The sequence below is a fragment of the Halichoerus grypus genome, chromosome 10 (assembly GCF_964656455.1).
Source record: "Halichoerus grypus chromosome 10, mHalGry1.hap1.1, whole genome shotgun sequence".
In the NCBI taxonomy this organism is placed as follows: Eukaryota; Metazoa; Chordata; class Mammalia; order Carnivora; family Phocidae; genus Halichoerus; species Halichoerus grypus.
In genome coordinates this window covers 69,946,781-70,208,183 of record NC_135721.1, presented here as the reverse complement: position 1 = coordinate 70,208,183, position 261,403 = coordinate 69,946,781, and the positions used below count along the sequence as shown (strand labels likewise).

Genomic DNA, 261,403 nt, shown 5'->3' with positions numbered 1-261,403 from the left:
GCTCGGCCTGTCTGGGCTCGGCCCCTTAGCCCTTTCTGTTTTTGTGACCTGCTCATTTCTAGTTCTCTAACAGTTGGACCAGCTGTCTTCACTGCAGCTGAGTCTAGGTCCCCAAACACTGTGGGGAAAAGAGCAAATGACCATTCTGATTAGCTCCCTCATAAACTTAGGCTTTCCAGCTCCTGTCTGGCCTGCAGTGTTCTGTGACAGTCCTTGTGGCATTTCTAGTCTGTTTCTATGCCTCCTTTGGAGGGTTTGGGACAGAGAAGTCCTTCCGGTGACTGCCTTATCCCTGTACTTACCACTGCAACCCAACTCTCAAAAGACTTGTCTCTTCTGTCTAGGCCTCTTAGGGCATGGAAAGTGCAAAGTGAGAGGTGATTCTAGTCTAGGTACAGAATCGGGACTTAGATAGTTGCCTAAAGTCCATGTGGGAGTGAAACTAAAATGGAAAAAAAAAAAAAAGGAAAAAAGTATTTAATCATGCATTGCTTCCTGCGGAAGATGGAGTTTTCAGAACTTACTGAAATGACATGTCCTACTTTTTCCTTATGATGTACTACTTGCTAACTGTTGAAAATTTGGAAAATGAGGAAAAGTATCAAGAGCATACATTTCATTAGAGATTCAGCCATTAACATTTTTGTTTATCCCTGCTCTTGTTTCAGGCATATGTAAAGATGCATGTTTTTAATGAAAATTGGGATTATATGAAATTCCAAGTGAAGAAAAAAAGGCTCTTTAATAGGAAAGGGGTAGTGGTAAGCCTGCGGCACAACTCAAGGGGGCGCTGTTCACCTGAGCAGCCCCAGCGAGGCCAATACTCCCCGGGCACAACTGGAGGAACTGATGAACAGTATGTGTCTTGTTCTGTCATTTTAAACACCACCCCTCATTATGCTGTGGTAAGGAATACTGTTCACCTTTCAAGCTGATAAAACTGGATTCTCCATTGCTTTTGGTAAGAAACTAAGTCTATCATAAGTTAAACTAACAGATACTTTTAATAACATGACCATTGTCCAAATTCATTATCCATTAAATTGAAACAAAACAAATATGCAGCCACACTATTTCTGAACAAAAATGTGAGAAAAAATAAGTAAAATGAGGAGCCAGTTAGCTAAGAAAGCCAGCAAAACAGAGAGCAAAAAAATTCTTTCCACAGGACTATGAATTAAAGCCTTCTTTATAATAAAAATCCCCAGACAGAAAAATGTACGGTTTATAGTTTTGTTTTATGCAGAATTAAACCTGGAAGTTACTTCCAGCTCTTAAAAGCCTTCAAACTCCTCTGTAACTTGAACATATGAAGAGAGCCACTTGGTTGGTGATGGCTAAGAAACCATCTGGCAGAGCTGCCCTGACTAGGAGGTGTCTGTTCTGTGATGGCAGAGGCAGCTTCTGTTCTCGGCTAAGGGCCATGTCCTTGGCCACGGTGGTGATAAATGGAAAGCTTGTCAGTAGATGGTTGCCTGTGCCTTAAATTTTTAGGCAGTTTAGTAATTAGCTCCAAATTAGGAAATTAACTGGCAATCAAAGCATTAGAGCAGGAAAACCCATGATAGCTCTCCCAAATCTTTGAAAGAAAAGGCTATTAAACATCAGAATAACTTTTCCTAAGGAGAGGATTAGAAGAATGGACTCCTGGTGGAAACAGGCTGGGGGCTCTTGTCTTGTTTGTGGGCATAGGGGTCTTGAAAGGCACGTCCCCCACTTGGAACCTTTGTGTTTGTTTTACCAGGAGCTTTAATCTGAACCCACTGCTCCCTAAACACCATTGGAATAGCTGAGTGGTGACATACCGTTGGTCCAAGAATAGAAACCACACAGTTCAGTTAACTAACAAAGAACACAGTGTCACTCAGGGCTTGCTCAGATGCTAAGGCATATTCACCCTCTCTTCAGCTTTCTTTTATTTCTTCAGAACACCTCTTCTGTTAAACTAGCAGCATACCTCATGCAGTCATCATACTGTGTGCCGTCTCCCTGAGCAGCTACAGATGCCATGAGGCAGGAGCCATGCTTTTATCCATACTTTCCCACAGTGCCTAGCAGAATGTTTTGTAGCAAGTGGCCAAGAAATACTAATTGGATACATTTTAGGAAGCAGGCCAAGGGACTGGCCCACTGTATAGCTCAGGCCACAGCTAAGAGTATCCCATCCGCAGGATAAAGGATAGCCAGCCTTGGGCCATTCTGAAGTAAGTGATCATCCCTGTAACTATCATTGATTTTGATTGACATTCTCAGTGAAGACGTGTTTATCTCTGGAAATTTCTATCCAGAGAGTATTCAGGTTTCCTCATGGAGAAAGTTGTTTAAAAATCGTGTATTCTTCAAACATCAGGTCAGAATGCATCATATAGGTAAAACGGTGATGTTTTTCCCCCGTTTCATTTTCACTTTTGTTGAAGCTATCCACTGGGTAATATTTTTTTGAATATAGTTTTCCAAAAGCCCTCCCTCTGTCTTGAATGAATGTTGTAATATAAATAGAGATTTGTAAAGTTTTTAGAGAGGAATGTTTTTATCAAGTTTTTAGGGCTAAGCTTGTCCTAAATCTGAAGTCCTCACTTTTCCCAACCATGTCCCCTGCAGGCATTTCTGCAAACTGGTTTGAGTTTATATTAATGGATCCTGACTGTTTCAGCTGATTTGAGTTTTGTGGAATTCCAAGTTAATCTACTAGGTCATATCTGCAGACACTTTGGGGACCCTTTGTTAAACAGCACAGAAGTTTTAAATGATTTCTGTGAAGCCTGCCAGGAAAAGAAAAACTGTTAATAAAAAGGAGAATGAGTTAGTCTGAGAGTCTACTTATTATAGAGCAAGGAAAAGAACAGGAAGTGGAGTAAGATGGGCTACCAGCTGGTGATGGAGGGCTGTCGTGGCTTAGCTCTTGAGGCCAGGCTGAGCTGTTTACCACCAGATTTGGACACAAAGGGGCATTGCCAGAAAGGAGTCTTTGGAAATACGTGGTGGAGTTATAAGAAAGAAATCTGCATGCGAGAAAGTGGCCACCTTTGGGGCAACACTGAGTCACACAGAAAGGGGAGGGACAGTCCCTTGTAAAAGATAGGCGGTTTTCAACCAACTATATTTGGTCTTTAGAAAATGAGGGGACTGTACGTGTCAAAGTTTCCAAAGAGATTTCTTTCGCCAGGTGGGCAACCTACTATTCAAAGCCATACTACTTATTCAAAGATGGCAGAATTAAAAAGGTGCACTCAGAACTCTCTTTAAATGCAACGACGATTGCCATTTGTCAAGTATATTGTTTCCTCTATGAGTGCTTTCTCAAGTTGTTACCTGGGCATTTCCTGAGATATGCTGGCCTCCCCAGAAAGCCTCTTGACTTGCTCACAGGACAGAGGAGGTTCAATGTGGAGCTTCCCACATTGCCCAGGGTCAAGGCACCTTTTTCTTCCCTTCCTCTGCTTCCCTCTTCCTTTGTTCTTGCTCTGCACCTCTCTCAGCTCCTAACAGAAGGCTGACTTGGGGCCATCACCTGTCTGGTTCCACAGAAGACTCTGAAAAGCTGCCCATCAGTTCACTCCCTGTTCTCTCTTTTGTCCTTCTTCGACCCTTGACCATCACCGAGATGGTGGCTGGAGGAAATAGGGAAAAGAGTAGGACCCAGTCCCTTTTTCTGTTCGTTGAGGGTGTTTTAAGCATAAACACAACTAGAAATTTTATCTGAGAATAAAAGTATCCTAAATAGATCCTGGCGGTGTGACTTCAGGCACCGCTGTGCCCTCTCTGAATGTAGTTTCAGGCTGGTGGTTGAAAAGGATACAGAGTATCTTTTCTATTTCACCAAGGAACTCCATCCAAGGTCAAAAACAAGCCTACAGCCCAAAGAGCATTTAAAAGAGAATCACATTGGGTGCCTGGGTGGCTCAGATGGTTAAGCGTCTGCCTTCCGCTCAGGTCATGATCCCAGGGTCCTGGGACTGAGTCCTGCATCAGGCTCCAGCCTGCTTCTCCCTCTGCCTCTCATGAATAAATAAATAAAATCTTTAAAAAAAAAAGAGAGACTCACATTGCTATGCAAAGGCAAGGAAGTGTCAACGGAATTCCCTCACATCCTCTCCACCATCCAGGCATAGCACTTCAGGTTGACATGTTCACTAGAGCCTTCTAACTCCTCTCCTTGGGCTCAAGCTCTTTCTTCCCAGATAGTTTGTCTTTCAGACTGTTCAGTCAATATGCTTCAGTCGCCATTTTGAGTTCACCGGATTTACTGATACCTACTGTATGCCACGCTCTGGGAACACAGAAGTGAATAGGACACCACCTGGATCAAAATATTCCTTCGCTTAAAAATGTTCACGGGTTTCCTATTTTCTGCCGGTTCCACCTTCCCATTCAAACAGTTCCCACCTCCTCTAAGCTTTCCAGTCTTGCTGGCCTCCAAAGCACTAGTCCCAGGGCCTGGAATGGCCTCTTTTCTCCCCACTGAGTGTGTTCAAACCCAGCCCAAGCTTTCCATCCTGGGGTTGGATGTCCCTCCAGGATAAAAGGCACAGGCAGATCTCCTTTCATTCTGACTGGCTCCCAGTGAGGCAGCCCCACTTGTGCAAGAGGCTGAGATGCCAAAGGACTTGCTTAGAGGCAACTCCTAGCAGGTGATGGAGTCAGGACTAGAAGCCACCCTCTAACCTCTCCTGGGAGGACAGCTCCCCTTCTCTTCTGTACTCTGCAGGCAGCACACAGGGGGCATCTATCAGTAGTTACCTCCTGCCCCATCCACACAGCTTGGCCCTTCACAAGCCATCCAGTGGCCTCCGCCTAGGCACTGACTCACCAGGGAAGCTGAGGTTCTGTCTGTACCTCTCATCTTACCCTGACCAGGGCTGGTCCCACCTGCAGGGAAAAGAGGAGGCACTCAGGAGAGGCTTCAGAAATGATTCTTTAGTTCTCCTAATCACAAGAGAAAACCAAACAAAATAAACAAAAAAACTCTCTCAATGAAGCAACGCAGAAAGCATGACCACAGAGACACCCCCCCCCCCCAATCATCCCACCATCCCACCACCCAGAGATGATGACAAAGGCCCAGAAAGTGCAGGTTGGCTTCAGACCTGCCAAGGGTCCCAAACATGTGCTTCAAGGGGGTGTCCTATACCCATATATTGCAGCTCACATAAATCCCTCCCCACCAACTTCTGCTGGAGGGAGCATGCTCTCCCCCTCCTGGGGGCCGGAGACTCAAGGGAAGGGAGACGCGCCAGAGGGAAGAGAATGGAGAATCAGACACCAGAAAGACTTTGGGGGGATCCAGGGCGGGAAAGAGGGAGTGAGGGGAGAAGGGGGGCCGGCAGGGAACGGGGCGGGGGTGGAGCAGCGACTGGAGTCTCTGCGGAGTAGCCGCCCCCTCCCCGCCGCGCCACTCCTGCTGGCTCCGGGCCCTCCCCCTCCTCCCCCTCCCCCTCCCCCTCCTCCCGCTCCTCCTCCGCTGTGGATGGCGGCGGCCAGAGTCGGAGTCCCAGCGGCCTGCCCGTAAGTGACCAGCCCCAGGGGACAGTCGGGGAGGCATGGGGATCCCCCTCTCCAGGGTGGGGCCACCCCCACTTGGCAGGGAAAGTTTGCGGGCGGGGAGCTTGGGCGCCCCCGGGTCGCGGGCATCTCCCGGGCTCGCTGGGCGCCGTCAGCTGGCGCCCCATCTCCCTCCCCTCGCCCCTGTCGCCCCCTGAGGTGTCCCGGGCGGGCCCCGGCCGGGCTTCCCCTCCGCACCTCGGCCCTGGGGCCGCTGGGACCTGGGTCCGGCTCTGAAGAGATAGAAAACTCAAACAGCAAAGAACCCAGACACACTTCCGAGGGCGGGGAGCCGGGGGCTCGTACAAACCCGCGCGCGGTCCGGGCCTCCGCGACCTGAGTCCTCCTCCCTCGCGGGCTCTGGCTCCCCCCACCTCCGGGACTCTCACCTGCCTCCTTCCCGGCTTCGGCTCTTCGCGCTGCTGCCCCTCCCCCGCCCCTTGCCCGGCGAGGCTCTGGTCCCCCAGACTCCGGCCACAGCTGGTGTCTCCATCCCGGCTGTCCCCTCCCGGCTGTCCCCTCCCGCTCTAGCGGGCAATGACCCAGGACGAGGGGCCGCAGCCGCAGGGGCCTCCACACTTGCCCCAACATTTCCTGCACGAATGACGTTCACTGGGATTTGGTGTTGCGTCCTCCTCAGGACTCACAAACTCTACCTTGTGGGTCCAAGGGGAAATTAAAATATACCCCTCCTTAGGATTTTACTATTTCTGTTTGTTGGACAGTTTTGTTTTTTGTGTGTTTGTGTGTGTGTGTGTGTGTGTGTTTAGCCTTTCTAACTCTTTTTCCAATAATAATGTTACTTCACGTAATTAGCCTTTCTAATTTCGGAAAAAATTTAAAATCCAGGAAAAAATAATAAGAGAGAAAAAAAAAAGAATGCTGGCTAAAAATAGTGAGCAGAATCTGATCTTTGTAAAGTAAGTACTTCATTCCACAGTTAAGTGTTGTGGGAGGTGGGAGTTCAGATCGGCTTGTTTTCGGACTACCCCAAACAGACTGTTGGCCCCCCGCAGGCCAGAAGTTGTAATTTGCCTGACCGAAACCGCAGTGTTGGTTGGCATTCCCCAGCCTGGTGTGGGTGCTCCGCCTGTCTCTCCCCCTCTCCAGAGGGCTCCCCGTCTCTCTCCCACCTCCCCCACTCCCACGGTCTCATAAACAGTTGCAAAGTCGAGGCAGTGGAAGAGGCTAAAATGAGCAGGACCACAAAGGAAAAAACCAAAACAAAAACCAACAGCTTATTTTATTCCTGAGGCTCTTGCTTTAGCTTGCCTCTGATTGGGTGGAAGAATGTTTAGTTCATTTGTGTGGTTTTATGTCGATTCTCATTATGGTTGAATCAGTGTTTCCATGACAGGCTTAGTTCTCTGAGTGCCTAAAAGGAGCTCGTTAATTCTCAGATGGGTCTGGACAGATCAAGTCTGGAATCTGGAAGGTTTTTGTTTGGTTTTGTTTTAGGGATAGATCTGGGTTCATATGGCAAGCCTCTGCCCGCTCCCTCAGAACTGGAGAGAGGTGGGAGGGAGCCCAGTTGAGGTTTGTGTCTCCATGACTAAGAAGGAAGAGCTTCCCGGAGAAGTGAGCTGTGTGAGCAGGATCACAGCGGGTGTTGAACTTTTATTGTTTTTAGGGAGAGAGCTCTTCTCAAGAACTTCAGCCATTCCTGTTTTCTGTATGAACACTCAACGTGGTTATAACAAATGTATTAGGTGCTGAGCAACCTTTCAAAACAGGGCAAGATATTGAACTATTTGGAAATAAAGATTTATGGGGGGGTGGAGGAGCAGAGGGAGAGGGACAAGCAGACTCCCCGCTGAGCATGGAGCCCGACTAGGGGGTGGTCCATCCCAGGCGGTGGTCCATCCCAGGACCAGAGATCCTGACCTGAGCTGAAGTCAGCTGCTTACTGAGTCACCCAGGCACCCTGGAGATAAAGATTTCTTTAAAAAAAAAATTGTTTTTTCATTGGAAGTAAAGGAGTTTAGTTTAAAAAGGATGTAATTCATTTTTCTTCAGTGATTTTGACAGTTCCCCATTAGTGTGAGTTAGTAAGGTTTTACGGTGGTCTCAAAATGTCATTGATAAGGAAGTGTGTTTGACTTTCATTCAAGTAGAAAGCCTGTAAGTTTTGAACTTGTTTGCCCTGTTGCTTAGAAAAACAATGCACTCAGATAAAAATCTTTTGTCTCTTCCTCTTCCTGAGAATTTTTAATAGTATATTTAATGCTCTAGATGTCAGCCTTATGCTGCTGGGAAAGAAATTGCCTTTCAGCCTCGTTTAGCTTCTGTGCCGCTTCATGGAATCTTGTTGAACTGGGTGGTTTGCTGTGCCGCCCAACAGGCTGTCCTGCATGATGGCGACATAATGCAGGCCTGCTAGTAAGGTGAAGGCCAAGGAGCAGGTAGTCTGGGTGGTAAGAAGAAGCTGCATCCCCAGTCAGCCAACAGAAAGCAGCCACTTGTCATCTGGAGGGGCAGATGAGTTGGAAATACATGAAGTGTGGCGTCTGCAGAGCGGAAGGAGGACAGGGGTTGTTAAGAAGTAAAAGTGGCCTTTCAAAATCATATTGTATAAGAATACTGAATTACGTAGAACATGCTTTGGGTATGGTGTTAAGTTTTAAAAGCAAGTTATGAAATAGAAAGCACTGTAATCTCACTCTTTGCAAATACATCCAGAAAATATTGGAATTAGACACATCAAAGTGGATGGTCGGATTAGAGGTGCTTTTGAGTTTTTTTGTGCTTGCCGGTATTTGTCAGATTTTTTGCAGTAGTAATAGCTACCATTTATTGAGTATAAAGCACTTGCATATGGTGTTTCATTTTAAAACTCTGTGAGGTAAGTACTGTTATTATGCTCATGAAACCATTATTCTCATGCAACTAAATTCAGAGGGGTAACTCGCCAGGGTTGTATAGCCACCATGTGCTAGAATCAGATCTTGCATTCAGGTCGGTGCCCAAAGTCTGTACATCTCAGGCACTACTGTCTACCATCTTCCAGCCATGTACTCTTCATACGATCTTAATTATAAGAAAAAAATATATAGAAAAGAGAAGGCCAAGTATTTTGTGCTTTAGTAAGAACTGATATTTTGGTTAATTGTAAAATGTCTCTGGCTTCCATCTCTGCTGTCTCTCATTATCACTTCTCTTTGGAAGTCCTTGGGAATTGCTCCATACTTAGCCAGAGGTAGCTCACCTTCCCTCGGGAGCCAGCTGTACCCGCAAAAGGTACCCCAAATTCATTGGAAGCTTCCGAAGCAGCCTGGAGTTCCAGGAACTCCATGGGGTTCTAGGGCAGTCCTGGTAGAAGGCAGGATTTTTAAAGTAGATCAGGCAAATCATGTCTTCAGAGCTCTGCCAGTATGGGCTTTCATTGTTTTTGACATTGTCAGGGGAGCGTGATGGGTAGGAAGACCCAGGGGTAGCTCCCAGGCTCCCACTTGCCTGTGTGTTACATGGACTGTCAGGGTGGATAGGTAAAGGATTTACCATGGAACAGGAAAGAAAGAGAACAGCTTATTACCTCTTGGTGCTTATTACTATGAAAGCACAATCAGATATATATTTTTTTAAGACTTCAATTATTTATTTGACAGAGAGAGAGAGCACAAGCAGGGGGAGCAGCAGAGGGAGAGGGAGAAGCAGGCTCGCCACTGAGCAGAGAGCCTAACTTGGGGCTTGGTCCCAGGACCCTGGGATCATGACCTGAGCCGAAGGCAGACACTTAACTGACTGAGCCACCCAGGTGCCTCACAATAAACTATTTTTTGGAAGCTTGGCTATGTGGGTGATCCCATGCATTGGCAAAATGAATTGGTTTAGTGGAGGTGGAAATATTCAGTGTTTTCTGAGTGATTCTAGGGGTAGTCTGGGAAAAAATGCCCACATCCTGTACTACCATGTACCCTCACAGCAGCTGGGCCCCCAGAGGTCACCTTAGCCATCCTCCTCCTGGAAAGTACCTGGAGATCCCCAGAAGCTTGGGCTTTTTTTAAAAAAAACATATGGTTGTTCAAATAACACACCTTAAGTAGGAGGCTTTATCTCTTCTATTCTTCAAGGAAGAGATTCTGGAAGTGTAATGCTTCTAAATCGCATTGTTGAAAAAAAAAACTGTAAGAGTCAAGGACTTCTTTCTCAAATTATCATACTTGGACCAATGTTCCAGATCTTGTATCCACTTAACTATGTGGGAAAGGTCTTTCTGGTCTCAGGGTCAGGAATGGTTCTTGTGAGCAACTTGGCTGTTTTGTCTTGTGGATTCTGTGAGTCCTTTAATTGACCGTTTCCCGTTTCTTATTTGGCCCAAAGGAAGCACATAACCAACTTAGTGGCCTGCTTCTAGCATGTATATAGGATGTTATTAGACATCTTGTATTTTCTGTGTGTACTTTTCCTTTAGTCCCACTTTTCTCACCTACTTTATAGGCACCCCTCAGAGATATTGCAGATTTGGTTCTGGACCACTGCAGCAAAGTGAATATTGCAGGGGCACCTGGGTGGCTCAGTCGGTTAAGCGTACGACTCTTGGTTTCGGCTCAGGTCATGATCTCAGGGTCCCGGGATCCGGCCCCGTTTTGGGCTCTGCACTCAGCGTGGAGTCTGCTTAAGGTTCTCTTCTCCCTCTGCCCCTGCCCCCATGCTCTCTCTCTCAAAATAAATAAATATAATCTTTAAAAAAAAGTGAATATTGCAATAAAGGGAGTCAGATGAATTTTTTGGCTTCCCAGTGCATAAAAATGTTATGTTTACACTATACTGTACTTTATTAAGATGCAATACCATTACATCTAAAAAAAACAATGTACATACCTTAATTAAGGAAATACTTTATTGCTAAAAAATGCTAACCATCATCTGAGCTTTCAGTGAGTAGTAATCACTAATCACAGATCACCATAACAAATATAATAATAATGAAAAAGTTTGAGGGGCACCTGGGTGGCTCAGTTGGTTGAACATGCAACTCTTGGTTTTGGGTCAGGTCATGATCTCATGGGTCCTGGGATTGAGCACCGCATCTGGCTCCCTGCTCAGTGGGGAGTCTGCTTGAAAATTCTCTCCCACTGCCCCTCCCCTCACTCTCTCTCTCTGTCAAATAAATGAATAAATCTTAAGAAAATAATAACGAAAACGTTTGAAATATTGTGAGAATTACGAAAGTGTGACACAAGGACCTGTGAGCGAATGCTATTGCAAAAATTGTGTCGATAGACTTGTTTTATGCAGGGTTGCTGCAAACCTTCAATTTGTAAAATATGCAGTATCTGCAAAGTGCAATAAAACGAGGTATGCCTATACATTGTTTTATTTATTCAGTGCAGTTTGGAGACTGCTACTTAGGACACTCCACTTCTTCCTTCTGAGTTCATTTTTCTTCATTTTTCTTCATGTGAATTTGGAAGTTCTTTCATAAAAGGGCTCTGGTAAACTTGAAAGTATTGATATTCCTGAAAATGTCTTTATTTTGCTCTTACAAAGGAGAGTTTGTAGAGTTTTTAGACTCACAATGATTTCCCCTGAGTACTTGAAGATATTACACCATTGTCTTGCATCTGGTGCTACTCCTACGGGTACCAGGTAACCTTGGGAAGTCTCCTTGTCTGTAAAATAGATAATTGTATCCTTGTCTATAAAATTTCTCTTAGTCTCCTTGTCTATAAAATAGATAATAGTACCCACTTCGAGGATAATTGGAAGAGATAATGTATACGAAATGTTAGAATAGTGCCTGCCATATAAGGAAGCACACACTAATTGCTAGCTCTGACAATTACTTTTATATTTTTTTCATAATTTTTTGGTTTCCTTGGATTTTACTAGTTCATATAAAAGTTAGTTTGTCTAGTTGCACACAAAGACTAAATTGTGTTGGGATTTTTTTTTTTATTGCAGTTGCATTCACATTGTATTCCAGGGAACTGATACCTTTACAGTATTAGGTCTTCCCATCTTCTCCTTTTATTCAGGTGGATGGTGACTGGTGATTTTTCCCTGCTAATGTCTTATACAACTTTTGCTGCATTTATTTCCTATGGGTTTTGTTGATATTTTAGATGATATCTTTTTTATTATTATTGGCTTTTTGCTGGCTCACAGAAACATTTCTGATTTTGGGATTTTGGTCTTATATCTAGCATCCCAGCTGACTTCTCTTATTAGTTCTCAGAGACTATTTCTAGATATTATAGAGTTTTCTAGGTAGACAATCACAAAATGATACTAATTTGTCTTTTTCTTTTCATTCCTTATGACTCCTTATGATCTTTTTCTTGTCTTATTGCATTGGGTAGACCCTCCAGTACAACGTTCAATAGTAACATTGGTAGCTGACCAACTAGTATCCTAACTCACATCTGTGTTGAAAGAAAAGACTTTGTGGAGAGGTTCCTGTTCCCTTTGGTCATGGAGATGATGTTCTCCCTCTGCTGGGCATGTGAGTTTACCTGTGTCTCTAACAGTGCAGACAGATTTATACTGAATGATTGACTCTTTGTACGTGGCTGGCAGCATCTCTGGGAATGTTTGGTATCAGCAGAGCCTGTTTATAGGAAATATTTAAGGAAATCTATATAAGCATATCTTTCCCATACCCTCCCAACAAAACCTATTCATTTAAAGAAACTAAATCAGCAGATGTCCTTGGCCTTCTCCTGTGGTCCTCACATCAGCCCTATGTGATAATGGAAAAAAAAATGGAGTTTGGAGTCAGGCAGACCTGGGTTTGAGTTTAAGCTTTGCCACTAACTAGATGTGCGGCTATCTTAGTGTGTTTGGGCTGCTATAACAAAGTTCCACAGACGGGGTGGCTTGCAAACAACAAAAGTTGATTTCTCATGGTTCTGGAGATTAGCGGTCCAAGGTGAGGGGGCCAGCATGGTTCTGGTGAAGACCCTCTTCTGGGTTGCAGACAGCCATCTTCTTACTATGTGCTCACATGGTAGGAGGGGTGAGGGAGCTGTCTGCTGCCTCTTCTTCTAAGGGCACTGATCCCATTCAAGAGAACTCCACCCTCATGACCCAATTACCTCCCAAAGGCCCCATCTCCTAATCCCATCACCTTGGGTGTCAGGATTTCAACATTTGAATTTTGGGAGGGGACACAAACTTTAAGACCATGGCAGTGGCCTTAGGCAAGTTACTTAACATCTCTGAGGCTAAGTTTCCTTCTCTATAAAACAGTGGTAACAGGACCTGCCTTAAAAAGTTGTTCTGAAAATTAAGTGAGATAATAGGAAATGATAGGAACCAAGTGCTTGACATTTGTTGAGGCTCACAGATGGTGGTCTCCTGTCATCTCCCCTCTCCTGCTCCGTTTCTTTCGAATCAGGATTGTGCTTCAGACTAATCAGAAAGACTTCTGGGGAGAGGCCATGGGTATACCTCCTAATAACTTATGTTTTCTTGGTAATCAATGTAGATTTCTCTTGGATAAATTTCCTTAATACTTTGAATTACCATTTTGATTTTGCTTCTGTATCAACAGCTCTTAGTTGCCCTCCCAGTCTGCTGATGGACCTTACTATTGAATAACCATGTTATTCCTTATGAACCATGTCCCTCTTAACCACAAGTCTCTCTCTTTGCTTTATTACTTGGTGTTCCTGTCCTTCTGAAGATAAAAACTCTTTATTTCCTTATTGAAGAAAACACTTCAATACAAAGACCCCAGAGAGAGTCTGTAAGAAGTGAATAACAAAACAACTTCTGGGACTAGGTATTCACAGGAGGGATCATAAAGTTCCTGAGCAATTGAAAGGTTGTTAGGGTTGGGGAATTGACAAAGAAGAGGCAGCCATAGTGGGCAGAAGAATGGAAGGTATCCCTTGAGCGTTTCACAAGACCTAAAATCTGCCATTTTACAATGTCATTTATCTGGGCCCTATGGAATCTGTACTTGGCCCAGAGCTTTTCTGCAAGTGTCTTATCAGGCATAATAATGATAAGCAATGACTGTTCTTTTTTTTTTTTTTAAAGATTTTATTTATTTATTTGACAGAGACAGAGACAGCGAGAGCAGGAGCACAAGCAGGGGGAGTGGGAGAGGGAGAAGCAGGCTTCCCGCCGAGCAGGGAGCCCAATGTGGGGCTCCATCCCAGGACTCCGGGATCATGACCTGAGCCGAAGGCAGACGCTTAACGACTGAGCCACCCAGGCACCCATGACTGTTCTTAAGTACAGGAAAAGAACATCAGGGAAACAAAACATAATTGGAATTACGGGGATGTGCCTCCATATAAATATCTGGAACACAAAAATAACTTTTCCATAGCAGAGCTAAACCAAGAGTTTCATGGAAGCAACACTGAGCATCTAATTTAAAACATCCGTAGCCCAGGAACTCAGGACTGTCACACTGGCCTCTGTGTATCCCTTAGAGAGTGTTTTTCCCTAGCTCAGGTAACTCATACTCAGAAATGTGGAGGCGCTAGAAGAGGTAACAGGCTACAAACCTTGCTTTGGTTGGCCTCAGTTTCGCGTTAATACCCCAGAGAGAAATGTTTCAGTCTCACATCTTTACAACTGAGACCCTCCCCTGGGGCAGCTCCAGGCCTGTTGCTTGTTTGTGGCTTGAAGCAGAACCTTGTAAATTTCGTGAACATTCCCCTGGTGGCTGCCGGATGGGCGGGGCTTCAGTGGAGGGTGCCTGGTCTGGGTCATTGTAAGTAGCACAGTGGCTACTTCCCAGGTGCTCTTGATTTTCAGAAAAAAAAATTTTTTTTTTAAAGATTTATTTATTTGACAGCACAGTAGGCAGAGCAGCAGCAGAGGGAAAGGGAGAAGCAGGCTCTCTGCTGAGCAGGGACCCCGATGCGGGGCTCGATCCCAGAACCCTGGGATCATTACCTCAGCCGAAGGCAGCCACCCAACCGACTGAGCCACCCAGGCGCCCCCAGAAAATTATCTTGAGGGAAAAAAAAAAGTGATCAGGCGGTCCCGGGAACTGGGCGATAATGTCAGAATCCTTCAATTCCAAGAAGGCTCGGACTTGCCTAGATAGGCGTTTTTCTCCCATGAGGAAAGAACTTATTTTAGGCTTCCGGTCTCATCCTCTTTATCATTCTTATTTGACTCTAAACTCCCAGCGGCAGTGGCTCTGTGGCACTCGTGATGGGGTTTACCCGGGTTTAAACAGCCCCCTGCTTGTCACCATCTGCCTGCTTCCCACCCACACATTCATTCCCCTCTCCTGCCAGATGTTCTGCCTAACTGCTCACACGTGCCCATCCGCAGGCACACGTGGGCTTCAGCCCGCCGCGGGGCGGGCACCCTGCTGTCCGCCGCACCGATGGTGGCCCGCGTGTTGCCCGTCTGGCCAGAGGGGGCGCCTTCCCCGAGTCTCAGGAGAGAGTGCGGCCGGGGCGACCTCACTGCTCTCTGCCTCCAGAGACAGGAGACCCATAGAAGCTCACCGCCTGAGACAGGTGCCAGCTCTTTTATGGGCTTCCAAGTTGGCTGAGCTCTTTACCTTCTGTTCTTGTGAAGAACTGGTTTTTGGGTTTTTGTGTGTGTGTGTGTGTTTTAAGATTTTATTTATCTGAAAGAGGGGAGCTGCAGAGGGAGAGGGAGAAGCAGGTTCTCCACCAAGCAGGGAGCCCGATGCGGGACTAGATCCCGGGACCTGATGGATGTTGGTCATGCATGCAACCACCACTTACTGAGCAGCTGCTCTGTTTGAGGCTCCTGCACCTCACAACTGGTCACAGAGCTACAGCTCACATCGCTTTTCTGTGGCCACGGTGGATGGTGGTGGTGATGATGTCGTTCTGCAAAGCTTTGGGCAACCAGCCCCTGTGCCATGAGAGATGTACATGAAAGGCAATCTCTTGTCTTCTCTCCTCTCGTATTTCAGACTTTAAAACCACGTGTGTGCAGGCAGGAGCCCTCACGTTCAACCCTGGTTTCTTTCCTGCATTCCCACTATCGCTCCTATCTGGTTCCCTGTCTCCGACCTCCCCACCTTGCAGTCTGTCCTCCACGGTCAGAGCTTTCTTTCCAAAATTCTGATCTAATCCTGTTTCCCTTCTCTAAAGTCTTTCACCAAATCCCATTGCCTTTAGGATAAAATCAGCTCTGTTGGCATGATACAGCAGGGCTTCCGTAGCTTTCTCACCTATCGGCCTCTTTCCAGGCAGTGCCCACGTAAGTCCTGCCTCCAGCCGGGCTGTCCACCTGCAGAATCAGGCTCTCTTCTGCTGCCCTGTCTTTGTGCACACACTCACCTCTCTCCGGTCTGCTCTGCCTGATCAATTGATATCAGCCTTCAGGATTCAGCTTACAAGCCTGCTCTTCCCGAGGCCTTTTCAAACCACCAGGACAGGCGGTTTCATTCCCTCACCACGTGGACATACGCATACCACTACGTGGACTTACTACCATCACTCTCCCCAATCTTAACCAAGCATCTGGCCGTGGGTCCCCGTGGTACCCTGCATTAACAAAACGTGGGAATTGTCTGTGCTAGACAGAGAATGTGCTGCAGTAAGGGACTGTGACTGTTTTCACTTGTACCAGCGTGGAGCATGACGTTAAGGATGCTCAGCTATCACCGGTGAGTGAATGTGTGCATGCATGAAAGAATTAATTAATCCATACACACATCGAGATGCGGTCCCTATGGGAAGCTTACTCCAAATCTCACTGAGAACATTTGCAAAGCACATAGTAGGTGTTTAGTGAATGTCTGTTGAGTCAAAGAAAGAATGAGTGCACATACACACAAACTGTGGAAAATTTACCCCAAAATGTACTGAGAAGAGAGCCACAAGATAACTTCGCTTCCTCTTGACTGCAGTGGAAGGAATGTGGGACTGAACAATCAAAGATTAGAGTTTCTCTTCATGGCTGTGTTCCTTGAGTGAATCCTTTTACCCCTTTGGCCCTCTGTTTCCTCATCTGTCAAATGAGGTGTTAGAACATATATTTAATGCCTATCGAACATTCTAGATTCAGTCTTTAGCGGGCCTAAAGTCAAACAACTAGCTGCTTTCTATGAAGTGGCATGAATTTGGGACTCTCATTTTTTGGTCTCATTGTGGAGTATGTTTATGATAAGCCCTTAGCAGTGGGCAGAGCCACAGAGCTGGGACCCTCTTGGACCAGAGTTTGCCTAAAGAGGTAGGAGGAGGCCAAGACTTAGTTGGAAAGCAAACACAGCTAGGGGGTCACGGCCAGGATGAGATGCTCTGAGCAAGGCAGGGGCAGCAGTCTGAGGTCACAGCTGGCCAGAGATTACCAGGAACAAAGCCTTGAAGGGGGCTTGAGAATATGCTTTCAGGGGTGTGTTGAAAATGCGTCCCCCTCCTGGGCAAGTCTGTGGGAAGACTTGCAGGTCATCAGGACCAGCTGTCTCCAGTTGGCTGAGGATGGGTAGGTGAAAAGCCAGTGTCCCCACAGAGCAGAGATGGAAGCCAGGAGGAGGTTAATTTGGGGTTAATAGGAGGGAGAAGAGTTTAATCCTGTCCAAATGATAATGAAATGAACTCACTTATAAAGTGATGTGGTCTCCATTACTGAAAGAGTTCACGGAGCAGCTGAATGATTCCTCAGCAGAGATGTTGTATTAGAGATTCCTCACTTGTGAAGGTTGGACCAGATGATGTTCAAAGTATTTTTCTGATTCTGAGAGAGCCTTAGCTTCTCGTGTCCTCCCCAAATCTTGTTTGGGGACACACTTTCAGATTTCATAGTCCATCTTTCTGGGACGTGGTCTCAGCACACCCCACTGTCCTGGTGACCAGCCTTTGGGAACTCTACAGTCTTTGAATGTCCCCCTTAAAGCAGAGCACTCTGGATTGGACGTCGTGTGCCAGACTGTGGCCTGGCCGGCGTCTCTCTCGGGACATTACAAATTTTTGAGGGTAGTGGGCCTATTAATTCCTCATCTCTCTCCTCACTCTGAGCTGAGCTGTGAAAGCAAACAGCAGTGAGCCTCGGCTTCTGGTAGGTCTCATACCACCGCAGGTGGTAGATGGACTTCATTTCCTTCCATCCACTTTACTCTGCTGGCCTTGAACTTCATGTGTCTCTGTGGCAGATCTTCTCATCCAGATATGGACTCTCAGGCTTGGGGGATACTTTCTGTACTGGGAACTTCCATGGCATTCCATCGGGGCCTTCTCAAGTGCCTCCCATTTCACCCCAAATGCAGCTCTCTTATTTGTTCCTGGTTCCCCTTCACGTGTCTTTTGCATCTCTCCTCTCTCAGCTCCCCGTGCCTGCTGAATACTACAACATTCCAACTTGTGTAGTGTTTTTCTTTTCAAATTCTTTGCCTTCTTGGCATCCTGGTGAATAGGAATGTGGATGGCTTGTCAGTTCCATTGTGCATATGAAGAAAAATGCCCAGCGAGGTTAAGCGATGCGCTTAATTTCCTGGCAGGGCCAGAGAGGCGGGAGCCTGGTTTCCTAACTTCCGGCCCAGGCCCCCCGCCCCTCCCCGGAGCTCATGCTGCATTTGCTCATGGCACTAGAGTCCCAAAGAGCATTAAACTTTGCTCTGTGTGTGGTCATTGTACCAAAAGAGTTTACCCGGGGAACAATCCCAGGCCTCTAGAGACTCTGGAGACCACACTGAAATAAACGAACAAGAGTAAAAAGAGCAAAAGAATTTACAGAGTGCTTCATATTTTTCAAAGAAGCTCCTGAGTCCTTCACCTTTTATGATGCTCCCCAAAGCCCTTTGAGGTGGAAGAGCTCATGTGAGCCTCATTTTGCAGGGGAGGGTCTTGGGTGGAGTCCAGGCCTGAGGTTGGGGGAGGAGGCCCTGGGCAGACACTGGCTTCTCGTCCACAAATTTTCCCTGTGGCCATGTTCCATGAAAACCAGGAAAAGGGAATGAGTTGTTTCCCTCTGGTATCAAAGGCAGTGGAGACCTAAGGTGCAGGCCTAGTGTTCTGGGCTTGGCATTTGGCCCAAGAGGGAGCCTCAGGCCATGATTGGATGTGGGAGCTGGGCCACGGGGCTGGGGTAGGGGCAGTGGGGCAGACTCTGATCCTGGAAATCAGGCTGGCTCCAGTAGACTGGAATATAAGGCCCGATGGGAAGGAAGCGTGCAGGCTGGGAGAGTTGGTTGTTAAGATTTGGGTGAGGTGGGCTGCAGAGAGCAGATTGCCTTCTAAGATCTGGTGGATACACCAGTGGGGATTCTGCCATGTGGAGAGGTACTGCTGTCACCAGATGTGAGCCTTGTTGTAATCTTGGGGGTATTTGGCCATTTATTCAGCAGGTACCAGCAAGCACCTACTGAACATAAGAAAATGTCTAACCTATTTATAGTTTAGTTTTTCTTACGAGGACTTCCTATATATGTGTCTATATCTGTCTGTCTATATCTATATTTGTATCTATATCATCTCACATATAGTTACTCTTGTTAAGCACATAATGAAACCATGGGAGCACAAAGTATTTTCCTTCATTTATCATTATGAAACTGAGACCCAAAGAGGGTAATTAGTTTGCTTAAAGCCCCGCAATTACTTAGAAGCTGAGCCAGGTTCAAAATCCATGTTTCTTGAACTCTTTTATTGGTGCTTATAACTGCTTTCCCCATGGTAAGCAGTTTCAAACCTTCAAGGTTGTAGGCTTTGAAGAGAAATAGAGACAAACACTTTTGTAATTAATACTCGGGGTTTTGCTTTATCTTTAAAGGCTGGTAAAGCTAAATGCAGAGTCGAACCATAATGTGAGCCCTTTTTGTTTCAATCCCAGGTGGGCATTGGTATGGTGGTTATTCACTCTTTAAGTCAAGCAGAAACAAGTCCTCTCAGATTTGGAATTAATGTCTGTGCTCTGCGGCACCCTGACCTGTGCCCCAGCGGAGCAGTCCAGCAGGAAGAGAGCATTGGGTTTCCTTGGCAGAGTGATTAAGGGTGAGAGGGCGAGGTCATGGTTCAGCCAGCCTGGCTTCTCCTGTAGTGAAGGAAGGTCGCTATCCTAAAGCCCCCAGGGCTCAAATCTGTAACTCAGCTCCCCCCTCAGTCCCCCACAGCCCGTTAGGGCGCAGGCCTGAGCCCCTCCAACCCCAGCTGCCCCCCTAACGGGCACACGAGGCTCTACTGCCCTAAGCCCTGGGAACTGAGCCCGACAAGCTGAGCCGGGCTGATCCCTGAGATAGCTCGTCCTATTGGCTCAGCCTGGTACCCAGCACGCCCTTCCCAAAGGCCCTCCCTCCCCCACGTGGAAGTCCGCTCAGCGGCGGCTGGGTCCGGGTGGGGCTTCCATGCAGATCCTGCGCTTCCCCGAAAGCCTGGGCCTGGCTGTGGATTTTTCCCTGTCAGATTGTCCCGCTGCTGCTACCTCCCCCTTCTCTTTCCAGCCAGAAGCAGCCTTCCTGCACTTTCCCTGGCCCAGTTCTTTCCCTACAGGGAGCCCGTAAGAACCTCGGACATGGCCCAGAACCTGGCTTCAGCGTCAGGGACATTTTTCACTCATTCGCCTATCAGCCTGTGCCAGGGCAGGGCACCCCGGCATGAGTAAGATCCTGCCAGCCTCTGTCCGGGGGTCGCGCCCAGCCTAGAAGGGAGACCCCAGGAGACACCCAGCCTGCTGTGATGAGTGCTACTGGGAACTCCAGCCTGGATTCCTGGCTGGTCACCCACTCTGGAGGTTAGTGCCCTGGTGCTGTGTGTTTGTGCCGGACTTCCCAGCTCTCGAAGTCTGCCTTTCGGGCCTTGCTCTGCCGAGCCGTGGCGGCATTGCCCACTGCCCCACGTACGTATTGCTGTCCACCCATTGACGGATGAATGGATACACAGACTGGGGTATGCATGTACAGTGGAGTGTTTTTCAGCCTTAAAGAGGAAGGAAATCCTGGCATATATTTCAACATGGATGAACCTTGAAGACATTATGTGATGTGACATAAACCACTCACAAACAGGACAGATATTGTAGGATTCCCCTTATATGAGGTCCTTAGAGTAGTCAGATTCACAGAGACAGAAAGGAGAATGGTGGCTGCCAGGGGCTGGGGTGGGGCTTGCACAGTTCAGAGTCTTAATCTGGAAAGATGGAAAGTTCTGGAGATGGATGGTCATGATGGTTGCACAACCATGTGGTTGATTGTACTTAATACCACAGAACTGCACTCTTTAAAGCAGTTAAAAGGGTAGCTTTTATGAGAATGTACATTTTACCACACAAAAAAGTGTAGAGGCTTAGAATCACAATTTCATATTATCTCTTCTGGTTCTTTGGGTTGACTGGGCTCAGCGGGGTGGTTCTTGCTTCGAGTTTCTCATATGGTTGTAGTCAGATGGCAACTGAGGCTGGAATCACTGAAAGCTCCAGTGGCAGGATGTCCAAGATGGCATCCCAGTGTGGCTCCCCCACCTAGCATGGGCTTCGTATGCGGTGGCTCAGGGCTCCCACAAAGCAGGAAAGGCAGCCTCTTGGTCGGGTCTATGGCTAGGATTGTCACAGTGTTCCTTCTACCACACTGTATCGGTCTGAGCAGTGACAGGCCCACCCCGGGGAAGGGGGAATGGAGCTTCCCTGCTCCATGGCATTCCAGAAGAGCATGAGATGGGAGGTATTGCTGTGGCCATCTTTGGAAAACTTCTATCCGGAAGCATGGTTGCAGGAGTCCTAAAGAGTTTGGACAGGAAGGGGTCTCCAGGGAGGCACATACTTCTCTGTAGACCTCTTTTGTAGGAGAATTCATCTTCATAGATTGTTAGAGTTTGAATCTTCGTAACTGATTAGGACTTTTGGAAACCACTTGCTAGCAATGACTTGTTCTAACTTAAGGAGCCGGAATGAAGCGGAACAGGCACGAAACCTCCCGGCTTCCAGGCTGGGCAAACAGCTGTAGGGACCTCGCCCAGCGGGACGTTTCTTGCTGCGAGCAGTAGTAGGAGGGGCTGGTGGAGAGACAGGTATGGCGAGAGAGGCCCTGGGAGTGTCCAGTGGAGGCCTGCCCGCATCTTGGAGCTGGGTGTGCCCCTTGTGCTGGGCTGGACCTGTCAGGAGCCTCAGTGGGCAGCGATATGCAGAGGCACTTGGGTGCTCTGTGAGGATCCTGGGAGTTACTCATTTTAATGGAGACTCAGTCGAGATGAAGGAGGCCATTCTGCTACAGGCTCAAGCACCCAGGCTGATATGTAGAGATAGTAAGTTTTTTTTTTTTAAGTTTATTTATTTATTAAGTAATGTCTGTACCCAACATAGGGCTTGAACTCATGACCCTGAGATCAGGAGTCTCATGCTCTTCTCACTGAGCCAGCTAGGCACCCCATGATCTGTAAGTTTAAATATAATTCAATGCCCATCGTTGAGAATATCAGTGGACAAATCTATTCATTCACACCTACTTACATGTTTCTAATTAGACTTTGCTGTAAGTGCAAAATTCTTTGTTAAAGCATTTAGTGGCCTTTGAAATGCAGTGAAGTTCACAAATATTTTGCACACATTCCCTGCAGACCGAGAGACACAAATATTATTTTTGTGTGTGATGTCTGCATTTGAGACTAAGAGCCCAAGTAAATGTTGATCTTCTGTACTTGTTTTATAAATAGGACTTTCATAAGTGATTTTTAAAATCTTAGAATTGCTCCAGGGTGCCTGGGTGGCTCAGTCAGTTAAGTGTCTGCCTTTGTCTCAGGTCATGATCCCAGGGTCCTGGGATCGAGCCCGGTGTCGGGCTCCCTGCTCCATGGGGAGTCTGCTTCTCCCTCTGCCTTTGCCCCTCCCCCTTGGTCGTGCTCTCTCTTTCTCAAATAAATAAATAAAATCTTAAAAAAAAAAAAAGAACTGCTTGGGTTGTTACATATGTATACACATGTACATTTGTGGAATTCCCGGGAGCGGGGAGGATTGAGCAAATGTGCTTTGGTTTTCTGTAAGTCAGTGGTTCCTGCCTGTGTATTCGCAGTGATGTGGACTTTTCCAGGTGAGCTTGATGGTCAGCAACAGCCCAGGACAGGCCATGGATAAACCAAAATGCATTTGGTCTGAGGCTTGCACATGCCCAGATCACCTCTGACGTCCTTCTCTGGCTTATGGTCCAGTTTGGGCAGCCGGAGGGGACACCTGCCATAGCAACGATCTGCCTGTGCCTAACTGGGTTTTGTGTCTGCTCAGTGGGGTGCATGAGGCCGGGTGGGAGGCTCTCCCTTAGCTGGTGTTAACTGGCGTGTGACTCGAATGCACGGAAACCTGGGCAGCGGGGATGGTCCCGGATGCCTCATCTGCTGCCCCGTGTCTCTGCCCTAGCAGATGTCCCCTCCCCAGGGAGCCAAGGGCGTACTCTCCCAAAGCCCCAGTGCACTCTAGCTCAGGGGGGTGAGCACATTTTGTCTTTCATTTGTTGTTTCCTCTGGTCTTTCCCACCAGGTTCTAAGCACCTTAGGAGCAGGAATCTAGTGATAGCGGCCTCTCTTCATGCACCTGCCATCCTACAGGTGTGACTTTATTTAGTGTCACAAGAGGCCTGGCTCAGTTTGCTCTGGCTGCCATGACAGGAAACCACGGCCTCTGGGGCTTAAGCAACAGAAGTGTGTTTCTCGCAGGTCTGGAGGCTGGAAATCCAAGACAAGGTGTTGGCAGGTTTGGTTGCTTCTGAGGCTTCTCTCCTTGGCCTTGTCCTTACGTGGCCTTTTCTCTGGTGTCACTCTGTGTCCTGACTTCTTGCAAGGACAGTGGCCAGGCTGGCTCAGGGCCGACCCTAACAGCCTCATTTGCACGAGTCCCTCCTTCTAACGACAGTCACATTCTGAAGTATGGGGGTTAGGGCTGAATTTGGGGGAGGGCACACATCGGCCATAACGAACACTAAAAGTTAACTATCATTACCTTTTATTTACACCCGAAGAAACCGAAGCTCAGGGAATTCATATCACCTGCCCTCGTCATACAGCTGGTCAGTGGCCGGGCTGAGAGTCACACACCATCTCTCTAACTTCCAAACCCTTCTTTCCCCACCACTCGAATCAGGTCTTACTGGTTTCTGTTGTCTGCCTGGTGTTTCACCCAGGACCTAGCCCTTAGAAGACACTGTAACTACTTGCTGAGTGAATGCGCAGGGGGCTAGGGCCCACAAATTTGTACCAGAGCCCGGCAGCCAAGGATCAGGGTCCTGGGTCTCTCCCAGCAGGTGATGGCCCTTAACTTGTCAGGCCCTTCCAATCTGGAGTGGCCTGGTGTGGGAGGGAATCATATTCTAAAGCATTAAATATCCTTCCTGGGCCATTTAGCTACCGCTTCTTCTGAAAACACTAGAAGTAATTACATGGTAATTAAGATAAATTACTTGCCCAGTTTTCATAGCTGGTTGCTGTTGATCCCCCTCCCCTCCCCCCGCTTAAATATTTAAGTCAGAGAGAGAGCCTCTTTAGAGTTCTTTAAACTTCCAGGGCTTTCTGCTTACCTTCAGGAGGGCCCCTGGGCCTGCAGAGAAGAGGGGAAGGAGGAGATTTGCATGTTTAAGATGTGTGATCTGAGCCCAGGGCCCCTTCAGCCTACTTTATTCCACATCTTTTTCATGGTTCCCTCTGAGAATGCAGAATCAAAATCCGGGAGCCACCCTCCAGTCACCACAGCGCCCTGCACCCCCATCCCCTCCCAGCCCTGGGGGCCCCTGAGGAGATAATGCCCTTTCTCATTTCTGACTCTTGAGCGCCTTGCTCTTCCCACTGGAGGGTCCTCGGGAATATAAATACCAGAAGGCAGCCCTGAAAGCAGGCCTTGTTTGCCGGCCCTCGCCTGCACGAAGGCTCGCTTGTCTGCCTCCTTCCCCTGGCCGGAGGCGGGCTGGATTTTTTGGAGAGTGGGAAGTCCTGGGGCCCCTTAGTGCTCCTGAGACCACAATGCAGATAGGGTTCAAAGAGGGGGGCTGTTACTAGGGCTGCCAGGAACCAGTCCCCCTGGGAGACAATGCCGGCCCAGAGCTGCAAAAACCCAGGAACTGGGGGCTGGGGGTTGAGGTGGCCAAGACACAGACAGCTGAGCCCAGCCCTAGCCTATGGGCCTGAGCATCTGTGTTCCCTTTGCTTCCACACAGGCAGCCTGGCCTCACCCCCACCCACTGCTAAAATTGCTCCTACCCTGTCACCGCCGACCTGGTCACTAAACCCAGTGGCCTGTCATCTCAGCTGTCCCTGCCCTCTGCTCTCTTCAAGGCCCCAGGAGGACATTCTTTCCTGCCTTGCGGGTCCTTGTACCTTCTGGTTTTACCTTGGCCTCTTGGATGGGTCTCACTTTCTCCTGTTCTTTTCCGCCTCCTAGAAAGTGCCCAGTTCTCAGCTTCGGATGCCATATGGCATCTCCTGTTCTCTCCTGCCTTCTGCTCTCACCTAGCCTAGGAAGACGCCCAACTCTTCATGTGTAGCCCCTGGTTTTCTCTCCACGTACTGTCTTGTGTTTCTAGCTCCTTGCTCAATATTTCCACTCGGATGCACCTCAGACCTGATTTTTTCCTCCTTCTCCTGTGGCTCCACGTTTCTAAATGCCAGACCCCCCCTTTTCCCGTGTTTTCTAGATCATGTTGGTGTCCAAGTCCTGTCAAGAAGACTGCTCTCCTGTTGTGATTCCTGCCCTGGTAGTCTGTGTGGTGTAGTGGAAAGAGCATGAGATTTGGGACCCAAACAGGGTTCGATTCTGATAGCACCTTTTTCTGGTTGTGCCCCCTCAGGGACATTGCCCAGCTTAAGCTTCCAATTCATTGTCTACAAAGTAGACACACGCAGAAGGGCGGGACGCCTTACGTGGCATACTCAGCTCCCTGACCTTCTCAACAAAGAGCAGGGTTTCTCAACCTTGGTGCTATTGATATTTGGGGCCAGATAATTTTTCACTGTGGGGGCTCTGCTGTGCATGGTAAGATGTTTAGCAGCATCCCTGCCCCCTACCCACTAGGTGCCAGGAGTACCCCCTACCCCCAGGTGCGACAACTGAGCGTGTCTGCAAACACCACCAAGTGTCTCCTGGGGAGTTAAGTCATGCCCGTGGGGACCCACCGGGACAGAGCCGTGCGGAGTCTTGGGTGTGGGTGACAAGCGTGGTCCCAGGTTTTCACCTTACAGTGGTCAGCCCCATGTAGAGAAGGACTGCGTCATTTTTGAGCAGTCTTTTCCCTGATTATTTGCGACATCTCCAGGTGCGGTGCCGACTTGCTTATGCAGTGCTTTTTATCTCACAGCTCGGTTCAGCACCTTGGTTTTCCCTTGTGGGAGAATGGGAGACCATCCCGGGCTAGACAGGAAGCCCGGGCCCTCGCTGGTGTCCTCTGCAGTCCTGGCACGGCCTGCTGCTCGCCTGGGGGCTGCTAGCGACGGTCAGTGCTGACTCAAGAACCCCCACTTGTAAGCACTGGGCCACCATTTTTTGAGTGCCTATGAAGTAGCATTTTACTTACTAATTTAGCATTAGCTTATTCGGACCTTAGGAAGTAGGTGTTACTCATTTTCACTTTATAGATGAAGACATTGAGGATGTTAAGTAACATGCCTCAGGGCTAATAAGCAGAGGAAGCGATCTGAGAGGCCAGTGACTTGGGCACGAGAGCCTATGCGCTAGACCTCTGTGCTCTTCTGCCTTTGTGGGTTGAACCTTTGCTGTGACTAAAGGACAGGATCCCATGAAGGAGGAGCTCCTCTTAACTGGCTCAGGAGGTCCCCATCGTGCCACTTGCAGGTCCTCAGGACAGAGCGCAGACGTTTAGGCCAGGCAGATGGCTGGTTGAGACCATGAGTCCCAGCCCTGTGTCCAGCACCAGGAAGACTCTGATTGAGGTAGTTTTCCTTCCTTCACACCTTGGACAAGACTTGGCTATGGAATGTGTTGGGTGCTCACTCTTTCCTAAGAGAATAGCCCAAGAGTTTAGTGTCACTCAGTAAAGGGGCAGATGAGAGGCTGAGCCCAGCCCCATAGCCCCACACAGTGCCCTCCCTGACCCTCTGTAGTGGGAGACTGAGGAGGGTCCCAGAACCCTGGGAAGGGAAGATGAACGGGGCTTCGTAGGGTTGGGGAGATAGGGGCTGTGGCTCCATGGCCCCAGGCTGAGTGTGCTCTGGGCATCCTGCAGCATTACAGAGCTTGATTCCCATGGGAGGGTCTGAGGCCCCTGCTGTGCTCCCTGCCTTGGCCAGGAGAGGCGGGGACCTGGGAGAGGGAGGCTGTAGTGCTGACAGTCAGTGATGGAAGCTGCCAGATGCCATCCTCAATGCCAGACGATGACCTGGGGAACAAAACCCTCACATGCTTGCAGAGGTCAAAGGCAAGGGTTCACTCCAGTCATGGCCTATCCAGAAGCTCTTTGGTCTCCTGTCTGGGTACGCAAAGGGAGTATGTCCTGCTGTGAGGCCTGCTGGTGTCCCAGGGGAAGAACCTGTGGCAACTGCTCGTCCTGAAAGTGAAGCAGAGACTCTGCTAAGCCAGAGAAGCTGCTATGGGCTCAGAGCCAATCCTTATGGTCAGAGCAGAGATGGTGGCAACAGAATGAAAAGGCCAAGGTATTCAGAAATAAAGGTGGACCTGTGTTTCCCGGCCCCAGGCATTTATTTTAGAAGAGCATGTTCTGGAATGTTCTGAGGCAAACCATCCATGTGGATCTTTGAGGAGAGCTGCCTGTGACCCCCTCCTGGAGCCCATGAGAATGTTAGCATCCTATAGGCTCTGGAAAGGAATGCTGTGAAGAGACCTGTAAGCCCTTGTTTAACCAGAATTTGCCAAATACATTTGACCATGGGTCTTTTTCCCCATGCCTGTTAACTTCTCTCTACTTTGGGTGATGCTGTCTTCAGGGAGAACCCCTGAGCAGGGATTCAGGCACAAGGGACTAAGATAGGAACAGATCAAATCTGGAGAGCAGGGTAGATAGAGGCATGGTCATGGGCCAGACAGAATGGACACCCAGTTCTAGAAAAGGGTTTGTAGCAAGTTGACCTGATACTAAAGCAAACTGCAGAGTCTGAGCATTTTACTTTCTTCCTGACTAGAGAAAGGAAGGTCAGAATAGGGAGACAAGGGAAAACAAAGGAGGGAGAGAAATAGAGTAGATAAGTGAGTACCCATTATGTGGCAATTTATATATGAGGCAAATATCACCATTTTACAGATGAAGAAACTGAGGCTCAGAGACCTCTGCTTAGCAGATTTCCATGGCATTTATGACACTGACGTGAACATGGTTTGCCGACTCCATAACCGTGACATGGTGAGAAGAATAACATTCTGAAATCAGCATGGCCCACCCAGCCCCAAAGCTTTTCTTTGTTCATGTAAAGACCATCTCCTGGGACAAGTCCATTTGGGTTGGTGTCTGTTTATACTACTCTCTAAATTTAGGAAATGAGCAGATTTTTAAAAGAAGGTTAACAAAATAGCCAGGACCCAAATTCATCCTGGAAAAGTGGAGGTTAAATCCATAGGGTAGGTGCGGGGTGGGGGCACTGAGCTGGAATCAGCACAGATAATATTTGAAGGCACGGATAGGTTGAGCTGTGGTTTAGTATTTTACAAATGGTATTTCCTGTCACATAGCTGAACTAAATAGCACATATGTTTGTGATTAAGTAGGACGGGCTGCGGAACATCTGTGGTAATAGCGCAGGCTCTCCACACAGTGGGCACTTCTGTGACCTAAGGTGAGGGTGCACGCTGCAAGGGTTTTCACCGCACGTAGGGTTTTGTGTTGTCTTAGAATTCCTCTCGGTTTCAAAGGTTTGGTTGCCCCTTTAAAGGGAAAAGTTCTATAGGGAGGATATTTTAAACCCTCGCGTAGCAAACGTTCGCGGACGCATTTAAAGTCAGGCTGTCCCTGACTTTGGCTTTGTTTCTGGGACGTACATCCCAGAATGGCAAGGGGGGTAACTAGATTGCAGACCTCCAACCACACAAGAACCACAGGGAGGCTTTGCAAACACAGCCCCCGTCTGGTTCCAGAGGTGCAGTTGATGAGTCCAGTACTGGGAGAGTCAGAGAATTCCTTCCTTGGGGGACAGCCAGTGAAACCACACAGATGCTGGCATGAAGACATTCTTTCCCTAGATTATGCGGCATTGTTGTGTGGAGCAAAAAAGGCACAGGCATAAAAGGACTAAATCCAGCCCTTTGCAAAAGCAGGGGCGTTGCTGAGGGTCCAGATGTGTTCCTGAGGCTTGAGTAGGAGTCAGCCTGACAATGACAGTCGGGTGGAGCTAATAGCAGGAGGGGACTGCTAGGTGCCTGTGATACTCTTCTGAACTGAACACCCCTTCCACGTCCGTCCTCCCCCCAGCATCTGGCCGCTCCAGAGAAGCCAGATCCCAGGGACCATCTGAGAGGCTGTTGTTCTCCATAAGTGGGGACAGTCTTCAGCTGCAGACGAACAGGAATGCTGACTCGACCACCAAATGCATCTAATTTGATTTTGATCATCTGCAGGAAAAGGTAGAGCTTCATATTTACACTTCGACTGGTTTCTGAAGAAAAGCGAAGGAAATCTGCAAAGAACAGCAGGAATAGACCCTCAAGAGTAGAGCGGGGTGGGGTGGCGTGGAAGGACGATGCGGGGCTTTACGTGAAGTTTGGGGAATTCAGCCGTATATCCCAAGATGGCCTAGTACTAGAAGAGAGGGTGGCACCTGAGGGTGTTTGTTGGGCAGCAAGGCTGAAAAACCATTCATTGCTCGGGGTGGGGTGGCTGGTTGATGCAGTCGAGAAAGGACAGGAACCAGGACAGGCTGAGCTATGAAAGCCAGTCTCAGAATTGACCCAAATTGCTACTGAGCTGTTGTTGTTCTTGAGCAATCAGGGGGAAAACTGTCTCAGAGTTTGTCTTTCCCACAGCCTGATATCCAGGCGGCAGATACGTGTGGTGGGCTTTGTGGAGAAATAGGCTCTTTTCAGGTGAGAACAGCATCTTTCCAGCTTAGAGAGTTCCTGCCTCCAGGAACTCTCCTTAGTGGAAGGTAGAGTGGTGGGAAGTGTTCGGAAATGAGAATTAAGACACCAACACCAGCAAGTCATTGGATCTCTTGGGACCTCTTGGGTGGTGGATGGTATGGAGCATGGGCTTTGGGATCAGACAGATCTGCCTCTTTTGGGTTGGGTGACTTTAGGCAAGTAGATTAACCTCTCTGAGCCTTATTTTCCTCTTCTACAAAATGATATTATTACCTGATGGGACTGTGAGGATCAAATGCACACATAGCCCTTAGCATACCAAGAGTGCATAGCAAGTATTTGATAAATGTTTGTTGGTGTGGTTAATTGAGCAGAATACCTCCAATTTCTGTCTAACTCTGAAATGCAGTGGTTCTTTGATCTGAGGAGGGCAGTGTAGAGATTTCCTTTATGGGAAACTGAAAAGAGTATTTAAAATTATTCAATCAAAAATGCGTTGAACTGCCTAGTGATGTCAGACGCTTGTAGACAATGTGAAAAATGCCCTAACGAATGAGACATAATCCCTCTCTGAAAGAGCTTCACTCTGACTCTCAAAACACATATGTATTTTTCCTACGACAACTTGATGATTTTCACCCCCAGTTCTTTTTGGTGAGATAATTATTCCATACTAGTGTTGCTTTTTCATAAGGCTTATTGCAAGTAATTTGCAATAATTCTAATAACATTCAAGGTGTTGCTATTTTTGAAAGATTAACTTTTTAAAACAATTTAGAATAAATTCATAATCTCCGTGATACTCTTATGAGAATTCCAGGATGATTTCTTCAGTGAAAGAAAGAAGTGGAGTCCCAGGATTGTGTGTAAATTCAGACTTACTCATGTTTGCTGTGGCCTGCGGCCTGCCTTTGCTGATCCAACGGTGAGAAAGGTGGGGATAATTATTTCAGGGTTTCCCTCAATATTTTGGGGGCTGTTAAACTCTGGATACCTCCAAGAGAATGTGCTAGCCCCTGAATGCCATCTGTCACATGTGTTAAGGTGAAAGGTTGAAAACCACTGTCTACCTGAATCCTCGTTATTCCCAGTGTGAGTAGGCACGTGTGCTTACTTTTAATTTGTTCTTGAGTTCAGTGTACTCTGATGCTACTTTGAAAATGGGCAGCTCAAAAGGATGTCTAAGAGTTTAAGGAGAAGCAGACACTCCTCTAGAAACCTTCAAAACCCAGAGATTGATTTCCAGCAGCTTCCACCATGATACATTTTTGTTTTCTGCCTGCGCCTCATTCAGTCTTTGTGTCTTGCCCCATCTCTGAGTTTTGTCTGGCATTGTCTTCCAGGAGTTAGCAGGGTAATCCAGATTGACTGAAAACAGACCTCTGGAAGGATTAGGGCAGGTGGGGTGGGATGCAATCCACAGCTGAGGAAAGAGCCACGGAATCCAGCCAGAGGCACCTCTACTTTGGGGGAAGGCAGCTGGGGACGTGGTGCCTGGATTCCAAGCTCTGCACTAAATGGAGCCTGGACTTTGGAGAAGGTGCCTGGGTGCCGCGGTCTACTCTGGATTGTGATGAATTTAAATGAGATGTTGCTTGTGACAGGGCTCTGTAAATGGTAGGACTTAGGGCCCTCGAGGAGGCACAGACACACATTGAGATCCTGCCGCATTTGCAGTGCCGAAACCATCTTGAGGCTAAGTAGGTGCTGCTGCTTGAATAGTTTTGGTTCCAGTGCCTTGAAGGAGGTGGGGTGAAGTTGCAGATGACTGAGGCAGGACACATTCCTGACCTCTCCACTCTGGACTTTCGCGTCCCTCCCTGAGACCCAGGGGGCTTTGGACAGTCCGAGGTTCTGGAAAGGATATGGTCTTCTTTCCCTGCTGAAGGAGGGGGTGAGTCAGGAGGGAAGGAAGGGGAGGGAAAGCCTTAGATGGAATCGATTCTAGTTGTTGACTTTGGGAAAACTGATGGTGGGGGCTTTGAGACTAAAATAGAAAGATGAGGCCATATGGAAGGAAGAGGCAGAAGAGGTCAGAGAGAAATGAAATGAGTGTGAAAAGGATTGCTAAGGAAGGGCAGCAAGAGGGATACAGAAGAGGAGCAAGAAGAGAAGAGTGGGAAGCGCACCTGCCCTTGACCGCAAGGAGCCAGAGTCTTAGCCCCTCATTCCAAGTCCTGCCTTTTATTTTTTATTTTTTATTTTTTAAAAAGATTTTATTTATTTATTTGACAGAAAGAGAGACAGCGAGAGAGGGAACACAAGCAGGGGGAGTGGGAGAGGGAGAAGCAGGCTTCCTGTGGAGCAGGGAGCCCGATGCGGGGCTCGATCCCAGGACCCTGGGATCATGACCTGAGCTGAAGGCAGATGCTTAACGACTGAGCCACCCAGGCGCCCCCCAAGTCCTGCCTTTTAAACACGGACAAAGGTTTGGGCTCCTCTTGGGCATGATACAGAATTCTGTTTGGTTGTATTAAACTCACATTACATGTGTTGAATGCCTCCAATGAGAGAGTCCTGCATAGGGGGGAAGAGTACACTCTGCATAGATTTTGCGTTTAAGGTAGGGGATTTTTTGCAAGGTGTGCTTTTTAAAGTTCAAGGGTCATTTAAAAAGTCATGAAATTGATTTCTTTATCTAGTTTATGGAAATTACTTTTTTTTAAAAAAAGGTTTTTATTTATTTATTTGACAGAGAGAGCCACAGCGAGAGAGGGAACACAAGCAGGGGGGGTGGGGGAGGGAGAAGCAGGCTTCCCGCCGAGCAGGGAGCCCGATGCGGGGCTCGATCCCAGGACCCTGGGATCATGACCTGAGCCGAAGGCAGACGCTTAACATCTGAGCCACCCAGGCGCCCCTCCCCCTTTTTTTTTCCATAAGAAGCAAAAACTCTGAGGAAACCAGTATCAGTGTTCGAAATTTTGAAGCTGCGGGTGGAAAACAGATGAGGCAAAATGTTTGGTATAGGTCAGAATAGATTCCCTCTAAAGCAGGCTGATTTCTTCTCTTAGTCTTCTTTTTTTCTTTCTTTTTGATAAAGCCAGCTAACATAAATATTTACAATGATCTCTCACCCCATATAAAGAGTGATTTTGGCTGGATTCCTTCTGAAGAGGGTAGGATAGGATGGGTCAAGAAATCCTGCTGCTGATTTCCTGCCTCTGAGCCTCCGGGCGGTGTCCCACTGAAACACGGCTCTGCCCCGCTTCGAAGGGAAAGTGCTTTGTGGCAGCTCCAGCCCAAGGGCAGTGACAGTAAAAGGCCCTCCAGAGAGAACCAGTTGGCCTGGACTGCTGCTCCGCTGTGTGTTTGGTGCCCTCAGGAATGTGCGGATTTAGCAAATGACAACACTGAGCGTGCCCTGTCCCCAGTGGAGCCCCAGGCTTGCTCCCTCGCTAGAGCCTGGCTCTTTTCCAAGCTGGAAGGATTGCACTGGCTGAGCCCCCGTTATCCACAAGGGGAAGCGAGCAGGCCTGCGGGAGGGAGACAAAGATGCCGTTCTCATGGGCTTTATTCCAGCAGGTTTTGGGTTTTCATATCATGGAGTTTTACTCTCTGTTAGTTTGAGGGTTTGGTCAAAAATCCCAGTGGTAACATAATTTCTGCTTTTGAAAAAAATGTCTATTGGATGTCAGCCACCACAGAAGTATTTTCGAGTGGGAAATGACCTCAGAGATGATTCTGCTCTCATCACTGAATGTCCGGAGGGGCTTTGCACACAGCTAGTGGGTGACAGACCAGCACCCAGCATCCCGGGTGCCCAACTCCCAGCTCCGTGCTGTGGCCCATACAGCTCATTGTCTCTCCTGTCATAACAATCATCTCAAGAATTCATGCTGTATTATTAGATCAGGATGAAGTGACCTGTGCTCAAATTCTGGTTCTTTCCAAACTCAGGTCTATACCTGAGAAAAATGATCACAAAAAACTTATATAAAAACATCATTCATAATAGCCAAAAATTAGAAATAAACCAGATGTCCATCGACCTATAAATGACGGATAAACAAAATGTGGGCTGTCTTCACAATGAAATATTATTCAGCCACCAAAGGGAATGAAATACTGAAATATGCTATGGTGTGGATGAACTTTGAATGTCCAGACCAGGCAAATTAACAAAAAAAAAGTAGATCAGTAGTTGTCAGGGACTTGGGGGTGGTGGTGGGGAGAATGAGGAGTGACTGCTAATAGGTACAGGGTTTATTTTGGGGGTGATAAGAACATTCTGGAAATGTGATGGCTGCACAACTCTGAATATACTAAACACTGAATATACTAAATAATCCCTACTGAATTGTCATTTTTTAATTTTTTTAATTTTTTAATTTTTATTTATTTATTTATTTTTTAAAGATTTTATTTATTTATTTGACAGAGAGAGACACAGTGAGAGAGGGAACACAAGCAGGGGGAGTGGGAGAGGGAGAAGCAGGCTTCCCGCGGAGCAGGGAGCCCGATGCGGGGCTCGATCCCAGGATCCTGGGATCATGACCTGAGCCGAAGGCAGACGCTTAACGACTGAGCCACCCAGGCGCCCCTGTCATTTTTTTAAAAGGATGAATTTTACGTGTGTGAATTGTATCTTAATAAAGCTGTTAAAGAAAAAAATCTAGTTCTGTCTCTTACCAGTTGGGCAGCTTTAGGCAATGACTCTAAACCCAAGTAATCTCAGTTATGAAATAGAAATGACGATATACACCTCCCAGGGTTGTTTTGATAAATTAGGTCATGAATTTGAAAATGCTTCTAAACAATAAGCCTTACGTATTTGGGGAGCAATCAATGGGTTATAAGAAGTTCATTATAAATTGGGTTTTTATCTTCTATATTTTCTACAACACTAGCAAGTTCTCACTACACAGTCATTCAAATAAAGACTTTCTGAATTGATTAAAAAGTGTTGTGGTTTTTAAATTTTTAGAAATTTTTTTGTAGTTTTTTTAAAATTGTGGTAAATAAATAACAAGTTTTTAACAATTTTTTTTTGCCCTCAACAAATTTTTAAGTGTACAGTACACTATTGTCAACTGTATGCACACTGTTCTACAACAGATTTCTAGAACTCTTTCATCTTGCATGACTAAACCTCTATACCCACTAAGAGCCACACCCCTTTTCCCTCTCCCCTTCCCCCCACCCAGCCCCACCATTCTCATTTCTGCTTATATGCATTTGACTACTGTAAATACCTCATGTAAGTGGAATCACGTAGTATTTGTGTTTTTGTGACTGGCTTATTTCACTTAGCATAATGCTCTTAAGGTTCATTTATGTTGTAGCCTGTGCCAGAATGTCCTTTCTTTATAAAGGCTGAATGAGATTCACCATATGTCCATATACCACATTTTCTTCACCCGTTCATCAGATAATGGACATTTGGGTTGTTTCCACCTTTTGGCTATTGTAAATAATGCTGAAAGGAAGATGAGAGTGCAGATATCTCTTTGAGATCCTGTTTTTAATTTTTTTGGATATAATTCCTGAAGTGGGATTGCTGGATCATATATATGGTAGTTCTATTTAAATTTTTTTTTGAGGAAAGTCTATGTTGTTTTTCATTTTACATTCCCACCAGCAGTGCACAAGGGTTCTAATTTCTCCACATCCTTGTCAACACTTGTTATTTTGTGTTCTTTTGTTTGTTTTTTGCTTTTCTTTTCTTTTGGGTTTTTTTGGTAATCACCGTCCTAACAGGTATAAGGTGATATTGTGGTCTTGATTTGCACTTCCCTGCTGATTAGTGATGTTGAGCATCATTTCATATACCTGTTGTCCATTTGTATGTCTTCTTTGGAGAAATGTCTATTCAAGTCTGTTGCCCATTTTTAAATTGGTTTATTTGTTTCTTTGCTATGGAGCAGGAGTTCCTTATGTATTTTGAATATTAAACCCTTATCAGATATATGGTTTGCAAATATTTTCTCCCATTCTGTAGGTTGCCTCATTACTGTATTGTTTCCTTTGCTGTGTAGATTTTGAGTCTGATGTAGTCCGATTTGTCTATTTTTGCTTTTGTTGCTTGTGCTTTTGGTATCCTATCCAAGAAATCATTGCCAAGACCAATGTCATCAAGCTTTTCCCCTATGTTTTCTTATAGGAGTTTTATAGTTTCAGGTCTTATGTTTAAGTCTTTAATCCATTTGTAGTTGATTTTTCTGTATGGTATAAGATAAGGGTCCAGTGTCATTTTTTTTGCATATGGATATCCAGTTTTCCAACACAGCTTGTTGAAGACACTATCCTTTCCCCATTATATAATCTTGGCATCCTTGGTGAGGATCATTTGACCATGTGTGTGAGTTTATTTCTGGGCTTAATATTCTGTTCCTTTGGTCTATATGCCTTTATGCCAGTACCATATTGTTTTGAGTACCACAGCTTTGTAATGTTTTAAAGTCAGAAAGTATGAGACTGCCACCTTTGTTTATCTTTCTCCAGGTTATTTTGGCTATTCAAAGACCTTTGAGATTCCATGTGAATTTTTGGATTGTTTTTTCTATTTCTACAAAAAATGTCATTGGGACTTTGGTAGGGACTGCATTGAATCTGTAGATTGCCTTGGGCAGTATGGACATTTAAACAATATTATGTCTTCCAATCTATGAATGTGGGATATCTTTTTATTTGTGTCTTCTTTAATTTCTTCCAGCAATTACTTTTCAGTGTAATTTATTTCAGTATTAAATTTATTTCTAAATATTTTATTCTTTTTGATGCTATTGTACATGGGATTGTTTTCTTAATTTGCTTTTTGGATTGTTAATTGTTTGTGTATAGAAATGCAATTGATTTTTGTTTGTTGATTTTGTATCCTGAGACTTCGCTGAATTTGTGTATTACTTCTAACTGTGTGTGTGTGTGTTTAGGGTTTTCTATAGATAAGATCATATCTGTAAATAGACAAAATGTAACTTCTTCCTTTCTGATTTGGATGCCTTTTATTTCTTTTTCTTGCCTAATTGCTCTTGTTAGAACTTCCAGGACTATGTTGAATAGAAGCGGTAAGAGTGAACATCCTTGGGGCGCCTGGGTGGCTCAGTCGTTGAGCATCTGCCTTCGGCTCAGGTCATGATCCCAGGGTCCTGGGATCGAGCCCCGCATCGGGCTCCCTGCTCTGCAGGGAGCCTTGCTTCTCCCTCTCCCACTCCCCCTGCTTGTGTTCCTTCTCTCGCTTTGTTTGTCTCTGTCAAATAAATAAATAAAATCTTAAAAAAAAAAAAAAAGAGTGAACATCCTTGCCTTGTTCCTGATCTTAGAGGATAAGTTTTAGTTTTTCACTATTGAGTATGAGGTTAATTATGGGCTTTTCATAGATGGCCTTTATTATTATTTTGAGGTTTTCCTTCTTAGTTTGTTGGCTAGTCTCTTATCATGAAAAGGTGTTGAGTTTTGTCAGGTGCTTTTTCTGGGTCTATGGAGATGATCATGTGATATTTATCCTTTGTTCTGTTGATGTGGTATATCACTTTGATTGATTTTCATATGTTGAACTGTCCTTGCATCCCAAGAATAAATGCCACTTGATAATGATGTATGATCCTTTTAATGTGTTGTTGAAGTTGATGTGCTAGTATTTTATTGAGGATTTATGCATTTATATTCATCAGGGATATAGTATTTTTCTTGCTTATAGTATCTTTAGCTTTGGTATCAGAGTAATGCTGGGCTTACAAAATGAGTTTGGAAGTGTTCTTTCCTCTTCAGTTTTTTGGAAGAGCTTGAGTAGGATTGGTATCAATTTTTCTTTAAATGTTTGGTAGAGTTCTCCAGTGAAAACATCTCGGCCTGAGCTTTTATTTTTTTGGGAGGTTTTGACTACCAATTCAATCTCCTTGCTAATTATAGATTTCCTATTTCTTTATGATTCAGTCGTGGTCGATTGTATGTTTCTAGGAATTTGTCCATTTCTTCTAGGTTATCCAACTTGCTGGCATGTAATTGTTCATAGTGGTTCCTTATAATCATTATTTTATTTCTGTGACATAAGTTTAATGTCACATCTTGCATTTCTGGTTTTGAGTATTTTCTCTTTTTTTCTCAGTCCAGCTAAAGGCTTGTCAGTTTTGTTGATCTTTTAAAACAAACCAACTCTTAGTTTCCCTTCTTTTCTGTTTTATATTCTCTATTTCATTTATTTCTGCCCTAATGTTTATTCTTTCTTTCCTTCTCCTAACTTTGGGCTTAGTTTGTTTTTCTTTCTCTAGTTCTTTGAGCTTTAAAGTTAGGTTGTTTATTTGATATCTTTCTTCTTCTTTTTTTTAATGTAGGTGTTTACCACTATAAACTCTATTCTGTCTGCTGCTTTTGCTACATCCATAAGTTTTGGTATGTTGTGTTTTCACTTTGCTTACCCCAAAATATTTTCTCACTTCCCTTTTGATTTCTTCTTTGGCCTACTGGTTGTTAAATTTCGATCAATTGCTACATTTGTGAATTTTCCAGTTTTCCTTCTCCTGTTGATTTCCAGTTTCATTCTATTGTGCCAGAAAAGATGCTTGGTATGATTTCAGTCTTCCTAAATTTGTTAAGACTTGTTTTGTGACCTAACATGTGATCTAGCCTGGGGGATATTCTGTGTATGTTTGTAAAGAACGTGTATCCTGCTGCTGTTGTGTGGAATGTCTGTCTGGTCTATCGTGTTGTTCAAGTACTTTGTTTCCTTATTGATCTTTTATCTGGATGTTCTATCCGTTATTCAAAGTGGGGTATTGAATAATATTATTATGTTGCTGTCTGTAACTCTCTTCAGTTTTTTAATGTTTGTTTCATATATTTGGGTGCTCTGATGTTGGCTTTATATATACTTGTAATTGTTATATCTTCCTGGTGAGCTGACCCTTTTATCATTATATAATGTCCTGCTTTGTCTCTTGTGACAGCTTTTGACGTAAAATCTATTTTGCCTGGTGGAATATGGCCACCCCTGCCTGCTCTCGTTTCTGTTTGCATAGAATATCTTTTTACTTCCTTTCACTTTCAGCCTAAGTTTGTCCTTAAATCTCAAATGAGTCTCAAGTACACAGTGTACGGTTAGATCTTGTTTTTTTGTTGTTGTTGTTGTTAATCCATTTAATCATCAGAAGTGTTACAGTTCTTAAGCATTTCTTTCAACTCAGTTAATCTGTAAATCTGGTTGCTTTTATTTTTATTTTTTTAATTTTGAACTTCTATTTGTGACAACACTTTATTTTATTTTGTTTTTTTTTTAAGTAAGCTCTATGCCCAACATGGGGCTTGAACCCATGACTCCAAGATCAAGAGTCTCATGCTCTGCCAGCTGAGCCAACCAGGCGCCCCCTGGTTTTTTTGTTTGTTTGTTTGTTTTTAATCTAAGTATTTCTCAGAACTAAAGTCACTTGAATTTCCTCCCCCTCCTCATTTAATATTCTTCTTGTCTCTTTCTCCTTTAACAGATACAACATACCTGATTCATAGACAAGACCACAATCTGATTCCAAAGATGTGTTCTACAAACCCAGGCAACTGGGTCACATTTGATGATGACCCTGCTTTTCAGTCTTCTCAAAAGTCAAAGAATTTACCTCTGGAGAATCAAGGCATCTGTAGGCCCAATGGACTTAAGCTGACCCTTTCTGGTGCTAAAGAATTTCCCAGTGGATCTTCCTCTGCCAACAGTAGCCCCCTCTCCTCTCCCATCATGGACTTTTACTTTAGTCCAGGACCTCCAAGTAACTCTCCTCTTTCTACACCTACCAAGGACTTCCCAGGTTTTCCTGGTGTCCCCAAAGCAGGGACTCATATGCTTTATCCTATCCCAGAATCATCTTCAAACAGTCCACTTACAACACCAGGAGCAGACTCTTCCTTACTGTCTACTAAACCAACCTGTTTATCCCATGCTTTCTTACCCAGTGACCACTCAGGTACACATCCAGCTCCCAGAGTGGGTCTTCCAGATGAAATTGGCCCTCCCCAGGCTGAAAGCCTAGGGTTTCAGAGTGATGCCCCCAAGTTTCAGTATTTTCGGGAGGACTGTGCTTTTTCAAGTCCATTTTGGAAAGATGAAGGCGGTGCTTCCCAGTTTGCCTTTGACCCTTCAGGAAGCAGAAAGATGTACCCATCAAGAGACAAAGAGGTGCCTCTCGATCAAAAAAGCTTAAATCAGGGTTCACTTAACTACATCTGTGAGAAGCTTGAACATCTCCAGTCAGCTGAGGAGCAAGACCCCTGTGGAAATTTGTCTGTGCAGTGTTTGTATGCTGAAGACACTGCATCTTCCTTTGTCCCCCAGACGCTCTTCAGGAGTCAGCCAAAACCTGGATGGTCTTTCATGTTGAGAATTCCTGAGAAGAAGAACATGATGTCTTCCCGTCAGTGGGGACCAATTTTTCTGAAAGTCTTACCTGGTGGTATTTTGCAAATGTATTATGAGAAGGGGTTAGAAAAACCATTTAAGGAGTTACAGCTCGATCCACATTGTAGGCTTTCTGAACCCAAAGTTGAGAACTTTAGTGTGGCAGGAAAAATCCATACTGTGAAGATTGAACATGTGTCTTACACAGAAAAAAGGAAATACCACTCTAAGACAGAAGTAGTTCATGAACCAGACATCGACCAGATGCTGAAGTTAGGGTCCACAGAGTACCATGATTTCCTCGACTTCCTGACTACTGTGGAGGAGGAGCTGACAAAGCTGCCAGGTGTTTCAAAACCAAAAAAGAACTATGAGGAACAAGAAATTTCCCTGGAAATTGTGGACAACTTCTGGGGGAAAATCACTAAAGAAGAAGGAAAATTGGTTGAAAGCACTGTCATAACTCAACTCTGTTGCCTCTGCTTTGTGAATGGGAACACAGAATGCTTTTTGACCTTGAATGACCTTGAGCTGCAGAAGCGAAATGAACGCTATTTTGAAAAAGACCCGGAAAAGAAGGGGATTGATATTCTTGACCATCATTTTCATAAGTGTGTGAAAGCACAGGAATTCGAGCAATCAAGAACCATTAAGTTTGTACCGCTGGATGCCTGCCGGTTTGAGCTGATGCGTTTTAAGACTTTGTATAAGGGGGAGGATCTTCCCTTTTCCCTCAAGTCCGTGGTGGTTGTCCAGGGGGCATATGTGGAGCTTCAGGCCTTTGTCAACATGGCCCCCTTGGCTCAGAGACCATCCTATGCCAGTTCCTTGAGATCCTGTGACAACATCATGATACACTTTCCTGTCCCGTCGCAGTGGATCAAGGCCCTCTGGACCATGAACCTCCAGAGGCAGAAGTCCCTGAAAGCCAAAATGAACCGCCGGGCATGTCTGGGGAATTTACACGAACCCGAATCTGAACCTGTTATACAGGTCACTGTGGGGTCAGCAAAATATGAGAGTGCCTACCGGGCCGTTGTATGGAAGATAGACCGGCTTCCTGATAAAAATTCAAGTAAATATTCAACACCCCAAGTTGATTTGCTCACTAAGTAGTTTCAGTGTTTGCACCCTCCTCCTTGGGTTGAAACCAGGCTGAGACACAGGATCACTTCAGTGCCCGGGGGCCATGCTAGCGCTGCCCTGGTGGGAGGGGCAACATTTAGTCAAACGGCGGATTTAGTTTGTCCTCTCTGCCTATTTCTACCAGATTAAGTTTAACTTAAAAAAATTTTTTTTTTAATATCATAAAAAAATAACCCTAAGCTAAGATTTTCTTGTGGATGGTGGCACTGAGGGAAGATTGCCTCGTTGGACTTTTTGACATCAGCCACCAACCTCAGATGTTAAAACTATTGCTCACAGAGCTTAGATTCCCTAATTAACCTTTAAAGATCTCTCATCCATGAATATACCTGAACTTTTTTGTATTCTCAGCCAGTACCACGTTCTCCTTAGGTTTTGCTCCCTGTTCTTTGAAATAAGACTGCCTTTCATTTTTACCCAAATTGATTTCTTTAGCTGATTTAATTTGGCCATCTTGACTAGTTATTTCAGAATTACGTAGATACAACCCAAGCATTAAAAATTCAGTTAATTTTCAAAATATTTGCAAAGAAAACAATGAATCTAGAAGTTCAGAACTTTAAAAAGACAGTCCTGGCACCACATTTATGTTAGAATAGTAACTTAGTCTTGGGTGTCTATAATGAGCAAAAAAGCAAATTTTGAAATTAAGGCTGCTCCCTGTGTTAGTACAGTTATTTCTGTTTTTTTTAAAGATTTTATTTATTTATTTATTTGACAGAGAGAGAGAGAGAGAGAACAAGCAGGGGGAGCAGCAGAGGGAGAGGGAGAAGCAGGCTCCCCGCTGAGCAGGGAGCCCGACGTGGGTCTTGATCCCAGGACTCCAGGATCATGACCTGAGCCGAAGGCAGACGCTTAACCCACTGAGCCACCCAGGCGCCCAGTACAGTTATTTCTAGCAGAACACTGGGTTATGGGGGGCAGATTTGGGGATCTGAGTTGATGTAGTCACTCATTCAATCAAACCTTTATTGAGCACTTACTGTAAACCAGGTACCACATCAGGTGCTGGGGCTAAAGATGAATAAGAGCCCATCCCTGCTTCTAAATAGTTCACAGCTGGTCTAGTCCATCAGGGAAATTTAATTTCATCTTAGGACCCTTCAGGCTGTGGACTTCAGAGGAAGCATTTTTATTGGGGTGGACCTATTGCAGTATTTCTCAGACTTGACAGTATGTTAGGATAGCCTGAGAGCTGTTGGATAATTTTGATGTTCAGGCTCTATTCCATGCCAAGTACATCAGAATGTCTCGGGGAGGGGCCTAAGCACCTGTATGTTTTGAGAGCTCCCCAGATGAACCTAATGTATGGTTGAGGGACACTGCTCTGTAGGCTTTGGAATGTTCTGGAGAAGGAAGAGCAAACCCTAAACTATATTGGACTTGAGGGGTAGGATGGATCATGCCCTTGGTCCAGGACCACCCTGTCTGACTTGTGGTTTGCTAACTTAACATCTGTCTGCTGATTGTAGCCTGGGCAAAGGACAGGGTCCAGCAGGTGAGAGACACAGCTGGGTGGCTGAGGAGTCCCAGGCCCTCGTGCAGAAGGGAAGGCACTGCACAGTAGTCCTCCTCGACACCGCCCCCACCCCTCAGTTGATGCCAAATTCTGCTCTGCAGTGTTCTCATGATTTTTATTAGTAGGGTTCTAGTTCCAAGGAATAGCAAGGAGAGCTCAGGCTCAAGGCAGGGCAAGGTGGTGGTGGAGTGGCTTAGTCACACAGATGGCTTCTAATGGTGCCTCCTCGTCAACTCCAGCGTGGCGGGAATATCTCCCGTGATTCAATCCACAGAGGTAATGTTCCCTGCCTTCTTTTATAACTTTGTTGGAGAAGCAAGCTAAAACCATTCTCAGGTTATCTTCATCCCAGGGAAACAAGTTTTGAGGTTTTGCGTGCAGGGTTCCAAATGATCTATTCTCAAAGTTATCTGTGCTACTTTTAGGTGAGAGGGATTATAGAAATCATATTATTGCCTTTAATTTTGCTAAACACGAAGGGAAAGAGAGGAAGACAGGCTGGAATGCCTACTGTAATCTCCTCAGTCCATAAATGTCCCCTGATGTCTGGGTGATCACCCGACTCCTGCTTATACTTTGGAGAGGAGCACAAGGGGCTCATCCTGCTGGCTTGTCCTGGTGGGGTCGAAGGAACAGGGCGACAGGCTCGCAAAGAGCCCGTTCCAGTTGCTCTGCCTCAGGGCAGGCACTCCTGTTAGAGCCAATCAGAGCAACCATGCTTGTTTTCCAAACCGAGAGCCCATACAAACTATTCTTTTCTAATTTTGGAAGGGGAACAACATGGAAATGTTCTTGTGAAAATGATCCTGTTTATAACACTGTATTTTCCCAGAACTAATGGCATAGTTAATTGATTCAGTCACCAAGAATTCATTGAGAAGAGGGCTCACTCATTCATTCTGCAAACACCACTAAGTTTCGCGCGGGTACAGACTCTGCGCTTGGTGCTCGGGAGACACAGATGCAACCCTGCTCCCCGCCCTCCAGAGACCTAGCAGCCTAGCAGGGGAGGCAGATCTGGCAGCAAGCACGCGAAGGCGCTGCGGAATTGTGCTGTGTTCCAGGCAGGAACACACACATAGAGTTGGGATTCCAGAGAAAGGAGTGATAAACGGCAGGGGGCACTCTGGAAGTCTTGGCCCAAGAGGTGATGGTTCAGCTTGGTGTGGAAGAATCGGTAGGATTCTACCAGGGATAGAAACAGCAGAGACAGGCCTGTAGGTGGCGGATCGTAGTTAAGTGTTGGGACTGAGAGAGTGGAAAGAGAATGAACCAGCACATGGAGGACGTTGGGAGCCATGCTTTGGGGTATGGACTTTGTCTGTCTACTGGGCTCCCGGAGTGTTTTCGGGCACAACTGTGACAGAATCATCCCTTGGTTTAGGAAGTTAGGCATACATTGCAGAGGAGAGATTCAGGAGTATAGACATGCAGAGACTTGGGAGAAGAGGGGGCCTGATAAGCAAGACCAGTGGCAGTGGGAGCACTAAGAAGGGAGTGAAGGATGGTGAGGAAACTCAGAGGAGGTGCCCTCAAGACAAGGACAGATTACCTGTGGGCACAGGGGACGGGAGGGGTGCAAGGAGGTCGAGGGCTCTGGCTTTGGTAAACAGGTGGGCCATAGTGCCATGAGCTGAGATAGCTTGGAATCCTCTCACTACTCCTTTAGAAATCTGTTTCCTAGCCCCTGCAGCATGTTGGAGTCCTTAGAATCATTAGAGCTTTAAAAACATCCCCATGTTTGGGCCCCATCCCCACCAATCAGACTCTGGGTGGTGAGGCCCATGTATTGGTGTTTGTAAGAGGCTCTATTACGCAGCCAGGGTTGAGAACTCCTGACCCTGGGAGCTCTGCTGTGAAACCTGTTATGGTCCCCTAGGCACAGGTTATCCCTCCCCGCTCTGTGTACCCTACGTCTCCGAGCTCTCACTGCTTCCCACCCGTATTTACTAGCAGCTGAGCTCGCTAAGAACAATTACAAGAGTGGATATTTCCAGGGACGCTGGCCTTCAGGAATTCTTCTGGAAGACAGTCACAGCACCAGGCCTACACAGAATGATGTTTTACAAGCATTCCAGGCAATTAGACGGTGATAATGCATGGAATAAATCCTTTGGGATCAAAGATGCTTTGTTCAGAGCAGATCTGTGGGCCAAAAGGGGGCCGAGACAGAAGGCAGAGGGCTGTGTCAGGTGGAGTCGGGGGGGGGGGGGGGGAGGGTGGCAGGGAGAGGCTGGGCTAGGACACCTGGGCTTCTGTGGCCTGTCCTGTGGTTTCCCCACTGTGGGTGGGGAGGGTAACGTGAAGAGGGAGAGGGTGCCTGGCAGTTTGCCTCCGGAGGAGAAGCGTAGAAAGAGTAAGGTCAGGGCAGAGAAAAAGTCTTGAGTGGCTTGAACCACCTTTGAAAATGTAGACTGATTCAGCAGGTGAGGCCCCCCCCGCCCCTGCTTTCCACGCTGCTCAGGTGATGCCAGCGCTGCTGGCCCTCGGACCACGCGCGGAGGAGCGGTTTCTTTGAATGCATCTCTATTTTTCTATACAATTCTTAAATCGATTGGGTGTTTAGAGAACAGGATTATTTTTAAAAAGTCTTGAAAACATTGCCCTTTTTTGGGGTGCCTGGCTGGCTCAGTTAAGCATCCAACTCTTGGTTTTGGCTCAGGTCATGATCTCAGGGTCATGAGATTGAGCCCTGAGTGGGGCTCCGCGCTCAGCTTGGAGTCTGCTGGAGATTCTTTTTCCCTCTCCCTCTGCACCCTCCCCTCCAATCAATCAATCAATCAATAAAATCTTTTTTTTTAACCATTACTCTTTTCAAGCAAGTTTCTGAAAAACTGGTACTGTTAGAAAAAAATATTTAAAAAATGGAACCTGAAAGAGAATATATGAACTCGTCCATTGTGCACATCATTTTTAAAAAAATGTTATGCCTTTCCTCATTTGGATTTTTTTTTTTTTTACTCACCACCCTGAAATCAACACCTGATCTGAGATCAAAAGTGGGTTGCTGAGCTGACTGAGCCACCCAGGCACCCCCTTCCTGTGAATTTTTGAGATCAGGATTAACCTTTCTTTTTCACTTCCATGTGATTTCGAAGGAGGTGGGAGGGGCTACTGGCCCCTTAAATGTCTCTTTTACCAGCATGCCAATGTTTAATATTCCTTTAACAATGTGGGCAAGTCCTTCATTTTACAGCAAAGGTTGGCGTTGGGCAGGTAGCTCAGATAGCTTTTTCGCACTAAAGTGTGAATGACAACAGAGAAACAGAGGAAACTTTCTCCAGGGTGGGGGTGGGGGGGGAAAGAGGGACAGATGAGAACACTGGTTAGCCACAAAAAAAAAAAAGAACAGAAAGAAAGGGGAGTGAGAGTGGTGGAGGGCCAATTAATAAATATATCTATCTGTACCTTCCCATGTTACCAATTTTTAGATAAAGCCTGCTTTTTTTCATTGCTGTCATTAGCACACTGGTGGCTCTCTCCCCACTTGTGTCATCCTCCTACCATTCTTTCCCTCCAGCTCTCAAAATTCACCTTGAGATGTGAAATATTTTGGTTCAATAAAGACCAGATGTCAACTCCACCAAAGAAGAATTTGTGACTTGCCTTCCCAGTCCTAAGAATGTTGTGAGAGTAGCAATTACCAAAGCCCAAGAGTGCCCCCTGCTGGAAGCCACTGAGATTAAATAACGTGATTGACCAATATCCATTGAGCCTTAAATGTGCCAGACATTGTGCTAAGAACAAGACACAATACCTCTTTGCTTGGAGGTCAAAGTCTAAAGTGGAGGGTATATGACTAGACATTGTAGAGTATTTAGAGTTTTTGAAAGCCAGGAAAAATAGGTCAGAAAGCCTGAAGGGAAATAGGCTCTCCTTTTTGCCAATTTTTTAGAAAAGCAGAAGAAGTTTTATTTTGAACATTTTTGGAATATTACTTTATCTTCAACTTGAGTAATTTTGGTTGCAGAAGTTCCAAAAGAATTCTTTCCTTTAAAATGGGAATATCAACTTAGACCGTCTCCGATACCATTTTCAGCTCTGAAAGTGTAGATTTCACAGTCCATTATCAAAATTACTAGTAATTAAATAATAATGGTGGATTTATAATCAAATAGCACTTTGCAAAGTTACAACCAGCACTCTGTACCAGTCTAGTATACCACGGTTCTAGGGCTCTGCGTGGGCCAGCTGGTTTGTTGAGTCCTCACGATGATCCTGTAAGCTTCATGTTAGCATCACCAACATCATCACTCCCAAGTTCAGATGAGGAAACGGAGGCTCAGAGACATCAAGGCACTTGTCTAGGATCACATAGCCATTAAATAGCAGAGTTGGGATTGGACTCTGGGCCATCTGAGTCCTGTGTCTCTCTTAGCCACTGTGCCATAAAGAACTTAAGAGTGCCTGAATTAAGTTTAAATAAATTTACTGCCTCCTTGCTGCAGACAGAAGACTAACAAAGGGTAGTGGATTGTGGAATCCCCCCTGGGTGTGTGTGTGTGTGTGTGTGTGTGTGTGAATTATCACTTGCCTGCAGTGATCTGGGTAGCTTAGAGTACCTCAGAGGCCACTGCTGTCCTGCCCTCCGTGTAAGTGATGGAGGTGGCTAATGAGCATCTGTTGGTTAATTGATTGATGACTTCTTAAGCCTTAGAATTCTATTAGTCTCTACAAGGAACAGGTTGTAAGGAGTGAAAGACAATTTATCTCTTAAGAATTAAGTGAAATCCTTTAAACTCTTGTTTTTTGTGCCTAAAGCTATATTCTGATGGAAATGTTCTTTCTCGAGGTATGTCAGTGGTAAAATAATTTAATCTGGCTTTTCAAATAACTGTAATCTCATACATTTATTTAAATAAAGATGGCTGCATTAGATGTGTAGATGCTGTGGACAACGCAACAGAATCATGGAACTTTGTAGACTTACTACAGTGGTTGCATTGGAAACATTTTTTACTCCATTGTAACATGTGTGCACGTGTACACACACCTTATAAGACCCCACTTAAAATCTTTGTATGTATCCAATATCCCTGGGTCTGGCACCGAGCCTGGCTTAGCATAGAGTAGATGCTCAATACATGGAAAATTGAATTAAGTGGAAACAAATATTAGATTAAAACACTGAAAGCAATATGCCCATCTCTACACTGTACATCTGTTCCAGGCAAAGCTTTTGGGGTTGGGGGGTGAGCAAGAATTACAGCAGTAAGAAATCATCCGTTCTACTGAAGAAAGAATTCTTGGCCTAGAGTAGTTTCTAAAATGTAATAAAATTTTAATAAGTTTTACTTAAAAAAATTAGAATTTTTAATAATGTGACCCAATTTGGGCTGAAGTTTACCTTTGCATTATCTATCAAGAAACAGAATGGTAAGGAAATTAATAAGGTAAGAATTATTGTAAGAGCTTATTCAGTCTACTTAAGGGAAAGGTTTTTTTTTCCTAACATCCTATGTACATTATAGCCAATTAATGATGCTTAATACAAATATTATCATATTTAATTAAAGAAACTTAGCATACTCTTAATTAAACACTTTAGGAGTTAATATGTCATATATATAGTAATGAACTTGTGCTTATTTTAAAGCTAGTACTTAAAAAATACAGATAGATTTCCCCTAGTTGGTGCAAAATTGTGAATTTTGATGGTATGTTGTTTAAACAGAACTTACACTGCCACAGTGCTAACGGAATTGTTTATTAAAGAGAGGGATGAGTGCTTCTTATGTTTAAGAGAAATGCTCAATGGCCATTAAAATACTTTGACCATTTGATTTCTTTTCTTCAAGGTCCTGATCATCCCCATTGCTTGTCATACAAACTAGAACTTGGATCAGACCAAGAAATTCCCTCTGATTGGTATCCATTTGCTACTGTTCAGTTTGGAATGCTGGACACCTGTGCCTCGAGGACAGAGGTCAAGTCTCTGGGGGTGGAGAGCGATGTCCAGCCACAGAAACATGTTCATCAGCGAGCTTGCTACAACATTCAGGTATATCCCAAAACCCTTTGGTTCAAGTTGAAGCTTCTGGTGCTGTGACCTGATTGGGCTTTAGATCTCCGTTTTGCTCTCTTCAATGACCGTGTATGTGTATATGTATGTGTGTTTATTTGACCTAGAAAAGAGCCCAGTCATGGAAACGTGATGGTCACCAGTGAGCCAAGTTTCTCTCAGTTCTAGAAATCAGGAGCCTGAGCACACGGTGCCATTTAATTCTGCTCTCAATGAAAAACAGGGCATTAAAAACGAATTCACATTTCAGAAGCATCTTTATAATAAAAATTATGTTAGAATAGCATTTCTCAAGGTGTGTTCTATGGGAAACATATAATGATCCAAGAAAAAAATAAGTTGGGGCATGCTGTGCACTAAGTTAATGCTAAATAAAGGCTCTGAGAAGTTCTGCAATAAGGAAACTTGTTAGACTTAACTCAGTTTCTCCCAACTTATTGATTACAGAATCTTGTCTCTACGGGCACGTGTATGTAGAACACCTATCAATATCTTCTGGAATAGTATTCTGTGGAGCACCCTTTGGGAAATGCTGAGTTATTCTATTGCAACAATTTTAAATGTTCACCATCAGCTCTTCTGCATTTTTATGCCAGATGAGTTAGTGACATACACTTGCACCTATTTCTAAACTTGCTTTTCCTTCTCGTCTTCGAAGTTAATAAATATAGAGATAACCTCTGCCACAGATTTCCCACAGTATCTTGAAATGGTGTGATTATGTACGACATCATTAACACCAACTGGTGGTTTTATAATATAGTAGTATAAGCCAGGGATTTTTTTTCTTTATTTTGGACCATCTGTTTATAAGCCTATGTGTTTGGGCCCAGTGATTTTTTTCCCTATTAGTAAAATTAATGATGAGTGAGTGCCCTTGTGTGCAGCCTCTTTGGGACCAAGGGACTTAACTCTCCCAGCAGCTGGGAATTGCCCTGCTGAAGACAGCTGCCTTGCCCCCCATCACACCCCCTTCCGTGGATGCAGGTGTATCAAGACCCTCTTGCCTCCGCTGGGGGTAACTCTGCAGCCCTCCTAGCTCCAGCTCACCCTGGGGATCGGCTGAAGCCTTTCCAGTGACTGCATTGCAGCCCAACTCCTTCCATCTGCTTCCTTCCCTCCCCTTTCTTCCCCCACAGGCGTGGACCCCGACAGCACTCCCCAGTACGCTTTCTGCACACCAGTCTCCATCTCAGAGACTGCTTCTTGGAGACCCTGACCGGTCACACTAGGAATATAAGTATTACATGTGACTGAAATGCGGGTCAAGTACAATGGAGAATTCATTTATACCTATTTTCCTATGCATGGCTTGTTCCAGTGTCCTCTTGTTTTAGAGGACAGCTCAAAATTACATAACAAAGTCTCTGCTGCTTGAATAGCATTTACTAATTGCTCGTCACTTGGTGACAGTCAGTTTCAAAATGTTACTTTCCATTTCATAAGTATTTATTGAGCAATTTCAAAGTGCCAGGTACCACCCTGGATGCTGGAGACACAAACATGAACAAGAGACAGGTTCTTGTCCTCTCGAAGCATACCTTCTAGCGCAGGAACAAAAAATAATTTGTAAACAGATGAAGAGTTTCCAAGAGGGACGGATTCTAAGAAGAGGATAAAATAGGGGAACAAGATAGAGGATGATGGAGGGCTTGCTTATTTCATGTGGCCCAGGAGGGCCTCTGTGAGGAGGTAACATTTGAGATGAGATGAAAAAGATGAGTGGCAGGTAGATGGTTCTGTCCAGCTGGTTTACTAGCTTGTAAATGAGTTCATCTTAATGAGATGATTTGGGGTGGGTTATAAATCTCACGTGGGCCAAAGGCTACAGATGTGATACTTGGGGGTATAATTGATCACATGTCTAGCCAAGACCCTAAATGTCTTATCGATATATGTATTCTGTGTATATTTTATAAACCCTCTGTCTGACTTAGAAGGGAGGAGAGTTTCAGTCCTCTTCAAGACTTGACACTAGAGGGAAGGATTTGGGGGGCTCTGTTGACCAAGAGGAGAGCAGGCTGCCTCACTAGGAGCTAGCATGAGACAGTGGGGGCACTGCGTCTGTGTCCAGAGGATGAGGTGGCTTCAGTCCTTGCGTCATGTGCGCAGTAGGACTGAGCAGTGTTAATGCTGTGTTGGTTAATGCTGTCATGTTTTGCTTTTGCATACAGGTTGAAATAGAAAAGAAGAGGATTAAAATCGATGGAGAAGACCCAGATAAAACTGGTGACTGCGTAACTCAGTAGGAGTAGCAAGAGTAAATGATGACTCACTTTTCAAATATGTAATTCACAGAAACCACACAAAGATCTGCTTCTGTGTACTGGAAATGACTTCTGAATAGAGGGCTTAGGACAGATCCAGTGGCCGTGTTTCGAGAAGTGAAGACCTGAAACCAAACAATCAATATTTTATGCTTTTGATATGTTTGTGCTCCAGGGGTTTCATCTAAAATGTGTCCAACATGTGTATGATGTTTTTGCTTCCCATTAAAACTCAAAGTTTTAATGGGAAGCCAGCTTGGCGAAAGGGTTTTGGATTTTTAATTACTCAGTGGCTGAGTGTTTTGCACTCTGGATCACCTGGGGGCCATATTTATCGTCTTCTGGTCCCCATTTCTTCTTGCTCTGTTAGCACCACCTACTGGAGGGCGAGGCATTCAAAGGAGACATAAACCGAAATGCTCAATCTTTCCTCTTGCTCATCTCTGGAATGTGGCTAGGTGTGGGATGATGCTGAAACCACAGGCTAAAATGGAGATGTGGAAGTATCTGTAATTTTGAGTAATTTATCTTCCTGTGCTCTTACTACATTGGTGAGTAATCATCGACTGTATTTGGTACCTGTCTTTCCCCCATGGTGTTAGCATTTTCAAATTCTATTTGTATTCTGGTGTGTGTTGCAAAGAAGCTATTTCTGTGGATATACATATTTTAGTACAAGTCACTAAGACATACCGCCTTTTGCTTGGAGAGATTCAGAATGGAATGGTATTGGACACTAGTTAAAATATTTATGTATATGAGAGATGAATTTTTAAAGTTCATGAATACTATCTCCCAAAAGTACAGACTCTAAGAATGTATTTTTGATAAAAGTATTATTTGTAATTAACACAAGCCTCTCTTGAGTAGAAGTCTAAATCATATTATGATTATTTTATGCTGGTTCTGCTATCATGCTATTTATGCTAATTCTGCTTACTTTAGAGTATTTCTCTTTAAAAGATAAAGAAAATGAAAGACACTAGATTATTTTACCTGGATTTTTAAGAGGTGACGTTTCTATTCTTCAAAGTCAGGTAAATGCTTGGTTTCTAATAAAAAGCCAATGGTATTAGCAGTTATAATTCTGTTTATAATATTCTTTCAATATTTACAGTGAAAGGTAAGACTTAAAATTTATGAATTCCATATTCTACATATTTTTTAGTCTGGAAAAACAAAGTCCTCCTTGGGGTATTAATACACCTTCAATTTGTATTGAATCTTAAGTGTGATTAGGAGGCGTATTTCTCTATTTACCAGATTTGTTTTGAGTCAAAGCTAATGACATAATGTTCTTCCAAACAGCATTTATTTGTTGGCCCACAGACTTGATGTCATATGTTTTATTTAATGTTGTATTTACATTTATTTTAATCTGTTCAAAAACAGATTAAAACAAACATCTAATGGTCCGTATCAGTTAGTGGATTTTATTGCTCTTTGTTATTTTACCTTAAAAACAAAGGATGCGAAAGGTGGCTGTTCAAATGAATTGGTCTTGCACTTTTTCACTTGATGCAGTCCTTGTAGTGGTCATGTGTTTGAGACTTACGTGGATGCATAGGAGGCCCAGTCTGTGTGTGTGTCATTCAGGAAAAAAAAAATTCCACTATCTTTCCTCATCATTTGGTGTGGCACGTTCTGGAGTGACTTCAGTCCTGCTCAGAACAAATATGGAGTCAGGCTAGACCCCGTGCTGCTCCATGATCCTAAGGAAGTCAGCTGGGTTAACAACTGCCATTCCTTTTAAATCTATTTTATGGCATCCTGCCCATGAGTTCCTTATGGAACTCATCCACAGTAAGTGGACGCATAGGAGGCCGAATCTGTGTGTGTGTCATTCAGAAAAAAAAAAAAATTCCACTATCTTTCCTCATCATTTGGTGTGGCACGTTCTGGAGTGACTTCAGTCCTGCTCAGAACAAATATGGAGTCAGGCTAGACCCCATGCTGCTCCATGATCCTAAGGAAGTCAGCTGGGTTAACAACTGCCATTCCTTTTAAATCTGTTTTATGGCATCCTGCCCATAAGGAACTCAGAGCCTGCTTCAGATGAACTTAATAAATATTTACACCTCCAAAGAATTCCAGCAAAGGGTCCAGTGAGTCAACCCTCTCATGTTCCACAGGTTGCCCGGTATTGGTGGGTACCTCACTGCTCGGGTCATTTACCCAGCTGCCATCCAGGCTTCAGGAGCATCTCAAGATTCAGTGTTGAAAATAGAGTAACAAAAGGCTGACTGAAGCCCAAACTGAGTTTCTGCAGCAATGCAAAGGTTGATAGCATGAACAGCGGGGTGCTCCAGCATAATTGTTAATTTGCACATCTATTAGGATCTTTAAATATTCATTACTTAGCATTAAATTAACATTCTGTGAAGGGAGGAGAGGCTTTTTAATACAATTCTTCTGACCTCAGAAATGGCAGAAGGTCATATGTGACCATGGTGCTCTAAGTGAAAAATCTGGTAGGATTCACTTAGACTTACAAATTAAGAAGTGAAATTACCTTCGCCAGAAGGTAAATGATAATCTTTAAAACAACCGCAAAATCCCTGCTTTTGAGGTTGGGAAGGAGGAAGGATGTGAGTGAAGGAGAAACTACTCCTTTCTTTCTAACATTTTAATTTAAGTACTTTAGATCCACCCTTGATCAGTTTGACCGTTTGGGGATCAGTTGTTCGATGGATACCATGGTGGAGTTCCAAGGAGTTGACCAGTCTGAGACTAGTTGTTTTGCTCTCCTTGTTCTGATCTGGTTGCCTTACTCGTCAAAGGATCATATTAACCATGTAAATGAATTCATGACTTGATGGTTGCCTTATCAGTTGTACAGGTCTGAATTTAAGTACATTTCATTTCTCTATGGGAATACAAATAGTTGATCCATTAAAGATGTATAACAATAATTCCTTTCCAGCCCATAAATAAAGGCTGGAATTTTTGACCTGATTTGTACATTAGACAGTTTTAGGGTTTTAGTTTTCTTCATTCTGGAGCTGTATTTATGATACAGCCCTTTTTCTTATAAATTCAGTTAGAAGGCCTTCCTTAATAATAACTAAGTATTATTATGTCTTACTCAAAATATGATTTTTATGTCATATCAATACAAATAGAAAACAGATTGAGCCTTAATAATCATGTAACAAAGTATTTTGTAGATTGCATATTGATTTTTTAAAATTAAAGATGTATTTCAAATGGTTCTTGCTGTGCGATGGACTTATATCTTTTTTTGCAAGGTCTGGGGCTATTTTTTTTTTTTTCTTTTTAAGGTATGAAATCAATTTCAAGGATCTTAAACAATTGACTCTCTCTCAGGCAAATGTGTATGGCTTCATTATTAAGGAGTCCAGTGAACGTGACATCTTGGCACATCCTGGAAAAATAACACCATCAAACTACAATCTGTGATGTTAAAGGATGATTTTTAAAAGTGGGTCTAGTCATTACTCTCATAGAAAGAAATAATATGAGTATGTGCCCAAGGTTTTAGTTAACTCATTAGCTAATGAGGGAACTGGTAAGATGTTACAGCTGCTTTTAAGGACGATTCAAAGAGCAGATACAGTTACAGGCAATATTCTGAAATCAATTTACAAATAGATGCAAAATGGATCTATCCATAGGGCAATAATCAATAATCAATTCACCCTGCCCCCACACAATTTATTTGCATTTGTATAGACAAAGATCGTCTGCATTAATATCTGTTTTCTAAAATTTACAGAGCTGGAAAATAAAGAAAACAAAAGGTGTTGGTAACCTGAAAAAATGAGCTAATAGGGCGCCTGCTGTCAAAAGTCTTTCCCAGTTTTTCCTGACAACCATACACACTTTGTCCACAGGACAATCCTAAGGAATTTTCAAACATTGGCAACTAGTATTATAGAAATGATGTTCATTTAATGCAAATTTTTTTCAGTTTAGAAAATGATTTTTATGCAGTTGTACAGAATATATTTCAGATAAGGTGTGTGTTGGGTGGGGGGGGGCCATAAAAGATGGGAAAATGTATCTTAACAACCTCTCTACCTGCCTTTTTTGTAAGAAAGCTGCCATGTGTTGAAATTCAATTTTTATCTAGCTAGAGAAGTTAAATCTCAAAACGGCATCGGAAAATAAACTTGATGGCAGCCAGATCAGTGGGCACCGCGTTAACCACTACTGGAATGAACAGGGTTTGGCTTCAGTTCTGCAGGAACAACAAGAGAATCAAATGGCATAAACTGATTATATTTGTAATCAGATTCCTCAAATTCCCATCAACCAGTTCTTTCCTGTTTTGTCTCAACTCCACCCAGGCTATCCTGCCCGCTTTGTGTGTAGACACACCCTGATTCCACTACCTTGTGCTGTGTCTCTCTCAGACCCTCTTTGTGCTTTTACCCAGGCTTCCGAAGCACAGGGCTGGGTGTATTTGATGTGTTGTGGTCAGTATTTAACCATTCTCGATGGCAGTTTCATGGGGCTCAACCTCATTCCCTGTATATTTTCCCGGTTTACATGAAACAAGAGATTTTTTCTGATTATAATTGTATTAATACATTCCTGCTTAGAACTGGCATCTAAATATGAATTTGACAGTATGTTAATTTTTAAAGCAAGACAGGTTGCTAATCAGAAAGCAAATAGTTGAGTTGCCAAGAATACCTTACAGAAAACCTGCAGGTACTATTCTGCCTTTAAAATCATGTTCTGTCTATAAGGAAAAGGAAAATGGATTAGACTAGTTAGTTGCTCCATCTTTTAAAAGATGAAAGTTTATTTCTCAGAGATTTCCCGGGAATGAAATGCAAATTGCCATTAACATCTGGGGTTGCAACTTTCCCCTCATCTTCCCCTCCTCCCTGCTCCAGAACAGTCTGACAAATCTCAGGTGGGAGGACAGCATATTTAAATAATATGATTGTGTGTGTTGACATTTCCCTGAAAAGCCCATGTTGTACTACCCAGAATTGCTGTGAATTCCACGTAATGAAACTTGTGGTATACTTTTGAGACAGAAGAGGGCGCTCACAGGCAAGCTGCCGCTACCCAGAGTTAGAAGAACCCGCATTTGAGTTTGGTGGTGCTTGTATTATGATTAATAAAAAGATCTTGGGGGCATTTTGTAAAGCATTTCAAAGCATTGTGAATCCAGTGGAGTGTAATTAAAATTAATGCAGTAGACAAACAATTTAAGTATTCTTAATGCCCTGTCTAAAAATGCTGTTGAATACAATTTTACACATCCTAGAGATTTAAATACCATGCTTATCTCTAAACATTTCTAAGTACTAAAGACACAGAAAAATGGTGCCTTCCTTCTCAACAGATTTCAAACAATTTTTGTTTAATGAGAGTTAATAAACTCTAAATCTGCTCACTTTAAAATATTTATAAAATATTACAATGAATCCATCCTGTTTGACTTCTGATCTTTTAGTGGATGTATATCAACTTGCACGTGGGCTGTAAAAAGCTCTAGCCCAGGATTGTACTTTTAGGTTCTGAGGTAAGCAAATACATGTTGCCAGGAGAATATTCCATACCGCCTTAACTCAGGGATCAGCCTTCACCTTGTGTAGTTCTCAGAAACCAGTAATTAACATTGTCTTTATAAGATGGGCTCTGTCTTTCAGAAATCTTTCTGGGTGGGTGTTGTCATTTTCTTATAAAGCCTGTTAGAACAATGTATTTCCAAAAATCTTACAGCATGAGTAAGTATATGAATGTGGCTAAACACTTCAGGTGTCCCCAAAGGTGCCTTCCATACTCTGAAGTACAGAAGACTGGCTTGACATTGGCTGCATTAAGTGGTCACTTTGAATCACCTCAAAAAGCTATGTGACCATTGTTCCAATTCATTGTCTTGCTGACTCTAATGTTTATTGTGTGCTTACTATGTGCTTGCATTTTTCTAGGCACTTGGGATAAGCAATCACAAAACAGCGAATTCCTGTAGAGCATATTTAATTGGGGGGGGAAGTTGGACAATAAACAGTACAGATATTGTGATGCAATCATTGCTGGGGGGGGGGGCGTGAAGCAACAGAGTGGCAGAAAATGGAAACCTGTTTTAGATAGGTTGGCCAGGGAAGTCCTCTCTGATGAGATGACATTCTAGCAGAGACCTGAAAGAAGCGAGGAGGCGAGTCACCAAGATCTCCCAGAGGAGGGTGTGTCCAGCAGAGGGAAATGCCAGGGCAGAGGCACTGAAATCTGAGTGTGCTGGGCCTATCAGAGAAATACCGAGGAGGGCAGATGGCTGCTGGGTGGTGGGAGCAGATGAACAGGAGGATGGTTGGGGGAGAGATCAGGGAGGTGGGTGGGTGAGGGAAGCAGATCATGCAGGGCTCTGTGGTCTTGGGGACGGACTGGATTTTATTCTGAGTGAGACGGGAGACACTGGAGGGTTTGTGCAGGTGAGCAACAGGAACTGAATTACATGTTAAGATGATTGCATGGATGTAGACGGGGTTAGTGACGAAGCAGCGTGTGGTTGGGAGGCTATTGCAGTAACCCAGGTGAGAGGTGGTGGTGACTGGGAGTGGTTTTGGGGGATGAACTATGGCTGGACACGTCTGAAATACAGAGCCAGCAGTGTGTGTTGATGGATTGGATTGGCTCCCAGTGCGGGGGAAAGAAGGAAACAAAACTGACTCCCGGACTTTTGGCCTGAGCAACTAAAAAAAGGGAGCTGTCTTTTATGGAGAAGAGGAAGAATGTTAGCAGAGAAAGTTTGGGGAGAAAGATCAGAAATAAATGCAGGTTTGGGTGTGTTGACTTTGAAATGCCTATCAGACAGACATCCAAGTGGATACACCAGGCAGGAAAGAGGGTTGGGCCAGAGATGGGACGTTTTGAGACACTAGTACTTAAAGCTGCAAGACTGGGTGAGACCACCTAAGAGTGAGCATGAAGAGTAGAAGTGATCTGAGCAGTGGGCTTTTAGACTCTAAAGTTTAGAGGTCAGAAAAACGAGGATGATCCGGTAAAGGAGAGGGAGGAAGAGGAGCTAGCTAGACTAAGTGTAATCAGCTGCCTCAAATGCTGCTGATCTTATAAGCTGGGAGTAAGAATTGGCCATTGAATTTAGGAACGTGGAAATCATCGGTGACGTTGACAGACAACTCAAGTAGGAGTGGAGACGGTGAGTAGTTGGCTTTTTTGAGGAGCTTTGCTGTAAATAGGAACCATAGGACAGTAGCTGGTGAGGATGAGATCTTTTTTAACACCCCTCCCCCTTAAGACCAAAGTCTTGGTCTTGGTCTTAGTAGTGTCTGTAGTTTCCATCTTTTTCGTCATTGTTTTCTTAAATCTGATTGATGTTGACTCTTGCTAAAATTTCCCTTCTCTTTCTCATTGCCAGTAATTCTCAAAAATAATTCCTTGTCAACTCTTCGGTCCCATGTCATCTGAATCTTGCCTTGTTTCAATCAGGTGCTTTGGATGCGCCCGCTTACGTGCTTCAGAGTTTCCATTAACTGTGCGTGTGGTGTTGAAGGCATTACGCAGCCATTGCTTTAATCGTCTCTTGTTTTGCTGTAAAAATTTTTCTTGCTTAGGTTCCACCAGCCAGTGTTATTTCATGTTGGTGTGGAGATCTCACTTCAGATTTTGTTATGAAATTTAGAACTATTACGAACGAGTTACTGGTTTCACAATCTTGTGAACACCCACCAGATTCCTCCAAGTTCCCTGCAGGATGAAAACAACACAACCATTTATTCAGTAGTTTTTATATTTACCCAACAGTTTTGTACTTTGGTTCTGTGTTACAGTCTGGTGTAATAACATTCTATGTAAATAGTTGTCCAGTAACTAATACATGAACTTTAATAATACAGAAATACCTGCAGTAGGTACAATCTAGGCAACTGCTAATTTAATGTTTTATTTGCTTAATTCCTTCTTCAATTTTAAAATAATTAATGATTAAGATAGAAGGATAAACTTCAATTTTAAAGGTCCTATTACTTAAGTACAATAAATATTTCATGTGTGAAGTAACCAAACAAAAACTTCCCAAGCAAAAATATTATATCTTGCCATACACACTCTGTCTTCACTCTTTTATTCTTATTTATTTTCTAAGTTTATTTCTTTATTTTTAAGTAATCTCCACACCCCACATGGGGCTCGAACTCACAACCCTGAGATCAAGAGTCTCATGCCCTTCTGACTGAGCCAGCGGGGGGGGGGGGGTGTCACTGTTTTACTCTTTTAAATTTAAAGACACAAATAGCAACTCTAAATGGTCACGCAGAATGACAAAAATGAAGTAACTCAAGTTTTATTTCTTCATCTTTACGATCATTGTTCGTTGTGAATCGATGGTTACACCCAGGAATCTGTAATACCAAAGGGAATGAAGACCCGAACTGCACCTGAAGCAAGTTTGAACGACTCTGGACTGTTATGAATTCCCAAAATGAATATGGATATCTGAGTCCACAAGTGTCCTGGGTCCAACTGTAGAACGCAGGGTTTTTCAAATTAACTTCTATGTAGACTACAATGTTCATTAAATGCTAAGAAGTTAGTATGTGCTGATTTGATGTTTACATATGTATTGTTAAAACTCAACAGTAATTGTAGGAATTGTTTAGAACACTATACCCATGAAGAGTTGGGGGGGGGGCATTTTATCTCAGACATTGCTTTGGATTGCCAGCACGTGGTGATAAGAGCAAGCAGACTAACTTAGTCATTTTCATTCTTGTTTGTAAATTTTCTACAGAAATGCACATCTCATTGCTTGCATCCGGGGCTGACCCCTCCCTCTCCCACCTTTGGTCTACCCCTGGGTGGTGGATATCTGTATGTTGGCAGTGATCCAGGAGCAAAAGGAAAATGGATGGTGCCGAAGACAGAGAGAGAGAGAGAGAGAGAGAGAAAATTGCTAGGATCATATCCCTGAGTACACAGGGGCTGGGTTCTGAGGTGTCAGGGAGGGGCTGATTTGGATAAGGGCATGCACAGTTCGCCCATTGCAATAGGAGGGAAGGCAGAGTCTATGGGTACAGATGTGAGCGGGCCTCTTATTTTTTAGTTTCTTTTCCAGAAATGGAATTTCATTCAGAAGCTTTTCACCCTCCCACAGAGGGTGGGTGTCTCTGACTCCCTTTAAGGGCCCTTTAGGAGGGACTTTAATTTATTTTCTGAAGAGTTGGGTTGTGTATCTCAGTTTATGCGTTCTTTACTGGTAGTAAGGCTTGGATATCAACTATACTGTCCCAAGTGGGGAAATTCGTGTGATTTTGGAATTGAAGATTATTAACCCCCCTAACAGAACAGTTGTTCTGATTGGGGAAACCCAGTTGGGAACACTGTAGAATTTACTCTTTTTCTGCTGCCCGTCTCTGAGAGAGACGCTGGGGGTCTGTGAGTGGCTGTGTGGGGGTGGGAGATGGCGCTGGCAGCCACGCTTGGCCTTTCTGTGGGGCTTTATTTTGATATTTTCACACTGTTCAGACAGAATTCCACCCAAAGGTCCTCAAGTGCCATGAAAAGGACAAGGAAAGAGCATCTTTGAACAGTGGCATTGTTAAATGCCAAGAGCCTGCCTCTCCAGTGGATAATTTTTGAGACCTTCTGAAACACTTTTCAAAGGCTTTGCTAAGTACTCATTGTGGAAAAGGACAAATTCTATATTAAACTCACACTGGGACCAGAAGTGGCCTTGGGTAAAATTGTGAACAAGATGATGTTTGTCGCCCTCTTTTTATTGCCCTTTCCCTGTCAGTGCATTTCCACCCCCTTCCGGTAAACTTGCTGAAGTCTCTTGGGGTCTTCCTCCTCTCTCCCTCTTTGCCTTCTGTGACTGAGCACCGGGAAAGGATACACATCAGTAACTTCGATCTCGTTCTTCCCACAGACACGACCTCTGCTGCAGGCTTTGCTTTGCTTTGCTTTCTTTCTTTCTTTCTTTCTTTTTTTTTTTTTTTAAAGATTTTATTTATTTATTTGAGAGCAGGAGAGAGAGAGAGCACAAGCAGGGGGAGGGGCAGAGGGAGAAGCAGGCTCCCCGCTGAGCAGGGAGCCCGACTGTTGGGGCTCGATCCCAGGACTCTGGGATCACAGCCTGAGCTGAAGGCAGATGTTTTACCAACTAAGCCACCCAGGCGCCCCAATTCTTCCTTCCCCCACAGACTTGTTACTGCTCTTCTGCTTCTAGTAGCTGTCCTCCCGTCCAGGCTCCACGCTGCAGTCAGTGGGGAGCGCCCGATCTGACACTGACCAGCCAAGCTTAGCTTTGCCTCAGCTTGGCTTATTCTCTGTCCTCTGGCCAAACTGACCTGCTCTCATTTCCTCAAAACCCACCATGTCCTCCCTCACGAAGTACTCTCCCTTTATCCCTTCCTTTATCCCTGGCTCGTTCCACTGTCTAAGTTGAGGGGTCCTGCTCCAGGAAGCCTTCCTGATTCTCCCTGTTCAAATTAGGTGCTCCTCATGAGTAATTTTTCGTACTAATCTCATTACATTGTAATTGCTTGCATATTTTTCTTTCCTCTCTCCCCGTCTGGGATTTTGATTGGGGTGACTCTGCCCACAGTAATTTCCCATTTTCTGGGAAGAAGCCCAAAGACAGGGGTGGTGGTAGGTGATGGTTGTATCAGTGTTAATGCTATGGTGTCGATCCCTTAGCCAGAGTTTACGACCTCTATGTCGAATAAAAAATATTGAATGAATGAATGGAGATATCACTACTTCTCCTATGGATAGTTCATTTTGGTCCCTATTTTTTTCCGCTACAAATAAGATAGAAATTCTGTTTTATAGCAGTTTAATGATAAAATCAAATCAATAACATTTAATGAATGTTTTCTGCAGTGGAAGTACTATGTTAGGAACTCAGGGGGCATATAAGCATAATAATACACAGCTTCAGTCCTCAAGAAATTAAAAATCTATCACACTTACAAATATACTTTTTCATAATAAACACATATATCTTCAAGGAGTTGAAAAAGTGTTTGTTTTAAAATTTGATTTAATCTTATTTTTAAAAGCCGCTGAAAGTTAAGAGGAAGCACCTTTAGGCTTTAACATCTACTCTGTGCCAGGGGTCGTGTTTTCTCATTTAATACCCAACATCCAATAAAGTGGTATTTTTGGGTGTGAAATGAGTGTATCTGTCTTTTGTTAAACATATTTTGGAACCGTTTGGTAGCTTCAGAAGGCTTTTTTCCTGCATCTGAAACAACACCAGGCACTTAATTTCCTGGACCTGCCCCACAAGGATAAAATGCAATTCTAAGTTAAAATGAAGAGTTACTGTTCGGTGGGTACAGAGTTTCAGTTTTGCAGTATGAAAAGACTTAGAGAGATGGACGGTGGCGATGGTTGCACAACAATGTGGATGGACTTCATGCTACTGAACTGTGTACTTAAAAATGGTTAAGATGGGAGACGCCCAGGGGACTCAGTCAGTTAAGTGTACGACTTTTGGTTTTGGCTCAGGTCATGATCTCAGGGTTGCATGATCAAGCCCCACGTCGGGCTCTGCGCTCAGTGGGGAATCTGCTTGAGATTCTCCCCCTCTGCGCCACACCCCCACTCATTCACCTGAGCTCTCTCTCTCTCTCCTTCTCTAAAATAAATAAAATCTTTGAAAAAATGGTTAAGATGGCAAATTTTATGGTATGTGTGTTTTACCATAATTAAAAAAAATTAGATCCACCCTAGAGAAGAGAGCCTCCCCTGATTCCTTGATCCCTTGTAACAGTTTTCTTGATGACTAGGTCTCATAAAATTCACCGGTTTTAAGTGTACAATTCAAAGATTTTTAGTGCATTCACAGCATTGTATAACCATCACCCACAATCAATTTTAGAACATTTCCATCTCCCCCCAAAACTTCCTTGAGCCCATCTTCCGTCACTTCTCTTTTTCTTTTTTAAAGATTTTATTTCTTTATTTGAAAGAGAGAGAGAGCACAAGTGGGGGGTGGGCGGGGAGAGGGAGAAGCGGACTCCCTGCTGAGCTCGGAGCCCAACATAGGGCTCAATCCCAGGACCACGAGATCATGACCTGAGCCAAAGGCAGACGCTTAACCGACTGACCACCCAGGCGTCCCTTCAGTCACTTCCTATTTTCATCCCAGCCCCAGGCAACCGCTAATCTAATTTCTGTCTCTGTATATTTGCTTTTTCTGGACATTTCACATAAATAGATTTGAACAATATAAGTTTTTTGTCTCTGGCTTCTTTAACTTAGTATCACGTTTTTGAGGCTTATCGATATTGTGTATCTATGTTCATACAGGTTCATGCACATATCAGTGCTTCATTCCTTTTTATTGTCAAATAGTATTCCATTGTATGGCTATACCACATTTTATCTTCCTATTTCTCATTTGATGGGCATTTGGGTTTTCCCCACTTTTTTGCTATTATCAACAGTGCTGCTATGAACATTCATGTATCAGTGTTTGTGTGGACATGTTTTCATTTCTCTAGAGTATGAGTGGAATGGCTGGGTCATGTGGTAAATTTATATTTAACTTTTCAAGAAACTGCCAAGCTGTTTTCCAAAGTAGCTACACCATTTACACTTCTTCACGTTCTTGCCAACGCTAGTCTGTGCCTATCTTTTTCTGTTTCTTCCCTCTGTTTTTTATTTCTCTTTTCTTTTCCTGCCTTCCTGTTGGTTACTTGTGCATTTTTTTTTTTTTTAGAATTCCATTTTGATTTGTCTGTAGTATTTTTGAATGTATTTCTTTGTGTAGCTTTTGTTAGTGGTTGCTCTGGGTATTACATTATACATACATAACTTATCCGTCAACATTTTTCCAGTTCCAGTGAATTGAAGAAAACTTATCTTCCTCTATCCTCCTCCATTGATAATAGAATTTGAGAACAGTATGAGGCAATGTTATAATTTTTGCCTCAACTGTCAAACACACTCAAAAAGCCCAGAGAAGGAAGTCTATTACATTTAACCATTTTTACTTTTCTTTTTCTTTCTTCCTCCCTCCCTCCTTTCTTTCTTTTCTTTTTCTTTCTTTCTTTTTCTTTCTTTCTTTTTCTTTCTTTCTTTCTTTCTTTCTTTCTTTCTTTCTTCTTTCTTTCTTTCTTTTTCTTTCTTTCTTTCTCTTTCTTTCTCTCTCTCTCTCTTCCTTCCTTCCTTCCCTCCTTCCTTCCTTATATTCTTCCTTTTATCATTTCCTTTCTATTTCAAGAACTTCCTTTAACCATTCTTTTAGGGTAGTTTTGCTGGTGATAAATAATCTTAGTTTCTTTTCATTTGAGAATATTTTGATTTTTTCTTTTTTCCCTGAATGATGTTATCACTGCATTTGGGATAGTGAGTTAATAGTTCTTTCAGCCCACTTTCTTCTGGCCTTTATGATTCCTGACCAGAAAGACACTTATATTTCAATTTGTCTGTTTTTCTCTTTGTTGTTCAAATTGGGCTATCATTCTATTTTCAAGTTCATTGATCCTTTCCTTTGTCCTCTCTATTCTGCTGCTGAGTCTTGGATTGGTTTCCTAGGACTGCCATAACAGACTCCTATGAACTGAGAAACTTGAAATAACAGGAATGAATTGTCCTAGTTTGAAGTTTAGCTAGAAGTTTGAAATCAGGGTGGTGACAGAGCCATACTCCCTCTGAAACCTGTATGGGAGAACTTCTTCCTTGCTTTTTCTAGCTTCTGGTGTTTGCTGACAATCTTTGGTGTTCCTAGTTTATAGGTGCATCCCTCCACTATCGGCCTCGGTTGTCATGTGACTGTTTTCTTTCTGTGTGTCTTTGTCCTTCTCTTAAAAGGATATCTCTTAAAGGATCTTAAGCCATCTGCGATGACTCTATTTCCAAATAAGGTCACATTCTGAGTTACTGGGGTTTGGACTTCCACATACCCTTTTGGGAGATATAATTAACCCATAACAAGCCCATCCATAGAATTTTTTATTTTGGTTATTCTATTTTTTGGTCATAAAATTTCCGTTTGGTTCTTCTTTATATCTTCTATTTCTTTGTGCAGACTTTCCATGTTTTCGTTTTGTGAAATTCATTTCATTTCATTTCAAAGTGGTCATTAAATTGCTTGCTTAATTGCCCATCAAAACAGTTTTAGGAAGACTGCTTTAAAATCCTTGTCAGAAAATTCCAACACCTTAGTCATCTCTATGTTGGTGTCTCCTGATTGTCTTTTCTCATTCAAGTTGAGATTTTCCTGGTTCTTGGTAAGACAGATGATTTTCAGTTGCTTGCTGGACATTTTGGTTATTATGAGACCGAATCTTCTTTAAATTTGTTTTGGCAGGTCTCCTAGGACACCGGGTCAGTGGGGCAAGGTGAGAGTGCCATCTTGCTACTGCCAGGTGGAGGGGAAGGGCCCGGTCTCCTCTCAGCCTCTGTGGACACCCCAGGGGAGGGAGGAGCTCTTATTACTGTTGGGTCAGGGAGAAGCTCAGGCTCCCCCCCAGGCTACCACTGACATCACCCTGGCTGAGACAGGGAGCAGTGCCTTGCTGCTCCTTCTCACTGGGCCTCCACGGGTGCTGCAAGGGGCAGGTCCCACTATTGCCAACAGAACCTTCTCTGACACAACCCCAGTGGGTGATGGGGATGGCTCATTGTAGCAGGGTGGCCTGCAAGTCCCAGCGTCCCATGGGGTCTCCAGTGACATTGTGGGAATGGCTGTACCTCATTACCTGTGGGCAAGAGTGGAAGTCTAAACTCCTTCCTTTGCCTTCGCTGACAGGGGTGGGGTGGAGCCAATCTTTTCTATGTGTTTGACTGCAGTGTTGTTTAAGAATTTTCTGTCTTGTTGCCCCTTTCCTGGTCCTTTGGCTAGAAAGAGAAGGGTCTTGTGCTTTTTTTGTCTGTGACCTTTGGTATTTCTGGTTTGCTCACTTCACCAGCACCCAGTTTAGGATACATGAGGCAAAAAGAAAGCCAGGGAATTCATTACTGTGCCATTCTCTGGGTTGTAAAGTCCCTAACTGGGCTGGGCCCTTCTCTCTACCATTCAGGGTCTTATGTTTGTTTTATATATAAAATCCAGAGGGTTTTTTTTTTTTTTTAGCTATATTTAGCAGGAGGAATAGGAAGAAGTATGTCTACTCCATGTTTTCCCTGCCTCTCCTGATATTTGAAGCACCTAAGGAAACAATATAGAATATTCAAGATGCTGCCATTTACCTCTTATAAAATGAGACAAATTAGGTAAGAAGAAAAGTACAGTTATTGTGGGAAGAAAGCTAGTTTGTTCTAACCAAATCATAGCCTTAAGTTCAGCTTTATTCGTCTTTATTTCTATCTTCTCTAAGTAGAAATTTAGGTTGGAAAATTCACTGGAGACAATGGATATTATCCTTGCTAATATTTCATGTTCATGTATGATTATACACATTGTGATTTAAAGAATGAAAATGGAATCATTTGTTAGCTAGGAAATTACTGAATCCTTATCAGACCCTGATGAGAATGTTGAAAAAGTAGCCATGGGGAAAATTGTGTTTGAAGTCATCCTCCACACTTTCAGTGAGTTAATTATAATCACTAATTTTCATACGTACATAATGTATACATCTCTTTAATAGTAAAATATTTTGAAAGAGGCAGTAATGTGATCATTAAGAGTGTTCCACCAGGTGATAAGGTCACCAGTTGGCCATAGCATTGTGAAACAGTCATTTTAACTGAAATCCTGTTGGAGTGGGAAGGGGAAATTCATCATGGTGAAGCAATATCTGATGTTCAAATAATGTAAGTTGATTTTGGATTACAAAATGGAAAATGTTACAAAAGTACAGAATGTAAATAAATCAGAACTACCAACATTGTAACCATTTCAAAGTTACAAGGTGAGGCAGAGATTATCTGCATTTTCATTTCCTGGAAGATGTGAAGGATGAAACAGGCAGAGAAACACAATACTGCTGAGTTTAGTGCAGTGGTTGCAAAATGTTCAGAAACTAATTATGAATATTTGCTCCCTCAAGCCATATAATTCATAGACTAACTTGTATTTTTCATTATGGATTAAATATATAATTTAGAGTCTATACAGTTACTGAAATGCCCTGAATTTGACTGTAGAATTTAATATGTAAAAGGTAATGGTCTGTCTCTAAAATACCTTTTGTAAAAAAAACATTCAGAGAAAGGATTTCGCAGATCTGGCCTTTTCTCACAATAAGCAAAGTGAAATTGTTTCTTTACTCATGTAGTAGTATCACTGAGACCTCCAGGCAAAAATAATGAGAATATACAGAATACAAAGAAATTAATCCAATTATTAGATTTGTTTAAATGTCGCAAAACTGGCGTGTGTTATAAATGAAATATTATATATTATAGTCTGTAAACAAAGCACGGGAAAATGAAAAGCTGATGCTCTGAATTGTGATGGGCAGCTAGGGGAGAGCTTTGTGCTTCGCTGCAGGTGTAATTTCAAAGAACTGAGTGCTCAAGGAAGGACCAAGGCCTCAGCATTCCTTTTTTATTTTCTATTTACTAACATAAAAAATAGTCACTGAAGATTGCCTCACTGAAGCTTGGGGATCTTGAAATTTCAATTTTAGCATCAAAAGTGTCTTGTGTATGCAACACACTGCCCTGATGGGTTTGAAAAATTGACGAAAGAAATATGACCATCACATGACTATAAGAGTTTGCTCGTTTGATGATAACCTGGGATCAATGCCACCAAATATCAGTCTTTAAAGATTCTTTTACATACTTTTCAAATGCTTTTATGATTGATGAGGGTATTCAAAAAACTTTAAACGCTGAGATTACAATGAGGGAAAACAAAACCTTCGCTAGTCACAATCCAGTCAGACAATGGGTCCTGTATTAGTTATCTCATGCTGTGTAACAAATTATCCCCAAATTTAAGCTTAAATTGGCATGCATTTATTATCTCACACAGTTTCTCAGGATTGAGAATCATGAAATGCCTAGAGGGTGGTTCTAGTTTAAGGTCTCTCAAAGGAATGCAGCCGAGCTGTCAATCGGGGCTGCAATAAATAATCTGATCACCCAAAGGGGGAAGGATCGATTTCCAAGCTTACTCGTGTAGTTGTCTACAGACTTCTGATCTTTGCTGGCCATGGGCCTGAGTCTCAGTGCCTTGTCACACAGGCCTCTCCACACGCTACCTGAGTGCCTGAGTGTCCTCACAACATGACCTCTGTTGTCTCCCAAAGTGAGTGATCTGAAGGAATCTCAAGGAAGGAAGCCACAGTCAGTTTTAACCTCATTTAAGAAGTGATACAACATCACTTCTGCTTTATTCTATTGGCCATCCAGACAAACCATAGTACAATGTGGGAGGGGACAACACAAGGTTGTGAATGCCAGGAGGTGAGGATCATTGTGGGTCATCTTGGATGGTGGCAACCACAGGTCCAGAGCAGACATACAACTTGGATTCACCTAGATTTCACCTAGAGGTTAAAGTATACCTCCTCTAAAAGCCATTGTTTATTATTGGGGAAAAATTACATCTGAGTCTACTGGTGACCATTCAGACAGACAACAAGGGGCAAATGGAAAGCTGCTGACATTTCTCTGCCAAGGTTCCATAACCTCTCTGTAAGAATAAGGTCTTAAAACTTGACTATGAAAAGTTAGAAAACAAGAGACCTTTCAGGTTTCTTATTTCTCAGCTTGAATAATTTAATTGGATTTTATAATATCAGTAGAAATCAATGACTGCTTTTCTATTTTGGGTGACAGATAAGTCATTTTGAATACTTCTGGTAGTAAATTGCCAGGTAGAGGTACAATCATTAAAAGTTACTATATAAAATTCTTGGCATTTTGTAAAGGAAATCTCAGATGGTTTTTAATTTCAGAGTCTACTAAAGGGTTTCATATAAATCAGCTGCTTGAAACTCACAAATCATAAGGTACCTGACCCAGGCAAAGCAAATACAGAGTGGTAGGGCATAAAGAGCTCTAATGAATTTATACATACAAATAAATAAACAGCCAATTTTTTTTTTTTTAAAGATTTTATTTATTTATTTGACAGAGAGAGAGACAGCGAGAGAGGGAACACAAGCAGGGGGAGTGGGAAGGGAGAAGCAGGCTTCCCGCCGAGCAGGGAGCCCGATGCGGGGCTCGATCCCAGCACCCTGGGATCATGACCTGAGCCAAAGGCAGACGCTTAACGACTGAGCCACCCAGGTGCCCCCAGCCAATTTTAAACTTAATATGATTTTTAAATCATTAAATAACGTAGCCATCTGGTTAAGTCAGGACCTATCTGCAGACTAGAAAGGCTATTTAAAAGGCAGAGTAGTGACAATAGATGACTTTTTCTTAAGACTCCACATTATCTATGCTTAGATTTACTCTCAGTCCTAGTCAAGGTGTGCTCCTAAATGCTCTACCTTTCAGGGGGGAAGCGAATTATTGCAGGTCAAGAGATGGTGATTTTTACCTGAGGAGGAAAAGGAGTCTGGGTAGTGCCTGGTGCTGACTTTATTTTAGCAGTCGTTCTCCACCTAAGCTTCATAATAGAATCAGAGTCTCTGCGGCGAGACTCAGGTGCCAAATGTTTATTAAACTCTCCAGGTGATTTCACTGGAAGGCCAAAGCTGAGAATCTTTGTCTTGGGACGGTGAATCTCATTTCAGCGACCATCAGAATCATCTGGAGAGCATGCTGAAATTACAGAATGCTGGGCCCCATCCCTAGAGCTTCTGATTAGGTAGGTCTGGGGTTGGCCCAATAATTTGCATTTTTAACAGGTTCCCAGATGATGCTGATTTGCTGTCCTACACTTGGAGAATCAATCACAGACGAGTTTGGCTTTTGTTATATTTTTACTGGAGTTCAGCCGTGCGCGGGGCGTAGTGGGAGGGGAGAAAATTGGTAGGAGAGGACAGAAGCCGCTAGTCTCCCCATTTCCCTGGCCCAACCCCCCTCCAAGCTGAAGGTGAACTGGAATCTACCACCGCATCGCGTCCCCCCTATTTTCTCAGTCTTTAACTTTACAGACTGAGGAAATAAAGTTTCCTCAGGGGTCCGTTGAACGGTGCAAAGCTGTTTAGATCGCACTTGATCAGCCCAGTTCAGCTGGCTTCTCTGCTCATGCACACCGACCTCTTCCCTCTCTCCAGGGAGCCCTGCTCGGCCCACTAGCTTTCTCTCCTCCCCTGCCCCGCCCCCAGCGTCCCTGCGTAGTTGCGCAGGCAACGTGCAAGGCGTTCAAAGCGAGCGGCGAGGAGGCCTCGCTCGGGCACCGCGTGTCGCGCAGGCGCGAGGGGAGAGGCGCCGGAGCCGCTGTCATGGCCTGCGTTAACCCGGTGGTAAGGAGGACCAGCCCGGCCCCTAGGCCTGTGCTCTGTGTGGAGGGAGGGCTGGTCCAGGTGTCACGGCAGCCCAGTGCTGCACACACATTTTCCCTCCTGGCCCTTCACAGCCTTTCAGAAACGCTCGCCTTAGTGGCCCCGGCTGTTCTCCTCCGCGTTGGAGGAAGCCGATGAGGACCAGTAGCAGCTGAGCGGGAAGTTGGGGTCCGCCCGCTGGGGGAACCCCGGCCTCGTCCGCGCGGTCCGCCCCGCACTGAGGTGGTCTGGCGGAGGTGGTGAGAGCTGAAGCTCGCGTTAACCCTCCCAGTTTCCTGTGGGTTTAGAAAATTCCCGAGTTCAGTTGTACTCCCACTGTAATTCTTACTTTCGGCATGGCCTTTGTTGATTGGGAGCTATATTATTTACCTGAAGTAACAAGTGATGTGATACTTCGTGTGACCCCACGCATGTTTTTTGAGTTCTCTCCTACCCCCATTTCCCCATCCTGAATGCCTAAGTATACAATTGGAATTAAACACAAACCTTGATCTCCCACCTTTACAGTGAGAATTGACAGGCTAAAATGGCACTTGTGAAACCTCTATCAATTTTAAAAAGCTGAATTAAAGAGAAAAACGAGGAGTCACCTTTATTTTCAGTTCACCTGAACAAACTTCATATTTGGTGAAAGGCAGTGGGCTTGTCCGGGTCTGTTATTTTATGGGTTCCAGGTACACATATGCAGCATAAAAGGGTCCATTTTTAGAGACACGTTATTTCAATGTGTATCCATTTTTTGATAATGTATTTTAAGATATGTAAAATACTCAGGCTTGAATATAATTTTACTCTGTGTACCCTTTTGTCTGATGGTGAACTTTACGGAGGGCTGTGTGTGTTTTCTTTTAAAAAAGAAGAGGTTAAAATGTACTTCCTGGACTATACATAGTTCTAATGAAGGTAACAGGGAAAGGGTATAAAGTCTAACCTTAGTTCCAGAAGAGAAAGTATGTTCAATACCTATTTTGCTTTTGAAAAATTGTGTTCTAATGGTTTATTTTTGACAGCTGCTTTTATACTCAGGGTGGATCTTAAGGAAGTTTTTAGCCCTAGGAGTTTTTTCCTCTTGCTGTAAATGTGATCCAGCTAGCTGGGATGAACACTGAAGTAGCACTTTAGTATGCCTTTCAGGGTAAACTGAGAAGAAGCAACTAATCTAGGGCACTTAATCTTAATGGATAGGACTGTGAATAACGTGTTACTGATTGGCCTATTCAGAAGCTTACCCGGGATCTTTAGAGGGATTCGTTTTAAGCCTAACTACTCTTGGTGTGAGCAGGAGTATTTAGAGTGTTTACTGGGTAGTATGAAAGAGCAGTCCTAGAATGCCACAGTTTTTATTGCCAAATCTTGTGGAAGGGTATGGTTCATTGATGTTGTTTACGTTCTGTTAGGAATCCATTTTGGTGCAGTAGTACTTCTGCTTGACAGTGGTTCACAATAGTTTTTGGACTACCTGTATTTTGGAAGGGGGATAGTCTTTGGTTACTCTATTGTAAGTGCTTGTCTCAATCTTATGGCTTGCAACTTAGTCACATATGTGGAAGTAATATAGTGAGCTCTAAAAACTCCTTTGGCCTCTTTGAGAAAAAAGTAAGTTGAAGACAGTAGGTTCGTTTCCACCTGCCTTAAATGAATTTATTCTAAGCGAAATAAGTCAATCAGAGAGAGACAATTATCATATGATCTCACTCGTGGAATTTATGAAACAGAGGAGCAGAGGGGAAGAGAGGAAAAAATAAAACAAATGAAACCAGAGAGGGAGACAAACCAGAAGAGACTTGTAATCATAGGAAACAAACTGAGGGTTGCTGGAGGGGAGGGGTGGGGGATGGGGTGACTGGATGATGGACATTAAGGAGGGCATGTGATGTAATAAGCACTGGGTGTGATACGCAACTGATGAATCACTGACCTCTACCTCTGAAACTAGTAATACATTATATGTTAGTTAATTGAATTTAAATAAAAAAATAAAAGGAGGGGGAAGTTAAATTCTTTCTTTCTTTTTTTTTTTTTTAAAGATTTTATTTATTTATTTGACACACAGAGAGACAGTGAGAGAGGGAACACAAGCAGGGGGAGTGGGAGAGGGAGAAGCAGGCTCCTCGCTGAGCAGGGAGCCCGATGTGGGGCTGATGCAGGGCTCGATCCCAGGACCCTGGGATCAGGACCTGAGCCACCCAGGCGTCCCGGAAGGTTAAATTCTGACAGAAAAACCAAGTAACCTACCATCTTGATGAATTATTATCTCATATTTGATTGTAGTTCTGTAAGTCAGCCTTGTAGATAGCCTGAGACTATGGGTCAGAATTAATGGACAGCTAAGACTATACTGGGAGTAGATTGCACTTAGTAAAAATCCTTATGGTGGTTTTTCTTTAAACCATAAGAAAGTATACACTGTATGTACACTGAATACATTCAAGCTTGAGAGTTTAAAATGTTAACAATTGCTTTTTTGTAGCCTAAACTCTACAGATCTGTAATTGAAGATGTAATTGAAGGAGTGCGGGATCTATTTGCTGAAGAAGGTATAGAGGAACAAGTTTTAAAAGACTTGAAGCAGGTTTGTAGACAATACAAGTTGCCCTTTCTGTTTTTTTTTCTTAAAAAACTGATAAATTACAGTTTTAACCCCTTAATTATAGTTTAATGTTTACCCATTCATTGTGCCATCAGCTGACATTTTATTATAAAGTTAAAGACGTAGATATCCCATTTTTTTTTTTTAACAAACATTTTTTTCTCCACAGCTTTGGGAAACAAAGGTTTTGCAGTCTAAAGCAACGGAGGACTTCTTCAGAAATAGCGTCCATTCACCTGTGTTCACCCTTCAGTTGCCAAACAGCTTGCACCAAACATTGCAGTCATCAACAGGTTGGATATAGCTAGTAAATTAGTACTATTTTGGTCTTCAGAACAAATTCTCATTTGGTGGTGGCTTTATATTAGGGTAATGTTCTTAAGGTGAGAGGGCTTGGACCTCAAAACCATTACTATTACTGTCAAATAAATAAAATCTTTAAAAAAAAAAAAAAAAACCATTACTATTAAATGAACACAGAATAAGCCATCATCCCATAATTATTGGCGACAAAATTAGGTTATTCAAGCTAGCTTTTCAAAATACTAAAGTCCACAAGGATGACCAAGTGTTACTTCAGAGGAACAAGTTACATTGTTTGTGCTATTGGGAGTACCCACTAGTTATTTCAGAGAATTTGATTGGGTTGAGTCAAGGAGTAACCCAGCCACCGTAGCTGAAAAAGCAGAGGGAAAGATGGGTGGTTGCATGCTTGTGCATTCTTTATCTTTCTCTTGCTTGTTGTATATATTATAAATCTGCTCTTGTATTGGAAGCAAAATGGAGAGTTAACAAGAATATGGAGATTATTCAGGCTACTTCATGGTTTGGATATTATATAATGATGGCTAGAAATTAACCCTGTGTACTTTTCTTCATTTCTTGGACTTGAAACTTCTGCTTTTGAGGGAAATAATTTTCCATATTATGTGTATCAATTTAAACTGGAAAAAAGTGGCTAAGACAAAAAAATGATACTGTGCTATCTTTCTAGTGTTTATTCCTTCTTTTCTGATTCTTACAATTTTTATGCTCTCCTAATGTGTGTGTGTGTGTGTGTGTGTATGTCTGTCTACATCCAGCACACACACACATAGGTTTTATTTGGTTTAGTTGAAGTAGATTAATGTCTGCCAGAAGTGAGGGTAGATTTTGGATTAGATTTTGGATTGGATTGTCAGTAATAACTAGACTGTTCATTGCACACTTGGGAAAATTCAAAGGAAAATCACATGGGCCAAGGTGAAGAGAAAATAGTAAGGAGGCTAGTATCTTGTTTATTACAAAAGAAGAGAATTTAAGTGTGGCAGCAATTATAACTTAAGAAATAAGTTAACAATGAATATTGAATTACCAGACTTAACTTTTATCTAATGTTAACGCTTATAAAGTGTAACTTTGCTCTATAAGAATTAGCCACAGCAGTTTTAATTACTAAGTTGACACACTGAAACATTTTACATCAGTCTCTAGAGTTTTGGTTATGCTTTTGTTTTGTTTTGTTTTGTTTTGTTTTAATTTTTTTATTGTTATGTTAATCCCCATACATTACATCATTAGTTTTAGATATAGTGTTCCATGATTCATTGTTTGTTATGCTTTTGTTTTTAACTTAACTATTTTATTAGGTCATCCCTTTTATTTCTCTATTTAAATAACATTTTTTCTTTATTGAAGAACTTTAAAGAATTTTTTTTTTTTTTAAATCTTGGAGTGACTTGGAGGGTGGCCAGTGTGGAGGAATGAAAGACTAGACTGTTTTTTATCAAAAGCAGTTAACACTTCTCAGGTTGTCATTCAAAATTGCAGTACTTGATTTTGCCGCAAGATGGTAGTATTACCAGTGATTTAAATCACAAAATAGTCTTGCAACTAATATGTCTAGCTGGCTTTCATTCTGTACTGTATTCTTATTTTCTTTCTTGGAAGTTAGAATAATAGAAATAATTACATTTAAACAAGACAGTTTTTATTCTTTTCTACATCATTTATAATGAAAAGGTTTAAGAAGGCAGTACATGTATCCTTTAAAAACGCATTACAGGCCTTGTTTTTATCCCTCTTCATTTCTAGGTTCCCTATAATAAGATTCTTGAAGTAAATAGCCTCATAAAATTGAAGTACTTCTTAATTATATCTTCTCATTGTAGGCTTTTGAAAGCCTGATTAAAATAACCTAAACTAACTTACTTCTACAGCCTTTTTATCTCCTGATAACAAGTTCAAATTAAATCTACAGTGGAGTAAGTTATTTGCCTTTGTTCTATCTTTAAAGCTTTTGCCCTGTCATATTTTCTTTGACTCTATTATCCATTTGCTTAATCATTTCCTGTATCTTCAGTTGTCAACTTTTTTTTTTTTGGTCTCAGGACCCCTTTACACTCTTAAAACTTGAGGACCTTGAAGAGCTTTCTTTTATGTGGGTTGTTAAGTATCATATTAGAGATTAAAGCTGAGAAATTTAAAAAATGTTTTATAAATTCAAAAAATTCATTATATGTTAACATAATAACATATATTTGTTAAAAGTAACTATTTTCCAGGGGCGCCTGGGTGGCTCAGTCATTAAGCGTCTGCCTTCGGCTCAGGTCATGATCCCGGGGTCCTGGGATCGAGCCCTGCATCAGGCTCCCTGGTTGGCGGGAAGCCTGCTTCTCCCTCTCCCACTCGCCCTGCTTGTGTTCCCTCTCTCGCTGTGTCTTTCTCTGTCAAAAAAAAAAAAAAAGTGTTTCCCAGAACAAAAAGTATTTAATGAGAGGAGTGGCATTGTTTTTCTTTTCTGTAAATCTTTTTAATGTCTGGCTTAATACAAGGCAGCTGGATTCTCATATCTATTTCTAAATTCAATCTGTTGTGATATGTAGTTTTGGCTAAAGTATATGAAGAAAATCTAGCCTTCCACGGGTGTATAATTGGAAAAAGAGGGGTATTTTAATAGCAATTTCAGGTAACTTGATACTATACTAAAACTCAACAAGTGGTAGTTTCTGAGAGCTTAGTTACAAGGTGGAATCTGAAACTTAATCAGTGGACTTTTTGTAATGTTAAAGTTCACTGGTGTGTCTTGCACTTTGAAGGACTCCTTAACCTGTGTGTGATTTTGTAACATACGTTAGTTATTTGGAAAATATTGTTTCACTCAGTTACGCACTTGACACTTTCATTTTACAAGATAAAAAAATACTATTAATATCACCACACATTTCATCAGAAAAGTATTGGGAAACTATCAGGCTCACTGTGGTGGATATAAAGTTTACAAAATTAAGATTTTTAGTTGAAAGCTTGAATTTTACCATTGCCAAATAAAGACTGTCAGTTTGTTTTTCTTGAAGTGATGGGCACACTTGGTTCATTAAAAAAAAAAAAAAAAATGACTGCCAAATAGACATGTCTGAATAACCATAGTTTGTGTCACTTATTCTTTCAAGTAAAAATAGTGTTTCTTGAAGAGGTGAGATCAGCTCTCAACTTAAATAACAGCACCAGTCCTTTTCCATATATTTCCTTGTGTATCTGTATGCTGCAGAAATGCTTTGTGTTCTTCCCATTTCATCCCACAGAATATTAAAAGGAAGTATCCTTGAGGGTTGAAATTTCATAAAAATAATTCTTTATGGTTACATTCAGGAACTTCTTTAGTGAAACTGTTTTATTGTTGCTGTTTTTTTTCCTCTTTTTTTACTGTGAGTGAGCGGTGATGGAGAACAAATAAAGTGACCACTAGTCAGGTTTGGTAATACTGCCTTAATTCATGCTAAGGTGCCTTCACTTTTTTTTTTTTTTAAGATTTTATTTATTTGACAGAGACACAGCAAGAGAGGGAACACAGGCAGGGGGAGGGGAACCGGGAGGTAGAGGGGGAGAAGCAGGCTTCCCACTGAGCAGGGAGCATGATATGGGGCTTGATCCCAGGACCCTGGGATCATGACCTGAGCCACCCAGGTGCCCCAATTACTTTTTTTTTTAATTTTTTTAAAGTAGGCTCTACACCCAGCATGGAGCCCAACACAGGGCTTGAACTGATGGCCCTGAGATCAGGACCTGAGCTGAGATCAAGAGTCAAATGCTTAGGGCACCTGGGTGGCTCAGTCTGTTGAGCCTCCGCCTCTTGGTTTCGGCTCAGGTCATGATCTTGGGGTCCTGGGATGGAGCCCTTCATTGGGCTCTGTGCTCAGTGGCGAGTCTGCTTGAGATTGTCTCTCTTCCTCTCCCCCTTCCCCCTCTGGTGCACATGCAGTCTCTCTCTAAAAAATAAAATCTTTAAAAAAAAAGAAGTTGGAGATTTAACTGATTGAGCCACCCAGGAGCCCCAAGGTGCCTTCACTTTTACTCATCAGTGCTCTGCACTGTAAGCGCAAATGTCAACAAAAAAATTGAGAAGTGAAAAAATAATTTTTATTGTCTTGGTATTATAAAAATATTTTGACCTTGTGAACACATTGAAAGGGTCTCATGGACCCCTGGGGGTTTGCAAGAACTGCTATTCTATTCTTACGGTGATTATATATAGTTTATAATCCACTTTTTGAAAAAGACGTAATGTTTTTAGAACTTTACATTCACAACAAATTTAAGAGAAGGTACAAAGATTTCTCATATACCTCTTGCCCCCATTCATGCATAGTCTCTTCAGTTATCAACATCTCCCACCAGAGAGGTACATTTGCTACAATTGATGAACCTACATTGACATACCATAAACACCCAAAGTCCATAGTTTGTTATTGCTCTTGGTGTTGTATATACTATGTGTTTATGCAAATTTATAATGACTTGTATCCATCATTACAGTATCATACAGGGTAATTTCATTGTCCTAGAAATCTTCTGTGCTCCTCCTATTCATTCTTTCCTACCACACCAACTCAGGGCAACCATTGATATTTTTATTGTCTCCATAGTTTTACCTTTTTCAGAATGTCCTATAGTTGGAATCAATCATGTAGTATCTAGCCTTTTCAGATTGGCTTATTTTACTTAGTAATATGGTGTTAGGATTCCCTCATATCTTTTTGTGGCTTGATAGCTCATTTCTTTTCAACACTGAATAATATTCCATTGTCTGGATGTGCCAGTTTATTTAATTGTTCACCTACAGAAGCACATCTTGGATGCTGCCAAGTTTTGGCAGTTAGGAATAAAGCTGCTGTGTGGAGGTTTATGTGTGGATGTAAGTTTTCAACTACCAAGGAGAGTGACTACTGGGTTGTATGCTTAGTTTTGTAAGGAACCACCAAAATGTCTTTAAAAGTGACTGTGCCATTTCACATTCCCACAAGCAATGAGTGAGAGTTCCTGTTGCTCCACATCCTTGCCAACATTAGGTGTTGTCAGTGTTCTGGATTTTGTCCATTTTAATAGGGATGTAGTGGTATCTCATTGTTTTAATTTGCATTTTCTTGATGACTTATGATGTGGAGCATATTATATGATTATTTGCCATTTATATCTTCTTTGACGAAGTGTCTTTTAAGGTCTTTGGCCCATTATTTAATTGGGTTGTTATGGTTGAGTTTTAAGAATTCTTTGTGTATTTTGGATAACAGCCTATTATCAGATATGTCTTTTGCAACATTTTTTTCCAACCTGTGTCTTTTCATATTATCCTGATGTTTTTTTGAAAGGAGTTTTAAATTTTAATAAAACCCAGCTTATCAGTTATTTCTTTCATGGATTGTACCTTTGGTGTTGAATCTAAAGTCATTGCCACACTCATGGTCATCTAGATTTTCTTCTATCTTCTAGGAATTTTGTAGTTTTGCATTTTACATTTAGGTCTGATCTATGTTTAGTCATTTTTTTTGAAGTGTGTAAAGTCTGTCTAGTTTCATGTTTTTTGCATTGGATAGCCAGTTCAGCCATTTGTTGAAGAGACTATCTTTGTGCCATTGTATTGCCTTGGTTTCTGTGTTAAAGATCAGGTTGACTGTGTTATGTGGGTCACTTTCTTGGCTCTCTGTTCTGTTCCATTGATGTATTTGTCTGTTCTTTCACCAGGTAACGCTGTCTTGATTACTGCAGCTTTCTTTTTTTTTTTTTTTTTTTTTTACTGCAGCTTTCTAGTAAGTCTTGAAGTGGGGTAGTGTCAGTCCTCCAACTTTTTCCTCCTTGAATATGACACTGGCTCTTCTGGGTCTTTTGCCTATAATCCACTTTTGAGAGAGAAATGGGATTTCATTAATAATAACCTCAGAATAATAGGTGTAAACTAGGACTGTCCTGGGTTAACTGGGACATGGAGTCACTTTGTCTATGATTGTCCTATTTCTAGAGCAACTCAAATCTGTGTTATTTGGTCTTCATGTCACATAGTTTTTTGATGAAACTATCATCAGTCATTGTGGGAGCAAGAAAGGGAAGAATAGGAATTTTGAGAGGTTTGTGATACCTTTCATCTTTGAGCATTCAAACTCCTTCAGATACAACTATATGTCCAGTTCTTGAATTTAGATCTGGTGAAAATTTCAGCAATGCTGTTGGTTCTTGATGTGATTTGAGGAATATTCAGTTTGGTTATCAGAGATGGGCATATGTTAATGAGTAGTCACAAAGAATATTGACCAGTCTTTGCACCTCTTGAGTCATGTGACTTGGATATTAAGATTTGTAATGGTTTAAAGCAGGACCAGGAATTGTGAAGTTAGTAACTGCCTTTAATGTAGCAAAGACTTCTTGTTGTATAGGAAAAAAATAGCCTTGTAAATGTTATTATGTAACATTATCTCTTTCTTAATTTACACTTCTTAAATTACATTTGTGGGATTGAATTCTTTCTATATCGTAAAGCTATTGTTTGTGAAATTTAATATTTCTAGAATATATACATGAAGACCAAAATTCTAACACTATTAGTTTAAGTAAAGACACATATTCAGTTAAAACTTAATTGGTTATTGAAACTATCTTGAATATTTTAAAAAGCGTGTTTCAGGCACATATAATGGTATATATAATTTGTGAAAGTACGCAAATGGTGCATTTAGTATCAAAATTAAGTAGGAGCTGCATGAAACTTCACTATAAAACTGTTCAATGCTTTTATTCTGATGACTATAAAGAAACTCTTAAACTCTTATAGCTCTATTTGATTTATATAAGATTAGAGAATTATCCTTTAGGATTTATTGCAAGGTATTTAAAAGAGGAGGATTGTTGCTATTTTTCCTCAAGAAATTCATTTAACTGCTTTGGACAACGTGTTAACAGATTTTTATTTCCTCTCCGGCTATGGCTTCAGCTGTACTAGCTTAAGCTTTGCTCACTTCAGCTAATTAAGACTAATACCCTTGTGTTTCTGCCACACCAGTTCTTTCTAATTTAGCCTTTCTAAAAGAATGCCTGTTAATAAGCAAAGCCATAGATGAACAGAGGATAAAAATAATTTTCTGCTACATTAATCATCAGTCTCTGTAGCTTCACTTCTGTTGTTCTAATGTGGGAAGAATGGTTAGTTTAAAAAAAATATTTGCTCTTCTGAGTGACTTGTTCATGATGGAGCCATTTTAGTGTCCAGCAAATTTTTGGGACAATTTAATGTGGTATGTGAAAAAACACCATAATAAACATTACATTTAATATTATATGTGCTGCATAAACACGCTAAAACATTCTTTTTTATTAAAAGGCAAAATGATACTATCATAGTCATGTTCAGCTAGGTAAAATGAACCTTGAGGTAAACTTTAAGGTTACATTGATCAACTGAGGTCTTTCTACTATAGTTACTATTTGTTCTTTACACTTATTTTTTAATGCTTCCCTTTCCAACCGTTAGGTCAATGTTTTAGCTGTATTATAAACAAAGAGATAGCATAGAAAATTGGTAGGTAATAAAAGATATGTGAGGTTGCAACTTTAATGCAGGTTGGGGTGGTCTTTTCCTAGGAATTTGTTCTCGTATTTTTTTTAGTAGTCATACTTGTTTCATGCAAAGACTTGTGGGGACATGTTCTTACTCATTTATTCCTAAAACTGTGTAGTTGTGCTGGCTCAGTTGGCTAAAGTATTGTAAATAACTTTTCATGAAATGAATGAATTGGAAATTCTTTTGAGCCTATAAAATTTAGAATGGTTTATGTTGGGTTACATTCTTTGCTCAATAGTACAGTCTTTGGGAAATGTGCTACTTGAATAAATACTACTTTTTCTCCCCTATCAAAAGTTGTAATGGACATCTGGTGCTACAGTGACTTAATAAAAATAACTTAGGTATTTTCTTACGGATTTGGATTTCTATATATGGTATACTTTGTAACAATGAAATATTTTCTTTTGGTACTTAAAACAGGTTAGTTGTAAAATCTTTATCTGAAGTTTTTGGGGAAAAATATAATTAAATTCATTTATCTCACTTGCAATTAGGAAGTTTAGAATTCACCATGGTCAGACATGTTAGTGATGGAAAACATTTTTTTTTAAATTTTATTTTATGTTAATCACCATACATTACATCATTAGTTTTTGATGTAGTGTTCCATGATTCATTGTTTGTGTATAACACCCAAGCTATACTTAGCAGTTTTATGAAACTGGCAAATTGTAACGAATGTATGTTTATTTTGTTTTCTATACAGCATCATTAGTTATTCCTGCTGGTAGACCTCTTCCCAGTTTTACTACAGCAGAACTGGTATGTAGCCTATTTGATATATATTTTTAAGTATATGCCTTACTTTCAGTGAATGGTAGCAGGAGGCTGGGCATAGATGTATTCGTAATCCCCCATTTGAATGAGAAAAGATATAGTAAGGGATGGGGAGACAGGAATAACTTCTAAAACATACATGTTGCAAAAACTGAGGAGTTTCAGAATTGACATTTTCTTTACCAACTTTTCCTGTCTTCCAGAGCAGTTGTTAGCAGTAGTATCTATAAATACTATTGTTAGTATCTACAAGTTCAGGAAATTTCTGAAGTTAAATTCTATGGAGTTTTAATACATGGTATAATGTTATATACTAGGTAGATCCTAAATAGATGATGTTGATACTTTCTGATTTTTTTTTTTTAATAAATTGAGCCACATAATAGTTCTTTTTATTTAAGTGGAGTATTTTGGTCATTTTTTATCTTTGTGTTGTAGAGATTTAGAGTATAGGTTTCTCCCCAAAGATTTGGGGCAAAAAATAAAATTACAACTTGTATATAGAAAATTGAGTAGTTTTCAGGTGGGGAAAAATAGCACTTTTCCTCTTTTACCTTTCTCCAGTGGTATATAATCCATTGTTTTTCATCTTCTTTCAGCCCACTTTCTGGGCCAAAAGGTTTGGTGGGCCATTAATTAGCATTTCTTCATTAAAAACAAAACCACACCCCTTACCAGGATTTTTGGAAAGAATGGTGTTGCTTTTGATAGAGGAGACCAATCTGCTGAAAAATACATCTGCCTTTGAAATTCTAGGGACTACTTTTTCTCCTGGTTAAAGAAATAATACACTTCTAAATAGTAAAAACAAATTTATAAAGTAGAAAGTGAAAGAGCCCTGAAATATTGTACCCCAAAGATAACTGTTTTAACTATTTGATGTATATCCATCTAGCATTCTTTTGTGAAAATTACATTAATTTTCAGGGTAAAAGTAGGCTCATTCTCTGTGCTGGTTCTGTAATGTTTTTACTTAGTAATATAGATGGATCCTTTTCACTGCCAGTTATATATTGACCTTACTGGATGTATCAGTTTCATTAACTGATATTTTATTAAGGGACATTTAAATTATTTTTAGTTTTTTTTCCTAATATAATTGATTATACTTGTAGATAAGTTTTTGTGTATTTGTGTGATAATCAGGTAATGAGGATACATTCCTAGAAGTGGAATTTCTGGGTCAAAGATTATGCATGTTTTCAATTGGGTTATATATTATATAATTGCCCTCCAAAAGGATGGTACATACATACTCATATAAGCAGTGGTCTGAGAAAACTGGTTTTTATCACATCCTTACCAACACTGGGTGTTACTAATCAATCTTAGAAATTTTTGTAGGTCTGGTAGGCAAAAACTTTTTTGTCTTTTGACTTAGTATTTGAAAAAATTAAAAACCCTGAGGTTTAATTCTTTTTTTTTTTTTTTTAAAGATTTTATTTATTTATTTGAGAGAGAGAGCACAAGCAGGGGAAGTGGCAGGCAGAGGGAGAGGGAGAAGCAGGCTTCCCAACGAGCAGGGAGTCCAAAGCGGGGCTTGATTCCAGGATCGGGGGATCATGACCTGAGCTTAACCGACTGAGCCACCCAGACACCCCTGAGGTTTAATTATTCTAAAAAAAAAAAAAATTGTACGCTGTTGTATTAACTAATTTAAAGTACCATTAGTGATCAACCTACGGATTAGAGGACTCCTATAAACAGCTGTGGTTCTCGTATCTGACAATTTGAGGATCACGGACTCGGGCAAACCTGTGTAGTGGAGAAGTTATAGGAGTCAGTGTTCATACTGTTTACTAAGACTTTACTGGCTTCATTGTGAATAGCTGTAGAACAGAATTCTTTTTATCCTTAATGAGATGATCTAAATCAAATATTGAAAAGCTGTTTTGTTCAAAGAACTTAGCCCCAATGTTAAATGTCCAACCATTGTCCTGTTGTCCTGAATCAGACTTTTTTTTTAGTCCCTGTGAGATCAGGAAAAAGAGATAAAAGGAAAGCCTTTTTCTAACTTTCTAATTAAATTTCTCATATCTAGAGCACCTCAAACTCTAGTGCAAGCTTCACTTTTCCTGGTTATCCTATCCATGTACCAGCAGGTGTGACACTGCAGACTGCATCTGGTAAGACTATAGTCCCCATTAAGTGCTTTTTTTTTTTTTTTTTAGCATTGGTACTGAATGCTGGATGTTAATTTTCATGATTTTTAATAAACTGTATACCAGAAGTTACTGAAGTTACAGGAACTTTTAATACAACTTATTTTAAAAACAATAATAAATGGTGGTTATTCCTGTTGTGGAGGGCAACCTACCATAAAAGACACTGTCCTAGGTCTGTCCTGTAACTTATTCCCATTTCTCTTTCCCAACATTATAAAAGATGCTTTATATATGTTTTTTAAATTCAAATCAGTCATCTAAATTTTGACAAATACAAAATAACATATCTGTGTCCCTGCTAGCTCTAATCCAGAAAGACTAAAGATGACATTGATCAACCTTTGCCTCCTTTCTTCCTGGAGATCGTGTAATAGAATATCCAAGAAGTTTAGAGATTAACCAAACTTTGCTTTTTCGAGTACTTTGTCTTGATTTGAAAGAGAATCCTATCTATTCTTTAGGTTTTTACAACGTTTAAAGCACCTAACTCAGTGCTCAAAAAAATAAATTTCTTCCTCCTCCTTTTTACTGTTGTTTTAAAGGAAAAAAGTGGGGGAGGGGATTTGATAGCTTTTGAAATTACTAAACTCTTTTTGGATAGCATTGTCTTATAGTAGTTACATGGTATCTTAGATCTTAAATTTATGTGAAATACATTCTCCATTATGTTTATTAAAATCCCAATTTGGGTTGGTAACATAGTAATTTATCAGATGATGGGATAGGTCCATGGAGTAAATATTAGTGGCCTATATGTATCTCAAAATGTGCCATATAAGCAATAGTAAGAAAAGGCTAGAGTTCAAGTGAGATGGCTTTCATTGGTAAGAATAGAGTAATACATGTTTATTGTCGAAAACACAATCTGAAGAATAAAATAACTCGTAGAGATAACTATGAGCATATTGATGTGTTTTTGGACAGCCTGTTGTGCCTGAGGGTTTCTTTTTTTTTTTTAGAGGAAATTAGGTTTCTATCATACTTAAGGTATTGTTTTCTCCTTTTTGAGGTCACCTTTATAAAGTCAATGTACCAATTATGGTGACACAGACTTCTGGAAGAGCAAGTATTCTCCATCCAATTCAGCAAGTATTTCAGCAGCTCGGGCAGCCTTCAATAATCCAGACCAGTGTTCCACGACTGAACCCATGTTCTTTCCACGCGACTGCTGAAAAATCAAAGCGAATAGAAACTGTGCTCCAGCAACCCACAATTCTTCATTCTGGGACAGTGGATAGGAAACATTTAGAAAATGCCACCAGTGATATACTTGCTCCTCCTGGAAATGAGCGTGAAATCATGTCTGAAGCTTTGTTGAGTCAGCCGGAAAGCTCTCAGTATATCCGTCTTCCAGGTGTTGTGTTTCCTCCACAGGTCTCTCAGACAGACATGCACGGGGAGCCAGTGCTCGGTGTTGCAGGCAGCATGACTCAAAATCTGAATGGTGGGCCCCTCTCCACTGGCCGACAGGGGGCCCAGCACCAGCACATGTCTGATACTCAGCTTCGTGTTCTTAAAAATAGGATGTTTGGATGTGGTTCTGTAAAGCAGCCAAGAAATACAGAGGAGCCCAGCAGCCTACCTGTCTCAGAGAAGGTAGTTCTCTGTTGAAGTGAATGGTATTAGGGGACAGACAGTGGTGGGTGATTTGACATCCTGAGGTTTTTTTAAGCTGTAAGGTACTCAGAAGTATAAGTGTTCTGTTCTGTTTTTTCCTTTAGAAGATTATTTATTACTGTTTTTAATATAGCTATCAGTTCTTATAAATGCCCAGCATTTCAAACTTTTAATTTCAGTTAATGAATTAGAAGAGTCTTCAAAGAAAATGGATTTGTTTTAAAGTAATCCATTTTACCTCTCCCTTACATTGTGAGGATGTTTGTTTGTGTATAAATTTAAAAGACCCAGAGATCAATCCTAGTAATTAAATGAAAATAAATGAATATTTTGAGGTAATTCTTAATATGCAAAAGAGGTCCAAAGTATTTTTTTAAAAGTTGCTCTACAGAATTTTCCTAAACTCCCATAAGAAAGTTTTCCCTTATCTTGCTAGTACTTTATTTCTCCCTGCTTGCTGAAATATGAGTTAATGTCTTTTGGAATTCAAACTACTAAAAAATAGCCTCTAATTAACTTTGCGTATTGAAAATAGGTTCGAATTATTAATTTCCAAGGAATTCATAGTGAGGGCAGACAGATTCATGGAGAATTTTGGATGGTAAAATTTAGAAAAAATACTGAATTCTTTTTACATATGTGAAATATGTCTTACAGCTAACTCCATTTATACAGTTTAGTCACATATGCCAACTAATTAAACGTTTATGTGTCTAGCTAATGGTTTAGTGGTCCTTAGAACTGCTGTACAAACCTGTAGCAGTGGATAGTTAAGTGCTACTTTAACATTTTCCTAGATGGAAGGGGAAGGTACTGGGTACAGTGAAGGGTAATGAATGAAGAAAATGACTGTCAGAAGCTGTTGGACCTGTTTTAGAAAGTTTCTGATGTTTGATGAAGCCTGTTCAAAATCTTTTTTTTTTTTTTTTAAAGATTTTGTTTATTTATTTGACAGAGAGAGATACACAGCGAGAGAGAGAACACAAGCAGGGGGAGTGGGAGAGGGAGAAGCAGGCTTCCCGCGGAGCAGGGAGCCCGATGCGGGGCTCGATCCCAGGACTCTGGGATCATGACCTGAGCCGAAGGCAGACGCTTAACGACTGAGCCACCCAGGCGCCACCGCCTGTTCAAAATCTTGTAGCAAGTTGAGTTTTGGTATAGAGTAGAAAGATTAAAATGTTTTTTGAGTATTTTTTCATTATATTTTCCGCATAATCTATAAAATTTGAGAAATGTAGGCTAAACTCATAATTAGGAAACATTTGTTTTTGAGGTAAAAATAACTGTGAATTTAAAATAAGTGTGTGTTTTCATCACTTAAAATTTTTGGACGCATTTTTCTCCTGAACTCTGTATGAACTTTGCAGAGTTTTGGTGTGATGATTCAAGGACTTATTCTCCTGTTACTTATGAGATGTCACCTGTACTTTGTTCTGAAAGGGCAAAATAGATTAGTTAAGGGGGATTAATCAAGAATTGTTTAGGGGATAGTGGTCGCGAACTTAGGTTGAAGCCACAATAGGTTCAAATTCCAGATTGACCATTTACAAACAAGCTATGTAAGGTTACTCTCTGAAATTCAGTTAAAGTCTGTAAACTGGGCATGAAACCAACCTCATAATTTTTAGGATTATCAGAGATGATTTGTATAGAGTTTGTAATAGCTTCTAAGCTTTAGATTAGTGCTATTATGCTTTGTAGGCATGAGATAAATCAGGTAACTTTTCATATAATTCTTTGGTTAGTTTTAAAATAGAGCTATATTTAAAACACAAACATCCAAATAGTCAAAAGTATTTACTTCATAAGGTGTTTTTTTTATTAATACACAGCAGGGACTTTTCAAATAGTAGTAATCTGATAAAGTTTATGCTGATAAAATTTTCGAAAGAATTATAAATAGGTTTTTTTTTTTTTTTAAAGTAGCTTTTCAGTAATTCTTATTGCTTAAAGCAAGTTACAATTAAGTACATGTTTACTTGTCCTGTGTAGACTACCAGAGATCCAGTTTCTATGTAGGTTTAACATTCTTACTGTTGCATAAAATATATTCCTGACAATTTTTGATGTGCTCCTATTTTAAAGTATGTATTACTATGTTAGGTTATTCTTATGTGTGGAAATTTTGTTTTATAGTCTTAAAAGGCTACAGAGAACTAGAAACTCAGGTTTTTATTTGAACTCAAAAAGTAGGAGTAGGAGAGAGAGGGGTATGGTAATGTATCATCTTTAACTATTTTTTATCTCTTGTCTGCCCTCCCCATCATCGTCATTGCCCCACCTCCGAATACTGTCATTTCTGCTGCCTCAACGTTTAATTCTTTACCTGACTGCAACCTCTTAACTTCTTTCTGAGCTCCTCTTTATGTCTCTCTCCTGTTTACAAAGGTTCTGTCCTCAGACCATTTCTCTTCTTACTTGAAGTTTTCTTTGGGCAACCTCATGGATTATTACGGTTTTAAATACCACCTATTTGTTGATGACTAGGTTTCTAACTGTATTACTCCCTTGAGCTTTATTCTCATGTCTATTTGCCTTCTAGACAGTGCTACCTGAATGTCACAGTAATTCACTGGTCCTCTTCAGAGGCACTGCATGGTACCACTGCCCAGCTGGTTTCCCACGCTAAGGACTTACAGTTAACTTTTGGCTCTTTTTCCCTCTTATTCTCCTTATATCATATGCTTTTTAAAAATTATCTTTAAAATTGCTGTAGAGTGTATACAACATACAGTTTATCATTTTAACCATTTTTAGCTGTACTGTTTAGTGGCATTAAGTACGTTCATGGTTGTGCAACCATTACTACTATCCATCTCTAGAACTTTTTCATTGTCCCAAGCCAAATCTCTGTACCCATTGTGTAATAACTTCCCATTACCCCTCCATTCAGCCCCTGCTAACTTGTACTTTCTGTCTCTATGAATTTGATACCTCATAACTGGAATCATAAAATATTTATCCTTCCGTGATTGGCTTATTTCACTTAGAAAAAGATTTTCAAGGTTCATCTAGGTCATAGCATGTGTCAGAATTTCATTCCTTTTTAAGTCTAAATCATGTCATTTGATACCTTTATTCATAACTTCAGTGCTAAGTATTTCGGGACTCTCTTCCCTCTTCTCCATCTCCCCTGCCGTTGTCCTCATTGTCTCTCATTTAAGATAATATAATAGTCTCCTAACTAATTTATTAGCCTGTAGTCTGCTTTTTTCACTCCACTCCTCCCAGTCCATCCATTTTAGAAGTTAAAGGCTTAGGCTTCAGGGATCAGAATTATTGATCCCTTCTGCGTCCCTTAATAACTATGTGACTTGGGCAAGTTATTGTCTCCTCACATGTAATAAGGGTAATGGTATCCTCGGTGGAGTCCCCGTGGGAGGATTGCAGGAGATGATCAGGGGGAAGTGCTCAGCAGCACACTACCTAGCACGTGGTAGTGTTTAGAGTGTGTTAGCTGTTATCCCAGGGCTTCTGACGGCTACCAGAGATTTACCCAGAATGCAGCCTGCTAAACAGGTCACTGATGGTTATTTACCTGCAAGGTAAAGTTCAAGTTCCTTAATGTGGCATGCAAGGACCTCCATGTTCTTTCTCTGCCAGGGTTTCTTACTTACTTTTTCTTCATTTCTTGCCTACTACTTTATTTTTTTAAATTTTTATTGTTATGTTAATCACCATACATTACATCATTAATTTTTGATGTAGTGTTCCATGATTCATTGTTTGTGTATAACACCCATGCTCCATGCAGAACGTGCTCTCTTTAATACCCATCACCAGGCTAACCCATCCTCCCACCCCCCTCCCCTCTAGAACCCTCAGTTTGTTTTTCAGAGTCCATTGTCTCTCATGGTTTGTCTCCCCCTCCGATGTCCCCCCTTCATTCTTCCCCTCCTGCTATCATCTTCTTCTTTTTTTTTTTTTTTTTAACATATATTGTATTATTTGTTTCAGAGGTACAGATCTGTGATTCAACAGTCTTGCACAATTCACAGCGCTCACCATACCACATACCCTCTCCAATGTCTATCACCCAGCCACCCCATCCCTCCCACCCCCCACCACTCCAGCAACCCTCAGTTTGTTTCCTGAGATTAAGAATTCCTCATATCATTGAGATCATATGATACATGTCTTTCTCTGATTGACTTGTTTCGCTCAGCATAACACCCTCCAGTTCCATCCATGTCGTTGCAAATCATTTTTGCCTACTACTTTAGTGGGAATGCAAAACTGTGAGTGCTTCTCCGTTAACCTTGGCGTATCCTCCTCTCTATTGCTTTTGTTATTCCCTCTGCTTGGTGCCTGAATCTTCTCCTCCCATCCTCCCCATCCTCCTCTCTGGCTAGTTGCTTCTTAGCCACTTAATACTTCCTCCAGAGATTTTACTTCAGTGCCTCTCTACCCCCCCCCCCCCCCGCCCTTCATTTTTGGACTGGCTATATCTCTTCTGTGTTATCATTGTACCTTAAGCATGTGTGTGTCATAATGTAGTTAAAAGATACATTAAAGTGTCCTGTTTGCATTGAGAGGTACATTTTATTAATCTTTGTATACATAGCGCCTAAGAATGTATACACATTCATGTATACTAGAATATACTGTGCCCAAGGTGGGGCTTGAACTCATGACTCTGAGATCAGGAGTTACATGCTCTACCATCTGAGCCAGCCAGGCACCCCTAAAATGTAAGCTTTTAAAGAAAAAGATCTATGATTAATTACTTGGCTCAGTAGTTCTCAATCCTGGCTAAGTATTACAGTCATTGGGGCATTAGGGGCGCCTGGGTGGCTCAGTCCGTTGGGTGTCTGCCTTCTGCTCAGGTTGTGATCCTAAGGTCCTGGGATTGAGCTGAGCCCCCCCCCCCCCCGCCTTGGGCTCCCTGCTCGGTGGGGAGTCTGCTTCTCCTACTTGCTCTGCCCCTACCCACACTTGTGCTCTCTTTCTCACTCTCACTCTCTCAAATAAATAAAATCAGTGGGGCATTAAAAAGTTCCAGTCTACCCCCAAGAGATTTAGATCTAATTAGTCTGGAATAGGGTCCACTCATTAGTGTTAAAGAGCTTTCTGAGGTACTTGTAATAACGTAGTTAAGATTAGGAACCACTGACTTAGATCAATGTATGAATGAAAAATGGATGGAGTGAGGGAGTAAGAGAATATATAACTTCAAGAGCTTTAATTTTTCTTTCAAATCCATTCTGATACTCCTCTAAAAGATCAGTCATATCAATAGTAAGTTGAATTCAGAATTCAGTTAACTGAGCAAATATTTTTTGAGTCACTGTGTGTCGCTCCTAAATCAAAGATTTTTAAACCAGATGTGATATTTTTCTTTATAGGAAAAAAGCCAATTTAACAAAATACTTCTTTGTGTTTGTCAAAATAAGGTACATTTCATGCCAGATAAGAATGGAGTGACATGAGATGCAATTGTACATGATCAGGTAATAGGTAACCATTATTGCCACTCATTATGTTATGGTAAATATCTGGATTAAATTTCTGTTAGGAATGCAGATGTACGATGCCATTATGATTATAGGCAATTCAATTTTACATAGTTTAGTTAGAAAATGTGAAAAGGGTGTTATAGCTTAGGTTTCTCTTATATTTATCCCCACATATAGGTGTGAAGTTCTGTTAGTCCTCACTAGCCATTGGAAAAACGCCGTTCTTTAATTAAAAGAAAGCTTAAATTGAAAGGATTGGAAACTGGATTTGGCAAACAAAACTTTATCTTGAAGCCTCCTATGTGTTTGCTTATTGTATTACTGAAACACAGAAGCCATATACAATTGAAGAGACCTTCGTGAAGCTGAGAATCTTGGAAATTACTGAGCTGCCGTGTCTTAGAGCAGAGAAAGAAAGCTGAAGTAGTGCCTCTGTCAGATGACGTCATCTGCACTAGATGGCATTTCTTCACATTCAGCTGGAATTCATAGAAGAATCAGCAGTAACTTTCCTTTAACATTGAACAGGATGAAAATATGAATGCTTCTCGGAAGCTAGCATTTGATTTTAATCATCATTTGTATGTTGGCACCATCAAAAAAGTTGCTATGTTGTGAAACTTTTTATTATTTTTTCTTAGCAAAACTTGGTACTGTCTATAGTGATGGAGCTTCTGAGATGGTTGGCAACAAATGGTTTTGCCGCTTCAGGAAAGAGAACATTGCTATCTATTTCAGCACATGGCATACATTAATGCTAAGACACAGCCAATAATTCTAAAAGAAGTCTCATCGGCTGCCATGAAACTCAGATACATTAGAGCAAAAGTACTGAATTATTGCCTTTTCCAAGACATTTGTCAAAAAATGTGGGCAAAATGTTAAGTTCTTCTTCATGCAGAATTTTTCTTTTCAAAGGACAATGCTTGAAGTTCTTAATTGATTGTTGGGGAGACATTGATTATTTTTGAGAGAATGAAAACCCCCTTGTAAGAATTTGACAGGGAGAAGTCCATTGATACAACATGTAGTGGATATCTGGCCATATGAAAGACTTAAATCTTCGTATTCATGATCCTGTGGAATCAGTTTTGGATGTTGCTGCAAACCTGCTGGCTATTTTGGTCAAATTACCATCTTAGAAGAAGATTGGAGTCGGATAAGCATATGAACTTACCAGTGCTTGGTGGAAGTGCTTCTGAAGAAGTTGAGAACAACGAAACTCTTGTAGTTACTGATATTAAATTTGTATTTGTAATCTTACTCCTGTCCCAAAGTAAACAGGACTTTACTGATTTAAGATAAGATGATGCTACATGAATTTAATCAGAAGAGTCCTGGAATCTTCAATATTCCTTAATAAGCTTAAATTTTTCTTGCAAAGTACTGTGGGAGCTCTGATTAATTTTGCAACAAAACATCTTTTGGGTTGAGGTTTTCAGTACTTGCCACTATTATTTATTTTTTTAAAGATTTTATTTATTTGAGAGAGTGCGAGAGAGCACAAGCAGGGAGAGAGGCAGGCAGAGGGAGAAGCAGGCTTCTTGCTTGCTGAGCAAGGAGCCCTTTGTGGGACTCCATCCCAGGACCCTGGGATCATGACCTGAGCTGAAGGCAGGTGCTTAACCAACTGAGCCACCCAGGCATCCCTGCTTCTCACTATTAAAACCAAGAGCCAATTTCAACCTGTGGTTTAGGCCTAGGACTAACCTAATCATAATTTATATCACATTTATTGAGGTGGAATTTACGTATGATGAAGTTCATGCTTTTTTAGGTACACAGTTTTTAGGTGTACAGTATGAATTTTGACAAACACTTGCAGTTATATAACCAGTACCAAGCTGAGATACATAACATTTCTGTTACCCCAAAGAGGTTCCTCATGCCCCTTTGTAGTCAATATCCTCCCTCTGCCTCCATTCCCTGTTAGTCACTCACTGATCTGTTTTCTTTTGGTATAGGCTTGCCTATTCCAGAATGTCAAACAACTGGAATAATACAACATGTAACTTTGTGGTTCATCCATGTCGTTGCATGTATCAGTAGTCTATTGTACCACAGTTTGTTTATTCATTCACCATTTGGACATGTGGATTCTTTCCAGTTTTTGGCATTTGTGAATAAAGCTCCTAAAAACATTTGTGTGCAGTTCTTTTGTTGTTTTTTGGTGTGGACGCAGATTTTCTTTTCTTTTGAGTAAAAATACCTAGGAATGGGATTTCTATTGATACATGAATGCTTATAAGGCCATATGATACATGAATGCTTATAAGAAACCACCACACATTTCCAAAGCGATCATATTTCCACCAGCAAAGTATGGTATAATTTTTCATTTTTCCTAGCAATGTATAAGATTTACAGCTACTTGACATTCTTGCTACTTTCATACTGTTTTCTGGAGAAGAGAAGTTTGTGGTTTTGATGAAGTCTACTTATTTTTTCCTTTTGATTTCTGTTTATATATATTAGCTAACCAAAGGTTGCAGAGATCTCATGCATCAAAAAATTTTTTATAGGTTTTACATTTGGGGCTGTGATCCATGCTGGATTAATTTTTGTATATAGTAAAAGGTTAGGTTCTTTGTTCTTTGCATGTGAATGTTCATTTGTTTTAGTATCACTTATGGAAAATACTAGCCTATCTCCACTGAGTTGTCTAAAGCTCATTGAGTGTCTGAAGCACTTCACCTTCAAAGAAAATAAGTTACCATATGTGTGTGGGTTTATTTCTGGACTTTCACAGTTTGATGAATTCATGTGTCTATCTTTTCAGTCATACCACACTGTCTTAATTGTGGTAGCTTTATCGTGTATCTGGATATCAGAGAGTACAAGTCTCTCAACTTTGTTCTTTTTCAAAGTTGTTTTGGTTATTCTAATTCTTTTGCTTTTCCATATAAATGTGATAATGCGTTTGTCAATTAAAAAAAACTGCTAGGACATTGATTTGAGTTGTGTTGGATCCATAGATCAAGGGGAGAATTGACATCATCACAATAATGAGTTTTCCAATTCATAGATATGACACGTTTTCTGTTTAGATCTTTAACTTTTCTCATTAATGCCTTGTAGTTCTCAACATACACGGAATGCACGTGTTATTTTTTATCTAAGTATTTTATGGTTTTGGGTGCAATAGTACTAAATAGTACCAAAAGATAGTACTAAAAAGTACTAAATAGTACTAAAAGACACTATAAAGAACAACTTTATTCATATTTTATGCTTCATTTGCATTACTTATAAAAATATATTTTCAAAGATAGTGTTATTGAGAAAAAAAATTTCCATGGTTCTTTACATACATTGTAAATTTCAAAAGGTTGTGCCAGTTTTCCTGCTACCAGCACTCTGTATCACTGTATTTTATTACATACTTGACAGTTCATTATCACCATTGGTTTTGTCCTATTTTTTCTATTATGGTAAAACTTTACCATTTTAACCCTTTTTAACTGCACAGTTAGGTGGCAGTAAGTGCATTCACATTGCTGTGCAACTATGACCACCATCCATTTTCAGAACATTTTAGCTTTCCCAAATTGAAACTCTATGCCTGCTGAATAACTCCCCATCCTTCTCTCACCCCATCCCTGGCAGCCACCATTCTGTTTTCTATCTCTATGAATTTGACTATTTCAGATACCCCATAGAAGAGGAATCAGATAGTATTTGTCCTTTTGTATCCCTTGTCACTTAGTATAATGTCTTCCGTGTTTATTCGTGTTGAGGCATGTATCAGAACTTCCTTTTTAAGGTTAAATACTACTCTGTGTAATGTACATACCATATTTTATTTATCCATTCATCTGTCCATGGGCATTTGGTTTGCTTATACCCTTTGGCAATTTTGACTAATGCTACTGTAAATTTGGGTGTACAAATATTTCAAGTCTCTGCTTTCAGTTATTTGGGGGGGTATATAGCCAAATGTGGAATTGCTGGATCATATGGTAATTCTATTTAAACTTTCTAAGGAACTACCGTACTATTTTTCCATAGCAGCTGTACCATTTTACTTCCCACCAGTGCACAAGGGTTCCAATTTCTCCACAGGTTCACTAGCACTTGTTAGTTCCTGTTGTTTTATTCCTTTGATAATTGCCATCCTAATGGGTGTGAGGTGGTATCTTATTGTGGTTTTGATTTGCATTTCCCTAATTGTTAGTAATACTGAATATTTTTTTAATGTGCTTACTGGCTATTTATCTTCTTTGGAGAAATGTCTATTCAAGTCCTTTGTATGTTTTTAAATCAAGTTTTTTTTTTGTTGTTGTAGGATTTCTTATATATTTTGGATATTAACTCCATATATGGCTTGTAAACATTTTCATTTTGTGGGTTGCCTTTTCACTCTGTTGGTAATGTCCCTTGATAGATAAAGATGTTTAATTTTTGATGAAGGCCATTTTATCTATCCCCCGCCCCACCCCCTTTTTTTTTTGCCTGTGCTTTTGGTATCTTTTTTAAGGAATAATTCTCAAATCCAAAGTCATGAAGATTTTCCCCTATGATTTTTTCTAAGAGTTTTATAGTTTTAGTTCTTAGGTTTAAATCTTTAATCCATTTTGAATTAATTTTTGTATATGGTGTAAGGTAAGGGTCCAACTTCATTCTTTTGCATGTGTTCCCACTGCCATTTGTTGAAAAGACTGCCCTTTCCTCATTGAATGGTCTTGTCATCTTGACAAAAATCATTTGACCATATAATGTGAGGATTTGTTTCTGGGCTCTTTATGCTATTCCACTGGTTTGTTGTCTGTCTGTATGCCAACACCACACTGTTTTGACTACTCTAGTTTTGTAGTAAGTTTTAAAATCATGATGTGTTAGACCTCCAACTTACATCTTCTTTTTCAAGATTGTTTTGGTTATTCAGGGTCCCTTAAGATTCAATATGAATTTTAAGATGGATATTCTATTTCTACAAAAGAAATAGGGAGGGTGCCTGGGTGGCTCAGTTGGTTAAGCGTCTGCTTTCAGCTCAGGTCATGATCCCGGGGTCCTGGGATCGAGTCCCACATTGGGCTCCTTGCTCAGCAGGAGCCTGCTTCTCCCTCTGCCTCTGCCCCTGCTTGTATTCTCTGTCTGTCTCTCTCTTTCTCTCTCCCTCTCAAATAAATAACATCTTAAAAAAAAAAAATTAGGGATTTGGGTTTTGATAGGGATTGTAATGAATTGTGTAGATGGCTTTGGGTGGCATTAGCAATATTAACCTTTTTTTAAATTTAATTTTATTATGTTATGTTAATCACCATACATTACATCATTAGTTTTTGTTGTAGTGTTCCATGATTCATCGTTTGCATATAACAAACACCCAGTGCTCCATTTGCAATATTAACTCTTTTAAATTCATGAACACAGAATGTCTTCCCATTTATTTCTGGCTTCTTTAATTTCTCTCAGGAAAGTTTTATAGTTTTCAGTGAGCAAGTCTTTGGACTCCTTGGTTATGTTTACTCCTAAGTATTTTGTTCTACTTGATGGAATATTAAATGGAGTTGTTTTCTGCATTTTTTTCAGGTTGTTAATCATTCGTGTATAGAAATGCAACTGATAATTGTGTGTTAACTCTTGTCTTTTGCAATTTTGCTGAATTCATTCATTAGTTCTGACATTTTTATGTGTGTGGAATCTTCTGGGTTTTGTACATGTATGAGATAGTATTTTATGCAAATAGATAATATTACTTCTTCTTTTCCAGTTTGGATGCCATTTATCTATCTATCTATCTTGACTAATTGCCTTAGCTAGGACCTACAGTACATTGTTGAATAGGAGTGGCAAGAGTGGTCACCTTGCCTTGTTCCTGATCTTAAAGGAAAAGCTTTGAGTTTTTCACCACTGAGTATGCTGTTAGCTGAGGACTTCTCATAGATGGCCTTTATTATAGTGAAGAAGTTCCTTCTAGTCCTAGTTGGAGTGTTTTTTAAAAATCATGAAATGAGGGGCGCCTGGGTGGCTCAGTTGGTTAAGCGACTGCCTTCGGCTCAGGTCATGGTCCTGGAGTCCCGGGATCGAGTCCTGCATCAGGCTCCCTGCTCAGCAGGGAGTCTGCTTCCCCCTCTGACCTTCATGATCTCGCTCTCTATCTCATTCTCTCTCTCAGGTAAATAGATAAAATCTTAAAAAAAATAAAAATCATGAAATTGTGTTGAATTTTGTCAGATGCTTTTTCTGCATCAATTCAGGTGACTGTGTATCCCCCTTCATTATGTTAATAGGTTTTATTACATTGATTTTTCATATGTTGAATCATCCCTGCATCCCAGGAATAAGTCCTACTTGGTCATGATGTGTGATCTTTTTAATGTGCTGTTGAATTCTGTTTGTGTTAGTATTTTGTTTAGGATTTTTGAGGATTGGTGTTAATTCTTCTTTAAATGTTTGGTAGAATTCTCCAGTGGGGCCATCTGGTTCTGGGCATTTCTTTGTTGAGAGATTTTTGATGACTAATTCTATCTCCTTATAGATCTATTCAGATTTTCTATTCATGATCCATTCTTGGTAAGTTGTGTGTTTTTAGAAATTTGTCTGATTTAGGTTATCCAATTTGTTGATATACAGTTCATAGTATTCTCTCATAGTATTCTCTCATAATTATTTTTATGTAAAATCAGTAGTAAAGATTCGTTTCGATTTTAGTTGAGTCATAGTTTTTTCTTAATCAGTGTAGCCAAAAGCTTATCAATTTTGCTGATTTATTTTGAAGAACCAACTCTTAGTTTTGTTGATCTTTTTTTTTAAATTATGTTGTTGATTTTTCTCTATTGATTTTTTTCCCTATTCTTTACTTTATCTCTGCCCTAATTGTTATTATTTCCTTCCTTACACTAGCTTTGGGCTTTGTTCTTCTTTTTCTAGTTCCTTATAGTGTAAATTTAGATTATTAATTTGAGATCTTTTCTTTTTTAATGTGAACATTTATAGCTATAAATCTCATTCTTACACTGGTTTTGCTGTATCCCATAAGTTTTGGTATGTTGTATTTTCATTTTTATTTGTCTTAAGATACTATCTTTTCATAAAAGATTTTTTGTTTTTGTTTTGTTTTTCAAGTTTTTATTTAAATTCCAGTTAACATAAAATGTAATACTAGTTTCAGGTGTAGAATTTAAGTAATTCATCTCTTATATACAGCACCCAGTGCTCATCACAGCAAGTGTCCTCCTTAATACCCATCACCCATTTAACCCATCCCCCTGCCCACCTCCCCTCCAGCAACCCTCAGTGTGTTTCCTATAGTTAAAAGTCTGTTTTCTGGTTTGCCTCTATTTTTTTCTACCCCCCCAACCCATGTTCATCTGTTTTGTTTCTTAAATTCCACATATGAGTGAAATCATATGGTATTTCTCTTTCTCTGACTTATTTTGCTTAGCATAATCTCTCTAGTTCCAGTCATGTCATTGCACATAGCAAGATTTCATTCTTTTGAATGGCTGAGTAATATTCCAGTGGATATATGTATATGTGGATAAAGAAGACCCATTCATCAGGTGATGGACATTTGGGCTCTTTCCATAATTTGGCTATTGTTGATAATTCTGCTATAAACATTGGGGTGCATGTGTCCCTTGAAGTCAGTATTTTTGTATTCTTTGGGTAAATACCTAGTAGTGTAATTGCTGGATCGTGGGGTAGTTCTATCTTTACCTTTTCAAGGAATCTCCATACTGTTTTCCAGTGGCTGCACCAGTTTACATTCCTATCAACAGTGTAAGAGTGTTCCCCTTTCTCTGCATCCTCACCAACACCTGTTGTTGTTAATTTTAGCCATTCTAACAGGTGTGAGATGATATCTCATTGTAGTTTTGATTTGTATTTCCCTGAAGAATGATATTGGGCATCTTTTCCTATGTTGGTTAGCCATCTGTATGTCTTCTTTGGAAAAATGTCCATGTCTGCCCATTTTTTAACGGGATTATTTGGTTTTTGGGTATTGAGTTTTAGAAGTTCTTTAAAGATTTTGGGATACTGACCCATTATCAGATACATCATTTGCAAGTATCTTCTCCCATTCTGTAGGTTGCCTTTTAGCTTTGTTGATTGTTTCCTTCACTGGGCAGAAGATTTTTATTTTGATGAAGTCCCAATAGTTTATTTTTGCTTCAGGAGACATATCTAATATGAAGTTGGTATGGCTGATGTCAAAGAGGTTACTGCCTGTGTTCTGCTCTAGGATATTGATGGTTTCCTGTCTCACATTTAGGTCTTTCATCCATTTTGAATTTATTTTTGTGTATGGTGTAAGAAAGTGGTCCAGTTTCATTCTTTCGCGTGTTGCTGTGCAGTTTTCCCAATGCCATTTGTTGAAGAGACTGTCTTTTTTTTCCCATTGGATATTCTTTCCTGCTTTGTTGAAAATTAGTTGACCACCACATTAATAAAAGAAAGGATAAGAACCATATGATCCTCTCAATATATGCAGAAAAAGCATTTGACAAAGTACAATATCCATTCATGATAAAAATCCTCAACAAAGTAGGGATAGAGGGAACATACCTCAACATAATAAAGGGCATATACGAAAAACCCACAGCTAATATCATCCTCACTGGGGAAAAACTGAGAACTTTGCCTCTGTTGTCAGGAATAAGACAGGGATGTCTACTCTCACCACTGTTATTTAACGTAGTACTGGAAGTTTTGGCCTCAGCAATCAGACAAAAAGAAAAGGAATCCAAATCAGCAATGAAGTCAGTTTCACTATTTGCGGATGACATGATATCCTATACAGAAAACCCAAAAGACCACCAGAAAATTGCTAGAACTGATACATGAATTCAGCAAAGTTGTAGGATACAAAATCAACATGCAGAAATCTGTTGCATTTCTATACACCAATAATGAAGCAGCAGAAAGAGAAATCATGGAATCAGTTCCATTTACAATTGCACCAAAAACCATAAGATACCGAGGAATAGACCTAAACAAAGAAGTAAGAGATCTGTACTCTGAAAACTATAAAACACTTATAAAAGAAATTGAAGATGACACAAAGAAATGGAAACACATTCCAAGCTCATGGATTGGGAGGACAAATATTGTTAAAATGTATATACTACCCAAAGCAATCTACACATTTAATGCAATCCCTATCAAAATGTCACCAGCATTTTTTACAGAGCTAGAACAATTCTAAAATTTGCATGGAACCTCACAAGACCATGAATAGCCAAAACAGTCTTGAAGAAGAAAAGTAAAGCTGGAGGCATTGCAATTCTGGACTTCAAGTTATATTAGAAAGTTGTGGTGATCAAGACAGTATGGTGCTGCCACCAAAATAGACACATAGATCAATGGAACAGAATAGAAAACCCAGAAATAAACCCACAACTATATGATCAAAATTGATTTTTTTTTTGATTTTTAAAAATTTCTTCTTTGACCCATTCATTTTTTGAGTCTGTAGTTTAATTTCCACATCTTGTGTGTTTTCCTCCATTTTGATCAGAAAAGATATCTTGTGTGATTTCAGTCTTTTTAAATATTAATATTTGTTTTGTGGCCTAACATATGGTCTTTCCTAGAGAATGTTCTGTGTACACTTGAGAATAATGTGTATCCTGCTATTGTTGGATGGCATATTTGTATATGTCTGTGTATGTGTTTTTATATGTCTGTTCAGTATTATATTGAATATAATATTCAAGTTCTTTATTTCCTTATTGATATTTTATCTGGTTCTATTCATTATTGAAAATGGGGTATTGAAGTTTCATACCATTATCGTAAAGCTACCTATTTCTCAAATTCTGTCAATGTTCTGTGTGCACTTGAGAATAATGTGTATCCTGCTGTTGTTGGGTGGCATGCTTTGTATATGTCTGTTAGGTCCAACTAGCCTATAATATTCAACTTCTTTATTTCCTTATTGATATTTTGTCTGGTTCTATTCATTATTGAAAGTGGGGTATTGAAGTTTCATACTATTATCGTAAAGCTAGCTATTTCTCAAATTCTGTCAATGTTACATGTATTTAGGAGCTATTAAATTTGGTGCTGATATGTTTATAATTGTTAAATCTTCTTAGTGAATTGATTCTTTTTTTGATTGTATGATGTTTTCCTTTGTTTCTTCTAAGGTGTTTGACTTAGTCTATTTTGTCTGATAGTAGCGTATCCTAATTCTTTGGTTGCTGTTTGCATGAAGTATCTTTTTCCATCCTTTTACTTTCAACCTATGTGTATCCTTAGATTTAAAGTGAGTCTCTTGTAAACAACATATAGTTAGATCCTGTTTTTTTATCCATTCTGCCAATTTGCATCTTTTGATGAGGAGTTTAATCCATTTACCTTTAAAGTAATTACTTATAGGGTAGGACTTTTGTCATTTTGTTACTTGTTTTCTCTGTCTTTTACTTTTATTTTTTAAACTTTGTTATGTTATGTTAGTCACCATACAATACATCATTGGTTTTTGATGTGGTGATCCACGATCCATTGTTTTCGTATAACACCCAGTGTTCCATGCAGTACGTGCCCTCCTTAATACCCATCACTGGGCTAACAAATCCCCCCCCGCAAAACCCTGTTTGTTTCTCAGAGTCCATAGTCTCTCATGGTTCATCTCTCCCTCCAATTCCCACCCCCCCTCATTTTTCCCTCCCTTCTCCTAATGTCCTCCATGTTATTCCTTATGTTCCACAAATAAGTGAAACCATATGATAATTGACTTTCTCTGCTTGACTTATTTCACTTAGCATAATCTCCTCCAGTCCCATCCATGTTGATGTAAAAGTTGGGTATTCATCCTTTCTGATGGCTGAGTAATATTCCATTGTATATATGGACCACATCTTCTTTATCCATTCATCTGTTGAAGGGCATCTCGGCTCTCTCCACAGTTTGGCTATTGCGGACATTGCTGCTATGAACATTGGGGTGCATATGGCCCTTCTTTTCACTACATCTGTGTCTTTGGGGTAAATACCCAGGAGTGCAATTGCTGGGTCATAGGGTAGCTCTATTTTTAAATTTTTGAGGCACCTCCGCACTGTTTTCCAAAGTGGCTGTACCAACTTGCATTCCCACCAACAGTGTAAGAGGGTTCCCCTTTCTCCACAACCTCTCCAACATTTTTTGTTTCTCTCCCTGTCCATTTTTGCCATTCTAACTGGTGTAAGGTGGTATCTCAATGTGGTTTTGATTTGAATTTCCCTGATGGCTAATGATGATGAACATTTTTTCATGTGTCTGTTAGCCATTTGTATGTCTTCTTCAGAGAAGTGTCTTTTCATATCTTCTGCCCACTTTTTGACTTGATTATTTGTTTTTTGGGTGTTGAGTTTGAGAAGTTCTTTATAGATCTTGGATACCAGCCCTTTATCTGTAGTGTCATTTGCAAATATCTTCTCCCATTCTGTGGGTTGCCTCTTTGTTTTGTTGACTGTTTCCTTTGCTGTGCAGAAGCTTTTTATCTTGATGAAGTCCCAAAAGTTCATTTTTGCTTTTGTTTCACTAGCTTTTGGAGATGTATCTTGAAAGAAGTTGCTGTGGCCGATGTCAAAGAGGTTACTGCCTATGTTCTCCTCTAGGATTTTGATGGATTCCTGTCTCACATTGAGGTCTTTCATCCACTTTGAGTTTATCTTTGTGAATGGTGTTAGAGAATGGTCGAGTTTCATTCTTCTGCATGTGGCTGTCCAGCTTTCCCAGCACCGTTTATCGAAGAGACTGTCTTTTTTCCATTGCATGTTTTTTCCTGCTTTGTCAAAGATTATTTGACCGTAGAGTTGAGGGTCCATATCTGGGTTCTCTATTCTGTTCCATTGGTCTGTATGTCTGTTTTTGTGCCAGTACCATGCTGTCTTGGTGATCACAGCTTTGTAATATAGCTTGAAATCGGGCAACGTGATGCCCCCAGCTTTGTTTTTCTTTTTCAACATTTCCTTGGCGATTCGGGGTCTTTTCTGATTCCATACAAATTTTAGGATTGTTTGTTTCAGCACTTTGAAAAATGTCATTGGAATTTTGATTGGGATGGCATTGAAGGTATAGATTGCTCTGGGTGGCATAGACATTTTACCAATGTTTATTCTTCCGATCCATGAGCATGGAATATTTTTCCATCTTTTTGGGTCTTCTTCAATTTCTTTCATGAGTGTTCTGTAGTTCCTAGAGTATAGATCCTTTACCTCTTTGGTTAGGTTTATTCCGAGGTATCTTATGGTTTTTGGTGCTATTGTAAATGGAATCGTTTCTCTAATTTCTCTTTCTACAGTTGCATTGTTAGTGTATAAGAAAGCAATTGATTTCTGTGCATTGATTTTGTATCCTGCCACATTACTGAATTGCTGTATGACTTCTAGTAATTTGGGGGTGGAGTCTTTGGGTTTTCCACATAAAGTATCACGTCATCTGTGAAAAGAGAGAGTTTGACTTCTTCTTTGCCAATTTGAATACCTTTTATTTCTTTTTGTTGTCTGATTGCTGTTGCTAGGACTTCTAGTACTATGTTGAACAATAGTGGTGAGAGTGGGCATCCTTGACGTGTTCCTGATCTTAAGGGAAAGGCTCTCAGCTTTTCCCCATTGAGGATGATATTCACTGTGGGTTTTTCATAGATGGATTTTATGAACTTGAGGAATGTTCCCTCTATCCCTATACTCTGAAGAGTTTTAATCAGGAAAGGATGTTGTATTTTGTCAAATGCTTTTTCTGCATCAATTGAGAGGACCATGTGGTTCTTCTCCCTCCTCTTCTTAATGTGTTCTGTCACATTGATTGATTTGCGAATGTTGAACCACCCTTGCATCCTGGGGATAAATCCCACTTGGTCGTGGTGGATGATCCTTTTAATGTATTGTTGGATCCTATTACCTAGGATTTTGTTGAGGATTTTGGAATCCATATTCATCAGGGATATTGGTCTGAAATTCTCCTTTTTGATGGGGTCTTTGCCTGGTTTGGGGATTAAGGTAATGCTGGCCTCATAGAATGCGTTTGGAAGTTTTCCTTCTGTTTCTATTTTTTGAAACAGCTTTAGTAGAATAGGTATTATTTCTTCTTTGAATGTTTGGTAGAATTCCCCAGGGAATCCATCAGGCCCTGGACTCTTGTTTTTTGGGAGGTTTTTGATCACTGCTTCAATCTCATTACTGGTTATTGGCCTATACAGGTTGTCAATTTCTTCCTGTTTCAGTCTTGGCAGCTTATAGGTTTCTAGGAAGGCCTCCATTTCATCCAGATTGCTCAGTTTATTGGCATATAGTTGTTGATAATCATTTCTAATAATTGTTTTTATTTCCTTGGTGTTAGTCGTGATCTCTCCCCTTTCATTCATAATTTTATTAATTTGGGTCCTTTCTCTTTTCTTTTGGATAAGTCTGGCCAGTGGTTTATCGATCTTATTAATTCTTTCAAAGAACCAACTTCTAGTTTCGTTGATCTGATCTACTGTGTTTCTGGTTTCTAATTCATTGATTTCTGCTCTAATTTTAATTATTTCTCTTCTAATGCGTAGCTTAGGCATCGTTTGTTGCTTTTTCTCTAGTTCTTTAAGGTGTAGAGTTAGTTGGTGAATTCGGGGTTTTTCTATTTTTTTGAGTGAGGCTTGGATGGCTATGTATTTCCCCCTTAGGACCACCTTTGCAGTATCCCATAGGTTTTGGACCGATGTGTTTTCGTTCTCATTGATTTCCATGAATTGTTTAAGTTCTTCTTTGATTTCCTGGTTGACCCAAACATTCTTGAGCAGAGTGGTCTTTAGCTTCCAAGTGTTTGAATTTCTGCCAAATTTTTTCTTGTGATTGAGTTCCAGTTTTAAAGCATTGTGGTCTGAGAATATGCAGGGAATAATCTCAGTCTTTTGGTATCGGTTGAGACCTGATTTGTGACCCAGTATGTGGTCTATTCTGGAGAAAGTTCCATGTGTGCTCGAGAAGAATGAGTATTCTGTTGTTTTAGGGTGGAATGTTCTGTAAATATCTATGAGGTCCATCTGGTCCAATGTATCATTCAAAGCTCTTGTTTCCTTGTTGATTTTCTGCTTAGATGATCTGTCCATTGCTGAGAGTGGAGTATTGAGGTCTTCTACAATTAACGTATTGTTATCAATATGACTCTTTATTTTGGTTAATAGTTGGCTTATGTAGATGGCTGCTCCCATGCTGGGGGCATAGATATTTACAATTGTTAGATCTTCTTGTTGGATAGACCCTTTAAGAATGATATAGTGCCCTTCTGTGTCTCTCATTACAGACTTTAGTTTAAAATCTAATTCGTCTGATATAAGCATTGCTACCCCAGCTTTCTTTTGAGGTCCGCTGGCATGGAAGATGGATCTCCATCCCTTCACTTTCAGTCTGGATGTATCTTTAGGTTCAAAATGAGTCTCTTGTAGGCAGCATATGGATGGGTCCTGTCTTTTTATCCAATCTGCAACCCTGTGCCGTTTTATGGGAGCATTTAGGCCATTCACGTTGAGAGTGATTATTGAAAGATATGAATTAATTGTCATCATGTTGCCTGTGAAGACGTTGTTTTTATAGATTGTCCCTGTAAATTTCTGTTGTATATCACTCTTGGGGTCTTTCTCCTTTTATAGAAACCCCCCTTAATATTTCTTGCAGGGCCGGCTTAGTGGTCACATACTCTTTCAGTTTCTGCCGGTCTTGGAAGCTCTGCATCTCTCCATCCATTCTAAATGACAGCCTTGCCAGTAAAGTATTCTTGGCTGCATGTTCTTCTCATTTAGTACCCTGAATATGTCTTGCCAGGCCTTTCTGGCTTGCCAGGTCTCTGTGGATAGGTCTGACGTTATTCTGATGTTCCTCCCTCTGTACGTAAGGAATCTCTTCCCCCTAACTGCCCTTAAGATGGTTTCCTTGGTTCTAAGATTTGCAAGTTTTACTATTACATGCCGGGGTGTTGGCCTGTTTTCCTTGATCTTAGGAGGGGTCCTCTCTGCCTCTAGGACTCGAATGTTTGTTTCATTCCCCAGATTAAGGAAGTTCTCAGCTACAATTTGCTCAAATACATCTTCTAGTCCTCTCTCTCTCTCCACTCCCTCCGGGATTCCAATGATTCTGACATTGGAACTCTTCATGGTGTCACTTATTTCTCTGATTGTATTTTCATGGATTCTGAGTTGTTTTTCCCTGGCCTCCTCTTTTCCCTTTTTATCTATTATATTGTCTTCCAGGTCGCTTATTCGTTCTTCTGCCTCACTTACCCTAGCTGTTAGATTATCTAGATTGGATTGGATCTCATTGATAGCATTTTTAAGTTCTGCCAGTTCACCTTTCATTTCTGCCCTTAGAGACTCTATGTTGCCATTAATTGATTTCTCCATTCTAGCCATTGTCTTCACAATTGCTAGCCTGAATTCCATCTCTGACATCTTGGTTATATCTGCATCCATTTGTAAATCTGCGGCATAAGTCATAATCTCTGAGTCTTTTCTATTTTGGGGGTTCCTCCTCCTAGTCATTCTGTTGATGGGTGTTTGAGGGAACGTATAGAGTCCAAATTATTGACCAGAACCCAAGCAAGATGCACCTGTTTTCTTGGGACCTTAGGGTTGCTGGCCTCTTGTTTTCCCAGCCTGTCTTCTGGGGGAGGGGCCTGCCGTGCTGTTACTCAGGCAACCCTGTTTGGGCGGAGTTGCCCTGCCCCCCTGTGGCGGGAGATGGGCTCAGTGGGAATCAGTTTTTGGGGCTTTTGTTCTCTGGCGGCTTTCCCTGGAGGCTTTCCACATCTCTTCCGCAAGTCAGAGCAGAAGAGACTGTTTCCAACCCTCTGCCTCAGAGCAGAGACCACAGTCTGTTCTTCAGTGAGCTCTCCAGGCCACACTGTCTCCATTTCTGTCCGTGCTGCTATAAACTGCAGCATCCTGGGTTGTGCGCCCCTCCGCAGCGCCCCCAGTCCTGCCTCCAGGTCGGGGCACGTCTTTGCCCTTTGTGCTTCTAGAACTGCCAGCCGCTCCCAGTTCGCCCGCGTGACTCCACCGCTCCCGGTTTCTGCCCCGGGTGCTGCCCTAGAGTCCTTTCCCCGCCCCTACCTACCGGTCTGCAAGTCTGCGCCCCGTCCCCAGCGCACGAGGCTGTCGCTCACCTGCGATGTAGGATCCCCACGGCCAGGCACCCTCCCGCTGCTGTTTATCCTCCAATATCTGCCTGCAGAATCAGGGCTCCCCACTTCGTACCTCGAAACCAACTGCCTGCGATATTGTGCTTGTAGAGATCCAGATCTTCTTACATCTCAGGCTGGTTTCGTGGGTGCTCAGAGTGGTCTGGTAGATATCCAGCTCAATTCCGGGGACCAGTTGAAATAGGGTCCCCTACTCCTCCGCCATCTTTCCTTCTCCTTCTCTGTGTCTTTTAGCTTTTTTGAGCCACATTTCCTCCCTTATTGCCTTCCTTTGTGTTTAGTTGATTTTCTTGTAGTGACACATTTCGATTCCCTTTTCATATCCGTTTGTGTATATTCTATAGATATTTTCTTTTTGGTTACCATGGGGATTACTTGTGGCATCTTCAAGTTATTATAGTCTTGAAGTGATACCAACTTAACTGCAGTCTCCTATAAAAATTCTGCTACTCTTCAGCTCTGCCCTTCCTTACTTTGTTAATGATATCCCAAATTACATCTTTATAATTGTGTTCCCCTTATTATAGATTTATAATTATAAATGTTTTTATGCTTTTGTCTTTTAAATCTTGTACAGGAATAAGAAGGAGAATTACAAACAAAATTATAATGTCAGTTTTTATATTTCTTTATGTATTTTTAAAAGAAAACTTTATATTTTTGTATGGCTTTGAGTTATTTTCTGGTTTCCTTTCATTTTAATTAAAAGACTCCCCTTAGGGAGTCTTGTAGGACAGGTTCAGTGGTAATAAGCTCCTTCAGCCTTTATCTTAGAATCCTTTAATTTTTCACTCATTTTTACAGGACAGTTTTGCCAGATATAGAATTCCCAGTTGACAATCTTTTCCTTCAATACTTTAAATATATATCATCCCACTGCCTTCTGGCCTTCAAAGTTTCTGCTGAGAAATCTGCTTGTTACCTTATTGAGGATCTCTAGTATGTGATGAGTTTCTTTTCTGTTGCTTCTTTAATTAGTGCTGTTTTTATTTTTTTAAATTTCTAAATTTTTTATTATTTGTTTTGCACCAATGACCATTTATTGTTTCTGTAAAGTAGGCATTGTGCTAGATATTCACATAGACACTCACAGAACACTCAAAACTGTACGAACTAGGTCTGATTTTAATGGATTACCACCCCCAACCTCACCTCTGCATTTTAACTTTTGGGACAGTCTTGTGCTTCTTTTTTTTTTTTTTTTCCAGTTAGCCACTGTATAGTTTTTGATGTAGTGTTCAATGATTCATCAGTTACACATAACACACAGTTCACATCATAACACATGCCCTCCTTAAAACCCCTCCCCCCCAACCCCCCTCCCCACTGAGAACCTCAGTTTGTTTCCCGGGGTCCATAGTCTTTCATGGTTCATCTTCCTCTCTGATTTCTCCCCCTTCAGATTTCCCTCCCTTCCCCTATGGTCCTCCGTGCTATTGCTTATGTTCCATATATGAGTGAAACCATATGAGAATTGTCTTTCTCTGCTTGACTTACTTCACTTAGCATAATCCCCTCCAGTTCCATCCATGTTGATGCAAAAGGTCGGTATTCATCCTTTTGAGGGCTGAATAATATTCCATTTTATATATGGACCACATCTTAATCCATTCATCTGTTTAAGGGCATCTCGGCTCCTTCCACAGTTTGGCTTTTGTGGACATTCTTAAGCAGCATTCTTGCAACTATGCCTAGAGTCACAGGGAAGTGAAGAATATTCCCTTGTTGGTTTCACGGTGTTAGTTATAAGACACCTCTTTTCATATATAACCCAGAAATCACACCCCTAACTCAAGGTAGTCTGTTTTTAAAGACTTTTGGGGGGTAAAAGTCCGCTAATTTCCACACTCACCTGCTCCTGTTTTCCTTATCACACTTTCCTGCATTTCCTAGTTTCCATTAGGATGGAAAGCATGCACTACAATCGCATGAGCATAGCTTCTCAGAGAGCTTCCCTCTCCACAGAGGAGGCAGCCCTTCATCTCTTCAAGGAGGTCAAGTGCTCATTAGACTTCTTCCCATTTACTGGATATGCAGACTATTAAAAACTGGACAACTTTTTTATGATGAGCACTCGGTATTATAAGTAAGTGATGAATCACTAAATTCTACTCCTGAGACCAATAGTACACTAGATGCTGAGTAGAATTTTTAAAAAAATTAAAAAACCCACAAAACTTAAATCCAATGGGGCAACTTTTGGAAACTTCTCTAAAATTTGAGGTAAATATTTAAATTAATTAGTGCTGTTTTTATATTTCAGTTTCCAATCATTTATTGCTACTACACAATTTTTGTAAACTGACTTATATCAGTCTGAATGTTTGTGTTGTTCTGCCCCCCAATTCATATGTTGAAATCCTAACCCCCAAAGATGATGGTAGTTAGGAGGTTGGGTCTTTGGCAGTGATTAGGTCAGAGTGGAACCCTTATGAGTGGGACTAATTGCCTTATAAAAGAGACCCTACAGAATTCTCTAGCCTCTCTGACATTGAAGACACAGTGAGAAGGCACTGCCTGTGAACCAGAAAGTGGGCTCTCACCAGATACTGGTTCTGCTGGTGATTTGATCTTGAACTTCCCAGCTTCTAAAACTGTGAGAAGTTAATTTCCATTGTTTATAAGCTACCTAGTCTGTGTTACTTTGTTATAGCAGCTCAAATGGCTGAAGACAATTTCCTTATCCTTTTAATATCTTCAGAATCTATGGCAACACCCCTTCTTTAATCCCTGATAGTGTTTGTTTTTTTTCTTTCTCTTTTTTTCTTTGTCAGTCTGGCTAGAGGCTTATCAATTTTATTGATCTTTTTAAAGAATGAACTTTTGGTCTAACTTTCTCAATTTTTTCCTGTTCTCAATTTCATTTATTTCTCTTTTTATTGTTTTCTCTTTTGCCAGGAGCTTAATTCAGTCTTCTCTTTTTAGTTTCTTATGGTAGAATTTTAGGTCATTGATTTGAAACTTGATTCCTTTTGAATATAATCATGTAATGCTGTAAATTTCCCTCTAGGCACTGCTTTAGCTACATTTTACAAGTTTTGAAATGTTATGTTTTTGTTTGCATTCAATTAAAATTATGTTCTGCTTTCCCTCATGACTTACTCTTTGATCCATGGGTGTTTAGAAATGTGTTAATTTTTAAATATTAGAGGATTTTCCAGATCTTTCTGTTACTGATTTCTGGTTTAATTCCTTTGTGATTAGAGAACATACTTTGTGTGTGTTAAATTTGTCAGGATTTGTTTTAGAGCCCAGAATATGGTCCATCTTGGTGAACATTATGTGTGCTCTTTAAAAAAGTGTGCCTTTTGCTATTTTGGGATGGAGTATTCTGTAAATGTCAATTAGGTTAAATTGTTTGATTGTGTTTTTCAGGTCTTTTACATCCTTACTAAATTTCAGTCTACTTTCTCTATTGTTCACTGTGAGAGGAATGTTGAATTATCCAACTATAATTATAGATTTGTCTGTTTCTCTTTTCACTTTTTTCAGTTTTGATTTCTTTCTGTTCTTTTGTGCTTGGTTTATTTCAGCTAGTACAATCTTTTGTTTTTTATTTATCCATTGAGCATGATATCACTTTACTTTCTGCTTCATTGAATTATTGTTTAAAATAAAATGAAAGAGTTAAAACCTAACAAGTACTGTATAAATTTAAGGTGGTATATATAAAAACGGACAGTTACTACCTGAAACTAGTAAACTCATTTGTTGTCTATGTATGAGTGTAAGTGGGTTTACTTTATTTATGGTTTAAAGCTTACCCCATTTTGCACAGAAATGCTGGGATTGTTCTAAAATACAAAATTAGGGAACATACATAGGAAAGAAAAGAAATATAGAAAAGAAGTATATTTTAAGATCACTTGTGAAATGTTTAACTTTATATTTTGTGTGATAAAATGTATTATACACCTTTTTGACTTGAAAAACTTTATTGCATTTCTTTCTAGGATTCTAATTCTCAGATGGATTTAAGCATTCAGGTAACTGATGATGATATTAATGAAATAATTCAAATAGATGGAACTGGTGATACATCTTCCAATGACGAAATAGGAAGTACAAGAGATGTAGATGAGAGCGAATTTCTAGGGATTATTAATGCAGGAGACCTGAAGTTACTTGAAGAAGAAGCTGACAGTATATCAAATGAAGATTCAACTGCCAACAGTAGTGATAATGAAGATCCTCAAATAGACGTTGTAGAAGAGGTGAGGATCACTTTTGAGCTGAAACTTTTTTTTTAAAAAATTAAATTTATAGCATTTGTACTTTAATATACTTCTCATATACTTGGTTCTTTAACATACTTTAATCAAGAGGAATCACAATTAAGATTAACCCTGTCTTTAGTCTTTTAAAATGAGACTTATTTGTACCCTTGTATTTAAACTTTTAATCTTAAACTGTAATTCAAGCAGTATTAAGTATTTGGGAATTGGCTACTATATTTGTTGGTCTTAACTAGAGATAGTGGGAGGTTTAGAGGCCAGGAGTGGAGGTACAGAAGGCAGGCAGGTTAGAAGCATACAGTATCTGCTCTGATTCTAATAAATGCAGTAAATTTTTGTGGAATGTAGTAAGTAGTACTATCACTTATGGTGGCCTTACAGATGTGCCAGGTATCACATTAAGTCTTACTTGCTTTATGTTATTTAACATTCCCACCGCCCTATGGGTCTTATTACTGTCCTCATTTAACAGATGAGAAAACTGAGATATGAAGAGTTTTAGTAAATTGATGAAGGTCAATCTTGTAGTTACTAAATGTCCAACCTGGGATTCAAGCTCAAGTTATTTGACTTTTTAAGTAAAATACTATTCTCTTTCCAAGTTTGTTCGTTTGATCCTTCCTTCCTTTCTTTTCTTTTTCTTTTTTTTTTTTTTTTAAAGATTTTATTTATTTATTCGCGCGCGAGAGAGAGCGCGCGCGAGAGAGAGCACACGCGAGAAAGCACAAGCAGGGAGTAGAGGGAGAAGCAGATTCCCTGTGAGCAGGAAGCCCCGTGTGGGGGTCGATCCCAGGACCCTGAGATCGTGACCTGAAGGCAGACACTTAACTGACTGAGCCACCCAGGCACCCCACCAAGTTCCTTTATTTCTATATGTATCTTTGTCTTTAAAAAATTCAGAGCATCGTGAAATTCCTTAATGTGACCATATTTCATCTTTAGGACCCTTTAAATTCTGGAGATGATGTTAGTGAGCAGGATGTGCCAGACCTGTTTGACACGGATAATGTAATCGTCTGCCAGTATGACAAGGTACTGTATTCACCTTTTAAACTGTGGGTTTATTAATTGCATTTATGGTAGAAAGGTATGTAAAATTATGGACAATTATGGTGAACTACAGTTCATAGTTAATCTTGAAAAAGCTAGTTATGTATATTTTATATCTAACACTGTGTTGTGTGTTCTCAGTGATACCAAAAAAGTGATAGTTCTTATCTAAAGGAGGTGACAATCTTATTAAAACAAGATGTTTCTGTATGTAATAAAAGAATGGCATACAATAAGATGGTAGGTAAATCAGAAGCTAAAATCTGTGACAGGCAAATCAAATGCTAAAATACATGGCATATAAATCAAATGCTAAGATGAGTGGCACGTAAATCAAATGCTAAGATATGTGGCACAGACAGTGAGTCCAAAAAGTAGCTAGGAAATACAAGAAATCATTTGTAGTTGGAGTTCTCCACAAATCCTTCATGGGTGATGTGGGGCTTTGAAATAGGTCTTAAATGATTTGTAAGATATAGATAAGTGTGGAGAGTAGACATTTTGAGTAGAACAGCTTAATACAAGACAGAGAAATGAATGCATGTAGAATGTACAAGGAGGCAGTGAAGAGACAGCTCTGCCTTAAATGAAGTATTCTTCTTTTGGATTTATTAGGAAATGAGGCTGGGTTGGGGACAGAGTTGGCAGCAGACTGGAAAATCCAGAATCCTGGTAGGAGAATTCAAACTTGATTTGAAGGACGTTAGCATTCTGAAAATGTTACTGAGAAAACTAATTGGTTTTAAAACTGGCTATACTTGCTGATTAGGCAGAGGCAAATGGTAAGAACAGGGATAGTGCAGACACGAAGTAACCAGAGCCCAGAATAAGGATGGCAATGTGGAACATGGAAGAGTCAGAGATGGAAGAATCAATGGGACTTGGTGATTATTTGGACATTAGAGAATGATCAACAAAGAGAGTTGAGGGGCACCTGGGTGGCTCAGTCTGTTAGGTGTCCAACTTTTGATCTCAGCTCAGGTCTTGATCTCAGGGTCCTGAGTTCAAGCCCTGCACTGGGCTCCATGGGGCCCACTTAAACAGATAGTTGAAGGTGTGTCAGTTTTCAAACCTAGAGATTAAGTTAGAAGCAATTTAATTTTACAACTAAAAGAGAATACCGCCATTTCTTCTTTTTAAATACTGTATCTGTGATTATGTGGTAGAATATTCAGCTTTTGTCTTTAATTCCTGCATATTTACTTTGTTTTTAGCAGCTTTGAGATATAATTCACATATTATACAACTCACGTTTAAAGTGTACAATTCAGTGGTTTTTGTATATTCATGGATATGTGCAGCCATTAACATAGTCCATTTTAGAGCATTTAATCACCTCAAAAAGAAACACTATTTCCCTTTAGTTCTCACTCCTATATCTCCCCATTTCCTCCCATCCCCACCCGAGGCCTAAGAAACCATTAATCTACTTTCTGTCTCTTTAGATTTCTCTATTCTGGAGTTTCATATGAAAGGAATCATATAATAAGTGTGTTTTTTCTGTGCCTGCCTGCTTTTACTTCACACAGTGTTTCAAATGCATCCATGTCATAGCATGTAACAGTTCTTCATTTTTTAAATTGCTGAATCCTAGTCTATTGAATAGATGTACCGCATTTTGTTTATCCAATCATCTGTTGATGGACATTTGGGTTGTTGTCGTTTTTTGGCTATTATGAAGAATGCTGCTTTAAACATTCATGTACAGGTTTTTGTGTGAACATGTATTTTCATTTCTCTTTGGTATATACCAAGGAGTGAAATTCCAGGGTTACATGGTAATAGTTTGAGGAAGTACCAGACTGTTTACCAAAGTGGCTCTACCATTTTCCATTCCTATCGGCAGTGTATGAGGGTTTAGATTGCTCCACGTTCTCACTAACACTTGTTATCTGATTTTTTGATTCTAGCCATTCTAGTTGGTATGAAGTGGTATCCCATTGTGATTTTGATTTGCATTTCCCTGATGACTAATGCAGATTTACATCTTTGCCTTTTTTTCGGTAACAATTCCAATATACTCGGGAGAAACAAAGGATGGTGTTTTGAATTGCTATAAAAATAAATCCTTTTTTTCTAAAAATAAGATCATTTTCCCTCCTATAACATTTTATATAGATAGAAAATGGCAATTTAGATGCTGGTAAACATAAACATAAGAAGGAATAGGTAATAGAAAAAGGACCATTCTTAGTTTGAAACTTACTTTAGCTTCGTATAAACAGTGTATTGCCTTCTATGAAGAAAACACTATAAAGCAGTAAGTTATGTATGCATTCCATAGAGTCACAGAGAATTTTCTAGACCATTATGGATATAGTATCCTTTGTTGTATTGCATTGTGGGAAATAGCTTGTAATTAATTACATACTGCTTTGTATTTTTCAAAGTGTGTTTTCATATATTGTCTTTTGCTTCTTACAGGGCAGGTAGAAGGAGTGATAGTAGGTGTATAGTGTTAACAAATCTAGTTGTCTGAGAGTCCTCTCTGATGAATATTTTTTTTTATTTTTAAAGATTTTTATTTATTTATTTGACAGAGAGATAGCAAGAGCAGGAACACAAGCAGGGGGAGTGGGAGAGGGAGACACAGGCTTCCCGCGGAGCAGGGAGTCCGATCAGGGCTTGATCACAGGACCCTGGGACCATGACCCAAGCCCAAGGCAGACGCTTAATGACTGAGCCACCCAGGCACCCCTGATGAATATTTTAAAAACAGTACTAAACATTTTAAGTCAAGGCATTGGGGAGCCATTGAATTGTTTTTAAAAAGGGCTGATGAAGTTAGAAGATAGGTAGCAAAGAAAATGTATCTATAAGGTCAAAGTGGGATGTAAGGGACCACTGCCAACAGTGGATTTTTATGAGAAAATAACTTCCCAGTTCTGGGCATTGGTTGGCCCATTTCAGGTAGCACTTAATATAACCAGACTCAAGTAAGTTGAAAGAGTTTTCAGTAATCTTTTAAGAGCTTTACTAGTCAGTGTGTTTTTTTTTTTTTTTTAAAGATTTTATTTATTTATTTGACACAGAGAGAGAGAGGAATCACAAGTAGGCAGAGTGGCAGGGAGTGGCAGAGGGAGAAGCAGGCTCCCCGCTGAGCAAGGAGCCCGATGTGGGACTCGATCCCAGGACCCTGGGATCATGACCTGAGCCGAAGGCAGACGCTTAATGACTGAGCCACCCAGGCGCCCCTAGTCAGTGTGTTTTGAAGGCCAGTATCTTCAGTTTGCCTGGGAAAGTGTTACAAATGTAGACTTTTGAGTTTTACCTCAGAGTATGGAATCAGAATGTGCATTTTAACGAGACCCTGAGGTGATTTGTATGGTTATTAAACTTTGAGAAGTGTTTTTTTTTTTTAATATATTTTATCTGGCTTTGATTGCCATATGGAATTTACCTTTAAAATTTGTAAGTTAACAATTGGGGAAAAACTTGAAAATATTAAGATGTGCCATGAAAAAGGGTTAAATGAAGGTCATTGGTCACCATGCTGAATGGAGAATTAAAGGATATAATCATGTTATTTCAGAGGCTTAGAGAATGTCTGAGATTAATATAAAGGTTAAAGTAATAATGCTATTATAGGGAGATTAATGGTGAAATGCAAGCTTTAACTATAGATGGGAGTGTTCTATGCCATAATTGGACACTATAGTGGAATGTAAAACTACTTGAATATGTTGCATCTTCATGTAACAGGTTAGCAAACTTTAGTTGCGTATTCATAGTTGGCTTTGTCTGTTAGATGCTGGTACAATGAGTAATTGCTAGGTGTGTAACAGTATCTATCTACCTATCTATCTATCTATCTATCTATCTATCTATCTATCTATCTATCTATACACACACTTTGTTTTCTAAATAGACACTGCATACATGCCTGGTAAAAAATCAAAACACTATAAAAGATATACCATGAAAAGTCTGGTTCTTACTCCTACACTGTTTGTGCTTCCTACCAGTAGCTCCCTGTCTCTTCCTTGAGTGTAAAAATGTAACCAGTTATAATAGTTTCTTAATATATTTATAGTGTCTTTTTATTCAAGTACAAGCCTAAAAGATAGCATAGTCAACACTGTATTCTGCACCTTGTCTTTTAAGACAATATATCTTGGAGATCTTTGTCTTAATATTTTTATAGCTGTGTAATTTTCCGTTGCAGAGTTATTAAAATTTATTTCACTGATCCCCAACTGATGAATATTTGAGTTATATTTCAGTCATTTGCTATTGAATGACCACATCCACAAGACATTTCATATGTGTGCAGTTATATCTATTTAAAAAAATCCCCAGCAGATGATTTTGGAGTTATTGTAAATTCAAGCCCCACATTGGGTGTGGAGATTACTTAAAAATAAAATCTTTAGGAAAGTGGGATTACTGGGTATTGCTCTTCTAGACTATATTCCAGTATATATTCCCATTACAGTATTTGAGAGTGCTGCTTTTCTTACAGCCTTGCCAAGGGAGTGTAATAAAATATTTGAATCTCTGCTATTATAAAAAGTGAAAAATGATGTCTTGGTGAAATTTTTAACTTTTCATGTGTTTAAGGACTATTTCTATTTTTATGTGAACTGCTTGTTCATAATATTTGTCTATTTTCTGTAAGATTGGGTTATTGGTGTATTTACTAATTTCTAAGAGCTCTATATTGTTTGGGGGGAGATTAGCCCTTAGATGCAGAAATAGTTTTCCTCAGTTGTTTGCTTTCAGTGCTTTTTCTTTCTATTATGCAGATGTTATATTTGTCAACCTTAATTTTTATGGCTTCTGATTTTGAGTCATGAATAGAAAGCTTTTTCTTAAGATTTTAAAGGGATTCACTCATGTTTTCTTGTAGTATTTCTTTGGTTTCTTTCATTTTTCTTTTCCAGGCGGCTACCCAATTTTCCTAACATCACTTACTGAAAAGTCTATTTTGTCCACACTGATAAGAGAATGATTCCTTTATCACCTACTACATTTACTTCTATATTTGGGTCTACTTGATTTTTTTTGTTGTATTGGTTTGTCCATTGGCCTATACTACATTGATATAATTATTAAGGTTTTTAATATCTGGTAAAGTTAGTACTTCTTCATGAAGCCAAGTCAGGAAAATATTTAAAAGAGGAGAGAGTGTTGAAGGGTGCCAGTAGATCAAATATTTTAAAAATTTATTGCTAGCTATTTTATCTCTTTTGTTGCTGTGGTAAAAGGGCTTTTTCACTGTATCTTCTAATCAGTGCTTATGTAAATGAAGGGTATGGATTTGTGCATATTAATTTTGTATCAATACTGAATTATTATTTAGTAATATTTTAAAAGATTTATTTGAGAGAGAGTGTGTGTGCACGCACTAGTGAGTATGGGAAGGGGGCAGAGGGAATCTCAAGCAGACTCCATGCTGAGTGTGGAGCCTCAATGGGACTTGATCCCACAACCTGTGAGATCACAACCTGAGCCAAAACCAAAAGTTGGATGCTAAACTGACTGAGCCACCCAGGTGCTCCATTATTTAGTAATTTTTTACTTGATTATCTTAGAATTTTCAGACATGCAGTCATTGCATCTGCAAATCTTTATCCTTTCCAACTTCTGTACCTCTACTTCTTTCTTCTTTTTATTTTATTTTTATTTTTTTAAAAAGATTTTATTTATTTATTTGACAGAGAGATAGAGAGAGAGGGAACACAGGCAGGGGGAGTGGGAGAGGGAGAGCAGGCTTCCTGTGGAGCAGGGAGCCCGATGCGGGGCTCCATCCCAGGACCCTGCTGAGCAGAAGGCAGACACTTAATGACTGAATCACTCAGGAGCCCCTCTACTTCTTTCTTCTTGTTTACTTGCATCGTCCACTGAGTTGTACTTTCTCTTACCTAATTGTATTGGCTCGGATCTCTAGAATAAAAACTTGGATAATCCTTGTCTATGTCTTGATTTTAGTGGGAATACTTTTAGGGTTCCCCACTAACCTCTAAGACAGCTTTTAGGCTAGGTACGTGTGTGTGTGTGTGTGTGTGTGTGTGTGTGTGTGTGTGTGTGTGTGTTTATGATGCAGTCTTTGATTCTTCTAGAGTTAAAAAAGTAAAATTCTTTAGTTTATTTAATGCTTTCTCAACATTATTGGAGATTATTATATGATTTATCTCCATAGGTCTAGTAATACAGTTTTTATAAATTCCTAATATTGAACCATTGTTGCATTTTTAGAATAAATGTACTATTTATGCACTATTTCTAGAATAAAATTACTAGGATGAGTTGCTGCTGTTACAGTTGTTCTCCTCTAGTTATGGTCAGATTTTATCACCTATGCTGAGTTCAGGATTCTGAATACTCTCAGGGACTTTTTAATTTATTTTAATTAATTTTTTTTTTCTCAGGGACTTTTTAAGATATGTCCAAGTATAAATTTGAGAGTCAAACTCAGAAGAAATTTTCTGTTATTAGGACTTCTTTCCCCCCATACAAATAAGGGTTTATCATTTGTATTTTCTTATGCTTCACAAAATGCATCTGAATATTGGTCACATGTTTTTCTTCTTTGACTTGACTGTTTGCAATAAACATCTGGGTTTAATTTTTATCCTTGATTTCAGATCATACATATCTAAGGTTTTTAAATAGTCACTTGTGGTTTATCCAGAGGTAACAATGATTTTATGATTTCTTACCTCTTGAAGTAGTAGGATTTTCTAGTTTTTATTTTCTCTGTATTTAGACTGATTTATTAAATCCAAGGAACTGCCAGTAGAATCTAATAGGTAATAAACTGTATCTTCTGACCTTGCTCAGTACTTTAACTTTCTCCTTCAAAATGAAATTCCACTTTTTTTCATTCCTGATAGTATTAACTACATCTTTTCTGTTTATTCCTTTGTAGACATACTGAACTCTTTGTTGTTCTTGAACAATCCAGGTATCCCCCTCCTTAGGACTTTGGTGCTTCTGTTCCCTTTGCCTAGAATGCTCTCTCTGGTTAATATCTTCCTGGCTTTATCCCTTACCTTCTTTAAGTCTTTGCTCAAATGTTACCTCATAAGTCAGGCCCACCCTGACTTTCTTATTTAAAATTATAACCCACCTCTGTATTTGTGATCTTCCTTTTCCTGCTCTAGTTTTCATAGCACTTTGCATCTTTTAATATTCTTTATAATTTCGGTATTTATTAGGTTTCTGTTCCCCCCATCCTTTCTAAAATATAAACTATTCAAAGCCAGGAATTTTTCCAGTTTTTAAAAAGTAATACATAAAAATATATATATACGTATATATATGTGTGTGTGTGTGTGTGTGTGTGTGTGTGTGTATATATTTATATTTTAAACTGATATATCTACAGTGCCTAAAACAATACCTGACTCATAGGAACTCAAATATTTGCTGGATGAATGAATAAACTATCTTGAGGAGGTCTTATTTTTAAAGAACTCCCATTTAGGGTCAGAATAATCCCATACGATGTGCAAAGAAATGTAAATGATCCTTTAACTTATGAAATTAATTAATTTAGACCATTTTTCTCCCTCCAGATTCATCGAAGCAAGAACAAATGGAAATTCTATTTGAAAGATGGTGTTATGTGTTTTGGAGGGAGAGACTATGTATTTGCAAAAGCCATTGGTGATGCAGAGTGGTAAAACTTGAGTTCGATACACCATAAACATCAGTGGGACTATATTACATATTGTGAAACTTATTTTTATTTTAAATATAGTCCAGTACAGAGCTGCTCAAATTTTTAGTTCACTGTATGGAACTTAATAAAACAATAATTCAGATGCAGATACAAATATCCAATTTTATATTTCTTTCATTTGTTGTTTTAATGGGGTTTCTTTTTTTAAAAGCCCTCATTGATAGCATTACGAAGCATAAATGAATCAGATGTGATGAAACATGAAGAAATGTTATGGTTCTTTAATCTTGAGGTAAAATTTAAATCAGACTCCAATTCCCCTTCATGGTAAGGTCGGTATCAGTTATTAGATTGGGGCTGGTGTCCTCCCATCTCTCCCCAAACCATGTTACAACAGATCCTGGAGAGTTTTGTAGTTAGAGGGATATTCAAGAAGCCTTCTCTAGGTTTTCAGTCTACACTGATCACTAGTGATAGGCTGACCTTGCAAGCCCAAGTGGTCCCTTGGAAGCAGATGTCTGTTGAAACCATACTGTACTTGAACATGGAAATCTGTGTAGAGCCCAGGATCCCTGGAGCTAAGGATCAGCCGCTCTAGGTTTAGCATGTGACTGGGCCATTCTTCTTCATATTCTGCTATCTCCCTGAGAATTGTGAGGAAGTGGTTAGGTTCCCATTCTATTTCTTGAAACTTTAGACTTCTTTTTAGTACTGGTGGGTTTTTCCTTCATCTGTCATTTTTTTCTATTTTTCTTAACAGTGGAAGATTCCTTTGCAGACTCTTTCCCCTGAAAGACACCATCTCTTTTCCTTTGCCCTCAGAGGGAATTCCCTCACTGAATTGAGGTTTTCTAAAGCAAAAGTTAAGAAGAGATGTTCTTTTCAGGAATCTTCTGTTTTGGCTGGGCAATCTCATTTGACACAGGAAGAGCTAGATAACTGTCTTAAAATCAGGAAGAGAAAACAAAGTGCAAAACACAAATAGCTCTCATTTTCCTGCAGCAATAAAAACAAATTAATATCCCAGTAAGCTGTTCTGTAATACTTTTTTCCTTAGTAGATTCAAATTCATCAAGGGAACATTTTCCCTATCATTCTGCTTCTCTTAACAGGTAGAGTAAACATGGTCTCTAAGATCCTACTTTCAGCCCTGAATGGTGTTCTCTAGGATGGTAACTCTCATAGAAAAAACAGTGCTGAGATGAGTGGGTTATGGTCTCAGAAAGCTCCCCAAGGATTGGATACCTTGGTTTGGCTGGTCACAAGACGAATTCCTCATTTCTTTTTTTTTTATTTAATAGTTTGTTTTTATACAACCTTTTTTTTTTTTAAAGTAGGCTCCATGCCCAATGTGGGGCTTGAACTGATGATCCTGAGATCAAGAGTTGCATGTTCTACCGACTGAGCCAGCCAGGTGCCCTTAATTCCTCATTTCTTTTTCAGAGACAACCCCATTTGGAGAATTTAATTTATTCCAGTACTTGTCCTGTCCTACCCAAGGGACTCAGCTACTAGTAGATCTTTCCAAAATCTGGATTAATCTCTTCTGGGCCTTGGACAACATTTGTGGGGTACTGTCTTTGGCCTAAAGTTGGCAGCTGCAAGAGGATTCAGTTAATACTAGTGAATGTGCTGCTCTCCTAACTGGATTCCCCAGCTATGCCCTCTTCATCCTCAGAGTAATTATCCTTTTCCCTATGACCCCCACTGTCCCAGATCCTTGTCTGGTTTTTGAGAACTTCCAGGAGCTATGGGTCCCCTTAATGAATGTTGTCCTTCATGAAATGTCCATCTTTTCTACACAGAAGGCAAAAGACGACACTTACTTCTCGTGTTTATTCTTAAAATGTACCTCATCCAGGACTGAAGAGTATACTTTCTAGTGTTGTTCTTGCTTTCTTCCTCCCAGTGTTGCCCAGTCATTCTGTATTTGTCCTAAGCAAACCTTACTGCAAATTAAGGGCTGAATTTATTGAGAAGGTGCATTCACTTGGGTGTTGGGGTTTAATGTATTGATTCAAATGTTTGGCAGAGGCAGTAAGAGTTGTTTCTAAAATTCCTTACCTCTTACCCACTGTGGATTTTAAAATCTCACTTTGCTTCCGTGATTTTTTAAAATGGCATATCAGAAATACTATTATATTAGTTCTCTTTATTTATGTGGTTCTCTTTTTTTTATCAGAGAAAAAAGTCATACTTGTTCCATTTGTGTGTCTGCGTGCCTTCATGCCCCTGATCTTTTAGAATTGCAAAAAATCAATTTAAAAACTAAGCTTACCACAAAATAAAATAAAGCCAACAATAATCTTGGCATGCTCATATAAATGATAATTTTGGCAGTGGCTGCAGAGAGAATTAAGAGATTCTCCAAATTATTTTGGATCTGGTGCCCTTTTATTAGTTTCAAATAACACCAGAAAAAAATTCCTACTTCCTGAAATGTTGTCAAAACCAGAGGTTTTGAAAATTTTTTGGCTACTATTTACACTAAAAAATTAACAACCAGTATATGTTTGCATGTACACAGATACATGTAATACGAGTTAAATAAAAGTTTCGGAAAATCATGCTTACCTCTAGCACACGATGGCCTTCTATATTTTCTATTTGATTTTGTTCTGTTGCATTAAAAATTGATGGTCTTGAGCTATAAATTGATATCACTACCCACTGATGGGTCATGACTCATAGTTAAAGTATTTTCAACTCGTGCTAAAGAGAGCAAGACAAGTGCATTTTAAAAGAAAAAATTATCCTATAAACCTTATAAGGTGGTGTTTGAGACTTGGCTTTGATATGGTATTACTTTTAATTTCAGAAACCCTTCATCATGTCCAAGTTGAGCATTTCTTTTTGTATGTTATAACAAAATTCCATAAGGTAGGTTGTAAATACAGTACCTGGCAAATGTCATCCTCCGCCCTTTTATAGGCAGAGAAAGTGTCTCTATTATAGAGGTTACAATTTGCTGTGTTAAATGAAATTTGTGAAAGTATCATGTATCCTAATTCTTATTTCAAGCTTTTTCTCATGCTTGCATCCTACAGTGCTTTCTTACATACTTTCCACCTCTCCCTACAGTCTAAGAAGATCTTGCTGAATTTGCAGTTAGTCTCTTAGGGGCTGACTGACTGACCTTGCCTAGAATACTTCTTTACCTATTTTATTCAGTGTGCTATAATATGTCTTACTAATCATCTGTACAGCTCAGACTCCACAGGGCAATGAGGTTCCAAGTCTGGCTGAGGCACTCAGTTTCAGTAATTTTAGTTGTGTAGGAAAATGAGTATCTTTAGAATGAATAGCAACAGTTAATTGGGGTGGTAAGCAGGGGAATTTAGTGGGAATTTTCTTTTGACTCCTGTTATTAGGTTAATATTATGCTGTTTTCATGTAAATATACTGTAATATGCCACATGGGAACTTTGTGATTTATAACTAGAAAACTAAATTATAAATAGGAAGGCTATGGTAATAACTCTTAGGAAGAAATTCAATATTAATAAAAAATATTGCACATTTCAAAGAAGAGATTATTCCAATTAGGAACACATTTATTGAAATCTTTGTGACATAAAGATTCTTAATTTACATGTGGACTTAATACATTTTTGAGGAAACTAAAACCAGGCCCTTTACAGCAAATGTTAGGAATGGAGGACATAGTAACTTTTAAAAAGATTTTGTAAGTTTAGCTGAGTGATTCTTTTCTTTTCTTCCTTTTTTTAAAGATTTTATTTATTTATTTGACAGAGAGAGACACAGCGAGAGAGGGAACACAAGTGTGGGGGAGGGTGGGTGTGGGAGAGAGAGAAGCAGGCTTCCCGCCGAGCAGGGAGCCCAATGTGGGGCTTGATCCCAGGACCCTGGGACCATGACCTGAGCTGAAGGCAGATGCTTAACGACCGAGCCACCCAGGCGCCCCTAGATGAGTGATTCTTGCTGATTAATCTTTCTTCGTCATTTTGCAAACTGCCAGTGATAATATCGAACATGGTAAAGAAAAACAAAAACAAAAACCCACAAGATAGAAATGAAATTTCCTGAGCATTTGATGTTTTTATCATTTGTGTATGAAGGATTACACAGATTAAGAATATACAAGACCATCTCATGAGGGAAATACTTCTTCATAAGGATTGGTCTTATATTTTAGTTATAAAAGGGAATCAGCTGAAAAAATTATTAATCACCTACTATGTATAAGACTTGAGGATAGATACAGTGGGAGAAATCAAGTAAAAGAAATGAGTTTATCACAAAAGAAATTTATAAGATAGGTGAAATAAGAGGTATATGTGTAAGGATAATAACACCCAGTGTGTAGCATAAAAGACAGATGAGTGATAGGGATGACAAGGCAAAAGAAGTCCAGAGAGATTGTTGTGGGTCACATATTTATTATTTATGCCTTTGTATTTCAGGTAAAGGAGGTGTCTTAAATTCAGTAGATTAGGGAGGAGGTGGATTAGGAGAGCTTGGTAACAAAGGTAGACCTGTGGCTGGGGTGCAGGAGGAGGACAGGTAAGGAAGAAGGTGTTCTGGATGGTAACAGTGGCACGGACACCAGAATAGAGATGCGTGGGGCATGGCTAGGGAAAAGCAAGTGGAAGAGGTTGTTTCATGCAGAAGAACAGCAGGAGACCAAGTGAGCAGACTTGAGAATGGATTCTGGAGCTCTTTGAATGTTAATCTAGGAGCTAAAACTTAAATTTATAGGTACTGATGTGCTGCTCAGGATTTTGGCATGTATATAATAGGATGAAATAGGATTTTAGGAAGATTAATCAGTGGTGCATATGAGAGTGTGGACGTGGCAAAGATTGGATATGAATAAAAATGAGGGAGATATGGATAGGACTTCTGAGGTAAGGGGGAATGGCCTGAAATGATGGTGTGGCAGCAGGAATGCAAAATAAAGACTTGATATAGAAGACATTCAAAGACACTCAACAACTGGTAGGTCTTCATGAATGAAAGGATATGAGGATGAGGGAGATAGTAAACTATAACTCTATGTTGAAACTTAGAAAAATCAGTATTTGTGGATAAGGCCACAAAAGTTATTTTCAGAGGATATATACAAGTACTTTGGCTCAAACAATATTTAAGAAGACATAATTTAAATAGAATTTCTCTGCAAGGATATATTTTACTTTTTTTGACTTTCTGCTTTTTTGCTTATTTAGTTGTTTTGGTTCTGGGACTTATGAATTAATCAAAAAGTTTATTATGAATTAATCAAAAAGTTTATTATGTATGTATATAAGAACATGACTAATTAGTATTCTTTCATATCACTGAGACAACTTCTAGAACACTAGCTTACCAGAGAGGATTGCATCTGAGTAAAGAGAAGTAACTAGTTCTAAGTAGAAAAGTCAGAAATGTGAAAAACATACAGAGAAAAGAGATACTTTGTAATGCTTATCTTTTATGGGCTATTTTGAGTCACTTTGCACAGTGGCATAAAGGTGGAAGGCAGATTAAATACAGAGTCTAGTTGTGACTATACATTTATTTAATAAAATATTGAAGGAGAGCTAAAAACTGGAAATAGCCCAGATTTCCATCAGTAGGAGAATGGAAAACAGTGTTAGAGCCCTACAACTCAGCAATGAATTGGAATTAACTACCACAATGATTCAAGCAATAGCCTGGATGAATAGCAAAAACATTGTGTTGAATTAGAGAAGGCTTACACAAGAGTATATACTGTATGATTCTATTTATATGAAGTTTTAGAACAGGCAAAACTAATCTATGGGGGAAAAATCAGAACCATTGTTACCTTTGGGGGGTGGGAGTGAGCGGTTAATTAGGAAGGGGCATGAGGGAATTTTCTGAGGGCGATAGAGTTCTATGTCTTCATAGAGGTTTGGGGTCACATGGATATATGAATTTCTCAAAACTCATTAAACGGTGTGTTTAGTATTTGTCCATTTTACTTGTCCATGTAAGTCTTACCTAAAATGTAAAATATTGAGCCTTGGTTAGTGATAAGCATGCTTGAAGTGTTTAGGGCTGATGAGTACTGATGTCTGCAACTTGCTTTATTTTTTAATTTCTAATTTTTTTTTTTGCTTTCAAAATTTTCAATTTTAATAGACTTCGTCAGGGTAGCTTTATTTATTTATTTATTTATTTATTTTATTTTATTATGTTATGTTAATCACCATACATTACATCATTAGTTTTTGATGTAGTGATCCATGGTTCATTGTTTGCATATAACACCCAGTGCTCATTCAATACGTGCCCTCTTTAATACCCATCACCAGGCTAACCCATCCCCCCACCCCCCTCCCCTCTGGAACCCTCAGTTTGTTTCTCAGAGTTGTCAGGGTAGTTTTAGGTTCAGAGCAAGATTGAGTGGAAGGTACAGAGATTTCCCATTTACTTACTCGCCCTGCCACACAACACACAGCCTCCCCCATTATCAATATCCCCTACTAGGGTGGTACATACACTATGACTGATGAATGTACATTGACTCCTCAGAGTCTGTAGTTTATGTAAGAGCTCACTCTTGGTGTACATTCTATAGATTTGGATAAATATATAATGATATGTATCCACCATTATAGTATCATACAGAGTATTTTAAAATTAAAAAAATTTTTTTAAGATTTTATTTATTTATTTGACAGAGACACAGTAAGAGAGGGAACACAAGCAGGGGGAGTGGGAGAGGGAGAAGCAGGCCTCCCACAGAGCAGGGAACCCGATGCGGGGCTCAATCCCAGGACCCTGGGATCATGACCTGAGTCGAAGACAGACACTTAACGACTGAGCCACCCAGGTGCCCCTTAAATTTTAGAATTTTTAATTGAAATATAGTTGACCCTATAACATTGTGTTAGTTTCAAGTGTAAAACAATGATTTGACAACTATATATATTGTAAAATGCTTACCACAATGAGTGTAGTTACCATCTGTCACCATACTAATTTACTAAAATATTATTGACTATATTCTCTATGTTGTACTTTTCATCCCTGTGACATATTTATTTTATAACTGGAAATTTGTACCTTTTAATCCTCTTTACCTATTTTGTCTGTCCTCCTACTCTTCTCTCCCCTGGCAACAACCAATTTGTTCTTTGTATTTATGAGGAAGTTTTTGTTTGTTTTGGTTTTTAGGTTCTACATGTAAGTGAAATCATATAGTATTTCTTTCTCCGTCTGACTTATTTCACTTACACCCTCTAGGTCCATCCATTCAAGATTGGCAAGATTTCACTCTTTTTTTATGAATGAATAGTATTTCCGTGTGTGTGTGTGTGTGTGCGTGTGTGTGTATGTATGTGTATATATTTTCCAAACCTTCTTTATCCATTCATCTGTCTATGGACCCTTGGGTTGCTTCCCATATCTTGGCTCTTGTAAGTAATGCTGCAATAAACAGGGGTCATATATCTTTTCGAATTAGTGTTTTTGGGTTTGTTTGTTTGTTTGTTTGTTTTGGACAAATACCCAGAAGTGGAATTACTGGGTTGTGTGATATTTCTATTTTGATTATTTTGAGGAACCTCCATACTCTTTCCCATAATGGCTGCACTAATTTACATTCCCACCAACAGTGCGTAAGTGCTCCCTTTTCTCCACATCCTTACCAACACTTGTTATTTCTTTTCAAGTCCAGCCATTCTCACAGGTATAAAGTGATATCCCATTGTGGTTTTCATTTGCATTTTCCTGATGATGAGTGATGTTGAGCATCTTTTCATGTGTCTGTTGGCCATCTGTAGGTCTTTGAAAAATGTCTATTCAGAGAGTGGATTCTGCATAGAGGGACTCCATCTCTAGAGAAGGAACAGCCCCATCTTTGCCCATTTTTAAATCAGATTATTTGATATTTTGGTGTTGAGTTGTATGAGTTCTTTATGTATATTTGGATATCAATGCCTTATCAGATATGTCATTTGCATGTATCTTCTCCTGTTTACCAGGTTGGTTGCCTTTTTGTTTGGTTGATAATGTCCTTAGCTCTGCAAAAGCTTTTTATTTTGGTATAGTCCCAATAGTTTATTTTTGCTTTTGCCTTCCTTGCCTGAGGAGACTATCTAGAAAAATGTTGCTAAGGCTGATGTCAAATAAATTACAGCCTATATTTTCTTCTAGAGGTTTCATGGGAGAAACTACATTTTAATTTTAATTTTAACTTAGCTGCATGTGGCTAGTGGCCACCAGATTGGACAGTGAATCCCTGGAGGGTATTTTTCAAACTATGTGAGGAAAAGGACCAGTTATTTTAAATGTCAAATCTGTTATGGACTAATATTTTTATAAAATGCAATAAAAATCACTACAAAGATGAAATGAAAAAAAACCCCAAAGATATGTAAAATACCACCGCATTTAGAAAATTTTAGATTCAACAGACATTAAATTACTCTGTCAAAATTGCTAGAAATGTTTCTAAACACTCTCAACATCTGTATTTTATGTCATTATGTACCAATGACAAATAATTTTTAGACTGGCAATGGTCATGGACAACACTTGGAGTTAGGTAGCTATCTCTTTTTTGCCCAGTGTGCCTAAGAATAAATAATTTCCTAAAACCAAGTCTTTGTTAAAATTATTAGTACAGATCATTTTTTATATTTTTAAGCACAATTCAATAATGTGGTTACTGATAAAACAGTTAACACTCTTTATTAGCAAGTCTTGTCTGGGACAGTCGTATATTGACACTGCAAAGGAGACAACTTCAGGGTGGACTGAGAAGGCTTATTTGATCCAGTAAAGCCATATTTGCAGTTGGAAGTATAAGCCACAAAATCCTTCCTTCTATACAGTTCAGCCCGACGTTTACAGCAGCCAAATTTGCTCAGCAACAGAAAGAAATCTCTTTGGAATGCCTTTGTGAAAATCGCATACAGAAATGGATTGGCACAAGAATTGACAGGATAAAAAAGAACCAGTAAAACTTTAGAGTTGGTTACTGTGATAAGGGGCACTTTGAAGGCAGCTGAGATGGCAAAAAAAGAGATTGGTGCCATGCAGGTGAAATCAGTGAAGATGAGGACCGCCATTTTCTTGGCAATCTTTGTATCTTTGTTGGTAGTCATTAGCTCTGGATTTTGAACTGCAAAATAAATTTTAATGTAGCAAGCACAAATGATGACGAAGGCCACCACATTGAGTATCAGGATGGTTAATATGTAGACTTGTGAGAGAGTGGTTTCCACATCCATGGGGAGGCAAATGCTGACCTTCATGTAATTGCTGACACCCACAAGGGGCAAAGTGGCAATTAGAGTAGAAAAGAGCCATCCTCCAAGCATGATCGGAATGGCATGTCTTAAACGTAGCTTTTGGTCTGGCTGAAGAGCATAGGTGATGGTGTGCCATCTTTCTAGTGTGATAACTGTGAGGGTGTAGACAGAAAGCTCACTTGAAAATACAGTGAAAAAGCCAGCTGCACTACATCCCCTCCCTGTCTGCCAGTCTATGGCATGGTTATAATACTGGCCTTTGGTTTGGGAATCAACTGAGGCAATGAGCAGCAGATAGAGCCCCATGCAAAAGTCTGCAAAAGAGAGATTGCACATGAGAAAACGGGGCACTGTCAGTTTATAACGACTAGTCAGGAGAACAAAGAGAACAGTCACATTTCCCATGATGGCTAGGATATTAATCAGCCAAATCAGGACTCTAAGGAAGTCATAGCCCATAATATCTTCACAGGGATTAAAAGCATCTGGTTCAGGAGCACATCGGAGTGTCTTGGGTGAGCAGAAACCATAGTCATAATCCCAGTCACTCAGTTCACTCTCAGCAAAGATGGCAGAATAACTGTAAGAAGAATATTTTGTCTCAATGTAAACTCAAGAGATTTTCTATGATTCTGTATATTAAAAAAAATGGAAGAATAATCCTTAGGGTTTTTTAAATCCTATGAAACAAAAGGAAACAAAGCCACAACAGCCTCAGTCTTAGGTTTATTTGTTAAATTATCTGAGAACTCCAAATTGATATAGGAATTCCTTAAGCGAATATATATATATGTATATCATTGATGCAAAGACTTAATGAAGCTGTTTGCAGAGGATGATTTTTCTTTGGAAAACAAACTTAAAGACACAGTATATGCTTGCTATGTCTAAAAGAATCCTTTCTTGGCATTTTCTTAGGTATTTATTTCATTTACTTGCCAACCAAACTGCTATCAAGCCATATGTCTATAGTAGAACACAAATGGGATTGGAAGGCTCACCCTGCTGAAGGCTCACCGCTACCGGTAGACTAGCTTGCACATTGGTCTCTGGCTAATCACATAGCCCAGGTGAGAAGTGGAAAGCAAGGATGGACTACTGGAAACCTAGCAGAAGATGAATATAGACATGGACAACAGGGAGAAGTGTCTGCTTTGGGGGAAATAGGGACAATAGATATTCCTTAGGGGTATGAATCAAATTCAGAGAGTGGAATGAAGAGGAACTCCATCTCTAGTGAAGGAACAGCCCCACCTCTGGCACTCCCTTCCTCCCAAGCCCACTGCTACTAATTAAGTTCAGGTTTTCATCCTCTCTTACAAGACAGTTACATTAGTTTTCCCCCAGCATCCTTCCCCAATTTTAGCCCTCTTCCAGTCCATCTGTACCTTCCTCCTGGAATGGCTTTTCTTAAGTACAAATCTATTCAAACTTTTGCTAGGTTCTCAATGGCTATGGGATAAAATCCAGACTCCTTGTGATGACCTCCAAGTCCTAAATGATCTGGTTTCTGCCTCTTCCTCCAGTCTCATTTCCGAGAAGCAGTGGTGCTTCACAATTGAGAACATGGGCTTTGGAACAAAGCTGACTGGGTTCCAGTCTTTATAGGCTGTGTAAATCTGGGTGGGAGAGTTACTATCTCTGTGCCTTAATCTCTTCATTTGCCAAATAGATCTACGAATCATACTTCCCTTGTTAGTGTTGTGCTAAGGATTAACTGTGTTAACACCTATAGAGTGTTTAGAATAATGCCTGACACATATTAAGGGTTCAGTGACTGTTAGGGATTCTTATAATGATCTCTTGCACATCCCTCATGCAGCTTTCCCTTCAGTTACATGAAATGACTTGTGGCTTTCAGAATCTACTCTTTCATCCCTCTGTCTTTGTATGTGCCGTTTCTTCTTCCCCCCTCTCCTTATCTCTCTGGTGAATTCGTCCTCATCCTTAAAGGTAAGCTCCTCTTTGAAGCCTTTCTTGTTTCTACACCTCCAAGGAGTTTATCACTCCTTCTGCCATGGCTGCACTTAAGGACTATTGTCATTATCAAACTGTACTGCCGTTGTGTGATGATGCATGTCTTCTTTAATAGTCCGTGAAGCTATTCTTTAATAGCTTTGAAGGCAGGGGACTAGGTCTTATTTATTTCTGAACTCTCAGTGCCTCACACAGTTTTGGCTCAGAGTATCCATTCAATAAATGCTTGAGGAATGAGTAAACCAGGGTGATCCTGGCTCTGAGAGGAATTGAAAGGATATAGGGACAATGAGTGTGTACAGTATGATGCATGTAGGCTCAACAAATTTTCTCTTTGCTAGGTCTGCTAATATAATCTTGGGAGCTGGAGGAATGGGCATAATTTTTCTGTCAGGGCCATCACAAATATGTATTTTACCTTAGGGTTTCTCACCCTTTAAAAGAGTATTTTTCTCTATTCTCAAAACTTAGCTTCTCATGTTCCGAACGAGGAAATGTGAACTTGATTCTGTGAGTGGATGAAATGATATATTTGAGCAATACAATTACTGAAGGGAAATAACACAGATTAAAAAAGGAGTAAAAAGAAATCTATGATCTGTGAATTCCAAAATGGTGCTAGAAATTCTTAGAAACCATTTTGGGACTAGTGAAGGATTGCTGCTCTGCATAGAAGATTGCACAGGAACCTCACCTGCTTTATTACTAAATACAGGTGCATTTGTTTATCCTCATCTCATGCCCATTAATAGAATTACCTGTTTTTTTTTTTTAATCTTTAAAGGGATGTGGTGGGTATAAAAATGATTAAAGAAAAGAGTTTATTTCTTTGCATTAGAGAGGTTCTGAAAGACCATCTCACTGAACCCCTCATTTTATTGGTGAGGAATCCAAGGTTAAAGGAGGTAGGTGATTAGCCTAAAGTCCCTCAGCACTAGGCTGTAGTGGTAGCGTTAGGTCTTCATATCCCTAGTGCAGGGGCCTTTCCTCTATGTCACTGTCTCTAGGTCAGTGCTTTTCTCCAGCCCTGCGTTCACCCCCCTGCTCAGTGGGGAGCCTGCTTCTCCCTCTCCCTCTGACTTTCCCCTGTGCTCATGCTCCCTCTCTCAAATAAATAAATACCATCTTAAAAAACTACTTCAGCTGCTACTAATAAAACTATGTCAGAAACACTAATTCGAAGCTTCTAAAAATTCTGCCATGATTTCTGAATAAATTTGTGTTAATAAGAGGTCAAACATGTTCTCTCTCTCTCCTCTGGTCCTTTGCCCTCTTTTTTTTTTTTTTTTTTTGCCCTACTGGGCATATGTCTAGCAATTTTTCTCTTTCGTGATTTGTCGTTAGACCAAATACCTACCTGCTGCTACTTACATTTGTGTCCTGGGACGGCTCCTGAGGGCAGCAGCATGCTTATTGACAAAACCCAGCAGGGAGCTGTCTTTAGTACTGAAGGGTATGAATGGACTTGTCTAGGCCTACAACACTGAGTCAGAGGAAGGAGAGGCTACTCCAATCACAATGAACAAAGACAGGAGGAAAGATTGGAACTGTAGGAGAAAGATGGGGCCAGCTGTAACAGCAAGGGCACTGATATCTTGGCGAGAGTAGGTAAGGATTAGTGGCTGGCTGTAGAATTTCTAAACTCCAGGGATTTAGGAATAGCAAGTTAGGAAGGGGGGGGGGAGGGGGCTTCATAGGGAGCACATTCTTTTTACCTAGATTATGTACTAGTTTCACATAGTTTTGGGGATGCTGGAGATTAGGGGATTTGTTTTAAAGTAGTGTTAGTATAGCAAACTCAAGATTGTAGCCTTATTTGGGAAGGCTTGTGGCGGGGCTGATGAGGATTATTGAGAGTGGGCTAAAGTCTCCCGGCCCCACAAACTACCCCTTGATGCTACCGTTGACTATAGCCAGAAGTGTTTCCTGTTGAGGAAAAAAGCCATAGGTTACAAAAGAGTTACAGGGAAGGTGACTGACAGAATATCGAGACAAGAGCAGGAATGATGAGGAAAAGGAACATTGGAATACACTTGGTGTTGGACCTAAATGAAAGAGAAAAGAAGGATACAGAGTATATTTCTAATGTACCCCAGATGCTGTCACATTCTTTAATAACTCCCTTCACTCTCATGGTTCTGAGAGCCAAATGATATTCCTGCTGCCCCTTACAGATGAGGAAAAAGGTCTCAAAAAAGCTAAGTATTGTCCAGGGATACCCATTGTTACAGGAACATCACTGCCAAGGATTCATGTCCAACTCAGAGAAGCCCCAAAGCCCAGGGTCCTTCCATCATACCACCCTGCTGCCTCTATATAACTTGCAGATTGATGGGAAAAAAACAAGAGAAAAGAAAAAAAGATGAAGAGGGGATGGAGAATGGTAAGGTGTCTTAGAAGAGCATCTGCTTTTGTAGCCTGAAGGACACATGGGGGGAAATAATAAGATTTATAAATCACAGTAAATGTGTCATTGGGACACTGGGATTATCTTTTGAGGCATGCTCTTTTACATTTGAACGTATGTGAAATGCCAAGGCTGCCAGGAAAAATGTTAAAAAAAAATCAGTAGAATAGAAATGGAGCTCCCATGCAGTGTATATTAGTGATAGCACTGAGGTTGAATAATTTGAAGCTCCAGAGCGTAGTGGTCAAGGTGGCCAGAGTCTTTCTGAAGGAAAGTGGCTACTTCTAGAAGCTGTATCTGCAATCAGTGTTAATCTTTGTTGACCACTGACTAGTGAAAATTCCTACAAATGAAGCCGTCATTTAAACAAGCCCTGAGTGACTTCAAAATACCTGTAAATAAAATTTTAATTTCTGAGGATCATTTAACTGTAGAATGAACATGTAGATACATTTTTTTAGAGTTTTTTTTTTTTTTAACCAGTTAAAAGAGATGTCTGATCAACTGGATGCCACTTGCAAAGAAAAAAATTCCCATTTTAAATCTATTAAAAAGTGCTTTGCAAACATCCCCCCAATGAAGACTTTCATCAGAAGAAAACCACTGGCACTGATAATAAGGTGCATATAGAACGAGACATGGCTTCCTGAATTTCTTTGCATGCAAATACTTACAGTGTTTCATTATTTGGTCTCCTTGCTGTGCTTTCACATTGTTTGGAAAAGTTTTCAAAAATGGAAAATGAAAAATTTTGCCTGAAAGAAAAGAGGTTTAAAAAAAAAGCAGTTGAGCTTTTGGTCTTTAAACTAAACATGATCGTGTCTATTTATGCTTTGTTCATCCAAATTCTTTACCTATTATACCAGTCATGTTCTGCACCATTGTCCTAACTGAAACATTTCCTGGGGAGAGAGTAAAGGCTGCAGAATTGTCATTAGAGTGCTTCCAGCTTAGATAAAATGCTCCTGAATGCTAAATGTTTTGTGTGGGCTCTAGAGACAAAAAAGCCTAAATCGGTCATGTAGAATCATGGATTTTTCACTGCTTATTAAAAACTACCTTTATGGTATATTAGGGTTTGCTCCTTACCACTCTCCTTACCACATTGTTCTTGATGAACAAATAACCATTCAGAATTCATGGCTTCGAATCCTAGCTGGGAAATCTGTTTTGTAAGGATTTGAAAATACTGGACTTCACATTATGATGTGAGTTTTCTGCCTTTTTTCCTTATGTGCAGAAATATATGTGGGTGCTCCCTACTCCTCCATTGTTCCAAGAAGTTTAGCCTAATGGAAAGGAGAGAAGTATCAAGATATTAAAGGAGACTTGTACTTATATTCCTAAGATGAGACCAAAGGGAGGCACACAGGAAACTGGATGAAGAAATAGAAGGAAAGAGAAAAGGTGGTGAGAAACTCAACCTTTCCCAAGGAGGAAGGAGATACGAGGCAACTGAGACTAGAAATTTCTATCTATTCTTCTCCAATATTAACAAGACAATTCCTTGTACAAATAACTTTGTATACAAAGCAGGAAGGTGGATAATCTAGCAGAACTATTTGACCTACTGGACACACTTTCAAAAAATTAATCAGCTTGTTATTTTGGGTCAGGCTTATAAGTCCTCAAATTTGGATCAAAGTGTGTGTGTGTGTGTGTGTGTGTGTGTGTGTGTGTGTGTGTGATGCTGGCTCCATATCTGACTCTTAGAGATACTATGTGTGAACCAGTCTATAGTTAACAGGAAATGTGGTTGTTCTTAGCCTTCAGCTCATAGCACTGGGTTCCATTTACTCTTTTTTGCAATTTTAATCATAGATACCAAGGAGGTCTTTGGGGCTATCTGCCTAGGCAGCTGTGTGTGTTATCCAGGCCCAGCAGCTGCAGGGCAGAGGGGTGGCTCAGAGTTTGCATCAACATTCCACTGGCCCAGCTTCAGGCTCTCCAGCCTTACTAGCATCCAAGGTTTCAAGCTTTGTGGAGACAGAGGGAGTCAGTTAAACCCTGTAATGCCAAGCAAGACACCCTCTGTGTGACTATATTCCCACTGCACTTTGATGCTGGCCTACAACTGCATAAGCCTGTCCTCCCCTTTTTTACCCAGAGGCAGTCTCTTTCATTTGCTGGAATAAAAAGCCCTTGAACAACTGTTTTTACGTGTCAGTAATTTCAGAAGGGATGTGACCACTTTGCCTCCAAAATTGAGGTGTCCAGAATCAGCTTTCTCATAAACCACTGTCTGTATTGTTCTTCAAATTAGTCTCTCACCAGCTTTGCTCACCTCCAAGCCATCTCCAGAGATGCCGGAGTGTTATTTTACAAAAGCAAATCTGAGTAATTTTGCTTTGAGTTCTTCAGTGTTTCCCCATCCTCTGAGCAACCTGGCCCGGCACTCAGAGCCCATCACAATACACCTCTCCCTGTTTCCTCTGTGTACCAACAAAGCATCTTGCTCCAGTTTTCCCAAAGGACTTCCATCCTTTGTCTCTTGCCTTTGTGCCTTCACACCAGCTACTTTGTCTTCTTGGCATGGTTTCACTCACTCTTCCCTAGCCAACCTCTACCCCTTCTCCAAAGCTCAGCAGAAGTCACTTCCTTAGGAAGCCTTCTGTAAGTCCTATTGCTGTTTAGAAGCTCTTCTTCTGTGCTCCCAGAACATTCTGTTCTGTTCTCAGCTCTACCATTACCTTGCTGTATTGTACTTAAACATTGGTCTCTTGTGTGTTGCCCCCAAACAGCTGTTTGTGACTCTCGGAGGGTGGGATGAGCTCTTAGTTATCTTTGTATCTTCAGATTTTTGTACAGTTTGGAAATAATAAGTGCTCAGTTAATATTCTTTGAAGGTCAGTTAATGGTGCATGGCTCTCCGAGTGCTTTGTCTTCTTTTTGGTTACCTCAAAACTTCAGATAGCACTTCATGCACCTCTACAAGGCACAAAGTAGATGTACAATAATACATGTTGGTTGACTCATTATAAATAGGTGGATTCCAAACAAAGACAGCAGCATCTTAGTGTCACTCTTCTAGCACCTCATCTAATTAGTTGAGAACATCTTAGCCTGCATAATAACACTTCTGGGCAAATGTTTTCCCAGCTGTGAGTTGTGACCCATTAGTGGGTCATGAAAACAGTGGAGTGCATCAAGACTAGTATTAAAAACACAAACACACATGGAATAAAATAGAGTAAAATAGACAAGAAAAACATGTTTACATCACACATGTAAAAAAGTTTTGTTTTGTTACCTATGTGACATGTATAGTGGTTTGCGATGTAAAAAAAGATATTAGTATGTATCTCCATCAAAAAGAAGTCTGGAAAACAATCTTTAAGGAAAGAATAAAATCCTGCACACGCTGTCCTTCCATTCTGGATTGTAGTGTATCAGTGGAATCAGCAAGATGCCCCCACTGGACACAAACCAGCCAGGAGCTCATGCCCTTTTTGTTCTGACACTAAGCTACTCCTTTGGGAGGTAGGATTCTGTTCTGAAATGAAACATGGTCTTCTTGCTGGGAGAGAAATAGCTTTAAAAAAAAAAGCCTTCTGTAGAGTTTTGTGTCCATTTTTTTTTAATTAAAGATTAAGATGTTAGGTAAAATTTATTCTCTTGAGCCTACTTCCCTCCTTCTTTAAAAATGATGTGCTCTGATAAGGATTAGAGCTAACTGATCTTTAAGATGCCAGTTTTGTACTCCATTTTGCAGCTGCAATTATAGCCTAATTTAAGGTTATAACTCAGTTGGCCCAGAATAGGCTACAAAGGTCTTGTAGCTGCAGGGTGAATCAACTGTTTGGAATCAGTTTTCGGGAGGAAACAGGATGGCTCATTTTCTTCTTGGCTCTCTGAAAGTGACCCCATGGCTATGGAGCTGATCTAGAGCAGGGAGTGAAGGGGTAGGAAGCTGTAGACCAGTTGACTGTTTTGAAATCTGTTTCTGCCACAGCTTGGCAGGCTCTCCCTTTTGTTTTTTACTTACTCTTTTGTTGGCAAGTTTCTAAAAGCACAGCAGTGGCTGGGGTAAGTCAGTGTGGCATCCAGGAGGTTGGTAAATTTTTCCCTCGATGGCAGTTTTTTTAGAGAATAGGATGATGTGGCAATGAGTGTCTGGATGGACTCCAGCCCGTAGCTAGGCAAGGCTTGCAATTTGGTGGAAGAAATATCCCTGAAAAATAGAAGGGAGCAAGTCTTTTTGTTTATATATTTTATACATTTGATTCATAGGATTGAAACCCCCTCCCAACAATAGTATTGTTCTAGGTTCTGAGGAATCTTTTCTCCATCTTGTCTTTCCCCTAATTCTCCATTCGGTTACTCTCATTAAGATCAAAAACAACAACAACAACAACAACAAAAAACTATGCTGTGTTTTTCCGCTCATATGCACCCCATTATTCCTTTCAAAGTTGAGTGTAACTCCTTATACCTGCCATATGTTCATTAGCATTTCTCTTCCTTCCCCCACATCCCTTTCTCCCTCTCTCCGTCCCTCTCCCTTTCTCCACTTAGCAGACATGAAATAGCTATTGCTTTATGAGACAGCAGGCATGTGCAGTGACAACAGCTTTTGTGCTCTCTCCCAGGGGGAGATATTCAGAGCTTCAGATGCCTCTGTCTTTGACTGATCAAGCCCTGCAGGGTAGGTTTTCACTAAGCACAGGCCAGTTATACTATTAAGAGCTGCTGTATGGCCTTAGCCATCATCTACCTGGGAAGCAGACTGCATGTTCTCTAAAGGCAAACTGGATTCATCATCAGTTCAAAGCAAGCAAGCAGTTGGGCATGCAAAGAGTACTGTGTGGAAACCTTAGGTTTTGTAAACAAGGTCCCAAACTCTTTGGTTTTTCTAGACTTGAGGCAATATCTGAGAAAAATCCAAACAAGTTCAATGTGAGCAGGAAGATGAGTCAGTTAAAAATTTAAAATCCTGCCCATCTCCTAAGTGGTTGCTGCTGATGCCCCATGAAACTTTTCCAGCAGCACAGTCCCCTTCGGCAAATTGTCCCAGTGCTTAGTGCCCAGCACATGGAAGGGGATCAAGAGATGACTGATAGACAGATGAACTGGACAACATGGAGCGATGACTAGTGTAGGTCATTGGTGGACCAGTCAAGACGGCAGAATTTACCTCACGGGCTTCAGATTCCTGCTGCTTTTGTGTCCTTGTTGATTGAGATAACCAGTGTTCTCATTCTGCTTTATGGAGGTATCTTGGATATGTTAGGGATAGAGCACACAACTCTTTGCAGGTGGGTTTTTTGTTTTGTGTGTGTGTGTATGTTTTGCTGGGGGGTTATTTTAGGATTTTAATACTTAGGATTTTGAATTAGGATATTTAGGATTTTAAATTAGGATTCTAGAAAAGGCAAGTTCTCATTATAAAGGAGTAAATCTCTGATAATATATTTTCAGTCTCAGTGGAAGACCAGTGGGGGAAATGTTTCTGAGTTGTGGGTAGAAGGAATGCTTCTAGACACCACTGACACCCTAAGGGTGTAATGAGAACAGCTGCTTGTGTAATAAGACTAGGTCTGGTCCGACTGTTCTGGACAAGACAGTGCAGGTATCTCTATTGCTCACAGTCATTTCTAAGCAAGTGGACCAAGCAGCTCTTTAGGCAAAGACTATCAGGCAGGATGTCTTGTGACCACACTAACTTCATCATACACTTTGACCCAGAGGCAACTCTCTTTGGCTGGCTGTCCAGCGGCTGGGTCAGTAGCCAGCTTGCTCTAAGAGCTCTGCCTATAAGGTGTGCTGGACTACAGAGTCTCAACCAACCTGTGTGATTGTGAGTCTGGTGTACAATGAATATGAGACTTACAGACAAGGACCCTTGGGGTAGGGTGGCAGAAGCTGAGACACAGCAGAGAAAGCAGTGGGCAGGAGTCATGAGGTAGTAAAAGCAAAAGTCATGAGGTTGAGTGGAGAGTAGAGAGAGCTTTAGGATTGAGAGTGGCAGAAGTTAGGAAGTTGAGAAGGTCAGGAGTGGTGGGAATTAGTGGTGGGAATTAGGAAGTAAACAGAGTCAGGGGTTGATGATGGCAGGAATTAAGAAGAGTCAGAATGGATACCAGCAGGTCTGGGGACTAGGTGAAGTCAGGGGTTGACAGTGGTGGGGGCTAGAACGGGACACAGTTCGAGGTTGACAGTAGTGGGGCTAGGAACTAGACTGGATTGGGGGTTGACAGTAATGGGGGCTAGAACTAAAGACAATGAGGCGTTGACAGCAGTGGGGGCTAGGAACTAGACACAGTCAGGAGGGTTGATAGTAGTGGGGCCTGGGAACTAGACACAGTCAGGGGGGTTGATAGTAGTGGGGGCTGGGAACTAGACACAGTCAGGGGGGTTGATAGTAGTGGGGGTTGGGAACTAGACACAGTCAGGGGGGTTGATAGTAGTGGGGGCTGGGAACTAGACACAGTCAGGGGGGTTGATAGTAGTGGGGGCTGGGAACTAGACACAGTCAGGGGGGTTGATAGTAGTGGGGGCTGGGAACTAGACACAGTCAGGAGGGTTGATAGTAGTGGGGGCTGGGAACTAGACACAGTCAGGAGGGTTGATAGTAGTGGGGCCTGGGAACTAGACACAGTCAGGGGGGTTGATAGTAGTGGGGGCTGGGAACTAGACACAGTCAGGAGGGTTGATAGTAGTGGGGGCTGGGAACTAGACACAGTCAGGGGGGTTGATAGTAGTGGGGGCTGGGAACTAGACACAGTCACGGGGGTTGATAGTAGTGGGGGCTGGGAACTAGACACAGTCAGGGGGGTTGATAGTAGTGGGGTCTGGGAACTAGACACAGTCACGGGGGTTGATAGTAGTGGGGGCTGGGAACTAGACACAGTCAGGGGGGTTGATAGTAGTGGGGGCTGGGAACTAGACACAGTCACGGGGGTTGATAGTAGTGGGGGCTGGGAACTAGACACAGGCAGGAGGGTTGATAGTAGTGGGGGCTGGGAACTAGACACAGTCAGGAGGGTTTATAGTAGTGGGGGCTGGGAACTAGACACAGTCAGGAGGGTTGATAGTAGTGGGGGCTGGGAACTAGACACAGTCAGGGGGGGTTGATAGTAGTGGGGGCTGGGAACTAGAGATAGGGGGGTTGATAGCAGTGGGGGCTGGGAACTAGGCACAGTCAGAAGTTGACAGTGGCAGGGTTGGAAGTAGAGTGGTTCTGCTGCTTGCACCTCAGGGAGCCCGACAGAGAAGCTCAGCTCTGTCCGGACAAGTGCCAGGGGCAAGTCAGATCTTTGGCCTTTGCATGTCCATGGGTGGATACCAGGCAGGCAGCCACCCCTCTGTCAGCACGTAAGACAGCCCTGCATACTTGGTGTTATAGGTTGAATCGTGTCTCTTCCCAATTCAAATGTGGAAGTCCTAAGCCCCCAGTACCTCAGAATCTGACCTTATTTGGACACGAGGTCTTCACAGAGGTAATCATGATAAAATGAGGTCATTAGGATGGATCCAGATCCAGTATGACTGGTGTCCTTATAAAAAGAGGGAAATTCAGAGACCGGCAGATCCACACAGAGAATGCCATGTGAAGGCGAGAGTTCTGTTGTCACAACCAGAAGGCACACCGAGCAGCAAGGAGGGAGGCCTGGAACAGATCCCACCTTCACAGCCCTCAGGAGGAATAAGCCTGCTGATACCTTGGTTCAGACGTCTAGGCTCTAGAATGCAGACAGTTTCCGTCACGTTAGCCCTCCCAGTTTGCGTTATTGGTTGATGGCAGCCCTTTCACATTCGGAGGCTGAATCTCCACAAACCAGCCTGGGGACAGTGTGGCTGGACACCCTAAGCAGGCCTGGGTGGGGAGGGAAGGCAGCACCCCTGTACTCACAAGATGCTAGGTCCCGTGGCCCCCCGGAAGGCTCCATTGTGCATCTTCTCCAGGTGTGCATTTTCCTTGAGCTCCCTGTGGGGAAGGAAGTGTCCTTAGTGGAGTTTGTACTGTCATGGGTTACCGGTCACGGCGGCACAGACACACGTTTGGAGCAGCCTGCCTGCGTGGTGCTCAGCGCTAGAGGGAAAGGGGGGACTGTAGGGAAAGTGGAAAAAGACATGCGGTGTCGGGCAAACTGTCCAGTTGCTGGAGTGTGTGTCTGGCCCCACCTTTCCCCTGCAGTGTCCGCCTCACTAGGCAGAATGTGTTGTCCTCCAGCTCAAAGTGCTCACCCCTTCCTGGCCTGGAGTTAGGACAGCTGGCCGCAGCGCAACTGCGCCAGGATGAAACTGCTGCTCCAGTGTTCAAGGCTGAAGGGTGGAGGGCAGCCTGCTCTGTGTCCCGCGCCCCACCGCCCTGACCTTGGAGGCCTCAGAGTTGGCTAATAGTCATCTACTGAAGTTTGCCAGTACTTCACTTGAAAAGAAAAAGTAGGGTCCACTCAAAGATAGCCCTTTCATCATGGGAATTGTACTCTTTTTTTTTTTTTTTTTTCCGGCATGCATTCTCTGGGGGTAGGAAAGGGGAGGAAGAACAGCCTGTGTAGAAAATTGCCCCACACCCTGCACGCCCCACACGGGGTCCTGTGCTGGGTATGTGATTGTCGCCAGTATGCATGTTGTGGAAACAAAAGGGTTGAGGGCTACTGTAGTTAAAGCTGTGGCACAACCAAACACTGCTATGCAATAGCTACCTGATGCTTCTGTTCCCTGGAGCTCCAAGCAGCTCAGGGTGAACTGCTCAGGATCAGCTAGCTCAGCCTGGCTCTGCCGAGTGGCCTCCTGTCTGGGCCCTGACGCTGGGGTCTCCAAGCCCAGGCCCCTCTCTGGGTGGACTAGGAAGCAGGGAGAGGAGTTCCTGGGCTCAGGCTTGCTGGCCTTCTTTTGAGCACTTTCATTCTATAAGAGAAGATTGGTGCCTCAAAGAGCCTTCTAGAACATGCCTCCATTGTTGGTGTGGTGATTTCAAGCATGGGAGCATGATTCTTCTGCATCACCATTACAGTGTTGCATAGCAGAACAAATAGACCAACACCCGCTCTCCCCTCCCCTGCAGGATGCTTAGGCATCGTGGCTCGTCTCATAGCTCTACATCTTCTTCGTTGTCTTTCTGTATGTCTCCACATCATGCCTGCCATTTAAAAACTACAAAACCCCCTGCATCTTGCTCCCTGGGAGGCTGTTTTCCACATGCTTCTACTAAGCGTTTTCCTTGGAAATCCTCAGCCCTTCCATCAGAAGGCACCTGTCAGTCTCATACAGTTCCATCCCCTGGGTGTATTTCCACTTTCAAAGAGATGAGGTTGTCAGAGTCAATTGCTGTTTAAAATCTAAATCAAAAGAAAATTTCCTTTCCAAACCTCCATGGCTCTTCTTCCTGATTTGGTTTGTTTTAATTATGTTCTGTTATGGTCACAAATCATTGAAACGGGGCTCTGTGAGCAAATAATCCTCATGTCAGCCAGGTCAAATTAATTGTTCAAATTTCATGACAGAGCATTTCACATGTTTTATTAAAACTCAGATCTTTCCGTGTACTGATAATTCTGCATTATGTAACTCGGTTGAAAATAAATTTGTCTACCACGTTTTCCTGGGGGTCACTTTCATGTTCCCAAGTGACACAGCCCTCCAGGTATGAGAAGCACAGGCAGGATAACCTCTTGAAGCACAGTGGGAGAACGCCCAAACTCCACCCAAAATGTTCATAAGTGGGGTGCTCTGGGAATGGTAGGGACTGATTCTCAGAACCCTGGAGGTGTCTGAGGGCAACCCTCTGGTGCTGCTTCTCTCCACCCTGTCTTGCATTAGTAAATAGGAAGTTTGAGAACTTTGTAGGGCCTTGGTGTCATCATTCTGAACAACTTTGAACAGGCCCACGTATGAGGAAGGTGTCAGATACTGGGTTGAATGTATAGTTTGAAAATTTGGCTTGGCGGTTTTAAAACCTACCTCCCCTTCCCTGCTTCGATCCTTCAATGGGCCTCCTTGCCCGTGGAAGAGAATTCACTCTTTTCCATTGCCACTGAGTTCTGCATGATTTGTTCCTGCTTCATGTCCAGGTTTGTCTCATACCCATTTCCCCTTGCTGATGACCCTCTAGCCACACTGTCCTCTCTATTCCTGGAGCTTACAACTTCTTTTCTTTGCACATCCTGCTTCCTCTTCCTGTGACGTACTTCCCCTCACTATGGCCATGGTGGACTCTGTCATCCTCTAGGCTCAGCCTAAATTTCATGTCCGTGGCAAAGCTATCCCTGGGCACCTAACCTAAAGTCAGTCAGTCCCTGACTCGCAGATCTCAGTAGTGGGTTATTTCCTTCATAGGATATATCCCTATCTGCAATAACTTCATTTATTTACTTGTCTTTTTGTCTGTGTCTTCTGCTAGAAGAGAAACCTCATGAGGGCAGGGACCCTTTCCACTCTGCCATCGCAGACCCAGCTCCTAATGGTGCCTAATATATCAGTGATTCTTAATAAATGTTATTGGATAAATAAATGAATGAAATTGATTTGTATCCTTGGCAAACTGATTGGTGTTCTTGGCTTCCTCTTTCTTGCAGCAGTGAGGTATGGAAGATACAGAATCTTGACTAGTTGGACTTTTTGAAGTTCACACTCATTTTGCCATCACTGAAGCAGCTGGGACACTGCCAACCAAGGCCCTCCGTCCCAAAGTCCTGTTGTCCCTGACCTCCCGAAGATGTCCTCTGCTGGTGTCCCTCCCACTCTGTTTGCTTTTGCTCTGGCTTCTCCTCCTTTCTTGTTGTCCCCCAATTTTATATTCAGTTCTCTTAGTTCCCCCCTCGTCCAGGTGACCTCAGCCACGAAGGCCTTCAGTCACCCCCTGTATTCAGAGAGCTGGTGTCTGTCGCTAGCCCTGCCCCCCCCCTTCTGTCCTTTCTGCTAGCAAATGAACCTTCTTTAAGTGTCTCTCACACTTTGCATTCCAGAACTTTCAACAGCTTCTCATTTTCTACAGAAGAGAGTCCAAATTCTTTACTGTGGCACCTGAGGCCCTTCCTGCTTTGTCCCTGACTCACACCTAGAACTTTCTAAAAGGTACTGTGTGCTGTTCTGTGAACATATGCTTCCTCCTCTGGGCCATTCTCTTTGTTATCCTCTGCTTAGAATGCATTTTCCTTCTCTCTTTGCCTCTCTGACTTAGAACCAGCTCAAATTCTATGTCTCTCCTGAGGCTTTCTCTAATTTTCTTCTCTTCTGCCTTTGAAATCCCAGAGGACTTTACTTCTCTCAGGGGAGGCATCATGCTTCGCCTTCTGTTTTAGTTACTACTTAGTGTACAGTTTATATACCATTTGGCGATGCTTCTTCCTAGGCTCTAAGCTCCTGTGGGGCAAACACTGGGGCTTATTCATCTTCATTTCCACCCCAGATATAGCATGTTCCTCAAACACAGCTGATGCTTGGCAAACCCTTGTTGAGTGAATGAGGCATCTGAAAGTACTGTGCCAGGAGAGGATATGATTTGATTTTGGCAGAAACAGATTCAATTGGCTAGAGAGTTAAATTCAAGTCAACAAGAAAATGAAGGAAAATTTACTCCATGAGTTCAAGGTACCATTTCTCGAGCACTTGGTATGTGCCAGACTCAGGCTAAGATTATAAAAATATAATCTTATTTGTCATTCATTCGTTCATTTGTAGTTAATGAACTGTGCAATGTGATAAATAATAAATGAGCACATACTCTGTGCGAGGCACTGTGTTAAGTACGAAGGATTCAAAACAGACCTTTTCATTTTTGGAAATAAACAAGCCCATTAGCGGCTCTATTTTATGGCTGAGAACACTGTGGCTGGGATAGGTTAAGTAACTTGCGCAAGGTCAAGCTGATAAATATTGGCATTGGAGTTTGAAGCCCAGTCAGTGACTCTTAGCTCTGTTCTCTTCGTCACCAAGCTCTGTAGCATGGTATGGATATAATAGAGTCTTTGGTTAATATGTATAGTTAAATAGTCTATTGTATAGACATGCTGCTCAACTTGAGGCTGGCGACATCAGCATCTCCTGGGGCCTTGTTATAATTACAAATTCTCAAGCCCTACCCTAGACCCACTGAAGCAAAGTCTCCGGGGGTGGGGCCTAGGAATCTGTGTTTTAGCAATCTCCATGTTATTCTATGTGTGTTAAAGTCTGAGAAGCCCTTGTATAGACTGTGGCTTATATAATTTATTATAAAAGCCTTTTCTTAATTTTGGCTTCAGTTGTGCTTTTCAGGTGCTCTTAGTTTTTATTATACCCAACTGTAGGGTGATTGTCACCTCACTCTGTACCTGTTATGGTTCCAATGGCCCCAGCCCAGCAGGCTTAGTGAATGAGCCACTCTTTTAGAAAAGGAGCCATCGAAGGAAAGAGAGGTGGGGAACAATGAAGGAAGAAGTTGGTAGCAATGCTCTCCTTGAGTTAAAGGCTGTGAACACTGGGGACCGGGGTAGGATATGGTGAAAGCACCAGGCCCCCTCTGTGAAAAATGTGCTCCATAATCCCCCCTAGCAGTAGGGGGATGGGACTGCGAGTGGGCCTGTTGTGGCTGATTGGGCTGGTAGCTGGGGTTACCCGATTTCTCTGCGGTGAGGCTGGGGGAAGAATTTCTTCACTGAAATCGTGCTGCTTCTAACACACCATCAACCTGAGTGAGGGGGCTAGAGAGGGAGGCTGAGAGATGAGACTAAAGTAGGGTGTTGAATATTTTAGCAAACTGTCAACTTTAATGTCTCCAGGCTGCATCTATCTTTGAAATCAGGTGCTCTGGGGTTTCTAGCCAGCCAGTTGCCTAGTAACATGAGTGAAACACTGAGGACTAACCACTTGAAAGTTTATTTTTGTCCTGCGTTAGTTGCTGAAGATTGAATGTGATCTGGTAGCTAGAGTAATACTTCATTTTTATTCATGAGCTGGGGAAATAAGCACATACTTACAGGGAAATCAGTGTTGTCCCGTTGAAGGCATGACTTTGTATTTCTTCAAACCCATTTCCATATAGTTTGCTGAAGTGAGAGGAGAGAGGATTTAGCAGTGAAAGAAGCACATTTTGGAATCACACATTCTTCCTTCTGTGACATTTATTACTAAGATAATTACTGGCATTCACAATATCTAGCTCTGTTTCTCTAACATTTTGGATTCTAAGGTCCTGCTGATGAGATGGAGCTGGTTTTTTTTTTTTCTCTTTTTTTTTTTTTTTTAAGATTTTATTTATTTATTTGAGACAGAATGAGGGAGAGAGAGAGCACATGAGAGGGGGGAGGGTCAGAGGGAGAAGCAGGCTCCCTGCCGAGCAGGGAGCCCGATGCGGGACTCAATCCTGGGACTCCAGGATCATGACCCGAGCCGAAGGCAGTCGCTTAACCAACTGAGCCACCCAGGCGCCCCATTTTCTCTTTCTATTCTAGTTTGGCTTCACTTCGACCAGTGGCATCACCACCAATTTGTTTGTTTATTAAGTGTTTATTAAGTGCCAGGCACTTGATCAGTCATCCTACATGTATTTTGTGACTTAATCCTCATTGTCATTTCCATTATGCTGATGAGAAATCTAAGTCTCAGTGTTGTTGTGTTGCCTCCGCTTTCCGGGTGGCTGAAAGTGCAGGGCAGAGGAAGACTCCAGTACTGAGTTAGCTTTTCTTTTCCTTGGATGAGTATGTGTTTTTGCTAATGCCGTATTTGGCTCCATAACCAAGAAGATTTCAATGCCTGTAAATGGTTCTTTAAGACCAATTAGTGGATAGTGAAATCAGTTTAGTTGGGTGCAATCAGCATTTAGCAAAATGAAATAGAACAGAATAAGACAAAGTGGAAAATATTGGAGTGTGTTTCATGTAATTAGGATAGTACCATTTATGGAATTTTGTTCCACCATTTTTCTATGTTATGTACATAAAAGTATACATACACATATATAGATAATACATATACATCTGCCCAGAATAAGACATAAGAGGGTCCTCAAGACAGATGTTGGGAAATGTTGAAGCCAGGAATGAGCTTGGAGAGGATCAAGTGGCATACCTTCATTTTAGAAAGAAGAGAAGAGGCTCAGAAAGGAAAGTGACTTGTCTAAAGCCCAGCATAGGCAGAAATGGGACCAGAACATACTTTGTCTTGGGCTATTTCCAGTATATCCGTTTCACTGGTTGTTTTCACTTTTCTTCCCTGAGATATCCACATGGCCCCTCTTCCTCCTCCTGCAGGGCTGTGCTTGATGTCACGTTCTTGGTGCGGCCTTTCCTGGCTGCCCATTTAAACTCCCATCCTCCCTTCCCCCAGCATTCCCACATTCCCATCCCCACTCTTGGATTTGTGTTTCCTCTGTGGCTTTATCAGCATCTGACCTGTGATTATATCATACTCGTTCATCATCTCCCTTCCCTGGCAGAATGTAAGCTTCAGGAGAGCAAGGATTTCAAACTGTTCTGTTTCTTACAGAATCCCCTGCATCTAGAACAGTGCCTGGCATTTGGGAGGATTACAGTAAATATATGTTAAATGAATTGGATGAACAAATGGGTATATTTAAGATGAATTTCTTACTATAAATCATAGTCAACCAAGCAAGTTTGAAAGTCATAGTCTTAGAAATATTTGTGTAAGTTCTTCATGAACCGTGATATAATACTCAACTGAGAAAGGGCTATGTTATAACATAAAATTAAGCTCCAGCACCTGGCAAGACCCTAGCTTCCCTTTACAGGGTTGTTGGTAGTTGCATGGCCATGTAGGGATGGGCTAGTGGGTGCGACTTAAGATTAGACACCTTCCCCAGCTGTTCCTGTTCCAGGTGGCTGTTGTCTGCAAGGGTTCTCTAGACTTTGTTAAATAAAACAAGCATGGAATTGCGTCTTGTGGTGTATGTGTATGTGTGTAGTGTGTATGTGTGTGGGGGGTCTCTTTCTATCAATCCATAGCACACCTGAGACAAACCAGTGTATAGATAAATCTAAGCAGGCCTCAGGGTTGAAGCATGATATTTGAACACTGGCATTCAGAAAATAGAGATTACAAAATAATCCATAAAACCTCCCTATTAATTTGAGTTCAGAGCGACCTCATTTTGTAAAACCCCTGGGTCTCTCATGATGCTTGCTATCTGGCAGGAGCCCAGGCTTGCCCTTCCATGTGAGGAACAGGCTTCTCTGTCTTCTCCTGCTCTCCTGTGCTTTCTTCTGGAATTTTGAATTTACAACTTCACCTATGAGCTCTTAACTGTATTCTGTAATGGATTCTGGGTGCCATTTTTCAGTAGTTTTCTAGAATTTGAGGGGATAGTTACTTGGTTTATCTCTGTTGTCTTGTGTAATTACGCACAACCTTCTTGCCTCCTTAGCAGCTCAAAAATAGAATTCTTTTTTTTTAAGCATTTTTTTAAAAGATTTTTTTTTAAAGATTTTATTCATTTATTCATAAGAGACACAGAGAGAGAGAGGCAGAGGGAGAAGCAAGCTCCCCGCTGAGCAGGGAGCCCGATGCGGGACTTGATCCCAGGACCCTGGGGTCATGACCTGAGCCGAAGGCAGACGCTTAACCATCTGAGCCACTCAGGCGCCCTTTGAAAGATTTTTTACTTATTCATTTGAGACACAGATACAGAGAGAGAAAGAGCATGAGGAGGGGGAGAGGCAGAGGGAGAGGGAGAAGCAGGCTCCCTGCTGAGCCAGGAGCCCAATGTGAGGCTCGATCCCGGGACCCTGGGATCATGACCTGAGCCGAAGGCAGATGCCCAACCATCTGGGCCACCCAGGTGCCCCTAGAATTCTTTTTTAAATTTTACAGTTAGACTATTATTCTTTGGCAGTCCCTTATCATTTGGGGGTTTGAATTTCTTTATAGCAATCTCTTGTAGATGAAGGAATCATATTGGACTTTTCTTTGAACTTCTTTGAAATTGGATTTCTTAGAATCTCAACCAGGGTTTGTCAAAGCATTCCCCTTCATTCATTGACTCAGAATCAACTGGAGCTGCTTGCTGGAAATGCATACTCAAACCCACTGAGCAGGTGCCCTGCAGAGCTATGGAATCAGAATGTGGTAGTATTGTTCAGGAATATGCACTTTTATAACAAGCTCTCCCAGTGAGCTTGGGCATGCCAGTTTGGGGCCCCTTGCCCTAAGGTACAGCATGGGATGATATAGCTCTCAACATTTCCATATGCAGATCAGATGGTCTGCTGGATAGAACTTAGTCCAGAGTCTGGTTCCCTTACTGCTTTCCCTACCTGGTAAGCAATGGAGTTACGTGCATAGTGAATTAAGACAAAGTAGCTCCCACTCTGTTTTGAGCAAAGCAAAGCTGCCAGCACTTGTCTGGATGCCCATTCCCCATCATCCTTATGTGCTGTCCTGATCCTAGTTTTGATACATATTAGGATTTTATACTTTTTTTTTTTTTTTTTTTTTTTAGAGGGGCTTACAATGCCTTTGCTCTAAGTGCAGCTTGGTGGTTAAATTTGCAAGTCTTCAACCCAACTGCTCCCTACTTATTAGCTGAGTTACTTTAGGCAGTTACTTAACCTCTTTGTGTATTAATTTCCTAATCTGAAAATAGGGATGATAATAATAGTATTGACCTCAAAAGGCTATTGGGTGGATTAAAATGCTAAACATATGTGAAGCACTTAGAAATAAGTCCTGGAACACAGTAAATGCTTAATGTGTTGCCATTATTATTATTATTATTATTATTATTATATTTTGTAGTAGCTCCATCTCTCTGACCGGAATAGAGGGAAAGGGTCTCCCTTGCCATGCTCTGGACAGGAGTTCCATGAAATGTAGCAGGCCGTTTAATTGAACTGTTGTCTGCTGGGGTCGGGGCCTTCCTGTTCTTGGCGGAGCAAGTCAGTTTAGTGGCCTGGGCTGCCTCAGATGTACTCACTCTCCAGAGGCCCTCAAACATCTTTGGTCTGTGTTAGCATCATTGACATGCTTGTATTGGGACATTTTTCAGGTCTTTTTTTTTTTAAATAGTCTGGGTCCTGCTTGTCCCCACTTTCCAAAGAATGGGGCTCACTGTTTCCTTTGCAGCTGTTTCTCTTCAGCTTTGTTCTTACCAGTTGCACACAATAGAATGTGTTGCTTTGTTTTGATTAAAACTGGCTTCCTTACTTTGGAGAAGTTACGAATGTGAGTGGGAGGCCTCCTGCTGTCAGGCCCATACAATGCTTTAAAATGCCCCTTAAAACATCTGGAGAGTCACTTCAGATAACTTTTTTCCCAAAACATCATGGTGTCAGAATTAAATGAGGATGGCTCCCTTTGCCCTGAGGATGCTGTCACAAGCACAGAAATGATCCCCCCCCCATTACAATAGCTGCACCTTACTTTAAAGCATTGTCTATGTGCTCTATTCAAATGTCAGTAATTGTGATTCAAAAAGAGAGAATGTCACCTTTTTCTTCAAAATAAGGTTCAGGCTTAGAACTTAATCACAGATGAGACTCTCATTCTGAATGCTGCCTTAAAACAACTCCAAATATTCCTGGGGCTCTAAAAGCATTTCTGGGATTGTATTAACAGTATTAGATGATCTGCCATGGTTCCGTTTTGGATCATGTAAGCATCTAGTTTTTGGATGATTTTAAAGAAGAAAACTTAATATGTGTTTGCAGATTTGCAGGGTCTCAAAAAGTGGCCTCAGGGTTTCTATTTTAGAAATATGGTGATATATCTATAAGCAAATTTTTATCGAGTGACTATACAGCTACCTACTTAAAGAACAGGGATCCTAAATTCATCACGTTCTTCTCTGGTGGTAATTTGCTGGAGTCCTTTTATACCTGAATAATTCCTGTGTATGAAGTGTATGAAGACACTTCTTGAGTGGATGCCTTGGCCGTGGTTGTATGGATAACTTGTCACCAGTTCACTGTCACCAGGCTGATCTCTATATGCTGCTGTGACCCTAGTTTTGAATGTTCATCAAAATTCCCCCATTTCTGTGGGGCTCACAGACTCAATGGCAAGGAAATCCTCTCTCTAATGTGGGCATACCTCCTGCCTTTCAGCAGCGCTGAGTTGTTATGTTTTCCTTCAAGTTTCCCTCAGCCAAGTTCATGTCATCTTATATGACTTTACCATATGTAATAACAAAAAGATGTCAGGCTGCAATGGATTGTAATATATTGAATAAAATTTTTTTAAAAATCTACTTCCACAGTGATACTTAAAAAAGAGAGAGATTGAGAGAGAAGGAGAGGATTCTTTTTTTTACAGAAGAGTGCTGGTAATAAATGTAGAAGAATGATGAAATTTAAAACTTCCATTTTGTAACTCCCTGCATAATAACCGAATAATCATTTGATGCTGAAACCGTTAGCTGAAAAGTTGTTGGCCAATGGGCTAGTTGCACCAACTCAAAGTATCCCACTATTGCTTATTATTAATGACAAAGGGAAAAATGTGCCCTTACAATGAAGATGTCTGACAGTCACACTTTAACCAAATGGCCAAGGGGCATGGCATGATGTGCCTTCTGGTTTGATAAACTGGGAGAGACATAGCATGCCCTTTGCAGTGTTCTTGCAGAAATGTTGACCGAATCTAATCCTGATAATACAGTCAGATGAATTCAGACAACTGGCCTGGGCTCCTTCAAGGAATTGGTGTCATACAGAACAGAGGAAAGTGGGGGAGCAGACCTTCGTGGGTGGGGTAGGAGGTGAGGTTGGGAGCACTAAGTGACATAATAGTGAAAATGCAGTGCATAAAATTTTGATTGGATTCTGAGTCAAAAAAAATTCTATAAAAGACATTTTCATTGGAATGGGGACTGTAGATTGGACAATGTCATTAAATTCATGGTTTGTTTTTGTTTTTGTTTTTTTTGGGGGGTGTGTGTATAATGGTGTAGTTACGTAGAATGTCCCTGTTTTGGGGAGTTACATGCTGAACTATTTAAGGTATGAAGTGTCATAATATCTATAAACTTTTTTTGGATGGTTTGGTCAAAAAGAAATATGTTGTATATACTTACACATATAGAGATGGGGTGGGTGTAGCAAGCTGCTAATAGTTGGTAAATCTAGGTAAGTTGTATAGGGGTGTTATTGGAAAGACAAGTGGAAAGCGACTCCACTTGTCCACTGAAAATTTTAAAATAAAAAATATTTAAAGAGATGATGAGACATGGTGTTTTCAGGATGGTCTAAAACAACTGGCTTGCTGAATATTAGCTTTTAATCATGGTGGTGCCATGTAGTTGACACGATGTGGTTGAATTTGCACAAGAAGTATTAATCCCATTGGATACACAGAGACAGAGGCATGTCTGGGTGGTATAACTTGACTAGAGGTCATTAGACACAGGGCTGGGACTAGAACCCAGGCTTTCTGTTTCAACACCCAGCAGTCTCTTCAGTGTGGCTTATCACAGGTGCAGCCTGGAAGCTTGCCATCCTTTGCCAGGCATTCTTTCTCTGAGAATTAGCTGTCACGACCTTTCCTTCTCTTTGTGGAGTTCAGACATGAATCAAAGTTGTCTCTTTTTTTGAGACTGGTATGACGAGTCATCTAGAATATTTTAAAGGTGGTGCAGCCACATCCTGCTTGCTCAGGGGGTACATTTCAAGGTAGCCTCTTGAGGAGATTTAATGAAAAGCCAAAGTGGCTATAAGGGATGTAAGAGTATAATGCATAGTTTTAGCATTAACCCCACTGAGCTTCTCCAGCATCAAGTGAAGTGTTTTGTTTTCATTAAATGAGCTCACAGTTGGTAAAGATTTGGGTGGGGGGAAGGCAAGAAAGGTTCCACAAAAAGCAAAATCTCCAATACTACTAATAATGAAGAGAGAAGGCTCCTAATTAGGAAGTTGAACTTTATAGCTGAGAAAATAAAGCTTTCCTCTTTAAGTGTAATACCCTTTTTCCAACAGGGTGCTCCACAGGATCCTTCGCTTACAGAAGGGGCCATTCAGCTGAGAACAAGTGCCTAGCAAATGACTAATTACTCCCCCTCCAGATGAAGGGCTGAGAGTGAGGAGGGGGATGGAAGTCCAATGCCCCCTGGGCCCACTAGGAGAGATGAATCTGCAATCCTCATTAACTTCAGATGTGGGGCAATTATGCCCTGCTGGTAAGCACTATTCTTCTTAAAATCATAACTAACATAAGTTAATGGCCCCATAATAAAAATACTGTGCAGCTCTCATGTGCACATGCTGAAATGTGATGTGTGAAAGGAATCTTTTGTTGTTCCTTGAGTTTGGTGGGTTGGTCCAGTCTTGGTTGCTCACGAGGACCCTGTGGATCATCCCAACATTCATTTTCTTGTTGACTGTTCTCCACATATTCTGTCCTTTCATTCATTCCATTTCCACTTCATTCCTATGGCTGTACCTTTACCTGGGACAAGTACCATTTGGGTCCTGATTATTTTTAGATTTAGGTCAAAATCAAAGGAAGTCTTGGGTATTTGTGATCTTTGAATAAAGGCTACTCTACTGGGTGGTTTCTTATTACTTTTGTCAGAGTTACTTCTAAGCTTTTAATCCTTTATCCCAGCATTCAAGACTCAGCAATCCAATGTCCCCTCCACCTCTGCCATTTATCTAAACCTATTTCCTGTTTCTTAAGCTGGGTGTGTACTCCCCAATAAGTAAGACATACCTTGTTGTCCTCTTTCCCACAGCCATACTTTTGCTCATGATGTCCCCTCACTTAGACTACACGCTCCCCTTTTCTTGGTATGTGGTACCACATAATGGTTAAGACTGTGATTCTGGAGCCAGACGGAGTCTAAATCCTGACCCTGGGCAAATTACTTAACCCCGTAGTGCCTTGGTTTCCTCATCTAAAAATGGGGCTGATAGTCCCTACCTCATAGGGTTGCTGTGAGATGTAAACAAGTTTTTAAAAAGTACTTAAAAATAGTGCAGGCATTTACTAAGTGCTGTATAAATATTAGCTGCTATTATCACATTTACCCATACCAATGTTACTGATACTATGAGGTCTAACTCAAGTCTCAGCTCTACTGTGCAGCCTCCTCTGACTTTTCCAGCCCAAGAGGACTTCTCTAAGACTTCTAATTTCTGCGTAACACAAACTTTCACAGTGAATATCTACTGGTTTGTATTATTCTTTCATTCTTTCATGTTTGCCCCCATAATTTCTCCATTTCCTCATAATTGAGATTCTGAACTCCTTGGGGATATGGATCTTATGTCTTTTGTGTTCTCACTAAAGAATCCTAAGGTATGTGGTACCTCCCCATGCAGTCTTTGCTCTGTTTCTGATGGGGGTGTGATAAATGAGTAGTTCTAGATACATGCAATGGTGTGTTGGAAATACTTTATAAAATAGAGCTGGAAGAGCTTTAGTGTGTAAGGGAAGTAGAGGAGCAGAAAGACTGTAGAGATTTTCTAGGATCTCCTTTATCCTTCCTGGTGTTTAAGAGCTGCAAGTAAAGAATTTATCTTGAAAAAAATTTTTTTTTTGGTTGCTGCTCTGTATTCCCTGATTGCAATACTCTGAGCTGGGTCTGCATGAGCTACAGCTTTGTAATGTGACAATTAAATGTGTGGAATTATACCTACACAAAGTAAAAAGTACTATTCAAATGCAATGTACATTGATACCAATATTTAAAATCCATGTTATGAAAGAGAGTCCTCTGAGATGGTCTCTTCTCTTGCTTCACAACTATCTCCTCATTTTGGGGTCATCCAATGTGTGCTCTCTCTTTCTTTAAGGGCAAGCTCATTTATTGATTCATTACAACTCTGCCATGGGCTGTAACCAAAGTAGAAAGAGTGAGGGATATGGATGTGGGGAAAAGAATTAAGTATGGGTCATTGGACTTTGGATACAAGTGAGACATGGTGCCCAGAACGCTCCTTCTGAATGGTGGGGCAAAGGCAGGTGCTCCATGTGCAGATGGTAGGGACCCCAGAGGGAAGGAAGTCAGGCAGATGAATGGTGAAGAGAGTAGGTTGGGTTATCTTAGTACAGTTCCCTGTGAACTTTATGTGCATGTGAATCACTTGGGAACTTGTAGATTCTGAGTCAGTAGTTCTGAGTCCTGAGAGTCTGCATGTCTAACCAGCTCTTAGAAGATACAGTAGTTGCTGGTCCATGGACCATACTTTGAATAGCATGGCCTTAGGAAAGAGCATAAAAGGGGTAGGGCCTATGAGCCTGGTAACCTGATGAGTGATTGTCAAATAAAAAGACACTATTTTCAAGTATTAAGGGATGTAGGGAATGGGCATAGATGGTGCTCTTCAGAAGCAAAGTAAAAAATCAGAGAGAGTAAAGCGAGTGAATGCAGGCTCTATCGATCAACTATCCTACCTACTTGGAGAATATCGTTTCAAACTTCTCATTTGAAACTTGAAATTTCTCTGCTCTTTGAACCAGGGCAGCCATTTCCTTCCTGGCTCTCTCTTCCCAGCTTCAAAGCATTCCACTGATGCAGTGAACAATTTCATCAGTTGGAAATTTGGTCACTGTCAATCCTCAGGGCCCGTCTGATTAATTTTAAACTGAATGGGTCAGTTGGTGGTTGTGTGAACACATGACACAGCTGCAATCCCGCACAACTGCTCTCACTCTAGCATTTTAGGTCATAAAGAATGTTACCAGTGAATGAAGAACGTGGTAAAAGATGAGAAAGAGCTCACCTCAAGCTAGAAGCAAGAATAGCAGGAGCCTGAATGGCAGAACATGAATCTGGGATTTTACTCACAGTGTTATGGATTCGTTATTCATCCCTTGAAAAGCATTTTCTGGTATGGTGGTTATGTGTAAGTTATCACAAATTTCCCTGGAGGAATAAAATGAGAAATATTTACTTTCCAAATTTTAGCTGCAAATAGGAAACTGTTATGCATAGCAATCAGCTTGGTACTTACAGAATGAAATTAAATTCAGAGGAGAAGATCTTTGTAACATCTGGAAGCTTTCGGATGCCTGTGTTACAGATGCTCCTGTGATTTGGGGTAGGGTGGGGGATGTGGGCAGGGAGTGAGTAAAAGTGATTGTTATTAAGGCATAAAGATAAACACAGTAGAGAGGCACTTTGCAAAGACTATCTTCACATTAAAAAATATACAGAGTTTGGCTTTTTTGGTAGCACTTTTAGCTGTTGAAGATTGTCAGAATTTTAAAGCCCCTAACGCTATGGAAGAAGTTGCTCTAAAGGTGCCTGTTTAAAGATCTAGGGGCCGGGACTAAACTTTCAGGTCTTTTTCATTTATATTTATGTTTCCAGCCTGTCTTTTCCTATTGTATCAATTGCGTTTTTTCTGTTGTATTCTATCCTATTCCTTTTTAGTAATTTGCTCTTGGTAGTTCTAGATGGCATCCCTCTACTTTGGAATAGGTTTCAACTCAAACACTTTAGGAATATTAATCTCCATATGAGAAATCCATATCCCTCATTATTATTATTATTTTTAAAGATTTTATTTATATATTTGACAGACAGAGACACGGCTAGAGAGGGAACACAAGCAGGGGGAGTGGGAGAGGGAAAAGCAGGCTCTCCCAGGACCCTGGGACCATGACCTGAGCCGAAGGCAGACACTTAACGACTGAGCCACCCAGGCGCCCCCATATCCCTCATTATTAAAAATCTTTCTTTCTTTAGCTACCTTGTGGTTCAGGAAGTTCTTCCTTATAACTTACTGAAATCATTGAACATGCTTTTCCTTATTGGAGCTACTCAGGTCTCTTCTTCCTCCCACCTTTTATTTAAGCTTCAAAGAAGAGAGAAGCTTCAGTGATAGGTTAAATTGAAAGATATTTTATTACACAAGAATGGGACTCCTTTAGAGGAGTCCAGGCATCCAGATTTCCCCTAGCCAAGTTTTAAATTCACCTATGCAGGGCTGCAGAAACTGACATGAACTTCCTCACACTCTGGTGACAACAGAAGGAAGCCAGGTTTCTCCCCTGGCTCTGATGCTCCTTCTTACCTGTAACCCCAGATCGCACTGAATCCTTGCCCTCTCTGTGGCTGGTGATGGCATTGTAACTTTGACAGCAAAGTGTACTGGGGTTGGGGGACGATCACTTGTTTGGGGGGTGAAAATGCTATTTAACAGAGACAATGATTCTTAGGTAACAGGGACTATAATAGTCAAATTTGGTTCTGGGATTTTCTTATGTTTTTCTTTTTTTTTTTTATATTTTTCAAAAGTGGTTGACACTACAGATGCTTATGCTTATGTCCTACACAGCCCCGGAGGCCTGGAAAAGCAGAACACCTGGGCTAGGAGGCGTTCGGTGTTAGAGCTGCCGAAGGAGCTATGCTTGGGCCAGCGGCAGCTGCTGCAGGAGGCCCCGGGGCAGGCTGTACGGATGACACCGAGCACCACGCCCAGACAGATGTCCTCCCGTCCCTCTCCATTTTTTTTTGAAGTGGTGGGGTTTGTGGACTTCCACCCTCTGGAGATTTTATGAAATTTAACTTATCAGGAAGAAGAGAGGATGTCTGTGTTAGAGGGATTTAAATTTTTCTGTGTGAATAAGTGACTCCTTGACCTGTGAGAAGATCCATAGTGATCAGTTTATAGATTGTCTCAAGTTTCAGGAATTTTGGTTTTGCTGGCAAGGCAATGAATCTGCTGGGTTACCATGGGTACTCGACTTAAAATTCTAACTAGTAGACTTAGTGAGATCTAATGGGAAATAGAAAACAATGATTTAGTTTATATGGCCCAGTGCCTACTTCAAGGCAATACTTAAAAAGTTTTCACTTAGTGCATAAAGGAGCAAATGAGATGAAGGAATCAGGAATTCTTAACCGGGGATGGGTGTTGAATCAGAGTTGCCTCTCCTGCTCTCACCTGGCTCTGTCTGTATCACCACCTCACCTCAGAGATTCCGATTTACCCTTTTTCAAGTGTCATGACCCCCCTCTCCCCATTCCCACTGTCAGTTTTGAAAATCCTTGCAAAGGGGGTGATATTCTTCTCATGTGCTTTCTAGAGAATGAAAGTGTTGGGAGCCAGTTACACAGATTCTGAAAGCACCCAGCCTGGTGTCTGACAAGAAATGCTGATTAAATTTTAATCAGACTGCTGAAGACAGATGTGCAAATAATGCTAAATATATAGTTAAAAAATTCTTCCCAACATTTTAATTGTTTTGATTTTCATCAGATACCCAAATTCCCTCCTCAGTTGCTCAAAAAGGAAAAATCCTCACAGGTATTTTAACCGGGGGAGATTTCTAAATGCTCCAGGCTCGATGTACACCAGGTTTTTGGTGTTCTGGATCAGTCTGTAAAGAGAGAAGGAGCAGTTTTAGAAATGTGTATTGTTTGGAATGTACAAGACCATCGTTACCAGAGGATGCTGGCTGAAAATGGCATCAACAAAAATCAAGAGACTTCATATGCTGGAGGGCAGCTCCTAGGAGCCTGGGGATAAAAACTGCATGGTGAGAGCCAGTTGGCTCTTGCCAGAAAGCTCTGCTCTCAACCTCTTGCTGAGGAAGGTATAAACATCATAGCTGGGAGTCTGTTGCATCCCACTCGGTGAGGCAGCACCAACTTCCAGGACTCCCGGCTCTCACCACGGAGCCTACACACTGGGGGTGATGGGAGATTCCGCTCCCAGGTCAGATGAGCAAATTGGCTACTCTCCCTTATAGGCAAACTGGTCTTCTTCATACTCGGCTGGCAGCCACACTGACCAATGATCCAGACAGGCACTCAGTCTTTGGATCAATCCGGGGGCTTGGATTTGGGGGGATTTTATGCCCATTGTTATAGATAATTTGTTGTGTGACGATGCACAGCCTCCTAACTTCCCTGAGCTAGTGTGACCTTCTATAATTTTGGAATAATAATATGCACTCTTCCTACCTCATAGGTTGGTATGTAGTGAGTAATAGAATAGGTGGAGATCATGTCGGAGGCAGGGCTCTGTATAGTATAAAAGTACAGCTATGACTCCACAGTGGTATGATTGCCCTTCTCCCTACTTCTCCAGGGACTTTGACCCTTTGAGAAGTAGCCACAGTTGCCTGTCTACTTTGGATTCAATAAAAGGCCAGCAAATGCCTTTGACTCTCTTACCCCATGCCACAGCCACCTGAAGAAATGATAGTTACTCTTGTTCTATAGAGAAAATATAATGTATTGGTAAGTTGGAGGGGCTCTGCAGTCAGTTTGGTTTTACTAATTGTATGACCTTGGATACATCATTTAAAGCTCTGTTTCTTCACAGGGTAGTTTTTGAGAAGTAAATGTGTGTTTCTGGCTCACAGTAAGGCTTCAACTGGTGTTAACAATTATTATTATAGTTGATGAAACCAGGATGTTAAATAATTTGTCTCTAGTCACACAGCTGAGAAGTAGCCCCACTTGGAAGTGAACTCAATTTTTTGGACTCTGAGTCTAGTGTTTTTTCCCCCTTACTATAGTTACCCACCATTTGTGCCTATTTCCATCTTTTATGTTCTTTTGATTCTTTAGAGGTGAGTGATGTTTTGTTGTAATTATTTTTACAACAACTTAGTCAAGCAGTCATGGGCCATATAAGGCATTATGTAGGTAGGTGGAAGGAACTTTTAAAGATCTTTTGGGGTCTGACCTTAAACTACTCATCCATACATTCCCTCACTCAACAAACGTTTATTAGGCACCTACATGTGCCAGGCGTTGTTCTAGGTACTGGGGTTACAGCTGTGAACAAAGAGAGCCTGTAAGGAGCTAACATCCTAGTGTCAGGCCTTCCTTTGGAAAAGTCCATAAACTTCCCTTAGAGCATTTTATTTTTCTTTCTGTTGCATCATGAGCACTGTATCTTAAGCTGTTCTGGTGGTTCTCAGTATAAGCTGTGCTTCATCATCACTTGGGCAGATTTCTAGGTCTGGGATAGTACTGTCATCTGTAATGGTGATGACCTCCTCTCCCCTCCACTCCCCCCCCCCCAATTCTACTTCATAGCCAAGTCCAGACTATAAATCTGCATTTGAATACCCATTATTTTGGATTTCCCCATAATTGGTTGGTGAGGTAGTCTCACCTCCCTGAGTGTACTGTCATCTTCTGGGGAAGATTTATATTTTACCTCCTCTGTATTCCAGCAGCACTTGACCCTTGGTTGGACATGTGGCGGGTACTCACATACTTATCAATCAGTTATTCTCTTTAGATAATTGCTAATTGGACCATTCATAGGGAGGCCTTGTGGTGTGGTGGGAAATGCACAGCTTTGAAGAAAAGAGAGGCGGGGGTGGAAACTCAGCCCTGCCATTGTCTACGGTGCCACACTGGTCCAGTTACTGACCTCTCTGAGCCTCCCTTCCTTTCCTTGGACAAAAGGGAGAACTACTCCACTTTGCAGGGAAGCTGTGAGGATTAACACAACCTCGAGGTAATAAATGCCAGATACAAGTGCTCAGAAAATGTTTGTTGCTAATATCCTTCCCTTTCCCTTAACTTTCAAAACTCCCATGCAGGTGACATTTTTAGAAGCTCAGGTTTGAACCAAATAAGGCAGCAGTAAGAAGACTGGTTTGGGGGTCACACGACCCAATTCCTAGCCTCAGCTCTAGCACTGACTTGCTGTGTGTCGTCACGCAAGTCAGTTAATCTCTTTGGGTCAGAGGTTCATCATCTGAAAACTGAATCAAGCCAGTCTTCACCCCTCTTTTTTGTATATTGGAGGAAAATAATAATTTGGAAGGGACTGTTTTTAAGAATCAATTCTAAACCATCACAATAACAATGACAAACCACATACACATGTCCAGCACAGGGTTTTACATGGTAGATTTCCAAGAATCATTTACTAAATAAATGAACAGTCCTCAATGAACTAATTCATGATCTCTAAGCTCCCTTTCAAATTTCCCCACTATCCCAGGGACTTCATTCCCTCTCTTCCATAAGGTAAGAGCTACTTGGCAGGACTCCACAATGTCAATTTTAATTTCCAACTTTGTGTTGTGATGTTTCAGAGTTTATACAGCTCCCAGGGAGAAGCAGTTGTCACCATGGCAACCCTCAGGCCACTGCAGTGAGAGAAATTAGTGCCTGCCCAGACCTAGTAATTGCTGTAGTCTTTTCCTCTTGGATTCCTAGCAGCGGCTGCTTGAATACAAATACTGAGTGGGCTCCAGCCAGCAAGGGTAATAGTGTACAGCAATAAACTATCTGTTAGCTGATGCTTACATTTCAGACAAATTGAGGAGGTTGTCAAAGGCATTAGCTTCTACCTTTTCCAGAGAATCACTCTGAGAGATTTCTCTAGGGGAGAGAGAGAGAGAAAAAAAGAAGAAACATGAAAGAAATGACCATGCATGCATCATAATAAGCTGTGTGTGTGACCCAACAACTGGGGGCTCTAGTGTGTCCTTTTAAAAAAGAACAGTGATGTCTCACATTGTCCTCACATCATAAAGTGCCACCATCTCCCTTTAGGAGCATTGATGGGCGTCTATAACCCAGGTGCAGTTGAAATGCAGGTTTCAGTAACCCCTGTTTATGTGACAGGTTTTTTTCTTGTGACTCAGAGTCACAGATTGTTAGAAGTGGACAGGTCTTTTGAGAAAATCTAGTGAGATCAGCTTTGGAAATTGAGAGTCTCCAGAGGACAGTCAAAAAGTGCTTTTGGGAAGGCTCAGGACCAGGATCCAGATGTCTGAATTCCCAACTCCATCACTCTAGTGAGGTTTTAATGTGGGTTGCTTTCATTGTTTCATAACTCTTTCTCCTTTTCCCAAAATCCTGTTCTGAGGCAATTGCAAGGTTCCTGCACATAGTGTCCTTTTTGGGTTGTAACTGTCTATTTATTTGACCATTTTTCTCTTTTAGCAAATTGAGGACAAGGAGTATATCCTGTTCACTTCTGAATCTGTGGTGACTTCATATTGCCTGGTGCATAGAGTATGAATGAATGAATGGATTAATGAATGGAGTTTTTTTTTTTTAAAGATTTTATGTATTTATTTATTTTAGAGAGAGAGAGAGAGAGAGAGTGAACGGGGGGAAGGGCAGAGGGAGACGCAGAGAATCCCAAGCAGACTCCATGCCAAGCGTAGAGCCCGACGCAAGGCTTGATCTCACGACCCCGAGATCTCAACCTGAGCTGAAACCAAGAGTCGGATGCCCAACCAGCTGAGCCACCCAGGCACCCGTGAATGGATTTTTTAAAAAGACACAAACATAAAGGAACCAGCTTTGTCATATACCATCCCAGGCACGCAAGTAATGTCAATGTTACCCTAAAATCCCAACATAAGCTACCATTTGCTACCAGCTGAGAAAAAAGTCTCAAATTCACAAACTGTACATTTGAGTGTTTCTAAGGTTAACATTCACTGAAGCCTTCAGACTTGAGAGCTTTAGCCCACAGAAAGGCTGAGCCTAAGGCAGTTAATGTCTTTTATGAACAACACAGTAATGGATTGTTCCTGGACTGATTCATTTTATTCGTACCTAATGGTTTGTTTCTTTAGCTGTGGCTACTTTTCTCATGAGGAAGTGTAATGCATTAAAAGTTATCAAAACTCAACATTTAAACTTGAGAGAAGAATAAGGGTTAGATTCAAGGAAACTGACATTTCTGTAATTCTTGGGGATTATTTTTAATATTCTCATTGCTAATACCCTAAAGAATAGTCAGAGGCTCCCCAAGGAGTTAGGATTGATGATGCAGCATCTTTAAAGATGTAAATTGGCTTCAAAAGCCCCATGGATTGTTAAGATCAGAGATGCTTTCTAGGAACTAAATGACCTTTGAGGTCCTTTCACACAGACTAACATTAAGGAGGATGCTGGAATACTGGGCTCCTGAGAAAGTTCTCTCTCATGCATGGTGTCTTATGCCCTGGAGGCTGAGACCCTGGGAGAACGGATTGAAGTTACATCTGACACAAATGTGAGATCACGCTGTATTATCGGGTTGCTTTGCACTTTTGATAAAGGCCTTTTATCAATACAGCTATAAATACTGTGTGTCATACACTTATTATATTTTAGATATAAAGATTATCTTCTGATGCACAATAAACCTCCAACACATTTTCTTCTGTGTGGGTGTTATCTAAAAATGTGACACAAGGGAATAACTGCTCTAGCAGAAGGAGAATTTTTGTGATTGGAATCTATTTTCTTTTCTACTTGAGAAGTTTATCATCACTTATCAAAATGCATTCAGTTCACTGAAGCAAGGTTAATTATCCAGAATTTAATGACTCTTGAAAATCATACTTTTCTTCAAAGGTCCCTAGATATTATTTGTATTATAAAGATAAAAATACTGGGGTTTCTTTAACACAGTTTCTCTCCTAGAAACATTATCCCTTTTCTTTTTTTTTTTTTTTTAAAGATTTTATTTATTTATTTGAGAGAGAGAATGAGAGACAGAGAGCATGAGAGGGAGGAGGGTCAGAGGGAGAAGCAGACTCCCTGCCGAGCAGGGAGCCCGATGCGGGACTCGATCCTGGGACTCCAGGATCATGACCTGAGCTGAAGGCAGTCGCTTAACCAACTGAGCCACCCAGGCGCCCAACATTATCCCTTTTCAACTATGTTTTCCCTTACAAAAATTTTATTATTCCAATTATGAATGTCTTTTGGTATGCAGTATCTTACTTACATTTTTATGACCTCATTAAGTCCTCTGAAAGCTTGAGATGGGATTAGTTTGATAGGGAGATAGGTGAGTGACCTAGAAAAGAAGAGAGGAAGAGTTTAATATTTAAGACTGGGTACCTTTTAAGTTCATGAATAAAATGTGTGTGCACGCGCGCAAATGTGTGTGAATACAGAATTCCAACGACTGAATTCAGGTGGAGAATTCTAACTTACACCAATAACGAGATGTGCCATGACTCACGCTTGGTCTTTATCAAAGAGTATGTTATTTTTTAAGTAAGCTCCCAAACTTTGGGCTCAGACACACCTGGGTTCAAATCCCTGCTCTCTCACTACCTGGTCAGGTGATCCTGAGGATGGTATGTAGGCCCTCTACTTCAGTTTCTTCATCTATAAAATTGGAATAATAATTCCTGCTTCACAGGGTTGTTATGATGACTAATCAAGATAAGCCATGTAAAGAACAGGGCTTGGCACCAAGTCAGTAGTTGATAAGTAGTTCTAGAGTGGCCGCATAGGCCTGGTTGGGAAGAGGGAAAAGAAACTGTCTTGGGTAAAGTGGGGAAGTGACTGGTGGAAATACAGTTGGAAACCAGGCAGGCAGGAGAAGGGAAGATTCACTAGGAACATGTTCCTATTTTGAGATATACCATCTTCCCCAGACAGTTGATTTCAGTCTCCTCCCAACCAGACCAGATGGCTGCTATGATAGCTCAATTACATGGGCATCTCATGCCATTTTGGGGGAATATCTATAGAACATTTCCTTCAGGCACTCACCTATATTCAGAGGAACAATCTAAGTGTTCTTGAATTGAGATAAAAGTTATCCATTACGTAAAAGTTGAGAAAAGAGCAATTATTCAGCAATAGCAAAAGCAGAACAGGGTGATGTACACCTGCTAAAGGAAAATGGGCTTAAGATAACTCAGAAGAAAGCATCTGCAAAGCAGGGATGAATGTTCAACCAACATTTATCAAGCATCTACAGTGGTTCAGGGTTTTGGACCAAATACTGGCAGAGAGGAGGGGAGTGGATGAGGACATTTCAGGTGGGAAGTGAGTATCAGAAATTTGAGAGTAGAGGTGGGAGATGCTGCCTTGCTTTTCACGTGTCTACAAAGCAGACTGTCTTGGTTGCCAGGAAAGAACACCTTTGGCATCAGGAGTGTATTTGAATCAGGGAGATGTCTTACGGTCTCAGAAGGGACTTGCTACTGGTGTAAGGTGCTATGTGAGTTGTGCACTCCCGCCTGTAACCTTATTTTATCCACTCAACGATGGTGTGAGGTGGGTATTTCCCTTTGATAGCAAAAGAACTAGATCACAAAGAGATTCAGTATCCTGAACAAAGTAACATGACCAAGCAGACTGAGCCCAAATAGTCTTCCTATGGTTTGATATTGGGCCAAAGTATGTGATTTTTAACCCAGTCTCTTTCTCCCCCCACCCCAAACTTTATTGAGGAATAATGACAAATATAATTGTGTCTACTTATTTTTTTAAGATATTTATTTATTTATTTATTTGTCAGAGAGACAGAGAAAGAGAGAGCGTGCGCACATGCACAAGCAGGAGGAACGGCAGGCAGAGGGAGAAGCAGGCTCCCTGCTGAGCAGAGAGCCCGACGTGGGACTCGATCCCAGGACCCTGGGATCATGACCTGAGCCAAAGGCAGACGCTTAACCAACTGAGCCACCCAGGCGTCCCATAATTGTATATACTTAAAAGTGTATAGTGTGGTGATTTGATATACACATACATTGTGGAATCATTACAAAGATTAAGAAAATTAACACATCTGTCACCTCACATAGTTAACTCTTTTTTGGGGGAGGGTGAGAACATTTAAAATCTACTCTCATTGGATCATCAGAAGATAGTCTTATAACTCAAAGTTTGTGCCCTTTGATCTATAGCTCCTCATATCCCCCTCCCCGCAGCCCCTGGCACCCATGATTCTCTTCTCCGTTTGTAGGAAATTGGCTGTTTTTTTTTTTTTTTTTCTTTTAGATTCCACATGTAAGTGATACCATATAGTATTTATCTTTTTCTGTCTGGCTTATTTCACTTGGCATAATGCCCTCCAGATGCATCTATGCTATCACAAATGGCAGGATTTCCTTCTTTTTTTATGGCTGAAAAATATTCCTCTGTGTGTGTGTGTGTGTGTGTGTGTGTGTGTGTGTGTAATTACCACATTTTTAAAATCCATTCATCAGTTGAAGGACCCTTCGGTTGTTTCTATATCTTGGCTGTTTTGAATACTACTGGAGTGAACATGGGTTGCAGATAGCTCTTAGAGATAGTGATTTCATTTCCTGCTGGTCTGTACAGGTAACCCACTCTCTGTCAGTGAGCAAGGTGGAGAGACAGGCACTATAATCTTGTTTCTCTTGAGAAGAGAAATGCTGCACTCTCGCAATTTCTCCTGCAGAGCAGCTTACCAACAGTTCTTCTCCAGGGTCTAATGCAAAGAAATTTCATTTCAGAGAAATGCTTTTACTCAACAGTCTCTTAGAGATGGTACAACCTAGAGGAAGTAATCCAAACTTGGTCCTCTGATTTTATTCCTGAAGACAGTCCCACCAAGCGCATTGTTCAATACCCAAACTTATTTAACAGGGCATCCAAGAAGAACAGGGACAGTGGGGGGAGAAATCTTCTTATGATGGCACATTTGCTTCCTATATTTCTTCTGGAATCATGTCCTTTTGGCTTACTGATTAAAAACACAGTTTTATTGCTCTCTGCACTGCCAAGTCAATAAATTTCCAGAAGAGAAAGCTGTATTCTACTGTACCCCATGCAACATCAATAAAACGGACAGCCAAATTCTGATTCCAGAATCTTTATTGCTGGGGATAATGCAGTACAGAACATATTTTGGAGAGTGTTTACATAAAAGCTTAAAACGAACCCTTCAGAGCTGTTTATTCATGCAAATGGAACCCAGAAACTGGAGCCTCTCAGCAAGCAGCCTCCTCCTCCAAAAGCGAGCATAGTGTGGCTCCCAGGAGAGCAGTTTGGCTCAGGTTTGACCAGGGAGGTTGCCTGAGCTTTTGATTGATGTAGGGATGAGGGATGAGGAGCAAAGGTTGGACAGAAGTGAGAGAAGCTGTAGATCATGCCCTGGCTGTCCCCAGTGACTACAGAACAACCCTAGTGCAAGATGAAATTTTGCAGCTGATGTTGATGCTGCAGATCAGGAAAGGCAGGAGTAATGAGAATAAAAATAAAGTTCTTACCATAAAGGAGCCACTGAGCAAATAGCAGGTAGCTTTGTGGATGTGGCTGGGGCAAGGACGAGGCCTGGGGGCCAGAGAATGGGGAGACAGGTGGGTGAGGCAGGTGTACCAAGCTTTTGCCACTAGATGTATTCTCATGAAGTGAGGCGCAGAATGTGGTTCTATGAATCCAAAGCTGTTTTTCCCACTGACTTATATTTTTATTTTAGAGATGTCATGCCTTCTATCCTGATTCATCTTCAATTGGCAGCAGTTTCTAAGCAGATTTGCCAATAACCATTTGAACGTACTCCCTTTGAAGGTGCTCCCTACTCTGATGGGTGCTTTTATGAGGCCAGAAATTTTTAGCAACGTGAACAACTGTCTCCAAATCCACCCTGCGATTCTACTCCTGTATACATCCCAGAGAAATTCTGACATGGTTACTTAAGGGAAACTGTGTAAGGATTTTCTTCAAGGCATTGTGGCAGCAGGGGGGTTGGATGCAAACTGAGTGTCCATTACTGAGTGGGAGATTGGTAGCGTGGACAGTACATACCTAACTAATAGGTCAGCAGCTAGAAGCAAGAGTCTAAAGGCACACAGAGCAGCCTGTGTGGATCTTAGAGTCATGGTACCGAGAGCAACAAGTAAGAAATTGAAGATATAAAATCCTACTTGCAGAATTAAAATATATGCACACAAAACATTAAATATTTTAATGAAAACACCTAAGTACATATTAGGATGGTTGCCTATGGCAAGTTGAAAGGAAGTGAGAGAAGGGGATAAAATGAATAACTAAAAGCAGAGCGACTTTGAATGGACCAGCGATGATGTTGGTTGCATGAAGAAGTGTGATCGACCTAGCCCTCTGTATCTGAGAGACAAGAAAAAGAAAGTTTTGTTTTGATGTATTGAGTCCTCCCCTGCTTTCCTTCCCTCCCTCCTTCCTTCTTTTCTGGTTTTGAAATTAGGCCTATGTGTATTCCAAGAATTGTGTGAACTTGAGGAACTCCCGTGGAAAAGCCTAGCAATATCATTTGCTACAAAGCAGCAGCCGAGGAGAACTGGGGACAAAAGATCAAGGGCAAGGACGGTTCAGCGGCTCCGCTGTCCAGGGTCAAAAAAGGAATGAAAGCTATGCATAAAGCAAAGACAAATAAAAGAGGGACAGAGCCTTTTCTGTCTCAGACGAGAGTGTGACAGTCCCAAACCATGCAGCTCAGGTGGTGGTAAAGAGCCAGGCCACTGGGCAAACGTGAGGTTGAGCTTGCAGGGTGGAAAGTTCTCTCTGCCTCCTAAATAGTGAGATGGTTAAGGAAGTCCATGGGGGGGGGATGCTCCAACTACTTATTTTTATTACATTTCACAGCTCTTTTCTTTTCCTTTCCCCTCCCTTGCCCTCCCCCCTCTTTCTCTCTCTTCCTCCCTCCCTCCCTCCTTCTTCTTTTCTTTTTTCCTTTTCTTTTCTCTTCTCTTTTCTTTTCCTTTCCCCTCCCTCCCCCCTTTCTCTCTCTCCCTTCCTTCCTTCCTTCCTCCTTTTCTTTTCTTTTCTTTTCTCTTTTCTCTTTGAAAAGAAGAGACCTTTTCCCATATGACATTTTGTTTTTAAATGAATGGATGATACAACACGGGTGACAGCTGGATTATGGCCAAATCCCACTTTGCCCAAGTGCCTGTGCCACAGATGTTGAAACAAAAACAGGATGACAGAGTCTGCCTTATTTTCATCAAGTATGAAAACTCCATTTATTCATGAATCCTGTCTGCAAGTCCCCAGCCTTTCCAGTTATGGGCTAAAGTTGATGTAGAAGCATCCTTTACCCCTTTAGGATTGGAACTAAGCACTCACCCTAGTTCTGGGATCCTGTGATTGGTCGTGACTCAGGTGGAGTCCTGTGTCTTTCTGCATTGTCTACACTAAGCCTAACAATATTTGGAGGGCAGGAGTACACCTGCAGTGTCTTGAATTACATTTGCCTCCCCTGACACCGTGTTGGTGCTTGTTTTTGTCTTGAGTCCTTATCCTGTAGCCTGCCTGGTCTCCCCAGAGTCCACCGAGGAGTGGAGCCCCTTCCATCTTTCTCCTCAGTCACCAGATCCTGATCCCTATATCTCTGCTTCTTAAAAAACATTTCTGACCCGGAACAGTTCCTACTTGCTCTCTGGTTAGGTTCAACCTAGTATCTCTCACTGCTGGGTTCTGACTTTCAAACTGGGCGCCTGGCACAGATAGAGACTCTTTGCTGGGGCTACCCAGTTGGGTTAGCTCCTGTAGAGGATGCTGTGGTGGGCTGCCAAAATCCTCCTTCAGGACTGAGGCACTCATCCCCCCAGAGGCTGGGAGAGGGGGCAGCTGAAGCCCCTAAATAGTTGTTCTCCTGGAATTACCCTCAGCCTAAGATCACCACCTCATCCAAGATCACATCTTCTCTCCTGGGCAGCATGTATCCGATGACTGGTCAATGCAGGGTGAGGGCCTGGCCCCTTTGCCTCAAGGTGGGATAGTCAGAAGGGTGATCCCACCTTCAGAGCTCCTTCCCATCCACTCTTTCACCTGGGCCCCAGACTCACTCCCCTTCCTAGCCAACCCCAATTGTCAAGCCACCAGTGTGTTTTGTGTCAGAACTCAGCACCAGGGGACAATTTACAGATAAGCAACTACCATTTACATAAACTCAGTCACCTTGAAAAGGATGATGCCACATTATCAGGTCCTCCTTAATTGTTCCTAATGTCTCCTGAATACTCAAGAGTGGGGCTTGAACCCCTCTTACTTTTTTCTTTGGAGTTTAAGAACACAGATAACCTTGGAAGGAGCCAGTTTGTCCAGGTCACTGGCTTGTTAACGAACCCTCAAAATAATGTTCGCTGGAGAATTTCAGAGTCAGGAGGGCTGTCCCCCTCCCCCGCCTTAGTGAAATCCAGGATTTAAAAATCCTTTCTCATAAAAACCTATCAATGGGATACATTTGCATTATCAAAGGGTTCTTTGTTCTGCAAAAGGATTCCATGGACGGTTCCTTTAAATGGCAAACTCCCTAGGTGAATGGAAAATACAGTTCCAATTGACACAATCTCTCCTTTTAAAGACAGGTATTGCATGAAGTCAATGACAACTGTAGGTTCCCCACCTCCCCTTGGTCTTTAAGAGCTTGGATTGCATCAGGGTTTCCGGGGCAGGACCACCTACTGAAGTGCATGGGCTGAGCCGGGCCAGAGGAAGAGGAGAGCCAGGGAAAAAGTCCTGCACCAAACGGAGTCCCCAAAGACTGGGTGGAGTCCTACGTATCTTCTCAGAGCCTTTACCTGTCCTTCTGCCCAGCACAGCAGAAATGAAATATTTTTATTCACTTCCTTCTAATTATTTAGAAAAGCCATCTATATTATCGATTTAAGAAACCTACAAACATCCATGCATCTTTCACAATTAGTTTATTGCTAGAGCTATACACCCTGAATTTTTATTTATTTATTTATTTAAAAGATTTTATTTATTTATTTGACAGACAGAGAGAGAGAGATCACAAGTAGGCAGACAGGCAGGCAGAGGGAGAGGGAGAAGCAGGCTCCCTGCTGAGCACAGAGCCCGATGTGGGGCTCGATCCAGGACCCTGGGATCATGACCTGAGCCGAAGGCGGAGGCTTAACCATCTGAGCCACCCAGGCGTCCCCACCCTGAATTTTTAAATGTTACCAAATCAGAGGGAGGAAAAAAGACAGAAATCAGAGATGCTCAAAGCCTTTTTGCCTAACGAACTCATCAAAATGGGAGGGGAAAGCATTACCTTATTTAACAGAATGTTAATGTTTTTGTATTTATTACATAAGACCTTGATCTAAATTCAACAGAGACTTAAGAATGTCTGTGTTCTTTTCAAGGCTGCTCAGTAATTATAATAAACTTGCTTTCATCTTGGAATGAAATAAAAATGGCTTCCCCCTTTCCAAATGATTTTCAATCATTGCGTTTTCAAATGCATTGATCTACTTGGCAACTTCATTACTGGGTATGTCTTCATTTGTTGGCCTCTTTTCTTCCGCATTTACCTACAGGGGGCTGAGATGTCAATGTTACCTGAAATATGAAGTCAGTATAGATGGATACTCAATTTGTTAAGTTTTACATCCGAAAATTTGGAATGCTCCTTAAAAATACACCCAGGTGGTTTTGACTGACCACTCCTTTAAACACTTACTGTATTAGACTCAAGGAATCAGAGGAAAGGGCTGCTTGCAAGTGGTTTGGTCCAACCCCTCCCTTTATAGACGAAGAATCTTCAGCTAGGAAAAGAGAAATGATTTCCCTGAAACCGCGATTCCGTGGCAGATCTGAACTAGAACATAGGTCACTTCGTTCCTGGTCCTGTGCTGTGTCCTTCACTAATCAAAGCACATCAGTGCTGTTCCTTTGGAGGTTTTGTTGATACACTCTGCTACACAATCCTCTGGTTCTTGGGTGAAAACTTAGCGTTCTGACAGAACTGTCAGCTTCTGGAGGCCATGTGCTCACAGTCTTAAACTCCAAAGATGCTGCTCAAGTTCCTGTTCCTCCATGAGCCTACCAGACTGGGTTGTCTCTCTTTCCCGTATCCTCCTCAGCAAGAATGACTACTCAGTTTTTTCCCCGCTGTACTGTTATTTGAGAATTTACCAGTTACCCCGTATGAATGTTTCCTCTGTTCCACTACTGAGCGCCCATTCTCTGGTGGACCCTGCCTTCACAACTGTCTCTTGCTTCCAGCCCCTTTATTCCTTTCCCACTGCCAAATTTCTTGGGCATTCTTTTCTCCACCCCGAATAGTCCTTGACTTGGTTTCCCCTCACCCCACCCTGGGTTTCCCCTAACAGGTCTAGATTAATCTTCCTGATAACTCCCACCGTGATACTATCATACTCAGTTATCTTCTGTACCTCCCCTTGGCCTGCCTACTATCTATGCATGTCTCAGCCTGCAGGCCCTCCAAATAAAGGCTCAAACCTCATTTGCTGGTCCTGTCACCCACAATTCTTCTCACATAACCCATACAATAAACTTTTGCTGCCCAGTCAGGCAGCCACCAGCCACACATGGCCATTGAGCACTTGAAACATGGCTGGTCCGAATCGAGATGCGCTGTAAAGTGTTCCATACATACCAGCTGTCAAAGACTCGGCAAGAAAAAAGGAATATAAAGTATCTCATGAATAACTTTTGTACTGATTACATGTTGAAATGATAATATTTTGTACATGTGGATTAAATGAAATATTTCACTGAAATTGATTTCACCTTTTAAAAGCTTTTTAAATGTGGCTATTAGAAAATGAAGATCCCACACATGATTGACGTTATATATGTATTTTTAAAGATTTTATTTATTTATTTGAGAGAGAGAGAGAATGGGAGAGAGAGAGAGAGAGAGCATGAGGAGGGGAGGGTCTGAGGGAGAAGCAGACTCCCTGCTGAGCAGGGAGCCTGATGTGGGACTCGATCCCGGGACTCCAGGATCATGACCTGAGCCGAAGGCAGACGCTTAACCCACTGAGCCACCCAGGCGCCTGACGTTATATTTTTGCTGGACCGTGCCACCCTGGACAAATCAGCCTATTGTACTTCCTGAACTTGCCTCTCCCTTTTCTGCCTTCACTCACACGGTCTCCACCATCTGGCACATCCTCCCATCTCTGCTGGTCAGCTCCTACCTTTGGTTAAAGGTCTCTCTCTCAGGTGCTCTGTACTTTCCAGAATATGCCCTCATCACCAACTGCATATGCTTTCTCTCTGGAAGCAGCATCGTGGGGCAGTGAAGACTACAGACTCGAGCCAGAACACCTGCGTTCAAACCACAGCTTCATTCATAAAAGACTGATGATACTAACTACCCCAGCGATTTTTGAGATTAAATAAGGAAACGTTTATATAATACTAATACAGCATCTAACACAAGATAAGAGCACAGTAAGTACTTCTAACTCACAGCTGCTTACTGTGAAGGATTCAAGCTACCCCAGCTACTTCTAGCGTCAACTCTAACCTCCTTGTCAAGGGGAGGGGTTTGGTGAGGGTGGGGGCTGGTGGGTTCAGAACGTTGGGATGGACTCTTCTATTTGTCATGAGTCACGCTTTAATCTATAAAATATCTGTGACTTGTCCCTGACTCTTAACTTTCTACTGATTATAGATACGACAACCGAGAGGGAGGGTAAATACATCCACCTGGTACCTTTCTTTTGGGCTCAGTTATCTCTTACAGGTGTCACCTGATAGCCCTTTTAAGAAACGATAAAGAACAATTTTCCATTAAACGTTACAATCCTAGAGAACCACTCTGCAGAGCTCTCATTTGCTCACTGACTTTAAAAAGTTCAGTCAGTTGGAACCCTCCCATGGGGAAGTGCAATTTGGGTGACTCTCCTCCAAGACAGACTTTCCAGAGCACCCAAGAAGCTGTGAGGAGCTTATGAATTATACCGTGAACCAAAATTTTCAAGAAGATTCACTGGATAATGGATTTTCCAAGTTATTTGTGCAACAATTAATTAAAAATATAAAGCCTCCGAGGAAAACGGTAAACACATCTAAGCCCTCACTCAAAACCCATTTAAAGTTTTCTAAAGACACAAAGCAAAATAACCCAATCTTTACCCCCTAAACTGAATTCTTCTAGCAATAATATAACATGACAAGAATAACTCTGGTAAATAAAACTACATGTTGAATTCTCCTCAGGGAACATCTGCATCATCTATAATCATTTTTCAAAAGTATTTTTTAGAAGCTGAGAATATTATGTTGTCAGGACCGTGACACTGAAGATATGCTTCAGGAAACTCTTTCATTGCAAGCTCCAGTTCCAGACACTTACAAACCTTTTTTTTTTTAAGTGAGCCTGTAAAAGCTGGTTGCAACTGATATACTACATACTTTTAATTAATCTGAGGATGGATTTAAAGTGAGTGAAATGGGGCACCTGGGTGGCTCAATTGGTTAAGCGTCTGCCTTCGGCTCGGGTCAGGGTCCTGGGTTCGAATCCTGCATCGGGCTCCCTGCTCAGTAGGGAGTCTGCTTCTCCCTCTGCCCTCACCCCGCTCATGTTCGTTCTCTCTCTCTCAAATAAATAAAATCTTAAAGAAAAATGCCTGAAATTACTGGCATGTGTGCCTTCACTTTTCATTAACTCCTCAGCTCTGGTGGACACCAGTTTGTGTGGCTGTCTTGCTCAAAAATGCCCCTTCTTTAGAAGCATCTCATTGTGGGAGCATTTCATGGATTGTGAGCCTATGCTCTTGCCTTGGGGGTGGGGCCTGAGGCAGTCAGATTCTCTCTCTCTCTTTCTCTTTCTCTCTCTCTCTCTCTCTCTCTCTCTCTCTCTCGGGGATTTCAGACTTGTAATAGACAGGACTCTGTGGAGCTGACTCATTGTAAAGGTGGAATCCAGAGAAATGGGAACTGATCTCTTGCTGCGAAAATGCCAAATGCTTCCTGGATCTTGCCCACATCCTTCTACCTTCCTCCTTATTCGTCTATCAAGTTAACCTCTGATGATTAAATTTGTCAGAGTTGATTTCCGGTGCTTACAAATAAGAAAAGCCTTAACCAGAGCCCCGCCGACCTTTCCTGGGGGAAGTAATGCTCTGTTCCATTGAGGATCCATAGCGAGGGGTGTGGTAGTCAGTGAGAGAGCAGAAGGCTCTGAATAGTGATTCCCCGGTGGCCTCTCCAAGCTGGTGTCAGAGAGCAGGACTGAGCTTTTGGGAAGACCACACTGGTCTGGCTGCCCCCGTAGAGAGCGAGGCTCAGAGAACTACAGCTCAAGCGATGCCTCCACCGAGGTTTCTTCATTACTCAGACTAGAAGGGCTGGCCCCCTTTTCTGAGCTCCTACCAGACTTGGTTTATAACCTTCCCCACCTTCTGCATTCCTCTGCAGTCATCTCTCTCTCCTATGGCTGAAGACTAGAAGCTCTTGGAGGGCAGGGACAGTGTCTACAGATTCTGCACATTGTCCTGTATGCTTCAGTATATAGTTCCCAGATGGTCTACAGGTCTGCCCTGAAGGTCTTGTGTGTGTCAGCCTGAGCCTTGGGATAGGGAATGGGGAAAAGTAAGGACCCAGAATGGATCAGATGCTCTAGCTGGATACACAGGACTAATCCAGTTGAACAATAGAAAACAGCTTCTAATCAGGTGTTAGGTGGCATGTTTGAAAGGCAGCTCAGCCTGGACTGAAAAGACTAGCATATCAGACTCCAGGCAATAACGAGCTCTGCTATTTTGAGATTCTAACTTATTCACCCTCCAGGTTGAGAAGACCTAGTGGGTCATTTTCCTCTAATTAACACCTCTGAGGAACAAAACTATTCCACCAGGCTTGCCCCTTGGATGAGAGGTATTTTCTGTTCAACCTCATACCCCAGCTGTGGGTTTGCAGTGTTCTCTGTACCATCAGATTGTTACAATCACACTTTGTAGTTATGTGGAACCTTTATTTCCTGGTACTTTTGGCTCTGCCGGCTTGGCTCATTTATCTTCACTACAGTCAGCCCCGCTCAAGGGCAGGAACCATCCTGCCCCTTTTATAGACGGTGCAGAGGTTTTATCACTGGCCCGAACCCATGGTGCAAGTTAGGGGAGGGAGACCTTGTGCTAGAACTCGGATCTGCCCAGTCTTTGTCCTGTTGATCAATTCAGATACGTGGAAGGCTGCCTTGGCCCCTACCTTGTCATACCAGAGCAGCCCTACCCCTGTGGGCTCAGAAATCCTGTCTGTTGCGGCTCCTTAAGTAGAATTAGGAACCTAGGGGTCACCTCATTTCATCAGAGCCAAGGACAAATGTCACAGCAGCGGGGGGGTGGAGGGGAACCAAAAAAACCCCTTCATTCTGAAAGTTGAGTTTTACTTATAAATTGGGCTTTTCTGAATTTGGCTCAGGTGGCATTAAAGAGCTGTGGTTCAGGACCACACAGAGCACAGCTGTGAGTGGTTTGCTGACTGGGAGGGGGTGTCCTCTCCCTGTGAGGCAGAAGCTGGGAGGAAATGAAGCCCATGGAGAGAAGCTGTTAGAAGCTGCCCACCAATTCAGAGAGCCCACCTGCCTGGTGGGTGAGGTGGGATTATTTTAATTCTCCTCTTAAAAAAATAGCTGGTGAGAAATTTGCTAAAATCTGCGTTAAGTATGATTTTTTGCACGCCAAGGGGAGCTCCCAGAACAGAATACATATGCTTCTGTGGAGCCAGCCCCCTTGGGTCTGGAAGTGAGCAGCAGGGTCTCTCTCCACCACCATGACTCACCTGACTTTAAAGTTCCATATGTAAGGTTATAGTTACACACTGCCAAGACACCATCTGGTGCAGCCACTCTGATAGATTACATTTTGGAAGAAAGGCTTTTGTGTCTCATTTCAAGACATGAAAAGAAGCCAAACTGAGACGCTTGGGAAGAAGATAGAGGGGGGTAAAGGAGAAGAACTCGAGCCCTGAATTAATCTGACTTACTGCTTTTGAAATAAAAAAGAACAAGGCAGGAAAAAAACCCAAGGAATTGTTGCTCTCCAAGGGGGGAGCTGGGTCCTATGCCAAAGGAATTGGTGTGTGAACCTTTTTGGCTCTACACTTCCACTGAGATTTTGGGAACTCTGTTGCTTGCCTTTTTAGTGTTCTGCTAGGGGCCATCATTCACTGTCCCCAAAAGGATGATTTTTAAACTAATAAAATCTGGTCCTTGCAAAGCTTCCCCCACGGAGTCTGTTTATAGGCACAGCCAGGTTTAAGAATTGCCTTAAAGGTGTGGCTGGGAGACTTGAGTCAGAAGTTCAAGATCAACCTCTACCTTGGGCCTTTGCTTTCATTGGGTGTGTGGGGGCAGTGGTGTTAGGAGCTGGGACATGAGTTTTATGAATTCGGAGATTTTTTTTTTTTTTTTCCGGGTCAGGCCCAGCTGCATGGAAGCTGAGGGCAGGGCCAAGCTGTTGTACTTGCAAGAACTTGGTAGGCTTCTCCATGTCTTGTAAACTCTTACCTTGCACCCTGGACTGGGAACCCATTGGTCTCAATCTGGGCTCCTAGGGGATTGTTTTGGTTGGTTTTAATGGATCCTGGGCTGAGGATTGATTTTTCTCTAATAAGTGAGTTAAAATAAACAAATAACAAAAATCAAAACAGTTTGGATGGGATATACTCATATAGTCTTGCTTCTTTAAAGCTGATACGTTTACTATGCCCGTTCAGAGGATAGACTGGAGGTCTGTGAAATCTAGAACCTAGATGTTGACACAACACAAAGAACTCCCTCCATGACCCACAGCACCTCCTCATCTCCCCATCCTGTAGGATGGAGATTTTTAAAATGATGTTTAGATGCAGTACATGATAACTAATATACATTTTTTTTTTTGCATTGGTTCATTGTTCCTATTCAGCTGTTTACTCAGTTTGATAATCATAATAGTTCAATAAACACTTGAATGTGTGTTGAACGTGTGCTGAATGTGAATCATAATACCCATAAAATTCTGGGATTCCTAAGTGGAATAGGATCTCTTCAAGTGGTTGTGGTTCTTACTTTAGCACAGTGATTCAAAACCAAGGGTGGGGGTGGATCTTGCCCCCTGTGGGGCATTGGGCAAATGTCTAGAGCCATTTTTGGTTGTCATAATTTGGGAGGGCAGTATGACTGGCATCTAGTCGGTGGAGGCCAGGGATGCTGCTAAACATCTTATAGTGTACAAAACAGCCCTCCACAATAAACAATTATTTGGCTCCAAATGTCAGTTGTGCTGAGGTTGAGAAACCCTGCTCTAGCAGAAGAGGCTGATTTTGAATAAATGGTTACATTATGGCAGGATATGTGCAAAAATATAGGTAAGTACAGGGTATCAAAGGATGCCTGTATGGGAGGGAGGAGACATAGGAGAAAACTTCATGGGGAAGTGACTCCAAGTCATGATTTTTACTTAATGTCTTTGTAATCAGTTGTCCAAGAATGACTCTGATTGAAAATTTATTAATTAAGAACTATATATTGGGATTTTTTTTTTAACTTTGTTTTTGTACAACCCTCTGGGTAATGTAAGCAAATGTTTCTGACGATTTTATATTTTCCTTTAAAAAAATTCCCCTAAGAGCCTGGGAGAGACTTAAAAAGCTCGAATCCATTCAGCTTATTCTTTGCTTCTCAGCAAGGAATCTGAATCTACTCTAACCTGGTGTTCTTCCACTGGGACTCTTCTTCCTTTCTCTCTTTCACGGTTCAGCCCCATAACCCTTTGCACGTGAAGTCTTCCCTTGGAGATTTCAGTCCATAGTAATTGCTTTGTTCTCTGAATTCCTAGACCCTTGTTGCCTCTCTCCTTGGCCACACCACTCTCTTGTGTGTGTTTCTATCTAGATTGTGGACTCCTCGAGGACTGGGACCATGCCCTTTACCTGTACATCCCTCTACAGCATTGAATGCTGTTCTGGACCTGATTTTCACAGAAGGTATGAGAAGGAGAAATACATTCAGGAAAGATGTCAGGAGACTAACATCTTCCTGTAACATTGGATTGATAGATACAGCACATTTTATCCTTCCAAAGACTTTGGATTGTGTCTTATAATAAAGTTTAAAGTTTAATCTCTGTTCAGTAGGCACGACATGCAAAAAATAAATTGCCATTATTATTATTAGCATTTTGTAACTAACAGATTTTTCAGAAGCTATTTCCATATCAAGAAGATCAACCTTTCTGTTGTCATAGAGACAAAGATCTTAATATAACCATGGCAAGGTGAAAAGCATTTTTTTCCCCTCTCCTTCCAGTTGTCTGAAACTAATAAGAAAAGGAAAAGGAAATGTTTTAAATCAATTTTTTTCTTTTACTCCCCCCCCATTAGAATGAATGAACATGTGGGAGGTTATTTTTTGTATCACATTTTAGATTTTAAATACCTAAGTTTTTAATAAAACATGGAAGAGGTAGAAAGATATGAATGATTGAACAGTGCCATTTTCAAAATTTGTAAACAGTGGGCTTGTCAATGACAAACAATCGTAATCCATATTCCTTTTTTCCCCCCTTTAAACCAAATAATGGACTTTAGATGGAAGTCTTACAAGGCAGACTTCCAAGGCCTGAAAGATTAAAATACAAGCTAGCACCTACTGAGAGGCAATGATGAATTCTAAAATGTTGTGCAATAATACTTGGCTCCTCCAAGCCCCAGAAACAAGAGTGCTGCCCTTCTTTCTGCAGAGTCAGACCCTGTGCGTGACTTCATAAGACCCTATCTCTCTTCTTCTGGTTGCCTTCTTTCATAATTTCGGCTTTTTTTTCTGGCAAACCCCTGATAATTTGTTATTCATAACATTTTTTTCCTATCTTGTAATTACAGTTTACCATTTCATTCATTCATCGTCAAGGAAAGAGGATTTCAGTATGAAGCTGTTCACTTTTCCTGTCTTCTGCCTCAATGCGAAGTTATACCTTTATCCATCCCCCCAGGACTCAGAAGCATCCCTCTCTCAGGTTAACCCTTCCCCTGTGATCTGAGATGACACTCTTCTCCCACCCTCACAGAGATCTTACTCCATTAAATATATTCTCCCCCGGCCCTCCTATCTTCAGTCTGTCCTCCATGCATTCCTTCCCTTATTCCTCTTTGAAGACAAAAACGAACAAAACCTTTTCTCAATCCTGCATATTTTCCATATGTATCAGAGTTTGGGCTTTTAATTTGATCATAGCTGCCTTTTGCAATAAATAGGTATTTTGTATGTGTGTGTGTGTTGGGGGGGGCATGAGGAAGGAAAGTATATGGCAAAGGAATTTGAAAACATACTCTTGCTTTCCACAAGATTATATCCTTCATGGAGAGTAATATCTTGGTTCTCAAACTTTAGCATGCATCAGAACCACTTGGGGAGCTTGTTAAAACACCAGCTGTTGTACCACATCCTCGGAGTTTCTGATTCAGTAGATTGGGGGTCGGCTCAAGAGTGCGCTTTTCTAACATTTCCCAGGTGATATTAATGGTGCTGGTCTAGGACCACACTTTGAGTAACATTGCCTTAAAGTAACTACCCTTCTATCCCTTCTTATGTATTTCTCTTGGTATATGAATGGATGATGAGGTCACTTTATCGTGCCCATAGGGTTCTCGCCTAAAGGAGGATTACCTGATGTTCAGGAAGCCTGACCTTGTGAGGGGCAGCATGCTTGCTGACCTAAGGTGTCTACATGTCTAGAAGATGCTCTTAGTGTGGATGCCAGGATAGTGTGTGTGTGTGTGTGTGCGTGTGTGTGTGTGTGCGTGAATTTAGGAAAGGGTACTTTTCTTACAAAGACAAGCAAATATAAAAACACAATTAACAGTCTTTGCTACTCAATAGCAAAAGGGGACCTTGGTCAGGTTATTCCAGTTCTTTGGACCTCAGTTTCTTGCAGTCTGTATGATAAGTACTGGGCGAGTGAGAAAGGCTGTTAGTGGTACAATCATTCATAAAGGCAAGACGGGAGGTTTGTCAGGGAAGGACAAGGGCTGGGACTTGGGGGGCAGCTTCCATGAATTTGTTGATTGATTGAAACCAATTCTCTCAGCATGGTCCTCACCTTCAGGGAATTGAGCTGACAAGATAATTAATGGAAACTAATTAATATAAACCCCTTAATCTTTAAACTGTATCCCTCAACTGCAAACATTGCCTGAAGGCCACTAACTTTCTTTCTTTCTTCTTTCTTTCTTTTGAATCTCTCTCCCTCTTTTTTAAGATTTTATGTATTTGTCAGAGAGCGAGAATGAGAGATAGCAAGCACAAGCAGGGGGAGCGGCAGGCAGAGGGAGGGAGACTGGCTCCCCGCTGAGCAAGGAGCCCGATGTGGGGCTCGATCCCAGGACGCTGGGATCATGACCTGAGCCGAAGGCAGACGCTTAACCAACTGAGCCACCCAGGCGTCCCAAGGGAGAGAGAGAATCTTAAGCAGGCTCCATACCCAGTACTGGAGGCCGATGTGGGGCTGGCTCTCTCAACCCTGAGATATGACTTGAGCCAAAATCAAGAGTGGGATGCTTAACCGACTGAGCCACCCAGGTGCCCCATGATCATAGGCCACTAACTTTTTGAGGGGAGAGGCTCAGCTCCTCAGGAGGGAGGGGAACTCCCTTCATAAAGTGGACTCTTGACTGACTGCTGGGGCCCAAGGAGACATGGGGGATTGCCTCTTTCCTCCCCAAGAATGGAATTTCATCACTGCCAATGGTTAGAATATAACCACAGCCCCCACCAGCCTAGTGCCTTTTGGATACTTTTACAGTACTTTTCTTTCTTTTCTTTTAACAACTTTATTGAGATATAATTCATATGCTGTAATATTCACCCGTTTAAAGTGTACAGAATGGTTTTTAGTATGTCTGTGGAGTTGTGCAATCATCACCACAATCTAATTTTAAGCAACTTTTGTTATCCCCAGAAGCCACGGCCATTAGCAGTCACTGGGCCTTCACCCCTACCCGGCAGCTACTAATCTGCTTTCTATCTGGACATTTCATGTAAATAGAATCATATAATGTGTGGTACCTTTTTCTTTTCTTTTTTTGTTAAAGATTTTATTTATTCATGAGAGAAAGGGAAAGAGAGAGAGGGAGAGAGAGAGGGAGAGAGAGAGAGAGAACAAGTGCGGGGAGGGGCAGAGGGAGAGGGAGAACCGGACACCGCCCCCTTCCACACGGAGCCGGATGCGGGGCTTGATCCCAGGACCCTGAGATCATGACCTGAGCGGAAGGCAGACGTTGGACTGACTGAGCCACCCAGGCGCCCCACTGTGTGGTACCTTTTTCTAAATCGAAGAGAAGAGACCAGGTTGACACTCTGATACACTAGCACTAAAGGCCCTTCGTCTCTCCACCCCAATCGCGTCAGTAAACAACTTCCTCCACCTGCTTGCTGATGTATGCAATTCTTTTAATCACCTCTGTAAACGGGAGGCCTGGGTGGTGTGTGGGAGGTGTGACAGAAGGCACACCTTGATCAGACAACCGGAGAGAACTGCAAGTGCGTCTGGGAAGGGGCAGAGCAGTGGCTCATAAGCTTACTAAGGTGCGCCTGGGCACTGGTTGGGAGAGGCGGCCAGCCAGCAATCCCGGTTGAGTGACTAGGTCACCCCTTGCCATAGGGCGCGCCAACCCATGCCTAGAGGAGCGCAGGGTGCCAGAGGCCACAGTAACCTTCACCGCGCTGGCTGGCGCAAGGGTCAAAGACGGAGACAGCCGCTGATTGAGAAGCATCACGCCCGGTCCCCTTCCAGCAGCAGCAGGGAGCAGGCCTTACCCCGTGGCTTCTGGGCAATTCCACGCCCCTTGCCACAGCCCCGACGGGGGAAATCGGGAAATCGCGGGCCTGGGGTCGCCAGGGGCTGCAGGGTGCGCCCGCAGGCGGGGCCTCCACCCAAGGCGCCGCGCGGGATGGCAAAGACAGTCCCCAAGCTTTGCCTTCTCACCACTTTAAAAGGTGGTGGAATTTGATAGGGCGAAGCCGTTTTCTCCAAGCTTCCAGGTAAAGGGGGCCAAAGAGTAGGGAGACAAGGTGGCCCGGAGCGAGCGAGGGTGCCGGGACGGGGCGCCGCGTACTCACAGTCGGGTGAGGCCGGCCCGCGGGCCGGGGCAGCGCAGGGCGCCGTCGGGCGGGCAGCGGCAGGGCTCCGGGCAGTGCGCCCCGGGAAGCGCCCGCGGCAGCAGCAGCAGCAGCGCCAGCAGCGGTCGCAGTGTCGGCACCCGCCGCCCCATGGCAGGCGAGCGTGAGCGCGGGCTCTGGCGGCCGCGCGGGTGCCCTGGCCAGCCCCGGAGTGCAGCCCGCGCCCCTCTCCCCGCCCCTTGGTCTGCCCACCCCCTCTCCCGCGCCCGCCCGCCGCCCTCGGCTGCTGAGACCGTTGTGCCCCGACCTGGGGTAGTGGCCTGCGACCCCCCCACCTCCTCCTTTCTGCGGCTTTCCCTGGCCTGGCCTGGCCTGCCCTCCAGTTATAGGAAGGGGAGTGTGGTAATGGTGAATGCTTCGGACGAGGGCTGGGGAGTTCTGAATTCTCACCCAGGCCCTGCTGCAATCGAGTGTGAAGTTGAGTGAGATTTGTCGCTTACAGGAACGAGAATTCTCTTATTTCATCTGTGAGAGGAGCAGACGAATACTCTACCCCGCACCGATGCTTTTCCTTTCCTTGGTTCTCAGCCCTAAAACCTTTCTCCTTCTCCCCCACCAACTCCCTCCCCACAAGCAATCTCTGTCCTCTCAACTTCCCAAGTAATTTCTCTGTATTTTTCTTGGTAGTAACCACTTTTTTTCCTTATAGTATAGCTATTTGAGTCTGTTCTCTATCTCCACTATAGATTGTGACGTCCTGGAGAGCAAAATCCAGTTCAGATTTATTTTTCTATCCCTGGCTTCTACATGTTAAGTCTCTAATAAAGATTTGTTGAATGAATGAAAGAGTGATGATAATGTACAGCAACTGCCCCAAGGAGAGGCCCCTTACAGGCTAGACCCTGTGACAGGTGCCCTCCTTCCAGTCATGTCTAAACTTTACAACAAACTCCCCAGGCGTTTGCAGCAAGAAAAATGATGTCGGGAGAGGTTACGTGACTTCCCTGAAGTCACACAGTTCTTAAGTAGTGGAAACGTGTTTGAACTTACATCCATCACCCACTTTATCTTACCAGTGCAAAAAATCACTCTGTGATCTGCATATGAAGGATTTAGAAAGGAGACAATTTTATGGTTAACTATGGGAACGCATCATTTCCCCTATTCAGTTTCATCATTAAAACGCTTTTCCTTCCGCCTTTACAATGACTCTGTTTGGACTCTGGAAATCCTGGAAGTCTTGCTGGAAGAGGTGGACTTTGAGAGCCTAGAAGGCGTCTAAGACTCTACAGACAGGAAGTGAAAGAACAGATTTCTTTCTTTCTTATTTGAAACCAACTCTCAAAGTCAGACTGACTCAGTCACCAGTATGTAGTCGCTTGTGAGTTTTTTTGCCCAAGGAAGGTAGATTTTTAAAAATTATTATTAAAAAAATGGCTTTCCCCACATTGTGCTAGATAGCACGAAAAACAAAGCTTATGCCTATAATACTGTCTTTCTTTTTCGGATCCCTCTCTCCAACTGCTTAGTTGATCTCACCCTTTCATACTTCTGCATATGCTATTCATTTTTTAATTTTTTAAAAAGATTTTATTTATTTATTTGACAGAGAGAGAGACAGTGAGAGAGGGAACACAAGCAGGGGGAGTGGGAGAGGGAGAAGCAGGCCTCCCGCTGAGCAGGGAGCCCAAAGCGATGCGATGTGATTAGGTGCTCGACCTGGGATCCTGACCTGAGCTGAAAGCAGATGCTTAACGACTGAGCCACCCATGCGCCCCTGCATATGCTATTCATTTACCTGGAATGATTTTTTTATTCCTTTCCCATATCCCATTAGTTAAACTCCTGGTTTTCCTTGAAGACTGAGCTCAATGTCATTTTCACTGTAACACCATCTCTGACACAACCTAGCTGAGTTTGTGCCTGTGACACCTGATTCTATAGTCTGTAATGTAACACATTGTAATTATGGCTTTAGTTTTCCTTCCCCCGTCTATTGATCTTAACATTGCTTGAACATGTCATAGCTTCTAGCTTCTAGTAGGTGCTCAGTCTATATCTATTGAATAACAGAATGAATAAGTGAAACCCAAGTGCAGACCTCTAGCATATGTTTAGTAAATCATCTGAGAAGAACTTAACAGCCTTGCTTGATTTATTCTCAACCACACTGGATCAATCTGGATAGGTATCAGGTAATTACTCATGACTACTTTGGGGTCACATATTCTCTCCTCTTCTAATTTGTCAAATTTTGGTAGGGAAGTTGGAGTAGCACTGGGGTTTTCAAATCTTTCCACCATGTATCTTGAATTGTAGGAGAGAAGGAATAACTCACGGTGGCTGAGTGGTATTTATTTCAAATCTTACATTTCATGCGGCTTTTTCTTTTTCCTTCACAGCGTATCTGTTATGTAAAAAGAATGGTTGCTTCCACTTGCCCCTGAAGAACCATTTGATTCTGTGCTTGGGTATCCTTGGGGGCTACTTATACTCTAATAGGAGAAGGACTGGGCCATCAGGGCATCTGGATTTTTTTTTTTTTTTTCCTGTTCTGTCATCAGCTGTGTGACTTGGTCTTTGGTTTCTTCATCTAAGAGGAGGGGTTGGAGTTCACAATCCCTAAGGCTCTTCTAGCTCTAAAATGCAAGGTCTTTGTGGACAGTATTAGTGGTGGAAAGAGTCAGACTGTGTACATTGACTTCTTATTGCTTGTCTTGGATTGAAAGTAAAATCCTGTTTATGAAGAGGGTAAGTTGTTCATTTCGAGGAGAATTCACAACCTTAATGAGTTTTCATAAAATTTTTCTATCTGTGATTAATTTCAGTTGGATTTTAATTATTGTGTCAGTTCTTGCAACGTACCTATGTACCTATTTTAACAAAATTACATTGAATTGTTTGTTATAATCACAAAAGTTTGTTACAATGGAATTTACCTCTCCTACTCACTAATACGTGACCTATTTAGACGAGATATTTTTAAATCTGAAGGGATTCTGTGTACTATAACTATGCTTATAGTTACTTTTGTTACAGAACTTCAAAAGAGCATGACCCACAGGGATTGCTATTATATTTTACTGACAAACTAAAGTTCATGGAATTCACAAGAAGTTTATCCTGCCTTAGAGATACAGAAATATCTGATGCCACAACTCAGAAATCCTAATAAAACTCTCCCAAATTCTAGAGCAGGGCTTCTTATATTTTAGGATGCAAAGTATCATTTGGGAAATTTTAAAGACAAAGACTCCTGGGACACCCTCCCCAGAGAAATTCTGATTCAGCTGGTATGGAGTGGGGCCTAGGAGTCTGCATTTTTTAAGGGGGGGTGGGGCAGAGGGAGAGGGAGGGAGAGAGAGAGAGAGAACCTTGAGCAGTCTCCACACTCATCATGGAGCCCAACTAGGGGCTCAGTTTCACAACCCTGAGATCATGACCTGAACAAAAATCCAAAGTCGGTTGCCTAGTTGACTGAGTCACAGAGGTGCCCCCAGGAGTCTGCATTTTATTTTATTTTTTAAAGATTTATTTATTTGAGAGAGAGAGAGAGCATGAGTGGGGGTGGTGGTGGTGGTGGAGGGGCAGAGGGAGAGAGAGAGAATATCAGGCAGACTCCCCATTGAGCAGGGAGCTGGAGGCTGGGCTCAGTCCTACGACCCATGAGATCATGACCTGAGCTGAAAGCAAGAGTCAGAAACTTAACCGAGTGAGCCACTCAGGTGGCCCTAAGGAGTCTGCGTTTTAACAAGCACCCCATGTAATTATGATTCATGAGGTACTCAGAGCATAATTGGTGAAACACTAAAATGGAAATTTTAGAATTAAATTTACCTCAGGAAGACAAGGCTCAAGAACCTTACTAAGGACTCTGAATGAAGCCTAAGAATTTTGATGCACTGTTAAAGAAACATGGCATATGTAAGCACAAGTATACAAATAGTAGTGTGCATTTGTGTAAAATTGCTCAATTGGTTGTAATGCTGAGGCATTTTTTTAAAGTAGCAATCAGTTTATTTTAATTTTTAAATTTAAATTTATTTTAATTTGTCAGTGGGGGGAGTGAACAATTTCACAAGATTATGGATCCTATTTTTCTTTTCTTTCTTTTTCTTTTTTTTTTTTAGAGGGGAATCCTATTCTTCTTTATGCCTGACTAGATCAGAACTCAGTAGCACTTGATGTCATACTAAGACATTGGAGTTGGAGGAAGTCAGCAAAATAATAATAAAAAAAAACCTCAAGTAGAATAGGCAAATTTTCTGATTCTTGAACGTATGTCCTGTTAGTACCGGAACAGATATTTGTTCCTCTTGAAAACAGTAGTTTTACCTGTCCCTCAGAAGAAAAGGTGAATGTAGGGCAGAGGAAAAAAAAATGTGTAAGGAAAGAAAAATACAGTTACCCCTGTGAGCTTCTCACCTTGCCACCTGGAACAAAACCAAACAAAACAAGAAAGGTGACCCCTGCAAGTTACACTCAGAAATTTTGTGCAACCCCTCTTGTAGCTTGCTTGGAAATTTCGTTCTCCATTTCACTGTCTACATGGTGTGAAATCAGAGACGTGATCAGCTGTGCCCACCTCCAGCGCTGCTCTGGGGCTTCTGTGGCCTTAGGAGGAACTAACTAGAAGCTGCAGGCTGATGGGCGCCTGGGCCCTGGTCCTGGGGGTAGGTCTGGGAGTGGAGGGTGAGACCTTCCTGGGGCCTGAGACTCCCTCTCTAAAGCTGACACACTTTCTGGTCATGATGTTGCCCGAGGATGTGAATGAATTGGCGGTTGCTGTCCTTGTCTCATGAAAAAAGCCCATCTGCTCTGACAGTGACTAAAGCTACAGAGAGAAAAACAGAGATGAGAGACCGATGGGGGCAAACCGTCTGAGGCCAGCACCTCCCTTGGACTTCCCAAGTAATGAGCCAATACATTTCCTCTTTTGCTTAATTAAGCTCGTTGGAGTTGAGTTTCACTTGCCACCAAAATTTCTAACCTCTACTATCTCTACTGTCTGTGACCTTTCTTTGACCCACTACTTCCCCCACCTGCTCTCAGATAGGGAAGAAATAGGGTTTTTCTATTTTTACCTCCGTTACAGGACTCATCGCAAACACAGTGGATTTTTTCTCCTTTGCATTGACAGTATTTATCGACGTGCTTCTGGGACTAAACTGGTGGAGGGGGTGAATGAGCAAATGAATGATGAATGAGTGAACAAAGAGGTGGTGGGATAGAGCCACCTGCTTCTTCTTTTTAGAGAAGCTGCACTTTGCTAAATAATTCACCAAGCATTTTCTTTCCATTTTAGAGAGGGCCTCCTAGTAAACTTGTGACCTTGGTGTAGAAATCAAATTAGGTAGAGCCAACAGGAGGAGAGAGACAAAACTTTCTGAAATGATGAAATAAATCAACAATGAAACAGGATTTGATTTTTAAAAAAATGGATGTAGACTTTATCGAAGTGTATGCCACAGGATACTGGTTGCCCGCCATGCTAATTGGCAGTATTTAGGGAAAAGTTGTCAAAGCTGAAGAAATTTGGGAAAAACTGGGTTAAAAAAGTTAAAATTTTGTACTAGAGGATTTCTCAGAACTTTTAACATGCATTCTGAATCTCTAAGAGGGCTATAGAGTATACGTGGAGGATAGATGTTTCTTCAGGACACACTTCAAGAATACTGATTTGGGAATACACCTTGAGACAGCTGATTTATTCACAAATTTTCAGGTGTCTGACTTTTATGGCAAAGAACCCCTTCAACTGAACTGGAAGCCAGAACCTACCTTTGCATGGATATAATGTGTGAATTTGGTGGTGAGAGGAGAGATTGCCCTTATCTGTCTTCTTCTCCCTCTGTTCTTTCATGTGGATACTCAAGGTCTATAAATCCCAAAGTAATCAATATATCCCTCTCTCCATTTTAAAAGTGAAAATACAGCACAGGGAGGGAGCACATTGATTTGATTATATCTTCATCTGACTTATTTACTTCCAGAATAATTTCTGAAGGCGCAGGGTGGTGTGAAGACCCAGGGTGTGTAGAGGTGTAGCGTTTAGGAGGTAGATGCAGCTCATTGAGGGGAGGGAGTTTCCACAGGAAGCTTCCTCCCATCAGAGCTCTGCCAGGATCCGTCCGTAGGCTTTGCCCTCAGATGCATTCAGAACATGGAGATGGGGGCCTGGAGGGTGAAAAAAACCCTCCTGGCTGCTTTAAGTGGAGGCAGCAGCCCTCTTCTCTTTCCTTCCTGCATTCATCCTGCCCCCCGGGGGTGCGCAGTGTGGGGCTCTCTGGCCCACTGAGACTTGGTAGGGCTCCATTAGAGATGCACGTCTGTCAGCCTGCAGCTGCTAATATCCGTCTGATAATATCTGTCACACTGAATTATGCTTTCTGGACATCATGTGGCATGCAGACAGAGAGGTCAGTCATTACCCTAGGGCCTGCAAGGCCTGTAGCAGAAAGGGAATCTCCTCCAAAGACTAGTTTGGAAGGAGCTGTCAGTACTGAATTGTGCTCGTGGGGCTGACAGACTGGAAGAACGGATTTCAGCAAAAGGGGATCAGCGGCTACTGCGAGTGCTCTGGAAGATGGTGCGTGGGGTTTGAGGGACAGCTGGCTGGAGGGACCCGGGAGGCAGCTTAACTGTCCTGGGGCCACTCAAGGGAAACTGAAAGGGGGGGGAATCACATTTGCGGGTTCCACATCAGTGGTTGTCAAACTTTTTTTTTTTTAAAGATTTATTTCAGAGGGTAGGGGAGGGGCAGAAGGAGAGGAAGAGAGAATCTTAAGCAGACTCCATGCTGAGCACAGAGCCTGATACGGGACTTGAACTCACGATCCTGAGAAACAACCTAAGCAGAAACCAACAGTCAGACACTTAACCAACTGCGCCCCCCAGGTGTCCCAGGGGTTGTCAAACTCTTACACTCACTTTTGACAATTTGCTTAAGAAGCTGATTTGGGGGGGCACAACTTTGGGAGATTCTGTTTCTATACATTTGGTGTCATCACAGGGAATGTGCATTTTAAAAAAGTGTCTCAAGTGATTTCTTTTGAGAAGGGACCCCAATCTACCCTCGGAGAAACAGTGCTCCAGATGAGATCCAGGGAGAGGATGTTGGAAGAGAAGGGGGACAACTGGGCATATCTACCTCAGGGAGGAGGAGGAAGGATCAGGGAAGCCATCAGACAGGTTCCAGGAAAGCTGGGCAGAAGGCAGAATGGAGGGAATAGACCATCCATGCCAGCAACAAGACAAAGGATAGGTCAACACAAAGGAAGAGTTTATTCTTCTTTGAAATTAAAGATAGGAAACCTAAAGAAAATCCTGCTTAGGACTTGACTTCTACCAAATTAGCCAAGAGAAAAGTCACTAAAAGGAAACACCAAATGGTAGAGAAATAATTGTAAAATAGATATGCTCACGCATTTAAAACGATTTAAGCCTTTTGGGAAGCAATATGGTGATTCCCATCTAGACCCAGGCATATGTACATACATACCCCTCCATCCAGGGATTCTAGAACTGAGAATTTTCCAAAGAAGATACTTGAACAGCATAAAAATGCCGTGAGAATGAAGACGTTCAACATAGGAGTATTTCTATAAGAGAACCTAAATATTCAGCAAAATTACAGTAATTTAAAGAAATTATGATTCACTCAATCAATGAAATATGCTGTAATTTATAATAATTTGGCTAATTTACGGACATAGGAAAGTTGGATAAGTCAAATAAAAAAGTGAGACTATAAAATAATGTTTACATTGTAAGTCCAATAATGTAAACATGTTCCTTTGAGGAGAGAAGAACAGACACATTTTCTGTCCAAGGCCCATACCTCTAAACTGGGGCCATGCTCCGTGTGCCTGGGCAAGCCTCAGATACCAGCTGGTGTTCTCAGCAGTTACATGGTTCTCAGGTGGCCAGGGTAGCTCTGTAAACATCCTAAACCCCTCCTAACTGGTTTGATTTCCAAGTCTTCCTTCCAGACCTTGCTCTTTATGGAGCTTAGGATGCTACCTGTGGTCCTCTGTACTTTATATCAGCCTCTGGTCTCTCTCACTCCTGGCTTTCACCTTCCCTCAGACTCTGGCTTTCCCAGTTTCAGCCAATCTCAGGTAGTAACGACCACCTGAACAGTCATAAAACGTGTTTAAGGTTTTACTTAAAAAATTTTTTTGCATCAGAAACTGCTAAAATTATCCAGATGTAAAGCTATACCTAATATTGAAAAGTATAATATTTTCATATTCCTCCCTCATCTAAAACCCTGGCATTTGCTTCATTTCTAAATAATATACTTTCATAGCTATCTGTTTTAATTCTCTATTGCTGTGTAATAAATTACCACAAACCAAGCTGCCTAAGACAGCACATTTTTGTTATTACACAGTTTCTGTGGGTCAGGAGTTTGGCATGGCTTAGATGGTGGAGGGTGGACAGGGTCAGGGAGAGGATCTGGTGGCATAATCTCTCTGGATATAGACTTTCCACTAAGAGAGCTGTTTTTAGCTCCACATTGTACCCCCCACCCCCACCCCTCAACATCTGCAGTAAGTTGCGTCTCCTGAGTCCTGAGACTTTCTAGATCCGCTGGTGGAATTGGCTCAATGCTTATCAGCATTCCTTTCTGCTTGGCTTTTGGGTCACACTGCTTACATCAGCTGCTGCTCCTTCATCTGCTTGTTATCTTCCAAATATTTGTTGAAATCTTTCACCTGCAGTCTTCCAAGAGGCAGATTCCAAGATGATACCAAATGCTCACGGATTTTATTAGGGAATCCCCTGTGTGAGAGAAAGCGGGGAGGGAGCCATGGAAGGCTGAGAGAGCATCACCCAGAGATGACAATGAGGGAGAGAAGGAAAGAAGCCGGGGTGGAAGCCACCTAGACCACAGTGTAGTCTGAGGCAATTCAGCAAGGCTGGCAGGAACCCTTGAGCCAAAGGGGACTGAGGAGGAGCCCCGGGTCTCCTGGGAATGTCCATGCTCAGTCAGTAGGTGAGAGCAGCCCTGGGGAAGCAGGGCCCGGACCCAAACTCAGCTGTGGATCTTATGTGGGTTTCAGAGCCGGGCAGTGGGGCACTTGTTCAATTACACTCCTACAGAGGGAGGGCTGAGCAGTCTTATCCCTGCCACAAACCATTTCTTCTCTCATTCCCTTAATCTTTTGGATGATTCCTTTTTTGCAGGGCAGAGTGGAGAGAGTGTATTAAAAAAAAAAAAAAAATCCTTACTACATTTTAGTGACATCCAGGAAAGAAAAGGAAATAGATGGGTGTAGTTCTGTGTTCATTTTTTCCAGCCATTTAAAATAATTCTCTCCAAAATCTACATAACATATTTATACTTTTAAAGAAAGTTTAAAGAAGAAGGAAAAGGTGATCTGAAGAGCCATATGCAGAAAGCTGGAGGAGGATAGGGTCTGAAAAGGCTGCGGGACTTGCTAACTAGGGGGTCGGCGGACTTACTGCTGGTTCCACAGTTTTGGCGGTGACAGCCAGCGGGGAAGAAACTGAGGATGAGTAGGCGAAAGCCAGTCTGTCAAGAAGTCAGGTGGCAAAAAGAAGAGGAAGCGAGAGTTACTCTAGGAGTGGGCTGGCTAAAGGGAAGGGAGATCCTAACAGGCTCTTAGTAGACATAAAAAGGAGCCAGAATGGAGGGAGAGATAGAGGACGCAAATAAGAAAGGACATCATGAACATGGTCTAAGAGGAGGCAGGGGAGGGGATGGGATCAAGAATGCATGTGGAGGGCTAGTTCCAATAGCAAGAGGGATACCTCGCCCTCAGAAATAGGAGCAATGACAGGAGGGGTGGGGTGCACATAAGAGAGGTTTCAGTGGTGTATCAGTTAGGATTGCTTTTAGCTGCTTTTTGCTGTGGCTTAAATAAGTAGGGGTTTAGGTGGTAGGCAGCCCAGAGCCAGTATGACAGCAATAAGATGCTGCCAAGGACTCAAGATTTGTCCCTCTTTCTGTTCCATCTTGCTCCATGAATGAATGAATGCATAATGAATGAATGGGCAAAATATTGGGAGATAACTGCAATATTCTCATTAGGACTTTTCTCTCTCAATGGAAAACAATGCAAATGACCAAACCATGGCACTTTGTTTAAATAATCTGGTATGTTAACAAACTGAATATCACATGGCTTTTAAAAAATATGTAAATGAGGTAGGAATGCAAAAAAAAAAAATCTAGATTCTGTAATGTTAACTAAAATAAAACCTTAAAATACTGTGGGTACATTCATTGCAATTACGAAAAGTTATATCTGTACAATATTAAAGCAAGGAGAGACCATTGTATCTTGACATTAGTTTAGGTTTTATGGTGAAAAGGTCTGGGATTTTTCCTTCTTGATGATTCTGCTTGTATTTTACCATCAAGTTGTTGATATGTAATTAAAAAATTAAAAAGCCCATATAGAACATTCCTTGAGCAACTCTAGAAGAAAGGCACTCCAAAAACACAAGCACGGGCATCAAAATATTATCACATCTTAAACACACACCAGGATGGTCATTAAATTCTGATAACTAGGTTCCAGTTGGGATGTTGGTGTGATGAATCTGTGAATGAATCTGCTTGCTGTGGTCAGCCCGCACTGAGGACTAACTTAGGTTTTTTGGGGGCTGCGGGAGGGGTGGAATATGTGGTTATCACCTATGTGGTTCAAGAATGCCTCTTCCCCAAATCTCTCTCAACCTCCTGCACAGGTCTGCAGTTCTTCTGGGGAACAATGCTTTCTTCTGTTCAAGGAGAGGCATTGTGACCTTCGCACTGCATGTAAATGATTGTTTCTCTGAAGGAAAGCTGTCAATATCTGTGAAGGGAAAAGAAAAGGGGGGAGGGGCTGGATGCACTGAAATCTAGCCCCTTCCTAAACATGCTGAGGATGAATCTAAAATCTCACTTCAAACGACCTTCCGTCCCCCACTCCTGAATTCTCTCCCCTCCTCTTACTGCGCAGACTCACAGCACTGGAGGGACCGGGCTCGGCCCTCCGATTTATCCTCCTGCCTCTGTCGGTAGCTTTAAGTCATCCCAGCGAAGCAAGTTCCTCCTATTGTTCGGCACCAGAAGAGGATGTTCTTCAACATCCTTCCATCATATACATTCTTTGTCTGACAAGACTCACCCCCAGAAAGGGTTCCTTAAGTGAAACTTTCGCAACTAAATTCCTCACCTGCCGTGTAACAGCCTGCGACTTGTTGGATGGCCATCAGAGATTCAGAAGCCTTCCTCGTAGCCCTGCAGAGTTGTTATCCCGCAGCTCTGACTAGGTGAAGGGTTATCCAACCGTCCTTTCCTAACACTGTGCTCGGCCACCTAGGAGCTCAGAGGCTGATGGACAGACACTCCTTCTAGGTCTGGAAAATGAGGAGAGCGATATTCGCCCCTCTTCTCTTTACATGCACCTTGTAAAGACCCATGAGATGATATGCATAAAAGTACCTGGGGCAATATAAACAAGCTCAAGGTATTATTTACACCCTTCTCACTTTTCCCTTGAGTTTGTGCTGTTGTTGGAGCCTTCTCAGCTCCTCCAGCACTGACTTGGGCATCTCATGGCATTACGGGCAGGACCCCCGAGCCCTCCAGCTGCACCTGCTCCTGCCTGCTAGCTGGCCGCTCTGTGCCATCCATAGCACCGAGGCCCTGGGGTTGGTCTCTTCCCTTACCTCCTTTGCAACCTTGCCGAATCCTTAGAGGCATGTGGTTCTCAACCGGGGGTGTATCTCCCCTTCCTCCCTTCCCAGCAGAGGACATTTGGCAATGCCTGGAATCATTTTTGATTATCATGATAGTGGGTAGAGGCCAGGGATGCTGCCAAACATCTGGTGATATATGATAGCTTCCAACAAAGAAGTCTGGCCCAAAATGTCAATAGTGCTGAGGTTGAGAAATTCTGTTATAGATTAAAGCTCACATATTCTTTTTTTTTTAAGAGCCTTATCAAGATCTAATTGATATACAATAACATGTACCTGTTTAAAGTGTACGATTGAATGTGTTTGACATCACCACATGTGAAGCCATCACTACAATCAAGAAAATGAACATATCGGCACCACCAAAAGCTTCCCCCATCCTTTTGTAATTTAGACCTCTGCTTTCCACCCATCCCACCCTCTCATCCCCAATCACTGATTTGCTTTCTATCACTATAGATTAGTTTGCATATTCTAGAATCTTATATAAATGGAATTATACAACATATACTCTTTTTTTGTCTGGCTTCTTTCACTCAGCATCATTATTCTGACATTTATCCATGTCATTGCCGAATGACTTATTCTTGAAAAGGAAAGATAAGCTTATGGTTGAGAACAAAGGGATACGACCTGTAGGCCCTGGGTCACTACCACTCACTCCTTTGCTGGCTTACTTTCCAGATGGGATACCTCACCCAGCTGTTCCACAGCTTTTTGTTTCTGTTTTGCTTTCACGGTCACTTCTTACCATGGTCCTCAGTACCTGGCCAGTGAGCTGCCTTAGTGGTCTCCTAATACGAGACTTCTATTTCTAGGCTCTGTTTCCTTTAATTCATGGAACTCTGTTCTTTCCTTTCCCTCAAGAAAATCTCAGAGAGCTGATGTGTAGGATCCTAGTTTGAGAAATACCACCTTGACATAGCATTTTTGTTTTTAAAATTCTATGTTTCAGTTTTTATGCACACACAATGCACATACAGAGAAATAAATCTTGAGATACCATCTCTTAAGTGCCAGTGCTTACCTGGTTTTGTCTACTCTGGTGCTCAGAATCTTCCCTGGAATGATATCCAGTCAAGGTATCAATATTTGGTAATAAGAGGATGGATTCTTTAACTAGGGACTCTGTGAAGACCATAAGGAAATTAGTTGACAGTAGCTGAACTCACATATAATTGAGAATTATGTGTATTTTCCTACATAGGTAGCCTGGACATAATTTTATACAGCAATGACATATGTTTTTGGGGTGGTATTCTTGAATAAATCTCAAGTTGCTCCTTTCAAAATAACTGATAAAATATTTATTCTTTTTTTCCTTTTTTAAATTTTATTTTATTATGTTATGTTAGTCACCATACATCATTAGTTTTTGATGTAGTGTTCCATGATTCATTGTTTGCGTATAACACCCAGTGTTCCATTTGATACGTGCCCTCCTTAATACCCATCACCGGGCTAACCCATCCCCCCACCCCCCTCCCCTCTAAAACCCTCAGTTTGTTTCTCAGAGTCCATAGTCTCTCATGGTTCGTCCCCCCCTCCGATTTCCCCCCCTTCATTTTTCTCTTCCTACTATCTTCTTTTTTTTTTAACCTATAATGTATTATTTGTTTCAGAGGTACAGGTCTGTGATTCATCAATCTTACACAATTCACAGCGTTCACCATAGCACATACCCTCCCCAGTGTCCATCACCCAGCCACCCCATCCCTCCCACCCCCCACCACTCCAGCAACTCTCAGTTTGTTTCCTGAGATTAAGAATTCCTCATATCAGTGAGATCATATGATACTTGTCTTTCTCTGATTGACTTATTTCACTCAGCATAATACCCTCTAGCTCCATCCATGTCGTTGCAAATGGCAAGAGTTCATGTTTTTTGATGGCTGCATAATATTCCATTGTATATATATATACCACATCTTCTTTATCCATTCATCTGTTGATGGACATCTTGGCTCTTTCCATAGTTTGGCTATTGTGGACATTGCTGCTATAAATATTGGGGTGCACGTACCCCTTCGGATCACTACATTTGTATCTTTGGGGTAAATACCCAGTAGTGCAATTGCTGGGTCATAGGGTAGCTCTTAAAATATTTATTCTTAAGAAAATCATCCTCTTTTTGGTCTGTTCTATAGTTTTCTTTTCCAACTGTTTCCAAATAGCCTGATCCTATTGGATGTGACCTATTCTTTCCTCTTCCCACACAGTCTGCTCTGGGGTGATTATCTTCTTATATTAATATTTGTACTATTTATCTTCAGCCAGCTCTTGGTTTTTGCATCTGCAGTTGTTCCAAGTTCATTTTAAGTAGCAGATGTCATTATTAGGGTGAGGATGTTTTGCTCTCCTCCACACACGATGCCCTGCCCCTGGCAACTTGTTACCTGGACAGGCTCTCTTCTGTCTATCATGGTCACTGGTCATCTTGCCAACTTAGTATTCCCTTCATTTGGTAGCAGCTCTCTGCTTTTCTTTTAGGGGAACTCTCTGTCCCCTCTTTAATGTGTTTGGTTAACCTGTTGATCTGAGTACTCCTTGGCCTTCAAGTCTCTTATCCAAGAGGTGGCAAGCACGTGACTGGGGTTGGGCCCCTCAGACTCTCACCTGGGGTTTAATCTTCAGTGGCGGCCGGAGCTGAGTCATTCTTCTTTCATCTGTGAGGTACTGACTGAAATTCTTGGAACTGTTCTTCTTCTGTCCTTCTTGAGGACTGCTCGTTCAGATCTTTCTTCAGTTCTAGGACATTACCCAATGTTCTGTTGTCCCAACAGATTATTATTATTTCGTCTGTATTTTTTTCAATTGCTTACAACCAAAGAGCCCAATTGTATACAAAGTCTCTCTGCTTTTCTTTCCATACATGGTCTTTTCTGTTCTTTGCTCCATTGCCACAAAGTGGAAAGGACTGCTTCCTCCTTTTAGGAAGCAGTTGACTTCCTAACTGTGGACTGAGGAAGAGACTGCCGTGACTGGCCTTGGTGACCCCACTGAAGAGACTGAAGAATGCCTGCAAGAGCAACAAGAGGAGTGGGAGAGTGATTTCCCTGGGACTCCAACAAGACACCCGGACCGGGGGGAGGCAGTGAGAAAGCCCGGTGAGGACTTGGACTCAGTAACGGGAGAGCTCCTTGCCCAAAGCCGTGGCAAGATTTCAGGGGAGGGCGAATGATGAACCTAGGGAGGCTGACCTTAGTCCCCCTTGTTGTCAATGGCAAAAATTCCTTTTCTTCAGGTTGGTCATGGAAGCAGAGAGATACCAGACTTCACAGGTTCACTGTGGGCTGAGACTATGAGGATGTCAGCTGTGAACATTGATGGACAGGAGGATGGAGGCCCTTACCCTGATTTTCTGAGCACCATGGAAGTCTACTGGATTCTGGAGAGACCCTGAGGAGGAAGGAGACCCCAGTAATGCCTGAGATTAAAATTCTTGCAAGGAATCGGAATTCTAGGAGGATGAGAATTCAAAATGGAAATTAAAAACAATTTTTTTTTTTAAAGATTTTATTTATTTATTTGGCAGAGAGAGACACAGCGAGAGAGGGAACACAAGCAGGGGGAGTGGGAGAGGGAGAAGCAGGCTTCCCGCGGAGCAGGGAGCCCGATGCGGGGCTTGATCCCAGGACCCTGGGACCATGACCTGAGCTGAAGGCAGATGCTTAACGACTGAGCCACCCAGGCACCCCGGAAATTAATTTAATAAAAAGGAAGATGTAGATTTTTTTTTTTTTTGGTATGTCTTAGTTTGGTAGACTTGAGATTCATAATGGCTATAAGTCCTTAAAAAATTCTCATCCATAGATTAATGAATGTATTGAGTGTCAATTGTATCCCAAACATTAGCAAGACTGTTGGTAAAGCAAAGACACATCGAGCTCTGCCTGAGTCTTCCAACAGCATACAGCCTAGTTGGAGAGACAAGACTCAAATAGCTTGGAGGAAGTTAGATACCCTTACGAGAGAGAATCTTCAGCATCTGACAACATTTTAAGAGCTGCCACATGTGCTTAATTGGCAAATGAGCGGTCTGGTCAATAAGCAGTACGAATTCCGTGGCTGTAGCTTTAAAGGAAGGTGGGAGGGAAAAAAAGAATTTAATGCCTTTTGTTCCAGTAAGGGTGAGTTTGCAGGGTTGCCTGTTCTGAGAAAAGGAGCAGTTTGTTCCCGCCTCTCCCCACTTCCCAGGGAGCCCATGCTTTGCCAGCCTGTGGTGTCAAGGGTCCCTCTTCCAGAGACGGGGGTCAAGCCGACTAGAGCAGTTTGCAGAAATCAAGCAGGCTGCTAATGCGCTTAAGGATGTTTTCTGCTTGTCCTTTTTCCCTGTCTTCTCAAATACACAGCCCTTGTCCAGGGCAGTGTCAGAGGAGCTTATGTTCCTTTTAAGCAATAAGACCCAGCAGGCAGGGGATTGCTTGGGGATCAGGGGAACTCAGAGTGGCTTTGTGTGTCAGGGACATGGGCCTATTCTTCCATGCCAGTATATAGCGCAAGGTTGTTTGAAAGCCATGCTTAAAAAGAAACCTCAAGTTATGGCCAACTTGGAGCTCTGGGCTCTGATGTAGGCAAGGCGAAGAGATCAGGTGAAGTTCCTTAGAGACCCAGGCTGGGTGGATGACGAAGGGATTTGAGAGTCATGTTAGTGCAGAGTTTGTTCCAGGATATTCTTGGGTTAGACATAACTCTGTTTTGGTGCTTGGATTTACTGTCTAAAATACCACAAGGATATAGATAGAACTTTAATCAAAACCAATCAAAATATCCTACATTAACATACTAAGGAGTGGTCATTCATTTTACAACAAAGCTCGTCCCCTTTATAAGAATCCACAGTAAAATCCATTTACAGGGCATTTGCCCTTCATTAAAAAGTGGAACTTAGTTTGCAAAATGTGTTTGCATTTTGAGCCTTTAAGGGAAACCTCAGTTGCAAAAGGGAGTTTTGCATGTCTTGTTCTATTCCTTCTTCACCCCTTCACGCATCTCCTCCTCTCCCTGTGAAAATTGTGAAAATAGTGTTTACATGGTTTAAGATGTTTAAGGTCTGAGCTAAAAAATCCAAATTGATGGTGGATTCACCAGCAGAGATGAGCTGGGATACCTCCTCCAGTGGCTTCTGGACTGGCAGGGGATAGGTCTAGGTTCTGGTCCAGGCTTTGCCTCCAAATAGCTGGGTTCCTTTGGAACAAGTCTTAGAATTGTGGAGCCTTTGTGTTGGGACAGAGTTAGAGGTCATCTAGTACAACCTTCTTCTGACAAAAACATTTCATCTACAATATTCCAACTGATGAATATCTAGTGTCCTTATTTTCGGGGCCTCAGTGGGTCCATCTGGATAATAAGGGAAGTTGATCCTCAGTTTGAATCAGAGACCAGTGTGGGAAGGGGAGGGTTGAGAAAGTAGAGGCCAGGACTCCGAAGACTAAATGGAATGACATCACAATCTAGCAAAGGCCAAGCCGTCTAAGTAAGAACGCTTATGGAATTAAAGTCTGTGCATTCATTTGTTCTTCACAGGTGTACCCTCCCCTGGCCACTAGTGAGGGAAAGTTCTGAGACCTCAAGACACTTGAAGTTTGCCCTGGAACTTCCTGCAGTTCTACCTCGACATTTTTAAAGGAAGGTAAGCAGTATGTCAAGTGAGCTTTCTTCATATTTAAGCTGAGTATTATTTCAAGGTTGAGCAGCCTCGCTGGCCTCTTCTCACTTGCTTCAGGTCCCGCCGCCCCCATCTTTTTACAACATGCAAACCTCAAGGGCATGCAGTTGGGTCTGGCTGAAATCAGCTGAATGTTTACAGGGTTTATCCAAGAAAGAAACCCTTGGGTCATTGTCATGGCAATTTTGATAATCCTGACAGGATTCAGATGTGGCTGTCCAGGGCAATCCGAGAGTGCCTCCCGCTCTCCAGCCTCAGCCACTGCTTGGGGCAAGTGGGGCTTACTAACCCTTTCTTTGCCTTCTCTGTGAAAAAACAAAACAAAACAAAACAAAACAAAACAAAACAAAACAAAACAAAACAAAAAAACAAACCTCAAAATTTTTAGTTATAAAAACCCTGGACCAAAAAAGAAAAAATTTATCATCAAATACCTCATCTGGAGCGAGGAAAAAAAAACAAAGAAACAACAACAGCAACAAAAACTCTGTAAAGGTTGGATGAGTCACTGGTAGAAGTGGACAAATAGGCCATGTCTGCTTAACTACATGGCTTCCTTATTGTGTGTTCGCATGTCTATTCGCCCTTGCCAACCAACGGCTACCTTCCCTGCTGCACTCAGATCTGGATGTGGAATCTGCAAGGCTAGGGATCTTTTCCAGTTCATCTCCTGATGTCTCCAATGCCTAGCATTGTGCCTAGGCACTTAACAGAAATTCAGTCACGTTTGCTGGAGGAATGAAGAGCTGGACATAAGAAGGCAGAGAGGTGTGCGGGGAGACTCCTGGTGGGCAGAGATTGGATGAAGGTAGAAGAGAGTGGTGCAAAGAGGCAGGCGCTTCTGGTGCAGATGCCAGGACAAGGTATGGAAGGGAGTGAGGCTGGTGGGGGGATGCCACACCTTCAGTTGCAAGGCCGTAGCCAAGGTTTTCGAGCATGGAATCAATACTGTGAAGATCAATGCCAAGAAAAGTAAAGAAAAGTAAAACTTGGTGTCAGAATATGTGGAGATCTGGATAGAGTTGGAAAGAGCTTGGGGGCAGAGAGACCAGCAAGGAGGGTGAACTTATCTCCTTGAAAAAGTACAGAGTGAAGAAGGCAGTGCTAGGGGAGCCTGAGATGTGTTATTACAGTTCCATTCAGCTGCCCAGCAGCACATCCAGGAGAGAGATTCAAATGCCCAAAGAGTTGAGCACCAACTGGTACATGAATGTTCATAGCAGCACTATTCATACTAGCTAAAAAATGGAAGTATCTCAAATTTCGATGAATGGTTGAGTGGATACACAGAATGTGGTATATCCATATAATGGAATATCATGTAGCAATACAAAGTAACAAAGTACCAAACCATGCTATGGCATAGATGAGCCTCAGAAACACTGCAAAGTGAGAGAAACCAGGCACAGAAGGCCCTATGTTGAATTATGCTATTTATATGAAGTGGTCAGAGTAGTCACATCCATAAGGACACAAAGTAGGTTAGTAGTGGACTTCTTTTTGCATATTCTACCTAGATCCTAATCTTCAACCTGGTGGAGAAACCTAAACTTTAGCATGTCATTAATCATTTTTCTTAGGTTTCTGTCCTCACCTTTGCATTTTTTTAAATTAAAAACTTTTAAACAACCATCATCACAGTCTAATTTTAGAACATTTTCAACAGCCACCAGAAGAAACTCCATACGTGTTGACAGTCACTCTTTATTCTTGCTCCTTCCCACTGTTGTCCTGACCTGTGTCTGGACACTAATTGACTTTCTGTGGATTTGCTTACTGGACATTGCATGTGAATGGAATCATACAATATGTGGTTTCATTGTGTTTGGCTTCTCTCATTTAGCATACTGTTTTCAAGTTTCCTCCATGTCATAGCATGTCTCAGCACTTTATTCTTTTTCTTTTTTTAAAGATTTATTTAATTAATTTTTTTTTTTTTTTTGAGAGAGAGAGAGAGAGAGAGAGCACAAAAGCACACTAGTGGGAGGGGCAGAGGGAGCAGGAGAGAGAATCCCAAGCAGACTCCACACGGAGTATGGAGCCCTGTGCGGGGCTCGATCTCACAACCCTGAGATCACAACCTGAGCTGAAACCAAGAGATGGATGCTTAACTGACTAAGCCACCCAGGCAACCCCATTTTGTTCTTTTTCTATTGCCAAATTATATTGTTATATGGATATATCACATTTTGTTTATCTGTTTATCATTTGATGGACATTTGGGTTGTTTCCACTTTTTGATTATTATGAATAACACTGTTATGAACAACTGTATACACATTTTTGGGTGGACATAGGTTTTTGTTTCTTTTGGGCATATACCTAGGAGTGGACTTGCTGGGTTACATGGTAATTCTATGCTTAACCTTTTGAGGACTTGCCAAACTATTTTCCAGCATGGGTGTAGTAGTTCACAGTCCCACCAATAGTGTGTTCCAGTTTCTCCACATCCTCACCAACACTTGTTATTGTTCTCTCTTTTGGATTATAGCCATTCTAGTATATGTGAAGTGGCATCTCATTATGGTTTTGATTTGTACTTCACTAATGATTGAGGATGTTGAGCATCTTTTTATATGCTTATTGTCTATTTACATGTCTTCTTTGGGAAAGTGTCTATTCAAATTCTTTGCTCATTTTAAAATTGAGTTGTCTTTTTACCGATAAATTGTAAGGCTTCTAGATACAAGTATCTTGTCAGATATATTTCTTGCAAATATTTTCTCTCATTCTCGGGGTTGTCGTTTCACTTTCTTGATGGTATCATTTGATGAACACAAGGTTTTAATTTTGATGAAGTCCAATCTATCTATATTTTCTTTTGTTTCTTGTGTTTTTGGTGTAATGTCTAAGAAATCATTACATAACCCATGGTTATGATTTATTCCTATATTCTCTCCTGAGAGTTTTGAATTTTAACTCCTACATTTAGGTTTATGATCCATTTTGAGTTAATTTTTGTGGAGGGTATGAAGTAGGGGTCCAGCTTGGATATCCAGTTGTCCTAGCACTATTTCTTTGTAAGACTATGCTTTCTCCATTGAATTGTCTTGACATGCTTATCTAAAATCATTTGACCAGGGGTGCCTGGGTGGCTCAGTCGGTTAAACATCTGCCTTAGCTCAGGTCACGATCTCAGGGTCCTGGGATCGAGCCCCACATCAGGCTCCCTGCTCAGCTGGGAGCCTGCTTCTCCCTCTCCCACTCCCCCTGCTTGTGTTCCCTCTCTCACTGTCTCTCTCTCTCTCTCTGTCAAATAAATAAATAAATAAATAAAATCTTTAAAAAAAAATCATTTGACCAGGGGTACTTTGGTAAAACATGTGACTCTTGATCTTGGGATGGTGAGTTTGAGCCCTATGTTGGGTGTAGAGATTACTTAAAAATAAAATCTTAAAAAAAATCATTTGACCATAAAGGTGACAGTTTATTTTTGGATTCTAACTTCTATTCCATTGTCAATACATCTACTCTTTTGCCAGTACCACTGTCTTGATTACTTTGTAATAAGTTTTATCATAAAAAAGTGTTGGATTTTGTCAAATACTTTTTCCACATCTATTGAGATGATTATGGGCTTTTATACTTTATTCTATTAATATGGATGTTAAACCAACTTTTTAAAACCTTTTGTTTTTAACTAAGATCAGGAACATGTTGGAAAAGCCTAGCTGCTGTTTTCTGTTGCTTTTCGAGGTTTTGCTTTTGAATTAGGCTCAGCCTAAAGGTGACTGTATTTAAATATTTTGTGAAGCCTAGTCCTGGGATTCACTCCCAGGAGAAACTGGGATCTGACAGCTATGTATCCTTTGGGGGTGTTATGGACTGAATATTTGTGTCCCCCCCGCCATTCATGTTGAAATCCTAACACCCAATGGGATAGTATTAGGGGCCTTTGGGAGGTGACTGCATCATGAAGGTGGAGCCCTCATGAATGAATAAGGAATTAGTGCCCTTATAAAGGAGACCCCAGAGACCTCTCTCATCATTTTTTGTCGTGTGTGGACATAAGGAGAAGATGACTGTTTATGAACCAGGAAGTGGGCCCTCACCTGAAACTGAATGTACAGTGCCTTAATCTTGAAATTCCCAGCTTCTACAACTGTGAAAATTAAATGTTTGTTGTTTAAGCCACTCAGTCTATGGTGTTTTTGTGATAGTAGTACAAAGTGACTGATACAGGGGGCAGAAAGATGGATGATCGTCTTGTTCAAGGGATCAGGAGTGGAGCGAGTGGGGCTAGATCTGATGCAGTCAAAGGTGTTAGAACTGGGAAATCATAAATGGCAGGATGTTCGTGAGTGGGGTCCATAGGCAGGTACACAGAGCTGTGTCCTGTTCAGGAACCAGCGTGGAAGGGAGAAGAGGCAGGCTGGAGTGGGGAACACTTGATGAGGTAAGGAAAGGTAGAAACCAGAACAATGTTGTTTTAGAGCTTGCATACCATTCGTCTTGGACTGATCACCCCTGATAGATTTTCAACATATTGTGATTGCAATCTCTCATCTCAGAGAGACACTGGACTTCTCTCAATACCCTTCTCTTAGCCATTAGGGCTTTTTCAACCCATGAATACTTCCTAAAGCTATCTTTTGGGACTGGGTTGGTTTGTGGCTTTGTCAAGGACTGGGCGGGTGCAGGCTACTTCTTCTAAGGCTCAGGTTATTGATGGTCAGAGCCTTGTGGGTCCCAGAGTTGGTCCTTCCCACTTGGTGCCCAACTGACTATGGATGGATTCAAAATGGCAACCACTCTCTTGACTTAATTTAGTCCAAGGCACCTCTTAGCCTGGGACACTTCCTATCTGAAGGGCTTATAGGTAGGGATCTTGTGACATAATGTGAGTGTTTTACGAGTGAGTGGGGGCAGTCCAGTGATGAAGAGCATCATCTTTGCAGTCAGAGAGACAAGAGCTCTGGCATTTGCTACTTACTGAACCTCTCTAAGTCTCAATTTCCTCGTCTGCCAAATGGAAATATTTTGATTTTATCTGAGATGTATGTGGAGTTTGTAAACAGTGCCAGCTCATGAACGTTCAACAGCAGCTGTTGCTATAATTAGTGGTGATTATGATGGTACAAATGCTCCAGCCCTTCACTCTTCCTAATGATTATCTGACATAGCATCCAGTGCATTTTGGAGAGCATGGTAAGTGGCTTTTGACCCTGGAGATAAAAGTGGAAGACCAAGAAAAGAATAGAAAAATTTATTGACAAGTTTGTGTGGATGTGCATGGAAAAATGAGCTCTTGCATTTGCATTTGATTTAGTTTCTGCGGCGGAAAAAATGCTAATGAATATGATTAAATGGCTGTGCTTAATCCTGCAATTTAAGAGGGAAAAGAAGTCATTAGCAAGTTGATTCTTATTATTAATACTTAAGGTAATCAGCCTCAATTGCAGAGACTGATTAAAAGTAAATGTCCAAATGAAAACACTGGGTTTAAATTAATGAAAGTTGGAGCCCCAAATATTTAAGAGAGCAATCTGTTGTTCCACAATAAGTTCAAAGCGATTAAATTATTGGCCATATTTGAACAGGAACATGTGTATATTTTGTCTTTGTCTCTCTAAATAAGAATGGGGAGTGGAAATTTCCAAGTCTGATGCTTCCATAAAATCTTTTCAAGGGTGCCTGGGTGGCTCAGTCGGTTAAGCGTCTGCCTTCAGCTCAGGTCATGATCCCAGGGTTATGGGATCAAGCCCCGCATTGGGCTCCCTGCTCAGCGGGGAGTCTGCTTCTCCCTCTCACTCTACCTATCACTCTCCTTGTTTGTGCTCTCTCTCTCTCTCCCTCTCTGACGAATAAATAAATAAAATCTTAAAAAAACTTTTCATTTTTCTTGCTCAGGTATTCGTTGTTTCATTCAACTTTTATTCCTTCTCTGAGAGTCACATGGCTTTTAAAAATTCTGACAAGTCTTGATAGAAATGCCTCAATGAAGACTCGTTTGAATTAGCTCACCATCAGTCATTACATATTGACCTGCACTTTTACTTGAGATAAAACCCTCAGTACTAACTCATACATTAGACAGCAGATCCTGGCAGAACAGGAAGGCTCTTGACAAAAGAAGGTTGCCTAATTTGGGGCCATGCTGCCCTTCTGTCACCAGCTAAGATACTGTTTTGTGCTGGTATACCTTGGTTTCAGAAATATATGTTTTGCAGAAAATGAAATATTTGCAAGTTAAATTCCATTTTAAGTGATGTAAGGAAGCTTCCCCTTTAAATTATCTGGCAGATCTTTTAGAAAGAGCTGCCAAGTGCCCTCTATTTCTTAAACCTTCAATTGTTCCCTTTCTACTGCCTCTTTTTTTCTGCCTTGGAAGATGCTCAGGTGAGTCCAGTAACCATCTTCCTCAGCCCCTGGCCACCACCAATCAAATCGCTGTGTCTGTGAATTCAGTTTTTCTTAGATTCCATATGTAAGTGAGATCATGCAATATTTGTCTTTCTCTGTATGACTTACTTCATTTAGCATAATGCCTTCAAGGTCCATCCATGCTGTTGTAAATGGTAGGATTTCCTCATTTTTTAATGACTGAATAATATTCCATTGTATACATAAACACCACAATTTCTTTATCTTTTCATTCTTTGATGGACACTTAGGTTGTTTCTGTGTCTTGGCTATTATAAATAATGCTGCTATGAACATGGGAGTGTAGGTATCTTTTTGAATTAGTGTTTTTGTTTCTCTTTTAAAAAGTAGCCATTTTAACAGGTGTGGCATGATAACTCGTAGTTTTAATTTGCATTTCCTAAATGATTAACCATGTTGAGCATCTTGTCATGTACCTGTTGGCCATTTGTACGTCTTCTTTGGAAAAATGCCTATTCAGTTCCTTGCCCATTTTTAAAAAATATTTTTATTTATTTATTTGAGAGAGAGAGAGAGAGAGCAAACAGGGGCAGGAGGGAGGGGCAGAGGGAGGGAGAAGCAGCCTCCAGCTAAGCAGGGAGCCTGATGTGGGACTTGATTCCAGAACTCTGGGATCATGACCTGAGCCGAAGGCAGATCCTTAACTCCTTGAGCCACATAGGCGCCCTCCTTGCCCATTTTTAAGGCAGATTATTATCATTTGCTATGAGTTGTATGAGTTCCTTATATATTATGAATATTAACACCTTCTCAGATATATGATTTGCAATTTTTTTCTCCCATTCAGTAGTTTTCCCTTTCATTTTGTTGTTTGTTTCTATTGCTGTACAGAAGCTTTCTGTTTGATGTAGTCCCACTTATTTATTTTTGCTTTTGTTGCTTGTGCTTTTGTGTCATACCCAAAAAACCATGCTGAGAATGATATCAAGGAGCTTTTTTCTTATTTTTTTTTCCAGGAGTTTTATTTTACGGTTTCAGGTTTATATTTAAGTCTCTAATTTACTTGGAGTTATTTTTGTGGGTGGTATAAGATCAGGCTCCAGCCCATCATCCTTTTCAGTGTTTCCTTGTTACCCTTTACTCAGCCTTTCTACCAACTTTGTAGACAAGTCATGTAAACTGTCTCAGTCTCATCTCAAATGTAAAATAGGCTTTATATCGATGATCTTCCAGGTAATTGTGAGGATTAAACATATTAATCCTATATAAATATATGTGTAACAAGCCTAGCACAGCACTAAACGTATAGTACACACTCCATAATTGTTGTTTATTTCCTTCCCATTTTTTCCCCTCTAAAATTTTGCTTTCACAATAAGGCATTAAAGACTAATAAGAATGTTTAATGAGTTATTATTCTTTGTGGTATTTGTATTTTACTCTAGGTAATTAGCTCAATCAATCATACCTTCATTCCATATCAGTGGATATTTTTTGTGGGCCCCTGTATTCCAGAAACTGTGTTAACTTTAGCAGTTAAAAATCAAGCAACAAAATATTGGGGGTCCAATGTTCCTGAAATTTTACCTAGTGGGTTTGAACCTGAACACACAGACCTGGTAAGATACTTGAATTATCCGAGTAGTATTAGTGGGATCTCTTTCCTGTCTGAAAATTTCACTCTTGATGGAATGCCTAAAAATGGCCACCAGAGTCGAGAACTTTCTCATCTCTGAAGGCAAGGACAGAAAGAAACAGACTCAGGAAAGGCAGCTCACCAAACACTGCAGTCTTCCCGAATGTTGCTGTTTTGTTTTAACAGGCCTGTGTTTTTGTAGCAGACCTATCTGGTAGAGGTGTGTTCGGGATCATTCTCTAAGGATCCCGGACTTCGTGATAAATGATTCAGAATATCTTCTGATGAGAGGCACTGCTACGAGTCAGAGATTTCCTGGGGCTGCTTAGCCATAACAGAGATAGGACCATATGCAGAACTAGGAGAATTCAAGAGATAAGATTTTGAAGGACTGGGTTTGCAGGAAGGGTATGGATGATTACAGCGGGGACACAGTCCTGGCTTTCGTAGCACTTTTTAACCCAAAGAGCTAAAGAGCCTCTCAGCCTGCTTATGAACAGAAGAACTGGCCTAAGTTCTGCCCACTTTACAGGTGAGGAACTGCGAAGCACAGATTCAAGGCCTTTCTTACCTGGCTCCAGCTTACCTGTTCCTCTTTATCTTCAATATCTAGTTATCACCTTCGGCTTCAACTACACCACCCTTTTTATCATTCCCCAATTATAGTAGGTTCCCTTTTCAACCCTGGTGTAGAAGAGGGGGGTAGACTCATCCCAATTTACAGATGAGAAAACCACAGCTCAGGAAGCTCAAATGACTTGCTCAAGCTCACCTGCTTAGTCATGGCAAGGCTGGGACAAACTGAAGCTTCCAGGCAGCCAGTCCATTTCCTCAACTCCCTACTCTTCAAAGCTTAGGGAGACCAAAGTCTTGGGAAGCCCCCTCAGTGCATGCTGAATCTCTACATCCAGGTCAGCAGTTGGAGCAGGTGGAAGAAGAGAGAAGCACCACCTATCCATCAGGCACCATGTACTCCTTACCCGAAGATTCTCCTTCTAGTGACTGAACCACTTTCCAGAGTCAGCATTTAGTTATGGTTGTAAAAAACACAAACAATCAGGACCCGACACTCTGAACTGTAAACTCCAGTAAATAGGATCAGGGGAAGATTTAAGTGGAAGGGACAACTGCTATAAAGACTTAGCAGGAACTCATTAGGCTCCACAGATAAAGCAGATACAAGATCCCTAACTGCGCACAGGAAGTGAAAGGAAAATCCTAAATCATTAAGACGGGATGAGGTCCTGCCACAACTCATTCGTCAGATCATCCTCATGGGCCCTGACTCCAGTATTCAAAGGGACCCAGAGAAGGAAGCCTCCTCCGCCACCATTTTCCCTGAGAGCAGGGTCTTACTGGCATGTGCCGATGTGTCAGAGATTTGATGTCATCTGCCCTCCTTCATTTACCATTTCTCCTCTGATTATTTTTCTGTTTCCATGTACTATTATTTGCTTCCTTGCTTTTTCACCCTTTGTTCCTTCCCTCTTTCCTCTCTGCTTTCCCCCTTCCCTCCCTTTAAAAAACTCTGATCTTTTTCTTTCTCCACCCACCTCTGCCTTTACCAGCTCTCTCCCACCTTCTCTCCTTCCCTTCGTATTTCCCGCTCTACTCGGACTCTGCAAGGATTTGCCTTCCTCCTCTTTCTCATCCTTGTTTCCCAGTCTCCCACCACCCTGCTTGCTCACAGGGACTGTGGAAGTCACCGATTTCGAGCCGCGGGCTGTGTGCAGGCTGGGGCAGGGGCAGGGGCACCCAGGACTGGCTCTGTCTTTCTTTTCTTTTCTTTTCTTTTTTTTTTTCACATTTCTTTCAGCACATTTGTTTGAATGAGAGGAGTGGAGGGGTAGAGCATAACATGACAGTTAATTTGGTCCTAAATTGTTTGCTTTTTATCATTAAATCAGATGTCCTCAGGTTTCTATGTTAAAACCAAACATAAGTAGGCTGAGAAACACCTCACTGTTTCTTTGGAAATTTAAAGGGACACAAGTGAAAAGAATAGTAACCGTTACAACCTGTGAGGTGCCTATTTCTTACCTCACGCTGTTTAGCACAGATTTTTCTGAAGAGAATACCAGTATGGTTTTCCATTCTATTCTCTGACCTTCCCTCAGAAGAGATGTAACAGATTCTCAAGAATTGAGCAATGTTTTATTGCAATTTTTATACAGTTTTTGAAGTAATTGCTTGTAAGTGGAAATGAAAAACTAAAGAACTCTGGAGCAATGTTGTGTCACTTTCAATAAATCAAGAAGGAGGGAGAGTGGGTGCTGTTAAGTGACAGGGAAAACTGCTTAGAAGAGAAACTGTGTGTGTGTGGTGTGTGTGTGTTTGTGTGTATGTGTGGTGTGTCTGGTGTGTGTGTGTGTGTGATGTGTTTGTGGGTATGTGTGGTGTGTGTGTGTGTGATGTGTGTGTGTGTATGTGTGGTTTGTCTGGTGTGTGTGTGTGATGTGTGTGTGTGTATGTGTGGTTTGTCTGGTGTGTGTGTGTGTGTGATGTGTGTGTGTATGTGTGGTGTGTCTGGTGTGTGTGTGTGTGTGATGTGTTTGTGGGTATGTGTGGTGTGTCTGGTGTGTGTGTGTGTGTGTGTGATGTGTGTGTGTGTATGTGTGGTGTGTCTGGTGTGTGTGTGTGTGATGTGTTTGTGGGTATGTGTGGTGTGTCTGGTGTGTGTGTCTGCGTGTGTGTGTGTGATGTGTGTGTGTATGTGTGGTGTGTCTGGTGTGTGTGTGTGTGTGTGTGATGTGTGTGTGGGTATGTGTGGTGTGTCTGGTGTGTGTGTGTGTGATGTGTTTGTGGGTATGTGTGGTGTGTCTGGTGTGTGTGTGTGTGTGTGTGTGTGTGATGTGTGTGTGTATGTGTGGTGTGTCTGGTGTGTGTGTGTGTGTGTGATGTGTGTGTGGGTATGTGTGGTGTGTCTGGTGTGTGTGTGTGTGTGATGTGTGTGTGGGTATGTGTGGTGTGTCTGGTGTGTGTGTGTGTGTGATGTGTGTGTGGGTATGTGTGGTGTGTCTGGTGTGTGTGTGTGTGTGTGATGTGTTTGTGGGTATGTGTGGTGTGTCTGGTGTGTGTCTGTGTGTGTGTGTGTGTGATGTGTTTGTGGGTATGTGTGGTGTGTCTGGTGTGTGTCTGTGTGTGTGTGTGTGTGATGTGTTTGTGGGTATGTGTGGTGTGTCTGGTGTGTGTCTGTGTGTGTGTGTGTGTGATGTGTTTGTGGGTATGTGTGGTGTGTCTGGTGTGTGTCTGTGTGTGTGTGTGTGTGATGTGTTTGTGGGTATGTGTGGTGTGTCTGGTGTGTGTGGTGTGTGGCAAATGTACATATGTGTGTGGTGTATGTGTGGTGTGTATGTGTGGTGTGTGTGTGTACATGTGTATTGTTACTGCAACATTTTGAAGATCCATTCCTGTCTCATGAATTTTCTAAAATTGCTGGCGAGATTGTGGTATGATGATATCTGTACTCCCTTTTTGTAGTAAGGCTCTGGATGCACCCTTCACACATTCAGCCACAGTAAAAAGCAATTTTCCATACACCAGGGGGCTGCAATTTGAGCACTGTAATGATTAGTGATTTCATCCAGTTGTGGTTGACCCCCTGCTCATTTTTATATATTAAATGTTAAAAAGGAAAGGGAGAAAGCTTGAGAGTGCTGGTTGATTGAAATTCCAAAAGGAACTTTCGTGGAGATAAAACATACTGAGAAAAGCCAGGGTGCTGGGAAATTCAGGGTGAAAAAGAGAAATAGAGAAAGAAAAAAGAAAATAATCATAACAGAAAGGTCCCCCAAAGTCTTTCTGATTGTGAAAGATGTTTATATACTTTGTAAGCTGTTTTGTGTCAGTTCCTCTTTGATGGGTTTTCATGTCCTCCCCGGTGCCATATCCCTTTTCTCTTCTCCCTCTCTCTCTCTCCCCCTGCTTCTCTTTCTCCTTTCCTCTCCTTTCTCTCTCTTCTCTACCTCCAGAAAGGAGCTGTAAAATGCCTTCCAAAGAGGCAGGCTCTATTGTGGTGGCAAGTTGCCATGGAAACACAGATTTCCAAGACCTTGAGTCCTACCAGAATGATCCAGGGTCAGACCCCGCTCGGGTCAGAGGCCACGGCCACCCCTGAGATTTCTGGGTTAGGAGAGCCAGGAGATTTAAGGTTGTTTGAAGTGTAGGTCAGTGTTCACAGAGAAAGGCTAGAAACATGGCATCTAAATAGTTACTTCTTTTGTTTCACACTATCCACAATTAACATTTGATGAATGTGGCTGTGAGTGTAAGGGGTTGAAAAATAAGAATAATTACAGCATTTTCCTGCTGTTTTCTTACTATTTTTTATTTGTGAAATGATATATGTTTCATGTCTCTGAGGAAGGGTCACAGTTTGAAGAAATTTTTTGCCAGCTATCTCGTTTCAAACCTGGTGCAAAGAGTTGCTATTTCAGTAGAATAAAAAAGTTCAGTTTTATAGATGCCAAAGTTGCCTTTGCTTCTCCAAATCAACAGCATCACATTTTACACAGCACATCAACATTTATTGAGATTATTTTATTTGGGCTCATTATTTCAACCTAGGTAACAGGGTGTCACCTCTGTCCCAGACCAGGTTTCCAGAAAGCTCAATTTTCCTCTCTTGAATCTAAATATGGGTATGGGTGCTTTCTCTCCTCTGCCCTATATCATATTGAGGGTCACACCTGTCTTGGAGGTTACGTACCATTGTGGATGGGGGCAGAAGTAGTGGGCTGATTAGATGAGAAGGGAGCAAAATTCACTAATGCCTGACCTTTATTTAGTTTGAGGAAAATCATCTCTCTTTTGATTTTTCTCAGAGATCCTCCTCTCTCCTTTACTTATTCTACCTCCTCGACCCCAAAACCAGGTATCTTGCTGTTCATTCACAATAGACCCAGAAGCCCAGAGCCCAAATCATTCAAAGCTGGTCTTTTTTTCCTGATGGCAAGAGAGTTTGCTCTTCAAACCATTCTAGAAGATGAGGAAGTATTTATACTCCACCCTTTAGAAAAATAGCAACAAAAAAGTGCAGTCAAGTTTGCAGTTAAAACGTATCACCAATATTTTGACCATGTGGTCTGGATAAGAATACTCTCCCCTCTAACTTGTTCGCTAAGCAGATTGATTGCATACATGGTGAGCAATTGGTTTCCATAGGAATTTTTGAGGCATGTATGATTTCATAAGGCCCTCAGGGTTGGAAGGGAGTCATTCATTCCAGTCTGTGATGTCAGCAAGGGCTTAGCCAAACTGTCTTTAACACACCCTGTGCAGGCAAGTGTCAATTGCCCGGCTCATAGATCTCCTTCTTTAGCAGACACACCTCTCTACCCATTATCCTCCCCTCAGCTTTATCAAACCCCAAATCTACACTGCGTCTTTTCCCTCAGCTCATAAGTATGCTCAAGTCCTCTCTAGTCTTAAAAAAAAGGACAGGAAAAAAAGAAAGAAAGAAAGCAACCAAACATCATGTCTCCCTTTATCAACCATTCACTATCATTCTTGCCCTCCCTAGCCAACCTTTTTTTCAAAAGGTATTTATTTATTTATTGTGGTAAAGTGTACATAACATAAAATTTACCATTTTAGCCATTTTTAAGTGCATAGTTAGCAGCATTCAGTACATTTCCGTTGTTGTGCAACCATCACCACCCTCCCTCTCCAGAACTTTCTCATCTTCCCCAACAGAAACTCTGTACTCATTGAATACTAACTCTCTATCTTCTTCTCTACCCTGCCACCTGGTAACCACTATTCTACTTCCTGTCTCTAGATACCTCATAAGTAGAATCATATAATATTTGTCCTTTTATTTTTTATTTTTATATAACTTTTTAAAAGATTATTTATTTGAGAGAGACAGAAAGAGTGAGCGAGGGCATAAGCAGGGGGGAGGGGCAAAGGGAGAGGGAGAAGCAGACTCCCTGCTGAGCAGGGAGCCCGATGCCAGGCTTGATCCCAGGACCCCAGGATCATGACCTGAGCCGAAGGCAGACGCTTAACCGACTGAGCCGCCCAGGCGCCCCAGTGTTTGTCCTTTTATATATGGCTATTTCACTTAGTGTAATGTCTTCAAGTTTCATCCATGTGTTACAGCATGTGTCAAAATCTTTTTCTTTTTTAAGGCTGAATAATATTCCACTGTATGTATATTTCATATTTTGTTTATCCGTTCATCTGTTGGTGGATGTTTGAGTTGTTTCACCTTTGGCTATTGTGAATAATGCTACTTTGAACATTGGTGTCTCTGTTTGCATTTCTGCTCTCGATTCTTTTGGTGTATATCTAGAAGTGGAATTGCAAGTATAGCCAAACTTTTTACTTTCATTTTGCTTTTTAAAATAATCACATAGACATAGTTTTCAAAGTCAAACAGTATTATATAACTTATAACAAGAACAGCAGTTGCCTTTCCTGCCTCTCTTCCTCCCTGATCCTTTCTCTGAAGACAAGCACTTTAAATTCTTCAGCCATTTGTTCTGTTTACCATATTTCTAAATTACATACTGATTTGCTGATTTTTCCACTTTAGACATTATATTGATTTTCCACTATAGAAGATAAGACTTAGTTCTTCTACACCATTGTAGAAAAATGTTTGAAAACATGGGCACAATAAATTCTCTCGTCCTCATCTATGTACCCGTTAGCTTGTGCCTTTGTATCTCCTCCTATCAAGAGGTAGGATCTCTTTTGCTACCCTTTGAATCTGGGCTGGCCACATGACTTACTTTGACCAACAGTCATGCGAGCAGTGATGCCGTGGAATTTGTAGACCTAGATCTCAAGACACCTTGTGCCTTTGCTTTCACCCCCTCAGAACACTGCCCTGGGGTTCTTAGGCAAATAAACCTGATCTAACTTACGGGAGGATGACAGACCTCATGAAACACAGATGAGCTGTCCCAGCCAAGGTTCCTAGGTCTCCCAGCAGCAGCCAGCCAGCACCAGTCCTCAGGTATGAGTGTGAGGCCATCCTGGGATATTCTATGCTAATTGAGTCCCCAGATGACAGCCATTATATGAGTGAAGAACTGCTCATTTGAGCCAGATCCAAATTGTTAATCTACAGACTCATAAGCAAATAAAATTGCAGTTGTTTTAACTCACTAAGTGTTGGGGTGGTTTGCTGCACAGGAGTAGATATCTAATATAATCATCCATCACTCATACATAGTTCATCTCCCTGTATGTTTCCAATATAATTTTACCATAATTTGATATTCCTTATTTTCATAATTGATAACTATGTTAACATTGTTCAGTTTTTGAGCCGAGAACTATGTTATGAATGCCTTTCCTTTCCTGTTCAGCTTTTGGCTGCCCTTTCCTCTGGAAACCTCCATCTCAGAGCCTTTTATGTGTCTGCTTTCATCTGGACTTGTTGCCCTCTAAAATAGCTGCTCAGCTCTTGTCATAGGACTTACTCTCCTGTCATACTGGGAATTCTATTTACCTCTCTTGCCCCAGGTCCCCAGTTCTATGGCTCCCACCACATCTTCTTTCTTGTTATAGAGTTAGTTTTCTGTTTTTTAGGAACTTATCCTCTAGAAGTTTTTTGAGAAGTGTGCATAGGAGGTAGAATTTTTGAGACCATCTCTATCTTTATAGAGAAACATCTCTATCTTTACTCTTGATTCACAGTTGGGCTGGGTATAGAATTATAAATTGAGCATTATTTTCTCTGATTATTTTGAGGTATGTCTTCCAACTAGTTTACAGTATTGCTATTGAGAAGTCTGATACCATTCTTTTTCTCAATTCTTCATATGTCATTTGCTCTTTCTTCCTGGGATCTTTTCTTTATCCTCTGGATTCTGAAGTTTCACAGTTATGTCCTTGATGTGCATCTTTTTTCATTATTATATTGGGCCTTTGTATTTTTTAATGTGGAAACTCATTCCCTTCTATAATGCATATTATACATTCTTGCATTTTTTTTTTCTTTGACAATTCCGCCCCCCTATCCCCCCAGTATTTTCTCTATTATTCTATTCACAATTTTGTGACGTTGGACTTCTTAGATCTCTTAGTTTTCATTGATTTGTCTTTGATTTATATTTTATGAGATACACTGTGGACTGGATGTTTATGTCTCTTCCAAATCATAGGTTGAAATCCTAATCCCCAAAGTGATGGCATTTGGAAGTAGGGCCCTGGGAGGTAATTAGGGTCAGATTAGGACAGAGAGTAGGCCCTCATGATGGGATTAATGCCCTTATAAAAATAGGAAGATAGATGAGAGTTCTCCATCCACATGCACATACCAAGGAAAGGCCTTGTGAGGACATAAGAAGATGGCTGTCTGAGAACCAATAATCAGGCTTTCATCAGACACAGAATCTGCTGGCACATTGATCTTAGTGATTCAGAACTGTGAGAAATAAGTGTTTATTTTTTAAACCACCCAGTTTATTATAGCAGCCCAAACTAGCTAAGACAAGATATTCTTAACTTTCTTTTCTAGCTCCTTTCTTTCCTTTTCTTCTTCTTCTTGCTGTTCACTAACTTTATTTATCAATGTCACATACCTTATGAAGATTCTCAGATTAATCATAAATCAATTTCTAAGCATATAATAGATGAACAGTGTTACTTAAAATTTTTATTCAGAAAGGAGATTTATCAGATACATGGACCTAATCCACCAATATGAGTCACCAATAAAGACTCATTTCACAAATTCATTTTGCCAGTCATTTGACATGTTTTGCATTATGGCACAATTTAACCTTTATAAATGATAATATTTTTCCACTTTTTTGAAATAAAAGGGAAAAATTTAATAGAGGAAAGACAGTATACATTTCCAGACCTCAGATTGACTCAGAGGCAGAAAGGTTTTGTTGAAAGACTATATGTCTTTTTGGAAGTGTTAATACTGTCCAGCCTAGACCACCAGGAACACACCAGGAGCACACCTTGAGTAAGTTGCAGTAAGGTGAACACATACCTTGGGGAAACCACTGGCTGTCCCTGTAAGAGAGCATTAGAAAGAATCTATTATAGGATATGCACGTCAGCTGGGTGATTTGAGGAATGGTCTAAGGAAGTGGAGTTTGCTCAAGATAGGATGCTATCAGGAAGTGATGGAAGTTGTATGATAGAGTATCTTGATGAATCTCATTTATAGGGATGACTGGAGAGATAATAAATCTGTCATTGATAAAGAAGTAATAGTCACTCATTTTAGCTAAGAAAGAAGGATGTGCAGTATTCTAGCTCCTTTTTTGATTTGAAGTCTAGACCACATACTTGGCTGCCTGCTTGACATCTGCATGTGGTTATGTTTTATATCTACTCTCAAATTCAACCAGTTCAAGATTGACTTTATCTACAGTAAAACTGCTTGTTGTCTGTTCTCTGTTTTAGGGAATGGTACTACCAACTTGCAAGGAAACCAACTATCACTGACACCCTTCTTTGTTATCTAGCAATCCAAGTCCTATTTATTCTATTTCCTTAATAATTCTTAAAACTACCCACTCTTTTTTAAAAAATTTTTATTGTTATGTTAATCACCATACATTACATCATTAGTTTTTGATGTTAGTGTTCCATGATTCATTGTTTGTGCATAACACCCAGTGCTCCATGCAGAACGTGCCCTCTTAATACCCATCACCAGGCTAACACATCCTCCCACCCCCCTCCCCTCTAAAACCCTCAGTTTGTTTTTCAGAGTCCATCGTCTCTCATGGTTCATCTCCCCCTCCGATTTCCCCCCCCTTCATTCTTCCCCTCCTGCTATCTTCTTTTTTTTTTTCTTAACATATATTGCATTATTTGTTTCAGAGGTACAGATCTGTGATTCAACAGTCTTGCACAATTCACAGCGCTCACCATAGCACATACCCTCCCCAGTGTCTATCACCCAGCCACCCCATTCCTCCCACCCCCCACTACTCCAGCAACCCTCAGTTTGTTTCCTGAGATTAAGAATTCCTCATATCAGTGAGGTTATATGATACATGTCTTTCTCTGATTGACTTATTTCACTCAGCATAACACCCTCCAGTTCCATCCACGTTGTTGCAAATGGCAAGATCTCATTCCTTTTGATGGCTGCATAATATTCCATTGTATATGTATACCACATCTTCTTTATCCATTCATCTGTCGATGGACATCTTGGCTCTTTCCACAGTTTGGCTATTGTGGACATTGCTGCTATAAACATCGGGGTGCATGTACCCCTTCAGATCCCTACATTTGTATCTTTGGGGTAAATACCCAGTAGTGCAATTGTTGGATCGTATGGTAGCTCTATTTTCAACTTTTTGAGGAACCTCCATACTGTTTTCCAGAGTGGCTGCACCAGCTTGCATTGCTACCAACAGTGCAGGAGGGTTCCCCTTTCTCCGCATCCCCGCCAACATCTGTCATTTCCTGACTTGTTAAGTTTAGCCGTTCTGACTGGTGTGAGGTGGTATCTCAATGAGGTTTTGATTTGGATTTCCCTGATGCCGAGTGATGTTGAGCACTTTTTCATGTGTCTGTTGGCAATTTGGATGTCTTCTTTGGAGAAATGTCTGTTCATGTCTTCTGCCCATTTCTTGATTAGATCATTTGTTCTTTGGGTGTTGAGTTTGATAAGTTCTTTATAGATTTTGGATACTAGCCCTTTATCTGATATGTCATTTGCAAATATCTTCTCCCATTCCGTCAGTTGTCTTTTGGTTTTGTTGACTGTTTCTTTGGCTGTGCAAAAGCTTTTTATCTTGATGAGGTCCCAATAGTTCATTTTTGCCCTTGCTTCCCTTGCCTTTGGCGATGTTTCTAGGAAGAAGTTGCTGTGGCTGAGGTCGAAGAGGTTGCTGCCTGTGTTCTCCTTTAGGATTTTGATGGACTCCTGTCTCACATTGAGGTCTTTCAACCATTTGGAGTCTATTTTTGTGTGTGGTGTAAGGAAATGGTCCAGTTTCATTCTTCTGCATGTGGCTGTCCAATTTTCCCAACACCATTTGTTGAAGGGACTGTCTTTTTCCCATTGGACATTCTTTCCTGCTTTGTTAAAGATGAGTTGACCATAGAGTTGAGGGTCCATTTCTGGGCTCTCTATTCTGTTCCATTGATCTATGTGTCTGCTTTTGTGCCAGTACCATACTGTCTTGATGATGACAGCTTTGTAATAGAGCTTGAAGTCTGGAATTGTGATGCCGCCAGCTTTGCTTTTCTTTTTCAACATTCCTCTGGCTATGCAGGGTCTTTTCTGGTTCCATACAAATTTTAGGATTATTTGTTCCATTTCTTTGAAAAAAGTGGATGGTATTTTGATGGGGATTGCACTGAATGTGTAGATTGCTCTAGGTAGCTTTGACATCTTCACAATATTTGTTCTTCCAATCCATGAGCATGGAATGTTTTTCCATTTCTTTGTGTCTTCCTCAATTTCTTTCATGAGTATTTTATAGTTTTCTGAGTACAGATCCTTTGCCTCTTTGGTTAGATTTATTCCTAGGTATCTTATGGTTTTGGGTGCAATTGTAAATGGGATCGACTCCTTAATTTCTCTTTCTTCTGTCCTGTTGTTGGTGTATAGGAATGCCACTGATTTCTGTGCATTGATTTTATATCCTGCCACTTTACTGAATTCCTGTATGAGTTCTAGCAGTTTTGGGGTGGAGTCTTTTGAGTTTTCCACATAAAGTATCATATCATCTGCAAAGAGTGAGAGTTTGACTTCTTCTTTGCTAATTTAGATGCCTTTTATTTTTTTTGTTGTCTGATTGCTGTGGCTAGGACTTCTAATACTATGTTGAATAGCAGTGGTGATAGTGGACATCCCTGCTGCGTTCCTGAGCTTAGGGGGAAAGCTCTCAGTTTTTCCCCATTGAGAATGATATTCGCTGTAGGTTTTTCATAGATGGCTTTTATGATATTGAGGTATGTACCCTCTCTGCCTATACTCTGAAGAGTTTTGATCAAGAAAGGATGCTGTACTTTGTCAAATGCTTTTTCTGCATCTATTGAGAGGATCATATGATTCTTGTTCTTTCTTTTGTTAATGTATTGTATCACGTTGATTGATTTGTGGATGTTGAACCAATCTTGCAGCCCAGGGATAAATCCCACTTGGTCGTGGTGAATAATCCTTTTAATGTACTGTTGGATCCTATTGGCTAGTATTTTGGTGAGAATTTTTGCATCCATGTTCATCAAGGATATTGGTCTGTAATTCTCCTTTTTGATGGGGTCTTTGTCTGGTTTTGGGATCAAGGTAATGGTGGCCTCATAAAACGAGTTTGGAAGTTTTGCTTCCATTTCTATTTTTTGGAACAGTTTCAGAAGAATAGGTATTAATTCTTCTTTAAATGTTTGGTAGAATTCCCCTGGGAAGCCATCTGGCCCTGGGCTTTTGTTTGTTGGGAGATTTTTGATGACTACTTCAATTTCTTTAGTGGTTATAGGTCTGTTCAGGTTTTCTATTTCTTCCTGGTTCAGTTTTGGTAGTACATCTCTAGGAATGCATCCATTTCTTCCAGGTTATCTAATTTGCTGGCATAGAGTTGCTCATAATATGTTCTTATAATTGTTTGTATTTCTTTGGTGTTGGTTGTGATCTCTCCTCTTTCATTCATGATTTTGTTGATTTGGGTCCTTTCTCTTTTCTTTTTGATAAGTCTGGCCAGGGGCTTATCAATCTTGTTAATTCTTTCAAAGAACCAGCTCCTAGTTTCATTGATCTGTTCTACTGTTCTTTTGGTTTCTATTTCATTGATTTCTGCTCTGATCTTTATTATTTCTCTTCTCCTGCTGGGTTTAGGCTTTATTTGCTCTTCTTTCTCCAGCTCCTTTAGGTGTAGGGTTAGGTTGTGTACTTGAGACCTTTCTTGTTTCTTGAGAAAGGCTTGTATTGCTATATACTTTTCTCTTAGGACCGCCTTTGCTGCATCCCAAAGATTTTGAACAGTTGTGTTTTCATTTTCATTGGTTTCCATGAATTTTTTTAATTCTTCTTTAATTTCCTGGTTGACCCATTCATTCTTTAGTAGGATGCTCTTTAGCCTCCATGTATTTGAGTTCTTTCCGACTTTCCTCTTGTGATTGAGTTCTAGTTTCAAAGCATTGTGGTCTGAAAATAGGCAGGGAATGATCCCAATATTTTGGTACTGGTTGAGACCCGATTTGTGACCTAGGATGTGATCTATTTTGGAGAATATTCCATGGGCACTAGAGAAGAATGTGTATTCCGTTGCTTTGGGATGGAATGTTCTGAATATATCTGTGAAGTCCATTTGGTCCAGTGTGTCATTTAAAGTCTCTATTTCCGTGTTGATCTTTTGCTTAGATGATCTGTCCATTTCAGTGAGGGGGTTGTTAAAGTCCCCCACTATTATTGTATTGTTGTCGATGTGTTTCTTTGCTTTTGTTATTAATTGCCTTATATAATTGGCTGCTCCCATGTTAGGGGCATAGATATTTACAATTGTTAGATCTTCTTGTTGGATAGACCCTTTAAGTATGATATAGTGTCCTTCCTCTTCTCTTATTACAGTCTTTGGTTTAAAATCTAATTTTTCTGATATAAGGATTGCCACCCCAGCTTTCTTTTGGTGTCCATTAGCATGGTAAATGGTTTTCCACCCCCTCACTTTCAATCTGGGGGTGTCTTTGGGTCTAAAGTGAGTCTCTTGCAGACAGCATATCGATGGGTCTTGTTTTTTAATCCAATCTAATAGCCTGTGTCTTTTGATTGGGGCATTTAGCCCATTTACATTCAGGGTAACTATTGAAAGATAGGAATTTAGTGCCATTGTATTGCCTGTAAGGTGACTGTTACTGTATATCGTCTGTGTTCCTTTCTGGTCTATGTTGCTTTTAGGCTCTCTCTTTGCTTAGAGGACCCTGTTCAATATTTCTTGTAGGGCTGGTTTCATATTTGCAAATTCCTTTAGTTTTTGTTTGTCCTGGAAGCTTTTTATCTCTCCTTCTATTTTCAATGACAGCCTAGCTGGATATAGTATTCTTGGCTGCATATTTTTCTCATTTAGCGCTCTGAATATATCATGCCAGTCCTTTCTGGCCTGCCAGGTCTCTGTGGATAGGTCTGTGCCAATCTAATGTTTCTACCATTGTAGGTTACAGATCTCTTGTCCCGAGCTGCTTTCAGGATTTTCTCTTTGTCTCTGAGACTCGTAGGTTTTACTATTAGATGTCAGGGTGTGGACCTATTTTTATTGATTTTGAGAGGGGTTCTCTGTGCCTCCTGGATTTTGATGCCTGTTTCCTTCCCCAAATTAGGGAAGTTCTCTGCTATAATTTGCTCCAATATACCTTTTGCCCCTCTCTCTCTTTCTTCTTCTTCTGGGATCCCAATTATTCTAATGTTTCATCTTATGGTATCGCTTATCTCTCGAATTCTGCCCTCGTGCTCCAGTAGTTGTTTATCTCTCTTTTTCTCAGCTTCTTTATTTTCCATCATTTGGTCTTCTATCTCACTGATTCTTTCTTCTGCCTCATTTATCCTAGCAGTTAGCGCCCCCATATTTGATAGCACCTCATTAATAGCCTTTTTGATTTCTACTTGGTTAGATTTTAGTTCGTTTATTTCTCCAGAGAGGGTTTCTCTAATAACTTCCATGCTTTTTTCAAGCCCAGCTAGTATCTTTAAAATCATGATTCTGAACTCTAGGTCTGACATCGTACTAATGTCCGTATTGAGTAGGTCCCTTGCAGTTGGTACTGCCTCTTGTTCTTTTTGTTGAGGTGATTTTTTCTGTCTTGTCATTTTGTCCAGAGGAGAATAGATGAATGAGAGAACAAAATGCTAACAGGGTAACAACGTCCCCAGAAAATATATTCTAAACAAATCAGAAAAGACCTGAAACCGGGGGAAAAGAAAGGGAAAGAAAAAAAAAAAGAAAAAGAAAAAGAAAAAGATAAAAACAAACAAAAACAGAACAGAACAAAAAAAACCAGAATATGATCAAATATGATCAGGCTGGTGCATAGATCAGTGCCACACACTAGATTTTGGGTGTATTTTGGTCTGTTAGAAGAAAGTGCCTCCCAAAATTTTAAAGAAAGAAAAACTTGTATATGTACAAAAATAAGGGTTGATACGATGAAGGGATGGAATATGACTGTAAAGATGAAAAGTATAAAAAATTTTATAAAAGCAATTGGTAAGATAAGAAGTTGTTTGAAAAAAGAAAGAAGAGGATTTAAAAAAAAAGAAGAAGAAAAAAGGGAGAGAATGTGATCAGGCAGGAGAATAGAACAAAACCATACACTAGAGATTTAGGGTATATTTTGATCTGTTAGAAGAAACTATATCTCAAAATTTTAAAGAGAGAACAACTTTTATATATATGCCAAAAATAAGGGTAACTACTATGAAGGGGTAGAATATGACTCTAAAATTGAAAAATAAAAATGTTTTTTAAAAAAGGGTTTGATAAGGGGCACCTGGGTGGCTCAGTTGGTTAAGCAGCTGCCTTCGGCTCAGGTCATGATCCCAGGGTCCTGGGATCGAGTCCCGCGTCGGGCTCCCTGCTCGGTGGGGAGCCTGCTTCTCCCTCTCCCTCTGCCTGCCTCTCTGCCTACTTGTGCACTCTCTCTCTCTCTCTGTCAAATAAATAAATAAGATAAAAAAAAAGTTAAAAAAAAAAAGGGATTGATAAGATGTTGGTTGAAAAAGGGAAAAAGAAAAATTAAAAAAAAAAAGACAGTTAAAAAAAAATTAACTTTGAAAGACTAGAGAATCATGGTAAAAAAGCCATGGATTCTATGAGCAGTATTCCCCTAGCGCTGGAGTTCTGCCGTTCTCATTGATCGGTAAACTTGGTCTTGTCTGGCTGTTCTCGCTGATCATCTGTGGGAGGGGCCTGTTGCTGTGGTTCCCAAATGTCTTTGCTGGAGGTGGAATTGCCCCGCCCTTGCCCGGTCTGGGCTGAGTAATCTGCTTGGGTTTGCTCTCCGGAGCTTTGGTTCCCGGGAAGCTTTCCCTACAACTTTGGAGGTCGAGAGTGAAAATGGCGGCCTCCCAATCTCCACCCCGGAGGAGCCGAGAACTCGGGGCCCCACTCCTCAGTGAGCCCCCAGAGAAAAGCAGTCAATCACTCCTGTCTCCCTGGTCTCCGGCCTCACTCCGTGCTCACCCGGCCTGTGACCGAGGGTTTCTATCTCTGGCACCCGACTCGGTGTGGAGTCTCCAAACCCAGCAGATCCCTACGGTGCGCTCCCATGCCGCTCCTCCTGGGGGAGGAAGGGGGGTCTCCCTGATCTGCTGCTTGTTGGGTCCCTGCTGGAGGAGCAGTGGCCCGACTGTGCCGCGGATCACGGTTTTTGGCAACCCCGAGCTGAGAGCCCGCTCCTTGGCTCTGTCTCTGCAGCTGGCTTCCCTGCTCTGGTACCTGGGAGCTCTGCCACACTCAGGCACCCCTGGTCTTTCTGTGACCCCGAGGGTCCTGAGACCACACTGTCCCAGAGAGGGTTCCATCCCCCTGCTTAGCCACTGGAGCGACGTCCCTCAGCGGAGCTGACTTCTAAAAGTTCCGATTTTGTGCTCCTCTGCTCTATCACTTGCCGGTAGCCGCTGACAGAGGCCCCCTCCGCTGCCGTCTATCCTCCCGAATATCGCCTCGGATTCACTTCTCTGCACATCCTACCTTCCAGAAAGTGGTCGCTTTTCTGTTCAGAGAGTTGTTGCTATTCTTTTCTTCGATCTCCTTTTGAGTTCGTAGGTGTTCAGAATGGTTTGATCCCTATCTAGCTGAATTCCTGGGACCAGACGAAATCCAGGTCTCCACTCCTCCGCCATCTCGCTCCGCCCCTACCCACTCTTCTTTATCCCCACTACTTCTTCCCTAGCTTGGATCATTGCCATATCTTTCCTGCATTGCTCTCTCAACCTGTAGCTCTGATTTCTGGGTGATCACAATCTGAGTCTCCATTCTGCAGCCAACCCTTGAGATTAAACTCAGATGTTGCTCCTGCTATCTTCCATTCCCCAGGCTTCTGCCCTACATTTTTCTTATCTCTACTACACAATTTTTTCACCCTCAATATTATAGTTGCCTATTCCCTTGCTTGACTTCCATTCTAGTTCTTGGATGACTTAAAGGCAGGGTAGTTGTTGTTACATAACAAGTTCACCATAAATATTTATTGTGAAAATCTCTGCCTCCTCGGGTAGAATATCTCATCTTTGGATAAGTCTTTCTGTTAAAAATTTTTCCCTCAGGGGTGTTTGGTGGCTCAGTTGGTTAAGCATCTGACTCTTGATTTCAGCTTAGGTCATGATCTTAGGGTTGTGAGACTGAGCCCCGTATCGGGCTCTGTACTGGGCTTGGAGCCTGCTTAAGATTCTCTCTTTCCCTCTCCCTCTGCCCCTCCCCCCCCAAAGACAAATAAATAAATAAATAATTTTTCCTTCATACTGAACTGGAATTGATCATCCTAGAATTTATACTCATTCATTGTAATTATATTCTGCAACTATAAGCCTGAGGTTTTCTAGAACATAATATCCAATTTCAAATATGCCATGCCTTTATAAAACATCACAAGGTCTTGGAAATTTTCAACTTTCAGTATTCAAACCACATGCTCTAGAATGCCTCTCATACTTGGAAGTGGCACAAATACTCTTCGTCATGTAATATGTCCTGATTTCTGGTTTGGAAAGTTTAGGAACTGCACAGTATGAAGCTAATCTAATGCCTCTGCTTGGCACAGCCCTTTAGTTATTTGAAGTCAACCATCATGCCTCACTTTTTCCTAGGCTGATATTTTTCAGGTTGACTCTCAAGGATTGTTCTTATACTCACTTCTGGATCTCTGTGCCCCCATTTAAAGTGTGTGGTGACACTAGGTACTGCTACCTGTGAGGAACGGATCAGATAATCCCTGCCTGCTCTAGACACTGACTTGCTGTTACCACAGCCTAAGATTGCTTTTGCTTTCTTTGGGTAGCCACATTATATTTGTGATTCCTAATTTATACTGTTACTTATCAAGCCATGTCTTCTATATCTTACGTTTGAAAGTTGGGTTTATTTCTGTTGAAATGTATGTGGCTATGCTGGGGTCATTGTGCAATCTTATGATCTTATCATACAATCTTATATTTTACTTTGAATTCCTGTTCTGCCACCCAGGGTATTCTCTGGCCATCCCTGAGTTGTGACATCAAAACAATGTTAGTTTGAATTGTTGGCCTGTACTCAATGTGACAGGAACTTTGAAGGACATTTGTTGCATTAAAATTCTTTTTTTTTTTAAAGATTTTTTATTTATTTATTTGACAGAGAGAAACACAGCGAGAGAGGGAACACAAGCAGGGGGAGTGGGAGAGGGAGAAGCAGGCTTCCTGCAGAGCAGGGAGCCCGATGCGGGGCTCGATCCCAGGACCCTGGGATCATGACCTGAGCCGAAGGCAGACGCTTAACGACTGAGCCACCCAGGCGCCCCGTGTTGCATTAAAATTCTTGTGAGTTGTTTTTCCTGTAATGCCATTTGCCTTGTGAATACCTGGTTTTGTGTTTGAATTTCACCCAGTATTGTATTTCACAGCAGGAACTTGGGGGCAGAAAGTTATATTCTGAGCTAACACATAATTAAGGAATATAGTTTCTCTAAAAAATAATTTTGCTCCATAATAGACTGGCAGGATATAGTCCTATTCAAATACCTATTCAAATATTTGCTCATTGTTTTTCTACCACATAAGCATTTGCAGGTGCATTTTAGTAATAAGGCAACTAGTTAAAAATCCTTTTTCTCTATCTCTAATCTGAATATTAAAAAACTTCAATGTTCTTGGAGACAATAGTCCTTTATACTTTTCTATCAGGCTATACCTCCAAAAACCTTCCCAGATAACCAATTTTTCTCTTTCCTGTGTCTACACCCTCCCTTGTACCAGCTCATCTTTCTAGAATATCTCCCCTCCCCCACACCACATGGATCTAAGAGTCCTGTCATTTCTCAAAGCTTAATTTAAATTTCACATCCTTTGAGAAGCCTTTCTCCAGAATTAGTTGAACATCATTTTTTCTGCACCTTGAATCCCTAAGGTACTACTTATTATGTTATCTACCTTTTTTTTGATACAGGATTTATATATGTTAGTATTATTTCTTGAGCTGGTTTAGAAATTCCCTGAGGGCAGGGACCATATTTTCTTTCCTAGGTGATTCCCAACTATTCTTTTCAGAGTGCTAGGGGCATCATATAAATTTAGTTGAACTGAACTTTTGGAAAACTCAAGGAAGGAAGATGTGTCTAGGAAAGCAGGGTTGGGGGATCATTACTTTTCTTTAAAAACAAACAAGAAAGAATATGCTCTTGAAATCACTGTAGCAGTTCTCCCCAGTTCTGCTCCATTCCTTACAAGAGTCTAATTTGAGTATCTGTCATGACAAGAATTTTCACATGCTTCTGTGGGACCATCAGACAGGGAAAGGACTGGGGAGGAGAGGTTGTGATGGGCGGGGCAGGCACAGGGCAAAGCTAGAAACTTGCAGTTTCCAAGACCTGGCAGTGCATAGTTGGCATCTCTCCTGAGTGTCAATGCAAGGGCCACATAATTTGATTTTTCATGTTTTACTACTTTTTTTTTTTTTTTTTTTTGCCAGAAAGAAAGAGAAAATCCTTGAATATTTTAGGAGACATTTATCGGTTTTTAGTTAAGACCAACTATTTGGTTTCAAGGTAACAACACATGTTTCTTTCTTTCACCACCCTCATCCTTCCCAGCTAATCTGGGAGGTTAGTGCTGAAGAATTAGGTTTGACTCTCTTTTTAAAAAGCAGTCAAAGAAGGTCATTTACCCCTCCCAGAGCCCTACTTAGGCAATGGAGCCATATACTTTTTCAATGGATGTTTGATATTTATCAGAATCCTGTGTTAATGCAATTGAGCTTTCCATCTGCTATCAGTGATTTGTAACTTTTTAACGCATTCCAGACCCATTTTTTTTTTTGGGGGGGGGGGATAATTATGTAGGGAAGAATTAAATTTACCCAAAGAGAAATCTGGTCTTTGTCCCTCCTCCTGGGAATTTCCAGAATGATAGGAGAGTCTGCTATTCATGTTGGGCCCCTAATAATTTGTGCTAAGAAGATGACTCAGGGTAGAGGATTTGGCCACACCAGAAAGACCAAACATGTGATTAGGATTAGGGATTTGAGGCAAGTAACTTCAGTTTGACCTTCAGGGAAGAGAGTGGGGCTAGAAAATGAGTTCAACTAAGAGGTAATGATCCAATCAATCATGCCTACATAATGAAACCTCAATTAAAAGCTCTGGACACTGAAGCTTGGATGAATTTCCCTGTTTGGCAATACTCTGTGTGAATTTCCACATATCAATGACAACCCTGAGGATGATAAGAACCCTCCCAGATCTCATTCTTTGCTTTTCTTCCTTTAGTGGGTTCTAATCTATATTCTTTTGCTATAATAAAGCTGCAATCATAAGTACAGCACTTTCCTGAGTTCTGTGAGTCATTCCAGCAAATTATCAAACCTGAGAGTGGTTGTGGGAATCCCTTGAATTTGTAGTCAACGATGTGAAGTGAAGGTGGCCTTGGGGATCTCCAAACTGGTGACTGGAGTCTGAAGTGAGAGCAGTCTTGTGAGGACTGTATCCTCAGACTGTGTGGTTTGTTTCACTCATAGTAGTCTATCAAGAAACAGAAAATAAACGGGTACCAGGAAGAAGAAGAGAAAACAAAAATATTTATGTCAAGAATGAAACCCAGGTGACTGGAAAAAAAAAAGTGGTTTTTTAAAAATCCTATTTCTTCTAAAACAAAGTTAGGGGAAGACAGGAAGGTATTTTTCTTGTGGTTTCTCTGTTGCATGTTAACGCTTACAAGTTTTGAAAGAGTGTCCTTATTTTCTAGGAGAGGGAAGTAGCTCACACACTCTAGGTGGGTTGGAGACGTGGGGGTCCTTCAGTGGGTGAAGGTGGGGTGATTGTGAAGTCACTCTACATCTCTTCTCACAGTGGAGCCAATCAGGCTTCTCTTTTTTGCAAGTGGAGATGCCATAGGCATCACGGGATCGGCCTCTTTAAGGGAACTTGGAATACCCAAGGAGAGGGGGCAAACTGATCATTAAAAGAGAAGTGGGTGGTGAGGGATGAGTAGGGCAAACCTCTTTCTTGGGGTTGCCTGCTTTGTCTCTGCCCTGTCAGCTTTTGGAGGACCTCTTCCTCCTTCTATTCTTCTTGTCCTCGCCTTCCTGGAGACAGGCTTCCTAAGTCTTTGCTCTTCCTTCCCTTCTCACCATCCAAGCACTCTGATTCTCCATTTGTTGATGCTCTGTCATGGTGGAACCACTGACAGGGATATTTGCATGTTCACAGGGACAAGTCTTAAACCTGGAGATCAAGCATGGAGGGTGGAATTTCATACCTCTGTTGACCTCAAGTTATAGATTCAGGAGCCTGTGAAATTGCTCTGTAGAAGTCTCTTACCCAAGCAGACATCCAGGCCACTCACTCTAATGCTGCCTTTCAGTGATGACCTCAGGTTGAGGGAGGGGGGCTGTTATTCCCCTTTGTGCTGACCTTTCAAAGGAAAATTACTTGTGCTAGTTGTATGAGGATGTCACGTGAAAGCTCCTCAGGAGTCTTAAATTTGGGAAGTTAGTATGTGGTTGATGAATCACCTAGGTTCACCTTGGTTCTCAGCAGCAGAATTTCGAGGTGGTTGTAGAGAGTGTGACCTAGGATAAGTTCTTCAAGAAGGTGGCTGGAGGCCACAGCTAACTAAATTAAGACTGAACAAAATCAGGCCAGGACAGATGGAAACCAGGTTTTGAGGCAGCAGTTCCTCTTAAGTGAAAACACTGAAGGGTCTGTGTTTTGTTGCAAACAACTGTGGAATTTTAAGCAAATCACTTCTCTTCTCTAGACTTCACTTTATTTATGGATAAAAGGAGGATGGCGAGGTAGATGTTCTTTAAAGACCCTTTCCGCTCTAACAATGTTGTAATATTTAGCCTAGGGATGAGGTTCGGAATAAGAGAGATGGCCACCAAAGAATGAAAGATTTACATTGGCTCAGGCTACTCTGGAAACCCAAATATGCTGTTGTGTTCTGCACATTTTATTTGGAGACTATTTGCTTTGAAGGCAAAAGGAGAGGAACTTTATCCAGGGATCTCAGATCCAGTGCCTTTTGATGATGAGACCCATGGAGGAAGGAGAAAGTGAGAGTACAAGCAATTGGTGAGGGAAAAAAAAAAACACCCTGAGCCAGTCCTCAGTTTTCCTTCTCATTCTATTGCTGCTACATAGATGACTTCACCTGTTAAGGGGTGAGAATAATGGGATATTAGTCCTTTATTATTTTTAAGAGTGCTTGTTATGATAGCACTTTCTAGCCAGTAAGTCCATGTCCCGGGTGGGTTCTCTAAAAACCTGGGAACAAGATGATCTTTATCTATCTTCAAAGTTCTCTTTTCTCCTCTTGTGACCTCTCTCATCATGGATGACCAGTGCCCCCCTGGAAGCAAATAATACCTTCCAATTAATAGCGAACACACAAACTCCTGCTTTTCTGAGGTTGGCCCTAAGTGGAGGAGAATCTCCTGGGGGAGGGAAGAAGGAAGGGGCCAGGAGGGTTGGCCTGTTCTTTGATTCATCTTCCTTTTGAGATATCTTGAACAAGACCAACACAACTGGCCTAAGAGTACTGCTTCCCCTTAGCACTCTGACTCAAATGAGATACCAGTGTCCTCTCTCTGGCTTCTCAGTAGTGGAGCCAAGACAAGACAAGATATTCAAACAGATCTTATCATGAGTAGAACTGGAGCACAGCTAACTCTATGTGCAGGATAGTAGCACAGTGCTCCTTCAGTCTGATATCCTTTTCAAGTGTTGTGTTTGAAAGCAGAAAGACTTGTGATAGTAGAGTGTAGCCTTTCTTTGATCCCTGAGTGATTCAGCCACTAACCCAGGTATTCATTCAACAGATCAGAAGTTTGATAATTAACTGGTTTCACCATCCTTGGAAGATCTGACCCTCAGCGATCTCTCCCCATCCTTCCAGCCCAAGCAATTTGTCAATCAATATGCTTTCTCGTTGAGAGGAACTTCAGAAAATACAGTCTCCTCTTTGCTGCATTTCCAGTGGTGTTTTAGCTCCTTCTGGAGGGGCACTCCAGGCAGTTGCCCAACTGAATTGATCTCTACCACACACTGAGTGTCAAGAACTACCACAGAGAGAGTAGTGTGAAACTAGATAATACATCTCTCTGACTCAGGCTGTTCCTCTCCCATTCCCCCATCTTGGGGGACCTTTGGGAAAAGACCCAGCCTGGCATCTTTCATTCCCAGCTTCTGGTGTCCCTTCGTAGGGAGGAGACCATCTTTATACACACTGCCCAGTGATGCCCAACCAGGCATCCAGACCCTTATGGCTGACACTTTCAGCTCTTATTTTTTCTTCTTTGAGGACTAGCCTGTACCCCTAGTACTGGAAACAAACAGTGACCCTTCATGAGACCATGTCTAGTTCCAAGGGTGGCCTTCATCCTTGTTGGTCTTTATAGAATAATCATAAGAGAACGTATTGTTATAACCCCAGTAGTCATATCACATTAATAGGAAAGGGAGGCTTTTTTTCTATTCATCTTTCTCCCTTGGCTGCCTTGAGTTTTACATTCAAGATGCCTGCACTGTCACTGTTAAAAATCTCTTTCTTCCTCTTCTTCACTCATATATGAGCCCAAACACTTTCTTCAATAAGCTGCCCATTAGAAAAGAACTGATAAGATAAACCTTCAGAAGGTGCTCCTGGCTGAAAACAGCTCAATGGGTAATTCAACTTTGGAGTAACAGTGCTTTCAACCCAAATGAGCCAAGCTCTAAAGGTGGACTTCTGTCATTGTTGCAGAGCACTGAGAAGATATTTTGGGTCAAGAAAGACCTCCCTGTTCTCCTTTAATCCCATAGAGAAGTAACAGCTTATTTCAGTTATCCCTTCGTGATGCCTGTCTCATGGCTGGTTGCTTGGGCTGTTCTGTAATAGAGTGAGAGGAGGGTTAGAAGAGGAAGGTTCCTACTTTGAAGCCTCATGTTCCCCCATTATTGAGCTTCTTATAGTGTGTGGCAGGGGGAGCAGTAAGTGGGAGGTGGGCTGTAGTTCACCAGGAGGTATTCAGAGCCCTAGGGTGAGCATGACACTTCTTCTTGGGGCATAAATACGTTCTCGAATATTTGGGGGAAAATAATTGTCATGGAAGCATTTATTGAAACATTAATTTATAGTTTGTTTTTGAGGCAGTTGAAGCATCAGAAGGAATGAGAACTATTTGTATATTTTTCTGAATTTGCAGAAGGACTTTGTGTTCCCTTGGCACAGTGGCAACTTGGAGATAATCTATTTTCTAGGCTTTAAAAAAACCCCTAAACTCTGGAACTATGCTGAGTATATGCGTATATATGTGGGGGTGGAGGGCTATGGAGAGGAGAGGGGAAGTTGCAAGAGAAGGGAGATTCCCAGAAGCCTGGGAAGGGATGGAGGTCTGGGAGGGGCCTGGTTGGGAGCTGACAGGACTGCAGAAGGGAGGCTGGGTCTTAGGTGCTGGGTACATAGCTCCAGCCTCAGCAAAAATCCCAGTGGCCAAGCTGAGGCTTAGAAGAAAAGGTATGGACCTTCCTTACCCTCTAACTCTAAGGGCCATGCGCAGTTGAGCAATGAGCCCGTTGGTGACCACTGTGAGCCATGAACCAGAGGACCTTCTCCAAATATTCTGTCCTGAACACCCTGTGACTTTGCCAAGACCTGTGAGGAGTAGAAGTGAGTATAGTTAAAGGACTGAATGAGATAATTTCCTGCCCATCTGGCAGGGGGAAGGAAGAGGCCTACATTAGTTTTAATTTGTTTTACAGAGAAAAATTCTGGTATTTGTTGAAAAATTGGTATATTAGTTACCTATTGCTGTGTAACAAATTACTCCAAACTTTACATCTTAGAACAACAAACTCAATGTTTAGCTGGGTGCTTCTGGCTCAGAGTCTTTTTCAAGGCTGCAGTCCAGGTGTCAGCTGGGGTCAGAGTCATCTCAGGGTTCAACAGGGACAGGGTCTTCTTCTAAGTGCATTTACGTGGCTGTTGGCAGGCCATGGGTCTTCTCCGGATTGTTGTTGGAGATGTCATTTCCTTGCCTGTGGATCCTTCCAGAGGGCTGCTATTCATAACATGGGAACTAATTCCCTCAGAGCAAAGAGAGAAAGAGAAAATGAGTGAGTGAGAGAGAGAGGGAAGGGAAAATAAAAAAGGTAAGACAAGGTGGGGGAAGAGAAAGAAAGAAAGCTTCAGAGAGTAGCACAGTCTTTTTATAACCTAATCTCAGAAGTGATATTCTATGGCTTTGTCAAGTTCTGTTAATTAGAGATGAGTTCCTATATAAGGGGAGGGAATTATGCAGAGGCATGAATACCAAAGTGGGATCACTGGGAGCCATACCTGAATTTGAGACTGCAATTTTATTCTTTCTACACCTAACCAAACATAATAATGATGCTATGGCACAAACATGCAATTCTGAGATTGTTCATTTATGGACTTTTAGTGGAAAACATTTGGAAAGCTTTGTATTTATATGGCTCCTAAGTTGGGCTTCTGCTTGCTGGCCCCTGGGTACCACCTGAGGGACCATGAAAACACTGTAGGTAGGTGAGAAGGAAAAGAAAACACATTTTGCTGAATACTGGGAAAGAGATAAAGGAAAGATAAGGTGTGGTCTCACTCATGGGTATGACATGGTTAAGTTGGAGCAACACTAGGAGACAGAACAGAAAGTAGACTGCATTTAAGCCAGTGTTGACAACCCATACTCCTGGTACCCAATCCTGTTGGTAGATAGGGTGGGGCAAGGCAAAATGTCAATGAGCCTAACTTAGTGTTGGGGAAGATACTGAAGAAGAGAAGAGAACTGAGCTGCTCCTGAAACTGTGGGGCGGAGGTGGGGCAGACAACATGGGTGGAGGCTCTGAAGGGCAGAGGAGAATACTATATTGGAAATGGACTTGTTTGGAGAGGAGTCGTATGTGGAGTTGGCATTCTGGTTTTTTGGTCATTGTCTTGCTCCTAATCTTCAGTGTGTCTCTTTGGGGGTATCTCCTGCCTGCATAGCTCTGTCATGGGTGGAGAGCCACTGTTGACCTTGGAGAGCACAGCCCTCCTTCAGGGAGCGTCCTGTGGGGCCTGGGATGCCTGGAGGGACCCATTCTGAACAAGGAAGCCCTTTTCTTTTTCTGGAAGGAATGGTGTTTGGGGGTAAAGGGCTAATTGCCTAGGAAAAAACCAAATAGGTTCACCTTCTGAAAAAAACGATGTTTAATCAAGGACTTCAAGGAAATAACTAACTAGGTGTTTTGAACTAATGAAATGTAATTGGTTATCTGTTATAAAGAGTTAATGCACCACAAGGAACACAATTATTCCTTAAATCCAAATGAAGCAGAGATTTGTTTGAAGCTTCAGAATGAAGGCAAATCAGGGTTCTGTGAGATGATGAGTAAAGAGAACCATCAAATTAAAAGTTTTCTGAACTCTGAACTTGTGTAATCTGTAAGGGAAGGGGGGTGGGGTGGGGCTGTCTCATTTCATTCATTTTAGTCCCAGGAATGGCTTGTCTGAGCTTACATGTCACAATTTGGGGATTTAATGAGTTGGCATTTTCAGGCTAACTTTTTAATTTATCTTTGCTCTTAAGCCAGGGTCATTGTGCGCTCATCCTTCCTTCCTGATCCAGGGTCAGGAGTGTGGGGTCTGAGTCCTGACTGTCTAAACTTCCAGGGGTCTGGTACTGGACCACCAAGGCAGTGGTTGGGTGAAGGGTGAATTTAGCAGAGCTGGGTTGGCCTCACTGATTTTAAGAAGTTGTAATCTTTTTTTTTTTTTTTAAGATTTTATTTATTTATTAGAGAGAGAATGAGAGAGAGAGAGAGAGTGCATGAGAGGGGGGAGGGCCAGAGGGAGAAGCAGACTCCCTGCCGAGCAGGGAGCCCGATGCGGGACTCGATCTCAGGACTCCAGGATCATGACCTGAGCCCAAGGCAGTCGCTTAACCAACTGATCCACCCAGGCGCCCCAAGAAGTTATAATCTTGTATCTTTGCCCAAATAAACCTTGTAGTTACTTTGTTGTTTTTTCTACCCCCTTACAGTAAAAAGCTGGTTAAATTAGGGAATTATAAAAAAGGAGATGCAAATATACACTAATATTTATTTACCCACTTATTTACTTACTCACTCATTTCCTTAAAGTAATCATTTTTTATTTTAACCTGAACTTTCAGATGAACAGCCTTCTGTTGGTATAAGGCCAAGACTCCTCTTTGAGGACATACTGTTGATCAGAATTCTGTATTGTCTTTCTTATACAAACCATTCCCTGTAATGCATTATCTCTGATATCTAGTTTTAGTTTTTTTTTTAAAAAGTGGAGTGAAAGTTGTATTCACTTATGAAATAGAATCTTAAAATTTTACATTTCCTCTCCCATCTTTTGCAATTGTTTCACTCACATCTAACTCAGTAAGTTTTTATTAGCATGCTACAACTGAGATTTTTCAAAGCATTCCATTTTAGTTTTTATAGAAATAACTCTTCCTTTTCACACTCATGTTTTATCAGTATATACAATATTTCATTGAATTAGATATTTACATTAACATATAAATGTTACATGTTAAATACATTTACACAATAAATGGCAAACCATATTTGGGAACAAACAATTTTCTCTTAGAAAATATAGAACTCATTTGATGGGAGGAAAGAGTGTATTACTTATTGCTTATTAGCTTTGAGCTCAGAGCGCTGTATGTTTTAAAGGGAATAGAGGGTGTCATTTAATCTAGAATAAGGGTTAGCATTCTTTGTAAAGGGCCACAGAGTAAATGTTTTTGGCTTTGCAGACCATGTAGTTTATATCTCCAACTACTCAGCTCTGCCATTGTGCATAATAGCAGCCATAGGCAATGTGTAAATGAATGGGTGTGGTAATGTTTCAATAAAACTTTATTTACAAAAAAAGGCATTAGGTGGGATTTTTAACCTGAAGGTGGTTGTTTGCCAGCCCCCATCTAGAATACTGGTAAATTCAGGTAGATTAAGAGAGTTTCTATTCATCATCATTCAATCCACCAAATGTTTATTGAGCGCCAACCCTGTACCCAGCCTTTTATATCTGTGATACACAAGGTAACAATGTGCCATATTTTTTTAAGTTGTAATATGATCCATGCCTTTGTACTCACGCTTCTGTGGCCTAGATTATTTTCTGTGCCTCTTTCATCACCTGGTAAATTTCTGCATGGGGAAGCCTTCCCTTGTCTGCCAGCTAACTGAAACAGCCCTGCTTTGGGTTGCTGAGGGACTCCCTAGTGCATTCTCACATCACTGTGTTTATTATGCTGTATTGTAAAAAATGGTTTCCATCCCTCTCTCTCCTTCTAAGGTGTGACCTGTCCACGATCCTTTGTACATAGCAGGTGTTCATCAAATATTTGTTGAATAAATGACAAAACCAATCTGGCAAAATGTGAAATACAGAGACCATTTGAGTAGGCTTTGCTATTATTTATGTGTATGTATTTTGACTGTATAACTTTTTCTTTCTTTGTATTTCTTCACTAAGATGGAGGTAAGGGTTGGAAAGAAATGAGCACTCAGTGATATCCCTGAGCTTCCAAATCAATCCTGGGACCATCTACTTGCACACATTATTTTTAGGTCAACAACAAATGTCCTTATGTGAAGAGCCACTGTTACTTCACTTTTAGTGTCTTTATTAATTTAGCTTAAACTAAAGCAGTAGTCCCTTGCCTCATGCCTATTCATCCTTATTCTGCCTCTTACAGAAAATGACTTTCAACTCGTGGCTCTTTTCCTCTGTCATTCAGCTAAATATCTAACATTAAAAAATGAGGATTTTGCTTTCCTCAGTCACTCTTTTTACCCACCTCCCTAATGTCTCATCTTCTGTCTCTCAATACAGCTTCCCTCTACTTTCATTCATCGTCACTACAACACTCACAGCTGAGTCATGTAGTGTTCCAAAATTTCATTTCTTCTCTTTGCAACTTTCTTCTTCTCGGCATTGTTAATTGACTTGCTTTTTCATTTGCTTAGTTTCCTGTATCAATAACTCATTTCCATATATTTCACTAGAGCTGTAAAACTCTTTTTGTTCTGTTTAAACACACAAATTCATCAGATATTCCTTTCCCGTCTGGGAGCCATCTCCCCCGGAGCCTTCCATCTAACCACCCAGTGTGGACTGGTTGCTGGTTGTAGTCTCTCTTTGCTGGCCAGCTTGCTATCTTACAGGCTACCCTGGGATTCTTTTGGCCTCAGCTGCTAGATCCCATGTCTTTTTATTTTCTCAGTTGTTTGGCAGCAACACATCTTCCTGAATTTTTCTAAGAGAGAATACTTTTTTTTTCTTTTTAAAATCTACATGTCTGGGGCGCCTGGGTGGCTCAGTTGGTTAAGCGACTGCCTTCGGCTCAGGTCATGATCCTGGAGTCCCTGGATCGAGTCCCGCATCGGGCTCCCTGCTCGGCAGGGAGTCTGCTTCTCCCTCTGACCCTCCCCCCTCTCATGTACTCGCTCTCTCTCATTCTCTCTCTCTCAAATAAATAAATAAAATCTTAAAAAAAAATTGTTAAAAAAAAAAAAATCTACATGTCTGGAAATGTCTTTATTTGACCTCCCCACTTGATTCATAGTTCGGCTGGCATAGAGTTCTTGGCTAGAGATTATTTTCCCTCAGAATTTTGTAGACATTGCTTAATTATCTTCTAACTTCTGCTCCTTTTGAGAAATCAGATACCATTCTTCTTACCTGTTTGTTTTGTTTTTCTTTTGTTCTCCTGTTTGGAAGCTTTTAGAATCTTCCTTAATCCCCAATGTTCTGAAACCATCATGAGGATGGTTTGTATCTCTTTTTTTTTTTTAATTGGTTGGGATATTTACTAGATTCTTTTAATTTGGAGACTCAGGTATTATGTCTATCTTTGATCATTTTTTCTTCTGAACTTTCTGTGGTTGATTTCTGGAATTTAGGTAAATCTCATGTTGGATCTTCCATATTGGTTTACTCTTTTCTCTTTTCTCTCCTATTTTCCATCTCTTTGTCTTTTTGTTCTAATTTCAGAAATATTTCCTCAACTTTGTCTTCCAATCTATTGAATTTTTAAAATTCTGTCTTTACATTCTATGGCATTTTATTCTTTATTCGTGGATACCTTATTTAGATTTTTTTTTAGCTTTAATTTTTTTATTGGGTTGATGATCAGTTACATACAGGGGAAAGAATAATCCTACATAAAACAATACAGTACATATAATCTTAACACACACATGCATAAACACATATCCACACAAACATGAAGGAAATGAAAGATAAATATCTCTTTAATCTCTTTTGATTCCACCTTTCCACAGCTGTCCTTGCTTTTTCTGGGCACTATAAGAACACTTGTATCAGTGTTTTGAGATAGTGTTTTTGAATATGTTTGAAATTTTCTTCTCGCTGCATTGTTTCTTTTCCTTAAGTTCCTTTTCTTTTGTTTTTGTTTTGTTTTGTTTTAAGATTTTATTTACTTGAGAGAGAGAGTGAGAGAGGGAGAGATGTGCATGGGGAGCAGTAGAGGGAGAGGGAGAAGCAGGCTCCCCGCTGAGCAGGGAGCCTGTGGGGCTCCATCCCAGGACCCTGGGATCATGACCTGAGCTGAAGGCTGATGCTCAACTGACTGAGCCACCCAGGCACCCCTCTTTTGTTTCTTTTGATCTCTCTTTTATGTTGGAGGTTTCTCTACAGTGTCTTTCCATTTTATTTAAGAGGAAAGTGCTTAAAGAGATGATTGGAAGATGTGCATGAGGAAAGGGGAGTTGTACCAAGTGATGGGTAATCACATGGGAATTTAGCTATTTTGCTGGAGGACCCCCAAGTGTCACCATCTGTAGTTCTTTGTTCTTGGGTGGGTCAGTTTCTGCAGAGTAATCCTTTGTGTTTTCTGCCTGGAGGTATACACCTGGCTGTCAGAGTTCTAGGAACTGGGGGTAGGGTGGTGTCTTGACCATTTGGGATGCCAGTTTCCACTTAATCCCCCTTTTATGGGTAGAGTTTTTTTTTTTCTTTTCTCACTTAGCTGATTTACTGAGGTGTAGTGGACATAGCCCTGGCATTTAGTGCAGTTGTTCATCCCATCCTCTGCTGTGCAAGCCTCTCTTTTCTTCTGCCTTTGGGGAGGAGTCTTCAGAGGTCCATGGTGACTCCAACTGTTTTCCTGGGGTCTGGGGCACCAACCAGCTTTCCTATTAGTTTACGTTTCAGCTTTTCTGGTCTGCTAAATCATTTACCACTGCCCATCTACTTTCCAGCATCCAGATTTAGGTATTATCATCAACTTAATGGGATTGCAAAGAGAAGAAAAATGCACATGTACAATCTGTCATGTTTAACCAGACGCCCTATCAGTTGTATTTTACCAACATTAATATCATTAATTCTTACAACTCAGATGTGGGGCCCTTGAACTGTTTGGGGGTTAGGGGCCAAGAATAAAGGATGTATATGTACGTGCGCATGTTTCTGTCTCTTTGAGTATGTGCAAGGCTATGTATGAGATTGTGTGTTGGTTAAAATGAGAATAAGTATGTTAGCTAAGGAACTAAATGGGCCTGGAGTGGTGAGTGTGAGGAATTGGGAGGGTAGGGAGAAGGGCAGGGAAGAGGAGGGAGGCAGACTTGCAAGTTTTAGAATAATATTCTACCTCAATGGAATATTTCCTTCCTATTCTTAACCTGCTCTTTGGCTCATCTCTTTAAACCAGAAACCCTGAGAGCAGGGTTAAGCATAGGCCAAATGTGAGATTTAACTTTGTTCCCCTCCCCAGCACCTTTTAAATCTCTCTATTCTTTACTCAGTTATTTTGTACTTCCCTAGAGCTCTCTGGTTGTCCAAATTTCCACTTCATTTTCACCTTCCATGTAGTGCTCTCTGCTTCTGCCCCCTTCTTGCACAGAATCTGAAAATACAAAATGTCTTCTTCTTTACATGCATTTGGTATCTCATTTAATTTCTAGACCACATTAGAAGGCAGGTCTGGTTTTTCCTATGAGATAGATGAAGAAACCAATACTTCGAGAGATGCGGTCTTTTTCCCCGAGTTATACAGGTAGCAAGGAGAACTATGATTTGAATTTAGTTGCCGGGTTTAAAAGTCATACTTTAACCAATACACTACACTGCCTTGGTGTATTTAATTGCATGAATATTCATTCTTAATTCTGAATGAAAAATTCTGTATACAATGAGGATGCATTAAAATTAATTTGAGGGGTGCCTGGATGGCTCAGTTGGTTAAGCATCCAACTCTTGGTTTTGGCTCAGGTCATGATGTCATGGGTGGTGTGATCAAGCCCCGTGTCAGGTTATGAGCTCAGTGGGGAATCTGCTTGAAGATTCTCTCCCTCTGTCTCTCCCCCACTCATGCATGCACATGCCCTCTCTCTCTTTCTCAAAAGAAAAAATAAATCTAAAATTAATTTGAAAAGCACAATGGCGTTTGATTGCATAAGGTACACTATAGATGCTTGCTGAGGTAGGAGTACAGCTTTTAAGAAAAAAGGCATAGTCTCTGCTTTCAAAGATTTTACCTCTGAGATAATGCTACTCTTCAATGTCAATGTCCTGGTATCAGGGAAGGCAAGACTTTGACTCCTGGTATAATGTAAAATCTAGGTTTGATTAATAGCTGAGTGAGCATGAGCCAAACATTTTCTGGCTTCACAGGTGTGAGGATCAAGATGGGTAATGGAGAAAAAGAGTTTACTACAACCTTATGACATAAATAAAACAGGTATCATTATCTGTATGTTAAACATAAAGAAAATGAGGACTGTGATGCTAAGAGGCTTGTCCAAGGTCACATAGCTCAACATTCAGTCTTCTGAAGGTCAGCCCAGAGCTTTCTTACTGACATTCTTTTCAGTCCTGTGTGTTTTTACCAAGATGTCACAGCACTCTTATTAGGTGGGTAGGGTAGTTAATATTTCCACTTTATAGGTGGAAAAACTATGACGTGAAGATCTACATTCAGGGATGCTTTTTTTTTTAAAAAAAGATTTTATTTATTTATTTGACAGAAACAGACACAGTGAGAGGGGGAACACAAGCAGGGGGAATGGGAGAGGGAGAAGCAGGCTTCCTGCTGAGCAGGAAGCCTGATGCGGGGCTCAATCCCAGGACCCTGGGATCATGACCTGAGCCGAAGGCAGACGCTTAATGACTGAGCCACCCAGGTGCCCCCAGGGATGCTTTTAATAAATGCTATTTTAGGATGGATATGAATGAAGCCCCTGATTTCTGAGCAGTTTGGGCTTATAGGATGGAAGGAAGGGTATGAAGGTATAGGGAGGAGAACACAACATTAACTGAGCTTCTCCTCTCTGGTCAGAAAGCCAGAGACTATAGTAGGGGTTACATATGATGTTGTCTAATCCTCCAACCAGTATTGGGAGGTTGGTATTTTTATCTTCATAGTCCAGATGAAGCTCAGAGAAGCTATGAAACTTTCCAGTTGTCACACAGATCATTCAGCTACGATTAAATGGGGTTATTTCCTATAACACCTGACAAAGTTGATATTCGACCCTGGGACTGTATAATTTTAAAGCCAACATGAGTATATGTTGTTAATCTTTTCCTCAGTGTCTGCAACTAATCATTGAAGTTTCTGTAGCTTTTTGGGGCTGAAACCAAAGATAAGCTTCTCTGCAAGCATATCACAGAGATTACTCTAATTTAAAGAGCAGACTCATGTCTTTTTCTCCCTATTTTGGGATGATAAATTATGTGTTTGAGTCCTCAATAATGTTTCTTCAGTGGCTACTTTAATAAAACCTTTTCCCTCTTGCTCCTGAGTCTATAGACAATATTTTTAATTGTCCTTTTCTTCCCCACTGAGTTATAAAAGTCATGCTTTGAAAGTTATAAATGTTAAAATTTTTATTATTTGTTAAAATCTCTGCCTCAGAGTGTGTTCTGTTGGTTTGGATTTACACAAAAGTATTATAAATAAAAGATTTAAATAGAAAATGTGCTTGATATGGAAATTCAGTAGTTAAGAGGCCCAAAAAACTTGCCAGATGTTTCTGTGAGAAGCTAGCAGCTCAGATGGGTATTTATTGCTTCCTATAGGCTAATATGAGCTGCTGGGGAGCCATGAAGTAAAAAAAGAGACCCTTATCTGTGCTGGGGAGAGAGCATAGTGGCACTGACTTCATAATTAGGGAAAAAATGGAATGTGAGGATACACAAACCTGCAGCTCTTCTGTTTCAAAATAACTTTTTATTCTAAGGATAATGACTTTTTCTTTTGCTTATGATGCTATTTTCTTTTCCCAGGGAGTTCAAACTTTGGGTTTAGAGGGTGACCTCAGGGGACATTTATTGGACACGAACTTTGGAGTATGTGAATTCCAGGCCCATTTCTGGAAGCACGTATTGGCTGTTATCGTAGATGAGGTAAATGAGTTGCTGCCCACATCCAAGCTCAGCTTGAGCCACACAGCTGCCTCAGGACTAGTAACTCTTTGTGAGATCCAAGTGGCGATTAGTTTTGCTCCCTTCCTGTACTTTACAAAGCCATCCTCAGCTTATCGTATTAGAAACACTTTCCAATGGTTCATTTCCTTGTTGGGCTCATTTTCTTTCCTTCTCTCTCTCCTCCCTCCCTCTCTCCTTTCCTCCTTCCCTCCCTTCCTCCCTCCCTTTCTCCCTTCCTCCCTCCCTCCCTCCCTCCCTCTCTTTCATTTCCTTCCTCCCTCCCTCCTTTTCTTTTATTTCCTTCCTCCCTCCCTTCCTCCCTCTCTCCCTCCCTTCCTTCTTCTCTCTTGCTTAAAAAATATATATATTTTCGGGGCACCTGGGTGGCACAGTCAGTTAAGTGTTTGACTCTTGGTTTCAGCTTAGGTTATGATCTACGAGTCCTGGGATCTAGCCCTGCGTCGGGCTCTGTGCTCAGTTCCGAGTCTGCTTGAGATTCTCTCTCCTTCTGCCCCTCCCATGCTCTCTCTTTCTCAAATAAATAAATAAATCTTAAAAAAAAAATATATATTTTCATTATTCTAAGATTTCTTTCTAACTGTGCTGAAACAATAGCTAGTTCTAGATTTTCCTAAATGGTTTTGTGCTTATTTTTTTGGTACACACCAGGCATGTTTTAACATATGGGCACTAATTGATACTGTGCCTAGCAATTGGTTTGGCACTGTGAAAAATGGTAAAGAAGTGAAACAATCATCTGTATTAGAGTGATGGGGTGGATATACTTTAACAATCAGAGGGGAAAACAAGGAATAAGTACAGGGGGCACCCATGCCTGCAATTAACAGGTGCTCAAAAGTGTTTGTTGGTTGTCTAATTGAGGGAAGACAATGTTTCAGAGGCCTGAAATAGACAGGAAAAGTTTCAGGGAGGAGACAGGATTTAAGTCACCAAATATTCACATGCCCAAATGCATCCAGATAGATAAGAGGGAAGTCCTGCCTATTAAGGGGAACCTTGTACAAAATGAAGAGGTGAGGAGTGACTTGATTCACAGGGGGGCAAGTGAGATCTATCTGAATCAATTAGAGAGTGTGTCATCTCGGGGAAAAATGAGGAATGATTCTGTAAGATCCATACATTCCTCTTCTTTCCCTATAAATCACCCTGTCCCTTATTAGTCATTGTTATCTCCTGTCTGTTGGCACCCCTGGGCTGCGGGGAAACTCCCTGCTGGGCTTCATCCATCCTGTATGTGGCAGGGTCAGAGACCCACTTGTTTAGAAAAGTAACAATATATAAGTAGAGGAAGTGTTTTGGGGTCCTATAGAGTGTGTGTATGTGCTAATGAAGAGAGGAAGTGTTGAGTCCCTAAACCCCTGCACCAAACATTGGATAGCTTGTGTCAGCATTTCCTTGGTGTGAATTTCTTTCTTGCAGAGTCTTGTATTGTATTTCAAAATTATGCAAAGAGGTTTTTAGCAACATAACAGGAATGCTTAGTTATCCCTTTATTGGGGAGTAAATTAGATGGTTATAAAGTTAAATAAAACCTAGAAAGTTCCTACTGCGTTTTCTTAAAATCCTTTGTCAAAACAAATAGCCTTGAAATGAACATAAAAATTTAAATGGCATTGAGTCTAATGAAACAACACGAGCCTAATGAAGTTGGAGTGCTGTGAGAGTACTGGGAAAGCAGGGCTGCTTTTATCTTATTGGAATGTTTACGTCCTTGCCTGTCTCCTAATCACACAGTGGTAACGTCATCTGGAGAAAACGCTTTAGGAAAGATTGCAAATAAAAAACAGAAATGATACAGCCTCAGGTTAACAATGCAGAGTCCCCCAAGAAGTCAGACCAAATCAGTTGTCTAGGATAGCGGGCACTGGGCTGGAAGATAGCTCCAATCTTACTTTTGGGTATGTGAATATATGGTGCCATTGATAAAGGGTCTATTTACTGTACCTCAAATTCCCCCCGTTGGAAATCAAAGTCTTTGTCATTCTCTTGGAAATCAGCTTTCTATCCATTGCTCCTTATTTCTATGAATGAGTCTTTTTTTTTTTAAAGATTTTATTTATATGACAGCGAGAGAGAGAGACAGCGAGAGAGGGAACACAAGCAGGGGTAGAGGGAGAGGGAGAAGCAGGGAGCCCGATGCGGGGCTTGATCCCAGGACCCTGGGATCATGACCTGAGCCAAAGGCAGACGCTTAACCAACTGGGCCACCCAGGCGCCCCTATGAATGAGTCTTTATTCTTCTAGGCATCCAGGCTTGGGGCTTTGAGTCATCCTTGGTTCTTTCCTCTCTCCTCCCATATCCCAAAGTTACTAAGTTTTATCAATTCTTCTCTCAATGCCTCCAGAATCCCTCTCATCCGTTCCATGGCTACAATCACCAGGTCAACTCATTTTCTTGATCTTCATCCCTCATCTCTCTGACTTTAGGCTCACCAACTTCCATCTCATCCTGCCCCAAGGTGTCAATTAATCATCCTAAACCCAATGTCACTGTGTCATTCATCTGAGCACTGCCCACAGCATAATCCTGATAGTTAGGATTTTCCCAGCTCCATATCTTTACATTGCCTTAGATGGACATGGGACCAGTACTACCACTTGACTGACCTTGCTCATATTCCACTAGAATGTGGCTTGTTCGTGCCCTCACAGTGCCTTTGCTTACTTATTCCCCTATTTAGGATGCTGCTTTTCTTCCTCACTGCCTAAACAATTTCTTGCAAGGTAATAGCTTGTAATTTTTTCAGTCACCTCTATGAGAATCTGTTGAAGGCCATCCTTTATCCCAGAAAAGTTCATAGCCAAAGAGTTCATTGGCCCCTGAAGCTCCATTCATGTACCCCTTAAGAGAACATCGATCTTAGATTAAGAATCATTGCTTAAGGTCAAGATGAAATCCCCAATTCTCCATCAACCCTTAGTAAGTTACTCTGGCTAATGATGAGAACTCCTCCACCCCTTCGTTTCTCACCTGAATGCCACTGAAATTGGTGTTTCTTTGCATGATTTGGTACTTACAGAAAACCATTGTGTATTTTTTTTTTTTTTCTATGCACATGCTTTATTTCCCCAGATAAAATAAAGCTCCTTGAAGGTAAGATCCTGCCATGTATGCTTTGATTGGTCACTCTGGTTGCTGTGGAACATGTTCTAGAGAGATCTCTGAGGTCCACTGAGTCAGCTAGAACCTGATGACTCTGGATGGCCTCTTGATCTCTGAGTAAGTTACTTTCGGAGAAGTGAAGGAAAGTGGTCACATTTCATGTTTAAGGGCATTTGGGGTTGAATTAGTACAAGGTCTTGACAAATTGTAAAGATGATGAGTGCATCTGGGTGTACTCTGGTCTACTCTCCAGGCTCCTTCTTCCTTGATATTATATACCTCAGGTATCCCTCTCCTAACCCGAGTCTGTACCCAGGAAACTTTACTATGAATTATTTAGACCTTAGTTTAATGTCAGCCCCTTTATTCTTTATTCCAGAATTATTTAAAGTCTTATTTCTAATAATGGTATGAAAAACTTAGTTTTTTAGTAAAGATAGTCCATGAATCGGATAATATGAAAGGAATTTAGGGGGACAGTGGCTCAAACCTGAAATAACACTACATAATTGAACATTGATGCCATCCTTTTCACCCCTCTAACACACACACACACACACATGCATGGCTGGAACTGGTGTCTGTATAATGGATATATACAGTCTTAATAGCACTAATCGTTAGTTGAGGAAACCATTTTCCAAGCCCCCCAAATAATCTGAGCCATAAAGTCTTGACCACACTCTTATTACGTTCTACAAGAGAGAAGTCATATGGAATGGTAGGGAAGAGGTGACAAGAAGTTGGATGAGCAACATGTTATAGGTTCAAGATTAAGAGTTGGTATAGGACTAGCAGCTGTAAGAGTGAGTTACAAAGAGCAGTAGCAAAGGCTGTATATCTATTACAGGCAGCTAAGAACAGTGCCCTCAAACTAGTCTAGGTGACAGAGCGTCTGGACAAACTGGTGCTCTTTACTTACATCATACTCTTTATGGAGCACCATAAAATATTGATATATTTTACCCCAGCAGGCAAACAAGGAACACGTTGCTGGCAGAAACCATGCCTATATTATATGTATGCAATAAAATCTTACTATAAAAAGCACCCTTCCACCAATACAAAATGAAGCACAGACCTCAGTGGGGAGGAGAGGCAAGAGCCGATTTGCTGACACACAGAGAGAATGTCTTCAGAGAGCAGGCCTGCCTGCAACCCTCTCAGAGTGGTGACCCTGAGTAGAAAGGCTGATGATAAAGTCAGCAGCCATGACCAACTGAGGACTAAGGGCCCTTTCTTGATTTTTGTAAAACTCCATTAACCTCTTGGTTCTGATTCAACCAAGGAAAGAAGTGGGGGGGGGGGGGTGTGTGTCTTCTAAATAACTGCAGTTAGATTTTCTACTCAGCAGGAGGATCTGAACAAGATTTAATTTGACATAGAACCATTAAAAAGTGATGTTTCTTATACCCAATTTGCTACGGAACAATTCACATCATTATAGGATTTTGGTTCTTATTTCACAGTTGGGACTAGTCATTCTCAACAATGCCTTCATGAAGTCTTGAGTTTAAGAAATTCCTTCCATTACTGTGTTAGAATCTGGCTTAGGTACACACCCTATTGTTAAGCTTCTGGTGATCATATAAACTGCCCTCTGTCTGGATATGCTAACTAGCATATGGGAATAGGCCCCAGAGGCTAGAAAATGATGAAGAAACACTTATGTCCGTTTTTTTCCATGCGTTGAGGAAAGGCCATCAGAGATCAACGTCAGGTGAAGAATACCTGGATTTAACTCCCAACACTAAGGTCAAGACCCATAAAGATAGAGCAGTGCTTCTCAAACTTTCATGTGGATGTGAATCACCCTGAGAACTTGTTAAAATGCAAATTCTGACTAGGTAGGCCTGGGATGGTGCCTGAGAACTGGCATTTCCCAGGTGATGAGGTGCCATGGGTTCATAGATCACACTTTGGGTAGAATTTGTCTTAATTTCTGTTCCATCTCTTCCTCAAACTTGCTCTTTGGAAGTTATTTAATGTTTAAAAGTTATTTAACCTGTCTAGAGCTTAGCTTCCTTAACTATAAAAGAGGAGAATTGGCTTTAACATTTTTGAGATGGACATTTTTTATGTTTTCTGCCCAGCATGTGTTGCCCCTTCCTAACAACAGTTTGATTTCCTTCTGGGGAATTTACATCCCTTCTTTGTATGCAGTTGGGATAGGTAGGTATGACTCAAGACTTTCCGTCCCATTATGACAGCCAATGGAGACCCTCCACTCCAGGCTCAGTTCTCTGACTTTCCTCTTACAGTCCAGGAACAGCAAGATTCAGGATAGGACTTAAGGTTGACCTATTGGTTTCTCTCTCCCCTAGGACTTTGAGTCTTGAGTAGAGTGAACTTAGGGCAGAAGAACCATTGAAATTCATCATTCCAGCTGTGGGGCCAGCACTCAACTGGCAGCAAAACCTTCTGGAGCCTCCTTATCCCTGTCTTTTCCAAGGTTTGCTCTCTAGTCTTCCCTTCAATCTTGTGAGCAACCCTATAGCTTTCCAGAATATTCTCTTTTTACTTAAGTTATCCCAAATCCATGTCTGTAGCTTCCAACCAGAAGCTAATCTAGTTCTCCAAGCTACTTCTGACTAGAGCCTTGCAGGATTCAAGTCCTTAACTGCTTGTGGATGAGTCTGATCCCTGTTCACTATAAGTAAAGGGAAATGTACAAGAATATTTTTCCTAGGGAAGGTTAATTCCTTTGAGGTCTTGAGCATGGGGTTGGGTGTAGATTCCTCGTGCTGTTGGGGGTCTTAGATTATTTTCCAGCAAACTGGTAAATGTGGTAATGTAATCAGGTAATTTTCCTTGAGACTCAAGGGGAGACAAGGATGTGACCTGTGCCCCAGAAGCCAGCAGCAAGCCTCCTAATGAGGCCTTTTGGACCTATTTATAGTTCGAAATGCCAGGAAGTTTTATACTTTGCTTCCTTTGACTCTACCCATCAGTACATGGAGTTTTCTGAGGGGCTCTAGCATTTCCTGTCCAAATTTGAGAAGAGAAGCTAAAAGCAGGCAGATAAAATTCTGGTGAGTAACAACATCACTAAGCAGTAACAGAGCTTATAGCTCACTCACCTTGAATTGCAGTTTGAGGAATGAGGAATGAAGACATCTGACGCCTTGTCCTCATTACCAAGATTGTAATAAGGAGTGGAAATGCCATATACATATATCCCTCCTTCCTAACTGTGCCAGAGCAGCCAACAGCTCCTGAGCTAATTTAAGCCACCTCTCTTCCTGGTCTGGGACTTCAGCTCCTGTAACCTTTTGCTGTTGTCTGTCAGAGCCTACTAGGAATGAACTTGCAGTCCAGCAGGTTTTCTTCACCTTTCTGATCCTCATCCTACACTGGTTAATACTCTTCTATTCTCCCCCAGTTCTGAGGAGTCAGATAGATGAAGATCACAGGTCAGTTTTATTGATAAAGCCCTATTGAAGGTATACAGCTTAGACTACGGGCCAGTAGCCTTTCCAGAGCTTCATTTCTGGTCCCAGTCTGGCTTCAGGCCCCTGCTAACAAGGGGCAGCACCTGCTGTGCTTAAGCTTCCTTGTGGAGAAGATCAGAATGTGTGGATAGCCTGCAGAGATAAGGGGGGAACACAATCAATGTGACTCTGAGCTGAATTATGTTAGGATTTTCTGTTCTATAGTTTTCGGTGACAAATAAATAATTCCCTTTCCCCCTTTCAATCATCTTTTCAGTATTAAATTGACCTGTTTATTTCCTAGACAGTCTCTTCCTACTTCCATTAGCCTCCATCTTCCTTGCTGTTCCTCCATATTTAGGGTCCTAAGGGCACAAAAACAAGTATCTACCCTGACTGTAATGTTACTAGAATTCTTGACTACAGTGAAACCTGGCCCACCTGAAGACTGAGGTCTTATCAGCCATTTACTACGTGCAATAGGACATTCTGTACTTGCCGAGGAAGGACTTTGGTTTGGCCCAGCTGGTGCTCCCTTGGCAGGGGAGGGGCGAGGAAGAGGGACCTTCTTTTCAGGTACAGGCCTTCTCAGGCCCTTTAGTTTTCATAAGAGAATGAAAAAGACATAGGAAGAGAATGGTCCTCCTTGGTAGGTTGTTAGAGGATATAGAGGATATAGTATAGGATATAGTACTCCAGGTCCCTGCCAGAGACAATACCTTGAACTCTGTTATTCAGTTCTTATTGAAAGCTCAATTGCAAGAAATAAAACTGTTAGAGGATTGTTGGAAGGCTATCAGTTCCTGCAGCAGGCCAAAATTTATCCCCAAATCAAGCCAGACCATCAAGAACCATGTACTTGGACTACATTTTTTTGATCTCTTGTAAACTACTTTTACTGAATGGGATGAATGTTTGGGTGAATCAGTGATGCTATAAGAAGAAGCCATATGAAAGCTGCCTGTTGTACTTCTGGAAGGAGCATCAGTGAAGCTGTGGTCAACTATATTACATCATGTCCCTTTGTGAGGACTAAGAGGAGAATTTTCTTTTTCAGATCTAAATAGTAGGTAAATCTACCTTTCTCTTAAACAAATTGAATTTGAAGAATTTTATGTTAATTGTGATTTTTGTAATCAATAATGTTTTCCTTTTGAGTTTGGCTGTCATGACACTTAGGAGTGAACTTGGGACGTTTAACCTTTGTATAGGACATTGTGACATCTCCGTTTTGGGTATATTTAATTTGCTTATAGTTTCAAGTACTAGTCTACCCTTGTTTTTTTCTTTGCTCTGATCTTTATCTACTTTCTTTCTTCACCAAATGGTCTTATATTTTGTAAGCCACTTCAAACTCTTAGTAAGGATGACTTAGAATTTCAGTAAATTAGTTAATTAAAGAAGTAAATATGGAGTTATATTTCCTTCACAGAGGAGAATGTTCTTCCCATTGTCCACACAAAAATTTCTTGCCTTGTTATCTGGGGTCCATTTCTTTTTATTTTTTATTTTTTTTTTTAAAGATTTTTAAAAATTTAATTAACATATAATGTATTATTAGTTTCACAGGTAGAGTTCAGTGATTCATCAGTCTTATGTAATACCCAGTGCTCATTATATCACAGGCCCTCCCTAATGTCCATCACCCAGTTACCCCATTTCTACCCCCTACCTCCTCTCCCGCAACCCTCAGTTTGTTTCCTATGATCAAGAGTCTCTTATGGTTTGTCTCCCTCTCTGATTTAATCTCATTTTATTTTTTCCTCTCTTTCCGTATGATCCTCTGTTTTGTTTCTTAAATTCCACATACAAGTGAGATCATATGATAATTGTCTTTCTCTGATTGACTTATTTCACTTAGCATAATACCCTCTAGTTCCATCCAGGTCATTACAAATGGCAAGATTTCATTTTTTTTTTTTTTGATGGCTGAGTAGTATTCCATTGTATATATATACCACATCTTCTTTATCCATTCATCTGTCAATGGACATCTGGGCTCTTTCCATAGTCTGGCTAATGTGGACATTACTGCTACAAACATTGGGGTGCATGTGCCCCTTTGGATCGCTACATTTGTATCTTTGGGGTAAATACCCAGTAGTGCAATTGCTGGGTCATAGGGTAGTTCTATTTTCAATGTTTTGAGGAACCTCCCTACAGTTTTCCGGAGTGGCTGCACCAGTTTGCATTCCCACCAACAGTGTAAGATGGTTCCCCTTTCTCCACATCCTCACCAAAATCTGTCCTTTCCTGACTTGTTAATTTTAGCCATTCTGACTGCTATGAGGTGGTATCTCATTGTGGTTTTGATTTGTATTTCTGTGATGCTGAGTGATGTTGAGCATTTTTTTCATATGTCAGTTGGCCATTTTTTTCATATGTCAGTTGGCCATTTGTATGTCTTCTTTTTTTTTTTTTTAAAGATTTTATTTATTTATTTGACAGAGAGAGACACAGTGAGAGAGGGAACACAAGCAGAGGGTGTGGGAGAGGGAGAAGCAGGTTTCCTACGGAGCAGGGAGCCCGATGCAGGGCTCAACCCCAGGACTCTGGGATCATGACCTGAGCCGAAGGCAGACGCTTAACGACTGAGCCACCCAGGCGCCCCCATTTGTATGTCTTCTTTGGAGAAATTTCTATTCATGTCTTCTGCCCATTTTTTGATTGGATTGTTTGTTCTTTGGATGTTGAGTTTGGTAAGTTCTTTATAGATTTTGGATACTAACCCTTTATCTGCCCATGACTCTCATACCTCTAACTTGGCCTGCTTTGAAGCTTATTTGGTTCACTCAAAGATTAGAACTGCTTCTGATGCTTTTACTACATCCCAGCAGAATATCAGTTATTCAGTGGGATAATTCTCTTCTGTTTGTGAACTGTGAGGAACAGTTGGTATGAAGCTGGGGGTGGGGAGGCATGTAATGAAGGAAGGTCAGTCTAGTCATCAGCCTTGCATCAGAGATAATGGGATTATGGGAAGCTACATGTCTATGCAGAATATCTTTCAATTTAATATAATTCCAAAACATTTGTGTAATAAATATTTTACCATGCCTTGGAGAGGCATTTATTGTCAAGGTGGTAGAAAGTCATCTCTAAGAAAAGTAGGGTATATTAGCATCATGTGTTAAGTTACAAATATCATTTTGAACTCATGACCTCACAAAGAAATATCTTTTCCAGCTCTGTCATCTCCAAAAGTGGCCCAGCAGCAGAAGCAGCCCTTTTGGCCACTACTGATTCATATACACTCCTGGCTTGCCAACTACTGGCCCCTACCAGGAGCCAAAGCTTCCTGAAGGGAAAGTGATTACATTTCTTGGTATAGGAAAACTCGAGAATATTCTATGGTTGATGGAAAAAAACTGCTTTCAAAGATGTCAGATGGCACTGAAAGGACAAAGGAACCAGGTTATAGAACACTGTAACAATTTGAACATCAAGAAATCAGGGGGATGTTTCTATATATATGGGTTTTTTTTGTTTCTTCTATTAAGATTCTTCTATTAACTATTATATATGTTCTTACAGCATCTTAGAGATGTTTTTAAAAATGCATTTTCAAACAGTCTGGGGAAATATAGTAGAAACTACTAAGAACAGGAATAAATTGGTCAGTATCCACTCTCTCACATAAAAATGACATAGGAAGAGGGTCCAAGATTTAATTGGCACAATGATAACCCAAGTAACTAAGTTGAAAGAGAGGTTAACAGTATGGGGGCAAGATTTTCAATTGTCCAGATGTCCTGTGGAGGAGAGGTAATTGCATAGACTCAATCTCTCATCTCCTAGGAAATAGACCCCTTGGATGGCCTTACTAATCATAAAATCATAGTAATTAGGAATATAAGCTTTTCTAATAATGCTAACCAGCCAGGTCACCATAGTGTAATGATGGGACAAAGGTTCATGCTGACCAAGTGAAACTCAAGGAGGACAATACATTATTTCTTTTTTTAAAATTTTTTTATTGTTATGTTAATCACCATACATTACATCATTAGTTTTTGATGTAGTGTTCCATGATTCATTGTTTTGTGCATAACACCCAGTGCTCCACGCAGAACGTGCCCTCTTTAATACCCAACACCAGGCTAACCCATCCTCCCACCCCCCTCCCCTCTAGAACCCTCAGTTTGTTTTTCAGAGTCCATTGTCTCTAATGGTTCGTCTCCCCCTCCGATTTCCCCCCTTCATTCTTCCCCTCCTGCTATCTTCTTCTTCTTTTTTTTTTTCTTAACATATATTGCATTATTTGTTTCAGAGGTACAGATCTGTGATTCAACAGTCTTGCACAATTCACAGCGCTCACCATAGCACATACCCTCCCCAGTGTCTATCACCCAGCCACCCCAGACAATACATTATTTCAACAGGAGATACTAAAACCTGTGTGAAAAGTGTGATCTTAGAGCCTTAGTGACAATATAAAGGAAGTTGAATTCCTAAAATAGCTTAACCAGATTCCATGTCAGACAGGAAACAAAAAACAAAACAAAATACAACTCCCCCCCTCTCCAGCCAACACAAAAAACCCCCAAAAGATCAATTATGCAGAACTTGCAAACTCAGCTGACTAATCTGAGATTTTTTTTGAGAGGGAGGGAGAGTGGATTTGGTATCATTACTCAATGCAAGGCTAGGAAGATACAGAATTTAAATTAATGTATTAGCACTAAAAGTAGTTTAAGTTTAATAACAAGTTCTATAACACCTATGCTATTTTGTCAGAGTTTTGCCTACTTCTTAAATGTTTAAAACATTTATGAGAATATGACATTTTAGATTTGTGATTGCAATTCAATATTTAGGAGAGTTTGAGCAAAAAAAGTGTGTATTCAATGTTTGAATGCTTAGGAAAATCTAATTTAAATTATAGACTTTTATGTATTATGTATGTATTAGGCTCCACGCTCCATGTGGGGCTTGAACTCACAACCCTGAGATCAAGACCTGAGATCAAGAGTCGGATCTCTACCAACTGAGCCACCCAGATGCCCCAGGCATTTATTTATTATTTGTGTAACTAAATTGTAAATTTTGAGGACTATTGATTCCTTAAAATTTAAAGGTATGTTAATTATCTTATAGATTTATAAATGGTATATATAGTACATTAAACAATAGTTGAAGTGGAAGTTCATCTCCATGAACAAAAACCATGAAAAGAAATATCTTTTTATGATAGTTACTGCTCTCAAGTTTCTCTCAAATTTGTTAGAGCTTGTAAGAGTAGTCTGCAAGTAATTATGTAGAGTTTAGCTGTGGTGACAAAACACGGAATTCGAGGCTCAAGGCAGGCATGATTGACACTGATAGGAAGCAAATTTGTGCTGGCTGCTTTTTTAGGCAACTGGACCTACGGTTATAGAAACTTGCATTTGGGTAGATACCTCAAAATCCAACTCTGGGAGTTGATTGAGAGGATTAAGTGAGGACCCTGACATTAGAGAGATTTTGAGATTTGACCAAATCTCCAGCTTGTTGGGCAGAAATGAGGCTTGAGTTTAGGCTTTCCTGCCTGAGAGTCCAGGGCTCTGTTGATTCTGCCAGCCCTGCTTGAATCTGTGTCAGGGGACATGGGCCCATATGTGACATATGCATAGTAGGTGGCCAATAAACAATATTAGCAATGATAAAAATAGAAGTGACATAGCAGCAATAATATATCTACTCACGAGAAGCTTATAGTTATGTTGGGCAGATGAATGGAACAGCTTATCAAGAAGAACAAAGTCATTGTGAAAACAAAGTTCTAATGTATATAGGAAAGAAGGTAGAAGAAAGAGAGCATGTCTGCTCTTTCAAATTACTAAAAAAAAAGGCAATCTAACCAAAAAGGGGACAAAGAATAGAAGCAGACAGTTCACAGAATAAGATAACCAAATGGACAGTAGCATATGAAAAGATATTCAGCCCCACTAGTAATCATGGGAATAAAAAGAAAACAAATTACCATGTCTCATTTATCAGGTTGATAAATATTTAAGATTATGTTATCCATTGTGGGCAAAGTTGGGAGGAAATAAGTCTTGTAATTTGGGTTGGAATGGGCTATGGTAAAGATTTTTCAGGGGCTGATTTCTTAATATCATTCAAAATTTAACTTGTGTTCATGATTGACCCAGAATTTGAATTCTAGAAATTCTAAAGAAATCCTTGTTCATGATGAAAAGGTGTAGATACCAGGATGTTTAATGCCATATTATTTTATAGTACTGAAAAATTGACATTACATAAAGATTCCTTAAAAGACGAGATTTAATGCAATATGGTGCATCCACATGGTGGGGTACTGTGTGGCAATTAAAAATTAAAATTTAAAAATATCTCCAAGGATAAGATATCCAAATGGGCAGATCACTAAGGCATTTTGTTAAGTGGAAAAATGCATGAAAAATATTTGTAATAATCCCACCAGTGCAAAAAACAAACGTGTATATGTTTATATATGATTGTAAATGCATAAATAAATAACTTGAAGGAAACCCTTAATTGCCATCAGTTGTTACCTTGGGAAAGAAGAATGCATTTAGAAGTAGGGAGGTGGATAAGGGACAATGTTTCATTTTGCACTTCATATCTAGATCTGTACTTATAACTCTATCTGTATCTATGTCTATGCTTATTGATGTCTATGTTGATATGATATCCCTGTCTGTATTGTTTCAGTCTTTGAGTTCATATAGTACTCATCTGATACAAATTATCTTTCTTTTTCTTATTAAAATATCATTTTTAAGGCCTTGGCATTCCAGCCCAGTCCTGGTTCCACCCTAAGAAAATAATCACTCATGGTAATGAAAGGAATGGCATGAGAAGGCTTGAAAGGAACAAACGGGCACTTCTTGGCCCTGGTTCCCTTCCTCCTTGCCCATCTTTCCAATAGAACTTGTGGAGGTAGAAAGCATCCTGCTGCACTTATGTGTACTCATCGAACCATTTCCTGACTTCTAGGGGGAAAATATACTTGAGATTATAACTCTAAGGTAGGTGATGCCAATTTGAAATGTTTTTTCCAATGTCTAGCTTTCCCTGCTTGGCTGATGTCCCCCGCACTGCCCAGCGCGCTTGCTTGCTCTCTCCAGGTGGAATAGCAGTTTGTCTTAGGTTTTGCTTTGTACTTGCTTAGTGGAATCACAAAGGAGACCTGGCCTCATGCTGGGGCCAGAACTGCAGACCATGAACTCAAAGCCTGTACTTTGTGTATCAAATGCAACGGTTCTGCCAAAGGAATCTGCTGGGGATGTTGGCCTTATTTCCCAGGAAAAAAGATGAATCGTTTGTTTTGAGCGCTTGCAGCAGTTTGTCTTGGCTCATGGTAATCAGAGTTTGGCACTGGCCTGGCACCTGTATCTTTTGGGATGCAAGTCACAACTCCTACACGAAGGTTGCTCAGTGGAGGACCCAAAAAGGCACCAACCACCAGCTTGGGACTGTCCCCTAGCTTTTCCATTGATTCTTCGTTTATTCAGCAAACATTAGCTTTCTCACTCTGTTCTGCCCATACAATTCATCACCAGGCACATATCAAAACCTACCATTTCTGTGATTTTCTCACTCTTCCCTCTCCCTGGCCTGTTTTGACTTGTTGTCCTGGCTTTCCTTCATTTTTCCTGGCTCTCTGCTGCCTTGGGCCGCCACCTTTGTTACTGATGGTGATTGTTCCAGGACCTACTTGCTTTGAGAGCCTGCCTAGACATAATTAGCCTGCCCTGACCCACAGATCTCCCTGGATTGTGATTTGCCTTTGGTTGTCTGGCTTTGTCTTGGCCCATAGAAATGAAATGGGCTTGGCTAACCTTTTAGGATTTTCTAGGTGGTGGAGAGGACCAGATAACGCCATGGCCAGGCACACTGTGCTTGCTGGGGACTGAGTTGTAGGTGGGAAGGGCTAGGGCTATAAAGATTCACTCATTCATTCATGAGAAAGAACATTTAAAAATATATGAAATATATGGGCTATCAGATGTTGAGAAGCACTTTAACGAAAACATACATAAGTAGAATAAAGGGTTTTGGGGTAGGAGTAGGGGTAGCAATTTAATAGGGAGTTCAGAGAAGACCTCACTCACCAGTGAGTCAACCCTGTGAACTCCTTGGGAGGGAGATAGTCTAGACAAAGGAAAGAGCAAGAACAAAGGCTCTGAGGTGAGTGCCTGTCTGGAATGTTGTAAAGAGCAGGAAGGGTAGGGAGGGAAATGAGAGGAGAGGAGAGTAAGGCCCCTAAGCTGTAACACATATCCAGAGTGTGTAGCACTGTGTGGTCCTTTATGAGGGCTTCAGCTCTCGCTGCCTGTCAGCTACTTGTGGGAAAGTTTCATGAATAGAGGTGGACACCCACCCAGTGCACTACATGTGGACCGTCTCATCTGGAGGTGATGGCAAGGCTGACCAGAAACAGCCGACTCCGTCTGAGGGCATTGGGGAAGAGCTGAGTCTGCATGTGTGAGGGGGTTTCCAGGCAGAGGGATCAGCATGGGCAAGAGCTAGTATGTGTGACATCATGAAGTCTTCAGAGAAAGAACAGTTTGCTTTGGCTAGAGATGGCAGTGTAAGAGTGGAGAGGCAGGAGGGAGCTGAGAGGAGACTGATGAGGCAGGGGATACCTGCCCAGAAGGGTTTTATGTCATGCAGTAATGTGGTTTGATTTAATTTGACAATCATGGGGAGTCATAGCAGGTTTTCAAATAGGGACATGTGACATTCATTGTGAAAATGAAAAAATTTTCACCCTAATGCCTCTCAGTTCCCATGTCATCTAACAATGAGAAGGTTCAGGATCTGAAGAATGTGAAGTAAAGTGGGCTTTATTTACCTCACCAGGCTCCTATGAGGAATAAATGAGATAACATATATGAAAGAGCATTGCAGTCTGCAGAGTGCCCATTAGTGCCATTGACCCAAGAATGGGATGGGTGGAGTTGGCAAAAGGAGTGGGCAGCATGCTCAAGTGGAAGGATGCATGGCTCCACAGCAGGATATCAGTTGGAATCTTGGCTCCACTGAACACTGGGCATGTAACCTTGGACCAGGTACTAGACCACTTAGAGCCTCAGGTTTCCCAACAGCAAAATGGGTTAATTTTTATTTACTTCCCAGAATTGATGTGTAGCCTGGAAACAAGGTGTAGGACATGCGTCGCCCTGGGAATGGTCCAGAGGGGAAGCTCAATGACTCTCAGCTGTTATTTTTTGGAAGTGATCATGGTGGACGCACAATCAGATGGACATTTATGCCGGCCCTTGGGTCTAGTGATGTTAAGGCAGTGCTGTCATTGCTGGTAGGACATACCATTTGAATCTGAGCTGCTTCTTTAGTAGTGAAGATGGGTTTGTGTCAATCCTTTACCTTGCCTGGATCAGTTTGTGCCCATGGCATGTTGTATGTCTGTGGTTGGGGGCATGATCTGGACACGTGAAGGAAGTAGAGCTAATGGGCCCCCAGGAGCACCAGGCTCATGGCCAACATGCTATGTACTCTAGGCTCTGTCCAACTAAGCTAACTGGCTGCAGTCTGGCTTATAGCCATTGATTCAGCCAGGCCAAAGGGAAATTAATTCATAAAACTAGCTCATAATTTTCTACTACTGAGGAGGAAAAGACTTATTTTGTCTGAATTTAGCAGAATAATTGTCCATGTTGATTGAATTCTTCAAATAACTTCTCATCTCTCTGCTCTGTTTTGTTTCAGAGCACACAGCTTCACATTTAAAAGAGAGGAGAGAGAAAAAAAATACTGTCCAGCTGCAATTTCTCATTTGGCAGGCGCCCAGCCATTTTCTCAGGATTTGACAGAATGTGATCTTTCATTTAACTCACTTCCTAATACTGCCCCTGAGCAAGACTGAATTGAATGAGACCCCGGTGCAATCATTATCTTGGCTGAAGAATCACACCTACAGTTCTTCCTACAGATTATTCAGTGCAACCACGGTGGACTCTGAGAAAAACAATCAGAAAACAATGCACTTGCCAAGCTGAAGCCAGGTTTACTGCTGTTTCCAACTGGGCCGCCTCGCTCCCGCCTTTTAACGATTTTAACAATTCTCCACAGTCATTAGTCATTCATTCATTCAATAAATAATTAAGCACCTAGCATGGTGCAAATGCAGATAGTATAATCTATGATCTCTTCCCTCAGGGAACTTACAGTTTAGTGGAGAAGATAAGATGTACACAAATCACTAGCCTCTACTATGGGAGCATAAAAGGGGATGATGGATAGTGAGGATAGGGTTTGAGAGCAGGGGATGAGAACTTGTGCCAGGAATGATTTCATGGAGCAAGTGGAAAGGTTTGGGGTGGTGAGTTGAAGGAGTGGGGTTCACAGAGATGGAGATGAGGGGGGAGGTGAGTACTCATAGCTTGAATGGTGGGAAAAATAAGAATGGTGTGTTCTGTAACTACTTTTGGAATTGAATTGAAATAAATATCTTTTGGAATAATGCAGCAGCAATCCAACAGCTTGAAATATTTAAAGAGGCTGCATAGAGGGAGGCCAGTTAGGAAGCTAGTGCAATAATCCAGGTGAGAGAGAAGGCTATAAGATGGTAGTGATGAAGGTAGTGAGAAAGGGTGGGATTCTGGATATACTTTTCTGATCTCAGTCTCCATATGTGCTTCCTTCCTAGATGACCCCTGTCCTTCAGTTTTGAAAAAAGATGTTACTGAAGGAAGTAGCTCTCAGTGTGTGATCAGAATATCTTCCCTCACCTCAACCATGGCAGTGTCTTTTGAGGTATGGCTCTGCTCCATTCGTAGTTGTGATACACAGGGTCATAGACCCACAGAACAAGAGAAATGGGGCCTAGGGATCCTAGTCCAAGCCCTTATTTTACAGATGAGAAAACCAAGGCTCAGGGAGAGGTGAACTGATTTGCCTAAGTCCTGAGAGGATAATCAGTAGTGGGACTAAAGTAGGGTGTCCTGACTCTGAGTCCATTGGTCTTCCTAGATCACCACTCCTTTCTCCAGATAAAAGCCAAGGTGTGATTTTCCCTTGTGACAGAAACTGGCCTCCTTTCCTCTTGCTCAAGCTAGGCTACGTTTCCCAGTTTCTCTTGCAGGTGTGGCCACGGACTGAGTTCTGGCCGGGGGAATGTGGGAATGTGTAGAAGGATATATGCTTACTCTCAGGGCTAGCCCATTAAAATCCTCCCTGCACAAGCCTCAGCTTCTTCCCTCATTTGCGAACAAGGTACTGATATCCAGGACAACTTTGAAAGCACTGTGTTGAAAATGGCAGTCTCCATTATCCTGGAACATTTAATGACTTCATGGAGCGGTCATTCCTCCCACCCCGATTATAAATTGTATTATGGTAAGCCACTGAGATTTGCAGATTTATTTGTTAAGGTAGCTAATATTGTCTTAACTAACTATATCTCGTCACTTTAAATCTAGAGAGAGGGACTTCAGTAAGACTACCTGAAGAGCTTCATATATGCTCCCTGCAGTTGGTGGGTACCATGGACTTGGGTTTGATCCTTGTCCTAGAAATCTAGAGAACAAGACTTTTTGGCAGCAGAACAAGGATGGATGAGTTGAGATTGACCTGCGCTCCCAGAATTTGTCAGGGTAAAAGGAATGTGGACCAGATACTGGTCATATAGTAGAGAAAAACTGCCTGGAGTTATTTCAACTCTTGTTCAAGTACACTACACTACATCAATGATGGAGAGAGTGTCTGGGTGGTGGGGACAACCAGAAAACCTGAGATAGAGGGAGAAGAAGCAGCAGGAGAACTGATGGCACAGTCCCTATCATTGGAGTTGCAAGTCAGGGGATCCCAGATGGGGAACCTCCAAAGAACCCTGAAGTCACTCATATGGAATCAAATTTAAACATTAGCTCAGTAAGAGCAAAACATCAATAAGACTGTACTAGTCAAGTAAGAACCTTCTAAATCCATTCCCATTCTCTCTCCTTGCTGTTCCTACTGCAGAGAGGGACAGGGAGATAAAGCCAACCATATGCCCTTTCTCTAAGGCAGGAGCCTGCCTACCATAGGTTTCTAGCAGGTGAAGAAATAGAAAGGAGTCTTAACTGTGGATGAAGATAGACGTGGATTAATATGTTAGAGTGTAAATTCCACTTTATCAATTGGGATTGTATTTTACCACTTAAAATGACCAAATTACATCTTGTTTTCTAAGAGTGATGAAAAAAATCAGAGGGCCCATCAGAGTTTTCATTGTGGAAGGGGCAAAACTTCCTCTGATGAATTTCTCAGGAGCAGTAGGAAACGAGGAATAAAGGCAATCCATTCATCAAGTGGTGCTTATTCAAGGTGACATGAGTGGTTCCAAGCACCATGATATGCTCTTGGCTGGGAGCAAAGGCTGGGTGCTAAGGGAGCCCGTGGGAGGGGCAGCAGACCCAGACCTGCTAGAAATGACACCAGAAGCGGAACCTAAGGGAAGAAGCAGGCTATGAGGTGGAGAAGGAGTATTTTAGGTAGATAGAACAGTGAGCAAGCTGGAAAAAAAACCCAAAACACTGAAAACTGAAAAATGACTGGAACACAAGAAATGTGGTGGTACAGAAGCCAGGTC

The 261,403-nt window shown here is 41.5% G+C and overlaps 3 protein-coding genes and 1 long non-coding RNA gene across 8 annotated transcripts; 3 read left to right on the top strand and 1 right to left on the bottom strand.

The window, feature by feature from the left end:
- Nucleotides 1-5,439: 5,439 nt before the first annotated feature.
- Nucleotides 5,440-53,862, top strand: STON1 (stonin 1). 5 transcript variants are annotated; one of them, XM_036069217.2, is made up of 5 exons: nt 5,470-5,505; nt 28,772-28,923; nt 38,796-40,772; nt 48,161-48,363; nt 49,524-49,646. In XM_036069217.2, the coding sequence occupies exons 3-5, from the start codon at nt 38,843-38,845 to the stop codon at nt 49,614-49,616; spliced, it is 2,226 nt and encodes a 741-aa protein (XP_035925110.1). In that variant the 5' UTR covers nt 5,470-5,505; nt 28,772-28,923; nt 38,796-38,842; the 3' UTR covers nt 49,617-49,646. The 5 variants fall into 5 exon arrangements, with proteins under 5 accessions (XP_035925109.1, XP_035925110.1, XP_035925107.1 ...); XM_036069218.2 differs by lacking the exon at nt 5,470-5,505 and adding an exon at nt 20,097-20,160; XM_036069216.2 differs by lacking the exon at nt 28,772-28,923 and having other exon boundaries at nt 5,440-5,505.
- Nucleotides 53,863-57,022: 3,160 nt separating this feature from the next.
- Nucleotides 57,023-59,184, top strand: LOC144379360 (uncharacterized). Its single transcript, XR_013442193.1, has 2 exons — nt 57,023-57,792; nt 58,990-59,184. It is a non-coding gene; the product is annotated as an uncharacterized LOC144379360 (long non-coding RNA).
- A 10,714-nt stretch (nt 59,185-69,898) lies between these two features.
- On the top strand, nt 69,899-119,602 carry GTF2A1L (general transcription factor IIA subunit 1 like). Its single transcript, XM_036069222.2, has 9 exons — nt 69,899-69,919; nt 72,429-72,530; nt 72,718-72,841; nt 81,125-81,180; nt 83,237-83,321; nt 84,370-84,956; nt 110,488-110,748; nt 111,712-111,801; nt 119,340-119,602. The coding sequence occupies exons 1-9, from the start codon at nt 69,899-69,901 to the stop codon at nt 119,445-119,447; spliced, it is 1,434 nt and encodes a 477-aa protein (XP_035925115.1). The 3' UTR covers nt 119,448-119,602.
- Nucleotides 119,603-128,099: 8,497 nt separating this feature from the next.
- LHCGR (luteinizing hormone/choriogonadotropin receptor) lies at nt 128,100-182,558 on the bottom strand. The gene is given in 12 exon segments (XM_036069221.2): nt 128,100-128,124; nt 128,126-129,253; nt 133,732-133,812; nt 137,043-137,228; nt 140,910-140,984; nt 145,957-146,025; nt 155,718-155,795; nt 155,884-155,958; nt 158,183-158,257; nt 161,160-161,234; nt 163,588-163,659; nt 182,407-182,558. Coding segments are annotated over 12 exon segments (2,091 nt in total).
- Nucleotides 182,559-261,403: the final 78,845 nt, after the last annotated feature.

Coding starts and splice junctions, on each gene's coding strand:
- STON1 (XM_036069214.2), top strand. CDS start 20,106: ATGAGTGCTACTGGGAACTCCAGCCTGGATTCCTGGCTGGTCACCCAC. Junction 20,161..38,795: donor GCTGGTCACCCACTCTGGAG/GTTAGTGCCCTG, acceptor CTCCTTTAACAG/ATACAACATACCTGATTCAT. Junction 48,364..49,523: donor GAGCTTGCTACAACATTCAG/GTATATCCCAAA, acceptor CTTCCCCCACAG/GCGTGGACCCCGACAGCACT.
- GTF2A1L (XM_036069222.2), top strand. CDS start 69,899: ATGGCCTGCGTTAACCCGGTG. Junction 84,957..110,487: donor GCCTACCTGTCTCAGAGAAG/GTAGTTCTCTGT, acceptor ATTTCTTTCTAG/GATTCTAATTCTCAGATGGA. Junction 111,802..119,339: donor TCGTCTGCCAGTATGACAAG/GTACTGTATTCA, acceptor TTCTCCCTCCAG/ATTCATCGAAGCAAGAACAA.